Consider the following 277,226-nt stretch of genomic DNA (forward strand, 5'->3'; position numbering starts at 1 on the left):
GGAGAATTCTGGGTAGTTGATGTCTCTGGTTCCCCCAGGGAATTCTGGGTAGCTAGCCCTTTCCATCACGCTACCCTACCCCCGCCCCCGTTGTGGGAACTAGCCCTTCTTATTTCCCCCTAGAGAATCCTGGGTAATATCACAGAGGGCTCTGGGAAACTGACTTCCCCTGCCCTCCTCCCCCTGCCCTCCACTCCCTGCCCTGACTCTGGGGACCCAGCCCCGCAGCCCCCTTTACCTGATTCCTACCCTGCAGTTGCTGCTCCTTCCAGTGATGGTTCAGGGGTGAACCAGGCAAGTGAGCAGGCCTGAAGGGAAGTGGAAAGGAAGTCAGGATTGGGTTAGGTCGTAAGGGGGAGTGGGAGAGTGGGGGAGACGGTTACCACCTCTGCCCAGCTGCCCATCCGCTTCCTTCCTGCTCTATCCGCTGCCTACCTCCTCTAGATAGCACATAACACCCTACTATAAGTACCCGAGCCTACCCTTGACTTAGCTACCTCTTTCCCTTTACAGGCCAGGATGCCCACTGGTGCTGTCCTGCTGAAGGTTGGGGTCAGGCATCTAAAGGGGCTGTGGCAAAGTAGGGTGTGACACGGGTCCAATCTGCTGCAATCATCATGAACTTCGAGGGTCTGGACCCTGGACTGGCGGAGTATGCCCCAGCCATGCATTCTGCCCTGGACCCCGTCCTGGATGCCCACCTGAACCCAAGTCTGCTGCAGAATGTGGAGCTGGACCCGGAGGGAGTGGCCTTGGAGGCTCTTCCTGTCCAGGAGTCAGTGCACATAATGGAAGGTGTCTACTCTGAATTGCACAGTGTGGTGGCTGAAGTGGGTGTGCCTGTCACCGTCTCCCACTTTGACTTGCACGAGGAGATGCTGTGGGTGGGAAGCCATGGGGTAAGAACTGTACCCCTCTGTAAGGGCTGAAAAGAGACATTGGCTGTGCTTTATCTGGCTTCCGCTGCTTTGCAGGGAGCCAGGATTGAAGTGATAAGAGTTAGCTGGGTCCCGTAATCCAAGGGGAAGGGAGTGGACAAAGAAGTCTAGGGGACCCAGAAATGAGTTACCTAGGTGTGCTTTTTTTAAAAAATATATATATATATATATATATATATATATTTTATTGATTTTCTTACAGAGAGGAAGGGAGAGGGATAAAGAGTTAGAAACATCGATGAGAGAGAAACATCGATCAGCTGCCTCCTGCACACCCCCCACCGGGGATGTGCCCGCAACCCAGGTACATGCCCTTGACCGGAATCGAACCTGGGACCTTTCAGTCCGCAGGCCGACGCTCTATCCACTGAGCCAAGCCGGTTAGGGCTAGGTGTGCTTTTTTAGAAGGCATCCCACTTATACCACAATTTGCCCATTCCATGCTTTGATTAATCTTGCTAATCTGTAGCCATCCAGATCCAATCTCTAATGCAACCTCTCTTTTCCATTTTTATTATAGAATGGTTAATGCATGTTTCTATATAGCTTATATGGAATGATTCTGTCTTCTTTGGCTGATTTTAATCTCTGAGAGCAGTTACCAATGTTGATTTTTTAAAATGTGTATGCATACTGCCAGTGTGCTAGGGAGCCAAGGATTTTGGAAGAAATAACATGCTAGCCTTGGTTTACTAATTTACCTTCCATAAGGTGTGAATTGTTTTTTCATTAGAAAGAATGAAGGTTTTTTGGTAATACATTCATTTCAGTGGACAGTATCTGCTGCTATGGTAGGCCCAGCGAATTAAGCTGGATAAAACATAATCATTGCCTTCAAGGAGTTTACAAGACAATGAGGAAAAAAATACATATAAACAGATAATTTGTGGTACTTTAGAAGAAACTAAACTGTTTGACTTAATTATGAATTTAGGATATAAACTACTAAATGCCAGTGTGAAAAATATTTACTGGGTGCTAGTGAGCATACAGGAGAGTCAGAGGACCTCCAGAAGGAAGTGACACCTGAACTGAGTCCTAAGAGATGAGTAGAAATCAGGTGAAAAAGGGAGGAAAATGCTATCTTGGCAAAAGGAATGGGATCAACAAAAATTCCCAGGATATCACACAGCATAATGATTGCAGGAACTACAACCCATTATGGTTTACTGGACTGGAAGCTGAGGCTGAAGAGTTACACATTTCTTCATTCAACCAGTGTGTTTTGAGCTACCAGGTGCCACGCCTTGCTCGGGGGTCGAGTTTTGGAATAAGCATTTTAAAAGGCAACCATAATAATTTATAATATATCAGGTGGTGCTTAGTATCTTTAAGAAAAATACAGTGAATAAAGGTGTTAAGGTAATAAGGGGTGGAGGTGTTACCATTTGAGATAGTTTGTCAGGGAAGGACTTTCTGATAAAGTCACATTTGAGTAGAGACCTGGGTTTAGGCCAGGAAGCCCATTTTAAGCCACGTAGAAGGGATTTAGGGAGCCATAAAGATAGCGGGGCGGGGTGGGGGGTGGGGGAGAAACGTCCTAGAAAACCCCATTTGTATCTTTTTATTGTTGTTGTTAATCTTTACCTGAGGATATTTTTTTCCATTGATTTTTTTTTTTTAGAGGGAGGGAAGGGGAGACAGAGAGAAACATTGAATGAGAGAGACCCATGGATTGGTTGCCTCCATTCCCAACTGGGGCTGATGATCAAACCTGCAACCCAGGTACCTGCCCTTGACCGGGAGTCAAACCTGTAACCCTTCGATCCACAGGTGGACACTCTAACCATTGAGCAAACTAGCCAGGGCCCCATTTGTATCTTTTGAAATATATCTATTTTATTGATTTTTTATAGAGAGGAAGGGAGAGGGAGAAGGATAGAGAGTTAGAAACATCCATGAGAGAGAAACATCAATTCAGCTGCCTCTTGCACGCCCCCTACTGGGGATGTACCCGCAACCCAGGTACATGCCCTTGACCGGCATAGAACCTGGGACCCTTCAGTCCGCAGGCCTACACTCTTATCTGCTGAGCCAAACCAGCTAGGGCCCCATTTGTGTCTTAAAGGAGCTTGGACTTGATCCTTCAGGCCACCAAAGGGTTTTTTGTTGTTTTTTTAAATGACTTTTTAAGATTGCTCTGAGAGGGAGGGAGAGAGAGAGAAATATCCATGTGAGAGAAACATCAATCTGTTGTCTCCTGCACGATCCCCAACTGAGGATCAAACCCACAACCTGAGTATGTGCCCCTATTGGGAAGTGAACCCCCCACCTTCTGATGTACAGGATGACGCTCTTACCAACTGAGCTACACCAGCCAGGGCCAGGCCACCAAAGATTTTTATCCAGAATGATGTGGTCTGGTTTGCAACTTCAGTGTATTGTCGAGGTAGCAGTACAGAGTTTGATTTAAGGGGGACGAGGTAAAGACAGTTTGAGATCAGTTCGCAGGCTGTTGTAGTTCACATAAAATACAGTAAGGCCTGAATGAAGAAGCACTGTAGAGATGTATACATGAGAACAGATTTGGGAGATATTTAGGAAGTAAAACAAGACTTGACTACCAGTGACTTGGTCTAGTGGGTAGATCATGGTACAGTTAAGATTTGAAATGGAGTAAAAGTGTTTAATTTAAGCAGTAATGAGTTTGAGGTTATTATGGTATATCAAAGGAGAGATGTGTAGTAGGTATTTGGATGTTTAAGTCTGAAGCTTGAGGCAGTGGTCTGGGCTAGGGGAAGAAATTAGGATTCATCAGCTTAAAAATTGATGAAATAATCTAGGAAGACCAGTGAGTGAGAAGATAGTGGGCTGGGAATGGCCATGTTTCAAGAGTGGTCAGAAGGGGAGCACATGAAGGGAGGGTATGAGCTAAGAGTCAGGAGAGAAGCCAGGAGTGAATGACATAGGAGCCAACAGTGGAATGAGTTTCACATTCTCTCTATTCCAGCCTGTGACCCACAGTACATGTTTCCCTAATGGCTGAAGAAAGACTTGACTGTGGAACATAAGAACGCCAGATGGCCAGAGGAGGGTCAGACCCATGTCCCTAACACTGTTCTATCCACCTGAGCCATTACCTACTCAGTATGGTCATTGTGAGGATAAAAGGAGGAAGAGTTAACAGAAGCACTTTGTGAAGCATTAAGCAAACATGAGACGGTATTTTCAGTGTGTTTTTCACTAAGATTGGTGCCTAGCTTTATGCCTTAGTCACTGCCGGCCAGAAAGGCCAGGAAGCAAGAACGAAAACCAGCTGAGTGATGTCTAGGTCCTGAAATGTATATTGGGATGGCCCTGCCTCTCCACTCAGGGTGTCTTGTCTTTTTGTCCCCTACAGGGTCATGCCACTTCATTCTTTGGCCCAACCTTGGAGCGCTACTCATCGTTTCAGGTCAACAGCAGCGATGACATTCGGCAGATCCAGAGCCTGGAGAATGGTATCCTTTTTCTCACCAAGAACAGCCTCAAGTATATGGCCCGTGGGGGCCTCATTATATTTGATTATCTGTAAGTGGCTTCTCAGCCCTGGACTGGGAAAGAGGGTTCCGCACCCAATGGGAAGGCTACAGGATTGAAGCTTTCGAGGCCCTGGCCCCTTAGCCTGTCCTGTCCCCCACAGGCTGGACGAGAGTGAGGACATGCACAGCCTCCTGCTGACCGACAGCAGCATGCTGCTTGTTGGTGGGCTGCAGAACCACATATTGGAGATTGACCTTAACACTGTCCAGGAGACGCAGAAGGTATAAGCCTGGGGCAGGAAAGGCCCAAACAGGGTCTGAGGTTATTGTGGCGGAAGCGGTGGGTAATACTTGAGCTGGGAACATGCCTAAGATGCGTGTGTTACCTTTCTGTCCTCCTGGTTTGTGGGGAGAATCATTCTCACTGTTTTTCCTTCCCTCCCCAGTATGCTGTTGAGACACCTGGAGTCGCCATCATGAGACAGACAAACCGCTTCTTCTTCTGTGGCCATACATCTGGCAAGGTGGCTGAGTTCTCTTTTTCTTCCCACCAGACATGTGACTGGGCCCGGCCTTTCTGTCAGTGCTGTGCCTGTAGTTTGAGGGAAGGGAGCAGTGAGTGCAGTTCCTGTCTAGCCATGTTATGCTATGAGATTAGTCTTTCAGCCTGATGTTTTCTGTTGTAACCAGGGACCTGAGAAGCAAAATGGTGAGTGAGTTCTCTTTTGGCTTTTCCTGTGCTGTGAAAGCCCGTAACTAAAGCATTAGTTCTTTTCGCAGGAGCCTCTCAGGGTTAAGTAGGTGGCAGGTGCCTTCCTGATACCATCTTTGGCAGATAACCAAGGTATCTCTTCTTCAGATTTCCCTGCGAGACCTTCGTACTTTTAAGGTGGAGCATGAGTTTGATGCTTTCTCAGGGAGTCTGTCAGATTTTGACGTGCATGGCAACCTGCTGGCCAGCTGTGGCTTCTCCAGCCGCCTCACCGGCCTCGCCTGTGACCGTTTCCTCAAGGTGTATGATCTGCGCATGATGCGTGCCATCACACCACTTCAAGTACACGTGGATCCGGCCTTCTTGCGCTTCATCCCTACGTATACTTCTCGTCTCGCTATCATCTCCCAGTCGGGTATGAAGGGGATGTAAGATGGTGTAAGAGAGATTGATGAGCAAAGGGGAACTAGGCTCCAGAGGGAGTATGCTCCCAGGAACCTCTTTGGTGGGGAAAGAAGTAACCTTTCAGTGGGGTCTCTGGTCTCACTTAGGTTTGGTCAGAGATTAAAGCTTTGTTGTCCCCCTGTGTGTGACGAACACAGGAAAAGGTAAAAGGCGGAACAGGCAAAACCACTTTAGAACTGCCTTTTGCTGTGTAGCAAACCTCCCTGTGGTTTATGGGAAGGTATCAGATGGTATTCTCTCTAGCTCTAGACATGGATTTGTGGTCCATCTTTCCTTGATACCAGGGGAAGAGGGTAGGAAGGGCATAAAAGGATGGTTCCCTTCACCTTCCAGGGCTCGCTCAGCGGGCTTCCTCCTCCCTCCTAGGGCAATGCCAGTTTTGTGAACCCACAGGCCTGGCCAACCCAGCAGACATCTTTCATGTGAATCCTGTGGGGCCTCTGTTGATGACGTTTGATGTGTCAGCCAGCAAGCAGGCCCTGGCCTTTGGAGATTCTGAAGGCTGTGTACACCTCTGGACTGATTCCCCTGAGCCTTCCTTCAACCCCTACTCCCGGGAGACCGAGTTTGCTTTGCCCTGTCTGGTGGACTCACTGCCTCCTCTGGACTGGAGCCAGGACCTGCTGCCTCTGTCCCTCATCCCTGTCCCGCTCACCACGGACACGCTTCTCTCTGATTGGCCCGCTGCCAACTCTGCTCCGGCTCCCAGGTTGTACCTCACATTTGGACCAAAAGTAGGGTGGGGAAAGGACTGAGATACAGGAACTCTCTGCACGCCCTATTATTATTCTAATTCTTTTCTGATTTTTGTTTACCTTCAGTCTCTTCTTTATATCTAGCCCCTGGGGGTTGGGCATTAGATGGGTAGACACAACAACCTTTAAGCCTTAGGACTGTAATCCTCCATTACAGGAGAGCCCCTCCTGTGGACGCAGAGATTCTGCGCACCATGAAGAAGGTGGGCTTCATTGGCTATGCCCCCAACCCCCGCACCAGGCTGCGCAATCAGGTATGTTTAGAAGGGAGGAGGCCAGCCCTCACCACCCCCAGCTCACTGGCCTTTCTCCTGTCTTTTTCCTTTACTAGTCCTCAGTAGTTTTTGTTTTCAGTCAGTAAAGGTTTTTTGAAGCCTACTAAATTGAAGCTACTATGCTAGGTGTTAGGAAGGATACAGAGACATAGAAGATAGAGTCCTTGCTCTTAAAAAGTTTGTATTTAGTTGGAGAAAATAAGACCTATTCATAACAAAAATGTGTATGTTCTATTGTCAAGTGCTAGAGGAATGTTATAAGCATTCATCAACAGAGCTGTTTGGAGGGAAAATTTTACTCTGGGCCAGAGTGGTCAGGGCAGGCATATTGAAAGAGCTAAATATTGAGCTGGAGAGGTGAGAGATGGGTAGGTAGATAATAACAGCAGAGCATATTAAAGATGAGAGAGCAGTGTTAGTAAGGTCTCAAGAGGCATAATTGCAAAATGGGTACCCAGTGGGGACTATACCAACCAGTCTGGCAGGAGCAACTATTATACCAGGAAACAGTGAAAGATTGAGGTTGGTTGTGAGGCCTTGAAATCCAGTGTATAATGGAAGAAGTGATACATTAACGGGGCATTCTGGGAGGGTTAGTGTGGTAGCAGTATGCTGGGCAGAGTGAATGTGGGGAGCCCATGTGGAAGCCACCCCAGTTGTCCAGCAGTGATGAGTAGGTAGTGGGAATAAAAAGCAGCAGTGAATGGTGAAAACCCTGTGAAGTTAGGGTGAGGAGTTGGTGACTGTGTCAGTGTTGTGGGAACAAAGATGCTTAAGACATCCAACAAGGTTACCTCTTTTTAAAAATTCTAGATTCCTTACCGACTCAAGGAGTCCGACAGCGAATCTGACAGCTTCAGCAAGGTTGCTGAGTCACCGATCGGGCGGGAAGAGGAGCCACATCTCCACATGGTCTCTAAGAAGTACCGCAAGGTGCTGGGAAATACCACGGAAGGGCCCCTCTGGGGTGTAGGGAAGGGTCCCAGGGAAAGGGGTCATATGAGAAGAGACTGAAGGACTCAGTCGGGAAGCTCTGACCTACCGTGCTGGACTCAGGAGGGAGGTTTTGGGGAGGGCCATGGCTGGGGACTTTGAGGATATCTCCATCTTGCTTAGACTGTTTCTGCCTCAGGTAACCATCAAATACTCCAAGCTAGGGCTGGAGGACTTTGACTTCAAACACTACAATAAGACCCTGTTTGCTGGATTAGAGCCCCATATCCCCAATGCCTACTGTAACTGCATGATCCAGGTAAGGATGGATATTCCTGTGACTTGAACATGCTTGCTGCCTTTCTTCTCTGTGGCCCCACAACTCTTTTTCCATGTCCCCCAACCAGGCCCACTTTAAGATGATCCCCTCTACCATTCTTCCTTTCTTTAAATATATTTTTATTGATTTCAGAGAGGAAGGGAGAGGGAAAGAGAGAGAGAAACATCAATGATGAGAGATATTCACTGATCAGTTGCCTACTGCACGCCCCCTATTAGGGATTGAGCCCATAACCCAAGCATGTGCCCTTGACCGGAATCGAACCTGAGACCTCTCAGTCCACAGGCCAACGCTCTATCCACTGAGCCAGACCAGCTAGGGCTCTACCATTCTTTTTCACCCAACACACTCTTCTGTGAGCTCCACTTCTTCAGTGGACTCCTGCTTTGGATTTCCACCAGCTTACTTACCCTTCCAGTCTCTTCCTCCTCGTAGCAGTTGCCTGTGTCATTTCTCCTGTTCTTCCCTCCAGGTGCTCTATTTCCTGGAGCCCGTTCGCTGCCTAATCCAGAACCACCTTTGCCAGAAGGAGTTCTGCCTGGCATGTGAGCTGGGCTTCCTCTTCCACATGTTGGACCTCTCCCGAGGTGACCCTTGTCAGGTCAGTGCCTGGAGACCTGGGACAGTAAAAGAGGGAGGGAGGTGGATAATAGGCAGAGATACCTTTGTGCAAATGGCCGCAAGAAAAAATAACCTCTTTCCAGCAACACCCTTCTTGGATTTCAGGGCAGTAATTTTCTTCGGGCCTTCCGCACCATTCCTGAGGCCTCAGCCCTCGGTCTGATCCTGGCTGACTCCGATGAGGCTTCAGGGAAGGGCAATCTGGCCAGGCTCATCCAGAGGTGGAATCGCTTCATTCTCACTCAGCTGCATCAGGATATGCAGGAGCTGGAAGTACCTCAGGCTTATCGAGGTGCTGCGAGCAGGTATGGAATTGGCACAGGAATCGTTAAAGCTACCATGACGGGCCCCTCTGTGACTGACAGGGTCTCATAACTCCTTCAGTGTGCATATATCGCCCTCCCCACTCTTAGCAGCTTTTGCTCATCGGGGGACTCTGTCATTGGACAGCTGTTCAGCTGTGAGATGGAGAACTGCAGCCTCTGCCGCTGTGGCAGTGAGACCGTGCGAGCCTCATCTACTCTACTCTTCACACTCTCCTACCCTGAGGGTAGCAACAGTGGTATACCCTGCAGTTGGGTTGGGAAGGCTCCCCCAGTGTCCTGTAACATCAGGAGAGGGTGTTGGGGGACTAACACTAATAGTGGGTAGAAGGGAGAACCTAGATTGAAGTATCCAGTTTCCCTACAGATAAAACCGGGAAGAACTGTGACTTTGCTCAGGTGCTAAAGCGAAGCATCTGCCTGGAGCAGAACACGCAGGCCTGGTGTGACAACTGCGAGAAGTACCAGCCCACGGTGAGTGGGCGCTGCCCCGGACTAGAGTCCCGACATGTTGGGGACTCAGCCGTGGTCTCATCTGGGGCTTGGTGAGCACTGCCATCCAGGGATCTGTAGGCAGTGGGGAGAACGCCAGTGTGAGGATGCAGATCCAGGTTTTAGTGCTCCTCTCCAGGATTCTTTCCCTGTCGGCGCCCTGCTATTCCTTGTTTGTTTCATCCTCTCAGATTCAGACACGCAACATCCGCCACCTGCCAGACATTCTTGTCATCAATTGTGAAGTGAACAGCTTGAAAGAAGCTGATTTCTGGAGAATGCAGGCTGATGTAAGGACCAGGGCTGGCAACAGGGTCTTAGGAGTTTTATTTTGTTTTTAAAGGAGTACTTTTTAATTTCCTCCCTCTTCTGAGTGACTTCCACATATGATTAATATTCCTGAAGAATCAGATATTTTCTCCTTTTGTGTTCAGGTTGCCTTCAAGATGGCAATAAAGAAGCACAGTGGGGAAATCTCCAAGAACACGGAGCTTGCTTTGGCTGATTGGTAGGTACTGTCTTGGGAGTGACCAAAGTATTGAACTACCCAGCGGCTCCTCTTGTCACTGGCTAGATCTCCTCAGAACAAATTTCTAATTCTCCTGTCCCGATAGGAAGGAACTAGGGAGTCCCGAGGGCATGCTGAGGTGTCCTTCCATTGAGGAGTTGAAGAATGTCTGGCTTCCTTTCTCTATTCGCATGAAGCTGACCAAGAACAAAGGACTGGATGTTTGCAATTGGACTGATGGGGATGAGATGCAGGTTGTTGGAAAATTGGGAAGAGGAGGGGGAGTAAGGAAGAAAGGGATGGGGCAGAAGCAGGGCAGGGGGAAGGTGGAACTTAGTATAGGAAAAAGAAAGGGAGTAAGGCTGAGTGTTTGGCAGTTCTGGGCTCCTCCAGTCACTCAGTTCGTTGCTGGGAGTCATAGATGGGCTAGGATGGAGATAACCCACTGTGGTGCCCCATTCCATACCCCAAACTCCTTGTCCTCTATCCCCACTCCCCTTCCTTCCCCATCCGTAAACTTAGCTTAGCAGCCTGGGTACCCCCCCTCACAGTGGGGCCCAGCCAGGGCAGAGGAGGAACATGGTGTCTATGTGTATGACCTGATGGCTACTGTGGTACACATCCTGGACTCACGCACAGGGGGCAGCCTGGTGGCTCACATCAAAGTTGGAGAGACCTACCACCAACGCAAGGAGGTGAGTGACATAATACAGTGCAGGGATACTCCTGGTGGTGGCCAGAATGGAATCCAAGATCTGTCCTACCTTCAGTCTGAGGCAGAGTGGTCCAGCCATCATTTCGGCATCAGTCTTTCTCTGTATCTCCATAGGGTGTTACCCACCAGCAGTGGTATCTCTTCAATGACTTTCTTATTGAACCCATTGATAAGGTTAGTTGTAACACATTGCACTTCCCCTTGCATCCCCCCTTTTCCTAGCATCCTCATCCTCAGTGCCCTAGAGAATGCCAGACAAACTTAGGAGGGAGGGATGGGTTCTCAAGAATTATAAGCATTAGCAGAGCTAAACGTAGCACCAGAGTCCTATCTTCTGTCTAATTTGGGGAAAGGGGCATATATGTGGGCCATTAAGTGCTTTCTCTTTTACAGCATGAAGCTGTGCAGTTTGACATGAATTGGAAAGTGCCTGCTATCCTTTATTACACCAAAAGAAATCTTAATTCTAAATACAACCTGAACAGTAAGTGGTACAAGAGTAGACCCAAGGTGTGGGTAGTTTAGATTGGTCTTCAGGAAGAGACCTGGGAAGTAGCTTTATAAGATGAGGATCTGTGCCCTTACTGGGTAGCTCAGTTGATTAGAGCATCATCCCGATACACCAAGGTTGCAGGTTCTATCCTAGTCAAGAAGCAACCAATGAATGCATAAATAAGTGGGACAACAAATTAATGTCTCTCTCTCTCTCTCTCTCTCTCTCTCTCTCTCCCTCTCCCTCTCCCTCTCTCCCCTCCCCCCTTCCCTCTCCCTCCCTTTCTCTAAAAAAAAAAAAAAAAAATCTATCAATAAAAAAGAGGCATGCTTTAAAAAAAATTTAAGATCTGCAACCAGTGTTAATATTTCCAGGGAGTCCTACTCATAAGGCCTTAAATTTAGAAGCTGAAGATCCTGAAAGTATAGTGGGAAGGAGGTGTTGGGGAAAAGTCTGATCAAGTAGCTAAGGTTATGATTTTGAGTCTAATCATTCTTATCCTCAAGTGAAGATCTCTTTTGGAAATGAACTCCTTATTAAGTCCCTTTTTTGGTGCCTTTAAACTATAACTTCATTTTTGTAGATTTTCTAAGCTAAAGTCCAAAATGAAAATCTTATTCTTTCCTTTCTGTTGGCTTTTTTTTTCCATTATCACATTTCTTTGTTGTTGTTAATCCTCACCCAAGGATATGTTTTCTCATGACTTTTGAGAGAGTGGAAAGGAAGGAAGGATGGGGAAAGAGAGAAACATTGATGTGAGAGAGACACATCAATTGATTGCCTCCCACACACGCCCCAACCAGGGCTGGGAATCGAACCTGTAACCCAGGTATGTGCTGATGCTCTAACCACTGATAAACACCAGCCAGGGCCTTATCACATTTCTTATTTACCTGTTCCCTCTACCTGCTTTGTTCATCAGACATGATCTTTTTACTCATATGCTTTAATTATTGAGGGATCACAGTGTAGACCTGGCCTCTGGTCAGCTACCTTGGGCTTCCCTCCCCTGGTCACTTCCCTGCCCCCAGCAATGTGTCTTCTGGATTCTCCCTTTCAGTCAAGAACCCTATTGAGGCAAGTGTGCTGATGGCGGAAGCCTCGCTAGCACGGAAGCAGCGGAAAACACATACTACCTTTATTCCGCTGATGCTGAATGAGATGCCACAGGTTGGGGACCTGGTGGGCCTGGATGCTGAATTTGTCACCCTCAATGAGGTAACCAAGACCGAAAAGTGTAGAATGTTAGAACAGAAATCTGGGGATACTAAGAGTCATAAGTATTTGTCTGATTTCCTTATTAACTCTTCTTATGCAGGAGGAAGCAGAGTTGCGCAGTGATGGTACCAAGTCTACCATCAAACCAAGTCAGATGTCAGTAGCTAGGATTACCTGTGTTCGGGGCCAGGGGCCCAATGAGGGTATCCCTTTCATTGATGACTACATCTCTACCCAGGAGCAGGTATTAGAATATGGATGTGCAAGTGGCACAGACCCTGTGCTTATGTAGAGGGCTCTGGAACCCAGGGAAGAGTGGCAGGGGGAGATGGAACCTCACTTCCTGAGAGACTTGTCTCTTTTTCTATCCCTAGGTCGTGGATTACTTGACTCAATACTCAGGAATAAAGCCAGGAGATCTCGATGCCAAGATTTCCTCTAAGCACCTCACAACTCTCAAGTCTACCTACTTAAAGCTTCGTTTTCTCATAGACATTGGAGTCAAGTTTGTGGGTCATGGTCTGCAGAAGGACTTCCGGGTCATCAATCTCATGGTTCGGGCAGGGCTATTTTAAGTCTTCTTTGCGTGTGGGCCACTCAGGGTATACATTGTGCCTTTGGGGAATGGGAAGATACGGGCTCCCTTATCTTTAGCCGTCCGTTCTTTTATTCCTGCCAGGTGCCCAAGGACCAAGTCCTTGACACTGTCTATCTGTTCCACATGCCCCGAAAACGAATGATTTCCCTGCGATTCCTTGCTTGGTACTTTCTGGGTGAGTTGCTCTGCCTTGAAGATCCTTGTGGAGCTCATTAAGAGCAGGAAGAAGTGTTGGAGGGACCAAAGGGAGGAAAAAGGACCCCAAGTTAGTGGTGAAGTTATTAGAGGATTTAATTAGCTTCAATATCCCTTCTGTACACCAGGAATGGTGTTTGGCCTCTTCTCTTAAAGGCAGTAGGTTTTTTATTGCTTATTGGGAGTTGGGGATGTGAGTAGGGGACATGTTCTTATCTTCCTTTGCTAGGTCTCAAACTATTCCACCTCTGCCTCCCCAGACCTGAAGATTCAAGGGGAGACCCATGACAGTATTGAGGATGCGCGCACAGCCCTTCAGCTTTACCAGAAGTATCTGGAGCTAAGCAAGAATGGCACTGAGCCCGAGTCCTTCCACAAAGTGCTCAAGGGCCTGTATGAGAAGGGCCGAAAGATGGACTGGAAGGTGCCTGAGCCCGAGGGCCAGACAAGTCCCAAGAGTAAGGCCTGGGATGGGACAAGGGAAACTGAACTGGGTGGGTTTTGACTGCATATGTGACAATTATACCCACCATAATCATGATGATGATGATGCTAACAGTACCATCCCTACCTTATATACTTGCAAAGCACTTAACAGTGTACAAAGCATTTAATCCAACCGTCAGTGAAATAGCTTTTGTTGCTGAGACTCTCCTCTTGGCCAGTTCTGAAATGTTTGGGGCAGGTCCAGGCCCGCTTTCCTCTTGCATTTTTCCTTCCTAAGAAGAATCCAAGGTACTTTTTCTTCACTCACCGTAAGAGTCAATGCTCTTGGTTTTATCTCTGACAGATGCAGCTGTTTTTTCTCCAGTGCTGGCACTCTGACCTCATCCTCTCCCAACCAGCTTCTGCTCTCCCTTCAGCGTTCTGTGGCCTCAGAACGGGGAGATAGCTTCCTAAGATGGCTATACCCTGTCTACTTCCAGAATTGAACCTGCTCAGGGTTTACAGGTGGTGCTATTAATAGAACTGGAATGCAACAGAATTGTTGCAAAGGGTCTAGCAGCCAGATTCCTTTTACATCCTTTGCAAAAAACAGAGTCTACTCTAGATGAAAAGTAATTGGTATTCTTAATAAATATCCTGGGTGATTAATATCCAGGCAAAGCAGATCCTGGAACCAAAACTTGCAGTTCCTAGTTGGCTAGGTACTGGAGAGTAACCGGAAACAACAACAGTAGTTCAAGACTTAGCTCAAGCCCAAGTCTGTGACTGCTTGAAGAATGCCAGGAAGCCAGCATACAGTCTTGGTGGCCCTAGCAAACCAGTGTTGCCAACACCATCATTGCCAAAAGGGCCTTTGAGTCCAAGACAAAGCTTGGCTGCTGGCTTCCTTCCTGCCGACAGCTGAGAAGCATCTGTCTTCCATCCACTCCACTTTCCTGTTACAAGTTTCGTTTTCTTGTTATTTTTTTAAGTTTTGTTTTAAACTGCATGTTTTATAAAATAAAAACAAAAATATTATTGACTGTCATCTATCTCATTGGAGACGTGCAAGTGTGGGGTTCTCTTTGGCCTTCCTCTCCTTTCTCTGTGTTGTCTATAAATGGGGAAATCTAAGGCTTTTAAATTCCCCCTTAGAATTAAAGGTAAAGCTCTGTGGAGTCCAAAGTTAAGGATATTGGAGGAGTATAATTAATGTCTGACCTGGACAGCGTTAGGTCAATGCTGTGGCTGCCTCAGGTCGGTTTCTTTTCAGACGTACAGTCGGACTTACCAGTTAACGGTGGAAGGGGAGTGGAGAAGCTGACAAACTACAGGTCCCAGGACACCTTACAACCTGTGGCTACTAACGAGGTCTGCGTGGTGCTGCGGTGCTCCCTGGGAGATGTAGTTTCCAGGGAATTGAAACGAGCTTTTTATTCTTATTGTTGAAAGTATTACAAAAGTAACTTATGTAAATCGGGCTCCGTATCGGCCATCAGCGCACCTTCGTTTTTGAAGGTCCCAGCCCACTAGACGCGCACGCGAGCGCCCGTCCGCCTCCGCACCCCCCAGGGCCGGCCGGGTGCAGCCGCTCCTTTCCTCGGCTGACCCCTGGCGGTCACGTGGAGCTGGTCGCCACGCAAGCCGGCCCTGCGACCCGCCGGGGTCCTCGCTGCCTGGGAGTCGCTCCGGATCCGCCTGTTCGCGCGAGAGTGGAGGAGCGGGTTTGGGGTCCGACCCTGGCGTGGGCCGGCGCCGCAGTGAATCGCAGCCCGGCGCAGGCGCCCCCTTAGGGTGCGGGGAGCTGTTCAGGCGGTCGCCGGGGCACCCCGTGTCTGAAAGCGCCGGAGCCTCTGGAGGAGCCGGGACGGCCCCGCTCCCCGCAGCCGGGCGCTCGAGTCCAGATCTAACGTGAGAGGTCGACCGGCCTGCAGCGCCCGGCCCACGGCGGCGGCCCCGGGAGCAGAGGTGGGACGGGTGCGCGTGGCGCCGAGGGTCGGGGTGGGCTGGAGCGAAGGCCGCGGCGGGGTCCTTAGAAAGGGGCCGGCCCGCAAAGGGGACAGTCTATAGGCTGGAGGCGGGATGCGGGGATCTCCGTCTGGTCCCCGCAGCCCGGTCCCGGGTGTGCTCCACGCGGCTGGCCACGCGCCGCTTCCCGCTCCCGCCGGCAGCTCCTCTGCCTCTCGTCCTCGCTTCCTCCTCCACCTTCGCTCCGTGGCTGCCACCTGGCGCGGTGAGCCCGGCGCAGGAGCCGCGGAAGCACAAACATCCAGGGCCTCCCCGGCGGCGTAGTGTCGGGCTGAGCCCCAGATCCGAGCTCGCGACACCACCGCCCGAGGGACTCCGGGCCCTCCAGCGCCGAAGCCGGAGAGCCCCTTGTGTGTCCCGCCGTTTCCTGGAAAGTAGAACCAGTCACCCTGCGGCCTGTGCAGGCCTTGGGATGAGAGGCGGGTGGGGGAACGCAGCGGCTCCTCATACTTACGCTTTATTCCACCCAAACCCAGGTGGAGCGACCCCGTTACGTTAGAGATGAAAGGCTGGGGTTGGCCGGCCCTGCTTCTGGGGGCCCTGCTGGGAGCCGCCTGGGCTCGGACGGCCCAGGATCTACACTGTGGAGGTAAAGACACAGAGAGAAGTGTGTGTGTGGGGGGGGGGGGGGGGGGGGCAGAGCTTGGGGAGGTCGTGAGGTCCGAAGCCTGGATGAGAATGAATGGAAATCCCCAGGTTGATTCCTTTCCCCCTCCCCACCTCCTCTCCCCCTGCGCCAGCTTGCAGGGCTCTGGTGGATGAACTAGAGTGGGAAATTGCCCAGGTGGATCCCAAGAAGACCATTCAGATGGGCTCTTTCCGAATCAATCCGGATGGCAGCCAGTCAGTGGTGGAGGTAACTGTTACTGTTTCCCCAAATACAGTAGCTCACTGTCAGGTTGAATGAGGACTCGACTAATTAAGGAGCTTGGTTTAATAGAAAGGAAGAGAACATTGACCCAGAGAAGGACCTGAACGATAGGCTGTCTCATTGGGGAGAGGCTGGAGACTTACACCCTGTGCACTGGCTTCCTGGTTCCAAGCCTTGACACTTGGTTTCTGCTGTAGATGTTAGCAGACCGGGAACCCTGATCAGCCCTCTCTCCACATCCTTAATCCATGTGACTCGTGTTTTCAGTGGCAGTATGGTATTCACACATTCACAAAAAAGAAATAGACGTTCTCATTCTTATATTTAGGAAATTTATTTTAGTTGAAAACATAACACATATAATAAAGTCCCTAATGAACAATAAAGAAATGTAAATGTAATGCTTGTGAAATGATTTAATAGTTGTTTCCTCAAAACCTATACTACTTTTCTAATGTTCTCCTATTGAGGGCAGGTTTTAGTCTCATTGTAATACAAAGTCATTATCTTACATCCATAAGCATGAAAGGAATTCAAAGGAAAAGAACATAGTTGACGAGGGTTAATCGAAGAGGTCTCTTTATCACTGGGGCCTGATGGCACCTGTTTTATATCTTGGGCTTGTATATGGGTGAAATAAGACTATGTACAGTATTTGAAAACACTTTGGAATTACAAAAATAAACCCATGCTGTTTTTATATAAGGCAGGCTTTTTACAATAGGTTGGTTGAGCTAGATTTGGAAGGAAAAGTAAGGATGTAAATTACTAATGTACAGTGACCCAAGGCTGAGGACATTTCTAGGTGCCTTATGCTCGCTCAGAGGCCCACCTCACGGAGCTGCTAGAGGAAGTATGTGACCGGATGAAGGAGTACGGGGAACAGATGGACCCTACCACCCACCGCAACATTTACATACGTGTAGTGAACCGGAACGGAGAACCCAAAGACCTGAATCTAGAGGGCATCCGAATTGATTCAGACATCCGTGGCACCCTCAAGTTTGCGGTGAGCTATGGGAGTGGGTAGCTGGTCCTTAGAAATTAGGGGAGTTATTGGAGAGCCCAAGTGGAAAACAGGATTAATATCCTTGTTCTCGAGTCAGAAGCAAGAGCCTCTTCTTGCTGCCTTCTCTCACTCGGTTCTTCCTTGGGTTGGCAGTGTGAGACCATTGTGGAGGAATATGAGGATGAACTCATTGAATTCTTTTCCCGAGAGGCTGACAATGTGAAAGACAAACTCTGTAGCAAGCGAACAGGTAAGCTGCTCCCAGGTTACCTTTTGTCCTCACAGCTCTGTGGCATCAGACACATGCCCTAGCAGTCGCCCTACCCCTGATAGTAGCTCAAGAGTTGGCTTCCGTGACCCATGGCTTAGGGACTTGGGCTGTTCCTATTCGTTCTCTTCCCGTCAGCTTTCAGAATTTGTGGCTCGCTCATGAGGTACAAGTCAGAGGATAATGGGAATGTTTTGTCATTTAAAAGCATATTGCCCTAACCGGTTTGGCTCAGTGGATAGAGCGTCAGCCTGCGGACTCAAGGGTCCCAGGTTCGATTCCGGTCAAGGGCATGTACCTTGGTTGCGGGCACAATCCCAGTAGGAGGTGTGCAGGAGGCAGCTGATCGATGTTTCTAACTCTCTATCCCTCTCCCTTCCTCTCTGTAAACAAATCAATAAAATATATTTTAAAAAATAAAAGCATATGCTCTGGCCCTGCCAGAGTTGCTCAGTTGGTTGAGCATTGCAGGTTGCCGGTTCGATTCCGAATCGAACCCTATTGGGGCACATCTGATCAATGTTTCTGTCTCTCTCGCTCTCTCTCTCTCTCTCTCTTTCTCTCCCTCCCCCCCTCTCCCCACCCCAAGCCCCCTTCTCCCTTCCTCCCTCCCTCCTTCCTCTCTCTAAGCATGTCCTCGGGTGAGGAGTAAAACAAAAAAACATGCTTTGAAAAATGGTGGTTGGTATGTGTATCAGTTTGATTTGGGGGTATTTTCTTAATAGTGGCATATATCAATATAAGAGTGGCATTTTCTTTCCAACTGTTCTGTGTTGTTTGCAGATTTATGTGACCATGCCCTGCACATACCGCATGATGAGCTGTGAATCACTGAGCGGGCCCAACTGACAAGCTTGATGGATCACCCCCAGGAGGGGAAAAGGTGGCAATGCCGTTTATATTATGTTTATAATGAAATGAACTGAAAAAATATGAAACTAAAAGGATGAACGGTGTTGTCTTTTCATGCCCAGAACTGGTCATTAGATTAGGTTTGAAGATAGGGGGTTCCAGACTGGAAATAAAAGGGAAGGGAAGGACGAGCATTGGGAATGGTATCGCAGGAAGGGAGGAGGAGCCTGAAGCTTTCGTTCTTTGCCATCTGAGATTCCTGCTGCACTCACAAACTAGGTAAACATTTACTCGGTGCCTACTCAAATGTGTTTCAAGCTTAATTGTGGAGAAAAGAGGACCCTCTGTGAATGAGCAGAAGAACATAAGTAAGCGTATGGTGGTATAGGATTCTAGAAATTACATGTGTTCATACTGATGAAACGTAAAGTAAAACAGCTTGGTCTCGAAGGAAATAATGGACATGCATTATTCTTTCCTCCCTGCCCTTCCAGATGGAGGGATCAACAAGAGCATTCAGGAAGGGGAAAATGGATGTGATCAACTCAGCTGAAAAGTAAGGGCTTTTTCAGATAGGGAGAAATTAGGTAAGGAACGTTATTTAATGAAAGGCCTTATTTGATGGCCTACGTTTTTAGATTTAGTGCCAACAGCAACATGAAAGTATACCCTTTTCATCTTCATCACTAGCTGTTGTCAATCTAGACTATAAGTCTGTCCTCACTTTCTGTATGTAGAGACTCTGTCCTGGGGCATAGTGATGAAAACAATGGATACCTTCTCTGAGGAGCTTTTTAAATACCTGATTTGGGGATGTGGCTGTCATAGGTTTGAAATGGAACATTTCTGTCTTGGGAATGCCTCAGAGAGAGAACCTGAATAAACATTTCAGAGACTTCTTAAATTAAGCGTTTGAGAATCTAAAGGAACCTTGGAGGTCATCTAGTTCACTTCTACCCATTTACATACGAAGAAAACACGGCCGGAGAAACCACAGGCTCTGAAGTTACGCATTCAGTGACAAAACTGGATCTACTGTACGCTCTTCCCAAAAGTTAGGTGATCTGATAGAGCTGTGAACTAGCTTCTAGTTTAAGTCTTTTTTTCCTCTTATTACCTTGTACACAGAATGAATGTATTCCACAAAGCTTTCTTATACCACAATCCCTATGAAATCTAACACATGATATAGCTTAGAGAAAGTACCCTGAAATTAGTTGACAACTAACTAAACCAGTGATGGCGAACCTATGACATGCGAACTCATTTTTTGGGTTGATTTTTCTTTGTTAAATGGCATTTAAATACATAAAATATCAAAAATATAAGTCTTTGTTTTACTATGGTTGCAAATATCAAAAAATTTCTATATGTGACAGCACCAGAGTTAAGTTAGGGTTTTTCAAAATGCTGACACGCCGAGCTCAAAAGGTTCGCCATCACTGAACTAAACTCAAGATCTAGTGCTAATTTCTTCTTCTCTCATCATTGATAAGAAATGCTGTATCCTATCAAATCAATTTCCCAGAGCAGCTTACTAACCTTTTTGTCTTCTGTGACGCACATGAATCATGTTCACATGCTTCATAACCCTGTGAGTATGCCCAGGATTCTGTCCATTGCCTGCCTGGTATCTAAACACTTCTTACTCTTCCATCAAAAAGCTTATTAGAAATACAAGTAAGAGTAGTCAAATAGGGAACTTGAAACTTTTAATTTACAAAAAATATCCACAAGTTTTAATAAAATAAATTTAATGTTAATCAGTGACAAATTACTTGAGATGCACCTTGCTAGTTTGTCAGGGAACAGCTGTTAAGAACTCTCCCAGCCCAGGTCTTTGCCCGTTGTACATTGGGATGTGTCCTACATAGGGAAGAGTGGATGTGATTGTCTTTGACTTCATCCTCGGAAGGTAGGAGGATATACTTTGTATATCTCTTAATTCATATCATAAATTACTACAAGGAATTGGTTAATTTACCTAAACCCTCTGGAGGCTCACCGTAACAAATTGTTCTAGCCCAGTATTTGATACAGTGTATACTCGACCTTGCATATCTGGTTACACTTTAAGCTTTAGATGCCTTCTAATGAATTTATCAGTGAAATGGTAAAACTCAAAACATTCCCAAAGCCAGTGTTTAAATGCTATCTGGACGTGACTAAGAAAGTTTATTATGTGAAAAACCAGTCCTTTAAAAATAAGTTTCAGAGGATTTTTTGCTGTTAAAAAGCATTCAGGCCAAAACCGGTTTGGCTCAGTGGATGGAGCGTCAGCCTGCGGACTGAAGGGTCCTAGGTTCGATTCCAGTCAAGGGCATGTACCTGGGTTGCGGGCACATCCCCAGTGGGAGATGTGCAGGAGGCGGCTGATCGATGTTTCTCTCTCATCGATGTTTCTGGCTCTCTATCTCTCTCCCTTCCTCTCTGTAAAAAATCAATAAAATATTTTTTTTTTAAAAAAGCATTCAGAACAGGAACAAGCCCTGGTTGGTGTAGTTCCCTTAGAGCATCATCCCATGCAACTAAAGGTTTCTGGTCGATTCCCAGTCAGGGCACATGCCTAGGTTGTGGGTTCAGTCCCTGGTTGGGCACATACGGGAGGCAACCAATCGATGTTTCCCTCTCTCTCTCTCTAAATCAATTTAAAAAAAATTTTTTAAAGAAATAAAATGAGTAGGGACAAGATTCCTTTAAACACAGAACTGGAATGAATAGCAGGGAACTGGTACAGGTGACCCGTGAATAATGTGGGGGTAAGGGGCATCAGTCTCCACATAGTTGAATATCCACAAACAACTTTGGGCTCCCTGGAAACTTAGCTGGAGTTGTCCCTTGGTGTCCCTGGAAGACTGGTTCCCACTGACACCAAAATATGCAGATGCTCAAATCCCTTATATAAAATGGCATAGGACAATGCATATACTTACTTGGTCCTCTGCATCAACGATTCCCAGCTGCAGATCAGAAATACTGTTTTCGATCTGTGGGTACACAAAGGGCTGACTGTATACTTAACTGAAAAAATCCACGCATAAGTGGACCTACAGCATATGTTGAATACTCTCATAACAAGGACATACACATTCTGATTTAAGGTTACAACTCTTAGGAAATAGATGTGCCTGGTTGGCGTGACTCTGTGGCTGAGCATCAACCCATGAACCAGGAGGTCATAGGTTTGATTCCCGGTCAGGGCACATGCCTGGGTTTCAGGCTCAGTCCCCAGTTGGGGGCGGGGGAGGTGCAAGAGGCAGCCGATCGATGATGTTCCCTCATCACTGATGTTTCTATCCCTCTCCCTCTTTCTTCTCTGAAGTTAATAAAAATATATATATTTTAAAAAGATGCTACACTCATTTTACAGATGAAGAAGCTAAGTTCAAAGAGGTTGAGCTTGCTAGTCAGCAGGGAACCAAGATTTCAACCCTAGTGACCATCTTACCCCTAGGCCAGTGGTCTTTCTGTTAAACCTCACTCTGTAATGGACTCTCATAGTCCCCAGTGGCTGTGAAAAGTTGTACTACTTTTATTTAAAAACTTCCTCCAATCTATAGTGAAAAAACACTATAGCCTCTTCAGCCATTTTCCCAAACTGATTATTCTGTGTAAGAAGCCCATTCTACCCCCGTGGTCATTTTAGGTGCTAAATGTTTGTCTCCCCTACCTTTAACTTTTCTGGGAGGATCACCATTTAGCATATATTTCAAGTATGGGTATACAGAGGTTTTTACAGATAAGTAAGACTATAGGTCTTATTTTAAATATATATTTTATTTTAGAGAGAAAGGAAGGGAGAGAAAGAAACATTGATCAGTCACCTCTACCAAGGATCAAGCCCGAAACCCGTGCTTGTGGCCCGACTGGGAATTGAACTGGTGATCTCTTGGTGCATGGGATGATGCTCAGCCTATTGAGCCACACTGGCCAGGGCAGTAGTTATTTACCTTTTACTTTTTTTTTTTTTAATATATTTTATTGATTTTTTACAGAGAGGAAGGGAGAGAGATAGTTAGAAACATCGATGAGAGAGACATCGATCAGCTGCCTCCTGCACATCTCCTACTGGGGATGTGCCCACAACCCAGGTACATGCCCTTGACCGGAATCGAACCTAGGACCCTTCAGTCCGCAGGCCGACGCTCTATCCACTGAGCCAAACCGGTTTCGGCACCTTTTACTTTTTAAAATATATTTTTATTGATTTCAGAAAGGAAGGGAGAGGGAGAGAGAGATACAAACATCAGTGATGAGAGAGAATCATTAATCTGCTACCTCTTGCACCGAATCCTACTGGGGATTGAGCCTGAAACCCGGGCATGTGCCCTGACTGGGAATCGAACTACGACCTCCTGAGTCATAGGTTGATGCTCAACCACTGAGCCACTGTGGCCAGACACCTTTTAAAAAAATTTTATTTTTATATTATTTTTTATTTATTTTTTTATTTTTCTAACATATTTTATTGATTTTTTTACAGAGAGGAAGGAAGAGGGATAGAAAGTTAGAAACATCGATCAGCTGCCTACTGCACACCCCCTACTGGGGATGTGCCCACAACCAACGTACATGCTCTTGACCGGAATCAAACCTGGGACCCTTGAGTCCGCAGGCCGACGCTCTATCCATTGAGCCAAACCGGTTAGGGCTTTATATTATTTTTTAAATATATTTTTATTGATTTCAGAGAGGAAGGGAGAGGGAGAGAGATATAGAAACATCAATGATGAGAGATAATCATTGATCGGCTGCCTCCTGCACGCCCCCCAGTGGGGATCGAGCCCACAACCTCAGCATGTGCCCTTGGCCAGAATCGAACTTGGGACCTTTCAGTCCACAGGCTGATGCTCGGTCCACTGAGCCAAACTGGCTAGGGCTAAAATATTTTTAAATATAGAAAAACATACTTATCTAAATTTTTATTTTCTCCTCTGTAGAGATATTAATATTTATATCCCTTAGAGTTGTGAGGATTGAGATAATACATGTATCTGTAAATAGTAACTATTCAATCAATTTTAGTTATTACCCCTTAAATACAGGAGTTTGTTTTACTGATGTAGAGTTTAAGTTTAGGCCAGTGATGGCAAACCTATGACACGCATGTCAGAGGTGACACACAAACTCAATTTTTTGGTTGATTTTTCTTTGTTAAATGGCATTTAAATATATAAAATAAATATCAAAAATATAAAACTTTGTTTTACTATGGTTGCAAATATCAAAAAATTTCTATATGTGACAGTGCACCAGAGTTAAGTTAGGGTTTTTCAAAATGCTGACACGCTGAGCTCAAAAGGTTCGCCATCACTGGTAGGCTGTGGTCTCTCACTTATTCTTGGCCACCAGAGGGCACTATTGCCTTTGTCTATTTTAAAGAAGTCCTCAAGGTCAGGATGACCTCAGTGCTCAGCCTTCTCTCTTGCCCACTTCAGTTCTCAGGCACTTATTTGTATCTGGGCCCTAGAACTCACTTGGTGGTTTTAGCCATACCAATCTTTTCCCCTTAACTTTCTTTTTTATTTTTTTTATTGATGGATTTTTTTTTTTTTTTTTGAGAGAGAGAGAGAGAAACATTTATTTGTTGTTCCAATTTTTTATGCATTCATTGGTTGCTTCTTATATATGCCCTGACTGGGGATCGAACCCTCCACCTTGGTGTATTGAGACAACACTCTAACCAACTGAGCTACCTGGCCAGGGCTCCCTTAACTTTCTTCCCACCTCCCCAGGTCCTATCCACTTTCAGAAAAAGACTATAAGCCAGCCCCTGTGACATACCGTTTAGTTCACTTGCTCCCTGGGCTTTCCCATTGGCCTTCTAGCAGTAAATGTCAGGACTGAACAACTTCAAAACAAGTCCATATAGTCCTTATGATAATAGAATCCAGGACACTGTGTCAAAAGGCTTAGCGCATCACTGTTCCCCACCCTCCCTCCAATCACTAGAGAGCCAAAATAGGTTACCCTTATGGCCACTCAATAATTATCCCTTGGGTAGCCTCACACTGAAAATGCCTCCTGTCGCTTGGGGCACTGGAGTTCAGTCCTCTGGTCTGCTGGCTAGTCTCTGTGGATAATTAACCAGAGAGAAGAAACAAGGTCAGACTATTCTAGGGTTAAGAGGAAATCCTCTGTGAGATGCTAAATTGGGATCAACTATTGATCAGCGAAGCTTTGAAGTCACCGACAGGTAGCAGAGGTTACTGCTCCGCTTATCTTTATTACGTTCTTTCCTAAGACCTACATGTGATTCCCCAGTCCAGAGGAGCATTGGGTGGTAGGTGTGCAGTTGGGTATGAGGAAACTTGGTAAGAAAAAAGAATGGTTTTCTGTCCCTTTTCCCCAAGTCCACGCTATAAACTAGGTTCTTTATAAACTCGTAAACTAGGTCTATGGAAACCTGGCTTAGATGGTACTGAGACCTCTGAAACTTGTTACTACTATGTGAGGAGATAAGAGGACTGTTCACTTGGGGCTTAGGTTTGTAGGTAAGATGCCCAGGCCCTTGGGTCACTTCCCTCTCTGCCCTTGGGTCAATGACAAGGAGGCTTTGGGAGGAGGGAAGGTCCCGAGGTCTTGTCTGCCCAGAGGGGTTAGTCAAGCATGGTGTGGACGATCACTTTAGTGCCATGTTTCCTTTAATGGTCTCTAGGGAGCACAGGGTAAGTGTATAAAAGGTAGCCAAGTAGGAGATGGGGTACAGAGGCCCAGTGGGAGTGATAGGACAAAAAAGGGAGGGTGCCTCGAGCCTGATTTTGGATGCAGGTTTTGTCTGCATCTAATGGCTAGAAGTAGAGTGAGCCGGCTGTAGGGGGTTAGGTGCCTGGAGGAGCAGGGAGACTATGCCCAGGGCCCAGAGGCTCTGGCCCGTGCTGGAAGCCTCCATATTAAGGGAGCATTTGTAAGACTTGGATTTTCTGGCACTAAATAGAACTGACAGCCCCAAAGAGCACTGGATATTCAGGCTCCTGCCTTTGCTTTCCTTCTCCAGCTATTGGGGGGGAGGGGGGGGGTTGGGGGGTTTGTTAGAAAGCTAACTCTGGCATTATGTCACCTCTATGGCCATTAAGTCATTGACCAAAGACATTCAAGAAAGCACGCCAAGGGGGTAGGAGTGATCAGTTGCCATGATAATATATTAAGGGGTTGGCTTCTGAGGACCTTCAAAGGTATAAGTCCTTGAGGCTTTTTCGCTAATATTCACCCAAGAACTAACCCCGACTGTGTTACAGGCAAGAAAAAAGCCTAAGAGGAAAGTTAACTGAGTTCTCAGGCACATTCTTAGCCACCTACAAGCTTCTCTCGCTCCCGCCCTGAATTAGCCTACCCGGCGGCCCAATCCTCCCCGCTACAGCCGCTGTCAACGGGGAAGGTCCCGCCCTCCTCCACGCCCGACCAATGGCCGAGCCCGCGTCAAGTCCCTGACAGCGGCGAGAGCGGGTTCCGGGCAGTAGGCGGGGCCTCGCTAAGGACCCCGGGCTGGGCGCCGCCGCCGGTTCGTCTACCCTTTCCCTCGGCCGCCTCCTTTCAACCTTGTTCACCCGTCGGCGCGGCGTCTGGTGCAGCGGCGGAGGCTCCCGTTCCTGCCGCAGCTCGCTCCCCTCCCTGCCTCCCCGTCAGATCCCAGAGTTCTCCCGCCAATGGCTCTACTCACTGCGGCCGCCCGGCTCATCGGAGCCAAGGTGAGCAACTGCAGGAGGGAGCGCACGGCCCAGGGTGGGGCTGAGGAGACTGCAGGCCCTCAAGTCCCGGGGTCTCCCTCCCCTACCCATACGCACCCCGGCGCGCCTTAAAGGGGCCCTGTACTTGACTGGCCGCCAGCCGTGCTGGGCGCTCCCAGAGCCATGTGCTAGGCTGGCCTTCCGGCCCCTGGAGCAGAAGTGAGCGCTGCTCGCCCTCGGCATGCGGTCTACGGCGCTGGGAGAGGCCGGGCCGTGCTGTCCATCCGCCTTTTTATGGCGGGAGGGGGTGCTGCGTGGTCCTGGCAGGACTCGCCATAGAGAACATAGGTGTGTCCATCGGAGTTAGGGAAAGAGTCTCTTTGAAGGAGGGGGCGGGGGTGTGTAAGAGGAGTGGCAGGGTGAACAGATGTGCTCACTCTACCTGGGCCAGAGCTGAAGCTGTAGTTAATTTCGGCTTCTGTTTTGTAGGGAGGGTCTTAGTTCCTGACGGCCCGTTTCCATTTCCCCACCCCAGTTATTAAAGCCGTTGATGACCAGTTTCTGCTGGAGGAAGGGACGTCTTTATCCTTGGGACTCTTCCGCTTACTGCATATCGCAGGGCTTGGGTCGGGTGGAGCGCTCTGTAACGCAGGCATGATTACCGCGTACGATTGGCGACGGCACCAGAAGGACTTTTCCTCCGGACAGCAGGCCATTAGTGAAAACACTGGGTAGGATATAGTATTCCCAAGGTCATATGTCCAGTCCTACTATCGGATCACCCAGGTTTTTTGCTGTTGCTCTTAAGTCTACTCTATCCAGAAGAGATCCCTCTCATTTCGGGGGGCCCTTTACTTGACTTTCGTTGCCTTTTGAATCATAGCAGTATTGTTGCAGGTGATGGTGCTTTCAACTTCAATTTGCCAGTACTTTTGTCTCTGGGTAACTTGGCCCTTTAAACAGAGAAACTGTTGTGCGGAGGGAGTCCCAGCCCTCTAATCCAAGCAGGAACAGTCCCACAAGTGACCTTGACTCCTGTAAAGAACGTATACTTTCTCTCCTGCAGGCAGAGTAAAGCTGCCAACATCTGAAGTTAAGGAAGGTCTCAAGGTGGTTTTAGCTTGCCCTGTGTTATCTTGCATGGTTGGCAGGTGAGGTGAAGCTTGTAGGGTTTGCACTGGATGGCAGCTGGTTATTTGGGAGATACTTGTCTTGTTTTGACTGTTGCTTCTCCTCCTGCCAGGGAACAGGGTAAGGAAGCCTCTTGGGACATGAAGCAAGTTCTAGATAGTGTTTTGGCAGAATAGGGAACACCATAATTAGTGGCAGAGCTGCTGCTAACCCAGACCAGATGGTCTAACCCTGCGGTGAATTTGAAAAAGGCTTTAGAGTTTACCTTTTGAAAATATTTTGTCTCTTAAGGCTCTGAGGAAGCTCAGAAGGCTTTTGGGATGACAGGACTACATAACTGTAATACCATTTTTATTTTGTTTACTTTCCTATTACAGATGGACTTGAGGATCCCAGAAACATGTAAATAGGAAGCCATTAGAAGGCTTTTGACCCTTAAAACTAGCAAAACCTAATGACTCAGGACTGAAAATTTCCTGGTATCTAAGCAGAAAGACCAGGATACCAAGAAGCCTTTCAGCATTGCTAGCACCTGCCTGAGCTTTCCAGATTACCCTGCAGCTTATTTGGTACTCAATTTTATTTTCGCTATGAAAGTAGGCTTTAGAAGGCAAAGATAGTCTTCTGACCTGGGAGAACTGACCTATACATACCACTTTGATTCTCAAGGTCAGATATAGTTTCACTTTTCTGAGAAGAGATATTTTTAAACTTTGCTAGGAGACACAAATGTTAGTCATTCTGTTGTTTAACACTCCCCACAATCATGTAATTTAATAAACACTTGAGTTGGAGAGGTAGACTAATTCAGAACCTTGATATTGGCTTCTCGTTTATCCAAATGAATTCATACTAAGTAATGGCTTTCGTATTAGCTGTTGGTGGCTTAGCTTTGTGATGTAAATACTGTCTTTTCTCAGGTGATCTGAGCTGAGAATTGGAGTAGGGCCATCAATACACTCTGGACTTTTTTTTTTTTTTTTTTTTTTAAGAGAGGAAGGGAGGGAGAGTGAGAAAGAGAAAATCAACTCGTTATTCCACTTACTTATGCATTCATTGGTTGCTGCTTGTATGCACCCTGACAGGGATCTAACCGCAACTTCGGTGTATCTGGACGACACTTTAACCAAATGAGCTACTCGGCCAGGGCCACTCCTGGACTCTTTAACACCAAAGTGACTGAGCCAAACCTAGTTATTTACTTTACTCCAGGCTAGGATATTTTATAACTTTGAGTAAATCAATCCAAGAGTGTTTCTAGGTTGTTTCGAGACCTTTTCAAGACACTTAAGTTAATACCAATAGTTCCTTTATTGCAGACCTATATCACTGCATAATCTCTCCTATGTAAATCCTAGACTGAAATTAGATTCCACAAAACTGAAGTCGGTTTTGTCCTGTGAAATGTTACTTGGGCTTAAAGACCAAAGCTTCTTAAAGCACGTGCTCAAATCTCTGCCTTCACTTTGATTGTTAGCCTACCCAAAGTAATGGCAATTCTTGGATTCTTACTAAATGGACCAGAGATGAAAGATGGAGAGTAAAAGCTCATCATATGCTCGTGGTGGCATGATTGCATCTGTTCTTCATAGTGGCCTTTAGATTGATAGCAGGTAAATGCCTGGAGGTGGGGAGCAAGGTGAAGTAGGTAATCAGAGGAGGAAAGACTGGCATTCCTAGTTCTTAGAATCCAAGTGGGCAAAGGCAGGAAACCAGACTTGGTGGATTTTTCTAAAAACACACACTAATTCCTTCTGCCCTGTTTCAGTGCTTTATGTGATAGAGTTGAGTAGGATGTGACATTTAAATCAGGAGTGAGGCAGTTTTATCAATAGGTCTTTCTTAGGATCTGACTTGGACTGTCTTTTTCAGTTCTTCCTTCAACTGCCCAAATTCCTTAGATTCCTGTTTTTCTTTTTTAATATATTTTTATTGATTTCAGAAAGGAAGGGAGAGGAAGAGAGAGATAAAAACATCAATGGTGAGAGAGAATCATTGATTGGCTGCCTCCTGCACGCCCCCTACTGGGCATTGAGCCTGCAACCCAGGCATGTGCCCTTAACTGGAATCGAACCTGGGACCCTTCAGTCCGCAGGCCGACCCTCTACCCACTGAGCCAAACCAGCTAGGGCAGATTCCTATATTTCTTTTAACATGAGATTATTTGTAAAGATCTGTAAGTTCACAGTAGACATCATCACCTGGGATGTGGGATGCTTGTTCAGATTACACATTCATGAATCCTACCTTTAGATTCTGATTCAGCAAACATGGATTGGAATCTGGAGACTCATATTTTTTCAAGTACCTTAGTTGACTGAGGGTGCTCAGTGGTCCTTTTCTCTTGGGCCACATGCAGACATTTTTTGCAACTTTTTTTGGTTAATCCTCACGTGAGGATATTTTCCATTGATTTTTAGGGAGATGGAAGAGAGAGGGAGAGACAGAGAGAAACATCCATGTGAGAGAAATACACTAATTGGTTGCCTCCTGCATGAGCCCTGACCAGGACCTGGGTTGGGGAGGAAGGAGCCTGCAACCAAGGTACGTGCCCTTGACCAGAATCGAACCCGGGACCCTATGGTCCGAAGGCTGATGTTCTATCCACTGAGCCAAACTGGGTAGGGCTCTTTTTTGCAACTTTACTGAATGTATATAATGAAACTTAGTGAATATTTGGATTTTTTTTTTAATTAATGGTTATTTTAAAAATTGACTTCAAAAATGACTTTAACCATTTTGGGCTATTAGCTCTAGGTTTGTCTTCCTAGGTCTTTTTTTTTTTTTTTTTTTCCCCAAATACCTTAGGGCAGCAGTTCTCAACCTTCGGGTCGCGACCCCTTTGGGGGTTGAATGACCCTTTCACAGGGGTCGCCTAAGACCATCGGAAAACACGTATTGAATATATAATTACATATTGTTTTTGTGATTAATCACTATGCTTTAATTATGTTAATCTGTAACAATGAAAATACATCCTGCATGTCAGATATTTACATTACGATTCATAACAGTAGCAAAATTACAGTTATGAAGTAGCAACGAAAATAATTTTATGATTGGTCACCACAACATGAGGAACTGTACTAAAGGGTCGCGGCATTAGGAAGGTTGAGAACCACTGCCTTAGGGAAAGTTTCTTGTAAATCCCTCTAGCAAAACATTAGAAGCTAAAACTTGTAAGAACTTCTAGAAGAAGTAAAGGAACAGTTTCTAGTTTCTGAGAGAGGAGTAGTTGGCAGATCCTATACACTTTATTCACTAATATACACTTAGTGTTACATATAATAAGTAGGGGTTCAGCAAATATTTGTTAAAGAACAGTAAGGATTTCTACTGAAAGTAGAATTAGAACTCTTTTTTTATATATATATATATATATATATATATATATATATATATATATATATATATATATATATTTCTTTATTGATTTCAGAGAGGAAGGGAGAAGGAGAGAGAGATGGAAACATCAATGATGAGAGAGAATCATTGATCGGCTGCCTCCTGCACGCCCCCTACTGGGGATCAAGCCTGCAATCCAGGCATGTGCCCTTGGCAGGAATCGAACCTGGGACCCCTCAGTCCGCAGGCTGACGCTCTATCCACTGAGCCAAATTGGCCAGGGCAAATTAGAACTCTTTATTTTTTTCTGAAGCTGAATTGCTGATTTTTCCTGTCTTCCTTGCCAAATGGTCGGCAAACGTTTAGGGGAGAATCTATTAGAAAATGACAGGTAGGGTGAATACGGAAATTGTGAGTATGAAGGGAGTCAAAGTATGAAATCTGATTACTCTGCCTAGGCTGTTAAATGGCCTATTAAGTGCAGGCAGACTTCTAATATCACCATTGTGAAACACAGATGTTAAATGGCTTAGTTCTCTGACCTGGTTCTGGGAAGAGAGGAGCCTTTGTCCTGTGTGTGTTCTTTTTTCCTTAATGCAGGTTGTTCCTTCTGCATTGGAAGCCTTTGTTGCACAAGATTTTTCCTAGCAGTTATTAATGCATTGTGTTTGCTTCATCAACTTAGTTCTGCTAGCTTGACGAGCTCTGATCTTTTGTTGATGAAGGACAGGGCTCTATTAAATTCAGAGCATCTTTCTCAAGCTTTTAATGGAGTTCCTGAATATGTGTCAGGACAAGTTCTGATGTGTATCTGGAATGGAGGATCAAAGAAAATTTTGCTTTTCCCTTGTAGAGTAAGGATCCTAGGTGTGGACTAGTAATAATAGGTCAAGATAAGTAAGAGGGAAATGACCATATTATTGAGTAGGTGCTTATCCAAATATGATTTTACGTTTGCCAGAATTTGGGGGAGAAGAGAGTAGTTTTAGTTGATTTTTTAAAGGATTTATTTATCATTTTAGAGTCAGAGGAAGGGGGGGAGGGAGGGAGGGAGGGAGGGAGAGAGAGAGAGAGAGAGAGAGAGAGAGAGAGAGAGAGAGAGATTGCCTCCTGCATGCACCCTAACTGGGGTTTGAACCTGCAAGCTGGGTATGTGCCTTGAGTGGGAATCGAACCTGTGACCCCAGTGCACAGGATGATTCTCCAGCCATCTGAGCCACACCAGCCAGGGCTTAATTGATTTTTGATAAGCGATTTGGCTAATATCCTATTCCAGAAATACCCGAAGTATTAACCAGCAAGTCTTTGGCAGAATTTTCTGCATACACTATTAGTACTTTTCCTCCGTTGGCCCTTTAAGGTAGGTCTTTTCATTATATTTTTTCATCCTAGCACATTCGAGCTACAGCCCACTTCTATCAATAATGGCAAACTCACTAGCAGAGTTCTTGCAAGGTGGCAGCAGGTTTGAAAAAGCCTCTTAGTAATTGTGACACCCCCATCCTGTAGAGAATCCTGGCTGTTGGACATTGTGAGTCAGGTCCTTATCTTTGGAAGGAGCTCTCTCCATCTTCCCTGAAGGAGCTGACCTATTGAGTGAGGTGACTCCCTGATTAACCTGACAGCTGCTGTTCTAGTAGGGTGACTCTACACGTGGCATGCAATCAGAAACCAAAAGCCCAGTTGCCACACCTCCAAAATTGGGGGAGGAGCTGGGAGGTGAAAATCTGAGATGACTCAGAGGTTTGTAATCTCCCTATCCTATCAGTGAGTATAGCCTGAATGTACTGTACAAAGCTATTCAGGAGCTTTCTTTGGCAGCCAGGAGGTAGATGAAATGAGGTGTGTAGCCTTGGGTGTGACACTCCTCCATCATTTTAGAATCATTTGCTCCGCTGATGGAGATTACTGTTAGTTAAATTTGTTTCCTCTCTCTAATTCCTGCCCTTTTTAAGGAGGACCTTTCTGTTCCCAGCTAAAGGGAATTATCCATTTACCCCTTCCATAGGCGTGACTGCCTGTTTCCTGGGATCCAACTACAGGGAAGAGTTGTGATACTTGAGGTAGTAGGTAATAGGCCAACACAGTTCTAAGAAACAAATACTTACTGAACTCAGTTATGCAGAAAGCACTGTTCTAGATGCAAATTATTTTATACTAGAGGCCCGGTGCGCAAAATTCCTGCATGGATGGGGTCCCTAGTCCTGGTCAGCGATCAGGGCGGGGCCGGAGAGGAGGCGATGGTCGCCGGGCCAGGCACAGAAGGAACGGACGCCAGACGTTGATGCTGCCATCATCGGCGCCCCACCACCTCGCGGTTCCCCGCCTCCCCCCTCCTCCTTCCCTCGCCACCGCGGCGGGCGGGTGGCATGCCGAGTTAGGCCTGCCGACCGGGGGGGGGGGGGGGGGGGGGGGGGGGGGGAGCAGGGCATGGGAGGTTGGCTGCTGGCCCGCGGGGAGGGGCTATGGGAGGTTGGCTGTGAGAGTGCACTGACCACCAAGGGGCAGCTCCTGCATTGAGCATCTGCCCTTGATGGTCAGTGTGCATCATAGCAACCGGTTGTTCCGATCACTTAGGCGCATATATATATATATATATATATATATATATATATATGCCTAAGTGATCGGAACACACACACACACACACACACACACACAAACTAGGGGCCCAGTGCACAAATACATGCATCTTGAAAGGAACTGTGGGCTGTGAGGCTGCAGTGGGCACAGGGGTGGGTCTCAGCCCATCCTCCCGGCCCCTCCCGCCATGGCCCCTAGTCTCCTGTCTGACGGTGCCAGTGCCAGCAGCAGGGGCAATTGGGGCCAGCAGCAGGTGCAAGTGCCAGGCGGAACGGTGGTGCGCGGGAACAAAGAATTTTCAGTAAGCACCAGAGGTTCGCCCTGATGACAATGACCAGTGCCCCGCCTTGGTCTGGTGCCCCCGCTCACCTGCTCTACTCTCCCACTGCGGCCAACACCGGCCATGTTCCACACTCTGCTGCCTGCTGCCAACACCCACTGTGTTGCACGCGCGCCCCCTGCTGGTCAGCGCACAACATAGCAGCTGGTTGTTCAGTTGTTCCGCTGTTCGGTCTATTTGCATATTAGGGATATATATATATATATATATATTTTAGAGGCCCGGTGCATGAAATTTGTGCACCCGGTGGGGTGGTCCCCTCAGCCTGGCCTGCACCCTTTCACAGTCTGGGAGCCCTTGGGGAATGTCTGACTGCCAGCTTAGGCCCACTCCCTGCAGCCGGACATCCTTAGCACTGCTGCGGAGGCCGGAGGGGCTCCCACCACCGCTGCTGCGCTCGCCTGCTGTGAGCCCAGCTTCTGGCTGAGCAGCGCTCCCCCTGTGGAAGCACACTGACCACCACGGGGCAGCTCCTGTGTTGAGTGGGATCTGGCCGAAACCGGCTCTCCGACATCCCCTGAGGGGTCCTGGATTGCAAGAGGGTGCAGGCCAGGCCGAAGGACCCCATTGGTGTACAATCGGGGCTGGGGAGGGACATGGGAGTTTGGCCAGCCAGGGAGGGGCCACGGGAGGGCTCCAGGATGTGTGTGGCCCGTTTTGCTTAGTCCCGATCAGCCAGATCCCAGCAGCAAGCTAACCTACCGGTTAGAGCATCTGACCCCTGGTGGTAAGTGCACGTCATAGCGACTGGTCAACCGGTTGACTGCCCCTGGTGGTCAGTGCATGTCATAGCAAGCAGTTGAGCGGCCTTAGCATATTACGCTTTGATTGGTTGAACGGACGACCGGACACTTAGCATATTAGGCTTTTATTATATAGGAATAGTCTACTTGTCTACCCTGAAATTGGCTTTATTATTACAAATTTAGAGATGCAAAAACTAGTGTAGAGTTTCAGAATAGGCCTCACTAAAATGTGGCACTTTGGCATGTAAATTATTTTGAACTGAAGCCAATCAAGACTCTACAGGCTCACAAGAAATTTACTTCTCTCTTAAATAATTTTAATTAGGGGCCTTGCCCATAATGAAAGTTATCACCAGAAATGACTTTTTATGACCTATCTAATTACTGAACATATTTTTTGTTGTTGTTAATCCTCACAAAGGATATTTCTTCTGTTGATTTTTAGAGAGAGTGAAGGGAGGGGGAGGAAGAGAAGGGGAGAGAGAGAGAGAGAAAGAGAAAGAGAAACATCAGTGTGAAAGGGACACATCAATTGGTTGCCTCCTACACGTGCCCCAATCTGGGGCTGTGGATCGAACCTGTAACCCAGGTACATGCCCTTGACCAGGAACTGAACCCGAGAACTTTTAAAAAATATATATTTTATTGATTTTTTTTTAAGAGAGGAAGGGAGAGGGATAGAGTTAGAAACATCGATGAGAGAGAAACATCAATCAGCTGCCTCCTGCACACCCCCTACTGGGGATGTGCCCGCAACCAAGGTACATGCCCTTGACCGGAATCGAACCTGGGACCCTTCAGTCTACAGGCCGATGCTCTATCCACTGAGCCAAACCGGTAAGGCCTGAACCCAAGACCTTTATGTCCATGGGCCAACACTCTGACTACTGAGCCACACTGGCCAGGGCAAACATCTCTTATCATCCTTCTCCCCTCTGAATGCCTAAGATGATCCTTAGCCCAAAATGTCAAATATACCTCATTTTCCCTTTTTGTCTTTGAACCTCCTATGTATGTGGGGTCTCTGACTAATGTATGTGAGGTTCCCATGTGTATGTATGTATTACATTTAGTTTTTTCTTGTTAATCTGTCTCCCATAGATTTAATTACTAGACAAGCCAAAAGAACCTGGGAAGTCAGGAGAAAGTTTCTTCCTCCCCCACAGAAGTTAGGTCACATAGCCAAGGTAACACAGCAAGATAGTGGCAGGATCTGGATTTAGGACTTGATCCTTGATAACTCCAAATTCCGGGCTCTTTACATTCGATCCTTCTGCTCCCTTGCTTAACACTTTGGACCATGTCTCAATCTTTATTGTTCATGTGAGTCACCTAATGAGCTTGTTAAAGGGCAGACGTGGATTCCATAGGTCTGAGGTGAGGCCCAAGATTCTGCATTTCTAAGAATTTCCACGTAATACTGATGCCATTCGCTAGGCAGTCATATTTTAAATAGCAAGGCACCTTTACACCTGTATTAGACTTTGAGCTAAGTAGCTTCAGTGTTATCCTAAATATGGAGAAGTTATTTGGCTTTGGGTGTCTCAGTTATTTAGTAATGGAGCTGAGGCTAGAACCCAGATTTCTGTTTCTAATTCCACATCATGTTCTCTGACTTCTACATCATAGGTAAAGTTGTCCTCACTTAAATTTTTCCTGTTCTAGCCTTTTGAGTGGTCATACCAATGAATTGCTGACTTTAAAATGTTTCTGATTTCTTTAGTTTATCTAAGTTGCAGGGTTAGCTAAAAATATGACTAAGCCTTACACTGAAGGGTGTGATAAAGTGGCCATACTATTTCATTTTATATATTTGCTAGAGACCTGGTGCACGAAATTTGTGCACGGGGCGGTCCCCTCAGCCCAGCCTGCACCCTCTCCAATCCGGGACCACTTGCTCCTAACTGCTCACCTGCCTGCCTGCCTGATCGCCCCTAACTGCCCCGCGCTAGCAGCCTGATCACCCCTAACCACCTCTGCCTGCCAGCCTGATCACCCCTAAATGCAATCCCTGCCGGCCTGGTCGCCCCCAACTGCCCAACCCCCCGCCAGCCTGGTTGCCCCTAACTGCCCCCCACCCCCGTCAGCCTGGTTGCCCCTTACAGCCCCCACCCGCTGGCCTGGTCACCCCACGCAGCCTGCTGTTCAGTAGTTTGGTCGTCCGTCACTAATCCCCTGCCCACCTTGTCACCCCACGCAGTCTGCTGTTCTGTCCGGTTGTTAGTGTTATTGTGAGGGTGTCCCAGATAATTTGCATATTCCTCTATTATTCGTGTAGATTAGAGGCCTGGTGCATGAAATTCGTGCACTCGGGGGGGGGGCATCCCTCAGCCCAGCCTGCACCCTCTCACAGTCTGGGAGCCCTCAGGGGATGTCCAACTGCCATGGAGGTGGGAGAGGCTCCCGCCACCGCTGCTGCGCTCGCTAGCCATGAACCGGCTTCTGGCTGAGTGGCGTTCCCCATGTGGGAGCACACTGACCACCAGGGAGCAGCTCCTGCATTGAGCGTCTGTCCCCTGGTAGTGCGTGTCATAGCGACCAGTCATTCCGCCGTTCAATTGATTTGCATATTAGTCTTTTATTATATAGGACTAGAGGCCTGGTGCACAACTTCGTGCATAGGCAGTTGACTGGCCGGCCCCACCCCCGATCAGGTTGTTGGGGGCCAGTTGGGGCCCGGATCAGTCTGGTTGGCTGCCACAGTGCGCACCATAGCCACCAGTTGTTCTGGTCGTTCCGTTCACTGGGCTTTTATATATATATAGACTAGAGGCCCAGTGTGCGAAATCGCGTGAGACCCACTGCACTGCCACATGACCCCTGACCCACCACATCGCTGCGAGACCCATCAATGCACCTCCTGGTGACCGTTCGTTTGGTTGTTATGGCATCATGGTCACTGGCTTTTTATAATATAGACTAGAGGCCTGGTGCATGAAATTCATGCACGGGGGGGGGGTGTCCCTCAACCTGGCCTGCACCCTCTCCAATCCAGGACCCCTTGGGGGATGTCCGACTGCCTCTCGCAATCCGGGACCGCTGGCTCCTAACCGCTCACCTGCCTGCCTGCCTGATCACCTCTAACTGCTCCCCTACTGGCCTGAAAGCCCCTAACTGCCTCTGCCTCGCCCTGCACCCGGGCCCCAGGATTCCCTCCTCTAGACGGTCGAAGGCACCCAGGACCTGGGCTTCCCTCCCTCTGGCCAGCTGCAGGCACCCAGGACCCGGGCCAGCTTCACCTGGGCTGGCCACAGCTTCAGGGGACCGTAGGTGGGCAGCTTGTCCCTCTCCTGGGTCACAGCCCCAGCCGCTGGTGCCCAAGAACGTGGGGCAGGCGGCTTGTCCCTCTCCCGGGCCGCAGCCTGGTTGGTCCCCTTCCTCTCTCACCAGTGTTGAGTGTCTGAGCCGTTATAGCATGAAGGCGTGAGGGTATGATGACCATTTGCATATTAGCTCTTTATTATATAGGATTGTATAACAAATACTACACATTTGCTATGTGCCAGACATGGTTTTAAGTGCTTTGTAAAAACAGGGTAGGGCTATAGTTTTACAGTTGTGAATACACAAAACAGTTTATTCTTGTATTATAATTTATTCATTATTGTATTTTCTGTACAAATGACTGTAAACCTACTTTTGTCCCACCCTGTATTGAATTAATCCTCAGAGCAATCCTTTGAGGTAGGTACAGTTATTGTTTCCATTTTACATCTAAGGACACTGAGGTACAGAAATGTTAAATGACTTGGTTAGGGTTACACAGCCACGAAGTGGCAGAGAAGTGTAGAATGAGAAGAGACCAGCTTTATTCTATAGTTATGTAACCAAGCTCTCCACAAATTAGCATTGTTTTGCAAATTGGAGATCTGGCTAAGAAGAAGTGTTGCTGATGGAGATTAGGGACAGTTGAGATCAGTTCTTTAAGTTACTCCTGAGGCTCCTCATTAAATGACAAAGATGCTCTCTACAAAGGAAAGTAAGACTTTGCTATTGGTGGAAGTGGGGTGATAGTTTAGTTCCAAGTTCCTTCCTCTTACCTAATCATTTGCTTAAAGTAGCGTTCATCTAAACAGATCTGAGAAATGACTAAGCAGCAATCATGACCCTCTGATTCCCTAATGATGTTGCATTCTTATAGCCTTGTTAAGTGACCTTCCACCCTTTTCTTTCTGATTTCCTCTTTCATTTTTGTGTTATCTTGTTTTAATCTTAAGTGAATTAAAAGGAGAGGGCCACTCGTTGATTCTAGCAGTTCTCTCTCACAATGGGGGATAGACTGTTTTTGTTTTATGTTCTTATTGGTAGAAGAAAGACCTCCAACCTGAGGGTATTTCCATTTTCATCTTAAGATGTGGGCCCCATTCTATATGTTGAGCTCATATATATATTTTCCCCCTAAGATTTAACCTTAGACTGTTCTTTTTATAATCCTCTTGCCAATGAAGCAGCCAGCCATTATGGAAATTTAAAGATGGTTTAGAAGTGGAAAAATTGTCCATTATGGAGGTATTTTAACTTCTTTCTTCTCTCAGATGATATGTTGTCCCACCCACCTGCCCCCTCCCCTGTAGCCTCTTTAAAAACTCAATCAACCACTGCAACAACCAATGACCCAGAATTACAAGGTGTACCGGTTATTAATAGCAGATTTTGTAATCAAAGAAAACACGATAATTTCAAGAGAAACATCAAAAGTGCTTTATTTGAAGTAATGTCCATCGCTAGCTACACATTTCCCCATCTTTCAGGTAATTTGTGGATACTGTCCCAATATAACTTTCCTTGTTTTGAAGCAAACCATTCAGAGACCCAGTTTTCCACTTCTTCGTATGTTTTGAAGTGCTGCTCAAAGTGCATGTGCCATCTATCGGAACAAGTGGTAATCTAAAGGAGCAAGGTCTGGTGAATACAGCGGGCAGGTTAATACTTCCCAGGCAAGATCTTTTAACGTGTCTTTAACTGGTTTTGAAGTGTGTGATGATGACATATGTATCATCATGAAGCAAAATTACTTTGCCGTGTCTTCTGGAACATTCTGGTCGTTTCACAATCAAGTGTGGTTCAAATTGATTATTATCAGTAGTGATCAGTATTAATGGTTTTACCTGATTTTAGAAGCTCATAATACACTGCACCTTCCTGATCCCATCAAATGCAGAGCATTGTCTTCTTTCCGAAGTGATTTGGCTTTGCAGTCGATGTTGATGGTTGACCTGGATCAACCCCTGATTTTGTGCATTTGGGATTCTCAAAATAAAGCCACTTTTTTCTTTTTAATATATTTTATTGATTTTTTACAGAGAGGAAGGGAGAGGGATAGAGAATTAGAAACATCGATGAGAGAGAAGCATCGATCAGCTGCCTCCTGCACACTCCCCACTGGGGATGTGCCCTCAACCCAGGTACATGCCCTTGACCGGAATCGAACCTGGGACCCTTGAGTCCACAGGCTGACACTCTATCCACTGAGCCAAACTGGTTAGGGCAAAGCCATTTTTTATCGCCAGTCATAATTCAATGCAAAAAAGTCTTTCTTTCGTGCCGTTGAAGCAACATTTTACTGATGACTTTTCAGTTTTCCATTGGTCTTTCGTTCAGTTGATGTGGCACCCATTTTCCTTCCTTTAAAATCTTTCCCATTGCTTGTAAGCGATCAGAAATTGTTTGCTGAGCAAAGTTTACTCTTTCTGCAAGCTGTTTTTGAGTTTGACACGCATCTTCATCCAGTAATGCTGTAATTGTTGGTCTTCACACTTTTTTGGTTGACCTGGACGTCTTGGTCTTTCACATCGAAATCACTTTGAAAGCGTTTAAAGCAGCGTCACAAGTGTCTTGAGATGGAGCATGTTCACCATAACCTTCCTGAAGTATTCAGCAGCACTTTTCTTCAAAATTAAGTAATGAATTAAAACTCCCCGCAAATGCTTTGGGGGGGGGGGGGGGAGGCACGAAATTTGACATTTTTAAGCGTAAAAACATCTATGATGTTAACACCTTCAGAAAATTTGACATATGAGGTTTTGAAGCTTGCTATCAATACAACAAAATAGCATACATATCAAATCGCATATATATCAATATCTGTGCAACTCCATCTATTGAAAAAAAACTGCATTATTAACCAGTACACCTAGTAAAAGGGCTGCTGCAGTACTGATACAGTTGCTGGGAGATGGGGCCTCTATAATAGGGGATCTGTGGGACCATTGAGCATGGAATAGCTTGAACATGGCTATTAGCTCCGTAGAACAATAGTTTGACTTATTCACATGTTTTTTCTTGTCCCTTTTTTGGTGACTAATAAGAATAGGAAAAGTTATCTCCGTAGTGTTGGGTCCAGCTCCCAGTTGTCCCTCGCAGGGTGAAGCGGCTAAAGGGCTCTTTGTGCTGTTTACTTCTTGCCCAAATGGTCCTCAGTGAACTAGAGGAGACTCTTTAAGAAGTTAAGGAAAGGAGTTATGACAGACACTGATTAACAAGTTGAGGTGTTCTGCCTTTGCTTTAGGGATAGTTTGCCTGTGTTCTCTGGATGTAGCTTTAGAGGTATATATATAGATAGATATATAGATACTAGAGGCCCGGTGCACAAAAATTTGTGCACTCGGGGGAGGGGAGGTCCCTCAGCCCGGCCTGTGCCCTCTCGCAGTCTGGGACCCCTCGGGAGATAACGACCTGCTGGCTTAGGCCTGCTCCCGGGTGGCAGAGGGCAAGCCCAATCCCTAGGTGCAGCCCCTGGTCGGGCTCAGAGCAGGGCCGATTGGGGAGTTGGGGCACCACCCCGTCATGCACAGAGCAGGGCAGATTGGGAGGTTGTGATGCCACCCTCAGTCACGCTCAGGGTAGGGCCAATTGGGGGGTTGGGGCACCGTCCTGTCACACTCAGGGCAGGGCCGATGGGGAGGTTATGGCTCTACCCCATCACAGAGCAGGGCCCGTGGCGGGGGGGGGGGGGGGGTTGGGGAGCTCCCCGCTATCAGGCACAGAGCAGGGCTGCTCAGGGGGTTGGGGCCCCGCCCCCTGTCACACACAGAGCTGCAGGGCGATCAGGGGGTTTGGGCGCTGCCCCCTATCACGCTGATCCTTGGTGCCAGGAGGCATATTACCCTTTTACTATATAGGGTAGAGGCCTGGTGCATGGGTGGGGCCGGCTGGTTTGCCCTGAAGGGTGTCCTGGATCAGGGTGGGGGTCCCCACTGGGGTGCCTGGCCAGTCTGGGTGAGGGGCTGAGGGCTGTTTTCAGGCTGGGGGTGACTGAAGTTCCCAACCGCTCCTTTTTTTCTTTTTCTTTTTTTTTATTCTGGGCCAGCTTTAGCTTGAGGCTTGGCTCCAGCTCTTAGGCCTCCGGCTGAAAGTAGATTTCTGGCCTTTGCTTACAATGTTGCGAATCTGCTGGCTGAAGTCCTGCGGTATTTGTTACAATGTTTCTTAAACTGCCCGCTCAGAGGCCTGCAGCCGCAGGCAGGGAACTTTGGTTTCCTCCATCACTGAGGCAACCAAGCCCCATGTTAGTTTCAAGCTGCCTGGCTGCCGGCCGCCATCTTGGCTGACAGTTAATTTGCATATCTCTCTGATTAGCCAATGAAAAGGGTAGCGGTCGTACGCCAATGACCATGTTTCTCTTTTATTAGTGTAGATAGATAGATAGATATAGATAGATATATCTTTATTGTTGAAAGTGTTATAGATGTCCCCCCTTTCCCCCTCTCATTGACCCCCTGCACTCTGTTCCCACCACCTTTTCAGGCTTTCACCTTAGATTTATTCTTTTTTATTTATTTTATTTTGTTAATCCTCACCTGAGGATATTTTTCCATTGATTTTTTAGCTAGAGTGGAAGGGAGAGGGAGGGACAAAGAAACATTGATGTGAGAGAGACATATCGATTGGTTGTCTCCTGCATGCACCCCAACCAGGGCTGGGGAACCTGCAATCAAGGTATGTGCCCTTGACTGGAATCGAACCCGGGACCCTTCAGTCCAAGGGCCGATGCTCTATCCACTGAGCAAACCAGCTAAGGTGGATTGATTCTTTTAAAAATAACCTTTTTCTGAAGGGTCACTTCTCTTTTCAACCCTTGGTACAACAGAAAGAGGGACACTAAAATCTAAAAAAAGCCTCAAGCCCTACTGAACTCTCATCCTAGGCAATGTAGCTTTTTGGAATTTATACAGTATCACTGGTTCAATGATTTTCAGAGCAACTAGACAGTAAGACAATATTTACTAGAAAAGGTGCTTCTGGCCTTTTGACAAGGGGGAGGGAGGTGTGGACTTGCTCCAGGTTTAGTTTGTATGTGTGTGATCCTTTTAGTTTGCAGTGCTTTCACATTCATTTTATCACAAAATAACCCTGTTGAGTTGTGTAGTCAGTAATAACACCACATTACAGATGGGGAAACTGGGGTTTATTTTGACTATCTCATTTTATCTTCAAAATCATCTCATGCAGAAAAGTTATATCTCCTTGTCTAACCCCTTATAGCTAGTTAGCCCAGTAGTCACACCTTGTCCATAGGGCAGCGGTTCTCAACCTGTGGGTCGCGACCCCTTTGGTGGTCGAACGATCCTTTCAAAGGGGTCGCCTCGACCATCCTGCATATCAGATATTTACATTAAGATTCATAACAGTAGCAACATTATAGTTATGAAGTAGCAACGAAAATAATTTTATAGTTGGGTCACAACATGAGGAACTGTATTTAAAGGGCCAGAAGGTTGAGAACCACTGCTATAGGGATTATGTTCCAATACTCCCAGTGGATGCCCAAAACCACAAATAGTACTGAACCCTGTGTTTTTCCCTATACATACATACCTGAGTAATTTATAAATTACTGACAGTAATAGATTAATAATAACTAATAATAAAACAATTATAACAATATCCTATATAATAAAGAGCTAATATGCTAATTAGACCAAACAGCAGAACGCAGAACGACCTTCTGGAACGGCCAGTGGGAGGGGGTGGGGCCGAGCCCCTTGCACAAATTTCATGCATCGGGTCTCTAGTACTGTAATAAAAGTTGTGTGAATGTGGTCTGTCTCAAAATATTTTATTGTGCTATACTTAAACCTTCTCACCTAAAGGAAGCACTTTATGGCTTCTGTTTAGCATATCCAATTTGCCATCATCACTACTCTATGTTTTGGGACTATTATTAAGTAAAATGAGGGTTACTTGAGCACAAGCACTGCAAAATCTCAACTGTGGACCTGATAACTCAGCCAACTAAGTGACTAATAGTGTGGATACATACACTGGACAAAGGGAAGATTCACATCCCAGTGGGATGAAGCAAGATAATGCGACCTTTAAACCTTATGAATTATTGCCTGGCCAGTGTGGCTCAGTGGTTGAGTGTCAACTTATGAACCGAGAGGTCACACGGTTCGATTCCCGGTCAGGGCACATGCCAGGTTTGCAGGCTCGATCCCCAGTGGGGGGCATGCAGGAGGCAGCCGATCGGTGATTCTCTCTCATTGATATTTCTATCACTTCCTTTCCCTACCTCTCAAATTAATAAAAATATACTAGGAAAAAAAACATGAAATGTTGATTTCTGGAATTTTCCATTTAGCTTTTTCAGACCACGGTTAACTGAAACCATGGAAAGCAAAACCAGGGATAGGTGCTATGTAGTTTAATTGGTTTTTTAAAGGCAGTGTTGAACTTTTTGTTGCAGGTCAGCAATCTTCTCATAGAAAGCTGTTTCTCTTTGGGGGGAAAAAAACCCTATCTCTAAACATATTAATAGGCTAGCTACGCTATTTGTCTTTGTAGTAAGGATTATAATATAGCCTTTTTATTTTATTTTTATGTTTTACTGATTGTAGAGAGGAAGGGGGAGGGAGAGGGAGAAGGAAAAACATTGATGTGAGAGAGAAACATTGATCAGTTATCTCCCACACATGCCCCAAACCAAAACGTACATATGTGCCCTGATGGGGGATAAAACCTACAGCCTTCTTGAATCTCAGGTCCATCTTTCTGGATAATTTTCTTCCTGAAGTGTATCTTTAAAAATCCTTTGGGTTCAGGTGTATAGGCAATAAACTGTCATCTTTTGTTTGTCTGAAATGTCTTCATTTCACCTCCTTTAAGATATTTTTTCACCTAGTACACAACTCTAGCTTAATTCTCTCAGCACTTTGAAGATGATTTTCTAGTTTCCATTACTGTTGCTGAGTAGCCTCCTGTCGGTTGTCACTCTGAGGATGTTCTGTCTGTGTGCTTTTTCCAGGAGCATTTGAGGGAGTGTCCCCATAGTCAGTCTTGGCCTGTGGGCGCTCCTAGGCTGCCTGGAAAGGTTGGAAGTGTTGCCAAAACACTACTAGGTGCCTGATTTTACCAGCAGGGCTAAGTAATCAATCAGTTCCCTCATTTGCTTTTCTCAGGGCCACTCAGAATTATTAAGAGCTAGATCGGGATGGACTAGGTACTCTGTAACAGCCTTTCTGACCTTTCCTCTGTGCCTACAAAGCCCAGCCCTGGAACCCCAATGACGGGAGAGAGTGTGTCTTCAGGGGGTGATGCTAAAGAAGCTCTGGATGCAAAAAGCAGAGCTAAACCCGATTGCTGCCTCCAGACTTGGTAACTCCTTCCAAGCTATTCAGGGCCTTTCGCAGCTTTTTTTATGCCAAACGGTCCTTAGAGGCTAAGATGAATACAGGTTGAGGCACTGTCACTTCTTGTTAATACATAGGAGGGAGGAGTAACTATTGCATAAATTTTTGTGGTTTTTTTTGCAGAATGCATCCTGTCTTGTTCTTGCTGCCCGGCATGCTAGTGCTTCCTCCGCGGTAAGTTTTGGGGGAAAAAAGACTGAGAATCATTGAGGCAGCCTGATCCTGGGATAGGGTTGGGGGTGGTTTGACTACTACCCAGATTCATCATTATTCTAATCTTCTGGAGGTGTTTGTTATTATTGTTATAACTATTATTTTAAGAAGTCAATTATTCAATAGTGTAGTGAGATGAGAATATAAAATGTTTTTGCCTAATCTTTTAAAAAATTTACTGTTTTTATTGATTTCAGAGAGGAAGGGAGAAAGAGAGAGTAACATCAATGATGAAAGAGAGAATCATTGATGGGCTGCCTCCTGCACAACCCCTACTGGGGATTGAGCCTGCAACTGGGCATGTGCCCTGACCAGAAATTGAACCGCAACCTCCTGGTTCATAGGTCAACACTCAACCACTGAGCTTGCCAGCTGGGCATGCCTAATCTTTTTTTTTTTTTTTTTTTTTTTAAATTGCCGAAACCGGTTTGGCTTGGTGGATAGAGCGTCGGCCTGCGGACTGAAGGGTCCCGGGTTCGATTCCGGTCAAGGGCATGTACCAGGAATGTGGGAGATGTGTAGGAGGCAGCTGATCGATGTTTCTCTCTCATCGATGTTTCTAACTCTCTATCTCTCTCCCTTCCTCTCTGTAAAAAATCAATAAAATATATTTTTTAAAAAAATTGCTAAAATATACATATCATAAAATTTGCCATTTTAACCATTTTTAAGTGTATTAGCTCAGTGGTAGTAAGTACATTCACATTATTGCACAGCCATCAGCACTGTCCATCCCCAGAACTTTTTCATGTTCCCAAATTGAAATTCTGTATCCATTAAACAACTCCCTATTCTCCTTTCCCTCTGCCTAGTTCTTTTAATTGGGTTTTAGAAAGACAGGAAGAGGGAGAGAGAGAGAAGAGAGAGAGAGGGAGGGAGGGGGAGAGAGAGAGAGAGAGAGAGAGAGAGAGAGAGAGAGAGAGAGAGAGAGAGAAGCATCGATTTGTTATTCCACTTATGCATTCATTGGTTGATGGCTTCTATGTGCCCTGACGGGATCAAACCCAAAACCTTGGCATATCAAGACAATGCTCTGACCAACTGAGCCACCCTGCCAGAGCTCCACCTAATTCTTTTAACCTCATATGTAGAGTAGTTGACCAGTCTTCCCTGGCAGGTAGAGAAAACCAAGTTAAGAAAAAGTCTTCATATACCTACTTTGCAGGTAATGTAGTCAGCATTTTGACCATAACAGCCTATTTCTCTTTTTAGAATTTGAAAGATGTGTTGGCTGACCTAATACCGAAGGAGCAGGCCAGAGTTAAGGCCTTCAGGCAGCAACATGGAAAGACAGTGGTGGGCCAAATCACTGTGGACATGGTAAGGGTTGTGGGAATTTGGCTGGAAAAGTAGCTCTGTAATGTGCTTTAGCAAAAGTATTGTTCTCTTCACTGACTATTCAAAAGCATTCTGTTCTATATAAGGAAATGTTGGTGCTTAATGATTTTTATTAGAAATTAGACTTATTTTCTTTAGATTTAATAGTTGAGCCTAACCTAATTCACCTATGGGAGGCATGAATGAAATTTCTATTTCTCTTTCCAACACCCTAGGTTTTGGAGCCAGTGCTCTCTGTCTTTGAGTTGACGTTGTACCAACCATCCAGGCCCTCTAGAACAGCTTTAGGATGGCTTCTCTTCTAGCCCTAAGAGTCTGAGCAGCTCAGATGATAATTCCACAGCAGTGTTTAGCCATTAGTCTTTTATCCCCTTCCCCTATAGTAGATCCCATTCTGTTTACTTTGGTTGTAACAGTGGGCATGAGAAAAAATAAAATTCAACAGGAAAAGGAAGCAAACAGAGGCAGAAACATCAAATAAAGATAGTTATTTCTCAATTTAAAAATTTCATTTCCAACATTAGTAGGTTCCCTTGCAAAGTTCCATACTGTAATAAGTTAACTCATTGGAAATCATCTCTCCCAAATGAAGTCTTGTAAGTCAGAGATAAATGACCTCTCCCAGATCCTACTAACAAGCTCTAGCCTGAATTATTCTGACCATCGGTTGCATCCTCTTCTTTTCTTTAGATGTATGGTGGCATGAGAGGCATGAAGGGATTGGTATACGAAACATCAGTTCTTGATCCTGATGAGGTAAGAGACCTTCACGTTAATCACTAATAATTATTGTGTTTACTGACTGTTGTGCACACCGTGTTTTAGACCACTAAGGGTAAGGAGAACAAAATAAAGCACCTTCCTTTATATTTTGGAAGCTTGAAAATAGGTATATATGGAATAACTGAAAAATAAGTTTACCTTTTTTTTTTAATATACTTTTATTGATTTCAGAGAGGAAGGAAAAGGGAGAGAGAGAGAGAGAAACATCCATGATGAGAGAATCATTGACCAGCTGCCCCCTGCAAGTCCCCCACTGGGGATCGAGCCCACAATCCAGGCACGTGCCCTTGACCGGAATTGAACCTGGGACCTTCCACTTCACAGGCCAACGCTCTATCCACTGAGCCAAACCAGCTAGGGCAAGTTTAGCTTTATTTTTTTTTTAATGTATTTTATTGATTTTCTACAGAGAGGAAGGGAGAAGGATAGAGAGTTAGAAACATCGATGAGAGAGAAACATCGATCAGTTGCCTCCTGCGCATCCCCCACTGGGGATGTGCCCGCAACCAAGGTACATGCCCTTGACCGGAATCGAACCTGGGACCCTTGAGTCCGCATGCTGAAGCTCTCTCTATCCACTGAGCCAAACGGGTCAGGGCGAGTTTACCTTTTTAATAAACCAGCTAGTAAAAGTACAAAGCAGAAGTAAGTTTTATGAAGATTTAAGTTTTAAAAGTTCTACTCTAATTTGTTGAAATGTCTGATAAGAGTAGGACCAGTCAATTATTTCCAGGCTAATACATTTAAGTTGTATAACATTCTCACTCTTCTCCTTCAAGGGCATCCGTTTCCGTGGCTACAGTATCCCTGAATGTCAGAAACAGCTGCCCAAGGCTAAGGGTGGGGAAGAACCCCTGCCGGAGGGCTTATTTTGGCTGCTGGTAACTGGGAAAATCCCAACAGAGGAACAGGTAAAGCAGGAGGACATTGGCCTTTCTCATTCTCCTCCTTTGCTTTTCTCTAATTTCTAACACTTAATCCTGATCTGGCTGTTGGTGGTAGTTTACAGAGATGTACAGTGAATGGGAGGAATCAGAGCAGAGTTCTGCGTATAAGGGGATTGGGTTGAATTTGCTTGTATTTTCTTACTCATATGTCACTGTCTTTTTCTCTTCTTTTTTCTTGCCTTGTTGAGCAATGTATCCTTTTTTACAGGTGTCGTGGCTCTCAAAAGAATGGGCAAAGAGGGCAGCTCTGCCTTCCCATGTGGTCACCATGCTGGACAACTTTCCCAACAATCTACACCCCATGTCTCAGCTCAGTGCAGCCATTACAGCCCTCAATAGTGAAAGCAACTTTGCCCGAGCATATGCAGAGGGTATCAGCCGAACCAAGTACTGGGAGGTAGGTAATTTTGGTGCAGTGATTGATGTGTGATGGGGATTCAGAGAGTAGAATGTGAAGGAAGAAAAAGAATATAGAATCTTTAGGAAAATTTACTCCTGAGTTATGCCAAAAACATATTTAACTATTTTTTATTGTGGCTTGCTTTTTGTCTTTGGGTATATGGAGCATGCTTTCTATCACCAAAGTTGTTAGTTTGTTTAGGTATAGATGTAAAAAAGAAACTATAATTCTGTAAAACCCTGTTGAAATACGTACACAGGGCTGTTGGAACATTGAAAAGGATGTGACTTTGTCCACACCAAGGTTATGCATTTGCTCTCCAGTCAGGGCACATGAAAGAATCAACCAGCCCGGCCAGTGTTGCTCAGTTATTGAGAATCGACCCATGAACCAGGAGGTCATGGTTCGAATCCCCATCAGGGCACATACCTGGGTTGCTGGCTCAATCCCCCAGTAGGGGCATGCAGAAGGCAGCCAATCAATGATTCTCTCATCTTTTTTTTTTTTTAACTGATTTCAGAGAGGAAGGGAGAGGGAGAGAGAGAAACATCAATGATGAGAGAGCATCATCGATCGGCTGCCTCCTGCACACCCCCTACTGAGTATCAAGCCTGCAACCCAGGCATGTGCTCCTGACCAGAATCAAGCCTGGGACCCTTCACTCCACAGGCCAACACTCTATACACTGAGCCAAACCAGCCAGGGTTCTCGCTCATCATTGACGTTTTCTTTCTCCCCCTCTCCCTTCCTTTCTCTGAAATCAATAAAAAGTTCTTTAAAATAAAAATATTACAATTTTTTAAAAAAATAGAATCAACCAATAATGCATAGATAAGTGGATCAACAAATTGATGTTTCTCTTTCACTTCTCTCTCAAATCAATTTAACTACAGGGTCCCTGAGGAAGAATTCATAGTGCAGTCTCACACTAAATTCAAATGGTCCCATGTCTTCCTCTTCAAATGAGAATCTTGAGAATGGCAACTAAGGCAACTCTAGAGTCTGGGACAGGGGTGGGCAAACAATGGGTTCTTAAACTGGACCGGAGGGCCGGAACAAAAGCATGGATGGAGTGTTTGTGTGAATTAATATAAATTCAAAGTAAACATCATTACATAAAAGGGTACGGTCTTTTTTTTTTTTTTTTTTTAGTTTTATTCATTTCAAACGGGCCGAATCCGGCCCACGGGCCGTAGTTTGCCCACGGCTGGTCTGGGAGGACTGATGCCAATCAGCCACAGTTCTGGACTAGCCCACTCAAGATACCTGTCAGGAGTGGGAGGGTAGTTCGTATCCCAGAAGATCCAGGATTCTGAGCTTTATTTTCTGAAAATGAAATGTTTGTACTCTGTAGTTGTAGTAGAAGAAGACTACTGTGCCTTGTCCCAATACAGAATATCTAATTCCTTCCATCCTCTTTGCAGTACCCCATATACTCATAAACACTGGGTAAAGTACAAGATTTCTGGTTAAGTTTACAGGAGCACATCTCATTTTCTTTTGTTTCTTATTCAGAGACAGGTAATGTAGGAGCACAAGAGTTCCCTTTTGCAGAACAGGTATACTAAGTGATTTTGATAATAAGATGCTAACCACCAAGTGGTCCTGGAAGAGTTTACTATGATGCAAGACACAGAATAGTCTGTGGGCCATACCGTGGTCCACTAGTCTGATGAAATCTCCTTGGGATTTTGTCAAATCCTGCTTCATTTGGTTGGTCAATATTTATTTGATGCCAACTGTGTATAGAGAATTATGTTTGCTGTTGGGGGAAGGAGGGAGGGAGAGTTCGCAGTTGATATTAGTCTGTTTGGCATTGAGAAGGAGGAGGGTATTGGAGTGGCACAGAATATACACATTCACAAGCACTTAAAGCATTTATAGAGCTGCACATCAGTAGATTCAGAAAGCTATATAACCTGAATATATTGCTTTTCATTTCCCCCCCCTTTTTTTTAATTAAATTTATTGGGGTAATGTTGGTTAATAAAATTATATAGGTTTCAGGTCTAATTCTAAATTATATCATCCGTATATATATATTTTTTTAATATATTTTATTGCTTTTTTACAGAGAGGAAGGGAGAGAGATAGAGAGTTAGAAACATCGATGAGAGAGAAACATCGATCAGCTGCCTCCTGCACATCTCCTACTGGGGATGTGCCTGCAACCCAGGTACATGCCCTTGACCGGAATCGAACCTGGGACCTTTCAGTCCGCAAGCCGACGCTCTATCCACTGAGCCAAACCGGTTTTGGCAATCCGTATATTATATTGTTTGTTTACCACCCCAAGTCAAGTTTCCTTCCTCATTTTTTCTTTTTAAATGCTATTCAGGTGATTGTTATCTGTGTGGGTCACCATAACACAAAAGATTAAATCAAGACCTGCAGTTTGCCAAAACCAGTTTGGCTCAGTGGATAGAACGTCGGCTTGTGGACTGAAAGGTCCCAGGTTCGATTCGGGTCAAGGGCATGTACCTGGGTTGCAGGCACATCCCCAGTGGGAGATGTGCAGGAGGCAGCTGATCGATGTTTCTCTCTCATCGATGTTTCTAACTCTCTGTCTCCCTTCCTCTCTGTAAAAAATCAATAAAATATATTTTTAAAAAAGAAGAAAAAAAAAAAGACCTGCAGTTCCTTAGCCAGTTTGGCTTAAGGGATAGAGCGTCAGCCTTCGGACTGAATGGTCCTAGGTTGAATTCTGGTCAAGGGCATGTGCCGGGTTGGGGCATGCAGGAGGCAGCCAATCGATTATTCTCTCTCACTGATGTTTCTGTCTCTTTCTCCCTCTCCCTTTGTCTCAGAAATCAATCAATATATATATATATATATATATATATATATATATATATATATATATATATTTTTTTTTTTTAAGCTAAAAAAGACCTATAGTTCTTCGAAACTCATCTTTTAGAAACTTACCACCCAGAAGTGAGTTTCTACTTGATTGTCATGAGGAGAGAACAGCTTCTACTTTTTTTTTTTTTTAATCAATCAGCTGCCTCCTGCACACCTCCTACTGGGGATGTGCCCGAAACCAAGGGTACATGCCCTTGATGGGAATCGAACCTGGGACCCTCCAGTCCGCAGGCCGACGCTCTATCCACTGAGCCAAACCAGTTAGGGCCAGCTTCTACTTTTTAATGGATTCCTACAAGACACTCCCCAGGCATCCAAACATGCTGCATTGCTTCACGCTGTCCTTTGTTGAATCACTAAAAGGTGCTCCTCTGCTTGCTGTTGCCTCCATTTTAGCGTAGCCATTGATTGATTGTTCTACCATCATCTGTTTGTGAGTTGTCATCTAAGTTTGCCGATCTTCTGGAGAGTACAAGCTAGAAGTGATATATTTGTCACCCTTAGGATGTGTGTCTAATACGTTCACACTACACAAAAATTAGCACTGGGTTTTGGTGCTTTAGTTTAGTGGTGCTTGATGCTCTTTTTGCTGCTACATCTTGTATCTTTTTTAAAAAATATATTTTTATTGATTTCAAAGAAGAAGAGCACATCTTGTAACTCTTACTAGTAAAGGTCAGACATGCTATTTCAGGTCAGTTTTCTGTTTTGGTTAATTTAACCATGGACTGTTTAAGAAGAATTACATTATAGCATTCAGCTGGTTATTTCTGTTTAAAAATTTATGTTAAGTTTATATGTGATCTGAGTCTTTATTGGGATCATTGGTTCATCTTGTTTTTTCACATATATCTCAAGAGAATAATCTGCCCTAGCTGATTTGGTTCAGTGAATAGTGTCAGTCTGCGGACTGGAGTGTCCTGGGTTCGATTCTGGTCAAGAACGCATGCCTGGATTGTGGGCTTGATCCCCAGTTAGGGAGCGTGTAGGAGGCATCCAATCAATGGTTCTCTCTCATCAATGATGTTTCTATCTTTTCCTCTCCCTTCTTCTCTGAAATCAGTAAAAATACTTTTAAAAAAAGAATGATCTGCCTCCAGCATTTTTTCCATCACAGTTCATATGACTTTAGATAGTGTAACCTCTTGAGTTGAGTTAGGACTCTTTCTGTTTGGCTTAACTTCACTCAAGACCAGGAAATTACTACGATACAACCCACCTGTTTAATTGTGAAGTAGCCTTAAGTAAATGTTGAGTAAAATTTGGCAAGTAGCTGGCAGATCAAGTTTTGCTTATAATATCACCTTTTGTAAGGCCTATAACAGTATATGTAGGTTTTGAAGCCGTTTATAATCAAATCATCTTAACACCTAACAGCCCTTGAAAACATGCCAAATATACTTAAGTGCTTTATGTTCATCATCCAATTTAATCCTCAGCACAACCCTATGAGGTAGATGTTGTTCTTCCCATTTTACTAACTGGGAAATCTGAGGGTTAGAAAAATTAAGTAGAGAGAAGATTCAAATTTGAGTTTGCTCTACTCTGGGCTCTCTTCACTATTAATACTAACGTTTTTTTCTTCTGTGTCTTCTTAATGATTGATAGCTAAGTATTTGGCCAGAATTTTACTAGCATTAGAGATAGTGACTCTCGATAACAGTTATGGTCAATTTTGTTACCTTTATTCCAAACAGTTATGATGGTGGTGTGTTTGGTTTTTTTTAATATATTTTATTGATTTTTTTACAGAGAGGAAGGGAGAGAGATAGAGAGTTAGAAACATCGATGAGAGAGAAACATCGATCAACTGCCTCCTTCCTGCACATCTCCTACCGGCGATGTGCCCGCAACCCAGGTACATGCCCTTGACCGGAATCGAACCCGGGACCCTTCAGTCCGCAGGCCGACACTCTATCCACTGAGCCAAACCAGCTTCAGCGATGGTGGTGTGTTTTAACGTCTCTTTTTCCAAGGCTTTGTAGATAATGAGTTGGTACAAGCTAAAATAGCACTCCAATCTTTGCTTATTAAAGAGTGAATAAGCAAGAGTTCTCTGCCAGATTTTTTTATTATTATTATTGCTGTTTTATTTTTGTTTTTAACCTCTCTTTAACTGTACAGCATTGACCACTACAAAAAGGGTAAGGATCCCACACTGTTATACCTGATCTGATGCTTTATAAACTTCATCCTCACTGGTAGAAGGTGAAACAATCTCATTTTTGCAGTTTCATTATGATGTGGCCATTCATACATTCCAGATGATTTTGAAAGTATATACTTCACAGATACCAGTTTGCCTAGCCTGAGATCCTGTTCCTGTCATTCTGCCAGTGAATCTAGTCCAGGGGTGGGCAAACTTTTTGACTCGAGGGCCACAATGGGTTCTTAAACTGGACTGGAGGGCCGGAACAAAAGCATGGATGGAGTGTTTGTGTGAATTAATATAAATTCAAAGTAAACATCATTACATAAAAGGGTACGGTCTTTTTTTTTTTTTTTTTTTTTTAGTTTTATTCATTTCAAACGGGCCGGATCCGGCCCGCGGGCCGTAGTTTGCCCACGGCTGATCTAGTCCCTCAGAACTGCCTATCCTTGATGCAGGCTTTAGAAGTAACCTACTTCCTTGGGGGATTTAAATCTGCAAAGAGGTATAGTTAATAGTATGATTGTCATGTAAGGAATCTGAGAGCTTACAGAGTGTTAACTAAGTATTTCTTACTTAAAATAGCTTTTAGCCCAGCCAGTGTGGCTCAGTGGAAAGAGTGTCAGCCTGCGGACAGAAAGGTCCCAGGTTCGATTATCGGTCAGGGCACATGCCTGAGTTGCAGGCTCAATCCCCAGTGTGGGGCGTGCAGGAGGCAGCCAATCAATTATTCTCTCTCATCATTGATGTTTCTGTCTCTCTCCCCCTTCCTCTCTGAAATCAATAAAAAATATATTTTTTAAAAAATAGCTTTTATTTTGGCAGTATTCTAACTGAATTCTGGTGGCATTGACAAAATTCACTGAGTATAGATGACTTCATAGGAATTAACTCATTTAGGCTAGTTATTATCCATTTTACTCTTAGTTCCAATAGAACTACTGAAACCTCATGACTTTTTTAAAAATATATTTTATTGCCGAAGCCGGTTTGGCTCGGTGGATAGAGCGTCGGCCTGCGGACTGAAGGGTCCCGGGTTCGATTCCGGTCAAGGGCATGTGCCTGGGTTGTGGGCACTTCCCCAGTGGGGGATGTGCAGGAGGCAGCTGATCAATGTTTCTCTCTCATCGATGTTTCTGGCTCTCTGTCTCTCTCTCTTCCTCTCTGTAAAAAATCAATAAAATATATTAAAAAAATATATATATATATATATTTCATTGATTTTTTACAGAGAGGAAGGGAGAGGGATAGAGTTAGAAACATCATGAGAGAGAAACATCAATCTGCTGCCTCCAGCACACCCCCCACTGGGGATGTACCCGCAACCAAGGTACATGCTCTTGATCAGAATCGAACCTGGGACCCTCAAGTCCTCAGGCCAACGCTCTACCCACTGAGCAAAACCGGCTAGGGCATGACTTTTTTTTAAATGTTTTTATTGATTTCTAGGGAGAAGAAGAGAGAAGGTTAGAGAGATAGAAACATTGCTGAGAGAGAAACATCATCGATAGGCTGCCTCCTACACTCCCCATACTGGGGATCGAGCCCACAGCCCAGGCATGTGCCCTGACCAGGAATCAAACCAGTGACCTCTTGGTTCCTGGGTCAATGCTCAACCATTGAGCCATACCTGTCAGACCTTCATGACTTCTTGTAGGAGCCTTTAACCAGTTAGCTTGATGGGATAGCACTATGTAACACCAATCAGCAAGTATTTACTCCATGCTTTCTATGTACATGAAACTGGATAAAAGCCGCTGGTTAGAGCATCGTCCAATAAACCAAAGTTGTGGGTTTGATGCCTGGTAAGGGCATATACAGGAACCAACCATTGAATGCATAAATAAAAACAAATCGATGTTTCTATCCCTTCCCCTCTCTCAGGTCAATCAATACATTTTTTATATTAAAAAAACAAAACTAAACTAAAACCCTGTCTCTTCCCTAAAGGAACTTAAAATCCCTTTGAGAAAATAAATTTGAGCCATAAAAATTAAGCAAGCTTTTAACATCACAAAAAGAGAGACAACCAGCTACGTTTTTCTTAACAAATGAACACAACAAAACTATCAAATAGTCTTGCTTAAAAAAATTGAACCTGAATCTGCTCCAGCCTCTAAATCTAACTTTCAGTTTGTAGGAAATAGAGTTGACAGAGGAACATCACAGGTATATAGCCAGCAAACTCAGGGAAATTCTACAGAAGAAATGATCTGATTTCCCACAAATAAATTACAAATTTATTTCTTTTTTTATTATTTATTATTTATTTTTTATTTTTTAAAATATATTTTATTGATTTTCCACAGAGAGGAAGGGAGAGAGATAGAGAGTTAGAAACATCGATGAGAGAGAAACATCGATCAGCTGCCTCCTGCACATCTCCTACTGGGGATATGCCCGCAACCCAGGCACATGCCCCTGACCGGAATCGAACCTGGGATCCTTCAGTCCGCAGGCCGACGCTCTATCCACTGAGCCAAACCGGTCTCAGCATAAATTACAAATTTAAAAGAGACTTGCGCCCAGCTGGTGTGGCTCAGTGGTTGAGCATTGATCTATGAAGCAGGAGGTCACGGTTTGATTCCTGGGCAAGGCAAATGCGTGGGTTGCAGGCTCGATCCTCAATAGGGTGTGTGGGAGGCAGCTGATCGATGATTCTCTCTCATCATTGATGTTTCTATGTATCTCTCCCTATCCCTTCCTCTCTGAAACCAATAGAAATATATTTTTAAAAAGAGAGAGACTGGCCCTAACCAGTGTGGCTCAGTGGATAGAGCGTCGGCCTGCGAACTCAAGGGTCCCGGGTTCGATTCTGGTCAGGGGCATGTGCCTTGGTTGCAGGCACATACCTAGTAGGGAGTATGCAGGAGGCAGCTGGTCGATGTTTCTCTCTCATTGATGTTTCTAACTCTCTATCCCTCACCCTTCTTCTCTGTAAAAAAATCAATAAAATATATTTTAAAATAATAATAATAATAATAATTTTTTAAAAAGAGAGAGAGAGACTTGGGATGGTAAACACACAATACAGTTTACAGATGATATGTTGTGGAATTGTATGCCTGAAACCTGTATAATTTTGTTAACCAGTGTCACCTCAATAAATTCAATAAAAGTTTAAAAAGTGAAAATGAAGGAGAGCATAAGCGGGAACTTAAATTGAATACTGAGAAGATATTTAATGATACTGATATCATTAAATTAAATTTTAATCAGTAGGATAATGGTTTTGTGATTTGGGTTTATGAAGGATCGTTATCTTTTAGACATACATGCTTAAATATTTACATATTGAAATACATATATGATGTCTGGTGTTTAACTCAAAATAATTTGAGAATTGAGAGGGGGAAGTATGGTATAGGTCTGTGGTCGGCAAACTGCGGCTCCCGAGCCACATGCGGCTCTTTGGCCCCTTGAGTGTGGCTCTTCCTAAGCCTTAGGAGTACCCTAATTAAGTTAATAACAATGTACCTACCTATATAGTTTAAGTTTTAAAAATTTGGCTCTCAAAAGAAATTTCAATCGTTGTACTGTTGATTTTTGGCTCTGTTGACTAATGAGTTTGCCGACCACTGGTATAGGTGAAACAAAAGTGGCCAGGAGTTAATTGTTTAAGCTAGATGATGCTTGTTAGCTACATGGGCAGTCTTGTGTAAGTTACTCAACCTGGCCAAGCCCTAATTTCCTTATTTGTAACATGAGGGCTATGTTACCTTATAGGATTATTGTAAGAAAATAAATAAGTGCAAATAACATATCTAACACAGTACCCGCTATAGTAAGTGCTTAAGAACTGGAACCCTTGCCCTAGCCAGTGTGACTCAGTTGGTTGGATGTCATCCTGTGCACCAGGAGGTTGCCAGTTCGATTCCCAGTCAAGGGCACATGCCGGGGTTGTATGGGTTTGAGGCACTTTCGGGAGGTAACTGATCGATGTTTCTCTCTCACATTGATGTTTCTCTCTCTTTCTCTCTCTCTCTCTCTTCCTCCCCCTTCCACTCTAAAATCAAGAAAAAAATTTTTTTAAAGAAATCTATATCCCTCACTACAAAGACAAATCGTGTAGCTAGCCTATCAATATGCTTAGAGATAGCGTCCTCCCCCCCCCCCCCCCCCCGACCCCGCAAAGAGAAACAACTTTCTATCAGAAGATTGCTGAATTGCAACAAAAAGTTCAACTCTGCCTTTAAATAACAATTATACTACACAGCACCTATCCCTGGTTTCACTTTCCATGATTTCAGTTAACCGTGGTCCCAAAATACCAAGTGGAAAATTCCAGAAAATCAACAATTCATGTTTTAAAGGTTGCATTATCCTGCTGCATCCATTGGGATGTGAATCTTCCCTTTGTCCAGTGTATGTATCTTCATTGTTAGTCACTTAGCTGGCTGAGTTTTTGAGATATCGCAGTAACCTTCATTTTACTTAATAATGGTCCCAAAACATAAAGAGTAGTGATGCTGGCGATTTGGATATTCTAAACAGAAGCTATAAAGTACTTCGTTTAAGTGAGAAGGTGAATATGGCACAATAAAATATTTTGAGAGACAGACCACATTCATATAACTTTTATTACAGTATATTATTATAATTGTTTTATTAGTTGTTTATCTTTTCTGTCACTAATTTATACATTAAATTCATAGGTATGTATATATAGGGGAAAAACATAGTATACATAGGGCTAGATTCCAGTAGGGGGCACGCAGGAGGCAGCCAATCATGTTGTGCCTTCGATGTTTCTCTTCTCTTCCCTCTTCCTTCATCTCTCTCTAAAAATCAATAAACTATTCTTTAAAAAAAAAAAAAAAAAGGAAGCCTTTGCTATAAACTAACAGTTGAATACCAATGTTTGACCCTTGGCATATATGATGAGTTTTCTTTGAAAGAGGGAACATAAAATTAATTATTAAAACCTAGATTCTGCCCTAGCTGGTTTGGCTCAGTGGATAGAGCCTGCGGACTAAAGGGTCCCAGGTTCGATTCAGGTCAAGGGCACATGCCCAGGTTGCAGGCTCAATCCCCAGTAGGGGAGGTAGCTGACCAATGCTTCTCTCTAATGTTTTTATCTCTCCCTCTCCTTCCTCTCTGAAATTAATAAAAATCTTACCTAATAATAGACAAACATGTAAATTAACCATTCCTCCACTACGCTCACCAGCCAATCAGGAGAGTATGCAAGTTAGCCAAACAAAGATGGCTGTTAATTTGCATACGTACGGGCAAAGTGGCGGAGCGAAGACCGAAGCCTCCATCCTGACCGAAGGCCTGGGTCCCGGGTGCCGGAGGAAAACCGGTGCCATCAGTCAGGGGAAGGGAAGGCCTATTGCACGAATCTCTTCGTGCAATGGGCCTCTAGTATATTTAAAGAATAAAATCTAGTTTCTTAGCACATTCATTGAGGGCAAAGTCATAGAGGGAAAGAAAATGATTAAATATATATGGGTTCACAATATGACTGGCATTTAACTGAATGCTCTGAGCTTCAGTTTCCTCATCTGTAAAATGGAGGTCATTACATACATGGTAGAATTGTAAAAATTGGGAATAATGTTTTAATGTAGCAGTCGCCAACCTTTCAGACTTTGTGAACCACCAGTTGGTAACCGCTGTTTTAATGTGTCCAGAGTAGTATGAGTGAATCATCCAGTGCAGTGCCTGGGCCATAGTTATTCAGTTAAATCGTTATTGTTGTTATACTCAGTATATAATCACTCAGCATGTAACCATCAACCCAAATAGCCTGATCCTGGGCTGTATGGAGGACAAATAGCATTCCTGCCTAATTCTTTGTTGATAATTTTTTTTTCCTTCTCCATTTTCCTCTTCTCCCCTTCAGTTGATTTACGAAGATTGTATGGATCTGATCGCAAAGCTACCTTGTGTTGCTGCAAAGATCTACCGGAATCTGTACCGGGAGGGCAGCAGTATTGGGGCCATTGACTCTAAGCTGGACTGGTCCCACAATTTCACCAACATGTTAGGCTATACTGATGCTCAGTTTACTGAGCTCATGCGCTTGTACCTCACCATTCACAGGTGAGCTAGACCCAGCAACCATAGCCTGGATTAGTGGGAAATTTTAAGAAAAGCTCCTTAAAGGTCTCCTCATCTGGGAATAGGCAATAGGCAGCACAGTGATGGGAAAATGGTATAAGGGATGATACAAGGCAAGAAAGGGATCTAGTAAAGAAGGTTAAGAGGAGTAAGGAAGAACAAGATAGTGCTTCTAGCTGAGAAAGGTACTAGCTGCTCACATTAGGTTTTTCTCTAGCTTTCCAGGAGCTCCCTCTTCTGGCCATTGCTATTAAACCTGGAGTGAGAGCCAGGGAGCTTGGCACACAGGCATCATCAACCAGTACACAAAGGCGGGTAATGAGCTTGGGACATCTTTTACAAGAGCTTATGTGTAACTGGCTGGCTACAGGCTGGTGTACGCCCATAACTAGGCTAGTATATGACAATTAAGAACAACAAGGTCTGTGTTTCCATATCTGACCCTTTTTTCCCTTTTCTTGGCCTTGACTCTCCTTTCTTATTTCTCCACAGTGACCATGAAGGTGGCAATGTAAGTGCCCATACCAGCCACTTAGTTGGCAGTGCCCTTTCAGACCCCTACCTGTCCTTTGCAGCAGCTATGAATGGGCTGGCAGGGCCCCTACATGGATTGGCAAATCAGGTAAAACTATTCTTTTCCTGTCCCGTGTTTTTCTTCATCCCATGCTTTTGTTTCTGATCTTAGCGTTCTCCTTGGCATATGTATTGACACTCTTATTCCTCAAACCTTTTATCTATAGGAAGTGCTTGTCTGGCTGACACATCTTCAGAAGGAAGTTGGCAAAGATGTGTCAGATGAGAAGTTACGAGACTACATCTGGAACACACTCAACTCAGGGCGGGTAAGCTTGAGAAGTGGTCCTTAGAGAAGGAGCTCCCCCCGCCCATTAGTCTATCCCAGGGGTGGGCAAACTTTTTGACTCGAGGGCCACAATGGGTTCTTAAACTGGACCGGAGGGCCAGAACAAAAGCATGGATGGAGTGTTTGTGTGAACTAATATAAATTCAAAGTAAACATCATTACATAAAAGGGTACGGTCTTTTTTTTTGTTTTTTTTTTTTGTTTTATTCATTTCAAACGGGCCGGATCCGGCCCACGGGCCGTAGTTTGCCCACGGCTGGTCTATCCTGAAGAATTTAGAAAAGAAGAATCTCCACGAGAGAATGTAACTGGCTTTTCTCCCCCTCACTCTGTATAGGTTGTCCCAGGCTATGGCCATGCAGTACTGAGAAAGACTGACCCACGATACACGTGTCAGCGAGAGTTTGCTCTGAAACACCTGCCTAATGACCCCATGTTTAAGCTGGTTGCTCAGCTGTACAAGATTGTGCCCAATGTCCTCTTAGAGCAGGGCAAGGCCAAGAATCCTTGGCCCAATGTAGATGCTCACAGTGGGGTACTGCTCCAGGTGAGTCCTCTCTTCCCTGCTTTCCCTTTAGCTTTACCAAACACTACTGTTCCCTGCCACGCACAAAATCAATTCCCTGGTCAGAGCAGGGGCTCATATCTCTTTCCTTACCTTTTTGATCACATTGCCTATGGTTGGGGAGGTGTGGGCAGGAGGAAAGGATGCTCTCTTTTCAGAATCACAATTGCTATACTTTCCCCAGTGTCATTTCTGTCTAAGGCTGACTGGGTTAAGGTTTCTGTAATCCTGGATTTGTAAATGCCACTACCTCTGGGCCTTTAACAAAACACTTTTCTCTTCTCCCTTACAGTACTATGGCATGACGGAGATGAATTACTACACAGTGCTGTTCGGGGTGTCACGAGCATTGGGTGTACTGGCACAGCTCATCTGGAGCCGAGCCCTGGGCTTCCCTCTAGAGAGGCCCAAGTCCATGAGCACGGATGGTCTGATGAAGTTTGTGGACTCTAAGTCAGGGTAAAACTGGAGACGGGGGAAACTAACTACCAGAAGTGAGGGAGCTTCAAAAAAAGTATACTTTTGTTTTGTTTCAGGGGGCTTGTAAAGACTTAAGTTGTATCTGAGGCACTGGTAATAAGTTTGAGGTTAAAATATAAATTAAGACTTTAAAAAATGAAAAGTGACCCCTCTTTCCCTAACCAGCTCCTTTCCCCTGACTGGTATGAGTTGCCCATCAACTTAGGATGACCGGGACTAATGCATGTGGTATGGGTTAGATCTGGCCCCCACACCATCTCTAGAGCGAGAATCTGGCTCCTCTTTCCCTGGGTCACAGCTGATTGCAGAGAATCTGCAGTTGCTTGTTCTGCCCAGTCCTCATGGGCCAGCACACCAGGACTCTGCCCCTTCTGTTTCCAGAGGAATCATGTTGGATTATCAGCTGTACTAAGCCCTGTTGCCCTCTCCCATGTGCAGACACTTCCTGGCAGAACCTGTTGGTTGGCTGGACATGTTTGGGTAATTTTTTTTTTTTACGCCACCAGGTGACCATAAAGCCCATGGCACTTGTTGCTACTGGTACCCAGTGTCTGTTTCTTTCTTTTTAAAATTATCCCATAAAAATTAAGATCTGGGAGTGTTCTGTTCTCCACTACTTGAATACCTCCTTTGAGATTTTCTGTATGTGCTGGGCACCTCCAGCGGAGGGTGCTCTGGACCTGCTTCCCCTCTTTGTCCCTCCCGACCTTTCTGCGGATTGTAGAAACCAGTCTGAGATAGGGTCTTGCCCAGTCATTTGGCTCTATCAGTGCTTAAAATGAACTAAGTTTTTTAGCCATTACCCTCTGACTTTTTCTCCCTTTATTTCAGTACGCTGTGGGCCATAGACTAGGGATAGAGGAATGACCAGCATGATACCTTCATGGTCTTGATCCCAGGGATACTGGCACCTTTTTCTGAGCAGGAAAATGCTTTAAGTTTGGACATGGTCTCCTTTGAATATCAGGTCCTAGGGCTGAGGGCATTAAGAATGGTAAGCTTCCCTCCTCATCCCCTGCCACAAGGAAGTATCCCTTTATTTATCAAGGTCCTTACCTGCCTGCCCCATCCCCAAGAGCTCACAGTATAGTGTTGGTTTTAGAAGCCCCATCTGCACAGGTTTTCAGTGACTCAGAATGCTCTACTGCCTTTTCTTTAAGAAAGGACTGAAATACACTCCTGCTGTGCCTCCTTACTCCCTCACAACTCCTGCCTGTGTTTGTGTGGATCCCTAATCCCCAGAACCACGCTGTTCAGGTGGACACACTGTCTAAACCTGGGTAACTTGTCAAGTCATGATGCAGACTTCAGGTTGTTCTGTATAAAATGCAAAATAAATGTTTTTATTAACAATGCTTGAGCCTGCTATTATATAAGTCCTGGGAGAATCTATTATGAGGTAAGAAATCTGGCTGGCAAGATCCTGGACTTAAATGGGTTATAGGTTATCATGTAGATCTCTCTATTTTTAGGTAGGTTTGACATTTCCTTACCCTAATCTGAAGACAGGCTCCCTATGAGATTGCCAAAGGAGATTTCTGTCTTTTCTCAAGGTTAGAAGTCCTTGACCTTTAGCCACCATCCTTCCTAATTTTGTTGTAAGGTAGAACACTCAAGGACTTATAGCTGAGACAGCTGATTGCAGAGAATTCATCACAACTGCTGATGTGACGAATTCAAGGACACTGGTCCAGCCCACTAGGTGAAAGGAACAAGCTATGCCAAGGACAAATAGGAATGGAACAGCTAGCTCAGGGTGTGAACCACTAGAGTGCTCTGGTACTTCATGGAATGCCTATTCTTCTTTGCAGCCTCCCATAACTGTTCCTGAGGGCATCAGTTATATGGGAGGTCTGAGGCCAGATCATTCTATCCTGAGACTCCTGCTGCAACTGACCTTCTGAAAAAGTCTATTAATAGGCAAGGGAGTGGGTACTAGGTCCTGGCTTGTAGAATGAACTACTATAGTTAGCAGGGACACTATGTTCAAGTGGCCTGCACCTTCACTCCCCTCGGAAGGAAGCCATGACTTTCTTCTACTCTGCTATATCTGTCTTATTCTCTCAAACAATACCAAAAAGCCAAGCCCTGGCAAGGTAGCTTAGTTGGTTAGAGTGTTGTCCCAATATGCTAAAGTTGCAGGTTCCATCTCCAGTCAAGGTCACATACAGGAAACAACCAGTGAATGCATAAATGGGTGGAGCAACAAATCAATGTCTGTCTTTCTCAAGTCAATAAATAATTTAAAAAGCCAAATTCACATTGTCACAATTAATTTATTGACATTTTATAAAAACTCAGGCCAAGTGGAAGAATACGGTACATCCCAAAAGTATAACTCTGTTCAGTGCTTTTTTTTTTTTTTTTTTTTTCTCACCCCGTGGCACTGATGATAAGAAAGCCCCAGGCTCTCCACTAGCATGGAAATATTCTTAGAAGTGAGGTGATGTGATTTTAAGCTGTGGCCAGAGCTGTAGCATCCCCTGAGGCATTTCAAGCAAGCAAAAGTAATTGACCATCCAGTTCCTCTGTGTAGAGGAAAAAGCTCAATTTATTCAATCCTTAAGAAAAGTTGCTATTTTCCCTGGTCAGACACTAAGGTACCTTGACAGGGCTCAGGGATAACCACACAGTCCTAATTATAATTCAGTGTGAGAAGGCTGCAGGCATCAGGCTTATAGGGCTCTCAAGATGAGCCTGACCATTTCTTAGCATGTGTCCCTTCCATACCCCCTGCCTTTTCTTCCCCCAGCATTTCCAGCTAGCTTAGAGCCCGCTTTCTGGAGAACTGAGGGAAAACAGTATTATAAACACAGACTCTATCTCAGATTGGGGCAGGAGTCCATTGAAATAAATAAAAGAATTGGGTGGAAAGGGAGAGTCAAGGAGAAGCTAAGGAACAGTCTTTTGCCTCAACTGTGGTGCACCTCATGGAACATCAGTTCACGGGGTATGGCTGTTTCTGGACCAAACTTGGTGGCTGCCCGGCGCTCGAAGGCAGCAACATTCTTTTTGACAACCTCATCAAAAAACATGGAGGCCAGCTGGGAGTGCAGCAGAGAACGAAATTCAAAGGAAATCTGGGAATGGGTAAGAGACAGTCAGAAACTTCAAGATCATGTTGGGTAGTCCCTGGCCAAATGCAAGAACACTTACTCAGTGCCTTTTCTTCCCCTCCCCCGCCAGTTCCTTAGAGCCCCTCCAAAGCCCTAACTTAGGACTGAGCGCAATGTTCCAAGTTTGATAAAAGGTCAGATCTGTGGAAAGTGTCATTGACTTGGGAAGTCCCAAGTGCTAGCTGCATAAAGAATGACTGTCATGCCCAGCCGGCGTGGCTCAGTGGTTGAGCATCCACTTATGAACCAGTAGGTCACAGTTCAATTCCCATTCAAGGCACATGTCTGGATTCAGGCTCCATCCCGTGGGACATGCAGGAGGTGGCCAATCAATGATTCTCTCTCATCACTGATGTCTCTCTCTCTCTCCCACTTCCTTTCTCTCTGAAATCAATAAAAATATATTTAAAAAAATAACTATCATGTAGCCCTGGCCAGGTAGCTCAAGTGGTTAGAGCATTGTCCCAATATGCCAAGGTTACGGGTTCGATCTCCATCTGGCCAAGGCACATATAAGCAATCAATGCATACATAAGTGGAACAACAAATCGGTGTCTCCAAAAAATCAATTAAAAATTAAAAAAAAATAACTGTCATTGTACCTCAGCTCTGGCCCCATACCTAGTTGTATCCCTGTGTCATACAGGCTCCTGACTCACCGAAAAGTCCACAGTGCAAGTTCGGGGGTAGGCAGGAATACCAGGACTGAATCGCCAAATGGTCTCTAAGTGATTGAAGAGCTTGCCATCAGTGCAAACAGCCTAGAATAGGGCAGTCAGGTAGTTAAACATCATACATACAATGGAATGAAGTCTAATAAGTATAGGAGACTACAAGAAGGAATTGAAAGTCATTTCCCTTCTAATATTTTATTAGGGAAGTATTTGAGACATGGAGATAAGATTATTACAAGAAAGGCCAAAATAGCCCTTGAATGTAAAAATGCTAGAGAACACAAAAAACTTCCTGATCAATCTGTCTCAGACAGACCTCACCTTGACCATGTGAGGTTTGACGGTGGAAACAGCAGAGGTATAACGTTCCATGACAGGTGGAAAGCCGACCTCCAACTGGGCCTTCAGGTGACCTTTACGGCTGGATACCACCAAAGACTTCTTACACCATGGCACAAACTCACAGTACTCCTGGACATTGGAAACCACCTCGAACATCTCCTGCATGGAGTATCTGGGAAAAGGAATCGGAGAGGCCAAGGAACTGCCAGCTGGTTCAGGCTTCTCCCTGCCCGTGGTGCACTCCCCCCAGTACCTTTGCCCACTAACCATGCACCTTCAGGAACTAGAGATCCCAAATAAGCCTGAATGAATGACTTCCCAAAAGCAAGGGTACAAATTTTCATGATGTTAATGTTACCCTATGTTTCACAGTTTAGTTAATGCTTTTAATACCGATTTTTATCTTAAGAGGGATCATCTCAGAAGAATAGAGGTTGTCAATCATACAAGGACTCAAATCCCAGCTCTACAACTTAATGTAGCCCTAGGTACATGATCTGTGCCTCAGCTTTCTCACCTGCAAATCACAGGTAATAACAGTACCGAATTCATAGGTTTGTTGAAAGGATCAAATGAGAAAAATCTATGTAAAATACCTAAGCATCCTAACTGCTAGCAGTAGCAAGTGCTCAGTAAGCGTTAGCTATTTTATATTGTGCTCAGAATACATAAACTCAGGTCGGCGGAGAAATAATACCCTGTTGCCTTATGATACTGTCCAATTCTAGGCACATTTCACATTATGTACATGCAGGGCAATCAAGAAGGGGGGAGTTAAGGTTGGAAGACTGCAGGAGAGGATAAAGGATCAGCGATGGGCAGGGATGAATCTTGCTACCCTTACATTCTAACCTGGACACAGTTACTTGTTTGGAGGGGAAGGGAATGTGGAGGGATGCTGGACAGGGGCGGATGCTCACCCCATGATCCTACGCTCGGAGTAAGCCTTTCTCTTGTTGGTGAAGGAGGCAGCAAAGCCCATGAAGGAGCGGCTGGGAGGTAAGCCACCCTCCGCCGCCAAGACTTGGGCAGTCCTGGGTAAGAGGAGGCTGCAGGAAATCAGACATCTAAGCCCGAAAGGAAAGGAGAGACAAACGTCAGGTTTCTTTTGTGTTCAACCATTCCCAGGGGAAGGGGAAGAGGGCACATCCCAGAGGAAGGTCGTCCAGTCCACTTTTCCCCCAGCACCTGCTGCAGCCCGCCAGGCTCCCTGGCCAGACAGTCACGAGTGCAAAAGGTCGAGGGCGGCAGAGGACAGCGCCGCGGGAGGAGCCGGGAGAGCGCACGGTGCGTGCGAACTGCCCGTGGCCTCTGCCTGCGGGCTATGCTGCTGCTGAGAGCTGCGAAACTTCCTGGCTCCCGGGCCCCGCCAGGCCCGGGCACCCGCGAGCACGAACTCCGCGAGGGGCAAGAGCTGGCTGGGCACCCACCCCGGGGACCCCCCCTCCGGAGTAACTGGCGACCGTGTTCCCCAAAGCTGCGCATTGGACCCCGGGGTGTGGCCGCTGCCTCCCCGCGCCGCGCTAGCATCCCTGGGTTGCAGCCCTCCGCCGCGGAACTTCGGGGTCCTGAGCGACCCCCTCTCCGCCCGTGCGGCCGCCCGCGCCTCCCTCTCACCTCATTGGTCCCGGCGGTCGCGGAGGGCCCGGGGGCGGGGCCGGGCGCGCGCCCGGGCGGAGCGGGAGGCCGCAGCAGCGCTGGGCCGCCGCGCGCGTCCCGACCGGGAGCCGCCGCGCGCCCGCCGAGGCCATGCGCGCGACCCTCCCCAGCCCGCGGCTCTGACACCCGCGGCGCCCTCCTCACTCCAGAGGGCGCGGACGCCCGGCCGGTTCCGGGAGCGCGGGGGTGGCGCGGGGCAGCGGCTCCTCTCGCCGTGCTCCCGCCCGGGCAGCGGGGTGAGCTAGCACTGAAGCCGCGACCGCTGCTCCTGCAGCTCCCTGCACCCGCACGTCACGCGGTTGCCATGGCTCGGGACGGGCGAGGGAGGAAGCAAGGAGACTGGCGGCTTGTCGGGAGATGTAGTTCCACCCCCTGGCAGGAGCCGCGGCGGGTGTGCGAGGCGCTGCAGACGTGGTCCCGTGGCGCAAAGTCGCCCGCCCACGACCTGGCCAGTCTCAGGCCACCCACCGGACACATAAGCGCCAGGATGACTTCGTGAGCGTGTCAACAGCAGATACCTGTTGATCTCTTAGAGCCTTTATCATATTCCACCTTGCTTATAGTTAGTTCCATAATCCTATTCATCTTTGTAGTCGCTACAGCTCTATTAGTACGTGCTTAAAACCCTTGAGAAAGGAAATGAATCTTCCAGGCTCTGGGCAAAGTGTTTGCGTAGCTTTCTCCTTTAATATGTATTGAAAGAAGTCGAGGTGGAGAGAATCAGACTTACTTCTAGGGGAGAGATCCATCTTTGTCTGGAAAAATATACGTTTGATGAAAGGTGAGACCTTATGGGCAGGAGGAATCCAGGCAATGAAAGGTCACTGTACAGCTTTCCATCGTGATACAAGGGGGAAAATGATCGTGATAAAAGCGGGAAGAGCACCCGGCTGGCGTGCTCAGTGGTTGAACATCAACCTGTGAACCAGGTCACGGTTCCATTCCCCCCCCCCCCCGCCCCCGTCAGGGCACATGCCCAGGGTTGCGGGCTCCATCCCCAGTGTGGGTTTGCAGGAGGCAGCCAATTGATGATTCTCTCTCTCGTCATTGATGTTTCTATCTCTCTCTCTCTCTCCCTCTCCCTTCTCTCTGAAATCAATAAAAATATATTTAAAAAAATAAAAAGAATAGTGGTGCCCGATCTGGCCAGTGTTAAGTGGTTAGACTCTAACCGTTAGAGCATGGGCCCTGTGCACCAAAGGGAGGGTCATGGGTTTGATTCCCAGCCTAGCCAGGGCGAGTGCGGGAGGCGATTATATTTCTCTCTCTCTCCCTCTCTCTCTCTCTCTCTCTCTCTCTCTCTCTCCCTCTCTCCTTCTCTCTTTTCTCTATTTCCCTCCTCCCATTCCTCCTTTCCACTCCCTAAAAAATCAATAGAAAACAATATCCTCAGGTGAGGATTAACAACAAAAAAATAAGAATGGTGGTGCCTGCTGTTACAGTCAAAGATATTTATACTCCTCTGCTTTCTGAATCTTTAGTCACGCTCTTCACATTCAGGAAAGCTTTGTATGAGCAGTATTATGTGGGTGGGGTGAGGTGGGGGGGCATGTAAAATAATTAAAGACTGTGTTGCCTTTTAGATCTAATTCGCGTGGAAAAGAGAAATCTTGCCCAGAAACAGAGGCCTGGAAACAGATAGAAACCCTCCAACTCCCCCCACTCCTTGAGATTGACATTTATTTTGGGCTTTCCGCTGAATCTGGATTGATTTAAAGTTTGAGCCCATTTTATATGGAATTCATTGAGCAGGACTCCTCTCTTTGAACCCTGGCTTAGTTACCATTTTGTAAGGAAGGTGTTTTAATCCGTATTTTATATGTATATATAAAGCCCCACATTTGCGAATGATCTCATTTCTTTTTCTTTGCTAACATCTTCTTTTTCCCTCGTTACTTCCACCCCAACCAGCAGGATGCAGTACCTCCTTCCCGTTCAGAGATGTATTCTGGAGGCACACTCAGTGGGCCTGTGGCCTTTTCTGCTGTAGGCGGCGGGAAAGGCACCAGGTGTCTGGCCAGCGGGGTCAGGCCAAACCTGGGTCCAGCAACCTCGGTACTTGGGTTCTGGCTAGGAAAGGATTCAGAATCCAGACCCACACTGTAAGAGAATGTCTGTTGGGTAAATCACAGAGGTAGGAGAAGTAATTGCTAGAGGAAATGGGCTTAGGAGACAAGTTCCAGTGGTGAAGTGAGGGCCCTTGGAGCTTCGGAGTGAGGAAGCTAATGGTGCCTGGGGGGGGGGGGGGGGGGAGGAAGGGGGAGGCGCGGGCTCACTCCTGGGAGGAAAAGCAGGGAGGACCCTCTGTCCTAAGGGTTTTAAGGGCGGAGATTTTAGGGGCGGTCCCAGAGAAAGATCTTAATTGAATATTCAGTAGCTTTCCAGGTGTGTCCATTCAGCGCTGTGGTCTTCACTGATGGATTGGCTGCCTCCAGGACAGGGGTCATTATTCAGTGCAACTGGTCCTGATGTCGGCCGTAGCTGGTTTTGTTACTTACCTGGGCCAGGAGTTGAAATATAACTGAGGCACAGATGTTAACTTTAGGGAGGAAAGGTAAGGGGGTCCAACTGCATGACCAGCGAGCTTTATGCTAGAGGAGGAAAAGTCACCCAGTGTGCAGGTCCCACCCTACAATGCATTGTCGGTTGCTAAGCACCTGGAGCTTTCCGTCTTGGTGAACTTCTGTACCTGGCCCACTGCCCTTGCTCTGCGTATGTCTGTTTAACTGCCTACAACATTTCCAACCCCACTTTCTTGTCTAGTCCCACACCCTCTGACTAAGGGTTTACACACGTGAGACAGCTGCTTCAAGTGAGAAGGCAGGATCAGGCCAGATAAAAGACAGAAATGGACTGGGATACATGACTGAACTGTGACCTCATTAACATTGAGGTCATAATGTTATATTGTACCTTGTTATATTGTACCTTGCTGCACAATCCCCAAGGTACAATAGGCCTGCCAAGTCAATTTGCTTGTTGTACCCTACGAATTAGATTAGCTAATTACTGTCTTCTAAACGTTTCTTTCTTTCTTTCTTTTGGTAAATGACGGTATTTTACTGTGGTTTTAATTTACATTTTCCTATTACTGAAGACGAACTTCCTTTCATATGTGCACAGATCACTTGAATACCTACTTTTGTGAAACCTTGTTCAAGTCTGTTGCTCATTTCCCTGTAAGGTTGTTTATCTTCTTTTGTGACTTGTAGAATTTCTTTTTATATTTTATTTTTATTTTAATTTTTTTCTTTATTGATTAAGGTATTACATGTGTCCTTATAGCCCCAATTCTCCCTCCACCCCCTTAAACTTTTCTTAGTTAATTTCCTGTACTTGGAACAACCAATTTCTTGCCATTTCTCCATTGTTCTGCATTGATAACTTCCTTCAAATACTGGCTCAAAACACACCTCCTCCAGGAAGACCCTCCTGATTGAACCCATCCCTCAATAAAATGTCATGTAAAAGTACCATGTAACCTACATTCACTAGTTGTTTCATGTGTATATGTGTGTTCTTCTACTAAGTTTTAAGCTCCACCAAAATAGACACCATTACTTTTAAGTTTCTATCTCCAAACTAGCTGGTATAGTGCTGCACTCAATGGTGAGTTTTCAATCAACATTTATTAGAAGAATGAAAACAGTCTTAAAGAGAGGCAGGCATCTGCCTAGATTCACCCAAGTATAAATTCAGTAGTTGAATCCAGTAGGACTGTCCACATTAGAGGGCTTTGCCACCACCTCTGGCCTCCTCCTCCCCAACCCTGCGCACCTCCTCGAGCCCTGGAAGTATCTGTGTTACCTACATCGTATTCCTTTTTTTCCCTACTGGGAAATCCTCTTTCTGTGCTCTGAATAATATTAAAAATAACTCTTCTCGCCCTTCCTCCTCCTTCCAGCTGCCCAAAGAACCTGGCTGGCAACCTCCCTTGTTCACCTCCACTTCTGAGCCAGAACCAGGCACGTGACTCCAGTTCAACTCCTGACTGCCAGTTCCTCAGGTTACCGAGAGCTATTTCAGGCCACACAGGCCACATAGTCCCCTCCTCCCCATCCTCTGGGCCATATCCTAGCTTAGCCCTTCCTGGAAGGTCCCTCATATCCCACAGCCAAGTCAGCATGTCCCAACACCCATACCCATCTCATCTCCAGCTCCTGTCAGTTTCTACTTTTTCAGCCTCATCTTCATCATTATCGTCATCATCAATTATTTTTAAAAAATATATTTTTTATTGATTTTTTACAGAGAGGAATGGAGAGGGATAGAGAGTTAGAAACATCGATGAGAGAGAAACATAGATCAGCTGCCTCCTGCACACCTCCTACTGGGGATGTGCCTGCAACCAAGGTACATGCCCTTGACGGGAATTGAACCTGGGACCCTTCAGTCCGCAGGCCAACGCTCTATCTATTGAGCCAAACCGGTTAGAGCTCATCATCAATTATTAAGTGGCTGTTCCCATGTGCTGCTCTGCTAGAGCTATGAAGAATAATTTAATGTCTACTGTTGCCTTCAGAGAGCTCAAAATCCCTTTTTCATAGAAAAACAAACAAACAAACAAACAAACAAACAAACAATGTGAAGGCCTGTGTTGAAAGCAAGACTAGCTAACAAGGAATGTAGAATCCATTCTAAACTATCGGGCACTTGTATGTCAAAGACTGAAGTGAACAACAAAGGTGTGCAATTTAAATGTGAGTGCTACAGGGTAAAGTACGTGTTAACAACACCTAACAAAAGGGAAGTGTTAACAGGGAAGACTTCCCGGAAGAGCTAAGGTTTACATAATATTGTAAATTTTATTTCCAATATGGTAAAAAAAAAAAGTATTTTAAAAGTATATAGTGATAGATACATTTTCCTCTTATTTTTATTCCCTGTCTCCCAGTTTCTCTCCAGGAAAAAGCAGTGGTACCAGTGTCTTGTGTATCTTTCTGGTGGAATCAAGATATTGACAGCAATGCGGGGGCATAGCTTGTTGGAGAGCTAGGGAGGGCTTTTATATCTATTCCTGACAGGAGCCCAACTGCTACCCTTCTTCCTGCGTGTGCTCCCTTCTCGGGCCACACCTACTGGGTTGCCGAGCTCTGAACAGGACCCTTAGTTACCCTGTATAAGTTGTACCAATTTTTCAATATCCATTTTTCTTCCCTCTTTTTCCCCGCCTGGGCTGGGCTGCCCTGCGTCCAGGTCTTCCCTGATTGGCTGCTCTCTGGCCTCTCCGCGGAGGAGGGGCAGCACCCCACCCTTTTCGGGGTAGAAACGTTTGCGTCTTTGAAAGTGTAACCAACACCCTCCTGCCTGGCCCTGGCAATGTGGCCATTAGGGGGTGGAGAAGGGCCCCCTCTGTTGGCTTTGGAGGCCTTCAGACCCTCCCAGCCTCTTTGGGGTGGGGGTGGGGGTTCGGCGGCAGCAGATTCCCTGGGATTTCTCTCTGAAGTTTGAGCACTTTTGCTACTTCCTCTCTACGCAACTCCTGTCACCACTGGTGGATTTACGTGACTTCCCTTCCTCTGAAGCTATTGCCATATACAACCCCCAGATCTCCACGCCCCTGCTCCCCAAGTCTGGGGGGGGGGGGTTGGGGTGTGCCATCGCTGGCGAGAGGCGTTAGCTCCCGAGGAGGCCGTGGGCATGGTGGGCTGGGGCCTCGGGTTGGCGGGCGCCGCAGGGCCAGGGTCTGCGTTGCTGCTAGAGCCTTGGCGGGGAGCCGGGGCGGGGGGTGCGGAGGATCGGGGGGCCTGGAGGATGGGGCGCCGGGGCCGCCGGGCTGGAGCGGAGGGCACCGCGCGGCCGGCCGGGAGTCGGAGAGCCCCCACGCGAGGCGGGGGAGCCGCCGGGGTCGGGCGGGGGGCGCCACCGGCCGGGGCAGCGCGGCCAGCGTCCTGCGGGGCCCAGGATGGCCGCCAGGGGGCGCTGCAGGCTCCCGCTCGCCTGCCCCCCCCCCCCCCCGGTAGGCGGGGCCGCGCTCTCCCCGCAGCCGCCGCCGCAGCCGCCGCCTGGGCCGCCCCGTGTCCCCGGTGGATCCTCCGCCGCCGCCGCCGGGAGCTCGATGCGGACGGAGCCCGGGCCGGGCCATGGGGATCCTCAGCATCACGGACCAGGTCAGCCCTCTGCCTTTCCCGCCCCCTCCCTCCGGGGCCGGGCGCCGCCGCCACGCGAGCCCGGGGATGTGCGGCCTAGGCCGGGCCCGAGCCCGGAGCTCCCGGGGCGCCCGCCCCGCCCCGCGCTCCCCTCCGCCGAGTCGGTGCCCTTGGGGGCCTGGCGACGGCGGAGACGCCGCGAGGGGGCCCTGCAGCCGGGAGCCCGGCGGGGCCCCCTCCGCGCCGCCCCCCCGCCCGCGGCCCCCGCCCCCCGCCCGGCCCGCGCGCCCGCCGCTGACGCCGCTCTCCCCGCAGCCGCCCCTGGTCCAGGCCATCTTCAGCCGCGATGTGGAGGAGGTGCGCTCCCTCCTCTCGCAGAAGGAGAACATCAACGTGCTGGTGAGCGCAGGTCGGGGGGAGGGCGAGCCGGGCATCCGGCCCCGGGTTCCGACTCCTCCCCGCCCGCCCGCCGCGGGGCTCCGGGCTCCCCGTTCGGATGACGCCGCAGCGCTTTCCGCGCCGGTGGGCGCCGGCGCCCGCTTGGGGGATGGAGAGGGTTCGGCTCGCAGCGCGGACACGGGTCCCTCGGAAGGGACCGCTGCCCGGCGGGCCGGACCCCGCGCCCACCCCCCGCGGCGCCGGCGGGGCCCCGGGGTCGGGGTCGGATCCGCAGAACCTGCGGGACGAGGGCGTGGGGAGCGGCCGGGGCTCCGTCTCCCCGCCGCAGCCGCCCCTCTTTTCCGCCTCCCCAGGACCAGGAGCGGCGAACCCCGCTGCATGCTGCTGCCTACGTCGGCGATGTCCCCATCCTCCAGTTGCTACTGATGTCAGGTGAGCGGGCGCCGGAAGGTGTGGCGCGGGAGGGGCCTCGGGAGGGGCCTCGGGAGGGGCCAGCCTCCCGCCCCGGATCCCAGCTCCTTCTCCGGACGCCGGTCCAGGCCCGGCTGCAGCCCCTCCAGCTCCCGGCCCATCCCGGCCTCCCTGCCGCCCCGGCCCCACCTCCCCCCTAAAGCGTCCCTCCCACAGGTGCTAACGTCAACGCTAAGGACACACTGTGGCTGACCCCCCTCCATCGTGCTGCTGCCTCCCGAAATGAGGTACCGGCCTCCCCTCCGGGCCCCTCTCCCAGGGCGATGCGTTGGTTAGAGGTGCAGGTTCAGGCTGGGAGGGCCTCAGTCCTCTGCCTGACAGGCGGGTCCACCCCGGGGATGGGCGAAGACCGGACCTCGGCCCCTCCCTGCGGCCCGGCCCGGGGACTGGCTGGTAAGGTGGGGCCGAGTGTTGCCAGCTGATGTGACGTCAGGGCAGAGCTTAGCGCGGGGCTGGCAGACTGCAGGGGGCCCTGCTGCCAGGCCGGAGTGACTCATCCCTCCCCGAGGGGCCACCTTGCAGTCCCTCTCCCTCTGGGCACTGAGATTACGTTTCTTGTGAGGAGGGGGGCCGGGGTGGCGATCTGCTGCATCCCTGCCTCAAGCGGTATGAAAGTTGACAGCCCAGGGGTCCAGCGTGCCTCACCGGTTGAGTCCATCAACCCTGAAGAGTGTGCAAAGGAGACCTCCCTCTTATTTTAAGTCACCTCCCTGGCCGGAGCCACCAGGGAAGGGGTGGGACGGAGGCCAGCGGGAAGGGGGCGGGTGGTGATTAGGAGGGCCACGTTAGGCTGGGTTTTGGAGAGGAACCCAGGCCAGCCTGGGGGCAGGGAACCAGCTCGTGAGGGGGGTTCGCTTTCCTAGGTAATGAAAATGATTTTGGTGCCTCTGGACGGGGTGACAGAGAGCACGTGGGCACTGACGTCTCAGGAGTGTTTATCTTTCCGGGAAGTAGTGGGGGAGTGGGTCCTCCTTGTGTGTGGGTTTGCTTGGTACTGACTGTGTGGGTGAAGATGTTCAGGGTCGGGTAGAGAGTAATATTGGCGGCTTGAGGAAGAGGAAGGGATCTCTGGTTTTATCAGCAAGGTAGGGAAGATTTTAAGCTCTAAGGAGATCCAGAAGAAGGTGGGAAGTAGACATTGAGAGGCTAGACATGCTGTGGGCATGTGGAGGAATGGGGCCACCTGTGTCATGCTGACCTAGTCTTCCCTCCATTTCCTATTGTTTCACTTCCTAACCCCCCTCTGTCATCTCTGTTATCCCTGCCCCTGAACAGAAGGTGCTGGGGCTGCTGCTGGCACACTCAGCAGATGTGAATGCCCGGGACAAGCTGTGGCAGACACCGTTGCATGTGGCTGCCGCCAACCGGGCCACCAAGTGTGCTGAGGCGCTGGCACCCCTGTTGAGCAGCCTCAACGTGGCTGACAGGAGCGGGCGCAGCGCCCTGCACCATGCAGTGCATAGCGGGCACCTGGAGGTGAGGACCATGTCCAGTCCATGCCTAGCCTAGTCCTTCCCTCTCCTTCCTACCCATCTGCCCTGGGGAGGAGAAGCCCCGATGGTTCTATGAGCCGAATGAATGGTCATATTGGACTGAAATCCTTGACTTGGACTTCAAGAGGGTGATGAACTCTCTGGAGTTACATGGAAAATGTTTGTATACATGCCTTTTTCTGATGTGAGAGTCAATGTCTTCCAACACATTTTTAAAAACTTTTCAAGAGTTTAGGAACCACCAGATCACGGGGATGTGAAGTACACCACCGGGAATATAGTCAGTAATATTGTAATAACTGTGTATGGTGCCAAGTGGGTACTAGAAATATCAGGGGGACCACTTTATAAAGCATATGATTGTCTAACCACTGTGCTGTATACCTGAAACCAGTACAAAATAAAATTGAAAGTAAACTGTAATTGAAAAGCAAACAAACAAAAAGAACCATCACCAGATCACCTGCAGAGACTTCTCAAACTTCTGGTTTGTGTGGGAACTCCTTCGTAGTGCCTGCTTCCTCTGTTCCCTCTGGTTCTCCAGATCAGTGGTAGCCAACCGGTGGTCCGTGAGGTCTGAAAGGTTGGTGACCACTGCTCCAGATTGTCCTGCTCAAGAACCAAGACCATGCCCTAGCTGGCTTGGCTCAGTGGATAGAGTGTTGGCCTGCGGACTGAAGGGTCTCTGGTTTGATTCCGGTCAGGGGCACATGCCTGAGTTGCGGGCTTGATCCCTAGTGTGGGGCATGCAGGAGGCAGCCGATCAATGATCCTCTCTCATCATTGATGTTTCTATCTCTCTCCCTCTCCCTTTTTGAAATCAATAAAAATATATATATTTTAAAAAGAACCAAGACCATTAGGCTGCCTCAGCCTTTTCAGGAGCTGAGGTCTCTGTTCTTAGGCAGGTTGGGGGCATGAACTTGGCACTGAAGGTGTTTCATGTCCTGATACAGACGGTGAACCTGCTCCTCAATAAGGGAGCCAGCCTGAACGTCTGTGACAAAAAAGAGCGGCAGCCTCTGCACTGGGCAGCTTTTCTAGGTGAGAAAAGATTCACAGGAAGAGGAGGCATTTGATCATTAAGATTCCTGGGGCAGGGAGTGGGGGTTGCTGCCCTCAGCGAGAGGCCCTCCACAAACCCCGCTTGAAAGCATCCTCTCTTCTCAGGACATTTGGATGTCCTGAAACTGCTGGTGGCCCGGGGAGCAGACCTCGGCTGCAAGGACCGCAAGGGCTATGGGCTGCTCCATACAGCTGCTGCCAGTGGCCAGATTGAAGTGGTGAAGTACCTGCTGCGGACGGGGGCTGAGGTGAGGGTGCTGAGCACAGGGGCTGGGGACTGAGGGCAGGGAGTTGGAGGTCAGAGTGAGCTGTGGAGATGGGAAGGTATGGTTTTGGGAGCCAAGGAGGATGTGGTGGAAGGGCCTGCATAATGCTCACCTGAAGTAATAGTGTCCTCCGTCTTTAGGGTCGGGAATCTGAGGGAGCTGAGGCAGTTACTGGATTTCGGGGTTCTCTAGGCTGTTTGTGCCAGCTACCACTTTGTTTAAACTGATACTTCCCTTTCCCTCACCCCTGGAAATCCAGATCGACGAGCCCAATGCTTTTGGAAACACAGCTTTGCACATCGCCTGCTACCTGGGCCAGGATGCTGTGGCTATTGAGCTGGTGAACGCAGGAGCCAATGTCAACCAGCCGAATGACAAGGGCTTCACGCCGCTGCACGTGGCTGCCGTCTCCACCAACGGCGCGCTCTGCTTGGAGCTTCTGGTCAATAATGGGGCTGATGTCAACTACCAGGTACCGGAAGGGATAAGGCTGAGCCCAGTGGGGAGAGGAGCCTGGCTCTGGGGTCCTGACCATATTTCCCTCTGGATAACTCTCTGGGAATTGTCCACTTGCTTCCTGGGCTGTTCAGAGCTTGCCAGGGACCTGTGAGAATATGGGCCGAGAATGTGTCATAGGACTATACCATCCTCAGGGATGTGTCCTTTGAAAGGGGGAACAGGGCATTCTCTATGCTTTGCACTGAAAAAAGGAAGGAAAAAGAAAAAACACACCATGTTTCCACAGAGCAAAGAAGGCAAAAGTCCTCTGCACATGGCTGCCATCCACGGCCGTTTCACCCGCTCCCAGATCCTCATCCAGAATGGTATGGATTTGGGAGACTGCTCCCTTCACCTCTTTCCCCAGAGAACTCATTTCTAGAAAGCCCTTTCCTTCCTTATTCTGCCTCCCACCACGTCTTCCAGTCAGGATGGCACCTGGAGTTCTGAGCTAGGCACCAGTGGAAATGGCCCTGCTCTGCCTGCCCCCTCCCCTGAGGCTAACAGACAAGATGACACATGTGGAATGCTTAGCCTGGCACGGGCACGTCCTCAGCGCTCGGATGGGAGCTAGCTAGGAGAAGTGGCCTGAAGCCTAAGCCGGCCTGAGTGTATGTATATGCACCCCCTCAGGCAGCGAGATTGATTGTGCTGACAAATTTGGGAACACGCCACTGCACGTGGCCGCTCGCTACGGACACGAGCTGCTCATCAGCACCCTCATGACCAATGGCGCGGACACCGCCCGGTGAGTCAGGGCTCCTGGACCCACTTCCAGGCTGCCCCAGGCTGCACAGGTGGCTCCCATCAAACACGGAGGCACAGAGGAGCTTGCTAAAGGGAAGCTCGCCGTCTCCTAGGCTGGTGGTGGGTCTAACGGGTCTAACGGGTCCCTCCTGGACCGAGGAGTGAGCCCCAACTTCTCCCTAGGCGCGGCATCCACGACATGTTCCCCCTGCACTTAGCTGTCCTCTTTGGATTCTCTGACTGTTGTCGTAAGCTTCTTTCCTCAGGTATGTGCTGGCCAGGTGGGGGTTGGGCAGGGACCTGGGGAGCAGAGGCCTGTCTCTCTGCTCAGTGCCCTTACCTGGGACCTGTGGCGGTTCTGGCCCTGCAGGTCAGCTGTACAGCATTGTGTCTTCACTCAGCAATGAGCACGTGCTTTCAGCTGGGTTTGACATCAATACGCCCGACAACCTTGGCCGCACCTGTCTTCATGCTGCTGCTTCTGGAGGGTGAGTTCTTCCCCCTCCCAGGCCTTGAGAAGGGAGCCGGGCAGGGGCCAGCCGCTCCCTTCCTGCCCACGTCTCTGCCCCTCACAGTGGGAGCAGTTCCATCCTTCCTCAGCCCCTCCCTGCGCCTGTGGCTTCTCCTTGAGGCTTTCACTCTCTTAACCCTCATCCTTCTTCCTTTTAGGAATGTTGAATGTCTTAATTTGCTGTTGAGCAGTGGAGCTGACTTGAGGAGGAGAGACAAATTTGGAAGGTGTGTTGATGTGCACAGGTGTACCTAGGGGTTGTCTGATTAGAGAGACAAATGATAGAGCGAGGGTTGGGGAGCTGGAGACTAAGTAAGGAGAATGTGACAGAGCAGCCCTTGGCTGCGCATCTGAGCGCGTTTGGATCCGTCCCTGATTCTTCCACCGCCTCTTCCACTTCTCCCCAGGACTCCTCTGCACTACGCAGCCGCCAACGGCAGCTACCAGTGCGCGGTCACATTGGTGACTGCTGGGGCAGGCGTCAACGAGGCCGACTGCAAAGGCTGCTCCCCCCTCCACTACGCTGCCGCCTCTGACACCTACAGGAGGTGAGGCGCCCACCTGGGCCTGCTCAACCCCACGCACCTCCCCGAACCTCCCCCTGACTTCCTCACTCTCCGTCCCACAGAGCAGAGCCCCACTCACCTGCCAGCCACGATGCTGAAGAGGAGGAGCCCCTGAAGGAGTCCCGCAGGAAGGAGGCCTTCTTGTGAGTAGTGAGAGGCCGGGGGTGCCTGCCCCGCGGAGCCAGCTCTGTCCCCCCCACAGGCGTTCGGCACAGTGTGTGTGGAGCCTCTGAGTGCAGGCCTGGACTCAGCACGGGGTGAAGACGAGAGTACGAGGCGTAGTTTCTTCCCTCAGGAGCAGGCGGTCTTGAGAGGGTCAGACAACCAGCCCACAGAGTCATCTGTTCATTCCACAGGCATTAACTGAGTAATGACCTATTAGCTACCACGTACTGTGTTACGTACTAAGGAAAAAGGGTAAATTACCCCACATTTCTGCTTTCTAAAAGCTAAAAATCTGTTGAAAAAGATAAATGAAAGGACACTTACACATTCTGATGTGAGATGTTAGTAGTAGGGGGAGTTGGTACGGAGTATATGGGAACTCTACGATCTTCACAGTTTTTCTGTAAATCTAAAACTGTTCTAAAAGTAAAAGTGTATCTTTTTTAACGGATACTGACAAAGAGGCTCAGCTTTGTGATCTTTGGGAAGTAACTTAACCTCAACTTCCTCAACCTTAGGAAGGATAAGACTAGTATCTACCTCATAGGGTCATTATGAGGATTAAACTATTTAATGCGCAGGAAGTGCTTAGAACAGTGTGACACGGAGTGAGTGCTAAGTATTATTTTATCACTAGTACGACTACTAAGCAACGCGAGGGGTGCCAAGGGAGTACAGAGGAGGCGGCACTAACCGGAAAGGTTGGGGACGGCCTCACAGGGGAGAGGGTGCTGGGGCCAGGACTGAGAGGAGCAGACCAGCTGGGCTGGGAGGAGAAGGCATTTAAAGGAGGGGTCAGCGTGCCTGGAGGTGGGAGAGCGTCAGTCAGCACAATGCTGATAGCTGGTACTGTGTCTCGGTTCCCTAGGAGGGTGTTGAAGCCAAAGTGGTTTAGGGCAGACCTGAAGGAGGGGCAGGTCTGGAGCTGGAGTAGAATGGGCAGGAGACAGCACACCTGGGTGCTGGCCAGCTAGGCTGGGAGGGGCTCCCCCCTCTCCTACCTCTCCCAGAACTGTGCCCTCCTGGGCTGGGCCTGTCCCCACCTCACCGTCTACTCCTGCCCCCAGCTGTCTGGAGTTCTTACTGGATAACGGTGCAGACCCCTCCCTGCGGGACAGGCAGGGCTACACAGCCGTGCACTATGCAGCCGCCTATGGCAACAGACAGAACCTCGAACTGGTACGTGTGGGATCCGGCCCGGATAGGGCACCTTTGTGTTTGTGGGCTCTGAAACCAAGGGGTGACTGAATCAGATGTGGTCTCTAGGTCAGGGGCTCAGGGGATTACTGTTGGTGGGGACAGGGCTAATATCTTGGGATTTCCAAAACCTTAGCACCTGCTCTCCTGCCATTGCAGCTCTTAGAAATGTCTTTTAACTGCCTGGAGGATGTGGAGAGCACCATTCCAGTCAGCCCTTTGCACTTAGCTGTGAGTCCCAGCCTTTCCTTCCCGCCCGCCTGTCCTCACCTGGCCCTCGCGCAGGGGCACACGGTGCACTGCCCGTGCTCTGTCTTCTTGAGAAGATGAGGCAAGCAGGCTGCGGCCTGGAGAGGGGAGAGCATCCGGAGGGGCTAGTGGGGGAACTGCTGGTTGGGTCTCCATGGGCCCCAAGAGCAGAAGGAGGCCGTGTCCTGAGCTGTACCCATGGGTCGCCCACCCCCTCCAGGCCTACAATGGTCACTGTGAAGCCCTGAAGACGCTGGCCGAGACGCTGGTGAATCTGGACGTGAGGGACCACAAGGGCCGGACCGCACTCTTTCTGGCCACTGAGCGAGGCTCTACTGAGTGTGTGGAGGTGCTTACAGCCCACGGCGCCTCTGCCCTCATCAAGGAGCGCAAGCGCAAGTGGACACCCCTGCATGCTGCTGGTTCGTGTGCCCCTTAGGTTGCTCCCTCCCCTTGGAGGCTGGCCCACCATCCCTCCTGAATGGGATTGGGGTTGGGAGTGGAGTCGGGTGAGGAGGATGGAAACGTCGTATACTGAATTGTAGCTTCCTATCCCCCTACCCCTTGAGCCCTGCCCTGGCCTGGCCTCCTTCCCCCGGACCATGCCCTGACACAGGCCCCCTTTCCTCCTAGCTGCCTCTGGTCACACTGACTCCCTGCACTTGCTGATCGACAGTGGGGAACGAGCTGACATCACAGATGTCATGGATGCCTATGGACAGTGAGTGTGGGCCAGGGGTGGTGTGCAGGTTTTCCCATCACTGCTGGGCCCTCACCCTTTTCCTGCCCGCTCTGTAGAACCCCACTGATGCTGGCCATCATGAATGGCCATGTGGACTGTGTACACCTGCTGCTAGAGAAAGGATCCACAGCTGATGCTGCTGACCTCCGGGGCTGCACCGCCCTCCACCGTGGGGTAAGTGAGCCCTGGGTGGGGCTGCTCATAGACGGGCCTGGGTGAGGAGCACAAGGGCCCGCCAGCAGTCGGACATCAGGCTGTCGGGCAGGTGGGCCAGGACTTTGTGCCGAGTCTTCCTGGGCGTCACTGTGTTCGCTCCGGGATGAGTACTTGACATCCACAGCTGATCTCCTGGATCACCTTGCTTTGTAATCACATACAGCCACCTGCTCACTAGCCAGGCTCTGCCCCAGGATACCCTGCTGCCCCTGTCCCATCGGATGAAGATGCCATTACCCAGTCCTTCTCCACCATCACATGTCCTAAAGCTGCCTCCTGTCCCCCAGGATTGTTTGATTCCCCTAGTCTCCGTACTCCACATGTCTCCCATTCCAGAGTGCCAGAATTCACTCTTGCATCCTGATTATATGTTGACTTAGAGCAGTGGTTCTCAACCTTGGCTGCACATTAGAATCACCTGGGAATCCTTTTAAAATCCTGATTTCTGGGCCTCATCTTCCGGAAATTCTGTTTCTTTGTTACTAATGTTGTGGTCCCACCCCATAATAAAGAAACAGAATTTCTGGAGAATGAGGCCCAGAAATCAAGATTTTAAAAATATTCCCAGGTGGCCGAAACTGGTTTGGTTCAGTGGATAGAGCGTCGGCCTACGGACTGAAAGGTCCCAGGTTCGATTCCGGTCAAGGGCATGTACCTGGGTTGCAGGCACATCCCCAGTAGGAGATGTGCTGGAGGCAGCTGATCGATGTTTCTCTCTCATCGATGTTTCTAACTCTCTATCTCTCTCCCTTCCTCTCTGTAAAAAATCAATAAAATATATATATTAAAAAAAATATATTCCCAGGTGATTCTAATGTGCAGCCAAGGTTGAGAACCACTGGCTTAGTAAAGGAAGCAGCTGCTGATCACTAACACTTGGAGTCACTGTTGTAAAGGCTAGGATTGGATGGGGTGGTAACCACACAAAACATACAGATGATGTGTTTGTAAAATTGTATACCTGAAACCTGTATTATTTTATTAACCAATGTCACCCCAATTTAAAAAAAAAAGACTATGATTGGAGCTCTGGAGGTGGCTCTCACTCCTGGGCCAGCCCCAGTGACTGGTCATTGGAAAGGGAGTGGCTCCTCAACTGCACTCCCCACCCCAGGCAGTGACTGGCTGTGAGGACTGCCTGGCTGCCCTGCTGGACCACGATGCGTTTGTGCTGTGCCGAGACTTCAAGGGCCGCACGCCCATCCACCTGGCCTCTGCCTGTGGCCACACTGCGGTCCTGCGGACCCTGCTGCAGGCTGCCCTTTCCACAGACCCCCTGGATGCCGGAGTGGATTACAGCGGATACTCGCCCATGCACTGGGCCTCCTACACTGGTATGGGCCTGGGGGCTTTGCAGGCTCAGGAGTGTACACAGAGACACAGGACAAGGGGGTGGAGGGAGGGACCTGGGTTGATCTGGTTCTGGAGGTAGAATGGAGTGTCAGGAGATGGGAGAGGACAGATGTGGGAACCCTGGTATTATCTCTGTCCATCACTCCTCTCCCTTCCTCATGCCTAGGACATGAAGATTGTCTGGAGTTGTTACTTGAACACAGCCCATTTCAATACCTGGAAGGAAACCCCTTCACTCCTTTGCACTGTGCAGTGTAAGTCCCTTCCTCTGCCTCAGCTCTTCCCAAGGGTCCCTGACCCGGGCTTCGGACAGGAGTTTGCTTCTCTTGCCCTCCTGCTGAGCCTTCCTCTCCCCGCAGAATTAATAACCAGGACAGCACCACCGAGATGCTGCTGGGAGCTCTGGGTGCCAAGATTGTGAACAGCCGAGATGCCAAAGGACGGTGAGTGAGTGGCGAAGGCCTGGGGAGAAGCCCCTCAGGTGGAGGAGCCTTTCCTGTCTCACTGTGCCCGGACCCCCGCCCGCAGGACCCCTCTTCACGCCGCTGCCTTCGCGGACAACGTCTCTGGGCTCCGGATGCTGCTGCAGCATGAGGCTGAGGTGGATGCCACTGACCACACTGGCCGCACCGCGCTCATGACGGCGGCTGAGAACGGGCAGACTGCTGCTGTGGGTGTGTTTCCGCAAGGGAGGCGCTCCCCTGGGGTTTCTGCAAGATGGGTCAGCCCTGCCTGTGGGGTTCAGGAAGCAGGAGGCATGTCTTGGTGTTTCACCCTCTGCAGATGTGAGGCACAATATATGCAGATAGGAGGGTGGAGAGCCAGGATGGCTGCTGCTCTGGGGGAGGCGTCAGTCCCGCTCGGTCCCCTTTCTCTTGTAGAATTTCTGCTGTATCGAGGGAAGGCGGACCTAACTGTGCTGGATGAGAACAAGAACACTGCCCTCCACTTGGCTTGTAGCAAGGTACTGCCTGGAGGGTGGTGGTGAGGCTGCAGAGGGCAGGGCATGTGAAGGGGCTGGGTGGCTTGATGGGGCGAGGACTGGCGTGGAAGTCAGAATCAGCTAGCCTGTCAGACGGTGGGGCACCTCTTTGTCCCACTGCCACACTCCCCTTCTCCCCCTCTGTGGCCTGTCATGCTTCCACGTCACAGTCTGCACTCTGTTCCTCTCCCTCAGGGCCATGAGAAATGTGCCCTCATGATCCTGGCAGAAACCCAAGACCTTGGCCTTATCAATGCTACCAACAGTGCGCTGCAGATGTGAGTGCCAGGGAAGGGGCTCCTGGCGGGCGGGGGGCAGGTGGGGAAGAAGGAGCCGCCTGCATTCCAGGGCTCTCTGGCACTCACAGTGTTTGCTCAGCGCCCTGCTGCTCAGGCCGGGGTGGCAGGGCAGCTTGCACCCCACTGCCTCATGCTCCTCTTTCCTTTCCTCCAGGCCACTCCACATCGCTGCCCGGAACGGTCTAGCTTCTGTGGTGCAGGCCCTGCTGAGTCGTGGGGCCACAGTGCTGGCTGTGGATGAAGAAGGTGAGTGGAGCCCCCCCCCCCCTTTCCTGGGTTTGGGGTCGGGGACACTCTTCAGGAGGTGACCTCTTAAATTTGCTATAAACTGGCTTTTTGTCCCAAGCACCAGCGTGCTAGTCTCGGAGGGAAACCTGTTGGAACTAGGTAGAGCCAGCAGGGTCCTCAGGAAGACCGCCCCCCCATCCTTCAGCCTCCTGTCCCCCATGCTCCACCTTTAGCTCCACACTTCCACAGCCTACCTGTCAGCTTCCTGTGACCCTCATGGCCCTTGACCCCTGGCCATACTGAGTGCTTGCCTGCCTCGGTCCGCTCCACAGATAAGAGCGCTCAGGGCCTAGGAGAGGAGGAATGGGGGCCCCGAGATACAGGGCTCTGTGCCTTAGTTCTTGCCCTTGCCTGCAGGTCACACCCCAGCACTGGCTTGTGCCCCCAACAAAGATGTGGCGGACTGCCTGGCCTTGATCCTTTCCACCATGAAGCCTTTCCCACCCAAGGATGCCGTCAGTCCTTTCAGCTTCAGCCTGCTCAAGAACTGCAGCATTGCAGCAGTCAAGACGGTGGGTGGCTGCGGGGCCCTGCCCCACGGGGCCTCCTGCCCCTACAGCCAGGAGCGGCACGGCGCCATTGGCTTAGATGGCTGCTACTCTGAGTAGCCCCTTTCCAGTGTCCCTCTCCCTGCCGGTGGCTTGATATCTTATTCTATTTATTTAGAAAAAGTCTATACATTTAGGGCACTTTAAAGGAGAACACGACTGAGTTGGGGGTTGGAGGGGGGAGAAAAGCACTGGGGAGCAGCTGCTCACCCCTTTGCCATACCATCCTGGCCTGGCAGGGGTCTGGGACTGACAGGGAGCACCCCAGGCCCTTGGTACCCCCAGGGCAGCCCCTTCTGCCAAGTGTCCCAAAATGATTGCTAAATGCCTGGCTCCCCCTCTCGTCACCCCACCTCTCAGTTTCCTCTTTCTGCTGCCAGCGACCCCAACTCTTCCCCCAGATTCTCCTCTCTGTGTCCCCCCCTCCTGCCAGGCAGATCCCTTCCTCTTCTTCCATTCCCATCACTGCCTCCCTGCTCGGCCGGCTCCTCCATCCCCGCAGCAGTGAGAAGCCTTAATCTCTGGTACTGTGTGAGCACTCTGGGGGCACCCCTCCCCCTTCAGGGGCAGCTAGTGGACAAGGGGGGAGGGTATTTAGCACTGGGGCCTGGAGCTTTTCCCCATTTCTGTATCCCATCCCCCTAAAGTTCAAATGCAAAACACTTGAAGCAGCAACTACTGTACCTGGGCCCCCATCCTGCACTCTCCCCTGGCCCCTCATATGCAAATCAAGGGCTGGTTCTGCCCCCACAGCCTACCCCCCTGCTCCCCTCCCTGCTGGCCTGGCCCCAGCCACGCACTTTAACCCGCTTCTTCTTTTCACTTCTGTTGGGAGGCCAGAGCCCCTGGCCGTTCCCTCCCCGGCTCTCCTCTCTCTTAACTTTGAGGCTTGTCATGAATTTTTAAGTAAGCATTTTATCCTTTAGGGAAAGAAACAAATTAATTTCCTGCCCATTTCAAAACCACAGCCCTCGTATGTCCTATGTGTTTCAGGCATGTGTTTGCATGTGTGTGGAGGGAGGGGCTGTGCTCTTCCTCCTGCGCCCCCATCCTAGTCCTCTGCTCCTGTCTGCTACCACCTTCCACATGTCCACGAGCACCCACGGCCCCCAGTCACTCCTGATCTGAAGCCAAAGATGGTGGGAGGGGCAGGGCAGACGAGGGACCGTGGCTGCTCGGGACCAGGCTTCCCCTCCCAGTGAGGATGAAGCTCTGATCTAAGGAGAACAGCAGAGTCCGAGGCGAGGGCTTTGCCTCCCAGCAGCAGGGAGAGGGGTGTGAGCTCGGGGCTGCACTGAGAAGATTCCTCAAAGCTGCACCCTAAAAGCCAAACTGGGCTAGATGAGGAGGGGGCAGTTTCTTCTCTAAATGTAGCATTGAATTTGGCCCTGGTCCCTTCAGACGCCCTGTCCATCCATCTCCTAGCTAAGCCTCCTGGACAGTTGGACCCTTTCCCACAGCCCAGTGTTCCCTTCCTCACACTCAATACCTCAGCCAGGGGCCAAGACACAGAACTTGAATAGAGGTCATGCCCCCTCCGTGCCCACAGTGCGTCCTTGCCCAGTTTGGCTGCCATCAGTATTGTCCCCTGAGAACTGGATGGGCTTCGTTTACACAGTAGAGGGTCTCCCCCTGCCAGGGGACCCCTCATTCTCCTGCCCCTCTCTCATGCTTGCTTTATTCACCATCTTACCTGATTCCAGTTGTAGCCCCTGCAAATCTTGCTACCCTTGCCAAGGGTGGGCTGAGGGGAGAGGGAGCATCCCAGGGCCCCTCCCTCCCTCACAGATACCCTTAACCATACCTCATGCTGGTTCCCTGATGCCTGGGGTGTTTATCCAAGTCCTTATTCTTTTCGTTTCTTTTATCCTCTATCTTGCTTCCCCCACCCCTCAGTTCCTAAACCATTTCAAAGCTTCCAAATGACCATTATTGGTGAGAAGGATTGTGCAGCTTTTAGTTTTTATTTTTGTTTTCAAAGCCAAAGGGCCTTGCAACGCCCCTCTTGCCCACCTCCTTTTACACCCCGTCCTCCCCTATACGACAATCAATGTGACCTCTCTTAAGGGCTGCAGCCCCCCACCCTGCTGGATCTGCAGAGCTTGCCCCTAACTTTAATTCTCTCTCCTGAAATCTTCCCATTCCATCCCCTCCCTCTCATTTTGGTGCTGGGAATTAGGTGGTGGGGGCGGGGAAGAAGGGAACCGGGTTCTCCAGAGAAGACTCTCGGGGTATCGGTCGTGTTCTCCTTTATCAGCGTTCGGTGATGACAGGAAGCGTCGGAGTGTTTGTCAGGAGCCCCATGGTTTTGCTGGAGGAGATTTCTGGTGGCTGCTCCCGGCTGCCCCGTCAGCACACCGTCAGCAGTGCTGGGCATGTGGGGCATCCTCGTCCTCACGCGGCTGTGAGGCCTGGAGGACAAGCAGCCTCTCCTATGCCAAAGGAAACCCCACCCCAGGTTCTCCAGTCCCTTGTGTTTTTTGAAGCATTTTGACCATTCTCATGGCCACTGCATATTTATTTTAATGTTAAGATTTTTTTTAAACCTCTTTGACTTAAACGGGTGTGGAGAAGTGAAAAACAGGCAGAATGCCCCCCAGTCTTGAGGGGGTAGGTGGGGAAGAAACCTCTCCTTCCCTTCACCTGCCCTCTCCTCCCCTCCCCACCGCAGCTAAAGCACTTGCTTCAAGTAATAAGCACTTTTGAGAAAAGGCCTATTTTAAGTGAGGATCCTGGGAGCAGCCCCAGGTCCCAGCAAAGGAGACAGAGCTAGGGCTACATAGGAGACAGGGAAACAGACGTGTAAATCAGAGGGCGAGATGAAAAGAGCCAGTTTTTAGTTTCTGATTTTGTGGGGATATGTCTGATTGGGCGGTGGCTTTGGTAGGGTTGTGTACTATCCTTCAGAAAAGCAAATGGCACAAACTGTGGGTCCCAGGATGGACCAACAGACCCAGGTCACTGCCACTGTCCAGCTGAGACTGACGGGCCACCTCCCCCACCCCTGGCCCCTGAGCCATAGGACTGCTGAAAACCACTGAATGTACAGCCCAGGTTGGGGTGGGGAGCAGCCCCTGGGGGAGGGGGCTTCTCCTTTTGTTTGGTGCTGTGGGGGGTGGGAGAGATGAGACTGAGGGATGGCCACCCCACTTAGACGTGTTCCTTGGGGTGGAGGGGCTGGGAGGGCCTACCCCCTCTCCAGCCCCAGCCATGGCCCCTCCTCCTTCCTCATCCCTATCCGTTTTGACTGTAAGTCCAGCTCACCTTTGCCTTCAATATGTAACCAAAGGAAAACTCAATACTGTTTCCACCGCTGTCTGCCCACCTGAGCACCTTCTTCCTCCCTGGACCTAGAAGGGGAGAAGAGGCTGGGGGCACCGGAGTGTAGGGCCAGAGTGAACGGTTCTACAGCTGTACCCCCAAAACCTTCTCTGGGGTCTTAGAAGGGGCCCTGAGAGGTGGGGTGGAGCCAGGCTGGAGGGGCTGGGAGCAGGCCCACTGTGGATCTTGTGCACATGCGTGTTTTTTCGTTTGAAGGACTCCAGTGACTGTGCTCCAGCAGGGAGGCCCCTTCCTCCTTCCCTCTCCACCATTCCTCACCCTCTCCCCATACCCAGTGTTCATCCCCTGCCTCCCCTTCCCACCGCAAAGGAAAATAGCCTTACAGACCCGCGCCCAGAAACCCCCTCCGGGGCAAACCCCCGTGGGGCCCCATCCTGCCTAGTTTGAACCCTACCTTGTAAGAAGGAGGGAGAAGGAGCAAAGCAGCCCTTCCCCTGATCATGGTGGCTCCGTCCGCCGCACCTTGACCCATGCTGGGCAAGGGCGGAGGTGAGGAGTCTTTGAGGACCAAGCCCAGTGGTCTGGGAAGAGGGAGGTGGAGAAGGAAGGGTCTGTTTTGAGGACTCCCTCCTCCCAACCCAACCCCTAGAGAAGCGACCAAATCCCAGAGATGGGAGGAAGCTGGGGTGGGGAGGGTCTGCTCTATGAATTACTTGAAGGTACTGACTCTGAGGCTGCTGTTGCCCACTTAGGTGTGAGGGGGACACTGTCACTGCATCCGGGAGGGCAGAGGGCGGCGGGTGACGAGAGGATCCACCCTTGGCCCATGCTCACTCCTGCTAGGCCCCTTCCCTGGGGAGCCTGGCTTTGCGCCCAGGGAAGTTGGGGAGAGCCTTCCCCCCCATGTCCATCCCTCACCGTGGGCACCCTCTCCAATTGCACTAAAGTAGCTGTTGTGCCAGTCTTACCCCCACACCAGGTGGGGTCTCTGCTTCCAGTCCTTTCTCGCCCACTGCCTCTGCTCCCATCCCGGACAATCTCCTTGTTCCCTGTATTCCTGGGTAGCTCAGCTTTGTATGTGTGCGTTTGGGGGTGGGGGTGGGTTCTGGCTGGAGTGGGCTTGGTAGGGGTTGGGAAGGGCTAGGGGAAAGGTGGAGGATGAAGGCTCCTCTCCCCTTCCTCACTCCAAGCCACAGAAGCCTGGGAGGGAGGGTGCCTACTCTCGCTGCTGTGTGTCTCGCAGATGTGCCAAAACGGGGTTGGGTGGGAGGGAGGGTGCCTGGCAGAGTGGCCCCCAGGGTGGCTCTCTCAAAGCAATACAGTTCCTCCTGCCGGGGGGACGGCAAGACAGGGGAGAGGGTTGGGTGGGGACCTGGGGTTCCCTGTGTACAGCTGTGTATATCCAGGGGTGTTCTCTGTCTGGTACTCGCTGCGGACGTCTATGTGTGTGTGATCCTCCCCTTCCTTGTGCCCTGCATGACCTGTGATGCTGCAGACACCACCATCCTGTGTGCAGGGGTGTGTTGGGAGCACGGAGGGGCATGTCCCATGTCCTGCTGCGCCCTCCGCCCTGTGACCCATGTACTCGGTTGTAGGAAGTAAAGAGAACTGAGCACAATTCACTGGATTCTAGTGGAATCTTTCTCTAAGCAATGTTCCCCTTCCTGCCCTTCTCCTGCCTTGGGTCCTGTGGTGCTAGCGTTGGGGTCGGGGGTGTTTAATGCTGGTGGTCAGCAATAAAGGGCAGAGCTGCCCAGATGCCTGTATCCCCAGGGTGCTGAGGGCAGCAGGAAAAAGGGGGGACCTCAGTGCATTGCCCCATCCCTTCCCCTCCTCCCTGGGCTAAAGCACAATGCTGTCCCCACAGATTGATGCACCCTGCATCCTCCAGCCCGACTCATGTCCTCCCCAACCTGCTTCGAGCCCTCTCCCACCACATCCTGGTTTTCTATGCTGTTTTGGTGCAAGTACAACTGTCGTAGTCATGGCTTTAGGATGGGTTCTGTTTATTAAAATCCTATTGCTCCTACTGGCCCTGTGTCCCGCCTCCATTCCTGTGGTTGGGGGGAAGGAAGGGCAGCTGGATGCCTTTCCACTGGCCCGTCAGCCATCAGAGACCAGGGGCCGCAGCTGCTCCTCCAGCAGGGCTATGGTGAGCATGAGGCTGCCTCCCAGCAGCAGCCCCAGCCCCTGCAGGAGCACTTCCAGGGGAGGGAGAGGCTCGGGAGGACGCAGCAGGGATGGCAGCTGAAAGAAAAGGAAAACATCAGGGTCCTGCCTTACGTGTCCCCGAAACATGAGGGGGTGTCAGGAAGTAGCAGCCCCCACCCCAGCTCTTCCAGGCCCTGGTCTCTCAGACTCTGCAGGCCTGTGGTCTGCACCCTGTTCCATGTGGCCCTCTCCTCTCCCTCTCCCCCCTCCCCCGTTCCTCTGCACTACCCCACACCTCACCATGTCCACCAGGGCGACATAGAGGAAGACCCCAGCCGTCACCCCAAACACCAAGGGAGTGAGGGGGACGGGGCCCAAACTGAGCCCCACCCCCAGGGCTGCACCCGCTAGTCCCAGAGCTCCAGACACTAGGCTCAGCAGCAGCAACCGCCGAAAGGGCAGCCCTGCCCGGAGCAGCATTGCAAAGTCACCTATTAGGAAGAGAGGACAGGGTAGGAGGGAATAAGCCAGGGCTGCCCCTCACCAATGTCACCCGCCAACTTCCACGTTCCACCCCAACCCCACCCTGCCATTCCTACCCAGTTCATGAGGCAACTCATGGCAGAACACTGCTAGGGTGGTGCTGAGGCCGCTGGAGAAGCCGTCAGAGAAGGCAGCACCTGGGGTTGCAGAACGAGGTGGGCAGTCTGGAAGAAAGCGCTCCGCAGGGGCAGGGCCTACATTCCCTTTGCCGTCCTCTCATCTTCCCCTTCCTGGGGCCCTCTCCTACCCACCCTCACCCCCCACCCCCCCCACCCCCCGCCAGTAACTGGCGCCCCTGACTGCCTCTGTCCCCTCCGGTCATACCTATGGCCAGCCCATCAGTGAGGTTGTGCAGACCATCTCCCAGGAGGACCATCCATGTTATACTGGTGTCACTGCTACCCCGGAGCCCATGACTGTGGCCTTGGTGCCCGGGAGGGGCTGGGACTGGCGGGGGGTGGCTGTCCGGCTCCCTGCAGCCCTGGGCCCCTAGCTCTGCAGGAAGGAGGACAAGGAGAGTGTTAGTGGCTGAAAATGAGAGTGGGAGCCTCGTCTTCATTTTCTCCTCCTGTTACCTGGAGCTGCCGGTAGGGGCTGAAGTGCCATCCCGCTGCTGTCCTCTGGGTCCAGGTCTGGTCTGAGATCCTCCCTTTTCCGCCTGCAGCATCTCTGAAATAGGAGGGTATCCCTCCTGGTGGAGGAGGCAGCAGAGCTGGGGGCTAAGGAGAGGCCAGGCTGCCGGCTGGGAAATGAACACCTGGTTCTGTTTTGGGCACTTGGGGATTTTTTTTTGGCCTCTACTCTCTTCCCAGTTTGGCATCTCCCTGCTGTTGCCTTGAACTCAGGAGAGGAAGCTATTGGGCCAGACAGAGTCCTGAGCCTGTGCTGAGGGAGCCCGCCCATTCCCTTAGCAGTCAGGGCCTGCAGTCAGGCAAATGGCAAAGCCAGGAGCACACTCAGCCCCTCACCTTCGGGTTCATGTGGCCAGTTCTTGGCCGGGACTCTGATCTCAGTAGGAGGAGGAAAAAAGAGTCTCACTCACTGGCCTGAGCCCTCGGCGCCGCAAAATCCCTAGCATGTTCTCCAGCAAGAAGAGCAGAAAGAGACCGCCAAGTACCGACAGCCCTGGACCCAGGTCTTCCTCTGGTCGCCCACTAGGTCCGGAGTGATGCCCTCCTTGTGCCTGACAGAGAGGAGGTCAGGGCAGACCCCAGAAACCCCTGCACCCGGCACCATCCCCCTCCCGGGTATGAGGTGGCAGCCTTCACTCCCATTCTACCAGAAGGCAGCTGTGGGCTGGCGGGGAGGGATGTCCTGTGACTGGGAACACCTGGATATGAGGGGCCCGTCCGCCAATGGGGGCAGGGGAATAAGGAAGGGGATCCACGTACATGTGGCAGCAGGTGTAGCAGCGCATCCCCACAAAGGGTGCCCACGGCCAGGGCCCCCAGGAAGCCCAACAGGGGCCGCAACAGACGAGATCCCAGGAGGCGAAGCAGCAGCAGTGAGAGGGGTGTGGGGAGGCTGAGCAGCAGGACCGCCAGGGCGCTGTGAGCCAGGGCTGGAAAATCGGGGGACGGGGGCTAAGAGGCAAAGATACACTGCAAGAGGAGGCAGTACCCCGATGAACCCCTTCCTTGGCATGGAACCCACTCCCTACCAGGATTGAGGGTGCCCCCCACCACCCACTCTCACTCACTGACCAGATAGTAGATCCCCTGGTGGGGTTGGAACGGGGGCCTGGATGCAGACACGGCTGTCGATCTGGTAAAGCAGGGCTGGGCATAGCAGAGCAAACTGCCGCGGGGTCAGCGGAGCAGCGGGGCTCAGGCCAAAGTTGACCAGCAGCTGGGAGCCGTTCAGACACTAGGGGAGTTGAGTTGGGAGTCACATTCAACGATTACTCCGATCTGCCCTTCCACCACCTGGACTCCTGGGTCTCCCAGGCCCCCTCCCCGTGCATCAGGGAGGGACTGGGGGACTGGGACAGGTACTCAGTATGTGTTAATTAGTGAATATTCAAATAGTCCGATGCAAATATTCAATTCAATGCAGATTGGCTGCTAGTGAACAGTGCCACCATTTTCCTCCCTCCCGAGCACCTGGTGATTTCACTGATTTAATCATGGAGTTGGTTGGACAACTAGAATTCTCCAGTCCAGATTCTTAGACGGAAAAAAACCTGTAAAGCCATCAAACCTTCCTCTCAGCAGCCCTGTCACCTGTGTACCCAGCCTTGGCTTGAGTGCTTCCTCTATGGGTGCTCACCCTTGCCAGGCCTGCCTCAGGTTAGCTCTGGCTGCCCTCTGGTGTATGTGGAACAAGTTCTCTGTCTTTTCTGGGTGAGGACAGCTGTCAGCTCTCTGCAGGTCTCCTCTCCAGATAGCCAACCCCACAGCCTACCCTGGGCTGCTTCTTTGGTTTCTCAAGTGTGACACTGAAGCCGGAATCACCTACCCTAAGCCCACATCTGGGTTGCCCTGGCCAGTGTAGCTCAGTTGTTAGAGAGTCAGCCCTGAAACCAAAGGGTCTTGAGTTTGATTCCCAGCCCAGATGGGGGGCATGTGGGAAGCAACCAATCGATGTGTCTCTCACATCGATGGATGTTTCTCTCTCCCACCCTTCTCCCTCCCACTCTCTCTAAAAATCAATGGAAAATATCCTTGAGTGAGGATTAACAACAGCAAAAAAGACCACATCTGGATTTTTAAAAAAGGAACTGTATTAAATTACTGACTCGTTATCCCTGGCTGGGTAGCTAGTTGTTTAGAGTGTCATCCCAATACACCAAGGTTGTAGGTTCGATCCCCAGTCAGAGCACATGCAAGAATCAACCAATGAGTGCATTAAATAGGTGAAACGGTGGAGGTGGGGTGAGTGGAGGTGGAAGAGGGCATTGAGGGGATAAATGATGATGAAAAAAAAAAGTGGAACAACAAATCGATGTTTCTAAAATCACTAAATAAATTTTTTTTTTTTTTAAGTTACTGACTCTTTAAATATTTCATGCCATCTAAATCCCATGGCTCCTTCCCCTTCTCCAGGGATCATCAGACTCACATCCTCATTCCGATGGTCAGCCAGCGAATGGTCCAGCAACAGAAGCCTGTGAAACAGGTCCAGGCCCGAGGGGGCTGGCCCATGGGGTGGGTGGGGGGCCTTTGGCTCCTCAAGGTCACCCCACCCTGAGGGACCCAGAGGCAGCTCTGACCAGACATCCACATTCAATTTGGGGTCCTGAGGCCTAGATGGATGGGATAGAAAGTCAGATGGCCAGCCCCGGCCGGTTCGGCTCAGTGGTTAGGGGTCAGCCTGGGACAGAAGGGGCTGGCTCGGGTTCGATTCCTGGTCAAGGGTATGTATCTGGGTTGCAGGCATTGATCCCCGGCCCGGTCGGGGCACGTGCGAGAGGCAACCCATCAATGTGTCTCTCACATCGATGTTTCTCTTTCCCTCCCTTCCACTCTCTCTAAAAACCAATGAAAAAAATATCCTCGGGTGAGGATTTAAAGAAAAAAGCAAGTCAGATGCCCATGTTCTCTGAGAAGTCCCACTTGAGAGGCTACCAGGGAGCTTAGAGGAAGAGGGAAGACCAGGCACTGGCTGGAGTTCCTGGGATCCAGAAACCATAAAATGTCAGTCCTGGGAGGATCTGAGAATTGTCAGCTTATAGGAATATAGGGCATGGGTGTGAGAGGAAATAGGAGTCAGGGAACAGCCAAAAATGCTACAAATTGGGAGTCAAGTCAGCCTGGAGATATTGAGCTTTGGGACTAAAAGCAAGGAATCGAAGGGCACAGGGATTTGGAAAAGGAGAGAATGAGAAGGCAATAGAGGCAAAAGAAGCCTTGAAGGGGATACAAGGAGTCAGTGTTTGAACAGTCTGTAATCTCAGAAACCTTACTTTAGGAACCAGAAGTAGACAACAGGAGAGGGATCTGAGCACTAAAAAGAGCTGGGATGTGGGACTGGGGGCCGGGGCGAAGGGTTAGTACCTGTGTGTGGCGTTGTCTCTTGCTGGGGGTGCAGGCCGGCCAGCTGGAGGCCCGTGCTGTCCCAGGCGCAGCCCCTGGACTTGGCCTAGCCCCAGGCTGTGGAGAAGCCTGGCCAGGCCCCCTGCAGTCAGCGTGCCGTTCTCCCCGTACAGGTCAAACAGCTGGGCCAGGTAATGGTTCTGCTCCAGCTCAGCAGGGCCCAGGTTGGGGGCTGACCCCCCTCCCCAGCTCAAGGCCACACACACACACAGGCCAGCCAGCAGGTGACTGGTCGGGAGCCCCATTGTTGGGAGGAACAGGTAAGAGGCTCTGGTTCTAGCTTCTATTCCCCCCGGAACATCCTGAGGACTGTGCCTGGAAGAACAAGGAGGAAGGGTCAGTGCTCCTGCCCTGCTGCTCAGCTCAGGGCCAGAGGGGACCCCTCACTCCTCGTTCCGCCCCCACATTAAATTCAGCAGCAGCCCCCCTCTAGCCGCCCTCCTCCCTCCCATGGCCTCCAGCTGGAGCAGTCTCTCCTCTCCTTTGCCACTTCCTAGAACACCTTCTTTGACTCAAAGTGCTCGCCTCACCTGACCCAGAGCTGACAGCCTATTCCGTCCCCTAAGCCCTCCCCCACCTCTGTCTCCCCGCCAACCCCCAGAACCTCACCTCCACTGGCAGAAGAACCTCGTCACCTTCGGTCGCGTCAGGCCTTGGGGACACTAAGAGGTTCCTGGGTCGGGGAGGGGAGCCAGAGGGGCTCGGCCTCCAGGCTCCCAGGTGGAATGGAGGCCACGTCAGATGGAAGGCTGGGATGGACAAGCCCCCCCCTTAGCCCACCTGCCTCGGGGCGGGGCCAGGGGTGGGGCAAGTGTGGGAAGGCTCACATGGTGGAGGAGTTAATGGTTCACTGGTCTCTTGGATGGGGTCAAAGGTCAGCCTCTGCTAGGGCCCCCAGGAGGGCGGGGCCACCCTCTGCCCCTGGAAAAGCCACATGGCTCAGGAGAATCTAGGCCTGGTCTTTTCTTCTAAGTCCTCTACCCTCTAACCCAGCTGGTACCGTCTTAGCCTTTCCCTGCATACACTCGCCCCCCACCCTGCATCCAGCACTGGGCTTCACTCCTCGCCACCCCACCCCACCCCATCCCCACGTTCCCGGGGAAGCTGGACCCAGCTGTTCCCAAACTGGAGAGTTGGGCGAAGAAGCAGATTAAGTGGCAACCCACGTGCATAGGAAAGGCATTGTTTTGGGAATTCCCCACCCCAGAGAGTAAGAGCGGAGCTCTGGGAATCAATGACCAGGCGGGGAAGCTCTGTGGGGAGGAGGGAAGGAGTGTCTCGGCTCCGCTGATGTCTGACCTGGCTCAGAATCAGGGGAGCAGCCTGCCTGGGGTGAGTGGTCCAAGGGGGTGAGGCTGGGATTACCTGATAGCAGGAGACAGAAAGGACGCCCAGAGGAAGGGGGACACAGCCGTCTAGGTTCCAGCTGTGAGGGGGGTAGACAGGCAGGCGGGCAAGGGTCACCTGCAGGGAGGGGGCAGGGGAGGGACACTACCTTAAAGGGGCAGGCCTGCTTTGCCTGGGCCTCCTTGCCGGTAACCTGTCTCCTCTCCACCTCCGAGGGCATTTCCCAAGTGCCCAGCTGCTAACCTTGTCATTGCCCCACAAAAAGCAAAGGAGTCCAGTACAGAGTAGTAACATTTATTGGGAAGAAGGGATTCAATTAGATTTCCACATCACACACGTACAAGAAACAGACCGTAACGCATTTCTGAAGAGGAAGGAGGGCAGGCAGGGGCCCTAATCCCAGGGCACAGGCAGCTTCAGCTGGGGGAAGGGGTGAGTATGGGTGTAGGGTGGATAAGGCCGCTTCTCACCACCCCTTTAGTGAAGTTTAGTGGCTAAAATATTGCTACCTATCCCTTCCCACCCCCAAGCCAGCAGCCCAGGAGAGGCTGTGTTCTCTAGCAGACACTTGGGGTATGGTCAGCGGTGGGGAGGGAGGAAGAATGTCTTGCTATCTCTTGCTGCTTCTCCGGGTTTCTTTGCCGTTACTGACAGGGTTGTTGGAGGGGCCAGGAGGGCCGGCAGGTGTGTGGTTGGGTTGGCTTCGGGTGATCCGGGTGCTGGGCGGGTGGGAAGGAGCGTGAGGGGGGTGCGGGCCACCGCCAGGACCTGGGGGGGCACTCAGTCCATTCCCGTTCTGGCTCTCAGAGGCTAGTTGTGGGAGAAGGGGAAGAAACACAGAAATTAAAGAACTAAGGTGGGAGAGGGTGCGTCCCCAGGGCGTCCTCCCATCCCCCAGAGAACCGCACGGTATTTCATCAGCACAGCTGCACATGAATGGCAACTGGACCAAGTGCAAAGAATGTGGGTTGTATGAATGGAGCCCCAGGAAAGACTCTGTCAGTTTAGAAGTTGCTACATGAACTCTAGTATGGTGTTTTTCTCTTTGATTCATTTTGTATCATTGGGAGTCCGACCTAGAATTAGCTATTTAGTTCTAGGCTCAAGGACCTCTGACAAAATGCCCCTGTACCAAAAGTGACTGTGAAACTGGAAAAGCATGGGAAGGGGAAGGGCCTGAAGTTTCTGTGTTATAGGAAGGATCTTTAAGGAAAAAAACACAACACAATAAACCCTCTTTCCCACAGAGCCACCCAATCGAATCTTCTTTGAATCTTCTTATCGAGTGTCCTTTACTAAGCTCCAAGGCCCTTCTTTGCTTCTGTAACTTGTTTCTTCAGCTCTTTTCTTCTACAGCTCACTTCTACCACTGTAACTTTCTAAATAAACTTTCATTTGTGTGTGTGTGTGTGTGTGTGTGTGTGTGTGTGTGTTAAAAAGGCCTGGTGTGTATCACAATGACACATGTGCATTTTGGAAAATACAGATGAGAATAAGGAAAAAAATTATTACACATTCTCTCACCCCACCCCTCTTCACTAATAAATAACGTGTGTGTGTGTGTGTGTGTGTGTGTGTGCGCGCACACACATTTTAAATGTGTGATTACAGCAGGTGTGTGAGATGACTCCCTGGTGCTCCCACAGCTGTGCATATCACTGTTCTTGCACTCATGGTGTATTATAATCATCGTCTGTGTGACTATCTTTTTTTTCAAAACATATATATATATATATATTTTTAAATACATTTTATTGATTTTTCACAGAGCGGAAGGAGAGGGATAGAGAGTTAGAAACATTGATCAGCTGCCTCCTGCACACCTCCTACTGGGGATGTGTCCGCAACCAAGGTACATGCCCTTGACCGGAATCGAACCTGGGACCCTTCAGTCCACAGGCCGACGCTCTATCCCAGGGGGTCCTCAAACTACGGCCCACGGGCCACATGCAAATACAAATATTGTATTTGTTCCCGTTTTGTTTTTTTACTTCAAAATAAGATATGTGCAGTGTGCATAGGAATTTGTTCATAATTTTTTTAAACTATAGTCTGGCCCTCCAATGGTCTGAGGGACAGTGAACTGGCCCCCTGTTTTAAAAGTTTGAGGACCCCTGCTCTATCCACTGAGCCAAACCAGTTAGGGCTCAAAATATATTTTTATTGATTTCAGAGAAGAAGGAAGAGGAAGAGAGAGATAGAAACATCAGTGGTGAGAGAGAATCATTGATTGGTTGCCTCCTGCATGCCCCCTACTGGGGATTGAGCTCACAACCCAGGCATGTGCCCTGACTGGGAATTGAACCGTGATCTCCTGGTTCATAGGTTGATGCTCAACCACTGAGCCACTCTGGCAGCCATCTCCTTCATAGACTACAAGCTCCTAAAGGCAGGTGCTGTTTTATTTATTCCTTGGCATCCCTTATCTATAAAAGTTTGTTAAATGAAGGCAGATGTCTGCCTCTCACGTACTAGGGCACTGTGAACGCTAATGGGGTAGAAGTTATAGGCTAGTGCTTCTCAGACCACATTCCTGTTGAACCCTACTCTACCAGACTAAGATATCTGCAGCCAGAACTGAAAAAATAACGCCCTTTCCTCAATTCACAGAAAAAATTTGGAATGTGGAGAGTGTATAGAAAGTCAAAGGTAAGTTTTAATGCCAGATGTGTTTTTTAAGCCTTTTGTATCTACTGGCAGAGGACAAAGTGGATAAACATCTGGCCAAGAATACCAGGGTAAACGGGCTTAAATGTACCATCACTAAAATGGAGACCTGGAAATATGTAATAGTCATATTTTCAGTTAAAAACATGGATGTTAACCTCCCCCCCCCCCCCCAATATTAATTTTTGTGGTGGAATTAAATGTTGCTATTTCATAGTGTTTCTAAAAAAACACATGACTCCTGGTGGTTCTGACACAAACAATTCTGAAAAACCATGGTAACGGGGGATGCAGACACAAACTGGGGAAGGGCTGAGGCAGCCTGAAGCCAGTGTCACAGGGAGAAACCTAAGGCCTGGACCGGAGGCAAGAGAGAGCCACACACTCAGGGAGCAGGGGGGCCCGCTGAGAGCTGATCCAGAGGAGAGAAGAGCAGTAAAAACCAGGTTCCTGAGGAGAGACCACCACCAGACGAAGGAGGTGTGCTTGTGTGTTTGGGGATGATGCTAATTAAACGCTGAGGACGAGCAGTAAGGTCCCAATTCCTCAAGAGACCAAAAAGCAGGGGCTTGAAGTACATGAGAGGGAAGAATCATCATGCCAAGGCCGAGAGGGGCAGCGGGGCCATTGGTTTCAAAAGCTGTGCAGAGTGCGCTCTGTGATGAGTCATACAAGAAATTCGGTGCATTAGAACTGGGTAACAAATCAAAACGAGCAAGAGAAAAGGGCAGGTTCTGCCAAAAGAGAAGCGGAGAAAGACAAGCTAGAATGAAGGAGGACCGTCTTTGTGGACAAACTGTTCTCATGTTTGCCTTTGAGTGGTAGTGGCAACAGGGTGCCAAGAGCTCTACCAGTCAGAGAAGCAGGTCCCCAACCAGATCTTTTCACCACAGGGATTTGCAAAAGAACTGGGAGAAGAATTGGGTGCAAGGGGGGAGGGGGAGTATACAGAGAAGAGAGATTTGGGAAAGGGATAAGGCTGGTCACCTCTCCAGGCTGGGGAGAGTAGGGGAACTAGGTGGACCCGTGTATGGAAGGAAACAGGTTTACCTGGAGAAACAGCAGGGGGTCCAGTGGTAGGCTGGGGAGCTGCAGGGCTGCTGTCGTTCTGCACCTGAAGGTACAAATTAAACTCAGACCTTTCTTCCTACCATGCTTCTCCGCCTGCCCTGCCCGCCCCCACATCATGGCCATGGGACTCACCGTCTTGTTGGGTGCTTGCTGGGCACTGTACTCTGGGTTTGGCTCACTGAAGTTAGGAACCTCAGAATAAACCATACAGAATCTGCAAGGAGAGAAAGTGGCCAAAGCTTCAGACCCATCCTCTGGGCCAGTGCTAGAGGCCCCCAGTATAGGACATGGACTGCACACCCTCATGCTGCCTTCTTGCAAACCTTAAATTTCCCCTCTTGGCCTGCTGCTTCTACATCCCCAAACCCAAGAGCACTTACTCTCCAATCTTCTGAAGATCGCCCCCACGACCAGTGTACAATGTCAGACAACCTTTGAACACTGAAGCGTACCTGTGGGGGCACAAAACGCAGGGTTCAGACTACTCAGAAGACTTACAGGGACGGTTAAACCCGCCCCCCTTGACTGCTACTGCCCTGGGATAGCCAGCAGGCACCAGCTGGCTTACCCTTTGGTGAGCCGGATAATGTCCCCAGGCTGGATCAGGTTGCCCACGTCGTCCCAGACGGAGATATTGATGCTGCCCGTTTTGTCTGCCACTTTGCAGGTCCGAACTTCGTGACCGTCCTTTGTCTTGGTCACTCGGCCTGGAGGGAACAGATAAACAGAGTGGGGAGTGGTCAGAAGGATGAGATCTAGATATACTGACATATTGGTGGGGGTGAGGGAAAAGTACAAACAGGGCAAAGCTAAATCTCTGGGGCAGGCTGGGGAGGGGGTGGGGAGTGGAGGAGCCGGCGCCGTGGCGAGGGTGCTGAGCGGGAAGAGGCCCCTGAGACACTGGAGGCTTGGATCTGGCAAGAGTTGCATGTACCCTACATTTCAGGGCAACTCCCTGGGCTGGGGTCTAGGAGAGCGACTGGGCGTGAGCCATGTTTTGGGGTGCACCCTGCCACGCCGGGAGCAAATTAAGAACGGAGGTGATGTTCTTCCCTTTCTGCCCCCCAACCCTGAGAAGCCCCACAGGGGGTCCCCGGCCCCAGCATAGCCACCTGTCTCCAGCACAATGAAGATGAGGTTCAGATTCTTGAGCCCGGGCTTGATATCCTTCACGAAGGTCTCCGTCGTCATGCTGCCTGAGCCTCGGAACCCCACTGGAAGGAGGAAAAGGGGATGAAGGCTCATCGCCCGGAGCCTTCGCCCCCATGCTCCACTGCCCAAGGTCCACCTACCACACTCGCCTGGGGTCAGGCAGCCTCAAACCCTCTCGCTCTTCTGAAAGGTTAGAAATGAACTTTCCCGGGGGCCTCCAACTTCAAGATCAGGTTTGGGGGGGATCTCTGAATAGGCGGCTTGGGGACTGGAATGCCCCTTCCCGGGATGCTCTTTCAGTCTCAAGCCCCGAGGTGTGGGAACCGACGGAGAGGAGGTGAGGGAAGCCGGTGCAGGGCCAGGGAATAGAATCTTAGTTTCTAAACCTTCCCGAACCCGCACCCGCACCACTCGGGGCTCGGTCCCTCCCCTCCCCCACCACCCACCCAGGCAGACGGCGGTGTATGCTGCTGAGCCGCCCGCAGGGGGAGCCACCGGCCCCCGCGGCCGCCGGATGCAGCTCAATGGAACGCGGGAGCGCGGGCATTCCCGGAAGTGTCCCCTGGCCTGCTCCGACCAATGAGCGCCGCTCTGGCGCGCCCCACGCCCCGCCACTGGCCCCCGCCCAGCCAATCGGGACTCGAGATTCACGCGCCGGGAAGGGGGCGTATTCCAGGTATTAAAGGAGCCTGGGAACGGACGGGCTCCGCCGGGAGAAAAATAGGCCACCAGGGGGCTCCCCGGGTTCCAGTTTTCCTTGACCGGCAGACTACGTTTAGGGGCTAAGGTTTTGTTTCTCTCCTAGACGTGACACGGTGGAAAAAGGAGGTAGGGTTGTGGAATGCAGCGGACAAAAGATTGAAACCTGACTCAGCGCTTCACTTCTTTTTCTGACAATTATTAAATATGCAACTCTATTTTGCAGAAGAGCAAACGGAAATTATATAAAAAGCAGTGCCTAGCCCTAACCGGTGTGGCTCAGTGAATAGAGCATCGGCCTGCGGACTGAAGGGTCCCAGTTTGGATTCCGGTCAAGGGCATGTACCTTGGTTGCGGGCACATCCCCGGTAGGAGGTGTGCGGGAGGCAGCTAATCGATGTTTCTCTCTCATTGATGTTTCTAACTCTCTATTCCTCTCCCTTCCTCTCTGTAAAAAATCAATAAAATATATTTAAAAAAAACAAGTACTGAATAATGGTTATTTAAAAAAAAAAAAAAAAGGCAGTGCCTAGCACATGGCAGGCAGTTTCCTCCTTTTCTCCCACTGCTTTAGCTCTCATCTTTAATCTTGACTTGGGGTCCTTCCTTTTTAATGGACTTGGTCAGGGTCTTGGGAAAAGTGGCATTCACACCACAGACAACAGGTAGATGCACCACCTGGAAAGAAATGGGACCTCGGGAAGAGAGCACATTTTGCATTAGGTTCTCTCACAGTTTGAAAGGCACTTGTTCCTAATGCCATCTCACTCACCTCAGGGTCCCCAGTGACTGCAAAGAGGAGGCCCAAACCTTTAGTTTCCTTTGGGACTTATTAGATAATCAACAAAACGTAGTTAGCTCAGTAATGTGTGTAAACCGATGACATAGAGTTGTGGCTAGGTATCTCAGTTGGTTAGGGCATTGATGGACAAGCCAAGGATGCCAGCTCAAGCCCAAGTCAGGGCACACACAAGAAGCAACCCATGAATGCATAAATAAGTGGAACAAATGGATGTTTCTCAAAAAAAAAAAGAATTTTAAAAATAAACCAATTACAAAGGCACATACGTGCATTACCATTTGCTTAGCGAACATTCATAACAAATACTGTTCAATATCAGATCAGCCTAAGAGTGCATGTAATTGTAACGCCGTCGCTTGCTTCATTAACCCCTTACTTTCTTGGCTTTAGGCTCCGCCTTGACTTTTCTCGGAGCGGATTCTCTCCCGACCTTGGTGTTGTGTCCTAAGGAAATCAAACCACAACCCAGGGAGAGGGGCATTTAATCTCCCTTCTCTCCCCTGAGGTGTTTCAGGAAATTCTACTCGTGCTCAGAGAGCCGACGTGGATGTGGCAGGAGTGCGGCCGGGCGAGAGGCTGGCAACCCGTTGGACATCCTAGATCAAAGCTCTGCGGTCAGACACTCCCCCACCCCCACCCCCTGCTCGCCCTGTGGACACAGGATCTACTCCCATGACTATGAGTCACAGAGTCGGCAGCCTCTGGGAGGCCGATCCCGGCTCTGGAAACCGGGGGGGGAGGGGGGGGGTGCCCGGCGGATGGCAGCGCGCACCGCAGGCCAGCCAACTCGAGGCCAGGGCTTTCGGACACGGGACACGGGACACGCGCCCCCCTCCCGAGCGAAGTCTCGCTTTTCAGCGCCGCCGGCCTCGGGACCGCCCCTGATGGTCCCCCTGGGAAGTACATAGCATTCCCCTCCCCAATGGCCATCCAGTCCTCGCAGGGACTGTAAAGACTTCCGGTCTGGAGCCCAGGCCTGGCGAGCCTTCCTTCCTCTTCGTTGGCCGCTCGTAGCTTCGAGTCTCCGTTTGAGTTAAAGCAGAGGGGCGGGGCTTGGTGACGCGCTTCCGCCGGGTGGCGTAGCAGCGGTGGGCGGGGCCGAGGGCCGTCTCAGCCAGCGGCGAGTGGTCGGAACCTTCCTCCCTCTCCTTCCCTTCCCCTTCCCCTCCCAGGAAAGGCTGGGACTCGGCACCGGGGCTGTCCCGTGGCCGCGGCGGCCTCAGCTCCCGCCGGGCTGGGGTACGGAGAGTCCGACCGCTTCCAGGGCGGTGCGTACTGCGCCTGCGCGGGCTCCTCAGAGGGTGTGGGAAGGGAGGGGGCGATGTCCCAGGGGCATCGGGGCCCGGGTTGGAGATGTTGGAGGTCAGGGTAAGGGATGGGAGTAAAGATGGAAAATGGAGGCAGGGAGCAGCCGTGGGGAGGAGTCGCGGGGTGAGAAAGGGGCGCAGGAGGGTGGATGGCTGGGGAGGCTAGTGGAGCCTGGAGGAGTGCGGGAGGGAGGGGGCCTGGGCGGGCTGGAGGGCGGGGAGGAGGGGGTCGGGGGGAACAACGTGGTGTTTAAATGGGCCGTGATTGACGGGCCGGGAGGAGAAGAGAGCGTTCTGGGGGCCAGCCAGGGCCGGGGCGGCGGAACCTGAACCCCCGCCCTCGAAGCGCCATAGCTTGGCTCGTCTCCCGCGCCTTGTCTTTGGCAGCCTTGTCTTCCTCCTTCATTCCTCCCCCCCTCCCCTCTCCCCCTCCTTCATGAAGGAATCTCACATTCCTTACATCCCTGCCCGGGGTTTTTGGCCAAGCCCTCTTCTCGGGCTTCACACACCGGAAAGCCGTCCCCAGCGCGGGACGCGGGGGAAATTGAGGCGTGGGGAGGGGGGAGTGCAGAAGGAGCAGGAAGCCGGGGGTGGGGGGGGGGGCAGCGGGTTGGGGGGGTGTTGGGCCCGAGCGGCCGAAAGACATCGTCCCCGTTCAGAAAGGACTTCGTTCCACCGAATAGCAAGTGTGGCTGTTCATGTGGCCACCGGGCCACGCTCTCGGAGGCCGGCCGTGATGGGAGAGGCTCATCCCTCCCTGTACAGGTGGTTTTAGAATCGACACTAGGGCGAGAAGCGAGCGTTCAGCTTCCTGGCGGATCGTCTTCTCCCAGTAGGAATGGAGTTGACTGGTGGTAGGGAATCCGAGTGATGCAATCCTGTTACTGCCCTGTGCGTCCAGCTGCCTTGGTGGCCGGGCCTGGTTTCCAGTCACTGAGAAGAAGGGACAGGCGCCTGCCAGGCGTCTCCTCCCTGGCCCTCCGCGCTCTAAGCTTAGTTTGCGCGGTTACCACCGATGCCTTACCTGAGCAGAGCCGTGTTTCGTATGCTTTCACATGCATTATGTCATTTGCCGTTTCATGTGAGGGAGATGAGGCAGGGGATCACTTTCCCTACTGGACAGAAGGGTGGCATGGCTTGCTAAAAGTCATTCAGTTGGCAAAGCTGGGACCAGAACCTCTGTCTCCTGACTCCTGGCTCTCCTCTCAGTTGAAAAATGCTGTTTTGTTCTGGCCAAGGGAGAGTCAAAGTAGGACTGATTCTCCCAGCATGGGCAACTGTTTGGTTTCTGAGACGGGACCTTGTCGCTAGAAGACGGAGCAGAGCCATCCACACGGGTTCCTGGAAGCATTTCGCGAGGTACAGGGGCATGTGCCAGGCCGTGGGAAATAAGGTATTGTCAAAAGGGAAGAGCATTACACCCTCTGTATTGTGGGTGGCAGGCGTGTTGTCAACGTACCCCACCCCCGACCACAGGGGAGAGAAAGTGTGGTCTGACATTTCACCTTTATCTCTGAGCATAAAAACTGATGAGCATGTGTACCAGACTTAGAAGATGAAATGGCCCCATTTTTATGTATAGAAATCCTCCTCCTATTCCTTTTTAACACAGCCCTTAATCTCTTGATGGTGAGGAAAGTAGTTTGAATGGTTGCTATTCTCCTGCAAAGTGTTGAATAGCTCAGCCTCGTTCATCTGAAACCTGGTCTCCTCTCCTTGGTTCCATCCTTTTAGCAGCAGGTGTCTGGTCAGCCTAACCATACTGCTACGCTAGTCTTCCCAGTTGCCCACCCTGGAATAATTTCCCAATTCACTGCCTCTCTGTTTTTAAAAAGCCTGGTCCCCTCAGGAGTACATTCTTGCTTGGGAAGTTGAAATGCATCTGTACTAACATTCATGAGTATCTTTATCTTATGAAGTAGTATTTTCCAACTGGAGGATAGACCAGAATCCTTTTTACATGAAATAATTTATGTGAAAGCACTTTGGAAACATGAAAGTATTATGCTGTGCATGTAAGGTATCATGGATCTAGGCATTATGTAGCCACAAAGTTAGAATTATTGACATTACTGGTAGTTGTGTACACAAAATAAAAGAATCCTTTGTTGCCCTGGCTGGCGTGCTCAGTGGTTAGAGCGTCAACCTTCACACCTAAGGATCACAGGTTCTATTTCCACTCACACATTGATATTTCTCTTTCTCTCCCCCTCCTCCCACTCTCTAAAAATCAATGGAGACGGCCGCTGTTGCTCAGTGGTTGGGCATTGACCCGTGAGCCAGGAGGTCACAGTTTGATTTCCAGTCAGGGCACATGCCAGGGTTTTGGATTCGATGCCATTAGGGGACGTGCAGGAAGCAACTGATCAATGATTTTCATCATTGATATTTCCCTCTCCCTGCCTCTCTCTGAAATCATTTTTTAAAAATCAATGGAGCCGAAACCGGTTTGGCTCAGTGGATAGAGCGTCGGCCTGTGGACTGAAAGGTCCCAGGTTCGATTCCGGTCAAGGGCATGTACCTGGGTTGCGGGCACATCCCCAGTGGGAGATGTGCAGGAGGCGGCTGATCGATGTTTCTCTCTCATCGATGTTTCTAGCTCTCTATCTCTCTCCCTTCCTCTCTGTAAAAGGTCAATAAAATATATTTTTTTAAAAAAATCAATGGAAAAAATATCCTCGGGTGAGGATTAACAAACAAACAAACAAAAAGAATCTGTCTACTTCACATTTCTCCCCTTTTCTTCCTTTCTTCTCGTCCCTTTCTTTCCCCCTCTCAGGTATGTTTGAATCTCTTAGACTTAGACCATGCATGTGATTCCTTAGCTAATGATCTTGCTCCTTAGAGGGGAGTCCTACATGTTTAGCACAGAAACCTTAATAGAGTTGTCTCACACTCCGCACTCAACCACCAGATCCAAGTCTGTCCAGTCTTACTGCCAAGTGGAGGTCGTTCCCCTGACTCACCTTTTTCTTCCTTGTTTCTGTTAATAGAGTGCTCCCGATTGTGACATCACATCCATCCCCTTGGTGATGGAGCTTATCACTGAGAAGGAAGATTCAGTTGGAGAATAGCCAACAAGATGGGCTACTGGGAGCGTCTCCTGAGTGGCACTGAGTGGAGGCGTCAGGGGGTTGGAGCCTTGTGAACAGGGAGCCTGTCCCCCAACACTTGGAAGGTAAAGAGCCTTGACGTAGAGTCCCATTCCAGGCTTCAGCCTCTTCTCTGCCAGTCTGGGTTGCTTCTGCTTAAGGGGCCTTTTCCTTGTGTGTCTGGTTGTTTATAGTAATTGGGGCTGGAGGCTCCTCAGCCCTCTGCACATCTGTTGTATTCAGGGCAGAGAGAAAAATCAGCAGAAGGAAGCCTATAGCACACATACCTGGCTTTTACCCTTATGCTTTTGCCAAGAATTGGTGACAGCGTGCCCAGTCACCCTCAAATACTAATGTGTCTTATGTAATGTTTCTCTTGAGTGAGAGTGTGGATGTGTGTGTGTGTGAATGTGCATGGTTTGCATACCTGTACATGGGTTCAAGAAACCCTGAATAAGGGAGGATAAATGTTCAAGTTTCTTTAGGAACAAACTTTCTTGAATTCCTAGCTCTCTCTGGGGGTAGACCAGAGAAAACAACTGCCGCAATAAGTTAAAAGGGTATAGGAAGGGGTCTCTTGTATTTTTATTATTAATGCTGACTAGGAAGAGAGAGAGAGGGAGAGAGAGAGAGATACCTCATGTAACAGTGAGGAAGGAAAGTAGCACAATTAACCTGGTTTGGTTCTTGCCTGCAGGATAGCAGATGGGAAATGCAGTTTTGTTTGTAATTGGGGCTGTTAATCCTCACCTGAGGATATTTTTCCATTGATTTTAAGAGAGAGTGAAAGGGAGGGGCGAGAGAGAGAAACATCGATGTGAGAGAGACACATTGATTGGTAGCCTCCCACACACACTCCGACCAGGGCCAGGGATTGATTGAGCCTGCAGCTGAGGTACATGCCCTTGACTGGAATGGAACCTTCAGTCCAACACTCTTTCCGCTGAGCCAAACTGGCTAGGGCAGGAATGCAGTTTTCAGTTTGGGTTTAGGATGTTCAAATCAGGGAGGCTGGGAGAACTACAGTCCTGAAGGGACACCTCAGCGCTACTTAAGTTCAGCTCTCCAAGTTCAGTGAAACCTTTTCCTATTCCACAGCTCCAGGAGAGTATCGAGGAAACTGCTTCCCATGGCTGTGGTTACTGGCTGTGACTCTTTTTTATAGCAAAGGTGGAGATTTATTGAAGAACGAGTACAGACTCACACGTGGGGAGAAGGAAAGAGTCCCACAGAATGGACTCCCACAATGGGGAGGGGGAAAGGGTCCCCCTGGCTGTGACTCTTGAGGACGCTATGGTTTCAGTTTTATTAAGACTCCTGCCCCCAGGGCAGAGAGCAGTGAGTTCTTTTTTTTTTTTTTTTTTTTTTTAATATATTTTATTGATTTTTTACAGAGAGGAAGGGAGAGAGATAGAGAGTCAGAAACATCGATGAGAGAGAAACATCGATCAGCCGCCTCCTGCACATCCCCCACAGGGGATGTGCCCACAACCCAGGTACATGCCCTTGACTGGAATCGAACCTGGGACCTTTCAGTCCGCAGGCCGACGCTCCATCCACTGAGCCAAACCGGTTTTGGGGAGCAGTGAGTTCTTGTGAGGCATCCGCCTGGAGGTGATATCCTGCCCCTTGGAGATGCCACAGCTGTGTTTCGAGTCCCAAAGAGTAGAAGGAATAGTCACGGCATCGCAGCTATCAGCTTGACTGTCAGCCTAGGGCAGTGATGGCGAACCTTTTGAGCTCGGTGTGTCAGCATTTTGAAAAACCCTAACTTAACTCTGGTGCCGTGTCACATATAGAAATTTTTTGATATTTGCAACCATAGTAAAACAAAGACTTATATTTTTGATATTTATTTTACATATTTAAATGCCATTTAACAAAGAAAAAGCAACCAAAAAAATGAGTTCGCGTGTCACCTCTGACACGTGTGTCATAGGTTCGCCATCACTGGCCTTGGGGCAGGGCAAGGAGCTGGCTTCCAAGGTTGTATAGATCCATGTCAACATCTGTTTCCCATAGATGATAAATAGGGAATACCCTAATCATATTGGAAATCTAAATGGCCCCTTAACGATTGAGGCTGTACCACTGAGAGAATGCATTTATAGGAGGGTAGATAAAACGGGTGAATATGCAGATAACGGGGGTCGGGGGGAAGAACGGCGGGGGGGGGGGCGGGGGGGCGGGGGGGGGAGTGTGTTTGATTTAGAAAGAACAGTGCCCAGCATCTCTGTAGTTCTGTAAACCCTGACTTTATGGTGAGAACCTTGCAGCCCCTCACCCTGGCCGGTGGCTTCCCACACCCTCTGGCCATCTCTGCACCAACCGAGGCAAGTTCTCCGCTGTTTATTTTGGGGATATGGGATCTCCTGAGGCCCCATTAAGATAGGTTTTTAGAATTTATATTCCTCCTTAAGACAATATTATCAGTATTGATTTAAAATGAAAAGTTCAGTGAAGCACAGTACAATCTCTAGGCCAATTTTCTACATAGCAAAGGTAATGTCATTTTAATTTTTACCCCTCGCTCTAAGGATAACAGATTTTTTTAAAAAATTAAACCTTGCAGAAATATATAATCTAGATTGAAAGTATAATCTCAGCATGTGTAATACGTACACTACATATATTTATTTTTCTTTTTAAAATTGTTTTTGTAAAAATGGGGTCAAAGTAGACATACTGTTTTTGCAACTTGCATTTTTCAGTTTGAGAGGCAGATCAGCAAAGTGGTTAAAAGCTTGGGCTCTAGAGCCAGTCTGCCTAGGTTTGAATCTGGCTGAACCACTTGCTAACTGTATGATTTTGGACAAGTTGTTTTTGTTTTTTTTAATATATTCTATTGATTTTACAGAGAGGGAGGAAGAGGAATAGAGAGCTAGAAACATCGATGAGAGAGAAACATCCATCAGCTACCTCCTGCATGCCCCCTACTGGGGATTGAGTCCGCAACCAAGGTATGTGCCCTTGATCAGAATTGAACTCAGGACCCTTCAGTCCTCGGGCCGACGACGCTTTATCCACTGAGCCAAACCAGTTAGGGCAAGTTTTTTTGTGTGTTTTTTGTTTAAGATTTTCCATTGATTTCCAGAAAGAAAGGAAGGAGAGGGAGAAAGAAACATTGATGTGAAAGCGAAACAGCGGCTAGGCTAGCGTGGCTCAGTTGGTTGAGCATTGTCCCATGCACCAAGAGGTCACTGGTTCATTTCCCGGTCAGGGCACATGCTGGGGTTGCAGGCTTGATCCCCAGGGTGGGGCACGTAGGAGGCAGCTGGTGGATGTTTCTCTCTCTCTCTCTCTCTCTTCCTTCCTCTCTCTATAAAAAAGCAATAAAAACATATTTAAAAAACAAAAAAGAAAGCAAAACCTCCATTGGATACCTCCTACATGCCCCTCACCAGGTACCAAGCTGGCAACTTGGTCACGTGCCTGTGCCCTCTGGGAATCACAGCCTCTTGGCATGGGACAACGCCCAATCAACTGAGCCACACTGGCCAGGACTAAACAAGTCTTTTAACCTTTGTGTTGTGCATCTGTTATTCATGTGTAAAATATGGGTAATGATAGTCTTTACCTCATAGAGTAACTCATATAATTGTACGAATTAGATGAATTAATATATAAGAAATGCTTACTGCTTGCTTCGTAAGCACATATACTAAAATTGGAACGATACAGAGAAGATTAGCATGGCCCCTGCATAAGGATAACAGGAAAATTCGTGCAGCAGTCCATATTTTTAAAAAAATGCTTAGAATAGAGCTTAGCATGTAATATTGCTCAATAAATGTTGACTTTATTATTTAATTGTATAAGCAAAACATGATCATTGTTGGAAAAGGAGAAACAAATCAAAACTATGAATGAACTTCAAAGTATTAAAAGTCTACATTTAGAGACAGTTTCTCTAATATATGTCCTAGATCAGGGGTGGGCAAACTTTTTGACTCGAGGGCCACAATGGGTTCTTAAACTGGACCGGAGGGCCGGAACAAAAGCATGGATGGAGTGTTTGTGTGAACTAATATAAATTCAAAGTAAACATCATTACATAAAAGGGTATGGTCTTTTTTTTCAATAGTTTTATTCATTTCAAACGGGCCGGATCCAGCCTGTGGGCCATAGTTTGCCCACGGCTGTCCTAGATGTTCTCCAATATTAGTATGCTAAATGTGTATACACATAAATATAAACATACTTTTTTTATTGTTGACACTATTACAGATGTCCCCCATTTTCTCCCATTTTGCGCCCCCTCCATCCAGCCCCACCCCTAGGTCTTCAGCACATTATTATTCTGTATCCATGGGCTATGCATATATGTCTTTAATTAATTTCTTCCAGTCCTCCTACAAACATACTTATAAAAATATATATATTGCCCTAGCCAGTTTGGCTCAGTAGATAGAGCGTTAGCCTGTGGACTAAAGGGTCCTGGGTTCGATTTCAGTCAAGGGCACTTACCTTGGTTGCAGGCTCCTCCCTGGCCTGGGCCCCGGTCAGGGCTTGTGCAGGAGGCAACCAATCAATGTATTTTTCTCACATTGATGTTTCTCTTTGTCTTTCCCTCTCTTCCATTCTTCCTAAAAATCAGTGGAAAAATATCCTCAGCAAGGATTAACAACGTGTGTGTGTGTGTGTGTGTGTGTGTTTGAAATTGATTTCAGAGAAGGAAGGGAGAGACAGAAACATCAATGATGAGAGAGAATCATTGATCAGCTGCCTCCTACACGCTCCCCACTGGGGATGGAGCCCACAACCTGGGCATGTGCCCCGACTGGGAATTGAACCGTAACCTCCTGGTTCATATGTCAATGCTTAACCACTGAGCAGCACCAGCCGGGCTTTAACAAAAATGGCACTATAGCATATATGACATGCATAAATGTTAATTTATTTAGTATATAAATCATAAATATAGCAAGTAAATTAGGAATAAGAAGCAAATATAGCTAAGCCATTAATGCTACATGGTATCTCATTCTGGATATTTGTGTTGGGTTTTTTTGCCATTATAAGCAATGCTTAGAGATAAACAACCTGGTGTATGGTTTTTATACCCTTGTGTAATTATTTCCTTAGGCCAAGTTCCTGGAAGAGGGAAAAGGTATATGCTTTTGAGGGGACCTCTCTCTCTAAAATCAATTAAAAAAAAAAAAATAGAAGAGGCCCTGACTGGGTGGGTCAGTTGGTTAGAGCAACATCCCTATATGCTAAGATTTCTGGTCAGGGCACATACAAGAAACAACCAATGAATCTATAAATAAGTGGAACAACAAATCAGTGTTTCTCTCTTTCTAAAAAAAATCGATAAATTTTAAAAAAAATAGAAGAAAAACATTATCCTTAGTTCTATATCCAAATAAACCACTGTTAACATTTTGATATTTCCTTCTGGTCTCTTTTTATGTGTGGATTATTTATAAATATATGATGTTTTAGGGGGGAGTTTTTTTTAAGATTTAAAAATATATACATATTTTATTGATTTTTAACAGAGAGGAAGGGAGAGGGATAGAGAGTTAGAAACACCAATGAAAGAGAAACCTCTATCAGCTGCCTCCTGCACATCTCCTACTGGGGATGTGCCCGCAACCAAGGTACATGCCCTTGACCGGAATTGAACCTGGGACCTTTCAGTCCGCAGGCTGACGCTCTATCCACTGATCCAAACCGGTTAGGGCAGGAGAGTTTTATTGGGGTTTTTTTTGGAGGATATTTTTTCCGTTGATTTTTAGAGAGAGTGGAAAGGAGGGGGAGAGACACACAGAGAGAAACATCAGTGTGAGAGAGAGACATCGGTTGGTTGCCTCCCACATGCTCCCCGACCAGGGCCAGGGATTGAACCTGCAACCGAGGTATGTGCCCTTGATCATAGTCGAACCTGAAACCGTTTAGTTTGAGGGCCGATGTTCTAACCACTGATCAACCTGTCTAGGGCATGATATGTTTTTAAACAGGTATGTGCTCAATTTTGTGTCCTACTTTTTCATCTATTATTATATCATGTTATAGCATATTCCCCAGAAATATCATTTAAAATAGATACATTATTCCATCAAATGGACTCATATTACCATAATCACTTAGCTATACCTTTATTGTTCATTAAAATGAATAAGTAATTATTTGATTTTTAAAAGTTTATTGGTATGATTTTTTAAAATATATTTTTTATTGATTTCAGAGAGGAAGGGAGAGGGAGAGAGAGAGATAGAAACATCAATGATGAGAGAGAATCATTGATTGCCTGCCTCCTGCAGGCCCCCCACTGGGGATTGAGCCTACAACCTAGGCATGTGCCCTTGACCAGAATCGAACCTGGGACCCTTCAGTCTGCATGCCGACAATCTATCCACTAAGCCAAACCGGTTAGGGTGGTATGATTTTTTAAATATGTTTTTTTATATTGATTTTAGAGAAGAAGGAGGGAGATAGAAATATCAGTGAGAGAGAAACATTGATCAGCTGCCTCCTGCACACCCCCTCTGGGGATTGAACCCCTAACCTGGGCATGTGCCCTGACCAGGAATCGAGGAATCGAACTGAGGATTTCTTGTTGCATGGGATGATGCTCAACCAACTGAGCCACACTGGCCGGGCCTGGTATGATATTTTTTTATTATTATTAATTTTTTACAGAGAGGAAGGGAGAGAGATAGAGAGTTAGAAACATCGATGAGAGAGAAACATCGATCAGCTGCCTCCTGCACACCCCCCACTGGGTATGTACCCGCAACCCAGGCACATGCCCCTGACCGGAATCGAACCTGGGACCTTTCAGTCCTCAGGCCGACGCTCTATCCACTGAGCCAAACCGGTCACGGCGATATTTTTAAACCTATCTTGCCCTAGCTGGTTTTGGCCTGCAGACTGAAGGGTTCCAGGTTTGATTCTGGTCAAGGGCACATGCTGGGGCTTTGGGCTTGATTCCTAGTAGGGGCCATGCAAGAGGCAGCCGATTAATGATTCTCTCTCATCATTGATGTTTCTATCTCCCTCTCCCTTCCTTTTTGAAATCAATAAAAATATTTTTTAAATAAATAAATAAAAATAAAACCTATCTGGGTCTCTTTTTGTACCATCTTCCTTCCTTCCTGCTTTAAAGGTGTCCCTCTTTTTATTTAACATAATCCAGATCACCTCCCCACTTACCACTACCTCAGTGACCAGATTCTCTATTGTAGTTATCTTCCTCTCAATATATAAACATGCTCAAGCCTCTTATTGCAAGGAAAACATTCCCTGGCCTGGCTAGGTGACTCAGTTGGTTGGAGCAGCATCCCATATACCAAAATGTTGCAGGTTTGATTCCAATCAGGGCACAAACCTAGGGTGTAGGTTCCAACCAGTGTTTCTCTCTTCACATTAGTCTCCCTCCCTCCCTCCGCCCCTTCCTCTCTCTCTAAAATCAATAAAAACATGTCCTCAGTTGAAGATGAAAAAAAAAATAGAAAAACACCCCAACACAACCCACTTCCTCAACCTGTCTTCCTCTAGCGCAGTGGTTCTCAACCTTCCTAATGCCGCAACCCTTTAATACAGTTCCTCATGTTGTGGTGACCCCCAGCCATAAAATTATTTTCATTGCTACTTCATAACTGTAATTTTGCTACTGTTATGAATCGTAATGTAAATATCTGATATGCAGGATGTATTTTCATTGTTACAAATTGAACATAAAGCATAGTGATTAATTACAGAAACAATATGTAATTATATATGTGTTTTCCGATGGTCTTATGTGACCCCTGTGAAAGGGTTGTTTGACCCCCAAAGGGGTCTCTACCCACAGGTTGAGAACCACTGCTCTAGCGAGTTCTCTCTTTCCCTTTCTTTGAAATCAAGCTTTTTTATGAGTTATCTTCCGTTCCTGTCTCTGCCTCACCTCTTGTTCACTTTGAACCGCTGCAGTCTGGCTTCCACTTCAAATAGCCAGGCCTAGGTGGTTGACAGTGATAATTTCAGATGGATTATTAGTAAGCCCAAGGCCCTGAACTTTAAGGATTAGAGATGGAGGAATGAGTATAGAGAGAAATGGTAGTCATGGAGGTCTGTACTGGTAGCAGTATCAGGGGGTATCATTGTTCCTATCTAAAATGGATCAAGAAAAATAAGTGAGAGAGAAACCAAGATGGCGGCATAGGTAAACACCAGAGTTTGCTGCCTCGAACAACCACTTCAAAAATACAACTAAAGGACAGAACGGACATCATCCAGAACCACAGGAAGGCTGGCTGAGTGAAAATTCCACAACTAGAAGGAAAGAGAAAAGCACACCGAGACTCAGAGGAGGCGCAGTGTGGAAGTAAAATACTAAGGTGCGGAGGTGCATGCAGAGCCGGCTGGCGGCTGAGGGCGCGGTTGTCATTTTCAATCGGGAGGGAGTCTCAGGCTCTGAGCTGCAGTTCTGGGCGAGTCTCTAGGGACCCAGACTCATACAGGAGAAGCGGGACTGTCTGGCATTGGTCGGAACTCGAGGGCAGCTTTCTCTCGGAGGGGCTGGCAGGGATTTCCAGGATACTGAGAAGCGGAGACGCCATAACTGCTAGCCCCACCCTGTTGATCCCCTGGGACCCGCCCCGCTCAAGCCCTGCAGGGAGGCTTTTGCTGGACAGCTTCAGGCAAAGGCCAGATTAGCACCTCCCTAGAGATCCAGGAGCCAGGAAACCCAGAGGTCAGAGTGGGACCATCCAGTTTGCAGCTCTGTGGAACCATAAAAGACACACTCAGGGGGCAGACTCAGTGAGCAGCAAAGCCCCATTGAAGCAAGTCTTGCCCCAGAAGGGTTTCTCCAGCACAGAAGTTCTCCCACTGCAGATACAGCTGAATCTCACAGCCAATTGGCCCGGAGGTCAATTCTTCTCAGTGATACCTACAACAGTCAAGGCTTAACTACAACAAGACTGTGCACAAAGACCACAAGGGGGTGTACCAAGAGTGTCCTCCTCAGGTAATTGGGGAGGCTGAACCACTGGGCCCTAGAGGACACTCAACACAGAAAACCACTTTATCAACACACGGAAGCATAAAAAATGCGGAGACAAAAAAAAAAAGGACACAAATGACAGAAATGGAGGAAAGCAAACTACTGGATATAGAGTTCAAAACCACACTTTTAAGGTTTTTCAAGAATTTTCTAGAAACTGCCGATAAACTCAATGAGATCTACAAGAAATCTAATGAGACCCTTGAGGTTGTGATAAAGGACCAACTAGAAATTAAGCATACACTGACTGAAATAAAGAATATTATACAGACTCCCAACAGCAGACTAGAGGATTGCAAGAATCAAGTCAACGATTTGAAATACAAAGAAGCAAAAAACACCCAACCGGAAAAGCAAAATGAAAAAACAATCCAAAAATACGAAGATAGTGTAAGGAGCCTCTGGGACAGCTTCAAGTGTACCAACATCCGAATTATAGGGGTGCCAAAAGAAGAGAGCAAGATATTGAAAACCTATTTGAAGAAATAATGACAGAAAACTTCCCCTACCTGGTGAAAGAAATAGACTTACAAGTCCAGGAAGCGCAGAGAACCCCAAACAAAAGGAATCCAAAGAGGACCACACCAAGACACATCATAATTAAAATGCCAAGAGCAAAAGACAGAGAGAGAATCTTAAAAGCAGCAAGAGAAAGAAAGCCAGTTACCTAAAAGGGAGTACCCATTCGACTGTCAGCTGATTTCTCAACAGAAACTTTGCAGGCCAGAAGGGAGTGGGAAGAAATACTCAAAGTGATGAATGCCAAGAACCTACAACCAAGATTACTTTATCCAGCAAAGCTATCATTCAGAATTGAAGGTCAGATAAAGAGCTTCACAGATAAGAAAAAGCTAAAAGAGTTCACCACCACGAAACCAGTATTATATGAAATGCTGAAAGGTATCCTTTAAGAAGAGGAAGAAGAAGAAGGTAAAGATACAAATTATGAACAACAAATACACATCTATCAACAAGTGAATCTGAAAATCAAGTGAATAATCTCATGAACAGAATGAACTGGTGACTATAATAGAATCAGGGGTATAGAAAGGGAATGGACTGGCTATTTTTGGGGGGGCAAGGGGTGAGGGGGATGCGGGAAGAGACTGGACAAAAATTGTGCACCTATGGATGAGGACAGTGGGTGGGGAGTGAGGGAGGAGGGTGGGGTGGGAACTGGGTGGAGGGGAGTTATGGGGGGGGGGGGAAGAGGAACAAATGTAATAATCTGAACAATAAAGATTTAATTAATCAAAAGAAAGAAAAAGCTGATTGTGGCTTTACACATGGCTGAATCCAGCATCTAAATAATCTCTGAATTCGATCTCAGCTTTACTTTCTTATTGGCTTTACTCTATAAGCAGGCTGTCCTCATTCGTGGCAGAGATGGTTGCCAACCGCTCTGAGTTGTACATCCCACCAGCTGTGCAATCCCAGGGCAAGGAGCTTCCTTGCAGAGCTTCGGGAGAGGCCCCAGAGTCCCCTAGTTCTCTGTCCTGGGATGGTTCACATGTCCACTGGAAACTAGGGTATGATTCCCAAAGCAAAACTGGAAAATAAAATGTTCTGTAGGTAAAATAGAAGTCCACTACACCCTGGTTGCTGGGAACTTCCCAGTTAAAGGTAACATTGAAATATACCAAACATTTTATTAATTTGTGAGGAACTGTGCTTGGTGCTACATTGAATGCAGAATATGAGTTTCTGCTCTTAAGGAATTTTTTCACGTAGTAGAAATTAGATGCATACATAAATAATGGCTGTTATCATGTGTTGAGTACCTACTGTGTGCCAGCAGGCACTTTGCTAAATGTTTAATATGCATTATCTCTTTAAGGGCAACTCTGTGAGAGTCACTTCTATTTAGTATATACATTTTATTTATTTATGAAAAACTACTTAGGCTTCAGAAGTTTATGTGGTCTGCCCAAGGTCACACAGGTAATGAATGAGTAGTAGAACTGGCACATCTCAGTTCTGACTCAATCCAGTGCTGTATTTTAGCTTGTACTTGACCTAGCAAGGCCTCTTTGGATTCATCCCTCCCCTTCCCTTTTAAAAAATGAACAGCATGCCTGGCCGGTGTGGCTCAGCAGTTGAGCATCGACCCAGAACCAAGAGATTGCTGGTTCAATTCCTGGTCAGGACACAAGCCCAGGTTGCTGCCTCGATTGATGATGTTCCTCTCTCATCAATGTTTCTATCTCTCTATCCTCTCCCTTTCTCTCTTTCAATAAAAATATATTTTAAAAAATTGGACAGCTTGATTCTGAATTTCTGAGAACAATCTGATCTCTCAGCTTATCTTTGCCAAGACATCACAGTTGATGGTGGGTCTGTGGATTGGCTGTCTTGTATCCAGTTGGCTACCTACACTGGAGAACCAGTCACCGTTCATGACCTCTTTGGGTGTGACCCCTAGGAGCCCTAAGAGGAGGCATGACAGCCGCACTGCTCTTTGAGCACTTGCTCTCTTGAATCTCCATCCTTCTTTACTCCCACTGCCACCACCTAAGTTCAGACTCTCATCATCTCTGTCCTGCCTACATGGCCTTCCTGTCTCCAATCCCACCTGTGTCGACAGAGTGATTCTAAAAAGGAACTTTTATCCGGTCATTCCTTTTCAGTCTTTCCGTGGCTTCCCATAGCCTCAGGATGAAGTCCCAACGCTTTACATAAGGGCCTGACCCTTGCTCACCTCCAGCCTTCTATCTAGACCAGGGGTGGGCAAACTTTTTGACTCGAGGGCCACAATGGGTTCTTAAACTGGACCGGAGGGCCGGAACAAAAGCATGGATGGAGTGTTTGTGTGAACTAATATAAATTCAAAGTAAACATCATTACATAAAAGGGTATGGTCTTTTTTTTTTTTTTTTAGTTCATTTCAAACGAGCTGGATGCGGCCCGCAGGCCGTAGTTTGCCCACGGCTGATCTAGACACTACTACTCTGGCACCCTTCAGGTCAGCCATTCTCCAAACCACTAGAGTTCCCTGAACCCATCATATGCCCTCTTACTTCTGGGCCTTTGAAAGTGGCTAAAACGCTAATGCCCATCCTGCCCCCATCCCCTCACCTACCTAACTCTTGTTTGTCCTGGTGGTGACACCTAGTCCTAGAAAACTTCTCAAAATCACCCTCTCCCTTAAGCCTGGCTTAGGTATCTACATCTCTTGCCCTTATAATCTTACAGTGCCTTACTCTATCAAAGCATTTATCACTTAAATTTTTTTTATTGATTTGAGAGAGAAAGGGCGAGGGAAAGAGAGAGATAAAAACATCAATGATGAGAGAGAATCACCAATCGGCTGTCTCCTGCATGCCCCGCACTGAGAATTGAGCCCGCAACCTGGTCATGTGCCCTGACCAGGAATCAAACCGTGACCTCCTGGTTCATAGGTCTACGCTCAACCACAGAGCCACACCAGTCAGGCTCACTTCATATTTTAAATGTATGCTGTGTAATATCCCATTAGAGTTAAATTTCTTGAGTCTACTCCCCACTCACCCCAAATCACTGGCACATAGTAGGCCCTCAATAAATAATTGTTGGCCCTAGCTTGTTTGGTTCAGTGGATAAAGCATTGGCCTGCAGACTGAAGGGTCCCAGGTTCAATTCCAGTCAAGGGCACATGCCTGGGTTGCAGGCTTGAAACCCAGGGGGCATGCAGGAGGCAGCCGATCAATGATTCTCTCTCCCTCTCCCTTCCTCTCTGAAATAAATAAAAATATATTTTTAAAAAATAATAATTGTTGGACAAATGAACGGATCTTAGCAATGAGTTCAAGTTGGCACTTGTTTGTAGGCTTCTTCTGAACTGGCCTCTTTTTCCTCTGGTTCCTTCCAGGGCCTGGGTTTCAGTGATGAGACATGGGGTATGATGTAACCCGCTTCCAGGGGGATGTTGACGAAGATCTTATCTGTCCTATTTGCAGTGGAGTCTTGGAGGAGCCAGTCCAGGTGAGTCGGTCTGCTGGCAGGTGTAGTGAGGCAAGAGATGGCAGTGGAGCTTGTGGAAAGTATTCATAGGTAATGGGACCAAGAGAGAGAGGCACTGTGCTGTGTCTCCCCAGTACCCTGCTTCCCCTTCACACATACACAGAACAGAGGTTTGGGCAGAAGAGCAATGGCCATACAAGAGGGACAGGGCTCCGGAGTCTGTCTGGAGGTGGATGCCCAGAAGTCCAGTGCTTCCGATTTTCTCCCAAGGGCACTCTGAGATTTTTCTGCCGTAAAATGGTCAGTTTTTTGTTTTTGTCTTTTGACAGTGGCTTGAGAACTTCCTTTCCTCTGCAGGGGCTCTCACAAGGTTCTGTCTTCCAACCCGTGATTAAACCTCTGGACTCTCCTGATAAGTTCTCTGCATTTTGATGGTGTAGTGTTTTGGGTAATCAGCCAGGTCCCTGCAGGCCCCGCCTACTGTTGAACAAATGGGAAGTGGGGAACTGTGTGTACTGACCTATTTTCTTCCTGGGATTTATTGGAAAAACCAATTTTTGATGCAGCCATGTCCTCTGCATTTGATATGAAAGCTGCCATCTTCAGTAGGTCATTTCTCTACCAGCCTTGCCAGACCAGAGTCAGTTGTATCTTCCTGGGGCAAGTATGAGGAGAAGTTCATGATGAGCAGGCAAGTATAATGAGTGAGATGAGTTCTTAACAGTTGTATTCCTGGGACATCCTCCTGCATGGTCCTTTCTGCCTGAACTCTGTAAATACCAGTTAACCCTCCCCCACCGCTGGCTAGCTGGGGTAATCCCATTGTCCAAGCCAGGACACTTGTCAGTGAGGCCTCATGGCCCTTCCCCCGCACTGCTTATACAGCTCACTGCACCCCCTCGCCTTCATCCTCGGAGCTTATTCTTCCTCCAGTTTCCAACCACCAGCGGAGCACAGAGCCGGAGCTGCATGAGTCAGCCTCTACTCCGGTGGCAGCTCGCCCTGCCCCTCTCCCTGGCTGCCAGGCCTTGGCAGCCCACTGCTATTGGAAGCAGGTCGGCTGCTGTGGAGCAAGCTATCCTGATGGTGTCGAGAGGTCATGGGTGTGTCAGTTCCCTCCCCGCGAGGCAGGGCCTTGTCTGTGTCTGGCTCTATCATCTGAGTTGAGACACACGTGGAGAGGTCGCTGGCAGTGGTGAGTCTATCAGAAGCCACTCCCCAACCTTCAGGGTTTACCTTCTGGCGAGGCAGACCCCGTGATGCCCAGTGACCAGCCACATTTCCCAGGGTAGGAGGCCCCTGCTAGGGATGCTGATTTTCCTACATCATGTTTCTTTATTTTTCGAATAGGTAACATTCACATGGTTCAGAAATCAAAACAGTAACAAAAGGTCTACAGGGCCCTGGCTGGGTAGCTCAGTTTGTTAAAGCATTGTCCAATAAGCCAAGGTTGCGGGTTGCATACAAGAATCAACCAATGAATGCATAAATAAGTGGAACAACAAATCATTGTTTTTCTCCTTCCCTCCTCTCTCTCTCCCCTCCTCTCTCCCAAATCAATTTTTTTAAATTATTTTTAAAATGGTGTATAGTGCGAACACTTGCATCCCTGTCCTATCTACCTAATCTCCCCATCGATATTTATTAGTTTATTTGATATCCTTCCAGGATGTATGAGGGCATATATATATTTGCCCACCTTTCTTACATGAAAGGTAGTACATTCTATATATTTCCGCAAGGGTGGCAGGTTTAGTTAAGATGGTCACAAAGGAGATGACAGTTGAGCTGAGATCTGAATAAGGGATTATTCATGCTAAGATTTAGAGGAAGAGCATTTCAGTCAAAGAGCAGCAAAAGCAAAGGTCCTGAGGCAGGAATGTGTGGGTGTGGACAGGAACAGAAAGAAAGCCAAAATGGCCTGAACACAGTGTTGGAAATGTGGTGTGAGGTAGGCAGAGGGCATAGGCACAGGGTCTGATCAAGCAGAATGTTACAGGTCCTGAGTTAAGTAGGTGTTTGGATTTATTTTAAGTACAATGGGAAGCCATTGTAAAGTTTTAAGCAGGGCAGTGATATGATCCAGTCTGTATTTTTAAATGGTCACTCTGGCTCTGAAGATAGAATCTTTATATATAAAAGGCCAGTGAACAGAATGCCATGATGACCAGAACAACTGGTCGCTATGATGCCCACTAAGGCCAGCAAACTGGCCCTATCAGGGTGGGAGGGGAGTGCTGCAGGCTGGCCAACCTCCTGCGGCCCCTCCCCCCAGCCGGCCCTGTCCCCAGTGGGCCCCCCACTCTGATCAGGGGCAAGGCCAGCCAGCCAACCACCCATGGCCCCACCCCCAGGCTGCTGGCCCCCAATCGCCCCCCCCCCATTTGGGGGCGGGCTGGTGGGCCAACCTCCCGCCATCTCCTCCTCCCCTCCACAAGCCCAGCCCCAATCAGCGGGCTGGCGGGGGCCCCCCCACCCATGCACAAATTTGTGCACTGGGCCTCTAGTGGAGTATAAAGGGGCAAGGTAGAAGTTAAAGACATATCTAGTAATACAGGTGAGAAATGATCACTTGAACTGGGTTAGTTGCTGTAGAGATGGGGGGAAAGTTGACAAATTTAAGTTTTTTTGGAGATACGGTTTTCTAAGATTTTGGAAAGAATCAAATATCTGAGTGGAAAAAAAAAATCTGACAATTGGATTAGTGATACTGACAATGACTTCTTTCCTTACAAAGCCTCTGTGTTTCAGTCTTTGGTGTCTGTGAATATCTTGAAGGCAGAAACTGTCTTTTTTTATTGTATGCACCTAGCAAAGTGTTTGGGACGTAGAAGGCACTTCATCCATCCATCCATCCATCATCCATCCATCCATCCATCAACATCTAACATCTGCTAAATGCCACTATGTCTGTCCCATGCTAGAAGCTAGATAGTGTCTCCGTAGAGGCCAGAGAATCCTCTCGCTTTGAGGGACTGACTTTAGAGGTTACCTGAGTATCCAGGAAGCAGGCTGAAGTATGATCTTAATGAAACTGAGGAGAATGTGATTCTATGACAAACCAGCCCTGTTTTGGAAGGTAGGCATAGCCATTGGGACTCGGGACAAAGCAGCCCTCCAAAATACGAACTTGGGCCCACACGGAGGACTCTCAGCCTCTCACCTGGAGTTCCAGGCTTTTGTTGTGTTTTGCTTTCTTACATTGAATTTTTGCCAGTAAATCTCTTGCTGGCCCTCACCCTCCTTATCCTTCAGGACCCATATTGAACTCTGTCCTCTCCATAAACACCTGCCCTGATTGACCTAGCTTGGATCACCCTCCTCTGAATTTCTTTGGTAATTATTGTATGTGCAATCCAGTTGGCAATTACTAATTGACTGCCTCGAGTCACCTCTCCTATTGTCCTGGAATATTTATATTGTTACATAACTTATTGTTACTTGTTTGTCTTTTGTCACAATCCAGTTGGAATCGTGAGCACAGGAAACGTACTGTAGCTTGTCCCCCATAATAGCTTGTTTGCCCGTAGTGCAGCTATATTCTGCTGTGACCCCAGCAACCTCTGGGCCTGGAAGCTGCTCAGGGGCTTGATTGGCTTTTCCAGTTACCATACATAGGCTCTTAGCACCTGCTAATTCTCTTGTGTCCTTTCGCCCTACTCTCTCTCTAGGCACCTCATTGCGAGCATGCTTTCTGCAATGCCTGCATCACCCAGTGGTTCTCTCAGCAGCAGACGTGCCCGGTGGACCGCAGCGTAGTGACGGTTGCCCACCTGCGCCCAGTACCTCGGATCATGCGGAACATGTTGTCAAAGCTGCAGATTGCCTGCGACAACGCTGTATTTGGCTGTAGTGCTGTTGTTCGGCTTGATAACCTCATGTCTCACCTCAGTGACTGTGAGCACAACCCAAAACGGCCTGTGACCTGTGAACAGGGCTGCGGGTGAGATTCTTTCCCTTCTGCCCACATGGATAAGGGCATTCCCATTTTTACCCCAGTCTCTGGATCCCCTGCTCACTGTTAAGGTGCATATAGGCACAGCAAGGAGCGTTCTTGGCCTCCCTGGCATCCTGCCCCAAGATCTCACTTTCATGCTGCTTTTCCAACTACGATCTTTTTGCTCTTGCTTTAATATACAGGAGACAGCAATTCAGCAATCTGTGTGATAACACTAATGACTTGATTTACTTTATTCTTCCCTTTCAGTCCGTTATTACTTTCTCTTTGTTCATTAGACTGCTCTAATTTCCAGCCTTCTCATATTTCCTCTTACCCTATTTTCTCCCTTTTTGTGGGGTGTGAAATATTTGATTAAATGCCAATAGCCAGGACTGCGAATCTAGGGCTTCTGATGAATGAATGCACAGGCAGAATCTTAAGAAGGAAAAGAGAGCCATGTGGTAGGTAAAATCTGTCTTAGGAGAAGAAACCCAGAGAAAGTAGATAGCGAAGGGATGGGGGTGGGGGGGAGACTGGGGAGAAGTGTGTGAAGAGAAATAAGAGGAAGACTGAAGTTAGAAATGAATGAATGTTGGAAATTTGGTGTAAGAGAAAGCCCTCAGCAAGCTTCTGCCTTCGCCCACATGTCCCATTGAGTGCTCCTGTTCTCTTTTCCCACCCGGGGTGGCAGCCTGGAGATGCCCAAAGATGAGCTGCCAAACCACAACTGCGTTAAACACCTGCGCTCAGTGGTACAGCAGCAGCAGACACGCATCGCAGAGCTGGAGAAGTCCTCGGCTGAACACAAACACCAGCTGTCGGAGCAGGTAGGGCCCGAGGAACATGGGGAAAGCATGTCCCTAGTATGCAAAGACCACAGGCTTGTGAATGATAAGCACCATGTGAGCTGCAGATCTGTGCCTGTGGTTGTGCACCTGGCTGAGTAGATACTCTACCTGCAGCCTAGTAGGGAGTCAGATTGGAGCTCTTCTCCCTTCCCTTCATCCCCTCACTGTCATTCATCCACCTAACATTTATCCAGTGCCTTCTCTATGAAGGCAATTTGCTAAGCACAGGATACACCTGTGAATGAAACAGTCATATCCTTGTCTTCATGAAGCTTACAGTCTGGTAGTTCCTCTGATCTCTCAGTTGCCCTCATTCTCAGATAAACTGTTGTCTGTCATCTATTCTCTGCCTTAACCATCAGCGCTGGTTCTCTTTCTCTCCAACAGAAGCGAGACATCCAGCTGCTGAAGGCATACATGCGTGCAATCCGCAGTGTCAACCCCAACCTTCAGAACCTGGAGGAGACAATTGAATACAATGAGATCCTAGAGTGAGTGTCATTCAAGACGTGGAGTTCCTCCACATCCTGGCACTGAGCCCTGAAAGGAGGAAGAGCAGGGGAGTGGCAGAGAAGGATGATAGGAGGGCTGGGCTGGGGCCACCACTTTTCAGATGTTGGGATGAAGGACGGGGGTAGAGGAGAAGAGGATCACCTTCAGGCCAGTCTGTGACTTCTTCTTTTTGGGGGTGGATGGAAGGGAAAGCTTACCCAAGGATGCAGTTTCTCCAGAATTAGGTGAATACCCACATGTAGAAAACCCTGTATTAAAGGCTGTAGAATGGTAGGAGGGCCAAAAAGAAATAGAAGATATTGTCTGTCTTTAGAGAGTTTACAATCCAGAGAAGAAAAGAGAGTGCAAATCCAGGAAAGTGATCTATAAATGAAATGAAGTAAACAAGCAAAATATAAGATCCCTTTCAGTTCTGGAGTCCTGTATATCTCATAGACTAAACTGTGGAGGCTGAATCGATATATCTAGTGCAAATAGTGCTGCAGGGGACATAGTACAGAGGAGTAATTGCTTCCTTCAGTAAACGTTTGTTGAGCACCTAGTACATGCCAGGCACTATGTGTGCTAAGTATTGGAATTTTTAAGAAAAATAATAGGGACCCCATACTCGTGGAGTTTAATCTGGTGAGTAGCATATGGTGACTCAGATGGGACCAACTAGGGACAGATTAGGAGTTTGTGAACCAATGATGGATGGATGGATGGATGGATGGAAGGAAGGAAGGAAGGAAGGAAGGAAGGAAGGAAGGAAGAAAGAAAGAATAGGGTTAAGCTAAGTGTAGAGTGGGTGGTGGTTCCTATTGGGGAAAGAAGCAATGCAGAGATAGTGAGCTGGAATGACCACCTCCATCTCCCTCCACACAGGTGGGTGAACTCCCTGCAGCCAGCAAGAGTGACCCGCTGGGGAGGGATGATCTCCACCCCAGATGCTGTCCTCCAGGCTGTAATCAAGCGCTCCCTGGTGGAGAGTGGCTGTCCTGCCTCTATTGTCAACGAGCTGATAGAAAATGCCCATGAGCGAAGCTGGCCCCAGGGTCTGGCCACACTAGAGACAAGACAGATGAACCGGCGGTACTACGAGAACTATGTGGCCAAACGCATCCCTGGCAAGCAGGCTGTTGTCGTGATGGCCTGTGAGAACCAGCATATGGGCGATGACATGGTGCAGGAGCCGGGGCTCGTCATGATATTTGCCCATGGCGTTGAAGAGATATAGATCCCGGCGGGCTGTCAGGAAGAGATGGAAATCAGAAAATCTCATCACTCCAGTAGCTGAGCCCTGAGTCCTCCCCCCTGTCCTTAATCTTGTGGCTTATCCTTGAGCCACACATCTCCCTGCTCTTCGGGCACTGAGGGGCCCTGGAACACTTTGCTCAGCCTTGTGGGTGGGAAACCCAGGTTCCCTTCTTTTGCCTAATTCCTTCCCCTAAGATGTCTGTAAATTTTCAGTCTGGTTGGGAAAGTCCCCATTCTATATCCACTTTCCTGCCTAGGGTCCCTGGTTCCAGATATTTTCAGAAAGCACAAAGATACTCATTTTCTCTTGAAGGATCAGGGTGGAGTGAGACATTTTGAATCATTCCCCTCTTCAAACCAGGGAATCTGAGCAGGCAGGCCTGTTGACTCTAAACACTTAGCGGGCAGCTCTGGGAGCAGGCATCCTGAAGAAATAGGAAGGGTGGAACCCAAACCCTAGAAGTAATGAGCCAGTAACTGGCCATCACTGATGGCCCTTAGGGGAAGACTGGAACTCCGTGCCAAGCAATACCTTGTTTAGTCCATCTTAAAGGTGCAGGCTCCCATTGGTCTGCAGGTGTGCCGGTTGGGATGCCGAAAATTTCCAGATGAGCTCTTCTTTCCTATACTTTCTCTTAGTTAAGGAATGCAGGAGTGGGAGTAGGGATTAGTCTGTTGGGGTGAATATGCTCAGCAAGAAGCAGCTCTCTGGCATTTGCTGAAGTCAGGTAGGCACCTGCCTCTGGCACAGGCCACAGTAGCTCCCTGCCCCTCCAGCCCTGTGATTGAACTAGTCATTTTGATAATTCCCTTTGGCCATTGTGGTGTGTTTATATTTCACTCCCTCCCACATTTTTTTTTTTAAGAATGGCCTACTTAAGGCTACCCCACTTTTCCAGCCCAGCCACATTGTTGGCAATTTAATTTATTTACTTTTTTTTTTAAAGAAAGGAAAAAGAAAAAAATGAACAAAACTTAAAATTTTTCTTTTATTGTTCCTATGGTGGGGATTCTGAATAGGGTGGGACGGGTGGGGTCTATTTTATATTTTTCCTTTTCAGCACAACCTTTGGCTATAATGTAGGAAGGGCCAAAGGAGTCCTTGGCGGAACTTATGTCGGCTCCAACCCTCCGTAACCCACTCTGAGATGAGCTTCCTTTCTTCCAGGGATGGATGTGACAGGCAGCACCGATGCCTGAGCCTCTGGGGAACTGCTCCTGGCCCTTCCAGGGTCTCATCATGAAACTTTGGATTTAGAGTATTAATTTTGAAGAAACCAGCCCATTTCCTTGGAGACATATAGCTGGGATCTAAGGTTCACCAGGCAAGATGGAGCAGAAATTATGCCTTTGTCCCTGAGTACAGACAATACTCTGTCCCATCCACACCCCTGAATGGCTGCAGCTCCATTTCAGGCTACACAGGCATTCCTTGACCCACTAGGGCAGTGATGGCGAACCTATGACACGCGTGTCAGAGGTGACATGCGAACTCATTTTTTTGGTTAATTTTTCTTTGTTAAATGGCATATAAATATATAAAATAAATATCAAAATAGAAATCTTTGTTTTACTATGGTTGCAAATATCAAAAAATTTCTATATGTGACACGGCACCAGAGTTAAGTTAGGGTTTTTCAAAATGCTGACACGCCGAGCTCGAAAGGTTCGCCATCACTACCCTAGGGTGACTGCAGAGTAAGAGAAGGGGAGGGTAGAGGGTGTGAGTATTTTAATATGTAGGTGGGAGTGGGGTTGAAGAGAAGGCCTTCTAACAGCTCCTCTGGGAGTTTCAGTCCAGGCCAGCTTGCTGTAGGTCTGGGTAGTGGGTCACGGCTCCACTGGGATTGGATTGGAGGGACACAGCTTGAAGGGAGTAGGGAGCAGTCATATGTTCCAGCTCCAGGACACTGTGCTCAGGAATTTGAAAACGCTGCTATACTTAATCTGGTTACTACATTTCTTCCACTCCCCTCGGCCCCTGCCATCCTTACCAAGGCCCATCCCCGCCTGGCATCACCCTCCGACGGAGCCAGGAAGCTCAGCTCAGGCTTCCCCACCCTTTGCACTAGTGTCTCTGCAGGTTGCTGGTTGTGTTACATGTGCTGTTCCATCGTGTTGACTGCACTAATAATAAACCTTTCACTCAACTCTAAATTCTTAATTCAATATTATTCCCCATTGTAAAACTTCTCCCCTGCTTTGGCCTTTTTTCTCACCTTAATTCCCCTTCTTTCTTACTTTGTAACCTATCCTTTTCTTAGAACTAACCTCTGTTTTAAGAGGCTGTCTGTCTGGGGTTAGTGGGCACCTCACATCTTTTCCCTGTGCGCTCTCCTACACCCTTCCCTCCTGTCCCCTGTTCTATAGCAGCCAACACTCTCTCCAGTGATCTGAATTTTGTTTTGTTCCAGGGTCTGCCTCTGCCCCTAATTCCATGTCTTCTGTTCCTGGGGTTGGGACACTTCCCACAGAAGTTATTCATGTACCTTTCTCTGTCGTTCTACCTTTGCTTTGGAATCTGGGATTCCATCGTAGGCAGGGAAGCCTCTACCCCCAATGCCTTCTAACCGAGAAAGCCAATGTGAGGAAGGGAACCTGGAACAACCCGCTGTGGTTGTCAGACCTCTAGACACTTCTGTAGGTGTTTGCTGCCACCTTCTCCCTTCATGAGAAAAAGGAAGTGTTCTTTTCCTTGAGTGTTACATTTTTAAATTTGTTGATACTATCATGTACCAACTGTAAATCTAATAGTACTCCAGATACTCTAGTGGGAGTAAGGGGGGTGGGCATCAGGGCATTCCTGTGCCAACTGAATCTCTACTACTTTTTTTAATCCTTTTCTATACTTTCACACGCACAGGCCTGATCACTAATTAGTGGTGACCACATTACAATATAGAGCATAAGAGGCAATATATGTACTCTAGTGACGCCAGTAGTGCTTCCCCCCGAGTTTCCTTCAAGTTTACTTTCAGAACCTACTGCTCATTTTTCAGTATCATGAATGGTACCAAACCTTCCATTTAGGGTAGATTTGGTTTTGGGAAACAATATTCAGACGATTCTGCAAGGAACTCACTGGGATAGGTATGGGGGAGTTCATGTAGCAAAATGGCATCTACCTTCTAGACTTACTCCCTAGTGGAGATGATTATATAAATAAGACATAATAAATACCAGAAGTGGCTTCACAAGCAATATGTAAGCAGAGGGAAGGAAGATAAAGCCACTGACTGTGATGGGCACCAGGAAAGACTTTTTCAGGAGAAGTGGTATTTGTTCCTGGGTCAGAGTTTGGCAAACTTACATCCTGCTGTCTGTTTCTGTAAAAAAAAAAAAAAAATTGTATTGGTCCCGGCCAGTGTGGCTCAGTGGTTGAGCATTGACCTATGAACCAGGAGGTCATGGTTTGATTCGCGGTCAGGGCACTTCCCCAGGTTGTGGGGTCCATCCCCAGTGTGGAGCGTGCAGAAGTCAGCCGATCAATGATTCTCTCTCATCATTGATATTTCTTTCTCTTCCCCCTTGCTGCTTCTCTGAAATCAATAAAAAAATATTTTTAAAAAATTGGAACACAGCCATGCCTGTTTGTTTACATGTTGTCTATGGCTGTTTTAGATCACAACAGTAGAGTTGCACAAAACTATGGCCCACAAAGCGTCAAATATTTGTTTTTTGGTCTTTTACGAATTTACCAACCCATTCTAAACTTTTCTTTAAAGAATAGTTTCTTGATTTTGAGAGAGGAAGGGAGAGGGAGAGGAACATCCATGCGAGAAATACCAATCAGCCGCCTCCTGTACACCCCCTATGGAGTGTGCTGTTAACCAGGAATAGAACCAGCAACCTCCTAGTGCACGGGAGAACACCCAGACAACCAAGCCTCACCAGCCAGGGCCCATTCTAAACTTGTAAGGTAAAAAGTATGAGTGGAAGAGCAAGTTGGTTGTTTTAATTTTTTACTTCAGTACATAGATTTTAAAAATCAACATTTTATACATTGCCAAAATAACTGCTTAAAATTAATATGTCCTTGACCTCATACAAATCGATATTCACATTTTCCCAACTGTCCCAAGAAGTTTCAGAGCTAATTTTTGTCCAATCTGGGACCCTAGCCAAGAACTATGCATTACACCACGTTATGTGTCTTGACTCTTTTTCTCTCCTAATCTGGATTCTTGGAACATTTTTGTTGTTTGTTAATCCTCACCTGAGGATATTTTTTCCACTGCTTTTCAGGGAGAGTTGGAAGGAGGGATGAGGGGGAAGAGAGAGAAAAACATGGATGTTAGAGGGCTACATTGATTGGTTGCCTCCCACCCCCCACACACACACTGCGACCCACCGGGTGTGGCGAGTGAACCTGCAACCCAGGCCCAGGTACATGCACTTGACTGGGAATCGAACTGAAACCCTTCAGTGTGCAGGCTGATGCTCTCTCTAACCACTGAACCACCAGCCAGGGCCAACATTTTTTTTTTTTTTTTTTTTTTTTTTTGTAACACGAACTTATTGAAGAGGTTGGGCCAGTTGTCCTCGAGAATGATCTTTTGTATTTGACAGACTTTTTTTTACAGTGTCCTTCAACTTGTTCTCTAGCTCAGTGGTTCTCAACCTTCTGGCCCTTTAAATACAGTTCCTCATGTTGTGACCCAACCATAAAATTATTTTCGTTGCTACTTCATAACTGTAATGTTGCTACTGTTATGAATCGTAATGTAAATATCTGATATGCAGGATGGTCTTAGGCGACCCCTGTGAAAGGGTCGTTCGACCGCCAAAGGGGTCGTGACCCACAGATTGAGAACCGCTGCGAGTCTAGCTGATATTTTTGCTAAACAGATCTAGAGTCTGAGAGATTCAAGTTAAACAGTCTGGGGGTAGCAGACATCACAGGAAAGATGTTCTTTATGTTGTGTAACATCAGGAGACAGACCCAGTTGTCCTGCCACTAGCCTGATCTTGTGCATTTGCAGGGAGATCTTTTAAAGCTGGTTGGTGACGAATATGTGCCCTGAGAGAATGGGGCAGCTGGCAGTGCAGCTCTGGTTGGTTGCTGCTAACAAGCAAAGGGGCCCAGTATTGCCAAATCTTATATTTCAAGAACTTTGCTCTTCCTAATGTTTATGCTAAATCTCACAACTTAAACACTGGTTCAGTTTCTTTTTAAAAATGCGTGTGGGCCAAAAAATAAAATTTAGGATCTACCAGTTTGCAAACTCTGTTTTTATCCACAGCATGGATAAAAACAAGTGGAGCCCGGCCAGCATGGCTCAGTGGTTGAGTGTCCGTCCGCCTGTGAGCCAGGAGGTCATGGTTCAAGTCCCAGGCAGGGCACATGCCTAGGTTGCGATCTTGATCCCCAGTGTGGGGCGTGCAGGAGGAAGCCGATCAATAGTTCTCATCATTGACGTTTCTCCTCGCTCTTCTCTGAAATCAATAAAAACATATTTAACAAAAAAACACAAGTGGAGATGAAGGATATGTTGAAGAAAGAAAAGACTAGCGTAATCTGGAGCAAAGAATTTTTTGAAGGAAATAAGGCTAGAAATAATTTAGGGCTAATCCTTGGAAGGCCTTGAATACATGGCAGCAGGTTATTTGGACTTCAATCTTATAGTAAGTTTTTGAGAAGAAGAGTGACTGCCAACTCATGATTTTAGTGGCAATGGGAAGACAGCAAAAATTTTTGACGATACTAATAAGCTTTGCAGTAATTTATGTGAGAGGTTTAGAGCTTGAAAAAGCAGGAAAGAAGATAGACATCCAGGGAGAAAAATTGACAGAGCTTAGTAACTGACTAGATTCACTCAGCCAACATTTATAGCATACTTGTCATGTGCCAGCCGTGGTGCTAGGCATTTGAGATACACAAATAATTGAGAAACAAGTCTTTAAAGCAGGGGTGGGGAACCTTTTTTCTGCCAAGGGCATTTGGATATTTATAGTATCATTCATAACAAATTATCAATTTAGCCCTAACTGGTTTGGCTCAGTGGATAGAGCATCAGCCTGCAGACTCAAGGGTCCCAGGTTCGGCCCTGGCCGGTTTGGCTCAGTGGATGGAGCGTCGGCCTGCGGACTCAAGGATCCCAGGTTTGATTCCGGTCAAGGGCATGTACCTTGGTTGTGGGCACATCCCCAGTAGGGAGTGTACAGGAGGCAGCTGATCGATGTTTCTCTCTCATCGATGTTTCTAACTCCTCTATCCCTCTCCCTTCCGCTCTATAAAAAATCAATAAAATATATTTTTAAAAAAAATTAGCCTGCTATATTTGATGAAACATTTAGTTAACTCACCCCTAATGCTTTGGCAGAGCCAGACCAAATGATTTCGTGGGCTTTATGTGGCCCGCAGGCTGGACGTCCCCCACCCCTGCTGTAAAGGAAGTTTCAGCTTGGTAGATGCACTGGAACAAATAGTGGGAAATACAGGATAATATATTGCCTGTAGATAAGGACTCAGTGGGACAATGAGGAAGAAAGGGGTCAGCTACCCACCTGATGGGATGCAGGAGGGAAGGCTTCTCAGAGGAATCATTGGAGCGAGTTCTGAAAAGGGTCACACATTGGCTGTGAGGAATGGCATTTACTGTGAGTCAGGCAAATATTAAACATCTAGTCATCTGAACTTTATAAAAGGCACTATTATCATCTCCATTTTTTATGTGGGGAAACGGAAACAAAGGACAAACTTCACCCAGCAATTAGAACCGGGTTTGAGCCCAAAAAGTCATTTCAGAGTCTGTGCTCCTAATCACTGCACTTACCAAAGATGAGCCATAAAGACCGGTTTCTAGTCTGTGTAAATGAGAAGGCAGTGCCATTAACCTGAATAGGGAGGAAAGGATGAGCAGGTTTCAGGGGTGACGTAACCAGCGCATTTGGGGAACACAGAACTCAAAGTGCTGCTACGTACAGGTGTGGAAATGAAAATGTGGGTCTAGAGCTTAGGAGTAAGAAGTCAGGGTTAAGGTTGTGGAGTGGGGAGTTATCCACCCAGAGGCGATCAAGACATTCTAAGAATTAATGCAAACATTAAAGGAGAGAACAAGAGGGCTAAGAATGGGGCCTCTGGGCAATTCCAGAAGTAATCTAGAACGAAGTCTGGAAAACAGATAAATGATAAAGTTGGCTAATGGATCAGCTTTTTTAAAAAGGTAATTCTGCTCTAGCTGGTTTGCCCAGTGAATAGATCAAGGGTTCTGGCTTTGATTCTGGTCAAGGCACGCACCTCGGTTGGATTGCAGGCTCCTCCCGGGGCCAGGCCCTGGTCCGGGCTTGTGCAGGAGGTAACCAATCGATGAATTTCTCTCACATTGATGTTTCTCTTTGTCTTTCTCTTCTAACTCTCCCTAAAAATCAATGGAAAAATATCCTCGAGTGAGGATTAACAACAATAAAAAAGTAATTTTGAAGTAGTGAGTCATTTAAATGTGGCTCATAAACTAGCTACGTTTCTGTGAAGGAGTTCCAGAAATATTTTGTATAATGGCAGCATTCCTGAAACAAGTGTCAGTTGAGATAATTTCAGCTCAAGTCCTCTAATGATTTGCTTGACTGGACAAACTGCAGAGATCCAAGCCTCTTAACATTTGGAACAAGTCCACAACTTGGAAGGGTATAATATTAAAATGTTGTGTGTTAGATCCCCACACATTAGCTTTCTAGCCACAAAAAATCAACTGATGCTTACCTGGCAGGGGCGATACCATCTCCGTGATCACGAAGATGGTTTTCCCAGGGCGAGTCTTAGCCATTGCACTGTGGACGTGCTGACCCCTGTGATTTCCCGAAGTGTGGGAAACTCGGCTGCATAATTTGTGGTAGGGGAGGACTGCGTTCACATTCTTCCCCTGGCCAAAAAAAAAAAAGGAACTTTTATTAATATCTAAGAATTTGTAGCTGAAAAAAATCAGTATACCCAGCCAGTGTGGCTCAGTGGTTGAGTGTTGACCCATGAACCAGGAGGTCACGGTTCAATTCCCAATCAGGGCACATGCTGGGGTTGCAGGCTCGATCCCCAGCAGACGGCATGCCAATCAAGGTTGATGTTTCTCTCAATGATGTTAATGATGTATCTATCTCTCTCTCCCTTCCTCTCTCTCTCAAATCAATAAAGAACATTGTAATCCCTAGCTGGTTTGGCTCAGTGGATATGGAGAGTCGGTCTGTGAACTGAAGGGTTCCGGATTCAATTCCAGTCAAGGGCACATGCCCACGCTATGGGCTTGATCCCAAGTAGGGGGCCTGCAGGAGGCAGCCAATCAATAATTCTCTCTCATCATTGATGTTTCTATCTCTCTCTCCTTCTCCCTCTCTGAAATCAATAAAAATATATTTAAAAAATTTTAAAAATCAGTATAGGGTGGCATTAGCCAGTCATTGGTTATAAAGTGAAGAGATAGGTCATAGCTGGTTTGGCTCAGTCGATAGAGCGTAGGCTCTCGGACTGAAGGGTCCCAGGTTAGATTCCAGTCAAGAGCACTTACCTTGGTTGCAGTCTTGATCACTGGCCCAGTTAGAGTGTGTGCTAGAGGCAACCAGTTGATGAAACATCAATGTTTCTCAACCTTCCTTCCACTCTCTCTAAAAATCAATGGAAAGCCCTAAATGGTTTGGCTCGGTGTATAGAGTGTCTGCTTGGGGACTGAAGGGTCCCAGGTTTAATTCTGGTCAAGGGCACATGCCAAGGTTGTGGGCCGATCCCCAATAGGGCATGTGCAGGGGGCAGCTGATCAATGATTCTCTCTCATCATTGATGTTTCTATCTCTTTCCCTCTCCCTTCCTCAATCAACAACTACTATATACACACACTAGTGGCCCAATGCACAGATTTGTGCACATTGAAAGAAAATTAATTAGAAGAAATATTTTAATATCGCTATTTGCCCTTTCTCTATAATGGAAGTGTCAACCAATTTCAAAATCTACAATGACAAATCAAAACACACGCATGTGATTGGCGCCAGCAAGAGCTTTATATGTATGTATGGTGCATGCATGAGTCAACTTAGGCTTTTATAGATATAGAATAAACTTGCTTAATTAGACTTGCTTTTTGACTTAGCTAAACTTTTTCCAGCCCAGTGAAGCACCCCAACTTCTCTTTCAGGTAATTTGCAGCAATACAGAGGTAAATATCAACATGAAGCAGATTATTATTGTAGATCACGCAGGGAGAACAAAGGGTAAAATATTTAACTGCAGCAGTGTTTGACTATATCCTGTACAGTGAGAAAACCTGAAGTCATTTTCAAGGTCCACCAATTCTTACTTCTTTTCAGTTGGGTCATGTTTCTAAATCTCCATTTTCTGGCTAAGGAAAAGAAAATAATCTCCTATCTACCTACTCCAGGACTTCTGTGAGGATCAAATGAGATGAGGCAGGGGAAAACGCTTCACAGACATTTGGTTAAAGTGTGAAATGTTTGCACCTGGCTATAAAGCAAGTTGTGTTCCTGGGCTGAAGAAACTGCAAGGAGGCTAGTCGTCACTGTGGGGAGCTGATATAGGGTTAAGCCTCAGACTGACCTGTTGGCAAAGTCACAAACAGGTCTTCCGAGTCTTAAACAACCCAATCCGAGAGGCTGCCGCTGATTTACACGCGCTATCATTTAAAAAATAAAAAGGGGGGAGGGGCAGGCAGGGGTTAGTGTGGCCAGTGTTTACAGATGAGCTTTAACTCCGGTCCCAGGCATGGAGACAGTGACCCAGCAGCCCAGTGGCACCTCAGTTCTTAACAAATAACAGTATTGAGTTGACAGGTTAAAATAAACCAGAGAGAAAAAAATAAAATAAAATAATACAAAAGGGGGAATTTGCCGGAAGCTGGTCCATCCTTGCTGCTTGACACAGTCGCTGCAGGGAAGAAACATCTGCACAGCATATGTTTCAAGGGACCTGGCGTATATGGCATACTGTTCTTAACACATTGTATGCGGGAAACGTATTTATACGTTTTACGTTGACTGGTAGTAGACCGCGGGACACGTATTAATACTTTTTTTTTTTTATAAAACATATTTTATTGATTTTTTTACAGAGAGGAAGAGAGAGAGATAGTTAGAAACATCTATGAGAGAGAAACATCGATCAGCTGCCTCCTGCGCATCCCCTACTAGGGATGAGCCCGCAACCAAGGTACATGCCCTTGACCCGAATCGAACCTGGGACCCTCCAGTCCGCAGGCCGACGCTCTATCCACTGAGCCAAACCGGTTTCGGCTTAATACGTTTTTTATAGAATAGCGCAGCCGTGGGCAAACTACGGCCCGCAGGCCGGATTCGGCCCGTTTGAAATGAATAAAACTAAAAAAAAAAAAAAGACCATACCCTTTTATGTAATGATGTTTACTTTGAATTTATATTAGTTCAAACAAACACTCCATCCATGCTTTTGTTCCGGCCCTCCGGTACAGTTTAAGAACCCATTGTGGCCCTTGAGTCAAAAAGTTTGCCCACCCCTGGACTAGCGGTAGAATGCGGGTAACATATAAATACGTTTATTTTTATACTTTTTTATTGCTCTAAAGGGATGCTAGCATGCAGATATACGAATTCCAAAGGACAAAATTTGGGTCTCTAACACATACAATGGTGAATTATGTATGTACTTCAGGTATAACAGTAATCAATCTATTCACCTGCAAAAATGGCCAGCGCCACCTGTTAGCGTGCGATAAAAACTACCCGCAAACAATGTGTTAATATGTTTGCTTCCCTTCTTGGCGATATGTGTTTTAACCAAGGTCACCTCTCCGAGAAAGGTTGTTTCCCCAGGTGGGGATTTTTCCCTGGAGTTAGGGACTAACAGGACTAAGGAAGAGAATCAGTAAAACCCCTTAACTAAGTGCCAGGCGGGTAGTTAATCACTTTAACTATGAACAATCATGCTTAAGCTATATAATCTTTACTTAGGATAATCTCCTTCAGTTACTTCCTTGTAGCTTAACAGAACAATAGAGTAGTGACCTTGGAATGGAGATAACAAACGCCCTAACCTTTGGAATAGAATGGATAGGATTAAAATCAAATGGTATAAATACAGATGTAACAGGACAATAAAAAAAGAACCTCGCTATGCTGATCAACTGAACACTGTCTCCATGTCATTCCTTCTTTGACGACTTCGTCCACACGTTTGGGAACCCCTGGACCTGTTGGGGTTGGACCCCAACACGTCACTACGGAGAGGAAGCTGGGCATCACTACATGACATCATTACCCGGAGCCCACAGCCACCATTTTTGGGCTGGGCTGGGCTGTGGGCAGCATTTTGCGCCATGGGGTCTCAGCAGTGTTAGCTGCGATTTGGTGGACTGTTGGTCCGGGTTGGTGGCAGGACCTGTGTCCCACTTGGGGGAAGCCGAGTGTTGCCTTGTGGGCACCAGGTCCATGGTGCCATGTCTATGTAAATGGCCAGTGCATGTCATGGCAGCTCCTGCATTGAGTGTCTGCCCTTTGTGGTCAGTATGCAACATAGTAACTGGTCAGACAGACACTTAGCATATTAGCCTTTTATATATATAGACTAGAGGCCTGGTGCACAAATATTTGTGCACTCAGGAGGGAGGGAGGTCCCTCAGCCCGGCCTGTGCCCTCTCGCAGTCTGGGACCCCTCGGGAAATAACGACCTGCTGGCTTAGGCCTGCTCCCAGGTGGCAGAGGGCAGGCCCAATCCCTAGGTGCAGCCCCTGGTTGGGCTCAGAGCAGGGCCGATTGGGGAGTTGGGGCGCCGCCCCCTGTCATGCACAGAGCAGGGCGGATCGGGAGGTTGCGATGCCACCCTCAGTCACGCTCAGGATAGGGCTGATTGGGGGGTTGGGGCACCGCCCCCTGTCACATTCAAGGCAGGGTTGACAGAAAGATTGCGGCGCCACCCCCTGTCACGCACAGAGCAGGGCCAATCAGGGGGTTGGAGTGCTGCCCCCTGTCACGCACAGAGCAGGGCCCATCAGGGGGTTGGGGAGCTCCCCGCTGTCACGCACAGAGCAGGGCCGATAGGGGGAGTTGGAGCACCGCCCCCTGTCACACACAGAGCACCCCGTCATACTCAGGGCAGGGCCGATGGGGAGGTTATGGCTCTACCCCGTCACACACAGAGCAGGGTCCGTGGGGGGCGGTTGGGGCGCCGCCCTCTATCACCCATAAAGCAGGGCCGATCAGGGGGTTGGGGCACTGCCACTGTCACACTCAGGGCAGGGCCGATGGGGAGGTTATAGCTCTACCCCGTCACAACCAGAGCAGGGCCTGTTGGGGGGGGGGGGGTTGGGGTGCCTTCCCCTGTCACACACAGAGCCGCAGGGCGATCAGGGGGTTTGGGCGCTGTCCCCTGTCATGCTGATCCTGGTGCTGGGAGGCATATTACCCTTTTACTATATAGGATAGAGGCCTTTTGCATGGGTGGGGGCTGGCTGGTTTGCCCTGAAGGGTGTCCTGGATCAGGGTGGGGGTCCCCACTGGGGTGCCTGTCCAGTCTGGGTGAGGGGCTGAGGGCTGTTTTCAGGCTGGTGGGTGACTGAAGCTCCCAACTGCTCCTTTTTTCTTTTTTTTTAAATTCTGGGCCAGCTTTAGCTCTGGCTCCAGCTCTGAGGCCTCTGCTGCTGAAAGCAGGTATCTGGTTTGTTTGGGTTCTATAATTGAAACACTGTTTCAACTCCAGCTCTGAGATCCCAGCTGGCTGAAAGCAGGTTTCTGGGGTTTTGTTTAGCTTCTATATTTGTAACAATGTTTCAAACTGCAAGCTCAGAGGCTGGCAAGGCAGGCGGGGAACGTTGGTTTCCTCCATCACTGAAGCAAGCAAGCCTCATGTTAGCTTCAAACTGCCTGGCTGCCGGCCACCATCTTGGCTGGAAGTTAATTTGCGTATTGCCCTGATTAGCCAATGGGAAGGGTAGTGGACATACGGCTAATTACCATGTTTCTCTTTTATTAGATAGGATTATATTATATTAAAAAATAAAAATCAATGGAAAAATGTCCTTGGGTAAGGATTAAAAAAATAAATAAAGTGAAGAGACAGGAGCTTTATGAGAAGGAATTAGGCTGTAAATGGAAATGCCCAGCCTGATTAGATTGGGGGTATCTTATTGGGAAGAATTAAGGATAAAAAAATGGGTGATTTAGGCAGGGTGTTATTGATAATAGGAACATGTGTTTGATCAGAGAGACACTGATGTTCCTAGACAAGGGAGTAATATAATGAAAGTCATGTGTTTTAGAGATTTGTGTGGTGAAACTGGGGCACCTGGAAGGCCATTGTAACAGAAGCATGAACTAAATGATGTAATGAAGGAAGCAATCACTGATGAATGATGGGCTGGAGAGAAAAAAATGTCAGGTAATCCTTAAGGTTGGAAACTAGATCGAATTGAGAATAGTATCAACATAAATTGAAAAAGTTTAGAATGTGATTCTGGGAAAGGAAGAGAAGTTTTGTTTTGGGTTTCAGGGGACACTAAGTCAGCTATGCAGACACAGCCAGCCAGAGATAAAGGACCATGCCTGGATGGTGGCTTGAGATTTTTGTCTTGGGAGGAGGGAAAAGAATGAAGCTTTGGTAGAATTCCACAGAAGAACAAAGAAAACAAATGAGATGGAGAAACAGTTATTTTCTCTCTTTTTTTCAGTTAAATTTTCTAGTTTAAAAAAGCATAGCTTGCCGAAACCGGTTTGGCTCAGTGGATAGAGTGTCGGCCTGCGGACTGAAGGGTCCCAGGTTCGATTCCGGTCAAGGGCATGTGCCTGGGTTGTGGGCACATCCCCAGTGGGTGATGTGCAGAAGGCAGCTGATCGATGTTTCTCTCTCATCGATGTTTCTAACTCTCTATCTCTCTCCCTTCCTCTCTGTGAAAGATCAATAAAATATATTTAAAAAAAAAAAAAAAAAAAAAAAAAAAAAAAAATAAAAAAGCATAGCCCAGCCCTGACCGGTTTGGCTCAGTGGATGGAGTGTCGGCCTACGGACTGAAGGGTCCCAGGTTCGATTCCAGTCAAGGGCATGTACCTTGGTTGCGGGCACATCCCCAGTACGGGGTGTGCAGGAGGCAGCTGATCGATGTTTCTCTCATCGATGTTTCTATCTCTCTATCCATCTCCCTTCCTCTCTGTAAAAAATCAATAAAAATATTTTAAAAAAGCATAGCCTGGTCCGGCCGGTGTAGCTCAGCAGTTGAGCATCAACCTATGAACCAGGAAGTCACGGTTCGATTCTTGGTCATGGCACATCCTGGAGTTGCAGGCTCGATCCCCAGTGTGGGGTATGCAGGAGGCAGCCAGTCAATAACACTCTCTCATCATTGATGTTTCTATCTCTCTCTCCCTCTCCCTTCCTCTCTGAAGCCAATCAATATATATCCTGGCCAGTGTAGCTCAGTAGTTGAGCATTGACCTATGCATCAAGAGGTTCATTTACTGGTCAGTGGGGGTGTGTAAGAGGCAGCTGATTGATGTTTCTTTCTCATCTATGTGTCTATCTTTCCCTCTCCCTTCCTCTCTCTCTAAAATCAGAAAAACATATTTAAAAATATACATATATATGTATGTATAGTTTGCCCTGCTGGATGCCTCAGTTGGTTGAAGTGACATCTGTACATGAAAAGGTTGGAGGTTCTATTCCAGGTCAGGGCACATATCTAGGTTGCAGTTTTGATTCCGAGTGGGAAGCAACCAGTTGATAAATGTTTCCCTCTCACATTAATGTATCTCTCTCTTTTTCTCTCTCTTCCCTTCCTCCCCTCTAGAATCTATAAAAACATATCCACGGGTGAGGTGGCTGTGTGGAGTAGCCACTCTGTCTCACAGCTTCACCAATAAACTCTCTTTCACTTAAAAATAAATTAATATATAATTTGTAAAGTAAAACCTTAGTTTACTTGTTTTTTTAATATGTATTTTTTGATTTTAGAGAGGAAGGGAGAGAGGAGAGAGAGAGATAGAAACATCAATAATGAAAGAGAATCATTGATTGGCTACCCCCTTTATGCCCCCCACCAGGGATTGAGCTGGCAACCCCAGGCATGTGCCCTTGACCAGAATAGAACCTGGGACCCTTCAGTCCACAGGCTGGCGCTCTATCCGCTGAGCCAAACCAGCTAGGGCAAACCTTACTTTACTTGTTGATGAAACAGTGTTCTAACAGCGATTTTCCACCAGTATGCCTCAATAATTTTTTAAAAATATATTTTTATTGATTTCAAAGAGGAAGGGAGACAGAGAGAGAGACAGAAACATCAGTGATGAGAATCATTAATCAGCTGCCTCCTGCACGTCTCCTACTGGGGATGGAGGCCGCAATTGGGCATGTTGCCCCTGACCAGAATCGAAACCAGGACCCTTCAGTCCACAGGCCAATGCTCTATCCATGGAGCCAAACTGGCTATAGCTCTCAAGAATTTTTAAAATATGCAATACCTGACTATTTAGTCAGGGGCACTGACCTCTTTTGCCGACTGTCAAAAAACAAACAAACAAACAAACAAACAAAACCCAGCCAACACAACAATAACCATTTGGTGTGAATGAATCAAAATTATACCTTCTTATTTGGTCAGATAGGCCAAAAACTTATTTTTTAGTGTGCCATAGAATTTTAGTCATTAGTTGATGTGTGCCACGAGATGAAAAAGGTTGAAAATTGCTGTTCTAAGAGAAAAACCGGGTACAGTGTCTCTGCAGCCCATTAAGAAATCAATGGGCCGAAACCGGTTTGGCTCAGTGGATAGAGCGTCGGCCTGCGGACTGAGAGGTCCCAGGTTCGATTCCGGTCAAGGGCATGTACCTGGGTTGCGGGCATATCCCCAGTAGGAGATGTGCAGGAGGCAGCTGATCGATGATTCTCTCTCATCGATGTTTCTAACTCTCTATCTCTCTCCCTTCCTCTCTGTAAAAAATCAATAAAATATATTAAAAAAAAAAAAAAAAAAAAAAAAAAAAAAAAAGAAATCAATGGTTTCAAACATAGCAAAGATTTGTACCACAGGGTTGTTAAGATAATAGGAAGCCGCAGGCAGAAAGTATGCATTTTATTCAAAAAATAAAAGGAAGTAAAAAACAATGTGGTGGTTCGTAAGTGTCAGGTGTAGTTTTGTTCTGAATTAAAGGAGGATTGATCGATTATAAAAAATAAAATAACTAAAAGATTAAAAAAAGAAGGAGGATTGATCCAGCAGAGGAGGAGAATTTGAACATATTATGGAAGGGTACTTACAGAAGGTTCCTTAGATTGAAATGAGTGGGATTGCAAGTCTAGGTGAGACGGGAACTTAAGGGCAGATAAGCAAGGCCGAATACCGAACCAGAAGAAAAGAAGGGCAGTGAGTAGAATGTAAAAATGGTGAGGGGGAGGGAGGCCTGATTATGCAACGCAAAGAAAGAGGCAGGATTTGTTGGGATGAAAGGAGAAGGATGGAAGAAGTGGGGACGGTGGCTGTGGGATGGCAACAATCTGAGCTTATCCACTGTTCATGAGAATCGGAAGCCTTGGCCTCTCACCCCCAAAAGTGACAAGGGACGCACCTGGGAGTGGATTTCCTAAGAACCAAACAACCTCTGCCAGGCTCTCATTCTCGGTCCAGAGCCTCCATTTTATAAAACCATGGAGCCTTCTTCCTTTCACAACAGTTGTCGGGTGCCCTCTGCTGGCCGGTATTGGTCTTGGCTCTCCAGATATTTAAACCTGAGAGCATGCGCAAGATGGGATTCGGTGGAAGCCAAGGACTGAGTCTGTTCGGTAGGATTACAGTATATATTTGATCACATCTGCGTGTAACACTTAGGAGAGTAGATACAAATGAAATACAATCCTAAATCCCAAGAAGCTTATAGTACAGTCTGAGTGAGGGCTAAAACATGTACACATAGCCACTGTAAAAAGCACCCATTTACTCAAAAAACATTTTTTTTTTTTTTTATTGAAGAGCTTATAGGTGCCAAGAGTTTATATTCTACAGAGGAAACAATTCACAGAAGATTAGGGCATAGGCCATAGGACATGGTGGGCAACAGGTGATTAGAGAACCGACATTTAAGTGGAGACTGAGTAGAAGGTGAGGATAAGATTATTTCAGGCAGAGAACAGCATGAACGCGGACAAATGCTACTCCGAGAACTAAAATAATGCCAGGGGATGGAAGTAGGAAATACGGGAGAGTGGTGAGAGAAAAGAGACCAAAAGCAGCTCTGGAGAGTTTTTTAAAAATATATTTTTATTGATTTCAGAGAGGAAGAGAGAGGGCTAGAGAGATAGACACATCAATGATGAGAGAGAACCATTGATCAGTTGCCTCCTGCACACCCGGGCATGTGCCCCTGACCGGAGTTGAACCCACAACTCTTCAGTCTGCAGGCCAACACTCTATCTACTGAGCCAAGCCAGCTAGGGCAGCTGTGGAAAGTTTTAAGGTCTCCAGCTACATTGTGCAGGCTGTGGTACAGCTTACATATAACTCATGTAGTTCTCACAAGAACTCTGACCTTCCAAATAAAGGCTCCAGCTAGTGGTGGGTCCAGCTTGCACTCGATCCTGAGAAAAGCACACAGATTTGAGACATAGTTGGCAGTTAGAATAAATATAATTTGTAAAAATTAATTTTTGCACACGTGTATTAAAGGAGATTCCTTGCATGAATGGTGGTGGTAGACTGATAGGTTCCAGCTGGAGTCATCAAGAGCTTCAAAGAGGAGGAGCAAACCTGTGTACAGCATGGAAAGTGGTTATGGTGGGGGTGGGAAGGAGACAGTGGTGAGGGGGAGCGTGGGAAATACAGCATGAGCAATGGTACGAACCCCTGGTCCTTTGGGGATCCTCCTTGGAGAAGATGGTGCTGTGCAAGAAATGAAATACAAGAAGCACATCCTCCACAAGTACCTTAGCTATTCCCCACAATCAGAAACGGGGGTACAGGAAGAACTGAGTGAGGTGAGTGCAGGTGAGAGAAGGGGCTGATTCCCTATCTTGGCTAATGGAGCATTTAGCACAGTACCTGGCACCTAGTGAGCACTCAATAAAAAGTGACAGTTATCCCACACTAGCTCCAGCTAGATCTGCCTATTTGCTTCCATAGGCCACTCCCCCAAGCCCTGTGGTACCTGAGGCGCACCTCTTCAAGGAAATCCAAATGAGAGCATGCCCTGCTCCTGGGTCTTCATTTGTAATCAGACCTACCAGACATGACTTCCGGTCATCAAATCCAGAGGCGCCCTCTCCCCCTGGAAACTTCAGTTTTGACTATGACAGCACAACAGGTATTCACATTCCCAAACAAAACGTAACCCTTCTTCAAATCCTTTGCTGTTCCCTACCGAAAGCATGAAACGATGTCAAAGTTCGGCTAGCAAACCTGCAGTTACAGAGTTCTGAGAGTGCCTTGTATTCTAGCAGCCGACATGGTTGTGGACAATAAGCTTCCAAGATCGCCCCCATTTCCCCCCAATCCAAGGGTGAGACCTTCCGGCTTCACTTTCCGAGGCAGAAAGGTAAGTGCACGAGACATGTGCGAAAACAAGGGGTTCCCTTTACAGGTCCTGAAGGGAAAAGGGGGAAAAAAGCGGCCGTCACGAACAGGATTCGAACCTGTGCGGGGAAACCCCATTGGATTTCGAGTCCAACGCCTTAACCACTCGGCCACCGTGACTCCCAAAACTGCAGCCGGCCTCGCACTTACAGAAGGAGTCCGCCGGGCGGGGACGCACGCCCGCCGTCCGCGCGCCCCCTCCCCGCGCCTCACCTCCCTGCTCTGCCGCTCAAAGGGCAACATCGGGGGGACGGGGGACCCCGGCTGGGAGGGCCACCCACCCAGCGAAGACTCGGGGTCTCAGGGAGCGCAGCGCTCTGTAGGGGCGACGGCGTTGCCTGCAGAGGAAGCAGCTGGCGGGCAGGGGCTGGCCCCGAGGGTGGCGGCCCGGGGACCCCGGGATGGAGGAGGGAGAGGCGCTGGGACGGGGCATGAGGGGCGGCTCGGGAAGCGTTCGCACGGTCTCCCCGGGTGAGAGGCGGGGACATCTCGGGGAGGGGGGTCTGGGCTCCTGGTCCCAGGCTCCGAGGGGCTCGGGATGCGCGCGGTGCCGGCCACGGCGCCCCCTGGGGGAGCGTAGAGAGGAGCCGCTTCCCGGGCGGAGAGGCCACGAGAACCGGGTCCGAGCGGTCCCGGCAGCGGGCGCCGGCCCGGAAGCAGCCGCCGCTCCGGGGCTCCCGCCGCCGCCTCCCGGGAGGCACCCGGGGTCGGGCCGCGCCCGGCCGGCCGGCAGGGGTCGCTGCGCGGGCCGGGACCCAGGCGGCGGGAGGCGGCGGCCGCGGCGGCGGGAGGCGGGCGGAGGCGGCGGAGGAGGCGGGAGCTGCGCGGAGCGGGGCGGGCGGCGGCGGGCCCGAGCCCGAGAAGATGGCGGTGCGGAAGAAGGACGGCGGCCCCAACGTGAAGTACTACGAGGCCGCGGACACGGTGACCCAGTTCGACAACGTGCGGCTCTGGCTCGGCAAGAACTACAAGAAGGTACGCGGGCCGGGCCGCGCGGCCCGGGGGCGGGACAAAGGGACCGGGCCCCGCCGCGCCCGGGCTCCTGCCCCCTCGGCGGCCGCGGGCCCCGGTGCCGCCCCCGCGCGCCCTCCGGCCCGCGCCCCCCGCCGCCGCCGCCCGCCCCGCTGCGGCTTCGCATTCCAGCCCCCGCCTCCCCGGCGGCGCCCTCTGCCCCGCGGGCCCGGTGCCAGCAGCCCACCCTCCTCTTTTCCGGGAGAGACGGCGGGGGTCCCCCCGCCACGGCGCGCGCCGGAGCTGCCCGCGGACCGGGGACCGGGGACCGGCCGGCCGAGGCCTCCCGGCGCTTTGTGCTCGGTGGAAGCAGGAGGGCAGACAGCCGCGGCGCAGGCCCTCGGCGCTCCATCAGCCGGAACAGGCCCCCACCTGGCGGTCACCTGTCCCCCCGCCCCCCGCCCCCAGGGGCCGCAGGGCCTCGGGAGCCGCGGGTCCGGTTCCTGGCAGCGGCCCCTTCCCACCGGTTCCCCGGCTCCACAGGGAAGCCGCCCGCCGCCTGGCCCGGCATGGCCTGGGCTTGGGGTTCAGAGTCTAGGCCACGCTTTCTGCCCCCGGCCCCCCACCCCAACCGGAGAGAATCGGTGCCGAACAAAGGGTGGAAGGAGCCTTACCGTCTCCCGCTGCACTCCTCCCGGGCTGGCCTTTGTCTGTGCCTTGTTGAAAGCAACACCTAAACATGCGGGCTTTCTCCGAGACAGCCGCCGGCCTGCTCTCTGCTCCCGGAGCGGGGTCGCGGCGGCCGCCCTCCGCCCGGCGCCTCCTGCCCAGCCCTGCAGCCCGTCCGATGGGACGAGTGGCTGAGGAGGACGCCGCTCTGGTCCTGGTCCCGGTCCCGGTCCCGGTCCCGAGCGCCCTGCGCGGGGCTCTGGGTGCCGGGTCCCGACCGGCGGCGCGGGGCTCGGCCTTGGCTGCGCCTCCGCCCGGGGCGCGGGTTCCCAGGCTTCTACCTTTGACCTTTGGAGGGAGATCCATCCAGGGGCTGAGTCCCGTGCCCTGCCTCCGCTTTGCAGCGCTTAGCTCCTTGTCACTTCCCTTTCCTTCAGGGGTCTCTGTACACCTCCCGCTGAGAAGGAGGCTCTGCTCTGTGATTAGGGCGAGCAAACGGGTCAAAAGGTAAAGAGAAAGTTGCCTGCTGGCTCAGGTTTAAATTAGAACAGAAGGCGAGGATGCTAGTAGCATAGCATGGGAATGTTTAAGAATGCCCGGGGCGCCCTGACCGGTGTGGCTCAGTGGATAGAGCGTCGGCCTGCGGACCGAGGGGGTCCCGGGAGGGTTCCATTCCGGTCAAGGGCATGTACCTGGGTTGCGGGCACATCCCCAGTGGGGGGTGTGCAGGAGGCGGCTGATCGATGTTTCTTTCTCATCGATATTTCTAACTCTATCCCTCTCCCTTCCTCCTGTAAAAAATCAATAAAATATATTTTTAAAAAAAGAATGCCCAGGGTTACTTGTCTCAGCTAAGGTTTCCTCAGAAAAGACAGGGGCAGTCTTGCTCTTTCCCACTAGGCTAGATGGTAGCTGGTCCTTCCCACCTCGGAGGGCCTGCGAAGACATCTGTGCCCTGTCCCTTCGCAGAAGCAGAATGCAGGAGCTCGCTCTGCCCATGCTTGCCCCCATGCTTGCCCTCTCGCCCTGTTTGCCCTGCCTCACTTCCTTGACCTTTCTTAAGCCGCCTGATAACGGCGAAGCTTGGCCTTCCACAAAGTTACCCCCAGAAATACACTGTTGTCTCACTTAGAGCCTCAAAGGTATTGCTTCCCTGGCCTGAACTCAAGGAATCTTCAGACTTTTACAGCCCTCAGGGTAGAGATCCAATGTCGGGGTGTACCTGGGCTGGGGGCAGCACAATTGCAACTTCCTGGTGAGGGACGTCGAGGGTCTGTCTCCCTTTTGCCATTTTCTTTATAGAAACTAGACGTGTGGGGGAAGAAGACACAATTTTCTCTGCCCCAGCTGCTTCCAGAGCTCCTGGGGAAGAAATAGGGAAGTGGTGGTCAATTTACCTGGGGTCTATTTTTCTTTTCTTTCTCTCTGTTTCCCCAGTATATACAAGCTGAACCACCCACCAACAAGTCCCTGTCTAGCCTGGTTGTACAGTTGCTACAATTTCAGGAAGAAGTTTTTGGCAAACATGTCAGCAATGCACCGCTCACTAAACTGCCGGTGAGTGCAAAAGCCAGGGGGTGAATCCTCAAAACTGGAGAAGCTGTTGTTTTGTTTTTTAGCGGGGGGGTTGTAAATTTCATGATTTTTGACATTTGGGTAATTTTTTACCATCCCTATCCCTGGCCAGGACATTGAGGCCTTGGCCTAGTCCCCAGTTTGCCATTCCCTTTGTCTTAGTAATACTTTGTGCAACAGGTTATTTCAGAGTGTGTGAGCTCGGTGCATGAAACTCTCATGGCATGGATTTGCACGGGCTTGTGTTCAAATCCTGGCTCTGTCACTTGGTGCCTCTGTGACTTGGCCAAGCAGTTTTCACCCTTTGCATCTTGGTTCCTTCATCTCTAGATAGGATTAGTATGACAACACTATGACCGTTCTGTAATGGTCAGTGAGGGAACCCAGTAAGTGCTTGGCACAAAGTGGGGCTTTGTGATTTTTCGTTTCTTTCTTTCCACTCTTCTAGGCTACATGATACAATGGCACAGGGGTTAAAGAATTCCAGCTTTGAGAGGGAGATCACTTTAGCATGGGATTTTGTGGGAGGATTAAGTAATAAGAGAATTTAGGATGTAACTCTTACATACTTCTTCCCTGTCTCAATTTTGTAGATCAAATGTTTCCTAGATTTCAAAGCAGGAGGCTCCCTGTGCCACATACTTGCAGCTGCCTACAAATTCAAGAGTGACCAGGGATGGTGAGATGCCCTCTCTTGATGCTCTTTATATGTAGTTTAGAGGGATTTTCCTCGGGTAAATTTTTCCTCGGGGTCTTTCTGGGGTGGCAGAGCTTAAGTAGACATTTTTATGAGTCTCTTACTTTGTTAGGTCAGTAGGCCTGACTTGCTAGGTCAGAAAAAGGGCTGGGAGTCAGAGCCAAAATAGTCTCCAAGACTGAGTGAGTATGTGTGCATCAGTATGTGTATTGTAGAGGAAAAGGGATTCTTAGGTTGGCATCTCAAACTTTGCTTTGTCCTTTGGACTCAGTACAGAGTGAGTTGAGATCAGTAAACCCCAGATTCTAGGCAGTTTTGACAATAGCCATGAATGGGATTGCCTCCTAGTTTCCCAGGTTAAATAGTCACATACCCTAACCTGATCCCCCGACCTCAACTATATCACTCACTGGATTATTGCCTCTTCACAAGGCGGCGTTACGACTTCCAGAACCCATCACGCATGGACCGCAACGTGGAAATGTTCATGACCATCGAGAAGTCCTTGGTGCAGGTACTGGTCAGGAACCTGCCCCCTTTCACCTCCCTTCCCTCAGCAGGAATCCAAAACACCCTCCCCCATAATCTCACTCCATCTACTTCTTCTCCCCACAGAATAATTGCCTGTCTCGACCAAACATTTTTCTGTGCCCCGAAATTGAACCCAAACTGCTAGGAAAATTAAAGGACATTATCAAGAGACACCAGGTGAGTGGGTGGGGCAGGCAAGGTTTTGGAAAGTCCGCGACCCTTTTCCTGATGTTTCCATTCAATAAATAGCCCTGAGGAGCCATGTGTTCTGCGGCAGAGGTGCCTCTGCCTACTTGGAAAATGACTAGACTTGAAGCCTTGGGCTATTCTCTGTCTGCTCCTCCCATTTTCCAAGCTTGACAGGTTTGAGTCACTGTTCCTAGAGACTCAGTCTGGGGAAAAGCTTTTACTTCCAATGAACTTGGTATTGCCTGAGGTCAGAGAAATGAAATCTTGGCTCTTTGGAACTCTAGCATAGGAAGCAGAAGTCATTGCTAAAGGCACACAGTCAACTTCACATTTCCCATGTGTGGATTATTTACTCAGATTATCTGTAGCAGTTTCTAATTCTTTGACTTTTCTTCATTATTAGCACAAACCCAGCTATTTTCCTCCGCCATTGAGCTAGTGTGTGCTTAGTAGAGAGGGCAACTCACTTTAAAACCATTCTGAGCAAAATATGATTAGGAAGGCAGATCTGTGGTTAAATCTTATTTTGGCTTATTTATACTGATGAGTGATTTGGAGGGGGGTATATTTACCTCCTTTTTTGTACCATCCAGGGAACGGTCACCGAGGATAGGAACAGTGCCTCCCATGTTGTGTATCCTGTCCCAGGGAACCTGGAAGAAGGTGAGGCCTGGCTTCCCTGGGCACCTCAGTGAATGGCTTGGACTAGGAGGTGGAGGACTGCTCAGATCCCATGCGGTGCCTGGGCTGCTCTCTCCTTTCAACCCTAAATTCTTCTACCGCCTTACATTCCTATTTACAGATCCTCTGCTGCAACAGGAGTTCTATACAGAGTTCTCTTTTGTACCCCATTAGCTTATCTCTCTCCCTGCTCTGTCTCTATCCCCAGAGGAATGGGTGCGACCGGTCATGAAGAGGGACAAGCAGGTTCTTCTGCACTGGGGCTATTACCCTGACAGGTGAGGATGGGTTTGGGGACAGGTGTAAGTACAGAGCCAGGCTGGGAGGTGCCAGGACATCTAGCAAAGCAACAAGGAGGGATTCGGAGGGGTGTGTGTGTGTGTGTGTGTGTGTGTGTGTGTGTATGGGGTTTTTTCTTCACTTTATTATCTTTTGGGGTTATTTTAGGGTTTTTTAGGTTTGTTAATTTGTTCTCCTCTCTCCTATTATGTGAATCCCCTATCTTGGGGGAGGTTGGTATTTATTGGACCAGGCTTAGGCTAAAAGAATCGGGGCTTTACATGCAAAATCGTTACTCCAGTATAATTTTTTTTCCCCCCAGTATAATTTTTGATAAGTAAATATTAGAAACAATCTAAATGTTTAATGGTGGGGAATTGTTTCAGCCAATTTACATGTCTATTTAGTGGGCTATTATACAGCCTTTATTTATTTTTAAATATGTTTTTATTGATTTTTAGAGAGAGGAAGGGAGAGGGATATAGAGATAGAAACATCGATGAGAGAGACATCATGAATTGGCTGCCTCCTGCACACCCCCCACTGGGAATTGAGCCCAAAACCCGAGCATGTGCCCTGACTGGGAATCGAACCATAGACCTTCTGGTTCATGGGTGGGCACTCAACCACTGAGCCACACTGGCAGGGCTATGCAGCCTTTAAATTTATAGAAATAACATGGATAATTTGTTAAATGAATAGTAACTGCAAAAAGTAGGATATAAAATAACTCCAGTATCATTGAATTACGTTAAGACAAAATTATACTGAAAAAAGTTACTGGCCTAGCTGGTTGACCATCATCCTATGAACCAAGAGATCACGGTTCCATTCCTGGTCAGGACACATGCCCAGGTCGGGCTCGCCTCCTCCCCTCTCCCATTCAGGAGGCAGCCCATTGGTGATTCTCCCTCTTCCTTCCACTCTGAAATCAATAAAAATATATATATTTTAAAAAGTTACTGGGAAAAACCATATACTGAATGTCACAAGTAGTTGGGTTAGTGTGGTCCTTTTTTATTTTTGAAATATTTTGTAGTTGTTTTTATGACTTTATAATGAAAGGATCCCAATATTAACTGGGGAATAATTATACCAAAATAATAACCCAACAACACTGCTTTTTATACATGGGAAAGGGAAAAGATTTCCAGTTGTCTTTTCCACAACCCCATCTTACTGATTCTGCTTCACGGTGAATTTCCCATGGCAGTTACGACACGTGGATCCCGGCCAGTGAAGTTGAAGCGTCTGTGGAAGATGCTCCGACTCCCGAGAAGCCTCGGAAGGTGAGCTGCCCTGTTCCCGCGCTGCCCCCAGAAAAACGGTGCCAGGACCAGGCCTCTCTTCGGAGAGGAAGCAGCATCTGTGCCCGTGGGCTTTCTGTCAAGGGCCCCTGGCAGAGCTTTGGCTTCCAGGCGGCTCTTCAGCGCAGTCTCCTCTGTACTTAGGTTCATGCGAAGTGGATCCTGGACACAGACACCTTCAATGAATGGATGAATGAGGAAGACTATGAAGTAAATGATGACAAAAACCCTGTCTCCCGCCGAAAGAAGATTTCAGCCAAGACACTGACAGATGAGGTGAAATTCCTCTTCTTTCTTCTTGGAGCCATTAGCATAAGTTTTGGAATAAGTCTTCACTGGAGATTATTGACTGACATTTGTCCCAATTCCCCAACCTGCAGGTGAACAGCCCGGATTCAGATCGACGGGACAAGAAGGGGGGGAACTATAAGAAAAGGAAGCGCTCCCCCTCTCCTTCACCAACCCCAGAAGCTAAGAAGAAAAATGCTAAGAAAGGGTATGCTAGCCCCTAGCCTGCCCCCACCGTCAGTGATCTCTCCAAACCTTCCCATGACCACCCGACCCTAGACCTACTCATCTTTAGCTGCCTAGCTGTTAGTTCTAGTCCCAGCCACTAGTAAACTCAAAGAGAGCTTTATCTCCAAATGAAAGCCTTGGCCACTTCCCATTATTCTGAGGTGATTGGTTTCTGTTTTTGCTCAGTTCTGCCCCTTGGGGTTCTCTCTTGCTTCCTGTCCCTTGAACTTGAACTTCCAGGGACTCCTCATCCAAGGATGACTAGGTTCTCCTTCACTCCCTTTCCTTCCCAGTCCCTCAGCACCTTACACCAAGTCCAAGCGTGGCCACAGAGAAGAGGAGCAAGAGGACCTAACAAAGGACATGGATGAGCCCTCACCGGTCCCCAACGTAGAAGAGGTGACATTGCCCAAAACAGGTATGGGCTGGGCCTGGCTCCTGGGCCTGCCTGCCCTGCCCCTACTCTTTCAAACCCCGAGTGGCTGATTTCCTAGGCCCAGTCCCAGGTCTAGAGGTTCTTTCCACCACCATGGACCACCCTCTAACTTCACATCCATAACTACTAGTAAGTTGTGGACTGTGCTTTGTGCCGACAGTAGTTGTCTCCATATTCCATTTTTTTGTTTTTTGATTGATCGATTTTAGAGAGAGGGAAACATCAATTTATTTTTCCACTTATTTATGCATTCATTGTTTGATTCCTATATGTGTCCTGACCAGGGATTGAACCCACAACCTTGGCATATTGGGTCAACGCCTTAACCAAGGTGGGGCCCTACCTCTAAAATATATTTGAGCACAAATTACATACAAGAACTGTTACACCACTCCTTTAAGAACATTATAAAACACATGCAAACCTTATCTAAGAATGGGAAAATGTAAAGGGTAAGATTAAAAGACAAATATAAAGAGAAGTTCTGATATTCTCTGGCTGTAGTCTAGTGGACCATCTTGTGCATCCTGTGTGAGAACCTCATTTGGAGACCACTGCTCTTCAGCACTGGTTATAATCTGTGCTCTAGAGACTGGTCCCAAATACAGTTCAGGAGTGGAGTAAAGAGGGCCACAGAGAGAGGAGTTCTGACTCCCACCCCCTAGTCGATCCGAGCAGCTCTCCTGAACTTTCGTGTATGAATTCAGCTGGGGAAAGTGTCCTCTGCTTTCAAAAATATTTAAGATCTGGGAGAGGGTGGGTGGGTGGGAAGGGAGCAACCAAAGAACTTGAGTGCATTTATGCATAACCCATGGACACAGACAATAGGGTGGTGAAGGCCTGGGGTGGGGGGCAGGGGTGGGCTGGAAGAGGTCAATTGGGGAAAAAGGGGGCCATATGTAATACTTTCAACAATAAAGATTGTTTTTTAAAAAGCAAGGAAAAAGAATAATATTTAAGATCCAACCACTTCTCTATAGAGTGATTTGGTCAGGCTCTGTCTCACTTTATTAAGAACTTACAGCCCTGGCAGATGTGGCTCAGTTGGTTGAGTGTTGTCTCATGCAGTGAGAGGTCACCAGTTCAATTCCTTGTCGGGGCATATGCCTGGATTGGGGGCTTGATCCCCAGTAGGGGGTGTGCAGAAGGCGGCCAGTTGATTTTGTGCTCTCACATTGATGTTTCTCTCTCCTTCTCCCTTCCCATCTCTCTCTCTCTAAAATCAATAAAGACATTTTTATTTTTTTTTAAAAGACACATAGGTGGATGGATATAAGGGCCTGAAAGACAATTGATATATGAATATCCATTGAGTAGAAAATGCTTCTCTTTGGAAAAACTTAAATGAATTTTTGGTTGGGAAGAGGGCAAAATGGCAAGTGAGTTTCAAAACCTAGACTGATTGTGACTGAAGGAAGTTACTACATTTTGTGATCAGGAGAAAGTTTTTGGAGAAAATGAGATCTTTAGAACTTAGCAGCAGAGAGGTAAGGGCCTGGTTTAGGCAGAACCTGTCTGATAAAATGACTCTCTTCCTACAGTCAACACTAAGAAGGACTCGGAGTCAGCCCCGGTCAAAGGAGGCACCATGACTGACCTGGGTAAGACGGGGAGCATCGGGGCAGGGCAGTCAGCCTGATCGGGGAGGCCAGCTGTCACTCCCCGCCTGCCGGGGCTTTTCAGAAAGTAGGACTCTTCTCGGCCCCTCTGGAGGCTTCAGCCTTCTATCTTGCTGTCTCTCTCTTTCAGATGAACAGGAGGATGAAAGCATGGAGACCACGGGCAAGGTGGAGCCAGTTTAGAGGGGCCCTACCTCTCTATGTGATTCTGATTTGTGATTATAAAGTTCCCTCTGCCCAGAACTTTGCCTGCCCGGACATTTCCCCCATAGACTAATTCTACCTATTGCTCAAAACTGACCCTTTTCCAGTCCTGGGCCCATTACTGTTCACCCCCACACCCATCTTCAGTGCCCACATTCCTGGGGTGCGGGAGAAGCAGGGGGCTGCTGGGGGCAAGATGAGAATGCTGAGTGTCCAGCAGCCTCCGTGTTCATAGGATGAGGATGAAAACAGTACGGGGAACAAGGGGGAGCAGACCAAGAACCCGGACCTGCATGAGGACAATGTGACTGAGCAGACTCACCACATCATCATTCCCAGCTATGCAGCCTGGTTCGATTACAATAGGTATTGTTCTCCAGCTTCTCACTAAACCCTTTTCTCCCTGCCTCCTTGGGTCAACATGTTGTTCCTTCTCCTGCCGCTAAATAAGTTATTTCTTCCTCAGTCAGCTAGACTGGGGTACACTTCCATTTTAGGGGAGCCCTGGGAGGAAGTTCTCCCCAAGCATCTGATTCCTTCCTGCTGTCTCCAGCTGTTTGCCTGCCTCACCTTCTAGGCTTTTCCTCTCTTTGGGGCTCCCATCTCTCCACTAGTGCCTTCTGAATGCACTGGCTTCTCTTGCAGTGTTCATGCCATTGAGCGGCGGGCTCTCCCTGAGTTCTTCAACGGCAAGAACAAGTCCAAGACTCCAGAAATGTAAGGACATCTCCGCTCATGAATCGCTTTCTCCACTCCTGTCCCCATTCACTCTTCCTGATCCAGCAACATCCTGTTTAGCAAACATTTCTTGAGTTCTTCCATGAGCCAAGCGCTTGTGCAAGGCTTATCAAATAAGGGATCGCTGCCCCCAGGCAGCCCCAGCCCAGCACTGACCACGCAACACGCTCTCTAGGATTTGCCCAGTGGCCATATCAGCCTGCTCTTCTGTACAAAACAACTACCTGCTCCAAATCCATTTCTTTTAACAGGGTACAGACTCTTTCAATCCACAATTACTGATGTTGTCCAAAATGCAAATCTCCCTAGAATAGCTTTGACTAAACTGTCAGTGGCTGTTACCAGGCTGGTCCCTAAGGGTAGGTTTTGATAGATAAACGAGAGGGAAAACTACTAAGACCCACGTCTGTGAATTACGGGATGGAGAGGGCTTTCTGGAGAGAAGTGTTAGGTCAAGTGTGGGCTTGGGGCTCAGAAGTCTTCATTTCCTTCAAGGTGTTGCCTCTGGCCAAACTTGCTTGGCTTTGGATGAGGCTTGGCAATCTTCTCTGGTTAGAGATGCTCCAGGATCAATGTCATGATGAGATGGTGAGCCTGAGTGCTGAGCCCAGGTTCCCTGAGAACCAGGGCTTGCTTCCCATCTGTTCCTCAGCCTCCCCTCTCGGGGGCCGTCTTCCCTTCCCTTCCTGCGATGCTACTTTTCCTGTAGCCTGGTCTGCTTCTCTCCTCTTCTGGGAAAGCAGTGTGTGTGAGGAAGCCTCGCTCTCCAGGGGAAAGGAAGTAGTGGCCAGGTGACATGATCAACATGATTTGCCCTCAGGGTTGGAACTAGAACTGTTCCACACTTTGCAGTCCTTTTTATTTATTTATTTATTTTTATTATTATTTTTTTAAATATATTTTTATTGATTTCAGAGAGGGAGTGAGAGATAGAAACATCAATGATGAGAGAGAATCACTGATCGGCTGCCTCCCGCACACCCCTTATTGGGGTCCGAGCCGGCAACCCAGGCATGTGCCCTTGACCGGAATTGAACTGGGACCCTTCAGTCCACAGGCTGACGCTCTATCCACTGAGCCAAACCAGCCAGGACCTTTTTTTTTTTTTTTTTATAGTTTTATGTTTTATGTATTATTTTTTTATCTGGAGAGAAACCAAAATCACCAGGAAGAGAGAATCATAGATTTTTAGATCTGGAAGAAAGCTTATAAGCTGTATAGTTCTCACCACATTAAAAACTAATAACCTGGAGGCCTTTCAAGATGATGTGACTAGCAAAGGAAGGACACAAAGCTATTTTTTTAGTGGCAAAGCAGTATTTGAAATCATGTTTCCTAACTTACACTTTGCACTTTTGGCATAAAATAGTAAATGATGATAATTGCCTACCTTTATTGAGAGCTTACTGTCTCCCAGGCACAGTCCTACAGACATTGGCTAATTTAATCTCCACATCAGCTTTAGGGGAAGGTTATTATCATCTCCAGTTCACTAATTAGGAAACTGAGGTATAGAGGGGTTAAGTTAGTGCTTAAGGTCACACAGCTAGTAAGTAGTAAAACCGAGATCTGAATCCTTTAGTCTGGGTCATGGTCTCAAACTTTACACTATGACTATACTATATACAACAGCTATCATTTTTCAAACTGTACTAGACCTTTACAGACCTTTCTAAGCTTCAACAGACACTCCACTTTATAGATGGGGAAACTGAGAGGCAAAAATTTAAGTGTCATGCCCAAGGCTATCATGGTAGAACTGGGATTTGAGCTTTTCCACATTCAAAACATATTCTTTGCTGACGAGTAGGATACATGGATTTGGACCTCCCTCTAACATATGCATTTGGAAATAAGGGCTTCTTTTTTTTACCTTTTGATTCCTTATTTAAAAGTTGGGTGAATCACCTTCAAGTACAGCCAAGGATATAATTTACTTTAAAAACCCCATCAAGGAGCCCTAGCTGGTTTGGCTCAGTAGATAGAGTGTCGGCCTGTGGACTGAAAGGTCCCAGGTTCGATTCCGACTAAGGGCATGTACCTTGGTTGCGGGCACATCCCTAGTGGGAGGTGTGCGGGAGGCAGCTGATCAGTGTTTCTCTCTCATTGATGTTTCCAACTCTCTATCCCTCTCCCTTCCTCTCTGTGAAAAATCAATAAAATATATATTTTTTAAAAAAACAAAAACCCATCAAGGAAAATGTCAGCAGTGTTTGAACCCCTGGTGTCAGGCACATAGTAGACCCACATTGTTTATTGAGTCAAACTGTGAGCTCTTTTTTGCCTTTGTCATATAGGAGGAGTTATTTGCTCCTTTATCACTTCTCCTCCCCTTCAGCCGTCAACAGACATTTATTTTTCTGCCTCATTGTTCATCTCTCCTAAGCTACCTGGCCTACCGAAACTTCATGATTGACACTTACCGGCTGAACCCCCAGGAGTATCTCACCTCTACCGCCTGCCGCAGGAACCTGGCAGGCGATGTCTGTGCCATCATGAGGTGGGTTTTGCAGCTGAGAGGAAGGGGTATGTCAGGATGTCTGCCCACAGATGTCTCTTGGCAGAAACAGAGATGCCAGCAAGGAACATAGGGGAGTGAGCAGGAAGGAACACCTCTAGGAAAAGGTGAGGGTCAGGTTCGGGGTGCGAGTGACTTGAGGGAATGGCAGTGGTACCCCATCAGCGTGGAGGAAAGGAGAATGTCCTGTTTCGATTTTATTGGCTGTCCAGGAGGAGATGTGGAGCAGGTGGATGAATATGAAGAGAGTCCTAACTGGAGCTGTAGACTTGGCATTTACGTGGTGGGAGGAGAGATTTCCCAGGGAGGAGAATGCGCAGAAGACAGGGCAGGAGAGGGAGCTTTAGGCCACCTCTGTCCTCGGCTCTCATGCAGCTTTCTGGTTGCCTGTGACCCTGTTTCTGTCTCCTCCTAGGGTCCACGCCTTCCTAGAGCAGTGGGGTCTTATAAACTACCAGGTGGATGCTGAGAGTCGACCAACCCCAATGGGACCTCCACCCACCTCTCACTTCCATGTCTTAGCGGACACGCCCTCAGGGCTGGTGCCTCTGCAACCCAAGACCCCACAGGTAGGATGAGGGGCTGTAGGGTGCGGGGGGAGTAAAATTGGGCTTCTTTGGACTTTTCTTTTTCTGGTTTTTTAGGGTAATGGTTCAGAAGTGTTTTGAGGCTTCTTCCTTTTCCATGGGATGCACAGGGCGACAGGAATCAGCCCCAGGTGTTTAGCAACCTCTCTCAGCCTCTGTCCCTGAGATTACAAGGACTTGCTGAGGGAGAAGAGATGCTCCTTGTCCTCGAAGAGCAGAGACTAATGTAGGGGATGGAGCAGATAGAGAAAAATGGCTTGAAATTCAGTTGCATGAAATTTTTTAGCTTTGTCATGTTTCCAACATTTTTTCATTTTTGACTCATAATTATTATCACTTCCATTTTTCCACTTCCATTTCACACATTACAAAAATTAAGAGGAGAAAGGTTATGTGGCTTGCCCAAGGTCACTGAGTACTAAATCTAGAACTAGAACCTAATTGTCCAGCTCCTAAGGAAATTTGTAAAGACATATGTGAATACAAGTGGATATCATGCCAACTGCAGACCTAATTAACCATTAAGGGAACATGGAGCAATGGCATGAAGGCCCCAGAGCTGCGGCCCACCCAGGACTTGGTCTTGAGGCCTCTAGGGCCTTGGCCTGGTGTTCCCTGCCCAGCCTCCATGACGTCAAGCTCTGTCCCCCAGGGCCGCCAGGTTGATGCTGATACCAAGGCTGGGCGCAAGGGCAAAGAGCTGGATGACCTGGTGCCAGAGACCGCTAAGGGCAAGCCAGAGCTGGTAGGTGGGGTGTAGACCCTGCTGGGCTTTTTATTTGCCCCCTTTGTTTGGGGGCCCCTGCCCGGGAAGGAGAGATGAGAACAGAGGAGCTACAGCCGTGAGGGAGGAAGCCCGCCCAGGGGTGTCCCTGACTTTGGGAAGAAAGCTCCTTCTGTCTGTTTCTATCTCGCTCTCTCTTTCTCTCTTTCTGTCTCTATCTTTCTCTCTCTGCCCCTGGCTCCTGGTGGTCATTTGTACTCACCTCTTTCTTTCCCTCCACAAATAGCAGACCTCTGCTTCCCAACAAATGCTCAACTTCCCTGACAAAGGCAAAGAGAAACCAACAGACATGCAGAACTTTGGGCTACGCACAGACATGTACACAAAGAAGAACGTGCCCTCCAAGGTATGGAGGTGTGGGGTGACTCAGGGCCTGAGCGCCCTCACTCCTCAGAGGTCAAGGCCCCTCTGGCTGACCCGCCTGTCTTTACCCTGCAGAGCAAAGCTGCGGCCAGTGCCACGCGAGAGTGGACGGAGCAGGAGACTCTTCTTCTCCTGGAGGTAATTGGGGCGAGGAAAAGAGAGGCCTGCGTGACGGAAGTGGCCAGGTGCCTGCGCACTCGTGAGCTGGGCAGCGTGATCTTGCCCTCAGGCTCTCTCCTTCCCGATGCCTGTCGCACCTGCCCTAGGCAACAGCTCCAGGCCAGAGATTTGGGCCATTTCCTTAACGCCATATCCGTTCTTAGTGCTACTTGCAAGTTCCTTTTGGACCCAACAGAGCACACAAATACCAAAGACAGAGAGAGCTTTGAAGCCAGCTCGCCTTAGTAAGATGGGGGGAATTGATCTTCAAGGGAAGTGGCTAAGTTAGCGAAGCTGTGTCTCCTCCACCACCACCACCAGGCTCTGGAAATGTACAAAGACGACTGGAACAAAGTGTCTGAGCATGTGGGAAGCCGCACGCAGGACGAGTGCATCTTGCATTTTCTTCGTCTTCCCATTGAAGACCCGTACCTGGAGGACTCGGAGGCCTCTCTGGGCCCCCTGGCCTACCAGCCCATCCCTTTCAGTCAGTCGGGCAACCCCGTCATGAGCACTGTCGCCTTCCTGGCCTCCGTCGTCGATCCTCGAGTCGCCTCTGCTGCTGCAAAGTCGGCTCTAGGTAATGTGGGGGTTCCTGGCCTTCTTAGTTTGCGTTTTTTTGTTTGTTCGTTTGTTTAAATATATTTTTATTGATTTTAGAGAGAAAAGGTGAGGGGGAGCGAGAGAGAGAATCATCAATGATCAGAGAGAATCATTGATCGGCTGCCTCCTTCACGCCCTCAGCTAGGGATTGAGCCCACAACCAGGCATGTACCCTGACCAGGAATTGAACCCTGGCCTCCTGGTTTATAAGTTGACGCTCAACCACTGAGCCACACCAGCCGGGCTTAGTTTGCGTTTGAAGGACTAGTTACTCAGACCTTGAGACCCTCTCAAGTTTGGCTGCCTTAATGGCCTTGTCTTCTGCTGGCATCAGCTCAGGCACCTGTCTGGCTCCATGTTGGTCTGGATGGAGAGAGGGGATTTCACCGGGGTGGCCAGAACTGCCTCCCTGCCCCCACTCCCATCCTCATCCTCTCTGAAACTTGCAGAGGAGTTCTCTAAAATGAAGGAAGAGGTACCCACAGCCTTGGTGGAGGCCCATGTTCGGAAAGTGGAGGAAGCAGCCAAAGTGACAGGCAAGGCGGACCCAGCCTTCGGTCTGGAAAGTAGTGGTATTGCCGGAACCACCTCTGATGAGCCTGAGCGGATTGGTAAGGCTGACAGGTTCCGAGATTTCTCCCCTTCCACCTGGCTTCCCTTTGCCATCCCTGCCTCGGTTGGCCTCAGAGCACAAGACAAATGGGAGATTGGTGGGGGTTTTATTTTCCCCAGGACTTTACCTTAGGGTCTCTGGCTCCCTATTAACCCTCTCACTAAGATTTTGGCTAGGAAAGGGGGCTGTGGGAAAAGTGCTGTAGAGACAGACTCTGTATCAGCCACTTCCCATTTCCTCTTCCCACGGGCCCAGAGGAGAGCGGGACTGACGAGGCACGGGCAGAGGGCCAGGCCACAGAGGAGAAGAAGGAGCCCAAGGTATAGCTGGATTGACCTGGGCTGGGGGGATTGGGGGGCTGGGGGTGGGGTGGCAGCATAGTGATGGGGAGCTGGCTTAGTCCAGCTCAGGCAGGAGGTGGCTAGGCTTCTCCTGGAGCCAAACTACCTCCCAAGTAAGAGGTGTGAATTCATTTCCTAGTCCAGATCCTGTGTGAGAACCAGTCACCCTGATATCCTCTACTTTTCTTTCCCTGGGACTTCAGGAACCCCGAGAAGGAGTTGGGGCTGTGGAGGAAGAAGCAAAAGAGAAGACTAGCGAGGCTCCCAAGAAAGATGAAGAGAAAGGGAAAGAAGGCGACAGTGAGAAGGAGTCAGAGAAGAGTGATGGGGACCCCATAGGTGAGCCTCCCGGCAGGGTGGTTAAGTCCAGGAGAGTGAAGGGAGGCCGAAGGACTAACAGCCCTGTTCCTGGCCCAGTTGACCCTGAGAAGGAGAAGGAGCCAAAGGAGGGGCAGGAGGAAGTGCTGAAGGAAGTGGTGGAGTCAGAGGGGGAAAGGAAGACCAAGGTGGAGAGGGACATCGGTGAGGGCAATCTCTCCACCGCTGCTGCTGCTGCGCTGGCCGCCGCCGCTGTGAAGGCCAAGGTGAGGGCCAGAGACCCAGAAAACCCCAAGGGGGAGATGCCCCTTCTCTGATCTCACTTCGCCTGGAGGAAATCCTTACTCATCCCTTGAATAATGCTGGCCATTTCCTTTTTCTTTTGATCCTAAGAGGGTGGGTTGGTCATCACTGTTCTAAGTTTCTTAAGCTTTGATTATTTGACTAGAGGCCCTATGCACAGACTTGTGCACCGGTGGGGTCCCTCGGCCTGGCCTGTGCCCTCTCACAATCTGGGACCTCTCGGGGGATGTCAGACTGCCAGTTTCGGCCCCATCCCTGCAACCCAGGCTGACGGACCCCACCGGTACATGAATCTGTGCACCGGATCTCTAGGAGGCATATAAGCTCTTCGTTTAATTTCTTCCCCCTTTCCCTCTGAGATTCATCAGGCTGTTCCATGTTTCCATGCCTGTATGTTGAGCATCTGCCCCTCGTGGTCATTGCACGTCATAGCTACTGGTCAAATAGTCGAACGGTCACTTAGATTTTTATGTGTATAGATTATTTGACTTTGTCTTATCCTTTGCCACACTTGATTTTTCTTCATGTTCTTTTAAAAACATCAAGCCTGTTTTGCTCTCTGGGCTGTGAATACCGCAAGTTGTTTCTTAAAACCTGCCACCTTTCTCTGCCCCGGAATGTCTTCCCGCTGACATGCCTTCCACCCCTCCTTCCCCAGCACTTAGCTGCTGTTGAGGAGAGGAAGATCAAATCTCTGGTGGCCCTGCTAGTGGAGACCCAGATGAAAAAGCTGGAGATCAAACTCCGGCACTTTGAGGAGCTGGAGACGATCATGGACCGGGAGCGAGAAGCAGTGAGTAATGCTCCCTAGGGGTTCAGCAGAGCCGGGGCCCACCTTGATGCTGAGCTGTGCTTCAGTTGAGGACAGGGCAGTGGGGAGAGGGTAGCAGCAGAGCAGAAAGCCTGAGATGGACAGGGCTCCAAAGCAAGAGTGGAACAGCCCAAGCCAGGGCAGGGGGAGCCAGCTCCAGGTAGTTAAGGACAAGTGGCCCACAGGTGAGGCTGGAACTGAGGTGCCACGCAATGTCAGCTCCTCCGTGGGGCAGAGATCCTAGTTAATTTTTGATCAGCATCTCCAGGTCCTTGAACAGGGCTTGGCCCATAGTAAACTCTCAATAAGTGTATATTGAGGGGGTGAACAAATTTAAAGCATGATGAGAGGGTAGAGGCTTCAGATCCGGGAGATGAACTTGAAAAGGGGATGGGATAGATAAGCTATGGACCACTTTGTCTTTGAGAAGTTGTAAAAAGAAAGAGATGAGCCCTAGCTGGTTTGGCTCATTGGATAGAGACCTGTGGATTCAGACCTGTGGACTGAACGGTCCTGGGTTCAATTCTAGTCAAGGGCACATGCCTCGGTTGCTGGCTCAATTCCCATTGGGGGTTGTTCAGGAGGCAGCCAATCAATGATTCTCTTTCATCATTGATGTTTCTATCTCTCTTTCCCTCTCCCTTTCTCTCTGAAATAAATAAAAATATATTTAAAAAAGAAAAGAAAGAAAGAGAATACAGGGCCCCTGTCCTCAGAGAATTTACAATTCAATTAGAGACATCAAATATATACGGTATGGAGACATCAAAAAACAGTTAATGCTTAAAGTACCTGACAAATTCAAAGTAAGAGATTTCAAATCAAGTATATAAGTCCTGAGGTGATAACAGAATAAAGGCCAAAAGCTCAGAGGCTAGTGAATTGATCTGAGATGGCTCCCTAAGAATGATGAGTTTTTAGCCAATTTTTAAGGAAGAAAAGAACATGAATTGACAGGAGGACTGGAAAGGTTTTCCAGATTAATGACAAGTGCAAAGCTTTGTAGCTGAAATCAGCAAGGGCTAGCCCCCAGACTAGCACCATTGCCATGAGAAGCTGTGTGGGCGGCCAGAAGATGGGGGAGGGGAAGGGGATGCTCACGCACTGATTTAGACTCGTGTGGGGAACCACCAGAATGAGGGGCTGGGTTTGTCAGAAAATAAAGCAGGGGGAAGGTGTTTGCTCTGGGATCTCCTGAACACGGGTGACAGTACTCAATTGGCACTGGCAGCTGGAGTATCAGAGGCAGCAGCTCCTGGCCGACAGGCAAGCCTTCCACATGGAGCAGCTGAAGTATGCGGAGATGAGGGCTCGGCAGCAGCACTTCCAGCAAATGCACCAGCAGCAGCAGCAGCCACCTCCAGCCCTGCCCCCAGGCTCCCAGCCTATCCCACCTACAGGCGCTGCTGGGCCACCCACAGTCCATGGCTTGGCGATGGCTCCGGCTTCTGTGGCCCCTGCTCCTGCTAGCAGTGGGGTCCCTCCTGGAAGCTTGGGCCCCTCTGAACAGATTGGGCAGACAGGGTCAACTGCAGGGCCACAGCAGCAACAACCAGCCGGAGCCCCCCAACCTGGGGCAGTCCCACCAGGGGTACCACCCCCTGGACCCCATGGTAAGTGATGGGCTCTTGACCTCTTGCTGACCAGAGCGATCCAGGTGAGCGTTCCAGGTCCCCTCAGAGGGGATACGTGATAGGATTGGAGATAGAATTGGCCTGTTTCTCTGGCTGGGCCCACCTCTGCCATATCCCCAAGCCAGCAGGGGTCTTTCCCCAAACCCGGATCTTTGGAATGCTGCTCCAAGGATTTACCACTAATTCCAGTGTCAGAAAAAGGGAAGGTGGTGCCTGGGAGTGGCTAGATTACCCTCCCTATAAAAGTGAGTTGATAAGTGAGATTTTCTGTCTCTAATCATCTGGATCTCTTCTCTATTCCCAGGCCCCTCACCGTTCCCCAACCAACAAACTCCTCCCTCAATGATGCCAGGGGCAGTGCCAGGCAGCGGGCACCCAGGCGTGGCGGGTAATGCTCCTTTGGGTTTGCCTTTTGGCATGCCGCCTCCTCCTCCTCCTGCTCCATCCATCATCCCATTTGGTAGTCTAGCCGACTCCATCAGTATTAACCTTCCCCCTCCTCCTAACCTGCATGGGCATCACCACCATCTCCCGTTCGCCCCGGGCACTCTCCCCCCACCTAACCTGCCTGTGTCCATGGCGAACCCTCTACATCCTAACCTGCCGGCGACCACCACCATGCCATCTTCCTTGCCTCTCGGGCCGGGGCTCGGATCCGCCGCAGCCCAGAGCCCTGCCATTGTGGCAGCTGTTCAGGGCAACCTCCTGCCCAGTGCCAGCCCACTGCCAGGTGAGAAGGGTCCTGGAGGGGAGAAGGGTGCGGGAGAGGGTTCCACATGGGGAGAGGAGGGCAAGGGGGAAGGGCTCAGGTACTATTTGAGCACTCTGGTGAAATTAGAATCCAGGAGGAAGGGCCTCTCTGGCTGTCCTCACCATCCCCCAGCCGGGCAGCTGCCACCAGGGATGACGTTGGGGCCTTTCACTGGTGGGTCATGGAGGAGTCCTGTGGCACAGAGCATCTCAGCTGTAAACTTGAAAGGCAGCTACCTGATTGCATGATGATTGGCACCCCCTTTGCTTGTCCCCATCATGCTCAGATGCCCCATTTAGAGTTCCCTTGGGGGCAGGAGGATGATTTCAGGTCTTCACTTTTCCCAGTGTGAGGTAGGAGAGGTTGTTGGGAAAGGAAGTTGTATATTGTGGGTACCTCATTCATCTACCCACCCATTGCACGCCGTGCCCCGTTCTGTTTGTCCGTGGTGCCCTCTCTCCTGTTCACCCTAGCTGATTCATCTTCCCTTTCTCCACAGACCCAGGCACCCCCCTGCCTCCAGACCCCACAGCCCCGAGCCCAGGCACAGTCACCCCTGTGCCACCTCCACAGTGAGGAGCCAGCCAGACATCTCTCTCCCTCACCCCCATGAAGATCAAGGTTCCAGGAAGAGCCCTCCCCCCACCACTGGGACTCTTCCCCAGCTGGAGAGCTCATCACTACGTAAGGAAAGCACTTCCTGCCCCCTCCAAAGCCCCCACCAAAGCCCCTGCCAGGGGCTTGCATTTTTATATGGGATTATTCAAGGACTTCTGTTTAAAGGATCTTCCTAATGTCTGGGAGGAAGGATAGGATGGGGATGTGCCCTCAAAGGAAGGACTGGGGGAAGGTATTTATACAAGGTTCTAATTAATCACTTCTAAAGGGTACACCCCCTCAAAACGACTGCATTTTTTATGGATGGAAAAAATTAAGCCCTTTTAAAGGAAATAGATTTTTTTTTTTTAAGCTGCATTGGAGCTCCCTCCACCCACTAAAAAAAAAAATCCAACTTTTACATTTTTTGGAGGAGGGAGGTGACCATTTTAGAAAAGGGTAATTAACATTCTGGAGAGAGCTCTGGGGATAAAATAGGGTGCAGAACCTGTCTCCTCCAGCCCCTCAGTAGTAACTAAGTCAACTCAGAAACCCCTCCCGCTCCCCCTGTTTATTCCTACTAATCTCTCCTGCTGCTTCCTCAGTGTTGCTGTTTTAGGCCACCCCAGCTCAGCCAATGACCCGTTTCCCTCTGAATGTCAGTTTTTTGTGTTTTTAAGTCGCCAATGTAGTTGATGTCAGCGTATGTGTATTTGGTGGGGAAACCTATTTTTGGAGATTCCTGTGGTAGATAACAGAGGAAGACAGGGCTCAGGGCTCTTCTTCCTTCCTGGGCTTTCTCAGTGGGCTCCTAGAAGACATGGAGAGGGCAGCTAGAAGATGGAAAGTTTTAAAAATCTGAAATTTTCAAAAAGCACTTAAGCACCTCTTTCTTATGACTCAGTGGATCATTCCCATAACCTCTTCCCTCCTCCAGCAAGACCATCAGAACCTTGACTGGTAGCTAGGGTTTCCCTGGGATTTGGAGACAGTGGGGTAGGGGTGCCCAACCTAGGTTAGTGCTGACCCCCAGCTTGCAGCTCAGCTCCCCAGATTCCAGTGCCTCACATACCAGCTCGCCCTCTTCACCCTCGATGTGCAGGCAAACGTGACTCCAGGCTCCCCATCAGCCCCTGTCCCGCCCACCAGGCCCTTCGTTCCTCATGTCCCCATGTTTCTCCTCTGCGTCTTGGCACCTTCCTTCTGTTCAAAAGTTTTCTGTAAATTTTCTCTTTTTTTCTTTCTTTTTCTTTTTTATAAATTAATTTGCTTTCAGTTTTATCTTGTGGATGCCTTCTGTGTTCTCTGACCTGTGGCTGTCAGGTAGCGGGTCGGGCTGGGGCATCATTATCGAGTTCTTCCCTGGGCGTTCACTTAGGCCAGAGAGGCACCAGGCCCCGACGCTGGCCCCTCCCCACAGCCAAAGGCAGCTCAGCTGTCAGGGCTGTGCACGGATGCAGGAGCTGGGCAGAGGCGCTCACCTGCCCCAAAAATAGCTGTTTAAGGCTTGGAAGGACACCCTCAACCGGGAGCTTTTGTTTATTTACCCTTTCAGAAGTAGTGGCTTCATTTCTTCCCTTATTAGGCAGGGAGAAGGCAGGCATCTCACCTCCTCCTGTTGCTATTGGCCCCTAGCCCTGCTGGGTGACAGGCTCTGGCAGTGCCAATGTGCCCTCGCTTTAGCTCCAATAAACAGTCTCCACGTTTCCCCCACCAGAGGTCTGCGGTGCTTGGGAGGGTCAGCGTTGGATTTAAGGAGCTAGAGTGCTAGGCGAGGACTCAGCCTGATGTGGCCTGGAACGAGGCTGGCCAGCCTTGGTCCTAGAGATTTATGGCTTCCCGCATCCCCCAAGGGGTGGCCTTTGTAGCAGCAATGAATGCGGTCAGCATTTCTTCAGTGAGGCAAAGGGCTCCTACAAGCCCTTCCCCAGCCCCTGGTCCATTGATCCTGGATTATCTCTCCCTTCACCCTGCTCAGGAAGGAAAACAGAACCGCACTTAGGGCACAGAAAACAAGTTTATTTGGTGAATGCTGATGGCAAACATCATCCAAGAGATACAAGCTGGGAAAAGTGCTGTGACAAGAGAACTTGGGAAGCCTTCAGGGCTAATACAGTCTCACACAGGGGAAGGCACAAGGCTCTGGGCACACTGGGAATGTCTTCAGCCATTCAACACCATTCTGACGAGCTCTGTGGAAAGGAGAAAGTGTAAACGAGGGGGCAGGGCCCAGGGGAGGGGACCACCAGGGGCCAGGAGACCATTAAGACTACGAAGGAAGGGACGTACCTGCCGCAACCAACCTTGGGGTCAGTTTGCAGGAGTCACCTTGAGTCTGACCAGTTCTCTAGGCCCCCAGCTCCCCTCCCACCAGCTGTTAGTTCCCACCCCACCCTGAGCAGCAAGAACACAGCAGAGGCGGAAAAGTTCTTAACTACACCTAAAGCTACTGTCAGCCACTGGCAGGAGGAGAAGACAGAGTTTTGGGTTAGGGTACCTCCAAGCTGCCCAGCAGAAGGAAGGGGAAGAACTGTTCAGCTACAGCAGAACAATGGGGCAGGCAACCCACCCCTCTATGCCAACCACCGCTGCTCCAGGGCCAAAGGATCACCCTAAAGCAAGACGGGACAGGTGTCAGGGTTCCCAGGCACCAGCACCTAAGGCCCCAGAAGTGAAACTTCAGAGCCCATTCTAGGAGAGGAGGTACCACACCCCCAGGCTGTCTTCCTCTTTGAGGACCCTCCCCTCCCCAGTCAGCTCCATGCAGAAACATGCCAGAAGTCAGATGGTAGTAGGGGTAGGGCAGGGGCCAGAGAGCAAGTGGGGAAGAAAAACACTGGAGGGGTCAACTATAGAAGGAGAGGCTGGGAGGAGCCGTACCCGCCCCACGGGCCCGTCACCCCGACAGGATATGCCTCACAAATGCTGCAGGAAGGAAGAGACATTAATGGTGAAGACAAGACACACACATGGGGTGAGGGGGTCAGGCAGTGGGGACATAGACATTCCATTTATTTTACTTCCCATTCCTTCCCCACCCTTCACACCACATGGCCCCTTCCTTTCCTGTCATACACCCTGGCCTCCCGCTCCTGGGCTGGGCAGGGCCCTGCCTCTTGCCTGACACTTTTTGGAGCCCAAGTCCAGGGACAGGGACAGCACCAAACTGTACTTGACCTGCCCCGTATGGCTGCTTCCTCCAGTTTGTCCCTCACCTTCATAGTTGATACAACCATTGCTGTCCTCGTGCCCTGCCACCAGCATCTCTACTTCTTCCTCTGTCATCTTCTCACCTGCAGAGGGAAAGAGCATTGTGGGAGCTGCTGACAGGTGAAGTGTCTATCAGGTGGCGCCTGGGCTCAAGGAGAAAGGGTAGAGCCTCACCCAGTGTGACGAGAACATGCCGAATCTCGGCGCCCATGACAGTGCCGTTCCCCTCCTTGTCAAACACCCTCAGGCCTTCGACGTAGTCCTCATAGGTGCCCTGGTCCTTGTTCTTGGCCACGGTCTGCAGCATGGGCAGGAAGTGCTCAAAGTCCAGCACCTTCACGTTCATCTCTGCCATAAAGAAGTCAGGAGGAAAGTCACACAAGTCCTCAGAACCAAGGGGGTCACAGGGTCACAGCCGAACAGACTGCTCCCACTCCAAGCAGAAGAAATCCATGGGATTTGCTAGTTGAGACAAGACCTGCTTGAGTTTGGAACCTACCCAGGCAAAGGGAGCGCTGAGCTGAAGAACTGGGCCCACCCCCACCCCGAGGGGCTGTTCTTGACCCTCACCATCGCTCTTGGGGTTCCCCAGGACCTTGAGCACCTCGGCGTTGGTGGGGTTCTGGCCCAGGGCCCGCATCACGTCCCCGCACTGGCTGTACAGGATCTTGCCATCCCCTGTTCGGTCAAACAGCTGGAAGGCCTCCTTGAACTCTGAGGATCCAGATACACATCAGCCCTGGGCACACGGGGGCTAAACCAACCCTCATGGTGCCCGTTCCCATTCAACTTTAATCATGGAAACCCGATAGATCCCTCTGTGCGCCAAGTCCCTAAGAGGGACGGACCCAGAGTCCGACTCCCGACTCGGGTGTCCCACGGAGGGCACAGCCCTGCTCCCCGGGCAGGAGCCGCACATTTACACACACACGCCCCACCCCGCGGCCCGGCCGCCGCCAGGACCCGCAGGAATGCGCCGCCGCCCGGCTGGGCCGGTCCTTATAAGGAAGCGGGAGCAGCGGCCGGCCGGGGCAGCCTCCGGCCACTCCCCACCTCGCCGTTCGGCGAAAGTGACCTCCGCCAACTCCCCGGCCCCCACTTTACAGAAGAGCGGGTCCCCGGTGTTAGTCCGCACAAGTCCAAGCGGCGGGGGAGGGGGATTGTCAGGAGAGAAGAGGCGGAAGCTGATTACGGGTCGGAGGCGCACAGGCAGCGCAGACCCCTCCCCGCCCCGCAGCGGGCGGCCAAGCTGTCTCATGCCCACACCCTCACTCACCCAGAGCGGGGGCTCAGATCTGGATGGAAGGAGAGGGAGGAAGAGAGGGAGACAGAAGATGGAGGCTCCAGGAGGAGGCGCCCCTGGAGGCGCGGAAGAGACAGGCGGGGTCAGGTGCTAGAGGAGTCCCCGAGCGCGACCTCAGGGGGCGCGTCACATACCTGCGGTCTGGTCCTCGGTGAAGTCGCACTGCGCGGAGAAGAGGGGGGCGGTCAGCAGCTGAGCTCCACACCCCGAGCTTCCAGCCCCGTCCCCCACAACCACCAACTCCGGGCCCGCGCCGGGGACTCGTTCGCTTCCCAGCAGGACAACTCCCCAGACTTCCCAACCCTGCCGCCAATCTTCCAGGCCCTCGGGGACCCTTCGCCCCTACCCCCAACTTCCCGCCTCTCGCCCCCAACCCCGCTCTCCCCCCCAGGCCCGGGCCCCACCATCTTGGCTGCCGAGCTCTGCGGGACCTGTTCCTGCAGTAATGGCTCCGGCGGCCGGCCCAGCCCTAGTCTTCGAACGTCCCGATGACGTCACCCTCAGCGGGCCCAGCCAATAGGATTCCTGGCCTGGGCTTATGCAGATGACCTGCTGCATTAGTAATGAGATGGGCGGGGCCCTCCGCTGCTCTTTTCTCCGGAGCCTCACCTGGGGCACGGAGACCGCGCCCGTGGATGGTGTGGGGAGGGGCGCGAGGAACCTGCCCTTTGGAGCAGCGGGAAGACGGAGGAGAACGGACCGGGGAGAGGAGAGCCCTCGCTTCCCTCCCTCCCACCCCCACCCCTGAAGAAAGCAGCAGTCGGAGGCCAGGGGAGGAACCGTCTCTTTATTTTGAAACAATAGGTGGCCTCCTAGTGGTAGGAACATGCTTCCGCCTGCGGGAGGCCCAGGGTCCGACCCCGCGCCGTCTGTGGAAAAAGGTGAAAAGTTGCCAAACCCCAGCACGCATAGGTAGAACAGGAAAACGCACTGCCCAGCTTTTGTGCCCAGGCGGAGGGGCCGGAAGGAGACTAGTCTGCCAGGCGAGTAGGAGGGCCCTACCTGCCGGGCTCACACGCTGAGGATGTGCTTCAGGAAGGCTGCAAGGAAGCGAGAGGGGCTTCAGAGCGGGCCGGAGGATGGTCGTCTGACCCTAGGTAACCCCGGCCCCAGGGTGCCCACACCGCGGACCGGGAGCCTCCTGCCGCCCCTCCTCCCCCGTGCCTTCTGCTCCTCTGCCCCCTCACCTTCATAGTTGATGCAGCCATTGCTGTCCTCATGTCCTGCTAGAACGGTCTCCACCTCCTCTTCAGTCATCTTCTCTCCTGAGCCCCAGACACAACGTTTTAGCCGCTGCCTTCCCTCCCTGCCCAACCAGGCCGGCCTATCCTGTGTTGTACCTCCCCTCCTCCCACCCTGGAGATTTGCCCGCGGCAAGAGAAGCCAAAGGAATCCTCTCCTTGTGTTAACGGTCACGCCTTGAATGTGTCCCTGCATCTCGCTTTGCATTTCACCTGCGTTAGCACCAGGTGCAAGCTTCGACAGTGACACTCAGAGAGAGCACCAGATCACAAGTGCCAGCATCTCTTCCAAAAGGGAACCTCAAATCTCCCACCTCTTCCCTTCCCCTGCCCTTTGGGAGGCATCTGTGCCCCTTCTCACTTTAGCCTCTGCAGGGAGAAGCCGTCAGATTCCGCCCCCAGGGCTCTGACCTTCTCAGTCTCCTGCCCATGACCTACAGGACAGTAATCCCTCCCTGGCTCCTCCTACTGGGCAACCTTTCTTTCGGTCCACTCTTCTCTCCAACCCACAACCCACCGTTCTGTCTGAGCCTCACCCAGGGTGGTGAGGACATGTCTGAGCTCTGCTCCCATGACTTTGCCGTTCCCTTCTTTGTCAAACACCCGGAGCCCCTCCAGGTAGTCTTCATAGGTGCCTTGGTCCCGGTTCTTGGACACTGCCTGGAGCATGGGCAGGAAGGTCTCGAAGTCCACGCGCCGCGACTTCAGCTCTGAAGGTGGAGAGGTGAGGGAGAGGTCACTGCGGTGTCACCTAGGACCCAGCTCCCATCCCACCCATGAAGGCTTTGCTCCTGTTCAACATTCAGGACGTTTCTCGGCCCCTGCGTGGACAGTTTTTGAAGTCACGAGACCCACCTCAGCATCTTTTGTCACCTTACCAACGTTCCTCTGTTCCACCACCAAATTGAAAAGCCCCACTGTTCCAGTGGTCCCCTCACCATCACTCTTGGGGTTCCCCAGAATCTTGAGGACCTCGGCGTTGGTGGGGTTCTGGCCCAGGGCCCTCATCAAGTCTCCACACTGGCTGTACAGGATCTTGCCATCCCCTACTCGGTCAAACAACTCAAAGGCCTCCTTGAACTCTGAAGTATAAAGAGATATCGGTGTTGACCAGGGTCCCATCACCCCCGGACAGAGAGGAAGTTCAGAAACTGTGTGTTAGAGCTGGGCAGAACAGGGGACTAGTGTGGGAGGTTTCAAGGTCAGGACTGGAATAGGGGAATAGAAAGAGAATCTGACCAGGGGCTTGGGCCTAGACAGTGGGCTCAGGGGACCAACTGCTCCTCACCCTCCAGCTGGTCCTTGTTAAACTGGATCTGTGGGAGAAAAGAGCAGGTGAGGAGGGCGCACAGGGCTCATTCGATTCCTCGGTATCACTCCTCCCAACCAACTGCCAGCTACCTCTGGGGAGGGGCTCAAAGGGACCAGGCTGAGAGCCCAGCCACCTCAGTCCCATTCCCAGATCTGGACTTTGGGAGAATCCCAAGAGGAGGAATTATCAGGGGGGAGGGTTTCCTAGGAACAGGGTTAATCCCATGCCACCTGTTCCCCTCCCTCCACTGCCCTGAGCCCTGCATCCCTCACATAACTGGGGGCTGAACAAAAGCTAAATTTACTCCTGACCCCCAGCTGTGATTGTCTAACAAGTCTGTCCTCGTTAGCCTTCCCTGCTGGGGTTCAGAGATAGGGCCTTTACACAGGCAGTAGCTCCCTCCCTTCACCTTGAAACTGTCCTGGGAACCCAGATGTTCCCCATCTCACAGTCCCTGCCTCCAGCAGGGGAGTCAGTGTGTATGAACGTGTGTACGCACACACGTGTGTTACAGGTTAATGGGGAGAACAACAGAGGTACTAGCAGAGTCATAAGCCTGGATGCTTCCAAAGGATGGACCCAGGGGAGCCCCCAATATCATTTCAGTGCGCACTGATTCCTACCTTCTAGATACCTCCTAATTCCCCTAGGCTGTATTCCACCCTTGTACCGCCCCCCCTCCCCGCCCCAAATTCTTTCTTCACTTTCCCGGCACTCACCACCACTTTGGAGAGATCCATGGGGGGCTCCCAAGTTTTCTCAGGGCCTGAAGGGGCAGCTGCCGCTTGCTCAGCCTTGGACTTGGCTGGAGGAGCCCCTGCTGCTGGCTTGGGAGCCGGCTTGGAGATCGGGGGTCCCGCTGGTTTCTTCACAGGAACATCCTTCTTGGGAGGCATGATGTCCGGTGGCCAAAGGACAGTGTGCCGATGGGGGCACCCATCGCTGTTTAAATAGCCAGGGAGTCTGGGATGTTAAGGGGCGGGAGCAGAGGCAGGGAGCCAGTTGGCGGTGGGGAGGGTGAAATAGAGGAGATCTGCCGGCCTGCTCTCACTCCCCTCGCCTCCCATGGTTCAGGACTCCTGCCCCAACGTCTCCTCCCTTCTGTCTACCCTGCCCCAAAGGCTGGCCAGAACAATGGCCCCTTTGGGGGCCATGGAAAAGAAAAGAAAAAACAGAGACTGCCCAGAATGGGGGAATTAACCTTCCAGGGAGGGCAGGATTCTTGCTAGTGACACTGAGATAGGGGTGAAGCAGAGAAGGGGATCCAGGAATTCCAGGCCCTCAGCCCCTTGACTCAGAGTAGCCCCTTTTTCTAGCAGCTTTAGACTCTTGAAAGATGAGGCAGAAGGGCGGGGGAACTGACATAGTTAAAGTGGAGTCTGGGGGCAGTGAAAAGGTGAAAAAAAAACAAGCATCCTCACCACTCCCCTCTGACCACGGATGGAAGTGCGGGGGGCAGTTGACCCGGAACAGCCTAGTAATCCCCAATACTTGTAATTACTGTCCTCCTCCCTCCCGGCCCAGAACTGGAACTGTGCACAATATCGACAGAGGACAGTAATAGAAAACTGTGACCCGCATCCACTGCCTCCGTGCCATGGAGTTAGGGTGGGGGCGGGGCAACGACCAGTTTAACACCCACCACCCACACTCCCGAGGAAGAAACCCTTAAACCATCAGTCATCCAAGTCAGACAAAGGTGGGGCGCCCGCCGAATCTGCAGGATTCCCTGGTGGCACCCTGCGGGGAGGGCGGGCTCAGAGAGACAAAGGGCCTAAATTCTAAAATCTCTAATCCAACAGGATGTGGGAGGTCCTCCCTCGCCCGAACCCGAGGGATAACAAAGTCCTTGGTTCAGGTGCCAGGTGACAAGCCTTGCTGGGGGCCCAGGAGAAGGGTCCAGGTCGGGGGCCTTCGGGAGAGGGGAGGGGTTGCTGGCTACTTTTGCACTGGGGAGAAAGGGGAGGATTTGGGTAGCATTCTGAGGAAGACAGTAGTGATTCCATTTAGGCCCTGTGGTTCAGAGTAGTTGTTGTCTTCCACTCGCAAAAAAAACCCCACAAAAACACCCCAAAACGTCTGAACCTCATTACTGCAAATTGTACCATTTCAGGAAGATCAGCATCATTTCTATGGAATACATTACACACAAACACACACACACAAACACGACTTAAGTTTAAAGGGGGGTCCTTTCCCAGCTCTGCGAAACTCACCCTGCGGGCTCCAGGTGAGGGACGGAGGCGGGGCGCGGGGCGGCCGCGGCCCCGGAGGGGTTAACTCCGTGGCCCCCGAGCATGCCGGGAGTTGTAGTCCGCGCGCGCCCGCGGGCTCCGGGAGCCGGGGCTCTGCAGCTCTGCAGCTCGAAAAGGACGCTGGGGAGGTGACTTCCGGCCGGAGGCTGCGGTTAGTGACTCAAGTCCTTTCAGGCGAGATTTCTGTCCCGGAACTGAAAGGCAGTGAGCAATTGGCAGCCCTCACCCCTAGGGGACCCTACCACCGCTGGGGTCCTCAGGATGCGCCCCTGGCTGAGCGCAGCGTCCTCCGTGTGGCCTGGCGGCCGGCGGGAGGGGAGCTTGTAGGAAGCACTTACAGCCCTGGCGAGAGTGGTGCGGGCTCTTTAGCTTGCGCCTACCATTGAGTAGAGGGAACAGAGCCTGCCGGAGGCCCGTCCATCCTTGCTGCGTGACACAGTCGCTGCAGGGAAGAAACATCTGCACAGCATATGTTTCAAGGGACCTGGCGTATTTGGTATACTGTTCTTAATATGTTTGCTCCCCCTCTTAGCGCTATGTGTTACAGCCAGAACCACCTCCCTGAGAAAGGTGGTTTCCCCAGGTGGGGATTTTTCCCTGGCGTTAGGGGTTAACAGGACTAAGGAAGAGAATAAATCAGTAAATCCCCTAGTGTTACAGAATTACCATGTACTACTTATGAAGAACTTGGACTAAGACTGTTGGCAATAAATTTGGGGCTTGTTGGGCCCACATCCCCAGGGGTCTGCCCACCAGGGAAAGCACCAAAGCCTACACCCCTGGAGCCCCACCGACACAGGGCAGTCCCAGGGAAGGCAAGCAGCGAGGCTGGGAGGACATAACCTTTACTGGGTAGGATAATCTCCTTCAGTCACTTCCTTGTAGCCTATCACTAGAGCAGTGACCTTGGAATAGCCCTTGCAATGGAACACAGAGATTAACCTAGACAAGATTAAAATCAACAGAACTAGGTAGAGACAGGATTTTTGGCAAAGGTCAGATAAGAAACAATGGAAATGAAACAAGGAACTGTAGATGGTTATCCAAAACATACCATGATGTGATTATAGAGGCATGCTTATAGGATCAAATGGTATAAATACAGATGTAACAGGACAATAAAAAGAGAACCTGGCTAGAGAACCTGGCTATGCTGATAGACTGAACGCTGTCTCCGAGTCATTCCTTCTTCACTGACTCCATCCACACCTTTCGGGAACCCCTGGACCTGAACCCCAGAAGCTGGCTATGCTGATCATCTGAACGCTGTATCCGTGTCATTCCTTCTTCGCCAACTCCGTCCACACCTTTAGGAACGCCTGGACCTGTTGGGGCTGGACCCCAACAAGAGCCCACTGAGTTGCTATCTGACTTGGATCACTAATCCCAAAATGCTTATTTTTATTTATTTTTTTAATATATTTTATTGATTTATTTTTTTTTTTCAGAGAGGAAGGGAGAGGGATAGAGAGTTAGAAACATCGATGAGAGAGAAACATCGATCAGCTGCCTCCTACACACCCCCTACTGGGGATATGTCCGCAACCCAGGTACATGCCCTTGACCGGAATCGAACCCAGGACCCTTCAGTCCGCAGGCCGACGCTCTATCCACTGAGCCAAACCGGTCAGGGCTTTATTTATTTTTTTAGAGAGAGTGGGAGGGAAGGGGAGAGACAGAGAGAAACATCAATGATGAGAGAGTCATTGATCATCTACGTCCACAATCCCTATTGGGGATCGAGCCCACAACACAGGCATGTGCCCCGAACCCCGAGACCCACCAGTCTGCAGGCTGGCGCTCTATCCACTGAGCCAAACCGGCCAGGGCAAAGTGCTTTTCTTTTTTGCAATGAGATGGTAGTTGCAGTAAACGGTAAGATTTGGAGTTAAGCCTGCCCCAGTCTCACCCAGTCGAAATTTCTTCATACTGCGGCCCGCACATGCACCAGCCACCCAGTAATAACCTCGCGGGTCTCCTTGGACTGCAGTCTGACCCTGACACCTCTGCCCAGTGTTGGACAGCTCATGCCCCAGACAGGGATCAAATGTCTCCTCTGCTGGGAGGGAACCAGCCCGGCCAAGACCCCCTTAATGCCCTGGATCAGTAAACTCCCTGCAAGCATCTCCTGCTGGAGCCTGGGGCTGCCTGGTCACGCAAGTCAGTGGGTGGTGGGCAGGAAAGTTGAGGCATGAGTTAACTTTCTGGGTAGTAAATGGTGTTTGTTAGTTGGAGAAAGCTTCTCAGAAGATTAGTAATGGGTTGTGTAACAAATAAGGATGAGGAGGAGTTAGCAACCATTCCTGGAGGCCTCTACAAAGCAGGCATGAGGGGCCAATTATCTCAGAGAGGCATTGTAGGGGGTGCTGAAGAGTATGGGCTCAGCCCAGCCGGTGTGGTTCAGTGGTTGAACACCACCCTACCAACCAGGAGGTCACTGTTTGATTCCCCATCAGGGCGCATACCTGGGTTGCAGCCTCGGGGGCTCAATCCCCAGTGGGGGGCGTGCAGTAGGCAGCAGATTAATGATTCTCTTGCATAATTGATGTTACTGTTTCTCTCTCCCTCTCCCTTCCTCTCTGAAATCAATGAAAAAAGAAAAAAAATAGTTTGGGCTCAGACCAGCCTGCTTAGATTTGAATCCAGGTTCTGTCAGGTATTTACTGGCAACAGTCTAGCAAGTTTTGTTCTCTCTGTGCCTCAGTTCCCCCATCTGTGAAATCAGGATAAATCTACCTCATAGGGCCTAGCCGGTTTGGCTCAGTGGATAGAGCGTCGGCCTGCAGACTGAAGGGTCTCAGGTTCGATTCCGGTCAAAGGCATGTACCTTGGTTGCGGGCACATCCCCAGTGGGAGGTGTGCAAGAGGCAGCTGATGGATGTTTCTCTCTCATCGATGTTTCTAATTCTCTATTCTTCTCCCTTCCTCTCTGTAAAAAAATTCAATAAAATATATTTTTTTAAAAATCTACCTCATAGGGTGGTGGGGAGGATTAAATGTGTTAATATTAGTAAAACAGAATGGGGCTGGCACAGAGTAAGTAGTATGTAAATGTTTGTTAAGTAGATTTCCTGTAATCTTTCCAACATGTGAGCTAGCTGGTATTTTCTCTATTTTACATCCGTAAAGGACCACTAATCAGGAAGAGATGAATACATTTCTCATAAGTGTTTGATTATGAGGTTGTTTGGGGAAGGGCCACACCACAAGTGCCTTTGTGGGTCTTCCGTCACTTCCACAGAAGTTATGTCGAATATATGGTTTGTCTGGTTTTCTTTCCTCCTCTTCCTTTTCTCAACCTATAGCCCTCTTTAGGCACTTTGCCAAGGAGAAGAGGTCATGGCATCATCTGACTTTCTAGCATGTTTGTCTTTAATAGAGAAGTAGTGCAAAAAGAAGAGATGAAGACTCTTGGCAAATGAGGTTGGAGGACTAGCCTTCATTTCTGCACTATCGGTCTTGTGCAAACTGAACTGGATATGTCTTAACTGGCAGAGCTGAGTTATATATATTGCATGTGGATTTTCTGTAACAAATGCCTATCTTCTTTTCTTTCCCTACCTAGTATGTGACTTGTATGTTCTTAGGGATAGAATATTTATTCTACTATTGGTCTCAACATAAAATAATTAGGAAGGGCATATCTTTAAAAAGAAAAAAAAACCCATACATTTAAAATCCAACAGAACAATTTTTGGAATTATACAATACTATAGATCTTCTGTAGCTTGAATAATTGTGGATTCACCTTATACAACTTTGCTAACCCTTTAAACACTAGCTAATGTGTTAATATGTTTAGGTAAATGGGCCGAAACCGGTTTGGCTCAGTGGATAGAGCGTCGGCTTGCGGACTGAAAGGTCCCAGGTTCGATTCTGGTCAAGGGCATGTACCTGGGTTGTGGGCACATCCCCAGTAGGAGATGTGCAGGAGGCAGCTGATCGATGTTTCTCTCTCATCGATGTTTCTGACTCTATCTCTCTCCCTTCCTCTCTGTAAAAAATCAATAAAATATATTAAAAAAATATGTTTAGGTAAAGGGAACATTTGTTTCCTAAGTAAATAGGAGTTTGTTAAGAAAGATGTCTATAGTCCTCTGGTATTCTGGCCAGAAAGTGGTGCTGGTGGCAACCCATAATGGAAAGAGGAGGGAGGATAAATGAGGATGTTTTATGATACACAGATAGTTTATAAAGTCCTTTCCAAGTCCCATTTTTATAGGCCCATAATAGTGCATGATAAAAACCGAAAATAAGTGTTGTGATATGTAATGTTAGTTTCATTTTGTAATGTTCTAAACCAGTGGCTCTCAGACTTAGCTATTTTTCACAATCTCCTGGGAGCTTTGTAATAGACAAACTTTGATACCGTGCCCGTAAAGATCTGTGTTAGGGCCTGGGAATCTATTTGAAATATGTTTAGCCCAATGGAAAGCACACAATAAACTAACAAACATAGGTTACCACAGCTTTAATAAAAGGAGTGATAACCTGGCTGGTGTGGCTCAGTGGTTGAGCATCTACCTGTGAACCAGGAGGTCACGGTTTGATTCCAGGTCAGGACACATGCCTGGGTTGCAGGCTTGATCCCCAGTGTGGGGCATGCAGAATGCAGCCAATCAGTTATTCTCTCTCATCATTGATGGTTCTATCTCTCTCCCTCTCCCTTCCTCTCTGAAATCAATCAAAATGTATTTTTAGCCCTAGCTGGTTTGGCTCAGTGGATAGAGCCTCGGCCTGTGGAATGAAGGTTCCTGGGTTCCATTCTGGTCAAGGGCACATGCCTGGGTTGCAGGCTCGACCCCCAGTAGGGGGCGTGCAGGAGGCAGCCAATCAATGATTCTCTCTCATCATTGATGTTTCTATCTCTCTCTCCCTCTTCCTTCCTCTCTGAAATCAATGAAAATATATTTTAAAAAATAAAATAAATTTTAAAAAGGAATGATATTTTCAAAATGTACATTTGATTGTGTCATCTTTCAACTCAAAATCCTTCCATGTGTTTTTTTTTTTTTCGTTTTATCTCACCTGAGGATATGTCTTCATTGATTTGAGAGAGAGAGAGGGAAGGAGAGAGAGAAACATCGATCAGTTACCTCGTACACATGCCCCGATTGGGGATTGAACCTGAGACCTGGATGTGTGCCCTGACAGATAATAGAGCACATGACCCTTTCGTGCACAGGACGACACTCCAACCAACCGAGCCAGAGCCCATGTGTGTGCTTTTAAAAAAGTTTTATTTATTAGTTGACTGGAGAGAGAGAGGAAGAAGGAGAGAGAGAGAAACATCAATTTGTTGCTCCACTTATTCATTTACTGGTTGCTTCATATGTGTGCCATGACTGGGAATGGAACCCACAATCTTGGTGTATCTGGATGATGCTCTAGCCAGCTGAGCTACCCGGCCAGCGCAGGCCCATGTGTTCTGATAAAGATTAAATCCTCACATTGGCCCACAGGTGTCAGCACAGTTTCAAACACGCCTTGCCTGTACCAGTCCCACCTCTGTATCAGCCACACCTAATAGCTTTCGGAGCTTCGGAGGTGTCCTACGTCCTCTCTGCTCATCTTGCTGTCTCTGTCTGTTATGTCTCTGCTCCCTCTCCGCACCGACACACACTGTTTCTAGGGCCAAAGCACAGTGTCTGGCATGTACTGGGCCCTCAAATATCTGCAGAATGAATGGCTATCAGAGTGAAAAGGAAGATTTGAGGATGACACCGATACTAGTAAGTCGATAGGGAAATGGGTTGGGGATTTAAGGGACGGAGAGCTCCCGTGTATTGAACTCTTAGTTTTACCCTGAAGTAGAAGGTGAGGTGATTGATTTGCTAAGAGAGGAAGTAGAAGGAGGTGACTTTAAAAAGTAGTGAGGGTCTGAAGTAGGTACTATGAAAGATAGGAGACAGTTTACTGGGGACCAATTCACGAATACTCATTTAATATTTACCAAGTGCTGACTCAGAGCTTTGCACATGAACTTGCTTCGCAGCGTGGAGGGTGGTTGCAATGGGAGATCATGAATTTGTAATGGTGCCAATCTACAAGGTGGTGATTTCCTGCCTCCAGCAGAACTCAGCTGTTTGGATGAATAACTAGAGAAAAGAGGCAGCTGGAATGGTAATGGGTTGGGGTTTTGTGGAATAGAGATGATGGATTAACATGGGATTGAGGGAACTGAGGGTCTGAGTACAAGAGTATTTATGATCCACAACAAATAGAGAAGGAGTGAGTATAGCAGTGACTTAAGTTGAGAGAATATGGAAAGTCACTACAGGCTGGAGTTTCAAGGAGGTTGAAGAAGTGAGTTAGTCAGAGACAGAGTTGGAGTTGTAGAAAATAGTGCATCTGAGATTAATATTTCAAAGGATATCCAAGAATGGAAGAATACTAGGATGAGTGGCCATGGGAGTTAATGATTGAAAGGGTAGTGAAGTGAAGGTGGCTGGATTTGAGGATGATGTCTCTTAGGGTTCTTTCCATTGCAAATAGCAAAAATCTGACTGAAGCTGGCTAAACAGTAAAGAGAATTTATTGGCTTACATGAAAAGTCAAGAGGTCGTGTGGGTTTTAGGTTCATTTTGATCCACAAGTTCAAGACATGACAAAAGGGATCTGTTCTCTAATTCTCTTGCCACTGTTTTCCACGTGTTAGCACCCCTCTAGAGTCCCCTCCTGGAGCCAGGTAGGGCTCAGCTGCACAGCTCTGACATCTTTGCACCACAGAGAAGTGAGTGAGCTTCTCTTGACCGTTGGGATAATTCCTAGACTTCACTCTGACGAGACCAACTTAGAAAAACGCCTGTCTACCCTTGAACATTATGATCACTACGACCAGGGAGAGATTGTGCCCGGATTGACCTAGGCGTGGGTTATTGCTCACCCTTGTGGCCACCCAGAGTATGTCCTTGCCGCTGGAGGTGGATTGAAAGGATGTTGGGGAGGAAACCAACAGTGTCTACCACAATGAGGAACTATGATGCTAATTATTGAGTAACCTACAATGTACACTGAATGATAGCAGTGTTTAGGATGCCACACTCTGCAGTAATATTGGGTGTCATGCATTTAATAAATGACAGAGTTGAAAGAAGGTAGAGACATTTTTTCAGATTGGCATTATCCCTAAAGGAGCTGAACTTTTTACTGCTCTGAGAATAACGATGGGAAAATAGTATTGGGGTGCAAGGAGAATGCGGATCCCACCTCCCATTCTAAGTATGTGGGGTTCAGGAGGAGCAGTCTCCCCTGCAGGGTGTTCCAGGTGAAGGTGAGCCAAGTTTTAGGGGAGGCCAGAGTGAGCTTTGTGTGAAAAAGGTCAAGAATTATAAAGGGCAGAGTGAGTGGGAAGTGTTAGGGGGAGCTAGGCTGGCAGAGAGCCCAGTGGAAAGGTCTGAGACGGAGGAGAACAGGGGGAGACTGTATTGGGGCCCTGCAGCTGCTCCCTTCACTTCCTTTTATCCTTTGCATCTTTCCTACATTCGCTTATGTGTTCACTGACGTTCACTTATACTCTGCTTGCCCGATCACTCTACTCCTTCCTAGATTTTTCGTTTCTTTTTTCTTTTTTTAATCCTCACTTGAGGATGTGGGGTGTTTTTTTTAAAATTGATTTTTAGAGAGAGAGGAAGGGAGAGAGAAAAATATCAATATGAGAGAGAAACATCAATCATTTACCTCCCGCATGCATCCCAGCTGGGGATTGAACCTGCAACCTAGGTATGTGCCCTGACGGGTAATCAAACCTGTAACCTTTTTGGTGTACAGGATGACACTCCAGTCAACTGACGCACCCGACCAGGGCTTTAGTTCTTTTTTTAATTAAAAACCTTTATTTTATTATAGATAATACATGGTACAAAATTCAAAGGTATAAAAGGTATACAGTGAAAAGTAGTTCCCACCCCTCTTCCAAGAGTAACCAGAGCTGCCAGGTTCCTTGTGTCCTCCCAGAGAATTCCTCGGCTTATGCACGCAGATGTGTTCGACATCAACGTGTGTGTGTACACACACATACTTCTGCCCACAAGCACACATTTTTCTCTATCTCCTTCTTAGTTTTTTTTTTTTTAATTGAGGAATAATTGAGTAGTAGTTTCAGGTGCACAATATAACAATTTGATATTTGTTGCAAAATGATCACCACATTGTAAAAAAAATCACTGCAGTAAGTGTAGTTAATATTCATCACCATATGTAGTTACAAAAAAAATATTTTCTTATGAGAACTTTTAAAATCTAGTTTCTTAGTAATTTTTACCTCTGCAATAGAGTGCTATTAACTGCTGTCACCATGCTGTACATCACATCCCCAGGACTTATTTTATAACTAGAAGTTTGTACCTTTTGACCCCCTTAACCCAATTTACCCATCCCCCACTCCTTCCTCTGACCACCTGCCTCTGACCCCCAATCTGTTCTCTGTATCTGAGCTTTTTTTTTTTTTTTTTTTTTTTTTTTTTTACATTTTCATTGATTTCAGAGAGGAAGGGAAACAGAGAAACATCAGTGATGAGAGAATCACCGATCGGCTGCCTCCTGCACGCCCCCACCAGGGACCGAGCCCACTACCCGGGCATGTACCCCCAACCAGAATCGAACCTGGGACCCCTCAGTCCGCAGGCCAACACTCCATCCACTGAACCAAACCAGCCTGGGCTGAGCTTTTTTTTTTTTTTTTTTTTTTTAAGGTTTTTAAAATTAAATATTTTTTTAGAGAGAGAGGAAGGGAGAGAGGGAGAACATTGATTGGCTGCCTCCTGCCCGCAACCCAGGCATGTGTCCTGGCCAGGAATTGAACTGGCAACCTTTCGCTGCACAGGATGCCGCCCGCCCACTGAGCACACAGGCCAGGGCAGTATTTTTTGATTCTATATATAGACCTGGCCAAGTAGCTCAGTCAGTTGGAGCCTTGTCCTGATACACCAAGGTTGCATGTCCGATCGCCAGTCAGGGAACATACAAGAATCAACCAGTAAAAGAGAAAAGAGGGAGAAAAAAGAAAAGAACCAGTGACTCCCATTCGCCCTCCCAGAAGCACACCTGCACCTTTCTGTCCCCTCTCCTTCCCCCGAAGTTATGCATCTTATGAACTCTAAGGGACTCCCCCAGCTCACAAACAGGGAACAATGGACAAGCAGCAGTTCCTCCGGACAAACCTGACCCTGTCTCCCTGTCTTTTTAATATGTTTTTATTGATTTCAGAGAGAAGGGAGAGGGAGAGAGAGATAGAAACATCAATGATGAGAGAGAATCAGGATTGGCTGCCTCCTGCACGCCCCCTACTGGGGATCTAGCCTGCAACCCTGGGCGTGTGCCCTTGACCAGAATCAAACCTGGGACCCTTCCGTCCGCAGGCCGACGCTCTATCCACTGAGCGAAACCGGGTAGGCCAAGGCCCCCTTTTCTCTGACTTCTTAGTGAGCCAAAGCAGCCCAGCTTAGACTCATTTCCACACCTACTCCCTCTCCTGTTGCTTCTCTCTCCTAGGCCCTTCCTTGTTTCACTGTCCCCAGCTTTAATAAATATCTTCTTAAAATCCTATATAATAAAAGGCTAATATGCAAATAGACCAAATGGCAGAACAACTGGAACAACTGAACAACCAGACAACCGGTTGCTATGACATGCGCTGACCAACAGGGGGTGTGCACGGAACATGGTGGGCGTCAGCCGTGGAGGGATGGTGGAGCCGGTAAGCAGGGGCACCAGACCAAGGCAGGGCACTGGTTGCTGCCATTGGGGCGAGTCTCTGGTGGTTACTGAAAATTCTTTGCTGGCACGCTGTGGTCCCACCCAGCACTTGCACCTGCTGCTGGTGCAGGCCCCGCTCGCACCCACTGCTGGTGCTGGAGCCACCGCTCACACCCACTGCCAGTGCCCAGCACTGGTCCTGGCTTGGTGCCATCAGTGGGTGTGAGCAGAAGCTGCTGGCCCGATCGCCCCTGAGGGCTTCTCCACCTCCCCCTGCTCCTGAGGGGCGATTAGGGTAGCAGCTGTTGCTCACAACCACTGCTGGCACCTTCAGTGGATGTGAGCAGGGCCAGAGCGTGGGAGCGGTGGTGGCAGGAGCAGGGCTGCTGGCAGACAGGGGACTGGGGGCCCTGTGGTGAGAGGGGACGGGGGGGGGGTGGCATGGAGGATGGGCCAAGACCTGCCCCTGTGCCCACCACAGCCTCGTGGCCCACAGTTCCTTTCAAGGTGCACGAATTTGTGCACTGGGCCCCTAGTAAAAATATAAAAGGATCAACCAGTGAGTGTATGAATGGGTGGAGCAACAAAGCAATGTTTCTTTTTCCCTCTCTCTTTAAAATCAATAAATAAACATTGTATATAAAAGATTCTATATATAAATGAGATCATAAACTATTTTTTTCTCTGCCTGCCTATATTTTACTTAGTATAATGCACTCAAGGTCCAACCATGATTCAACCAATGCTCTAACCAACTGAGCTATTTGTTGCCTCAAATAGCAAGATTTCCTTATTTTTTTTATGGCTGAATAATATTACAGTTTGTGTGTATATGTGTGTATGTAGTCACATCTTTACCCATTCATTCATTGATGAACACTTAGGTTGCGTCTGTCTTGGCAATTGTAAATAATGCTGCAGTAAACATGGGAGTACAGGTGTCTTTTCAAATTATAGTTTTTTCATTTTCTTTGGGTAAATACCCAGAAGTAGAATTGTTGGATCATATGGTAGTGCTATTTTTAATTTCTTGAGGAAACTCCATACTGTTTTCCATAGTTGCTGTACCAATTTACCTTCTCATCAATAATAAACAAAGGTTTCCTTTCTCCATATCCTCATCAACACTTCTTGACTTTTTTTCTATTTTTTTATGTATTAATTTTAGAGAGAGAGAGGAAGGGAGAGAGAGAAAAAAAGAGAAACATCTATTTGTTGTTCCATTTACTTATGCATTCATTGGTTGATTCTTGTATGTGCTCTGACTGGGTATTGAACCCACAACCTTGGTGTATTGGGACAATGCTCTAACCAACTGAGCTACCTGGCCAGGGCCCTTCTTGACTTTTTGATGGTAGTCATTCTAACAGGTATAGTGTGGTTTTTATTTGTATGACTAGAGGCCCAGTGCATGAAATTTATGCACGGGGGGTGGGGGGTTGTCCCTCAGCCCAGCCTGCACTCTCTCCAATTTGGGACCCCTTGGGGATGTCTGACTGCTGGTTTAGGCCGATCCCACATCAGGCCTAAACAGGCAATTGGACATCCCTCTCACAATCTGGGACTGCTGGCCCCCAACTGCTCACCTGCCTGCTTGCCTTATTGCCCCTAACTGCTTCTGCCTGCCAGCCTGATCACCCCCTAACCCCTCCCCTGCCAGCCCGATCACCCACAACTGCCCTTTTCTGCCGGCCATCTTGTGGCTGTGGGTGCCGCCATCTTTGAGGGTGTGACAGTCAATTAGCATATTACCTCCTTACTGGCTGTGGGCACCGCCATCTTTGAGGGTGTGACAGTCAATTAGCATATCACCTCCTTACTGGCTGTGGGCACCGCCATCTTTGAGGGTGTGACAGTCAATTAGCATATTACCTCCTTACTGGCTGTGGGCACCGCCATCTTTGAGGGTGTGACAGTCAATTAGCATATTCCCTCCTTACTGGCTGTGGGCGCTGCCATCTTTGCAGCCTGCTGCTCAGTTGTTTGGTCGTCCCTCACTAAGCCCTGTGCCGTCCTGGTCGCCTCACGCAGCCTGTTCAGTCGTCCATTCAGTTGTGATGGTTGCTTAGGCTTTTATATATATATATATAAGTGATGTTGAGCATCTTTTCATATACCTATTGGTCATTTATATGTCTTCTTTGGAAAAATGTCTATTTAGATCATCTGCCCATTTTTTAACTGGATTGTTTGTTTTTGCTATTGAGTTGTATGCATTCTTTTTTTTTAATTTTATTTTATTGATTTTTACAGAGAGGAAGGGAGAGAGATAGAGAATCAGAAACATCGATGAGAGAAACATCGATCAGCTGCCTTCTGCACTTCCCCCACTGGGGATGTGTCCACAACCCAAGTACATGCCCTTGACCGGAATCGAACCTGGGACCCTTCAGTCCACAGGCCGATGCTTTATCCACTGAGCCAAACCGGTTTTGGCAAGTTGTATGCATTCTTAATATATTTTGAATATTAACCCCTTATCAGATATATAATTTTTTCCCAGTCAGTAGTTGCCTTTTCATTTTGTTGATTGTTTCTTTTGCTGTGCAGAAGCCTTTAGTTTGATATAGTCCCACTTACTTATTTTTGCTTTTGTGGCCTTTGCTTTTGGCGTCAGATTCGCTTTTAGTTCTTTAGGGCAGTTTTACTTTAATATTTCAGCAGTACCTGCTTAATACAGTGCTCCACAGATGTTATCTGGATTCCAGCCCAAGATCAGAAAAGAAAATTGACAGGTGGGTGGGAGAGGAATTGCTGCTGGGGAGAGGGCTGACGGGACCAGGAAATGACGCATGGTTATCTGATGGAAAATCTATAAAGGTAGGCAAAATTTTGCCCATCAGTTGGCAAGAATTTTTTTTTTTTTAATTAAAATATCCAGGAGAGCCTGGCCAGTGTGGCTCAGTGGTTGAGCATGGACCCATGAACCAGGAGGTCATGGTTTAATTCCCAGTCAGGGCACATGCCCAGGTTTCAGGCTCAATCCCCAGCAGGGGTGTGCAGGAGGCAGCCAATCCATGTTTCTCTCTCATTGATGTTTCTTTTCTTTATTTTTTTATTTTAATAATTTTCTAACTGGGCAGGTGGGTAGTCATGCCACAGTCCTATAACTTTTTTAAAAAATATATTTTATTGATTTTTTACAGAGAGGAAGGGAGAGGGATAGAGAGTTAGAAACATTGATGAGAGAGAAACATCCATCAGCTGCCTCCTGCACACCCCCTACTGAGGATGTGCCCGCAACCAAGGTACATGCCCTTGACCGCAATCGAACCTGGGACCCTTCAGTCCACAGGCCGATGCTCTATCCACTGAGGCAAACCGGTTAGGGCTCACATTGATGTTTCTATCTCTCTATCCCTCTCCCTTCCTCTCTCTAAAATCAATTTAAAAAATTTAAATTTAGCCGAAACTGGTTTGGCTCAGTGGATAGAGCATCTGCCTGTAGACTGAAAGGTCCCAGGTTCGATTCAAGGGCATGTACCTGGGTTGCGGGCACATCCCCAGTGGGAGATGTGCAGGAGGCAGCTGATCGATGTTTCTCTCTCATCGATGTTTCTAACTATCTCCCTTCCTCTCTGTAAAAAATCAATAAAATATATTTTTTTTAAAAAATTTTAATTTAAAAAGTTGTTGAAATACAGAAATTAACCCACTAATTCTACTTACTCTAAATAAATTGAGATAAAATATTAATAAGAATATTAATATTAGAGAGAGTGGAAGGGAGGAAGGCAGGGGGAGAAATAGCTAGCTAGCTAGATAAACATGATGTGAGAGAGACACACCAATTGGCTGCCTCCCGCACGTGCTGACTGGGGCCATCAGGGGTCAAATCTGCAACCCAGGTATGTGCCCTTCATCGGGAATTGAACCTGCAACCCTTCGGTGCATGGGGTCATGCTCTAAGCACCACTTAGCAAACCGTCCGGGCTCATTGGTTGATTCTTATATGTGCCCTGACAGGGGATCAAACCCAAAACCTTGGGGCATAGAGATGACGCTTAACCAGCTGAGCACCTGGCCACAGCGGGAACTACCTTTATTTCTGACAGAGAATCAATTAAATTATGGTGCAATCATTCTATGGAATTATACACAACTATTATAAACTGTATTTTCAAAGAATATTTAATGAGCCCTGACCGGTTTGGCTCAGGGGATAGAGCGTCGGCCTGTGGACTCAAGGGTCCCAGGTTCGATTCCGGCATGTACCTTAGTTGCGGGCACATCCCCAGTAGGGGGTGTGCAGGAGGCAGCTGATCGATGTTTCTCTCTCATTGATGTTTCTAACTCTATCCCTCTCCCTTCCTCTCTGTAAAAAAAAAAAAAAAAAAAAAAATCAATAAAAAAAGTTCATAAACTATTTAATATATTTTATTGATTTTTTACAGAGAGGAAGGGAGAGGGATAGAGAGTTAGAAACATTGATGAGAGAGAAACATCGATCAGCTGCCTCCTGCACACTCCCCACTGGGGATGTGCCCGCAACCAAGGTACATGCCCTTGACCGGAATCGAACCTGGGACCCTTCAGTCTGCAGGCCGACGCTCTATCCACTGAGCCAAACTGGTCAGGGCAGTTCATAAACTATTTTTTTAAAAAGAATATTTAATGAAGTGTAAAATGCTTATGTGTTAAATGAAAAATGCAGGTTACAATACGATGCTAATTTATAAAATAGGTACTCCTGTAATCACGTTAGCTTTTCCTCCTTGTATCGGTGACCTCGTGGCCTTAAAGAAGGCTGCTGCAGCTTCTGCTACTGCTGCAGAAGAAAGGGGCAGTGAGGGCTCTCTTCTGTTGTTTCTCCACTTCCCAGCTGACTTCCTCTTCCATCTTGTTGGTCCTGGCTGGGTCACAGAGCCAGTTGCAGGGGAAGCTGGGAAAGTGACTATGTAGCAAAAATAATTGTGATTAGTCCCTTGGAGCTGGCACTGTTACAAGGAATGCTCTGGGTTTTTCTGTATATAGAGGGGGGGAATGGCTATTGGCTAGACTAACGGTTGCTACCTAACTACAGCACAGTTAGGGCCAATAAAGCCACATTCTAAGAGGGTAGTATTTATATTATGGTGCACCGTATGCAACTGTATCTGCCTTTCTCTGGAACAGGAGGCATCACATATGCCAGTGCGGAAGGCCAGCTGTTTGAGAAATAACAGTACAGTTAATTCCTGTGATTAATGACCCTTGGTTTGTTTAATCTTTATAAATATAAATGCAACAATGTATTTAACATTGTATTTAATATGTAGATCAATACTCCCTCCCTTATGTGTCCTGAACTTGAGAAAGCTGGGAGAGGAGGGACCCTCTGGAATGGGAGAGTTTGTGCCATGTCCTCTCGTTTTCTGGAAATGTTTATTACTTGGTGATGAACTAGGCCAAAGGTGCTTCTTAAAATCACACACTGCCAGATCATCGGTTGTACTAGCTGAAGCCAGCTAGAACAGGAGGCCTTGGGCCGCGTGCCCAGTACTGAATATAAGACAGAGTCCTTAGAAATACAAGTTCGTCTGTCCTGTTTTGGGGGTTCCCCCTTAGTTTCTGGGTCAGGGAAGGGCACAAGGCCAGCACTGGGTTCTCTTACATTGAGAAGGGAGCAGAATGCCAGGGCCAGTAACGACTACAAAGGAATTACTGAAAAATAACAGAGGCTGAGCTAGTGGATGGCACGGAGTCTAAGCAGCTTTTGCTGGGCGGGTGCAGTTGAACTTGTGGAACTGAGTTTAGTTCTTGGCACACCCCCCACCCTCACCGAGCCTTTCCTCTCCTCCCAGCGGACAGCATCCTTCGAGACGAAATCTCCAAGTTCCTCCTGCAGCGACCGTTTCAGTAGTTCACTCTTCCTCCATCTCATGCTCCTTCCACGTGGGTGGCAGAGCAGATGGAGCACAGCACTACAGCCTGCATTCCAGGAAGCAGAGGTCAAGGCGAGCAGATCTGAACGGGCAGAAATTACTCCTCATCTCGCTGCCCATCGGCTGGGCTGAAGTCTTTTGGTTATAAACGTACCACTGGGACACTGTGAGCCTGTGCTGAGGCAGAGCACCCCGGCTCACTTGGGAACCCCTTTCCTGGAAAGCCCATGAGACAAGGGTCAGCAGACAAGGTGGGTGGGGAGCACACTGCGTCACAGTGACGGGGAATGAATCTCCAGGAACGCGGCAGCGGCTACTACAGGCAGGCCCCCTGACCATCCTCAACAGAAACATTCTTGTGGCTGCAGCCACAGTAGGTTCTGACCACTAAGTAAACTGACATGATCTGTAGACGCGAATAAAGGCTTTTGACACTTGGAATAAGCATCTAACTTCTAACTGGTAGGCTGGCTTCCCTGTCCTGAAGGAAAAGAGCCACGGCTGGATTGAATATAAATGTTTAATGAGATACAGTGAGTTGGCAGAGCTGGTGCAAAATGACGAGATTCGACTCTAGTCAGAGAGTCAACAGCTTAGGCATCTAGGAAAAAAAATTGGCCCTGTTGTTCTGAGTCCGCCAAGGCCCTCTGCTAGCGGCTCCCAGAGTGCTACCTGCTACCTGAAGGCTTGGGTAGGATCCAAGTGTTCCCAGTTCCCAAGTGGAGTCAGGAGACTGGCTGGCCCCAGTCATCGCAGCAGGTGTAGTTTTCAGGACAGGCTTGAGGGAAGTGGGGACAGAAATGCACATGGGACTGGGCTGCTATCCATTCGCTACATGCAGTGGTCCAAGAGGCTCAGAGCTTGCGAGGTCAGCCTATCCACTTTCCTACCCATGTGTTTTCCCTCCCTGCTGACAACAGGGAAGGTGACCATTCAATTGAAAGGTCTTTCTGAAAATGTATTTGGCATAAGCTAAGGCCACTGCTAGTGCTGCCAGTGGCCAGGCACAGGCACAGAAGGCCCTGAGGAGCTGGGCGGAAAGGAGACTTTGCAGGCAGAGCAGGAAATAGCCAGCTCAGGTCCCTGCCTCAGGAGCCCAGAAGGATAAAGGCCGTGCAGTAAAGAAAGGGTAACATATGGTTCCCCTCTTTGGTCAGGCAAAGGCCCTAGCAAGGGCCTGGGAGGTAAGACGGCCGAGGGGCACAGGCTCTGCCTCAGGCCCCCGCTTTTGGCTCATCACATTGAGGCGCTGATGCGGCAGGAGGCAAGGCAGGGAGACAGCAGTGAGGCTGTTAATCCGCTGCTCCTAGGAGCTGCCTTTGTCCTTGTCATCCAGGAGGTCATACCTGTGGGAGCAAGCAGAGAATACTCAGGCATAAAGTTGACTCTTGTTCTGGCCAGTGTTGCCCAGTGGCCGGAGCATTGGCCCATGTACTATAATGAAGGGTCTCGGGTTCAATTTCTGGTCCAGGGCTCACACCTGAGTTGCAGGTTTGATCCCCTGCCCCAGTCGGGGCATGTGTGGGAGGCAGCAGATTGATGAGTCTCTCTCACATCGATGTTTCTCTCTCTCCCTCTCCCATCCTCCTTTCCACTCTCTCTAAAAAAAAAAAAAAAATCAATGGAAAAAATATCCTCGGGTGAAGATTAACAAAACAAAATAAATAAAGTTGACTCTTGTGTCTTAGAAATGAGACAGGATCTCAGAGCTTTTATACTTCAGAGGACCAATGGTTCTCTGCTCAGTTTGCATCCTTTTTTCCTGTGCTGTTTGGGATTTCTCCTACTTAGTATCTAGGCCAGCCGTGGGCAAACTACGGCCCGCGGGCCGGATCCCGCCCGTTTGAAATGAATAAAACTAAAAAAAAAAAAAGACCGTACCCTTTTATGTAATGATGTTTACTTTGAATTTATATTAGTTCACACAAACACTCCATCCATTCTTTTTTCTGGCCCTCCGGTCCAGTTTAAGAACCCATTGTGGCCCTCAAGTCAAAAAGTTTGCCCACCCCTGATCTAGGCCCATCCCCCAACCGTCAGATACTCACCACTGGGCCGCACCCTGGGATAGGTCTGTCTCAGCGAGGTCCAACTGCACCTGTGTCGGAGGATGGTCAAGGCAAGATGTTATTCTGACAGCTCCAAAGACTACGCCCCATCATCACACTTCCTGGTCCCAAACCCGTGCAGAGGTGAGTGGGTGACCTATCAAGTAATGTCACTTGGAGTGCCTCCTCCCTAGCAGGGGCTACAGCCTTGGTACCAGCAGCTTCTAACTCTCACCTTTGCCCTGCCCGTGCTCACCCTCTTACCTTCCCCAGCAGCTCACGCTCTCTTGACATGAAGGAAGAATTAGACTTCACAGAGACATCCAGCTTTCGCCGGAGGGCCTCATCCAGGGGCAGTTCCCATTCGAACCTGGGGAGGGACTGGGTATGAGGGCAGGTGTCCTTCTCAAGCCTGCCCTCTCTCCACCTGACTGCCCACTGACTGACCGTTCATTGAATTCAGGATTTAGGGTCCTCTTCTTCTGAGAGGTCTTCCTCTTGGTGCCCCGGTTCTTGTCTGGGTGTAGCAACAGTGACACGTAGGGGTCAGGGGGATCCCGGCCATTCTGGCGAAGGGACCTGCAACAGGAGGATCAAGGTGATGAGGCCACACAAGGCGGGGACGGAGAGAACTTGGAGGATCTGACGGATGGGGTCTCACCGGCAACTGTGAACGATGCTGATCAGCTTTCGCTCTTCACTGTAGTACCAAACAGTTAGTCTCACCTGGCCCAGAGGCCCGGCTGGGGCCTCGAGGGGACTGTGGAGAGACGGAGACAGGTCTGGGAGAAGGCAGTGCCTAGGGAACCTGTCGCTCACCCGTTGTATTCCTGATGCATCCCATCGTCCCTCCCGTCCTTCACCTGTCACCATGGGTCAGGCGCTGCCGGAGCTCTGGGGCCGAGGAGGTGGTGTGAGGCAGGCCCCCCCAGGGCTCCAGCTCTTCACTCACAGATGAGGAGCTGTAGCTATGGCTGTGGCTATGAGCTTCCACTCCTGAGTGCTGGGACACCAGGATCTAGGAGGTCAAGAAAGCGGTGAGCTGGGCAGAGTTCTGCTCCGCTCACTTGCTATGATGATGCAGCCCTCTGTTCCCGCCCACCCTCCCCTTCCTGCCCACCGTTGCCTGGCACTCACCCCTAGCTGTGCTCTCAGTAGCACCTGCCCTTGACCGTTGTTGAGTGTAAACCAGCGGTCCACGCAGAGCTGGTCAGCCCCAAGGAGCTCCGAGAGGGGCAGGGATAATGAGCCCAATGCACCAGTCCCCTCACCCCGAACCTGTGGAGCCACAGCACTGTGATCAGAAGATGAAGATGAAATCCGAGGGCTCCAGGCCCAGACGCTTGCACTCGGGTGGTTTTGGTGAGAGACTCCCTTTTGTGAAGGGCCAGGAAGCCCTGGTAACAGCTTCCTCTACTTCCCTGCCTTTCTTTTTTTTTTAAATATATTTTATTGATTTTTTACAGAGAGGAAGGGAGAGAGATAGAGAGTCAGAAACATCGATGAGAGAGAAACATCGACCAGCTGCCTCCTGCACATCCCCCACTGGGGATATGCCCGCAACCCAGGTACATGCCCCCGACCGGAATCGAACCCGGGACCTTTCAGTCCGCAGGCCGACGCTCCATCCACTGAGCCAAACCGGTCTCGGCCTCCCTGCCTTTCTTAACCAGAGTAGATGAGACTATCTTTACTTCCTACGCTTTTACACACTGTACCAGCAATACCTGCACAGGGAGGAGGAAAGAACAGCAACAATTGAATTAAATTTAAAGTAAATGTTTTCTGCCCATCCTACCCCTATTTTCATACTCCAAATATTAACAACATTCAAAGCCTCCCAGTTTCCTTTGTTTGAACATAATTCTAATTATTAATATGCCTGTATCTCTACTTCATGATTTGCCAGCTTTGGTATCCACTGGTTCCCCGCTGTGTAAGATGAGGAACTGAGCTCATTTACATCTCTACCTCTGCTCGTGTTGTGAACAGTTACATTATTTTCCTATCAACTTTCGAAGGGATCCGATTACTCCAGGAGAGGAGGGAGTCAGCACTCCTCTATCACCTTCCACCGTCCCTGGCCCTACCCCCTGTTCCTCTTCACATTCTGTTCACCCTTCAACCCACTGATACCTAGCTTCCACTCCATTTATCCCACCGAAGGTGCTGCAATCATCAGTGACTTCCTAGTTTTCAAAGTCAATGAATACTTTTCCGTGATCTAATTTTACCTCTCAGCAACATCTGGCCACTTGCTGTCTTTTGAAACACTCCGCCTTGGTCTCTGTAACCCACTCTTTCCTGGTGAGTGTCGCACTGCCCTGGCTACACTCCAGGCCCTCTGAAGAGCTCTGACTCCTCCAGCTGCCCGTTGGTTGCTGCAGTGCCCGGCATGCCCACCCCTGGTCTTTTCATATGCACCTTACGGTGCCCTCACACTCATGATGGCCGTGGCCACCTGTCGCTTGCTCATGATGCTCAAAGAAGGAAAGGGAAGAACATCAGAACAGGCCATAGATCGACCTTCTGGATGGCTCTCTGAGATCTCAAATAAAAAAACTCCTCCTTTGTGCATTCACTGTGTTGTCAGTGGCACCTTTATCTGCCCAGCCAGCCATGCTAAAAAGCCAGGAGTTAGCATCGAGGCTGTACCTTGCTCCTCCTTCCCGCTCCGTGCCTAAACAACCACCAGATACCATCCGGCCTCTGTCATTTCTTGCTTCAGTTACTCTAATTTCTTAACCGATCTACCTGTCTCCAGGGTTGTCCATTCTTTATCCTGATCCTCCAGTACAAATCTGGATATGTCACCTCTCATTCCTTCACATGTTTCCCTATACCTTTAGGATAAAATCCAAATTCTTAGCTTAATACTCAACAGCCTCCATGATCTTGCTCCCTGCCTGCCTCTCTATAATTTGCCTTCTTTCTCCTCCGTCTTTTCTCAGACTGAAGAGTTTTCCTGCCCTTTTTTTCCTGGCCAGAGCCTATTTATCCTTAAGCTCAGGGGACATCTCAGGATGGATGCCTTTCTTACTGCCTCCACCTTTTCGCCTAGTCTGACTGAGATGCATCTTTTTCCCCGATAGTGCCTTTTATTTCAGCAGTTATCAGTCTGGAAGTATTCTCTGGTTATTTTTCTTCCAAAAGAGAGTGTGAGCTCAGTAAAGATAAGACCTAGATCTTTTATCTCTAAATGCCCTGCGCCCAGAGGCTCCAGAACACAGGGCTTAGAACACTGGCCTCAGAATGCCCTGTGCCTGTGCCTGGTTCATCATGGGAATCTGCAAATGTTTGTAGAATGAATTTATCGCACCTGCAACTCCAGGCTCTCAGTGCTTGGTTTCCTGATGAGAAAGGAGGCACACTCGTCCCAGATGGGGGCTGAGGTTTGGGAAACAGTCTGGTGGAGATGAGGGGAATGAGCAGAGGTTGATAGTCTCTCCTCTACTCCTCTCCCCCCCCCCCCCCCACCCCTGCTTCTTATCCCTGCAGCGTTTCCTAATACCTTAGTTTTATGAGAAGTATCTCCCACAGCGATAGTAGCATAAGGGCTGGGAGGTTTGGTGCCTTTCCGGAGCTAGAAAGAGAATATTGTGTTAAATATTAAATATTTAGTATTTGATATAAATAGCCGGTTTGGCTCAGTGAATAGTGCGTTGGCCTGCGGACTGGGAGGTCCTGGGTTTGATTCCGGCCAAGGGCACATGCCCGGGTTGTGGCTCGATACCTAATAGGGGACGTGCAGGAGGCAGCCAATCAATGATTCTCTCATCATTGATGTTTCTATCTCTCCCTCTCCCTTCCTCTCTGAAATCAATAAAGAAATATGTATATTTTTTAAATTGTCTTAAATTGGGATCAAGTTAGGCAGATTCCCCCCTCCTCTCACAAGTTATATCCATAGCCAGCAGTCATGTCCCTATTATCTTTTTTTTTTTTAATATATTTTATTGATATTTTACAGAGAGGAAGGGAGAGAGACAGCGAGCCAGAAACATCGATGAGAGAGAAACATCGATCAGTTGCCTCCTGCACATCTCCTACTGGGGATGTGCCCGCAACCCAGGCACACGCCCTTGACCGGAATCGAACCCGGGACCCCCCAGTCCGCAAGCCAACGCTCCATCCACTGAGCCAAACCGGCCTCGGCCCCTATTATCACTGAACAGCCACCACCCTCCTTGCACAGACAATTCTCCTACCCCAGCACCACCCTGGGAAAGAGAGGACTTTAGAATTTACTGTTATTCCACATACACCAGGAGCATCCACACCTGAGGGAGGTGCGGGGAGGGCCAGGGAGCTATGGGGCGTGGGGCGGTCTCACCGGAAGGTCCTCTGCCCGCTCCACGTAGACGGACAGCAGGGCTGCTGCCAGTTCTCCACTCTTCTGAGTCTGGATCAGACTGTTCACCTGCAGCACCTGGGGGAAGCCACACAGGGGTTGGGGAGTGGTGACTAAACCCTGGGCCTGGCGTGGAGAAGTGTCCCTTAAAATCAGAGAGAAGTGTTCACCTTGACCCATCTGGGCCCCCTCCCTCCTCCCGTCGCCTTCCTTACCTCCTCTAGCTCAGCAGCAGTGGGGCGGGGCGTCAGGCGCTCCAGACGCAAGTGCAGGCGGCCAGACGGGACGTCCTCCAGGGTCAGCCACTGTGGAAGTGGGCAGGGGTAACATTCGCGGGGCGGGGGTAACATTCGCGGGGCGGGGGTAACATTCGCGGGGCGGGGGTAACATTCGCAGGGCGGGGGTAACATTCGCGGGGCAGGGGCTGTGAGAGTGAGACCTGGGCCAAGATCAGGCGGGAGAGCTGACGCTGATGCCATGCTCACCTCATCGAGGAAGCCGCTGTTGAGGACTGCGGTGAGGCTCACTTTACACCTGTGAAAGCGTGAAGCCAGGAGGTCACAGCCACGTCTCTGTCTCCCCGAGGCCACACTTCCGAGGCCTCCAGAGGCTCAGCCTGCCTCCCTGCTGGACTCCCACCCTCTCACCTGCCCAGGAAGTCATCCTTGTCCAGGTCCTTGTCAAAAACCTCAACCCCGAGCTCCTGGCCTGGAATTGATGTGACAATCACCTAGTGGGAGAAAAGAGTGCAGACAAAAGGGGATTCTCCTCCCAGTGTCTGGAGCCTCTCCATCCAGCCAGCGGAACCCAGAGCCTTTGGGACCACTCTCAGAGAGCGGGGAGAGTGCGGCAGGCCTGGGAGGAGTCCTGGCCACTCAATTCTGACCTCAAAAACCTCGTTCCAGCGGGGATTGAGATCCTCCCGAACAACACGGCTCCGGAAGCTCCGTCCCGCCAGCTTTAGTTTGACATAGGGGTCCGACTTGCCCTTCACTAATCCTCCCAAGAAACGGTCTTTGGCGATCAGGTCCTGGGCCTCTAACACATGGATCCGAAGAACATTCTGCAAAAAGGGATGGAGGCACCAGATGGCAGTCAGTCAGAGAGAAACCTGTCAGAACCAGCCCCAACCGGCTCTGCACACACAGGGTGGGCACACAGACCCCATTCCTTTCCAAACAGAGGCTCACCTCAGTCCCAAAGTGACTGTCAGGAGTCGTGTGCTGGGGTCGAGGCGGGGCATCCACACTGCTGCCTGTCTGGGGACTCTCACTGTCCAGGTCTGAAGCGCCAGGAGCACCAGGCACAGCGGGGAAACGCACTTCTGACGAATCCAAGTACAAGATCTGGGAGGGGAGGGTTATTGCCGAATCAGAGAAGTGTGGCTAGCCCCCAGCAGGCAGGTATGTGGGGATTGGGGGGCAGAGCAGGGGCTATAATGGGGAAACCAGGTCCCATCTTTCTGGGCTCATCTCTATGGGGTTCCCTCCACACTCGTCCTATTCCTACACCATGTCTTCCCCAGTTAGATTTACAAACATTCTGTGTGCCCGCTGGGCGTCTGCACAGACACTGGCTCGTTTAATCTTAGGGGCCCCCCCTTCCTTACCGTTAATACCAAGGAATCTACAAGACCCTGCCACACCCTCAGCGCTCCCCACCTCCATACCCTCATAACCAGTTTCATGTAGAGCCTGGAGTTTGGGCCAGAGCTGCTGAGCTGGAACCACTGGTCCAGGGTGAGTTCGGAGGCAGTCAGCAGGCGAGCCAGAGGCAGCGTCAGTGCCCCTAAAGTCAGGGCCCTGGAGTCGTCCTTCACCTACAGGCGCAGGAGAAGGAGATGCAGTGAAGAGACACCAGGGAAAAGGGAGCCCCCTGGGAACTGTATGGCAGCAGCTTCATTCTCTCGGTGCCAATCACAGACCCTTTGCTCTGGCCTGGGCCACCTTTTTACAGCCCTTTGCCCACTCCATGGTCCCTTCTGCCTGTGCTCATTCTGTTGCCATTACCTGCGAAGTTCTCATTCTCCTCCCTGCCTATTTAAATACTACTTATCCTGGAGGGGGGCGGGGGGAGGGATGGGGGTTAATGGGGGGGATGATGACACATTTGTAATTCCTTAACTAATAAAGAATTTAAAGATTAAAAAAAAATAATAAATACTACTTATCCTTCAAGGCCCACATGAAATCCTACTTCCTTCACAGAATCTTCAGTTACTCCAGCCCCTGTATCTTTCTCTGGCCATCTTAGCACTATACTATGGGTATTTTACTCCCACTGATCAGTATTTACTCCTCCTTGGGTGACTTCACATATGTATGTCTTGTCTATGAAACTAGCTGGTAGGCTTCATGACGGCAGGCTTTTCCTCTGACCTTTCAAATACCAGGTACCTAGCCCAGAAAGTGACCCGGTGACTCAGTTGCTTAGAGCATCATCCTGATATGCCAAGGTTGTGCGTTTGATCCCCAGTCAAAAAAAATTTTTTTTTAAATATATATTTTTATTGATTTCAGAGAGGAAGGGAGAGGGAGGTAGAGATAGAAACATCAATGATGAGAACCACCAGTCGGCTGCCTCCTGCATGCCCCCTACTGGTTCTCGAGCATGTGCCCCTGACTGGAATCAAACCCGGGACCCTCCAGTCTGCAGGCCTATGCTCTCTCCACTGAGCCAAACCACCTAGGGCAATTTTTTTTTTAAGTGCTCTGGCTGGTGTGGCTCAGTTGGTTGAGCATCGTTCCATACACTAACAGGTCACCAGTTCGATTCCTGGTCCGGGAACAAGCCCAGGTTGCAGGTTCAGGAACCAACCAGTCAATGTGTCTCTCTGCCTCTCCCCTCCCTCCCTCGCTCCCTTCCACTCTCTCTAAAAATCAATGGAAAGAATATCCTCAGGTGAGGATTAACAATAAACAATAATAATACTAGGTACCTTATAGCTAATCAATATTTTCTTTTTTTTTTAATTCAAGCACAATTTACATATTTATATACCATAAAAATCACTCATTTTAAGTGTACAATTCTCAGTTATAAAAAAGATTCTAGATATAATGGGGGGACAGTAGAGAGTAGACGAGGTAGAATTTAGATAGATAAATTAAAAATAGAGATCAGCCCTCGCTGATTTGGCTCAGTAGATAGAGCATCAGCCTGCAGATTGAAGGGTCCCAGGTTCGATTCCAGCCAAGGGCACAGGCCTGGGTTGCGGGCTCGATCCCCAGTAGGGGGTGTGCAGGAAGCAGCCAATCAATGATTCTCTCTCATCATGGATGTTTCTATCTCTCTATCTCTCTCCCTTCCTCTCTGAAATCAATAAAAATATATTTTTTTAAAAAATAGAGATCAAAGGAGAACATGGAGAGAAGAAATGGTACAGCTCTGAGAAGGCAGAACAGATGACTGTCTCACCTGGACATCGAGCTCCTGGCTCTGAGGGTCTTGCAGGAAGAACCGGAAGGCCTCCTCCCACACGGGGCAGTTGTTGTTGTAGACAGCCTGGAGACGTGCAGCATTAAGGGTACAGGCCACCACTTTTATTAACCGAAGCCACCCCAATACATTTTTTTTAAAGGGACATGTCACAGTACCATTCCTGTTTCTCAAGAAAGCCCTTACTGTTCCAGGCTTCCCAAAGGGAAACTCCATCCCAAGAGCAGTCCTGCCCCAGCCCCGCAGCCAAAGGACACTTCCCGCAGCTCCCCTGGCCTCACCTTGCTCTCCCGGGTCACGTCCTGAACTGACAGTTGTACCATGGGGTTGGGTTCTTTGTTCCCCTTCTTCAGCTGTGGGAGGCAGAAGGCAGAAGTCACTATCACGGGTGTTTTTCTTTCAGTGGAGGAAGGTGGGCTCTCGTCAGAAGCTTTTCTCTGAGATGCTCTCACCCCCCCTTGGGACCCTTGTGTTACATGATGCTTCTTCTGGAGCAAAGCAGGCAGGGGCAGGGGAGGTGTGGGAAGGCTCCCTGTTCACCTGCTCTCAGAAGCCACACTCACAGGGAGATCCTGGGCCCGATCCAGGTAGACAACTAAGATGGCAGCCGATGGGGGCTCTGGTCGGGAGGAGACGCCTCGATTCCACTGCAGAACCTGCAGGGGTGGCAGGAGTCAGGCCTTAGCCCCCGCGGTTCCCCGTACTTCCAGACGACTTTCTCCCCTGCCACTTCCTGCTTCCCATGTGGGTTACCTGCTCCAGTTTTTCTGCATCTGGCAAGAGCGACAGCCATTCTAGCTTTAAGTGAACTTGGCCTTGCCCGCCTTGTAGCGGGAACCACTGAAGGAAGTAGAAGGAAGTGAGGCATAGCTGAGATCAGATAGCACCCAGCCTCTGCCCCACCAATGTAGCAACTATCATCTGCTGTAAGGGTGAGACCACCCCACCTTCCTCTTTTCTTAACTTACCTCATCCAGGACTCCAGCCTGTAACACCTTCCCTACATCCAGCTTCATTCTGGGAGGGGGGCAGGGAGAGGGGAGAGGGGGAGGCCCGTAATTAGTAGCATGTCACTGGTCCTCCACTCACTGACCCAGAAATAACTGGCAGATCTGACTCCCTTCTCCTTATACTCAGGAGAGGACTGTGTGTGCACGCGCACACGTGCATGTGCCTGTGTGTGGGTGGGGGCAAGGGATGGGAGGTTGGGAAGGAAAACGACACACAATTCCCAGGCCTGGGAAAGGATTGTAATTAGCCCTAGATGGTTTGGCTCAGTGGATAGACCGTCGGCCTGTGGACTGAAGGGTCCTGGATTAGATTCCAGTCGGGGGCAAATGCCCAGGTTGCAGGCTCAGTCCCCGGTGGGGGGGCGTGCAGGAGGCAGCCGATTAATAATTCTCATCATTGATGTTTCTGTCTCTCTCTCCCTCTCCCTCCCTTCCTCTCTGAAATCAATAAAAATATTAAAAATTTTTTTTAAAGAAAAGGACTATACTTACCTTTGTGGCCCTGCGAGCACTGGGGCTTTAGAATCCTAACATAGGCAGAGTCTCACCTGCCCAGAAAGTCATCTTTGTCTGGGTCCTTGTCAAACACCTCCACCTCCACCTCCTGGCCGGGGACCTCATGTACCATCACCTGAGGAGCAGAGGAACAAGGGTCTCATGGGCTGCGGCTGTGAGGCTCAGCCCTCAGCCTCCCGAGGCTCCCATTCCACACAGCCCCATCCCCCGCTCTCCCACCTCGTAAGTCTCTCCCCACTGGGGGTTGAGCTCCTCGTCGATGACACGACTGCAGAATGTCTGGGTGCCCACTCGCACAATTGCATAGGGGTCTGACTTGCCCTCGATCAGGCCCTTCACATATTTGTCCTTGGAGCTTAATCCTCGAGCAGCCAGCAGGTGAATCCGAATAATGCCCTGAGGGTAGGAATCAGACAGTGAGAAAGGAAGGGCCTAGCACAGGGTTCCTAAGAGAAGGCTCTCTTTAAGGAGAGAGGGGCCATACCCTGGGAAGAGGGGAGCGCAGCTGGGCCACATCATGAAGGTCAGGCACCAGGGGCACCAGTAACCGGTTGGGCAATACCAGGAAGGCAGCGATGGAGTCCATGATCATGGTGTCAGAGAGCGAGCTGCATCAGGGAGTAGAAAGGAGGTGAGGGTGGCCTCAAACTGACAACAGCCCTGACCCCAACTATGTCTCCCACAACCAAGAGGCCTAAAGCCAGAAGGAAGTCCTTTCTTGAAACTCTCTTTGCTACTCCCCTTCCCTAATTTCCCACCTACGGCTCTGTCCCTTCTTCACCGCCACCCCAGCTCTCCTTCCTCTTTTCGCCCCGTGGAACAGTCTGCAGCGCTCTTCATTCTCTACCAAAATGCCTGCTCCCCACAGAAGGAAAATCACAGCAGGGTACTGTTCAGGGGCATCTGTCCTATCTCCCCAGCGGCTCCAGGCTCCGGGAGGGCACCGCTGCATCTTTTACTGCCCCGAAACCCCAGGCAGGCTGCCACACTTAGCAGGTGCTCAGTCAGTCCCTGATACCTGAGTCCTGGGATGTCCAACAGGTTGGTCATCCCTGTCCAGTTGATATCTAGAGTCTGGAAGAAAAGAGCATGTGGAGGCACGGTCAGACCCACCCAGCAGTTGCCAGAAGTCAGTCTTCTTGTCAGTTCCCTCCTCCATTCCCCCAGTTGGCCACCCTCACCCTCCCAATCCTCTCTTCCCCGTCCTTCCTCAACATCTGTCCTTACCGGGCGTCGAATAAAGAACATGGACACAGCCCCCACAATCGGAAGGTCTCCCATGAGCGGCTCAAGAATCACCCGCAAGACACCATGAAGCTGGGACAAGAGAAGATCAAAGCCTTTCCTCAGAAAAGGCCTTCCCTCCCCACACGTCCCCAGCCTTGGTTCTTCCAACCTCCCACGTCCCCACATCCGAGGAACCTTAGGGCCAGGGCTCCCTACGGTGGCCCCCCCCCCCCCCGACATCTGCCCCACCTGCATGCCCTTGACTCCTGCTTTGCAGAAGTATTTCTTCACTTCCACATCAATCTGTATATCGCCCACGTAGCTGGGGGTTGGTGAGGAAAACAGAAAGGTTAGCACTCGGCTGTCATGGGGGCAGGCGCATAAAGTCTGCGTGACCAGGATCTGTTAAATGGGAGAGTGGTGAGTGGTGTTACCTGATGTTCAAGTCCAGCAGGATCTGTTGTTTGTTCTGACCAGGATGAACTTTGACTCCTAGGATGCGCAATGGCTAGAGAGAGATGAATTCTTGAGAGGAAGGAAGGGAAGGGGAGGAGTATCTCAAGCTCCCCGGACCTCCCACTTTCCCTGCTACTTTCTCCTCCCATCACTTTCCTTCTCACACACATACCTTTTCACCCAGTTCCACTCGGGTAAATGTAAATGTTTGTAGATGAGGGTTAGATCCTCGAACAGATGGGGCCACAGTTTCAGCCAACAGCTTCTCCATATACTGTCCCAGGAAGGGCCAGACCTGGGCCACAATCTGGAGAGAGGGAGCCAGTCACAGAAGAGCCCAGTCCTCCCTCTAAGAACAAGTTCCTTCAGAATCCGGCCCCCAGGGCGCACTGAGGACTGGGCTGGGGCTAGAACGAAGTGTGGCAGAGGATGGCAAGAGGAAGGGACCCATTCACCACGTAGGAAAAGTAAAAATGAAGACCATCAACCCTCACCTTATTTAGCCATTCAACCTTTTCCACATCTGGGAAGCTGACCTAGAGGGGGGAAGACAGAGTCCTGAGCACACGCCTGTGGTTTCCTGCTCGGGTGCTGGGGTTGGCTGCTCAGAGGGAAGGAAAGGTAAGTGTGGCAGGGCCTCCTCCACAGGGTCTGGGGGCACTGAGGCCTCTGACAAGAGGAGCTGGGGGGGGGGGGGGTGTAGGCCACACTTCGTGGCTTTGTGGTTAGCTCAGGGAGGCGAAGGGACAGCTGCTGGGGCCGGGAGGAGGAGTGAGAAGGGCACATTCTTTCTGGAGGGGGAGGTCCTGCCAAGTCAGAGTTTGAGAAAGAAATCCTGGGATTGGAGAAGGCCTGGGTCCTTTGTGCAGCCTGCCCTCCTCTCTGACGGCGTCTATGCCGGGAATGCGAAAAGGGAAGCAGTTCCTTGAGTCAGGGAGGGACCAGAAGAGCTGCGTAGGCCCTGGCCTTTATTATTATTTTTTCTTTATTTCGTTTGATCAGTGTGACTCCTTTGATGGGAAAGGGCACCTGTGCTCTGTTGGGGGAGGAGCTGGGGTAGTGCTTCCGAAGGATTAGTTTCCATGTGGATGAGCAGGAGGAACAAAGGACAGTGGCTGCCTGGGCGACGCGTCCCCAGGGACCATTCCTTCCCCTCCGGCCTCTCCAGTCCTGGGAACCATGGCTGTGCCGGTCTGGTGTCAACTTTGATTCCTCCCTCCTGCCTTGTCCCTCTATTCGGGCGCCTCTGCTGGGAGGAGCAGGCAGGAGGGGTAAGGAGGGGCTGGGTAGCGGGCTCGTCTCTGAAAGGCCCGAGAAGGTGTCAGGCTCCCCACCGACGGAGAGGGGCAAAGAGATGAGGATCTGGGCCTCGAACAGACGCAGTCTACAGTCCGGAAAAGGGTGGGGCTGCCGGCGGCGGAGTGCGGGCTGCGGGCACTGCAGCAGCCCTCTGCCCCCCTCCCGGTACCCCCGCCCTCCCCCCAGCATCCGCCTGGGCTGCGGTCGGGCTGCCTGGGGGTGAAGGTGGCGACGCCGGAGGGTGCGGCCAGGTGCAGGGGCTCGCTCCTCCTCTCGGCCTCCGCCCCGTCCGTCAGGGCAGTGCGCCCGGGGCTGGGTCCCCGCGGGTCCCCGGGGGTGACAGCGGGAAAAGAAAGAACCTTACAGCTTTGAAATGGGGGTGTGGGTGGGGGAGCCCTGAGGACAGGAGAGCGAAGGAAGCCCTCTGAGCGGCTGTGGGAATGGGGATGCCCAGGGGCCAGTCGGGAGGGGTGTCCCGGAGGGAGGGAGCGCCACGGCGGCGTGGGCACTGCTCTTGCCCGAGCGCAGAGGAGAAGCCCTGGTTCCGCGGCAGGATCGGGAGCGGGGCGTGCGAGGGGGCGGGCAGGGGGCGTCCGGGCGGGCCCACGGCCCCAGGTGGGGAGCTGAGAGAGGGTGGGAGCCCGGCGCCGCGGTGGAGGGTCGCTCACCCAGGCAGGGAGCTCCCGATGGCTCATGTACAGCGTTTCCGCCGTGAGCCGCTCCTCGTCGTCCAGCAGCTGCCGCGCCACCCGCAGGCTCCGTTCTTTCCCGTCGCGGACGCGGCGCCAGCCCAGGTAGAGGGCGAGGCCGAAGAGCACGAAGCCCACGCTGAGCCCCATGGCCCCCGCCAGGTACACCGGCACCAGCACCAGCAGCCGCCGCCCGAACGAAGTCAGCACCGCCAGGGCCTCGCCCGCCGCGCCTGGGCCGGCGGGCTGGTCTCCAGAACTCAGGTCCGGCTTCGGGTGCGCAGGCGGGGGCTGGCCCGGGGGGTCGGAGGGAGCCGAGGGCTGGTCCTGGGCGCTGGGGCTGGGGCGATCTCCCGGGGAGCGCTCCATGGTGCCTCCTCTGGGAGGACCCTGCGGACCCAGAGACCCGCGGCAGGCTGCCCCCCTAGCAAACCGTAAACCCCCAAATAGGGAGGGGACTCCAAGCCACGCCCTTCCCTCCTGATGGTGAGGGTAGGTCCGCGCCGCAGAGACCGAGGTGGAGTCGGCATCTCCAAACCCCGCCCCTCTTCCGCCGGGAAGGGAGAGGCTCCGGGGAGGCAGGACCTCCCGGATTGGGCCAGAGTGCCAAGGGGGCGGTCTGAGATGGCGGGAAGGGAAGAAAGAGGCTGAAGAGCAGCCCCGGACTGGCCAGGAAGGGAAGGCGGGATGGTGTGCCATTTAAACCGGAGAGGCGCGCCCCGGAGCTCCCCGGCGCGGGGCTGGACTGCCCGGGGTATGGCGCAGGCAGAGCCGCACCGCCAGTTACCCGGTTTTCGGAGAGGAGTCAGGATTCCCTTCCACTCCATTCGGTTTGGCAGGATTTGGCCTGCGATTCCCACAGGTTCGTCTGTCAGCTTTCCCTAATGTTCATATCCTAAGCACTTTTCTTCATATGTTCTGGCTGCCCTTAGAACAGGAAAGGAAATTACCCTATTTGGAATGAAAGTGTTCCATGACCTACCCCGCCTGTCCTGTCCTGTCTTGAGTCCTCGGGCAGACGCTAGAGAAAACTGGAGAACCCGAGAATTACAGGGCTGAGATAGTCCAGGCTTCAGGGAAGAGGGGGGAAGAAAGCAGGGTGAATAGGAAGCGAGCCTTTCTTTCTTTTTAGAAATCTCCAAGAGTTATTTAGTCCGTTATAGCATAGATGGCTGATTAAAACTAAATCGGCTCCAAAAAGGGGCAGGGGGGGGGGGGCTCAGCTGCAGCAGAAATGATTACATTTCCAGACGCTGACGACTGGAACTATAACATGTAAATAAGAAACGAAGAGTATGAGACGATTCCACTTCTCACTTGCCGGAGTTGGAAGGAAGATCTGGGACACAGTCATATGCAGAACTAATGCAGTTCTACATTGTACTGTATATAGGATTAGAAAGGGGAAAGTGCAAGGTACATTGATGATGACCACTATCACTAGTTAATTGGATTTAGAGGGTGTTGTCTGGGGACTTAGACACTAGACCAGTGGTCGGCACACTGCGGCTCGCGAGCCATATGCGGCTCTTTGGCCCCTTGAGTGTGGCTCTTCCACAAAATACCACATGCGGGCGCGCACGTACAGTGCGATTGAAACTTCGTGGCCCATGTGCAGAAGTTGTTTTTCTGTCTGGGCGAGTCTATTTTGAAGAAGTGGCGTTAGAAGAAGTGGGGGGTGTCGGTGGGGCGGGAGACGCAGCGCGGGGGAGGCGCTCGCAATTCATGCACAAGTTGAGTGAGACTGGCTACACGACGAGTGTGGATGGGAGAGTTGGAAGGGGTCGACCTCAGCGAAGGTACCTCAATCAGACTGAGGACATTTTTAGCAAAGGCCATCTTAGGAGTTCCCTAATTAAGTTAATAACAATGTACCTACCTATATAGTTTAAGTTTAAAAAATTTGGCTCTCAAAAGAAATTTCAATCGTCGTACTGTTGATATTTGGCTCTGTTGACTAATGAGTTTGCCGACCAAACTAGACTCATTGGCCCTGGCTGGTGCACTCAGTTGATTGTCATCCCATGGTGGATTTGATTCTCGCTCAGGGCACATATAGGGTACATATCCAGGTTGGGGTAGGGGGACGTACAAAAGGCAACTGATCGCCGAAACTGGTTTGGCTCAGTGGATAGAGCGTCGGCCTGTGGACTGAAGGGTCCCGGGTTCGATTCCGGTCAAGGGCATGTGCCTGGGTTGCAGGCACATCCCCAGTGGGAGATGTGCAGGGGGCAGCTGATCGATGTTTCTCTCTCATCGATGTTTCTAACTCTCTGTCTCTCCCCCTTCCTCTCTGTAAAAAATCAATAAAATATATAAAAAAAAACAAAAAAAAAAACACAAAAGGCAACTGATCCATGTTTCTCTCCCTCTCCCTTCCTCTTTCTCTAAAATAAATAAAAACATATTTCTCTCTCAAAAAAAAAACCAAACCCACAAAAAACTGGACTAACTGGAAGCCCTAGAGGGAAGGGTTAGTCATAAAATGGTTACTGTTTAATGCAGTGTCTGTGGAGCTTGTTGTATTATTCTGTTTGGTGCAATAGAGGAACTAGGGTTGATCTTTGAGGAAAGATTAGGTCTGCAGCTCATACATTTTATCTGGCTCTGCAGGGCATAGATTTCATCAGGCTGTTTCATCAAAGCTGCTAAAACCTATTCCTTCCCAATCTTAAAAATGTTTCATTTCCCTTTCTCTACTTCCCGGAGGCTTATCTAGACTATTTCATCCAGCTTGCAGAACTATATAAGAAACAATTTTCTACTTGCCTCCTATGTTCCCCATATTCTCAGAAGTGAGCAAGTACAAAAGGAGCTCAAGGAGTTTGGAGGAGGTATGAGTGATCTGTCCCCAACTGATGAAGCAGAATTAGAGGAGAAAAATGAAGTTCCTTATAGGAAAACCTCCCTATAAACTGAAATTTGCCAAGCACTGAAGTCCCTTAGGCCGGGAGATAGGAGGTTCTTTTTCAAACATCCCCTTTCTCACCATCTAGAGCAGTGGTTCTCAACCTTCCTAATGCTGCAACCCTTTAATACAGTTCCTCATGTTGTGGTGACCCCCAACCATAAAATTATTTTCGTTGCTACTTCATAACTGTAATTTTGCTACTGTTATGAATCGTAATCTAAATATCTGATATGCTATGTGTTTTCCAATGGTCGCGACCCACAGGTTGAGAACTGCTGATCTAGATTATCAGACCCTTCTACTGAAGACGGTATATGAAGCACAAAAACTCATCCTAGGAAGGTCTCTTCCCAGCTGGCTCAGGGGCCAAACAATCAGCAGCTGCAATGCAGGCACCAGAATTAGTCAACAGGCTGGGTCTCTGCCCACTGACAATTCTGCTGCCCAGGTGCCACCTGGTGGTGATAAGCAATAAGCACTTCTTTAGAGTGTCTAAGTGAGCCAGAGTGCTGAGACTTCCTGGATTTGCAATCTGCATTTATTTATATGTAAACCACAGTAGCCTAGGAGGCAGAGGATTGAATGTGGTCATCTGGTCCCAGCTCACAAGATGGAAGGGGCAGGGCAACAGAATTGGAGGAAATTTCCTCTGTATTATTCCTAGCAAGTTATAGCAAAGTAGTGGTCCCATTGTTGGATTGCTCTACATTAGAACTTGGCTCCATACCACTAGTTGTGGAACCCTGAGCTGATTAACCCTCTTTAAACCTGCTTTCTCCTCTGCCAAATGGGTATGAGAATAATACCCATCGTGTTGTGCCAATTAGATATTGCAATTAAAGTGCCTTGCCTTAAATTTTAAATACTCAGTAAGTATCTAGACCAGTGATGGTGAACCTATGACATGCGTGTCAGAGGTGACACGCGAACTCATTTTTTTGGTTGATTTTTCTTTGTTAAATGGCATTTAAATATATAAAATAAATATCACAAATATGTCTTTGTTTTACTATGGTTGCAAATATCAAAAAATTTCTATATGTGACACGGCCCCAGAGTTACGTTAGGGTTTTCCAAAATGCTGACACGCCGACCTCAAAAGGTTCGCCATCACTGCCCTAGGCCTCCCTGTTTATTTCCTATGCAGCAAAACAGGACCTTTTTCTCCCCTGGGCAGCCCGTCAGATATTCCGTTATCTATTGGGTCTCCCCTCAGTCTTTTCTTAGCACTTTCTTTCAGCTCCTCCACTGGTTTGCCAGTGGCCTCTTTACAAATCACATTGAGAAGAATGCACAATACCTTAGGAGTTGTTTCACGCACAGACATGGAAGAACTGCTATATTTACAATGCATGTCTATGGTTCTGTTATCCTTAAGGAGCTCCTAGAAAGGCCTAGAACATAGCAGGCTCTCACTATTTATGAACTGACATACTATAGGGACAAATATTTTTTAGCCAATTAGAAGTCCTGTGTTGCTCTCTCATTGTTCCTGTGTTGTTCTCATTATTGCTAATGTAGATCTCTGAATTTATTCCTCAGACAGGCTCAAGCAATTCTTTTGTTTTGTTTCCCTGACCGGGAATGGAACCTGCCACCTTTCAGTGCAGAGGATGATGCATCAACCAACCAGGTCTTTAGAGGGTCAACCAAATTGATACAAATTGACCCCTTGGATTTAGTCAATCCAAGTTACACTTTCAATATTACTTAGTATGTCCTTGTGTTACTGTTGATAAGAGTCTTCCATATTTTTATATAAGTTTTTAATAAAACATACCTCTTGGGTATATCACTAGAGATTTCTCTAACATGAATGCACTAATCAACATTTACTATGCACTCATGTTCAGTTTGATTCCACCAAATTCTATTATTAATGGAACCATAATTATTCTTTTATTTGTAATGATTTAGGTGAGAAAGAGGCAAGCAGCTCCTGCCATTTACGAACTGGCCTGACACAGCTAGGCTTCAGAGTTGTCGGGGCTGACCTGGGCTCACAGGTGGGAAATGGTGCTCTACTATTGGACACAATCTCACAAAACACCAACACAGGACAAGGGCATTCAGCGACTATGATGAAGTGCAGCAAAAAAGATCACTTCACAGTTTTGTTTAAGTACAAAGCAAGGTCAGAGTGCAAACCACAAGATGGCAAAAACCTCCCTCACCCAGCTGAGTGACTACTGTTTCATTACCAATTACAACTTTGCTCCACTCTAGTCTTCCCTTTATCGGGATAAAAATAAAGAAACCCAATCAGCCCTAGCCGGTTTGGCTCTGTGGATAGAGCGTTGGCCTGTGGACTGAAGGGTCCCAGGTTCGATTCTGGCCAAGGGCACATGCCCAGGTTGCGGGCTCGATCCCCAGTCAGGGGCATGCAGGAGGCAGCCAATCAATGATTCTGTCTCATCATTGATGGCTCTATCTCTCTCTCCTTCTTCCTTCCTCTTTGAAATCAATAAAGAAATATATTTAAAATAAAAAAAAGAAACCCAATCATAGAATTATCTATCCCCGCTTTTCAAAGAGCACTCAATCCAGAATGAAGTCCCACTTCCTTAAACCTTCCCCCAAATCGCTTAACCAAAATACAAGTCCTATAGCTCCTAATACCCTTTCACTTTCTAATACCACAGTTCCCCATGGCATGCTCTCTCCATCATTCCTATGAGCATTAAACCGAACTTGTTCAACTGCAGGTGTATTCCTGGTGGTCTTTAGTTGGAGGATGTTAATAAAGGACATACAATGTATAGTTTCCCAAATCTACCTCTTTCGAGATACTTAGCAAAAAGAAATAAAGTTAATGGGTCAGCATTGGGCTGGGATGAATTCATGTTGGTATCTATGATCACACTTGTCTCTAAAGATTCATAAACCATCTCTTTAATAATCCAAACTTGTGCTAGAAAATCAACATTTAACTTATCAATGCGTAGTTTCTAAAATCCACAAACAATATTTTAGTATTTACCCATTTTTAGTCTTTAGATTCTTTTTTTTCACTGGCCTTGCCATGACCTAGCCCACCAACTCCAACCCCAGGTATATCCTGAATGATCAACCAGACAAGAGAGCAAGAGGTAGCAGGAGATATGATGGGGGAGAACACAGGATCACTGTCTCTACCCCCAAATCCACAATCCCCTTAGATTAGACACCTGAGTTGTTTCCCCGTATCAGCTATGAGCTGAGGAGGAACTGAGGTTTGGCTATTGGGGCCCTCAGCCTTGACATTTAATTAACTTTAAAACCAATGTGGTCCTATGTGGAAGCAGAGGGAAGGAATGAATTCTGAGATTTGTATCCCCAGAACTCTCCTTTTCCCAGCACCTCCCAAGCCTTAAAGGTGTAAGGCACTGGTAACTATGGAAGGGATTGGAGGGACATTAACTGCCATCAATAACTAAAGACAGCAACCGCCACCCGCCTTGCTCTGTTTGAATAGGGAAGGCTCTGTCAATACAGAGTCCATTCCCATTTTCCAGCACATCCACCCTCCTTAGTACCTGCCCCCCTAAATGACCCTAGGAGCCCTGGTTACTAAGGCAACCTGGGAATAGTTCATGCAGATAGAAACCAGAACAGATGGGACTATTTTTAAACTGGACTAGGTGGCTCCAATGCTTTTACCTCACAAAGTGCCTTCCCCAAAGCCTCATCTGGTCTTCCTCTGGGTCCCTACCCTTGTTCACTGGTCTCCATCCAACTTTATCCCAGCTCTGAGGGTGGGGGGTCTTTATCCCATTTTGGCATGACATCTATTTACTGCTCCCATATTCCACACAGGAACTCTAAGCAAGTTTTCACTGCCCTCATTTGTTAAAAATAATTGTTTTTTTATTTCTTTGGAAAGTGGTGGGCCCTGCCCTATGAATTTCCAGGCCAAGCCAAGGTAATGAATCCTCCCCTAGTCATTGGGCTGGATTACTATGGTCCCCGCCTTGCTACAGGCCCAGGAGCAGTTATTGTCCAACTCAACTACGTCCCCAATTGTCTGAAGGCTCCTATTAGGCCGCCTCTGGCCACCCACTTCCCAATCTTTCCTGGCTTTCCCTCTGGGCACTGTTTTCTTCCAAAGCCAGTGCTGGAACCTGTGCTGAGCAGAAGAGAGGACAAGACCAGGCATGTCCCCATCTTCCCATCAGGGGACATTCAACCCCTCAGTCAGTCCTTCCTCTCTGCTGGCTTCAGTCTGCACCCCTATGCAAGCCCCCTCTGTGAGACTTAAAGATGGACAAGAGGGCCCTCATAAAAGGGAGGTGAGAGAAAACCCACCAGCCAACCCCTTCTCAGAAGTAAACTCCTTGTAGTCTCTTGTCCTAGTTCTTGAATAAGCCCTTAAGACAGGGCACGGGAGGGCTAGGCGGGTGGGTGGGTAAAGGACTCCCCGGATCCCAGCCTGGGAGGCTATACCATGGGTGTCCAGCAGTAGCTCCATCAGTGTGGCATGGCTGTGATACGCATGCTCTGGGAAGCAATGGGGTAAGTCACCATGGGAGTGGTGGTGTGGCTCATTGTGATTCCTGCCAAGGGTTGGGCCATCGATACAGCCACAGGGGCCACAGGAGCCACAGATACAGCCACAGGAGCCATGGAGACAGGTGGGGGTGCCATTCCCTGGGCAATTGTTTGAGCCAGAGCAGCTGACAGTGGCGTGATCTCTGGATTCAAGTGTGGGGGTGGGGGCGGTGGAGCAGCAGGAGGTGCAGCATTAGTTGGGGGAGCAGCTGGAGCTCCCGCAGGGGCTACCAGTTCTTGCTGAGACACAGGCCGAGGCTGTAGAGCCTGGCTGCTGAGAGTAGTATGAGTCTGGGCAATGCCATGGTTAAAAGTGGCAACAGTACCCACAGTGGGAGCCAGAGTCTGCTCAGTTGCTGGTGCAGTGGAGCTCAGGGTCATGACCTTGGCTTGATTGCGGAACTGGGCATTTTGTTCCAGGAGTACCTCATTGGTAGCCAGAAGATTGCTGACCTGCTTCTTTAGCTCCTCTACCCGCTTCCTGAGCATGGCATTCTCCTCTTCTAGCAGCCTGCACTCTACCCCTCGGGGTGGAGCCAGATTATAGTCATAAGATTCAAAATGGGGGCCATCTGGGGGACAGCATCCACCTCGCCGGCGCTTGGGACCTGGCTCATGGTCCTCAAAGCCCCTGTCAGGGAGGTCATAGATATCATAGAGATCATGACGTCGTCCTGGAGGGACTGGGCCTGTTGAGCCCCCACCACCAGTGCCTCCTCCACCCCTAGTATCAAATTCAAAATCCCGTTGTAGATGACGGAACTTGCACTTGGCTCCTCTCTGGCAGTCACCTTTGAGAAAATCCCGGCAAATAGGGACCTCCTCCTTGCCATTTGGTAGGTCAGCTGGAGAAAGGCCCAGGCCTGCTGCGACTTTCTGCCTCAGCCGAGGGGGAAGCTCTCCTGTCTTCTTATAGCCATCCTCATCCTCCTTGGAGCCATGAATGAATCGGCAGTTTGGGCGACTACATTCCTTGTTCTGGAAGTCATGGCAGAAGATGAACTCATTTTTGCTCACCCCCAGGTTGGACACCTCACTCATGTCTGGATGGCGATACCGGCAACGCTTGCCTCGCTTGCACACATTCCTCAGGAAGTCTCTACAGATGGCATCTGAGCTGGCCCCTCCACTGCCTGGCCCTGTCCCACTGGCCTCCTCGCTGCCACCACTTCCAGGGCCTCCACCGCTGCTCCCAGTGCCGTTGGCATAGCTGTCCCGGTCAGGCATCCTGGTCCCCCCCAAATCAGGGCTTTCTTCTTTTTCTTGCCACCCTTGGTGACCACTAGGAAAGAGAAGAACTGTGTCAAACAAGAGTCCTCCGGAGAGGCCACACTCTTCCCGACTTTAGGGTAGGCAGTCCAACAAGAGGCAGGCCAGAGGGGCAATGGCTTTGGAGATGGAGAACCTTGGGGGGGAGAATTCTGCCCAGACTGGCTGGCTTGTCAGAAGTCCCGCCCAGGCTCTTGTGCACCTGGTCTGGGACAGAATGATTCACACTTGCCTGGCTAATGGAGAAGGGAGGGAGCTGGGGGTGAAGCCATCTCATCTCACTAATGAATGCAGGCCAAGGAGGGGGCAGGGATAGAACAGTACTGGATTTTATTTCCCCTTTTCAATTGACCTTATTAAAGTTGTGGAAATGAAATTAAAACTGTCAGTGTCTGAATAGGCTAGGAAGGTACTGGGAATCGTGGTCAAGATGGGCTGGTGGGCCACTAGGGCTGTGGATAATGGAATGCTGGTGACAAAACTTCCCTTAACCCCTCTTCCATGGAATTTCAGATGAGGGCTCTGTGAAGTATCATATCTCCAGACCCCAGGGAAGCTTGAGTGAAGAGACTTGTGTCACCACCCTGAACGTAGTCCCTAAACCTGTCATTTTTTAGTATTCCCTCCCAGCTCAATACCACTATCGACCCCAGTGTGGTCAGCTCCCTCCTCTCCCATTTCAGGGGAAGAGTTCTCTGGCTAGGATCTCCACTTATAGACGACCAAAGGACAAAACCTCTAGACTACCAAAGAACAAAAGCAGGAAGAAGGAGTTAATTTCACAGGAACAAGTGACCTTACTTTCCCATTCTATCCCCTCCTAACCCTCCATGGGAAGATACCACTGACATCAAACCACACCATTCCTCACCCCATAAAGATCCTCTTTATTTATAGACGCTATAAAAGCTTCTTAAGTCTCATCTTTCCCAAGAGAGCTCTGGAATGTCAGTCCACTGCCCTGGTTCTAGCCCGCCCCTCACCCCACCCCCCACAAGACGGGGAGTCCTGGCTACCATGTGTCTGACCTGGTAAACCTTTCCTAGGCGGTGTCCAGGCTCCCCCTGCTGTTCAAATAGGAAAACTTCATATTGTTTCCCCTGGAGTATAAGGGAATCTTTCCAATTTCTCTGGCTTTGATCTGCCACAACCACCACTTGGTTGCCTTGACTTTGCCTTCAGATCTCCCTAAAATGAACCGACCAGGGGCCAAAGTTACAAGAGAACCTGTAAAAGAAGGGTCCTTTTCCTCCAAAGGGTGGTAAGTCTCAGGATAATAGAAACCATCAAGTGGTAAGAGAGAAAATGCGAAGTTTTACTAAAAGGGAAATGACCTGGTGAAAAATAAATGCCATCTTTCCGAGCCTGACCCGCGGGCGAGTCCCACCAGGGTTCCCTCCCACCCACCGTCCCAGGAGTGTTCGATACCTGAGGTAGCTCAGGTGAAGTCCGGGGCTCCTGTGGGTCTCCACCGCCACATCACTGCTGGGTTCTGAACAGGAACAAAACAGGTACGTGGGTGGGAGAAAGGGTAGGAACGGAGGACTATGGGGTGACAGTTACAAGAAGTCAGTCTGACAAAACGGCAAGAGCTCTGCGCACATCAAGATTTCCTCAGGGTTTCAACTCACTTCACCAAAGGGAGCCGTTGCAAGTAAGAAAAGCAAGAGACAGAACTAAGCTGGAGAGCCTAGAAGGATGGGCTGGGCAACCAGCCCTGGGCGCACGAAGGGCGAGGGGAGCCCTGCCTCAAATGGAGGACACGGGGGTCAGAGTCCGGCTCAGGGTTGGGGTTAGGAACTCCGCCTGCGGAGCCGCGCAAGGGCCGCGACTGACAGTGCAGTGGGTGGCCGACGGGGCTTGGGGGCAGTGATTATGACGCCTCGCAACACCCGAGTTTGGAAAAGTCCCGTTTCCCGCAGCAAATCTTCTGGCTTGGCAGGTTCCGTGCAGTGCCGCCCGCGCTCGGCCGTGGGAGGTGAACAGGACATTCAGTGAACACGAGGTGAGGCGGGCTAGGGACTGCGGGTGACATCAAGCTGAGGGGATGGGCAGGGCTGTGACGTCATGGAGCTAGCGTCTGCTCGCCCAGCGAGGTCAGTTAGAAAAAGGGCTCGGCCCTGGGGCCTGAGAAGAGCCAGCTCGGGCCTGGGGGGCCTGGCGTCGCCGGCGGAGCCTGGCCGCTGGGCCGGCGACGACTCCTCCCCTCCGGGCGCGGCCTCCACCTGTCTCCCGCCTCCCTCACCTGCCGCCGCCGCCGTAGTTGCTGCTGCTGCCGCCTGCCGGTCCTCTAGCTTCGACAAAGAGCCGCCCACCCAGCGGCCCTTCCGCTTCCTGCGGAAGAAATGGCGCTCTAGCCACCAGACCCGGAACTATACTCTATGGTGTGTACAGTACTTGCGCGACTAGCCGCAGGAAGTTCCCAGCAAGCTTTGCGTGTCACCATGGTAACGGGACACCATGCCGCAAAAACGTCTTAAAAAACCGCAACTTGACGTAGGCCTAGAGATGAGTAGGGGCGGAACCATTTGCCCAAGAACTATCGCGATACCTGTCCCCAGGCTCCCATTACTTCAGGGCCCCGGGCCAGATGTCGGGTGGGGGCAGGGGCCACACCCCGGGGGCAGCACGTAGCTCGATATCCTACTGCATCAGGTAGTTAACAGGGCCCGCCGTACGGACAGAATCCCCAGCCAATGGAACAAAAAAAACCACAAAGCAGACATTATCTTTTTCTTCAGCTAAGACAGAAGAGGTGATTTATTGTACACGTTACATTCAGCCACAGAGAACAGAACCAGTCCAGAATGTCACGGGTCCAGGGCAAAGATCCAAAAGAGGCTGTTTCTGTAAGAGCAGAGTGGGCCTCTCAAAAGGGGCCGCGGCGCTCAGGTGACGCGCATGTTATGTTCCAGCTCCCGCGGAGACGCGCCAGACAGCAGGCACGCAGTCCGCCGGCTCGCCCGGCCTCTGGCTCCCTCATTCCTGCTCCTGTGGCTCTCACGGGTGCACAGCTTGCGGCTTACTTGGACCTCTGCCTCATCTTTCTCCTTTTGCGCTTCAGCCTGAAAAGCAGACACAAGAATACACTCCTTGCCCTCAAGCCCACAACAAACCCCCCGCCCAATCTTATGTGCACACAACACAGGGCGGGGAGACGATCAAGCACTACGTTCTCTCGTCTTTTGTTCAATCCCTGGCTGACAAGTCAGCGCTCACGTTTTTCACCGACGATTCTTTTAGATTTCTAAACCAAACGTCCCTCCCAAGTTTTGAGCAAGGCATGCACCACCCCATTCCCTCCTCCGGGGCCGGCAAAGTCTCAACATACCTGCGCATTCGCTTCTTCCTCCACTGGCCACCGATTATAACCAGAGACAAGGAATAATAATAATAAAAAAAGGTCATTAGTTTAGCTTTTGAGTGGTTTAGATGGGGATGTGGAGAGCATTTTTTGGAATCAGGCATGTCCTCGACCAAATATGAGGGCTTAGTCGCAGTAAACACATCAATCATTTGGCCTCCTAACCCCCGCACCCGAAGTAAACTCCGAATTCCGCACGCGCTCCTTCCTCGCCGCAGTTACCCAGCCACCTCCTCTGCTTCTCCCCACACCACCCGTCCTCTCCCCGCGCTCGGACACCATGGAGAGCCCGCGGCCCGGGAGCCATGGCGGACTTTCCTCGCCTGGTCTCCACCCCCATCTCCCAGTCCCTGCCTCCGCTTCCTACCGGAGTGCTTACCTTGGCTCTCATGGCGCAGAGGCTTCTACGGGCAAAGAGAGAAAGGTTACAGTTAGTTTGCTGTGATGATGGCAAGCGCAGAGACCAGATGTAAACGGATTGTTCGCGGAATCCACACACGGGCCACACAAACACCCACCTGAGAAGATGGCGCTAAGGCCGAGAGAGCGCTGCGCGCCCGCCTACCGCTATTTAAGGGCGCACTCGTGTCGTCACTTCCGCTGCTTAGCCCGCCCTCCGGGGGAGTAACAATGACTTCCGGCCCCTTTCAGGTACCTCATAAGCGCTTTTGTCCTCTTGGAAAACGGAGTATTTAGAATCTGAGTTGCAGAATCCCCCGCCCCGTTTTGTTGTGAGGACATGGTTAGTTAAGCGTGAGCACCCGTTTCCAGAATGAGACCTACAGGTGCTGGCGAGCAAAGGAGAGCAACTTCCTCCTCCTCTCGTTGTTTCATGGGAGTTGCAGTCCTGACCACCCCCTCCATTTTATTATAAATAGGTGCGTACTTTATAAAAATGCCTCATTTGTTTACTGGTTTGCCTGATTTTTAAACGAAATTGCTGCAGGGAGACTCTATCTCAGAACCTCCCCCGAAGGTCCCAGGGTTCCAGAACATGGGAGAATGTAAAGTTGGGTTGTCAAGAAAGCTGTCCGATTGCCCCAAAGCGGCCACTGTTTTAGATGAACTTTTCCCTAGCCAACCGCGGTCTTCCCCAGGTTCCTGGCCGCGGTGCATCTCCTGCAGAAAGCACTTCAGTGATTCCACCAACGGGAGGGGAGGGTGGCTCTCTTCTCTGGGCAAGGACGGTACTTGGTTGTAAGGTAAAGAACTGCCGGTCTCGGGGCGTAGACAGGTGAGGGCACCCGGTAAACAGATTTGGACAGTTACAAAGGATGGAAAAAAGTCCTTAAGCAGACTTGGCCTAATTTACTTTGATACTGCAAGGCTTTTATTTTTTGTTAATTCTCACCTGAGGATATTCTTTCCATTGATTTTTGAGAGTATTAGGTGGGGAGGGGTGAGGGAGAAACGTCAGTGTGAGAGAGACACATCCATTAATTGCCTCCTGCTTTCCCCGACAGGGTGGGATATCAAACCTGTAACCCAGGCAACACGCTTTGGACCAGAAATCCAACGGGCCACACTCTTCGGGGGTGCGGGCAAATGCTCTAACCACTGCGCCACTGGTCAGGGCTTGCAAGGTTTATTATAATCCCTTTTTTGATGGTTTCCCTTTGTAACTTATGCATTAACATGTCACCCTTTTAGCTCTATTAAAACAAGGTTTTTAAGACTTGGGGCCCTTGTTCTAATTGTTTAAGTAGTTCCAGTATTTTCATTACCACTATATAGTTTTTGCAAAGAAAAATTCCATCAGAATTACTTCATTATCAAATAGCAAATCCACCAGGATTTCACCTGTTGATTGCCTAGCCTATAAACTCTTATGAAGAGCTCCATGTTTTGTTCACTGTAGTATCTCCAGGTCAGCATTCCTGACATGTAAGATACTCAAATCTACTTATTCATTTTAGACTGGCCCTGACAACTTTTGTAACACTGAAGGCATTTTTCCTGGCTTCCTAAATCAAGACAAACACCTGTAGAGTGTTTTATTTTTTTCAGTACACATTAAAATGTGCTAGTCCTGAACAAAGTGTCAGCAGCAAGGTTGATGGTTTTAATTAAAATTAAATCAAGCTCCCATAGAAAGTTTACTATCTTAATTCAGAGAATTCAGGATTTATGTCTTTGGGTTGAGGAAGTATTGTTTTAGAAAGTTAGTATGTAGCAACACAGAAACAGCTCCAAATCCTCACTTCAACTAACACTCCCCCCTCCACCAAATAAGAGCAGCAAAGGCACATGATTATGAGCAAATCCACATTTATTTCAACGCCATGTCATTTTCAATTTAAAAACCTCCTAAGTTAGCGGGAGCCCTAGGTCCCTGGGACAGCATGCCAGAGGTACTGAATAAAATTCACCACCTTTCTCTCCAAACCCCTAGCAGTTCATCCAATTCAAGTCCGCACAGCGTAGAAAGCCAGGGGTTGTCTCTTCAGTCAGTCTGCTCCTCTGGTTCCTGGTCTTTCTTTCGAGGGAGGGAGGTCAGAATGTTTCAAATGGGGAACAAAACCGCAGTTGAGCTTTCAGCTCAGGTTTGTAAGATGGAGCAAGGGAAGAGCCCACTGACTCCAAAGTAATGGACCCGTTAAAATTCCTCCTTTACAGTTTTTTTTTTTTTTTTTTGGGGGGGGGGTGTCCTACAGAACAAAAATGATTATAAAGATTTACAAATGAGGATCCGTTTCATAGATGAGAATCCCTTGGTAAGTGCAGGCTCCAGCTCCTAAAAAAAAGGAGGGGCCTGACCAGATAGCCTGGATCAGAAAAGGAACCTACCACATGTGAATAAAATAATCTGAAGAACAGCTCCTCTCTACTTTGAGGCCAGATAAAATACTTATGGAGAGTGGGAAAAGAGAGGAACAAGCCCCAACAGAAGAGAAAATGCTGAATCAGAGCGTATAAAAATTTCAGCTCAATCTTTAATGGTGGTAGCTCCTTTAGCCTCCTCCCTGTTTTGTTGTAGGGCCATAAACCTTTACCAAGCAGACAGTAGTAGAAAAAGGCTAGAAAGAGGGGCTTGAAGACGATGGATTTTGATTCCTGATTTTATTGTTCAATTTCTCTTTTCTAGTTAAAGTAGTCTTCGGTGGCTGGGAAGCCTGGCCTCCCAAGACCAGAGTCAGTTGGAGCTGGTTCTTGTTGGAAGGGGTTGGGTTGGGGGACTGGGATGGGGGCAGGGAGACCCCTGATCTGCTGGCGGTCCTGGGTGGAGAAGACGACTGCACTTCACAGAGCCTGGGGTGTGGTGGGAAGGGGATGAGGCAGGAGCGGCTGGCTGGGGAGATGGGACCCACCTCAGTCCCCAGCTTCATTCTCCTCTAATGTTTCCCCACTGGTGGCATTCTCTGCAGTCTTGGAGGCCTATATTCATGGAAAGAAGATGGAAACATGTAAATTTCCTTGGGGTAGTGTTTGGGGGACCAAGGACAAAAATGTCCTGATTCTCTAGGTCAGGCCTGAGAAGGGGGGAAATAAGGATATACAAAAATCTATGCCCCACCACAACCCAGGAAGGTGGAATAAAAAGCGATGAGGTTCAACCTGCCAAAAAGGGATAACAACACACCTTCTTTTTTTTCTTTTTCTGGGTTTTCCGACTTGCAGAACTCTGGAGGAGGGCCTGGGAAAAAAGGAAGAAGGAAAACAAATTTTGAGGACTTTGGAGAAAACAGTCTTACTTTCAACACTGTACCTGTTTTTCAGGACTTTGCTTACATTTAGTCCTCACTTTCAGGACAGGTTCCATGTGCTCAACCACTTTCCAGCCCACACTAACCTTTAGTTCTGCATCCTGGACCTCCTTGTCAGACTTGTAAAGGTCAGGCTCAAAGGGACCACTGGTTATCCGCATGGGGCCATTGGGCATCAGCAGAACTGTAAATTTAAACTGGGCAACAAATTCGCCTATGGGAGAGAGAAGTGTTTTGATAAAATGTTCGCTTGTTGTATCCTTTTTTCTATAAGCTACAGGGAAAAAGAAGGGAACCATAGAAACAGTTCCAAAGTGAAACTCTCCTTTTAGAACTTACCCTCCTTCTCATAGAGAACATTAAATGGCTGCAGCAGTTCATGTTTGGCGCATTCCACCACACCCATCCGGGCCTTCTTCTCATCTTCAAATGCTCTGGGTAGGGGAAGACAAACTCAGGTATCCTTAACTCCGTCTCAAGTCTCATCATTTTTGCTCATGCTTTTAAATAGATCCTACCCTCAGGCAGAAATCGTGCTTAGGATTGCTCTTTTATATTCCCTTCAATGAGGGAGATAGGGAGCATAAGAGAATCCTTGCATGCAGGCTGGAGCTACAAGTCCAGGCAGGAGGGGAGGGGGAGGCAGGGAGGAGTGGAGGAGGGAATAGTATTCCTGGGTGTGTGGTCTATGAGTCACACTAGTTCCAAGCCCTGGCCCTGTGAAGTGCAGTATACCTTAAAGTAAACGGCATGGCATCAAAACGCCTCTCAACCTCACTGAAGAAGGCACGTGAAGTTTTCATTTTCAGGCCATATTGTTTAGAAGGATCTCGTTTATAAATGGTGGTTCTCTGTCCTGCGTCCTTGGCCTAAAAGAGTAAGTTAGGTCACATTTGTTCAGGTGCTCCTGGAACAAAACTTCAGTTACCCCTCTTTGCTAGCTCTGGAAGCACTCCTCACCTTGCCCTCTCCCGAGCTGACGAGAACATCCACAGCATATACTTCATGTACCTCAAACTCAGCTTTCTCGTGGTCCTTCCTGAAAGGAATAAAAAGGGAACAGCCATAAGTAGTTCCTGGAGTTTGGAGTTAAGCTGGAAGTACAGAAGAAAACATGACTAGTCTTGTATGGTGGAAGGTAAAGGGTGGGATTGGCACCTACTTCTGCTGGTCTGTGGGGTTCTGGATAATGGTTTTCTCTCCATCGATGACATGCTGCTTCAATTGGTGTGACAGCATACCTGTGGAGAGGACAAAGCTTCTGGTACCAACCATCCAGAATCCCAAAAGGTTTCCAAATCCACCCACGTAAATAGTTTGATGAGGCGGGCAATGAGAGAAAAGCACCTGGCTAAAAACTAAGGGCACTGAGGTTTTTGGCTTAGACTGTGCTAGAGCCAGGATGGATTCTCAAGGAAAGAAAACAGCCTTAATTATGCTAAATCACTGACACTTTACCCTCAACCGTGTTATCTGAGGTCTCACCTTCTATTGGCGTGCAATTAAATGAATGGGCCACTTTGTTCCAGGCTTCGGTCACTTGTGTGTTCTAGAAGTACAAGATCAAATACAAGGTGAGATACCAGGGGCTAGTAAGTTCTCTACGGTGTGAATAAGAAGCATAAAGAACTGAGAGTACATCAAGTACAAGGGATTCTCACTGGTGTTTCATGTCATAGCCCTGTCAGTCCCTACAATCTAAACATACCTTACACTTGCATCTCCTTTTACAAAGAGCTTTCACAAAGATGCGTCTAATTCAGTGATGGCGAACCTTTGGAGCTCGGCGTGTCAGCATTTTGAAAAACCCTAACTTAACTCTGGTGCCGTGTCACATACAGAAACTTTTTTGATATTTGCAACCATAGTAAAACAAAGACATTTTTGATATTGATTTTATATATTTAAATGCCATTTAACAAAGAAAAATCAACCAAAAAAATGAGTTCGCGTGTCACCTCTGACACGCGTGTCATAGGTTCACCATCACTGGTCTAATTAAACAATTCTGGAAGGTGAACAGGGCAGATCTATACCCCAATCTAGAAGATGAGGAAACTGAGGCTCAGAAAGGTTAAGTGATTTCCTCGGGACTAAACCAGTCAACAGAAAGAACCTGGTACAAACCCAGGCTTTATGACAGTAAGTTTTGTTTATTCCATTGTACCTGACATTCTAAACTGTTGAGAAGGGACAGCAAACTCTTTCTTTGTTAATCCTCACCCGAGGATATTTTTCCATTGATTTTTAGAGAGTAGAAGGGAGGGGGGAGGAGGGAGAGGGGAATAGAGAGAGAGAAACATTGATATGAGAGAGACATATCGATTGGTTGCCTTCTGTAAGCCCAGACCAGGGCCAGGGATTGAGTCTGCAACCTAGGTACACACCCTTGACCAGAATCAAACCTGGAACCCTTAGGTCTGCAGGCCGACCCTCTATCCACTGAGCCAAACTGACTAAGGCATTGAACAGCAAACTCTTATTTTCCCCTTCTTACCTCTCAAACATGATCTGATCCTCACCTAAGCTACAGTTCTTAGACAAAAAGAAAAGTGAACTAATCCCAGCTAATATTATTAAACCATGTACTAGGTACTGTGATAATAATTTTACACATGGATCATCTCAATTGTTACAACCCTATAAAGAATAAGGTGGAATTTTATTTTTCCCATTTTACAGATGAGGAAATTTAAATTCAAAGTTATTTTTAAAGAGGTGGCAATAGGGCGAGAACTCAGAAAGTCTGGTGTCATAGCTAGACAACACTGCCTTCCAGTGAAGATACACATAGTTAAGTATATAAATAAAAATAATAAATGTGAAAAAAAATGATAAACGTGTTAAATAATAGTTAACACAAGTGTTTACTATGTGCTGGGCATTGTTCAAAGAGCTTTTTAACAGCTCTGTGAAGTAGTATCATTATAAGAAAACAGGTTTAAGTAAAAATTATGCAATTAAGTAGAAATGAGGAAGAAGTACAAATTGATTAAAAGCATGAAGAACAAGACAGTACAAAAAGGGAGTAAGAAAAAAGACAATACTTTTAAATATTGAACAAATCTCTGGAAACTTAAGTGTTAGAAAAATGTCTTCACTCATAGTCAAACACACTGAACTGTATTAATTCACGAAAAGTTTATGATACCTGGGCTTCCCAATATTGTCATGCAAGGTACAGAACTAACTTTTGGTCTCCCTTTGTCACCAGTTTACCAGCACTATTACGGTTTTATTTATAACCTTTAAAAATATATCTGTGTGTTTTTATATGCTATCTATCTCAAATTATTTTCAGGGAAACAACGCACACCAAAAACACAAAAAAGGAAAGATCACATGTGGGGATATATGTAAGCTCCATATATCCCCATACAGCGAGCACGGAAGTGTCTATGGTAGGCAGTCAGGGTCTGCTGTTTACTATGAAGCTATTTAGCTCCTGCCTCATCTCTTACAGAAATCCCATCCTAAGAGGTAGCTAATTTTAAAAATATAATACCTTTTTATTGATTTCAGAGAGGAAGGGAAAGGGAGAAAGAGACAGAAACATCAATGATGAGAGAGAATCATGGATTGGCTGCCTCCTGCACTCCCCACACTGAGGATCTAGCCTGCAACCTAGATATATGCCCTGACCCGGAATCACACTGTGACCTCCTGGTTCATAGGTTAATGCTCAATTACTGAGCCAGGAAGCTAATTCTAAAAAGCTATGTGGCCGAAACCGGTTTGGCTCAGTGGATAGAGCGTCGGCCTGTGGATTGAAAGGTCCCAGGTTCGATTCCGGTCAAGGGCATGTACCTGGGTTGCAGGCACATCCCCAGTAGGAGGTGTGCAGGAGGCAGCTGATCGATGTTTCTAACTATCTCTCTCCCTTCCTCTCTGTAAAAAATCAATAAAATATATTTTTAAAAAAATAAATAAATAAATAAAAAGCTATGTGTTTTATCAGAGGGCTGTGGGAGAAGTTGGCAGTTCAGCACAGAACAGTTGCAGATACCTAGTGCTCCTTTGGCTCTATTAAGCTTTGGAGTTGGACTCAACAGCTTACCTGGTTTCCAGGTTTGACCAGGCGTAGGGCAGCTTCTGCACAAAGGTGAGCTGCCTTAATGACATCTGCTTTCCTCCCTGTCACTTGGGTCCCCTGTAGATAAGGAAATATAATCAGTGTTTTCCTGGAAAGCTCTTAGTTGGTTATTTCGTTAATATCTGTGTGGCCATTATGCAAGTCCAGCCAATGAGGAGAGAAAATATCCCCCTTTTACTTTTATTTCTCTACTAGAGGCCCGGTGCACGGATTTGTGCACCAGTGGGGTCCCTCGGCCTGGCCTGGCCTGCAGGGATTGGCTGAAGCCGGCAGTCCGACACCCCCCAGGGGTCCCAGAGTGCCAGAGGCCACTCTGCAAAGTTGCTGTTGTTCGGCAGCTCCTGCATTGTGTCTGCCCCCTGGTGGTCAGTGCATGTCATAGCTACTGGCCAGTCAGCTGGTCACTTAGGCTTTTATATATATAGTCTCTGTACTTACCTGGTAGTAGAGCAGTGGTTCCCAATGTGGGGCACACTCCCCACAGGGGGAGCAATTTAATTTTTAAAGGGGGCAATTTGAGAATGAGTTATTAACAGTGAATATTTTGCATTTTTTAGGGTTCTAGGGACCTCATATTCAGTGTATAAATATATATTGTTACCAGAAGCCGGTCCATCCTTGCTGCTTGACACAGTCGCTGCAGGAAAGAAACATCTGCACAGCATGTTTCAAGGGACTTGGCGTATATAGCATACTGTTCTTAATATGTTTGCTCCCCTTAGGGCTATGTGTTTTAACCAAGGTCACCTCTCCGAGAAAGGTTGTTTCCCCAGGTAAGGATTTTTCCCTGAAGTTAGGGAGGGAATAAAACTCCTTAACTAAGTGCCAGGCGGGTAGTTAATCACTTTAACTACGAACAATCACGCTTAAGCTACATAATCTTTACTCCCCTGGAATGGAGATAAGAAACGCCCTAACCTTTTCAATAGAAATTGACAGGATTAAAATCAACTAGTATAAATACAGATGTAACAAGACAATAAACACCAGAACTTGGCTGGAGATCCTGAACAGAACTTGGCTAGAGATCCTGGCTAGAGATTCTGGCTAGGCTGCTGATCAACTTAACGCTGTCTCCGTGTCATTCCTTCTTCGCCGACTCCGTCCACACCTTTGGGGACCCCTGGACCTGCTGGGGTTGGACCCCAGCATATTGTGACATATTTATGCATTTCAGTTCTCTATTATGTTTTGAAACTTTATTTGCTATTTCTTCATATCATTTCATATTATTATTTTTAACAATTTCTTAGTGATTTCTTCCTCAGTACTTCAACTGTCCTTTTGTTCTTTTATTTTTCTCTTTCATGGATGCCATGTTCTTTGGAAGCTTGTTTAGACCAAGTGAATAGCCTTTTAGGCTTCCTCCACATGATTAGGAGTTCACTTTTTGAATAATAAGAATTATATGTGGGGGGGGGGGGGCGGGGGGAGGGAATGGGAGGGGCGGGCATCAGGATTTTAGAGATGCTTAGTGGGGCATGGCCAAAAACGGTTGGGAACCACTGTAGTAGAGGGTGGGGATAAGAAGCAAGCAGTAGTACACCCACCCCCATTCCCCACAGGCTGCACAGAGTTCAAAGCAAACCACCTACCTGAGCTACACCAACCACAAAAGTGTGAGCCACATTAGCGATGAAGCCATCCACATGGACCCCAAGGTCACTGAAAAGAAAGAGCAGAGTACAGCATCAGCAACTGGGACTGTATAAGTGCTTAGGAAAAAGACAAGTGCTTTAAATTGATTTAAACTTACATTTTTACCAAGTCACCTTCCTTGAGAATATAGTCCTGGTCACTCTTCAAAGGGGAGAAGTGACACACACAGTTATTTACTGAAATACTGGTGGGAAAGGCAATACCTGTAAAGAGAATCATCTGCCTTACTTACTGCCTTGCTCTCTTAGAGCCCTGATGCCTCAGAAAAATGGAAGGATCTTCTTTGGGGTCTTGCCTAAGTTTAATCAGTTTGGACTGGGTAGGACACTGCTTATAACCCACTTGCCATTCCAAATTTCCAATATCTCCACCAGAGGTGGGGTGAGAGTTGCATCATTATGACAAACAAACAGGACCGAATAAGGGTCAGATGGGGGAAATTAGTGGGGGATTGATATTTTACCTTTCTTCATTTCTTTTTCTTTCTTGAAAATTTTCCCTGTCTCTTCCATAATCATGGCATCACCTTTCTCACACAGGCTCAGCACCGACACACCTGAGCAGGATGCTTCCACCAAAGACCGAAGTACCCCTGGGGACAGAATCCCACCATGTCAGTCCTGGATGTGTTGTCTAAGTTACAATCCAAGCAATATCTAGAAGTTGGATCCATAGTTTCTAATATTTCCTAGTGGCATTGCCCTAAGACTGAAAGAGGGAAGATGTTTTGCCTTTTATTTTATTTTTTGTTTTGCCTTTTATAATGTACCTACCTTTCATCTCTAAGTTTCTACCTTCCTATCCTAAAATGAAGACATCAACATTCCCTTCCCTTCCTTATATGACAACTGGGTATATACAATCTCTCTCCTTAGGCAAGGCAGACTTTCCAACGATGACCCCTGTGGTGTGGTAGGGCAGCATTATGAAATTCAAGGGGATCCTCACCAAAGTATCCCACATACATGCAAAGCAGACTAGAAGAAATTTATGGGAGTCAGGAACAACAGAAAAGTAGGCACAGAACTGCTGACTCAAAGCCGATGCATTGTGAAATGCTACCTTCTCCCTTCAGACGCCCCAATTAGGTGTTACTAATTCAAGTTATGTAGACTTATTTCCGCAAAAACAAGTGTATAAGCCAGGGGACTTGATCTAAGGTCCCTGGGCCTCGGCAGGCTCATGGCTCACAGTTTTGGGTAGACTGCAAAGAGGTATGTGACCTAAGAGTTTCAAACTGGTAACTGATCACAGTGCCTCAGAAGTGCAAGAGGGGGGAAAGTTTTTCTGATTCAAACCACGAATATTATGTACAAAAACGGGGGTAGTGCACTAAATGTCCATTACCTTACAAAGCATCTCCCTGGTCCATCCTGAACTTGACTGTTGTGATGATCTAAGTTCGGGTGATTCTTTGGAGCCTGAAACTCAGGTTCTCCAACATCGGACCAGAGGCGCCCTAAGTACCAACCCATCCTGTCAACACCATTCAGAAGCCCAAAGACAAGCTCTCTGTCCCCTCCGACCGGGTTTTGAATGGGAAAGGTGAAATTGTAAGTGGAGGAAAAAGAAAGTGAGACGTCTGCCTACCGTGGCAGGCAGCTGCCGAGAAAGTCGGAGCAGTCCTAATAAGGATGACTTACTTCTGCGATCCTAAAAGCAGTCCCCCCTTCCCAGCATATCCACAAGTCTGCCTGGCCGGGGTGGTCCAGCCCGAGAGCAATCTCAGCTGACGGCTAACTAGGCTGTCTGCACAAACTGCAGGCAGGAATGAGCAACTTCAAGAAAAGCCAGCTCCCTCTCCAAGAGGGGGCGAGGACTCCCAGGGTGCCCTCCAACGGCCCCCGGGCGGGCCCGGGCGCAGCAGGGGGTTCCCCCAAGGGAAGGAGTTGAAGTAAGGAACCAAAGACTCCGGCCAAGCACGTGGGAGGGGAGCTGGTGTCAGGGACGGCCTCGGAGGAAGGCACCCGGCGGTCCGCACCGGGACCCGGCGACACGTGCCGGCGCCAGGTTGGCTCCTGACTCTGGGGGCGCCCCGACCACACAGAGGGGCTCTTCCGTCGCCAACAGCTGGCGCTTCCTTTCCCAGATGGCCTCGCCGCTGCCAGAACTACAGGAGGCAGGGATCCGGACCCAAGGGTGAGCGGAGACGCGCCCGCCCAGCCTCCTTAGCAACGGCCGAGGGTCCGCGCCGCCAGGGACCCTCCTCCGAGCCCTTGCTCGTCGCCGGCCGCACCTCCGGACTGCAGTCCAGGCCTGGACGCTCGGGTCCCCGGCGCGACAGTCCTCCTACCACGCCGCCCCCAGCGGACCGGCCCGGGGCCCTCAGCGGCTCACTCCGCACGACCCCACCGCTCCAGCCCCTCCGGGCCAGCCCAATGCCGTCCCCCTTGCCTCCCTCAGCCTAGATCCCCGGACTCCGGAGGCCGTACTCACGATTGGCGATGTCGCCCCCCATCTTATACTTGGTCACGACCAGGTCCTCGGCGATAGTTTGCTCCTGCTGCTCGTCCTCGCCCGACATCTTCCCGCCGCCACCACCACTGCAGCCTGGTTCCCTTGAGCCGCCGCCTGGGTCTCCCTCCCTAGCCACAAGCTGTGGCCAGAGCCCCTTGGATTCGCGAGGAGAGCGTGAGCAAAGGCGCGAGCAAGCAAGGGAGCGGGAGGGCGAGAGCGAGAAGGGGCGAGCGCGCGGGCTGCGGCGCAGGGCACGCTGGGACAACGAGTCCTTTCCGCAGCCAACCTCTAGCCGAACTCCTGGACTCCTGAACTACTACTCCCAGCCTGCCTTTCGCGCCTCTATGCCAGGCCCTGGGGCCTTGCCCTACGAGGGCCTCGCACGCTGCAATCGCCGGGCACGCTGGGAAGGGTCAGGCTCCGGCGGGAAGGCGGAGCCGTTTGGGGGTTTAAGCAGCGTGGTCGGTCGCTCCCGGAAAGTCCGTACCTACCAGGAGCCTGGAGCTGGAACCTTTAATGGAGTGGGGCGGGCTGAGAAGGGGCGGAGCCGCGGCGGGGAGAGGATTTGGAGGCGGAGAGGCAGGGTGGAGCCCCGGTGATTGGGGTGACTACACTCAGGGTAGAGGCTGGGCGCGCCCTTCCCCGGATACCTGGAGCATCTGGCGGGACCTGCCCTGCCGGTGCCTTCGTCCTGCGACGCCGGGAGGATCGGGAGGGGCAGAGGGGTGTGGAAGGAGACCAGGGGTAGGGAGTGACTGGACCCGCGACTCTGAAGACACCATCCATTCACAGCCTCCCGGTCTAGAGGCCGGACTCCCACTGAAGATGGCACTGCTGTCCCAGCAACAGGGTTGATGGCGCCTAAGCGAAGTGCTCGGGAGGCTTTTTTACGAGAGGAAGTTCTCAGCCCTGGAGCGTCCAGGATAGAGCGTCGGCCTGGATTCCGGTTAAGGGCACAGGCCCGGTTGCGGGCTCCATCCCCAGTAGGGGGCGTGCAGGAGGCAGCCAATCTGATTCTCATCATTGATGTTTCTATCCCTCTCCCTTCCTCTTTCTGAAATCAATAAAAATATACTTAAAAAGAGTAAGTCCTCGCCCTAACCGGTTTGGCTCTGGATAGAGCGTCGGCCTGCGGACTCAAGGGTCCCAGGTTCCATTCCGGGCAAGGGCCTGTGCCTTGGTTGCGGGCACATGCCCAGTGGAAGGTGTGCAGGAGGCAGCTGATCGATGTTTCTAACTTTCTATCCCTCTCCCTTCCTCTCTGTAAAAAAACATTTTTTTTTTAAAAAAGAGTAAGTACTCAAACATGGAAGTTTCAGCATTTCACCTCTTGAGGGAGTATATCTATAGGGCTTTTTCTAACTTCCCCAAACTTTTTCATTCCCAGTTGATTGCTTGTAGATGGCTCATTAAACCTTTAAATGAAAAGGACTGTGCTATGGTTCTCTCCTTTTACATTTTTTAAAAAATACTTTTTAAAATATATATATTCTTATTGATTTCAGAGAAGAAGGGAGAGAGAAACACCACCACAGTGAGAGGGAATCCTTGATGGGCTGCCTCCTGCACGCCCCAGCGATCCCAGCAATCCCTCAACCTGCTGCAACCGCGCATGTGCCCTGAGAGGGGAATCCAGCGGTGACCTCCCGGTTCAAAGGTCAATGCTCAACCAGTGAGCCATGCTGGCCGGGCTTTTTAAATTTTTTATTTTTAGAGGATGTTTATTAAAGCTGGGGACAGTGAAACAAGGAAGGGCCTAAGATAGAAGCAACAGAAAAGAGACTAGGTGGGGAAGTGAGCCTAGGCTGGGCTGCTTTGGCTCACTAAGAAGTCAGAGAAAAGGGGGCCTTGAGGACTGGGGTGAGGGGGTTAGCTGAGAGTGAACTGCTGCTGCCAATTGTTGCCCTGGTTGCAAGTCTCTGGGATCCCTCAGAGTTTAGGAAATGGGTGCCTGAGGGGGGGAGGAAAGGTGCGGGCATGCTCCTGGGAGGGAGAGCATGCTAAGGGGATGCAAGGAAAAGCAGGGTTGGAGAAAGCTGCGTGGAACAGAGTAGGACCGTCCCAAAACAAAGCAGGGAAAAAAGGTAGCAATGTTCTGCTGAGAAGCAAAGGGATGGTCTCCCTTACTGAAGATTTTCATTTGACAGACAGAAAGCTGAAAAACTTTGGCATCTTTATTCAGACAGGTATAAAAACAAAACAAAAAACTTCACTGATAGAACAAATATCCCCATTTCCCACCCAATGGGAGAGGTCTGAAGATGGATCTTCTTTCTATCCCAATCAGAAGCTCCCCATTATTGGGTGAGAACACTTCTAAAAGTGGCTCTTGGGACCCTTGTGAATCTGTCCCTTGGGTAAGAAGTGGAGATCCTTTACAGCACATGTAAGTTATGGTTTACACAAAAATGTCCAGTTACATTTCCTTCTGACCACCCCCTTCCTGAGATGAGAAGTCTGGGTGTAGGAGGCTGTGGTTGTTGGGGTTAGACTTAATTCAGTGCAAAAACAAGACGACAATACCCCTTATATGGGCTCTGGTTTGTGCCTGTTTTCCTTGATACCTTTAAGAGCACACACGTGGGAAGATTTTGAATCCTGGACCTGCCATGCAATCTCTCTTAAGGCTCAGTTCCTTATTTGTAAGGAACTATAAACTAGTTCACAGAATTGGTATATGGATTGAGAAAATGCAGGTAAAGTTTAGCACACTGTCTGGCACAAAAATAAATGCTCAATTAATAGCAATCATTAATATCTACTCCTGAACTTCCTTCACATGATTGAAAATTTCCCATTCTTTCCAGGGGATTGGTCATAGCCAAAATGTTACTTTCCCTGGCCAGGTTTTGCCCTTTTTCTTTGCCTTGGGAGTCTGATGGGAAACAAAGGCACACTTTAAATCCTCATCTCAACAAGTTAGAGTCTGAGAGAAAGGGACATGATACTGGAGTCATCCAATGGGTACGGATGTAAGGGAGTAATCCTTCATATCTCCAGGGAGCTCCCCTGAGAAAGTTGGAGGAATGGGAGTGGGAAAGCACACAAAACAGGGAAAACCTTCTACTTCCCAGGGGTTGGGAAGGTGAAGAAAGTGCACAGCCAGCTACATGCCACGAGATCTTTGTCCGAGTGTGTAAAAGCCTCCGAAGGTTGGATGGAATTGTCTAGGCTGGAGGGGAAATGGGACTGAGACCTGTGAGGGAGGGACGGGGTACCCTCTGGAGGCACTAGCTGCCATCAACTGCTCCCGGAGTACCTCGGGGAGCAGGGGTTATGTCCTCTGGGCATTAGCCTTGGGGAAAAGCCTGCTGTGCCAGTAATCCGGGTTATCAAAGGCAGAGTCGGTGGCTTCTAAGCTGCGTAGAGTTTTGAGGCGGGTGTAGTGGACTTGGGGAGCATGGTGTCCAGGCCCCTGGAAGGCTTTCATCTCTTCATACCCTTGTTCAGCTGCTGGGCAGGCCCCCATGGCTGCATAATCCCCCCCGGCACCTCCTCCACCGCGTCGCTTATTCATATATTCATAGTCCTCGTCAGGAGTTGTGCCAGGAGTAGGTATGATGGGCACGGGGTGGAGTGGGCAACTCTGTGTGCTGCCCAGGGAAGCGCTGAGGTCTGATCCCACATCCATGTACTCATAACCCAGCTCCTCGAGGGAACCTGGCCTTGGGGGACGAGATGGACTGTGCCTTCTCCTCCGGTTCATGTATTCATACTCCTCATCTTCATCTTCTTCTTCGGTGCCCAGGACAGAACTGAGACCCACAGAAGAAAGGGTGCCTTCCCGAGAGGATGGAGTACCTAGAGGTTGAGAAGAGAGGCTAGCTATGTGGAGACATTCACAGTAATTAATAGGCAGTAGGGAGAGGAAAGAGTCAGGCCGGGCGGGGGGAGTGGGGAGGGCGGGTGTGAGGAATCAGGTACCTTTGAGGTGTGCATCTGGCATGACATAACCATTCACATCCTCTTCCTCTAACCCTGGTGGGGAGAGTGGGGTGACAGGAGTAAGCAGGCTGTGGCGCTGGGAATGGTAGGCACTGTCTCCACGTGGCCGCGGGCTCCGGCTTCGGCTTCTACACATGGACACCTTCTCCTGGAGCTCAGCTTCAGAGCCTGTCACGTGACCCTCAGACGACTCTGATACCAGGCGTCCCCGTGGCATTGGGTGCAGAGAGGCTGGACGGGGGCACCGTTCACCACCCCCACAAACTACAGGCTCCTAAGGAAGAAAAAAACACACAGAGATTTACACAGCGATGAAGAAAGGAGACTGGGTAGTTCAATGCCTTCTTTTTTTGTAGGACACTGATGAAACCTCAAAGATTTCTACGATCTCCCACACCACCCCTATCATCCTAAGACATTCTGCCACCCAGCATCTCAGCAGCCCCTGAAAGAGACAGACCTTACCTGGCAAGCTTCCCCAAGATTACTCTGGTTCATAGGCATATATCCAGATGATGGACTTGTAAGGCTCTGGCTCTAGGATGAAAACAGGTTTGGACAAAGGGAGACATCTCATCATGGGTCCTTTGAGTAGTTAATCTGAGTATCTGGGGTTTATGAGGGTGCAGGTGTGCAGAGTGCTCAGGGAGCAGAAAGCCTTGGGTAACTGACGCGCCTTACCCCACGTGGCCAAGTAAGTGTTCCAACTGGCAGACTGAGGGCAGAGCCCAGTGTTGTGGCCAGGTTGTCCTCCTCTGCCTCCAAGTCCAGGTCTAGGTCTAGTTCTGGCTCCAGCTCTACTTCCTCCAGTTCCTTGTTGGTCAGAGCAGGAGGCTCCGCCCCAGGCGGAATTCCAGGTCCACTCTCTCTCTATAGGGGCAGGTGATTGTTAAGGTAGATCCTGGTTCCAGCCAAATCCCCTTTGCTCTAAATTTCCTTGACACCTACTCACCTTTATGACCAGGTACCGAGGTGGGTCTCGGGCCATCCTCGTGAACTCATTGGCTAGTTCTTTAAAGGTTGGGCGAATGTTCTCATCAATCATCCAACCTGGGGGTAAGATGTGGGAAATAGAGTCATGAGAGGAGAAGGGAGTAGGGAGGAAAGCTGGATAGCAAACAGTTGGCATCATCAGGTAACTCACACTTGACCATGACCATGTAGACATCAATGGTACAGATCTGGGGCTGTGCCAACCGCTCCCCCTTCTCCAGCAGGTCTGGTACTTCAGCCAACCGCAGCCCTGCATAGGGCTCTGCCCCAAAAGTCATCAGCTCCCAAACCGTCACACCTGGTACAGGAAGACATGACTGGTTGGTGGCAAAATAGTGGCAATGGGCATGAAAGATGAAGGGAAGGCATGACAGTCTGACTCAAGGATCTGAAGGGCTTGAAGATTCTAAGAGGGGGTCTCAAAAGGCAACTGTGGGATTTGGGCCATGCAGATGGACTGACCGTAGCTCCAGACGTCACTCTGGTGTGTGTATTTCCCGAAGTGGATACTCTCGAGGGCCATCCACTTAATTGGAGTCTGGGGGATTAAAGGCAAAGGTGTCACCAATTATTTTCACAAATTACCTTAGCATTTCTAAACCCCAAATTCTCTGCATCCTTCTCTTTGTTGCTGTCTCAACTTATATTTCCGGCATCTTCAGGTTCCCCTCCCTGAACTTATCTTACTGCATCTGCTTCCCTCTGGAAGAGACCACTGGCTGCTCCCCATCTCCCTGCTTCACTCCAGCCCCACCTCCTCACCAGCCCTTTGTGTCGCCTACCTTGGCCTCACTGTGCAGTAGCTGTTTATCATCAGGGGGCAGCAGGTCAGCCACCCCAAAATCTGCCACCTGAACCTGACTGGTTGACTTGAGTAGCACATTTCGGGCAGCCAAGTTCCTATGAACCATACCATGCTCCTCAAGGTAGTACATACCCTACAGGAGAAGGAAATATTCTCAGGATTGGGGGATCCATCATTGAGATCCAGAACCACCCCAAACCCTAAAGGTACCACTCAGAACTCCACCCTCCCTGCCTCCTCCCTGCTGGCCCCCAGCCAGGCAGTCCCATCATAGAAACTCCTCCCGGCTCCTCTCACCTTGGCAATTTGTACTCCCCAATTGAGCAGCAGCTGTGGCCCCAGGGACCCCCGGTGTTGTCTCACATGATCCAGCAGGGATCCCAGAGGCAAGTATTGAGTGACAAGCTGCAGAGATGACCCTGGGCACAGCCCCAGCAGCCGTACAATGTGAGCATGGTCTAGGCTGCCAATGGCCAGCATATGCTAAGGGACACAAGAGAAGAGGGGTTATCCAAGGGACAAACAGGTTCACGTACCAGGATACCCAGGCCAGGGCCTCCCCAACATTCCAGTACATCGACATGGCTCACAGTAGCTGCTGACACAGGACCATGCTTCTGCACAATTGTAACACTGACCTCTTTCCTAGTGGAATACAGAAAACCCTTCCTTCACTTACATCCGTCACAGCTTGAAAACTTTGCCGTCCACTCTTATCCTCAATGACTTTAATGCAGACTGGGATCTTTATCGATTCGCCCTCAGGAATCCACACGCCCTGGGAAGTTGTAAAGAGGAGTCAGCCTGAGGCGGTTCTCCCCCGGCCAGCCCTTTCCCCACCTCCCCGGACTTTTACTTTCTGTGTGTCACGCACCTTGTGCACCGTTCCAAAGACGCCTGAGCCGAGTACTTTAAGCTTCTTCAGCTCTGTCTCCTTGAAGACTCTCGCCAGGACTTTGTTAGCCTTCTCACTGGGATCCAGAGGCTCTATGCTCTGGGGAGCAGGTGGGAGGGAGGCACTCAGGAAAGCCCGCTCCCACGACCCCCTGGCTCCCTCCTCCTGCGTGGCTGCCAAGAGCAGCCGAGCCCAAAGGGTGGGAGCAGGAAGAGGAGTTGTCTTTCGTCTTCAAAAGCATTGTAGGCATATCAGAGAAATAACAGACCCCAGGACAGAGGGAGTTATTTGTGATCGTGAGATTAGGAATCAAGAGGGTGGGTTTTCCCTTTGATGGAAGAAAGGAGTTGGTAATCCTATCCCTTGAGTATTTTTATTCAATTCTCTGTTTTCAAAGCACTTCCACTTAGATCATCACTTTCACCATTACAGCCATCATATAAGGATGGATGTTACTATCTCCTCTGTATACAGTCATAAACTGAGGCACAGAAGGAAAGTAACTTCTTCACAGTCATGCGGCAAATTAATGGCAAAATCGGGGAGAAAGCATGTCTCCCAATTCTCTGGTCAGAGTTATTTCTAGGGATCAAATATCGGGGGAGGAGGAGGCTCTGAAACAGGGCACTTTTCTAGAGTAAGCTACACACTCACCTCACCCCGTTCCAAGTAGCGCCTCATAGCCCTCTTATTCTGAATCCGACGCCCACGCAAGTAGAGGATCGTGCTGCCCAGGATCACGAAAATCACTAATAATCCTACTACCACTGCCAAAGCCATCGCCAAGTGCGTTTTGCTGTGGGGTAGAGAAACCTGGCATTACCCTCGGTCCACACCTCCCTTACAATGTCATCTGTACCTGTCCTAAAAGGTATGGTGCAGACCCGGGGCAAGCAGTCAACATTCACAAACATACCCTTGAGCACTAAAGAGTTAACCTAAATCTGGACCTTCTGAGGCTACTGTGAGTTAATTTTAGAAAGGGAAGGCCAGAAGTCTGGATTCTTGTGCCCTGAGTCCAGTGATAGTGAACTGTATATAGAAGGCCAGAAAGGGTAGACTCAACTCTTCCCAGCAGATAACCGTCTCTCCCTCGCTTCTCTCCCGAATACCCGCAGCTCACTAAGTCTCCAAGCCCATCATACCTGATCATCGCCTGTGTTTGGCCTAAACAGTCCTGCAGGTCAGGCCCATTACACCTGGAGAAGAAAGTCACCGCCTTAAGTGGGAACTGGAGAATCCCATGGGACGCTCCATTGCACCAGCGACAGCATTGTTTCAGACCCTACCACGGCGTCCCATCCTGGAGCCCACGCACATCCCAAGACATGGGCTCCGTCCCTAGCAGGCCCACCCTCCCCGAGTGGGTGTTTATTCCAGGCCCCAAAATTGTGGTGTGATTTTGTGCTATATTCAGTATCCCTTCCTCCAACCCTTCACTCTACAGCTGGGAGTAATTCTCAAATCACAGTTCCTGTCTTCTTTCTCCTCCCTGCGCCCTCCTCTCTCCCTCTAGTCTGTATTCCCTCTCCCCTGACCCCCTCGTCTTAACATCCCATCACTGACCCCTGGGTGCAGTTCTCATGGCAGGGCCGACATTCATTCTGAGCATCTGGGAACTTGTAGATGGGGCCCTTGGCACCCAGCACTCCAGAGGGGCAGCTGCTCACACAGTGGGGCCCATCTCGAAAATGGGCACACTGGGCACAAGCATCAGAGCCCTGGGTGGAGAAGAAAAGGTCAGGAAAAATGGGATTCCAGGGTCAATTCCATATCTCCTAACAGGGACCAACCCAGCCATTCAGGATCCTCCTTCCACAAACCCGAGCATTGTCTGGCCTCCCTGTGCCGGCCTGGAGGCTGGGCCATATCATCCCCTAGATTCTCCAGAGTGGCCTGCCCCCTCCCCGAGACCCTGGTGCCGCTACTGTACCGAGCCATTGCATGTGGCAGTGCCCTCCATGGGCTGGCATTCCGGGTGGCAGGGGAAGCATTCAGCCTCCTGGGCAAACTCCCGAGGCTCCCTGCCGTGAGGAAGCGGGGTAGAGATTGGGGGTGGTCACTCGGAATAGCCCTGTCCCAGGGCCCCATCCCTCCACCCCTTCTTTTTTTAAAAAAATATATTTTTATTGATTTCAGAGAGGAAGGAAGAGGGAGAGAAACAGAAACATCAATGACGAGAGAGAATCATTGATCGGCTGCCTCCTGCATGCCCCCTACTGGGTATCGAGCCCACAACCCCGGCATGTGCCCTTGACTGGAATCGAACCTGGGACCCTTCAGTCCGCAGGCCAATGCTCTATCCACTGAGCCAAAGCAGCTAGGGCCCTCCACCCCTAATTGACTCCGTCCCTCCTGTCCGTACCCATTCAGAAAGTTGCAGTGGGTCACACAGACACCTCCTCGGCTGTAGTTTCGACAGGACAGGCACTGACCAGGGCCTGGGCCCCAGCATCCCCCAGAGGAGCAGAGTGGGTCACACACCTTGCCCTCTGCCACTGGAAAGGAAGGGGTGGGTCAGGAGGAGTCCGAGGTCTCCCCACAAGCCCTTCCCCTGAATACTTCCTCCTTACCGCTTCCAGCCCAACATCCCTCTCTCCTTGGCTCCACCCCCGCGCCCCCATCCCTGCTTCCCTACTCCCACTTCCAGGGCAGAGCAGTCCTTCCACCCCTCTCCCAACTCCCTCTCCCCCCTCCCAGCGGGCCTCTCCCTCACCGCAGTCTCTGCGGAGCCGGTTATGCTTGATGTCTAGTCTCTCTTCAGCAGGCCCTCGAAGCAGCCTGGTCCAGTTCAGAGAATGGTGGTAGCAGAGCTGCCGATTGGCACTTATGTAGATACGCCCAGCACTTATTTCTTTCAAGGATCGGAAGCCCAGAGATGTTATGTTCAAGTTCTTCATGATCAACAATGAGAAGCCCCGGCTGAGAACAAGGAGACGGGATGAGAGGGGAAACGACAAAAGGAAAATTTACCACGCGGCGGACTCCGTTCAACAACCTGCTCTGGGCTACGAGACACACTGAAAGGGACTCCCCTCTCCTTCTGCCTTTTCTCCATCAAACTCTCAGACCCCCTGGGGCTGCCGTCTGAGAAAACGCCTTTCTGGATTTTCACTCACAGATGCCTAAGAGGCAGAGTTCATTACCTGGAGGTGCTATCACCTCCACACTCTTACTCACTTGTAGAGGCTTCTGCCCCCGATGGTCGTCAGGTTGGAAAAGACACTGAAGTTGTGCATGTGGGGAGGCCAGGACTGAATGTTCAGGTAGCCTGAGGGGTTGGAGAGAGGTATATGAGCAGGAGCCGCCTTCTCTCCCTCTTTCTCAGGTTCTCCTGGTCCCTCCCCTGTTGCTTGAAACTTGATTTTTCTCAAGTGGTTACACTACAGTTCGTGCCAATGGTTGATCTTTTCTTCTCAGAAAGGGGAGCTTCTCCCACTCACCGGTGATCTCCCGAACTGTCCGGAAGACATTGAGCTTCTCAGGGTCCAAGGCAGGGATCTTGTGCCAAGGGTCTCTGAAGAGAACGGTAAAAACAGTCAACAAGGCAGCGGGACAGGCATCAGCAGCGAGCGCCCAACCTCAGAACTTGGTTTCTAAATACCATTCTCCGCTGAAAGGACCGAGCTCCCTAGGGAAATAGCTGGGGCAGGAGAAATACTGCAGGAACCTACAGCATCTTTTCTTTTTTAATTGATTTTTAGAGAGAGGAAGGAAGAGGAAGAGCGAAACATCAATGTGAGAGCGAAACATCACATCGCTCAGTTGCCTCTTGCGCACGACCAGGAATCCAACCTGCAACCTGGGAATCGAACCCGCCACAACCCAACATTCCAACCAATTGAACCACACCGGCCGGTGCAAGCCTACAGCATCTTGCAGAGAAAACTAAGCAAATGTTCAAATAAGGAGGGGTCCAAGCCCAAAGAACACAGGAACCAACTTGAAGGGGCCCCCAGAAACCCTACTAGAGACAACTGGACACCAAAATAATGACTGTAAAAGATTATAAACCATTGAATAAAACGAATACCCACACTGACTAGATAGATCAATAGATAGATAGGTAGGAAGGGGAGACTCTTCCTAACACTAGAATGCCAACAAATAAATGCAGAAGGAATAATGGAATTAGAAAATAATTATCTAGCAATTCTCGTTATAAAATTAATTCAGGCAAAATCTCCCCACAAGATACTTATTAAGCCCTGGACGGTTCCGCTCAGTGGTTACAGTGTCAGCCTACGAACCAAAGGGTCTCAGGTTCGATTCCCGGGCAAGGCCACACACCTGAGTTGCAGGTTCAATATCCGGCCCACTTTGGGGGCGTGTGGACGGCAACCAATCGATGTGTTTCTCTCACATCAATGTCTCTCTCCCTCTCCCCCTCCTAAAAAAATCAATGGAGAAAATATTGTCGTGTAAGGATTAACAACAACAACAAAAAACATGCCTGGCAGCAGTGGCTCAGTGGTTAAGCATCGACCTATGAACAAGGGGGTCACGGATCAATTCCCAGTCAGGGCACAAGTCTGGGTTTCGGACTCGATCCCCCTGATTGTGCAGGAGGCATCAATGATGATTCTCTCTCATCATTGATTTTTCTATCTCTCCCACCCTCTCTCCCTTCCTCTCTAAAATTATATATATATACACACACACACATACTAGAGGCCTGTTGCACGAAGAGATTCGTGCAACAGGCCTTCCTTCCCCTGGCTGCTGCTGGCACCGGTTTTTCTCAGGCACCCAGGGCCCAGGCCTTCGCTCTGTCCAAGTTCTGGCCGGAGCTGGCCCCGGAAACGTCAGGCCTCGCATATTTATATATATATAAAAAGCATAACTTGGCCCTATCCGATTTGACTCAATGGATAGAGCGTCAGTCTGTGGACTGAAGGGTCACGGGTTTGATTCCAGTCAAGGGCACATGCCCGGGTTGCGGGCTTGATCCCCAGTAGGGGGTGTGCAGGAGGCAGCTAATCAATGATTCTCTCTCATCATTGATGTTTCAATCTCTCCCTCCCTCTCCCTTTCTCTCTCTGAAATCAGTAAAAAAATATTTTTTAGAAAAAGCATAACTTGAACAGGAATGTAAAGTACACCAAAGTTTTGCAATATAGTCATAATACTGCAATATGTATGGTGCCAGGTGGGCACTGAAAATATCAGGGGACACTATGTAAAGTGTATGATTGTCTAGCCACTTTGCTGTACACCTGAAACCAATGCAAAATAATACTGGAAGTAAACTGTAATAGAAAATTTTAAATAATAAACTTTAAAAAAAATTTTAAAAAATATATTGGTATTGGTTTCAGAGAGGGAGAGATAGAAACATCCATGATGGGAAAGAATCATGGATCAGCTGCCTCCTGCATGCCCCACACTGGGGATCGAGCCATGACGTCCTGGTTCATAGGTCGACGCTCAACCACTGAGCTGCGCCGGACAGGCGATAAACTTTTTTTTTTAAAGCATAACTTAGAGACTCTAAGTATGAGGAACCATCACAAAATCCAAACTGAGGAAGGTTCCACCTGTTACCTGACCTGTACTCATCAATAATGTCAATATCATGAACTGTTATAGATTAAAGAAGACTGAAGAGATATAACAACTGAATACAATGTGTGATCCAGGACATTGTGAGACAGAGTGAAATGTGTGTGTAGAAAGAAAGAGAAATAATAAAGCATCTATATATATAAAAGCCTAAGCAACCATAACTACCGGTTGGCCAGTAGCTATGACATGCACTGACCACCAGGGGACAGACACTCAATGCAGGAGCTGCCCCCTGGTGATCAGTGCACTCCCACAGCCAACCTCCCATGGCCAGCCAACCTACCTTGGCCCCCGCCACCCACCCCCAATCCTTCCAGCCCCATCCAGCAACCAGCGGGCCCCCAGGTCCCTGGCCAGCAGCCAGCAGGCCCCAGCTGGCTTGGCCCCGATTGGGACTGGGCGAGACAACCTTGATAAGCCCTAATCACCAGCCAGGCCTAGGGACCCCAGGCTTCTAGTACGGTATAATGTTAACACTTGGGGGATCTGGGGGATCTGAACAAAGAATGTATAGGAAATCCTAATACCATTTTTGCAACTTTAGTGTAGATCTAAAATTCCATCAAAACAAAATAAGAAAACAGGTGGCTGTAATGTCACACACACACACACACATATACACACACACTTTAAACGGATCAGAAAGTCCCTTTGCTCTCTGTGGCTCTTCTCTAAGGGGCAGAACTAGGGGAAATAGCTGGCAGATTTTTATCTAAATTTAAGAGGACACAATGTTCCTGTCCCTTGCCATTCAGCTGGGTGATGTCAGACTGCGGAGGGATGTGTCTGAGGGGGCTCACGCCCTAGTGGAGGTTGAGTTAAGCACTGTCAGGTCCTTTGTGATTTCTAAGGTTTTATGAACTAGTTTCCTAATCAGCTTCACATATGAAGCGTGAAGCCGATGCAATGAACTGTGAGGGGATGTATGGGGTGGGGGTCCAGGAAGAGAGGGCAGAATCTCTAACCCATTGAGGCCAGTGATGAGGAAGTCCAGGTTGCCCAGGATCTTGGTGCAATTCACAAATCCATCAATGTTGCTCGAGTCCACAGTCTGGTATCGGCTCCCCGAGCCGGTCCCCTCACAAGCTGCAAACAAAAAAAGAGACTCAGTGAGGGTTGAGGGAGAGGGTTGAGTAGTCTCAGGGTAAAGGATGTCTTTTCACCAACTTCCTTACCTTTGGGGCACAGCCCCCCACAAGGTTCACATATCTTGAGTCCATTTTTATCCACTTCCATCTTGTCAGGAGGACAGGCCCTGACACACGACGTCTGATCGACCACGAAGTTGTCTAGGGAAAAGGAGGGCACCCACGGAGGTGAGGGCAGAGCTCTGCCGCTCCCGCCTGAACCTTGCTCCCTCCTGCTCTGCGCTGGATCTGCCCCAACCCACCACCCGAAGTTCCTTCGTGCCGTCCGATGGATTAGGAAGGCCCTTTGCTCTGTGTTGTTCCAAGGAGCAGAGCTCGGTGCAATTGCTGGGAGACACAGGGAAGGTCATGAGGGGCCGGGACACAGGGGTCATTCCCTGGGGCTGGCGGATGACCACAACCGTTTGCCCTCCAAGGCCCCTACTCACCACCCAACTCAATCCCTTTTGCCTCCTACAATTTTGTCTAAACTACTGGTTCCATGATCATGGTTTCTTCCTTTCAGATACTCACGGGGACAACTGGCTACACAAACTCCTCCATACTGATACTTGGTGTGAGGGTTGGGTTCCAGCTGGAAAGTCAGCTTGTTGTAGACAAGAGGCTGTGGGCACTGGCGTACACAGGCTCCACTGTCATTGAAGAGCCGGCAGGCCTAGGCACACAGGAGACTCATAAAACTCATGCTGCATTAGGTCCCCCTCCCCCCCCAACAAAGCCCACATGGCCACCCCAGAACCCAGGCAAATGGTGCTAACAGTACGTACAAAGCAGTCGGTGTCCTGAGGGCCTGAGCAGCCCCCTGCACACTCATCGTGGCAGCACTGGTTGGGGTCGGGCCCAAAGCAGTGACCATTACACTGAGGCGCACAGATGGTCTTGGTCACTAGGGAAGGAGAGAAAGCTTGGCTGTCAGGGTCCTCAGCCCTGCGTTCTAAGGCCCCTGCTCACCCTCTTGCCCTCCAGGCTCATCCCTACCCACCATGGTGGCCCAGGCTGGGGAGGGCAGGGATATGAACGGGAATGAATTTAAGGATTTTAGAGGGAAGTAAACGCACATGTCTGGCAGTCTTTTGGTCCGGGACCCCAGCATCGCCCCTTGCAGACCTCATGACACGGCTCACCTAGTCGGGAGGGAAAGCAACACAAGAGCCCATCAAGGGTGAGAGAAAGACTTGCCTGAATCAACAGGGAATGACGTCAGCACACAGGCACCTGAGCCCCAGGAAGCAAAGAGCCAGGCAGCGCCCCTCCTTGCCCACGCAGAGCAGGGTGGGGCTCAAGCGAACCTGTCAACAAGGGGTGGAGCCACGCCTCCACCTCGCCACAGGGCAGCTAAAGGGGAGGGTCTGGGGCAAATGCCAAGCTCAGCCCCAGGCCCAACCTCGGCACTTGGTTCCCTCTTGGCAAACTGAACCCAGTAGGATTGTACGCGTGTGAGTGGACAGGCAGGAGCAGATTGCGGTCAGGGGTAGGTAGGTTCTGAGGAAAGGGGAGGTGGTTGTTGTGGAAAGCGAAATGGATGGAGTCCAAAGATCTGGCTTCCCCACTTAGTGCAGTCTTTGGCCCCTTTTCTTGACATACTGCTTCTGCGGTTTGGATTCCCGGGGACTGACCTGCTCCCTCCTGGCAGGCTCCTCGGGCCTGAGGTGTTTGCTCAGTGGAGAGGAGGGTTCAGATTAGGGTTGATGATGACGGGAAAGGAGTCACTCTGGTTTGGTGGGGACAGGGGAGCAATCTTGACCAGGGCCACTCACAGCTCTTGCCATTGTCCTTCACCACGATCTCGGCGTCTCGGTCCCTCACGATGTCCCTCCAGTCAATGGTGTCCATGTGACAAAGTTTATCATTCTTCTCAATATACACGCCCCCTGACAGGATCTCTGAGACAGAGAAGTGACAGGGTTAAGGGCTGCAGCAGGCCTCCTCCCCTTGACCTCCCCACTTCCAAATGCCCCCCCACCCCCGCTAATCTCAGGAGCAGGGGAAATGGGGCAGACGGACATGTCCAACTAAATCCAAAATGCAGAGAAGGCTGGCCTGGGGAGGCAGAGGAGGAGCTAGGCTGAAAGAAACCCCCGCCTCCTCAGACACCTGTCCAGATCCGGTTTAGCCAGTGGGGGAGGGGAAGGAAAAGGAGTGAAGATTCCTGACTCAACACCCCACCCCCTTCCCCTGCCCTACCTGTGTGTTTTTCAACTGACTGGGACAGGGAGAAGTAGAAGGCTGCCAGGTGGTACTTAACCCCTATATTCCTCCAGCGTGTGGGGAACTGTGAGGGGGGAGGTAGGATTCCAATTCCTGGGGAAGGAGGCATCTCAGGGTACACTGTACTTTGAAGTTAGAGGAATGTGGCTCACAGATCCAGCTCCAGTTCCAGCCCCACCAGGACATAAGGACGCTCCCCCTGGGCAGAGGCCCCCAGCTCCCCATCGGGGCCCTAAAGGACTGGTGGCCTTTGAGATGAGTGGTCAAAGTGGGCGGCACCTTGGGAGGGGCACCTGAGAGTGAGCAGTCCTGGACTGTCCCCAAGGAGGCACCTGCCAGCGGCAGGCTGAGGGGCAAGACCAGGAATCACCAGGAGCTGACCTGTGAGCTGGGTAAAGCCGAGCTGGCGCAGAGCGTGGCTGGAGTTGGTGTTGTAGTTCAACATGACGAAGATGGCAAACTTCCCGTCGTACACCTGGGTGCCCCGCACCACGCGGAGGTTGGGCAGGGGCAGCGTGGAGAACTCGTTCATGGCCACGAGCACATAGCCGGTCACTTCTCGAATCCACTGTGATGGAGCCAATGGTGTCAGGGAGAGATGAGACAGGACAAAACGTCTCAATCCCCTCTCCCTCCATGAGGCATTCAGGAACCCCTCACTCCTCTAATCCCTTCTGCCAGTGAAAAGAGGCAGCAGAAATGATGGAGGGATTCTGGACTCCCACCCTTTCCTGCTCAGAGCTCCTCACGCCAGGAGGGTCCTTGCTTGGTTCCTTACCCACTTCCTCCGGTGCCTCTCGGTCCTCAGGTGTTTCTCTACATCAGTCCCAGCGTAGAACGCCACCCTGCCCCTGCCCCTGCCCCTGCCCCTGCCCTTCTCTCGGCCAGCCCTGGTGTATCCCTGGTTACAGAGGCCAAACCAGAGGTCCCAGAGTCCAGTCACTGTCCCCATAAACACACAAATTTGGATCTTAGGGACTTTCGGGTCTTAGAAAGGCTCAACTCCAGCAGAGGGTGGCCCTGAAGAAGGGACGGTGTCTGTGGGGAGAAGGGGGACAGGTGCAGGAGGTCGGGCACTCTAACCTGCAGGAAGGAGAGGTCAGCGTTGTGTCCTGTGAGCACAATCTCCAGGTTCCCCATCACCACCTCACACCTCTCGTACTGCTTGTGCAGGGTCTGGTACTGGTTCTCAGCATCGCCGGTCACACTCAGGCCGTTCAAAGTCCCGGGACACACTGTTCAAAGTGGAGCAGCAGGAGTGGCAGAGGGCTGGACACAAGTTTTCAGCCCCGTCCCCCGAGACCACCCTCTGGGTTGCCCTTTTCCGGAGATCTTCAACAGGATCAGGGGGCTGCCTCCACCCCTCACCCCTTCAGATAGACACGAAGGCCTTTGTTGTTAGTCTGAGAGCCTGAACTTTCTTTTCCCAGAACCCCCCTCACCATCCCCCCAACAGGAAGGTGAAAAGGTTTCCGTTTTCCACCAGACCTCCTCGGTGCCTCTTTCGGTTCCTAGGGGGTTAATCAAGGAGGACGTAGGGCTTTTCCCCCTCCCGGGACAGAAGTTAGACAAGGACACAACTTGGTCACCCTCCTCCTCTTCCCCTCCCCCTCCATCCTCTGCCCCCGTCCTGCCTCTAAGTCCTGGAATAAATATCTCTTTGGGGCTAGCACACAGCCCCTATTGTGTCTACCCAGGGTGGGATGGGGGCAGTGCCTGGGGCCACAGTCCAGCCCACAATGAGGCGATTCTATATAGGAGGAGGGGGCTGCCCCACCCTGTCCCCAGACACCCTGTCCTCGGCAGCACCCCCTCCACCCTCAAGTCTTGGGCTCAGACAAGTGATCTCACTAGAGGGGGGAGCTCTGGGGCTGGTGTTGGGGTCAATGTGAGCTTTGTCTTTAAAGCCGAAAGATAAGGAGCTGGTTGCCTACCCCGCACCCCCCTTCCTAAACTCTGGCTTCCTTCGCGCTCCCTTCTCCTACCCCAACACACTCCAGCCCCCTCAGCATCACACTGTCCAGCCTAGAGTGTTTTCCAGCAAATGCAGAGACCTGGAGGGAAACAGCAGCAGACTCCCGCCGCACTAAGCCAGTTTTATTGTCAAAAGATTCATTCAAAAGCCTTCCAACATGGCAACCCGCACTGACATGAGGTAGAGCCTAGACTCGAGGTCCATGAGGCCTGTTGGCCTTGCAGGACCTAGAAGCTACAGGAAATCTTGACCTTGAAGCCCTATTCCTATCTCTTTCCTCTGGCTCATGAAAGAGGGGGTGGGGGTGAAGAGATACCACCTGTTCCAACCACCCTTCCCTGAGGCGGTGGCAGCTTTAGTGGGAGGCAGGAGCAGGAAAGGAGGGAGGGTGGGAAGCTGGTGAGGCCCCAACTCCTCCTCCTAGACTAGAGACACCCTTACTCTGACCACTTGACCTTTGAGGGCACCCATTCCCTCTATCTCCCCCACAAAGGGAAGGGACAGACTGGCAGCTCCCAGAAGAGCCTGGGAACTCCAGGGTCCTTGGGGCTGAGAAGAAATAGACTAGGAAAGGTTAGTCACTTCTGGAACAGCCCCACCCCAACCCCCTTCCTGGCAGGACACCCCCTCTTCCAAGTCAAGGCGCCAACCCTTCTCACTAGATAAGGGAGGAGCCAAGATTACTGCACAGGGAAATGGTGTGTGTGTGTGTGTGTGTGTGTGTGTGTGTGTGTGTGTGTACGTGCACGCACTCGCACGACACACATACAGAGGGACATGTACATAGCTCCCCTCTGGGCCAGGAATCTACTGGTTCTGTCCTTGGGTTTCTTTATTAGGAGGTATTTCAGGTGGCTCCATCCATCCCACTGCCCGTTGTGCAGTCTGGGAGTCTGTGTGCTTGGAAGGCTGCAGTGTTGAAGGCCCAGTTCCTGCCGCCCAGAGGATAAAGTCCATAAACAGGGAGCAGAGGGCCAGGGCGGGAAGAGCGTGAACACCTCTGAGAAGGAACCAGGGAGCTTGGGGGAGGGGCAAGGGGGAGGAATTATAAAAATCCATTCAGTGCTCAGGGACCAGGGGCTCAGAAGGGGCACTGTCACAGGCCGTCCTTTGGTGGAGAGCCCTGGGGTGGGTCACAGCAAGAGTCTGCAGCCCCTCCTCAATCAGACGCCTCCTCTCCAGCGTCCCCCACCCCCATCACAGCCAGGACAAAGGGGCTATAGAAGGACTGAGACAGGGCCGGATGCCCAGAGACGGCAGGGACCCAGATAAGGGGTAAAAACACCCAACCGTGCCTGCCCCCTGGCTCCCTCGGGGAAGGTGGCCAGGTCTTAGACTCCTGGGTTCCTGGTTGAAGATGCCGAGGACCTGGAGAGGACAGTGACAGTCACTGTACTCTGTCCCTCCTACCCTAGTTCCCAGGTCCCCCGCCCTCCACCACCAGCTGGGAGTGTTAGCATCTCAAGATCCCAGGGTCTAAATTTAGGCTCAGCAACTGTGGGAGAAGCACAGGTGTTTCCTCCCACTCCCACTCTGGGGTAGGGGCCCTGGGTGGGTCAAACCCCAAGCTGAGATCTAGGGGGAGGGGAGACCAACAGGATTCCTCCAAGGCCAGCAACACCAGCACCCCTCAGGTGTCCAAGGTCCCAGGGATACCCAAAGGGGTGGGCTCAGATGGCATGGGAGTGGGGAGGAGGAACAGAGGAGCAATCTGACTCCTAGACACAGAGACAATAAACAGAATGGGGGTGAGGGAGAAGCTGAGTCTAGGAAGGACTCCCCGGGACATGAGGCTCTGAAGGTGGGAGCGAGGCCCTGTTAGCCCTCCGGTTGCGGGAGAAAAGACAAGCAGTGATAAATACAGGCCAGACGTCCCTGACCCTACAGCTCCTGGCTCTGGGCCTTGTACCTAATAGATGCTCAATAAATTTTAATTGATTTGATCTGGGTCTTGACAAAGAGAGGCTGGTGGGTGAAGTTGGGGACCAGCCAGCTTTATAATTTCGAGGGAAAGAAGACGGTCAACCTGTGCAGGGCCTCTCCCCTGACTGAGGTCACCTGGACTTGGCTCCCCGGTTCATCCCAGCCCTCCCAGGGCGGGCTCCCTCGCGGAAGAGGAGGTGCCGCTCTTGTTTTCCCAACACCGGAGAACAACAACCCCCTCCACAGCTCCGCCCTGTCGGCAAAACAACAAAACTGGAGGTTGATGAAAACCTGGGGGTGGGGGCAGGAGGTCGGGGAGCAAACAGACCCCACCTTCCTCCAAAATCACCACCTCACGTTTACAAGAACGAGGGTCTCGGCGCCCCGCCCCGCAGGGCCCCCCAGAAGGGTGCACTGTTTCGGCATCAGCCCTGTCGTAAGGAACAGATTAAGGAGTCGGCGACGCGCTGGGGAGGTGGTGGGGGCGCGGGTGGTGCAGGAACGCGCCCGCGCAAGGACCACCCTGAGAACCGAGCCTGACGGTCCCCACCCAGGTGGCCCCAGCGGCCCCAGGGCCACCCCGCCCCGGCCTCGCTGCCCCAGGACTCGGCGCACTGGGTCGGGGGCCCCAGGGTCCGAGCCTGCGGATGCTCCCGCGCCGCTTACCTGACTGCGAGTTGCCCACCTCGGAGCCCCGGGCCAGGCTGAGGAGGAAGCCCAGCACCTGCAGAGCCCGCTGCGCCCTCATGACTCCGCGCGCAGGGGGCGCGCAGCGCAGCCGATCGGCCCGGGCGCCCCGGGACTAAGACATCGAAACCAGCCACCTGAGTTCCCGGCGGGCTGGCAGCGGCGGCAGAGGAGTTGCAAAGTGCAACCGGAGCCGGAGCCAGAGTCCGGGGCGGGATGGCAGGGGAGGGGTGTGTGTCGGCGAGGGAAGGAGGGAGCGCAGGGGGAGGGGGTGAGTCACGGCCGCGCCCCCGCGGGCGCGAGGCTGGAGCGAGGGCTGCGGGAGCCTCGCCCGCCGCCTGCGCCCCGCGCCCCCTGCCTGGCGGCTGGGCCAAACGGGTCGAGGAGGGTCTCGTCCCGAATTGTCCTTCGGGAGTAGGACTCAAGAGGGGTCAAGATTCCCAACACCCCCAAATGCCTGCTGAGGGTAAGGTAATGGGGTGGAGAGAGTGCGCCAAAGCCCGGCCCCTGAAAGTTGGCCGCGCCCATTAACCAAATCACTCAACTCCCCTAGCCGGTTGGGTCACTTGGGGATGTTTCTCTCGGAAAAGTGAATGTTTCTCTCTGTATTTGGGGGGCTGGGGAAGGGTGTTTCCTCGTGCTCAGGTCGCCTCCGTTTCCTCGGAGACCCCTCGAAACCCCATCATTCATCCACCCTGCTGAGGAACCCGAGCCCCAAGGCCGCGTGAAATTGCACTGTCTCCGGCCGCTTCCTCCTCCAGACCCGGCGCCGGCCGGGCCTCTCCCGGGGATTTGGCTGGGGGGCGGGGGTGGTTTCCAGCCTGGGAACAGACCCGAAGCCCGCCTTCCCTCTTCCACCCCGGGGGGGCTCCCGCACCTGTCGCCGTCCCCTCTGCTGCCCCCCACGGCCGCCTGGGAGAACAGCTGCTTCCCCTTCCACACGAGCCGGAGCGCGCCGTCGGGGCGCCTGGAGTTCTGCTGCTCTGCGGGGACGGAGGTGGGCACACTGTCCCCACCAGGTGCGCGCACCTCCGCGGGCGCCTTCCAGGCCGGGGCTGGCGCGGGGAAGGGAGAGGAGGGGCGGGGAAGGGGGGCGTGGAGAGGGCCCCAGATACTGCGGCCTCGGATGGCCGGGGTCCGCGGCATCTCCAGCACCACCCCGCATCCTGGCCGGAGGCGGTCGGGTGCCCGGCCAGCCTCTGCACGGGCCCGCGGGCCGCCCCCTGGTGCCAACCCGCTGCAGTGAAGCCCCACAATTGGTATTCCGGGGCTCCCCCAGAGGACCTAATTATTCTCTCCAGAGTTTCAAGCCTGAAGACGTCAAGAACAGTTGAGCTCTAGCCGGTTTGGCTCAGTGGATAGAGCGACGGCCTGTGGACTGAGGGCTCCCAGGTTCGATTCCTGTCAAGGGCACATGCCCGGGTTGCGGGCTCAGTCCCCAATGGGGGGGTGTGCAGGAGGCAGTCGATCAGTGATTGTCTCTCATCATTGATGTTTCTCTCCCTCTCCCTTCCTCTCTGAAATCAATAAAAATATATTAAAAATAAAAAATAACAGTTGAGCTTTAGTGAAGAAAAATTTCGCCGGTAGCTAAAATTCTTGAAACTTACTGTGTATTACTAGGGCCTGCTCTCTGCTGAAGGCTTACCTTTGCTCTAGGGCGTTGGCCTGGCCCTGACTACCTGCATAACAATCCTAACACGGCAATAACAACATCAGTGAAACATTAACGTATGCATGCACATCCGCTGCATTTGCAAGCGTTTCCTACAACTTAGAGAATGCTCCACTTAACATAAAAATGTGTGCTAGCCAGACATCTGTCCACAGTTTATGGAGCTGCAAAGGTGTGACTTCCCAAGGTCATCCACCTGGTGACAGGGTGGATGAGGAGGAGGGGCTCGGGTTTTTGCCCAGGATTTCTTTATGTCACACTGAGACGGAGCGTCATCTGCTCAGAATCAAACCCCCATCAGATAACTGAACTAAATGCCAGGTTAAGGAGCCTTTCATTTTATTACTCACCCACCTCAACCTAGTGTTCAAGGCCCTGATTCGGAAGGAGGAAACCCCTTTTAGCTTTTTGTTTATAAAACAGTTGTATCTATCTATTAAGGTTGTTGTTCAGATTTAATGAGAAAAGGCAGGTAGGGCTCTTAATTACTGTGCTATGCTGGATCTTTAGAAGCATTCAATGAATGCTTGCTGTATTTAGTCCTACTATCACCAACCTCTCCCTTCTCCCCTCCCCAACTAGATCCCACGGTGCGTTTGCTGGTATCCATTCTTCAATACATAGAAGCATCCAGCTAAGAGCATCAGGGATATAACCCGGATAAAGCTGACCAGTAAGGGTGCTACCCTGACTACATAACTAAAGGAAGGCTTTGTTCACAAAAGCTCTCTGCACTTACCTGGCACCATTTACTTTTCCTTACTTTCTTTTACAATATATTTTCATTTATTTCAGAGAGGGAGAGAGAGAGAGAGAGGGAAACATCAATGATGTGAGAGAATCATTGATTGGCTGCCTCCAGCACGCCCCACACTGGGGATGGAGCCCACAACTAGGCATGTGCCCTGACCAGGAATCCAACCATGACCTCCTGTTCATAGATTGATTGATGCTCAACCACTAAGCCATGCCAGCCAGGCTACTTTTCCTTACTCTTTTTTTTTTTCCTAATTGATTTCAGAGCAGAGAGAAAGAAACATCAATGATGAGAGAGTACCATTGATTAGTTGCCTCCTGCATGCCCACAATGGGGAATCTAGCCCACAACAGGGGCATATGCCCTGATTGGGAATTGAACTGTGAACTCCTGGTTCATAGGTCGTCACTCAACCACTGAGCCACACCAATCGGGCATTACTCTTAATTGATGACTTTGGTTCTAATTTTACTGTGAAAATTAAAAGTAACCGGAAGAAAACATCCTATCTTTCTACCACCAATCTGGCCAATTTTCCTCCATCCTGATTCCATCTTGTTACAATAGATTGTCCTTGCTGCTATTAGACCAACTCTCACTCCCCCATTCCCACCTCTCACCCCACCCTCCAGTTCTACACCTCAGCCCATCCCTTGCCTTTCTCCTGTACTGTTCTCCTATATTATTCCCCTTTTCCTATATTACCCAATTTTCTCTGTACTGGATCATTCCATTAGCATACAAATGAGCTGTAATATCTGCCATTAAAAAATACAATAAAACAAGTAAACTTTCTTTGACCCCTTGGGCTTCTAGTTCTGTGCTCCTAACTGCGGCAAGATGTTCTGTCTTGTGGATTCCTACTCTGATTGCCTCTAGTTTCTGGCTACCACATCGATGTTGCAAGAGCAATAAAATGCCTTTGTACTTGTCTCCTTTGGTTCTGTGATAACTTCTTGTGCATATTGAGCTGCACACTCTGGAATATCACACCATCAACCATGGGGTTTCTGTATCCCAACTTCCTCACCAATACTTGACATTATTCAAGTTTCCTTTTTCTTTTTTCATTTGCCATGAATTAAAAATATTTCAATGCATTCCCTTTTCCATGCCTTTTTTTTTAAAGTTATTATATGGAAACTAATCACATGAAACTACAGAATTTTTTAGAGAGAGAGAGAGAGAAACATCGATAAATAAGTTGTTCCACTTAATTATGCATTCATTGGTAAGTTCTTTTTTTAATATATTTTTTATTGATTTCAGAGAGGAAGGAAAAGGGAGAGACAGATAGAAACATCAATGATGAGAGAGAATCATTGATTGGTTGCCTCCTGCATGCCCCCCACACTGGGGACTGAGCCCACAACCTGGGCGTGTGCCCTTCACCAGAATTGAACCTGGGACCCTTCAGTCTGCAGGCCTGTCCACTGAGCCAAACCGGCTAGGACGATTGGTAGGTTCTTGTATGTGCCCCGATTGAGGATCAAACCAGCAACATTGGCATATGGGGATGGTGCTCTAACCAACTGAGCTAACCAGCCAGGGCAAATTTTTTCTTGACCCATTTTGCTGTTTATATTTTCCCAGAAATCTATTTCATCTAGGTTTATAAACTCATTAGTGTATGGGTATTAATAAATACTGTTATTTTATTTATTTAATTTAAAATATATATATATATATATATATATATATATATATATATATATATATATTTTATAGCAAAGGTGGAGATTTACTGAGGAACAAGTACAGACTCCCACTTGGGGAGAGGGAAGGGGTCCACTAAAAAATATTTTTGACTTCAGAGAGAAAGGAAGAAGAGAGAGAGAGAGAGAGAGAGAGAGAGAGAGAGAGAGAAACATCAATGATGAGAGAGAATCATTGATTGGCTGCCTCCTGCATGCTCCCCACTGGGGATCAAGCCAGCAACCTGGGCATGTGCCCTTGACCTGAATCAAATCTGGGACCCTTCAGTCCCCAGGCTGATGCTCTATCCACTGAACCAGGGGTCCTCAAACTTTTTAAACGGGGCCAGTTCACTGTCCTTCAGACCATTGGAGGGCTGGACTATAGTTTAAAAAAAAACTATGAACAAATTCCTATGCACACTGCACATATCTTATTTTGAAGTAAAAAAACAAAACGGGAACAAATACAATATTTGTATTTACATGTGGCCTGCGGGCCGTAGTTTGAGGACCCCTGCACTGAACCAAACTGGTTAGGGCTACTGCTATTTTTTAAAAAATGTGTTGTGGCCCTGACTGGTGTGGTTCAGTTTGTTGAGTGCCATCCTGTGCACCAAAAGTTTGCCGGTTCAATTCCCCATCAGGCACATTCCCACATGCAGGGAGAGCCCCTGGTTGGGGTGTGTATGGGAGGCGACCAATCAATGTTTCTCACATCAATGTTTTTTTCTCTCCCTCCCTCTCCCTCCCGCTCTCTCTCTCTAAAGTCAATAAAAACATATTTTTAAAAATCTGTTTTGCCCTGACTGGTTTGACTCAGTGGATAGAGCGTCGGCCTGGGGACTGAAGGGTCCCAGGTTCGATTCCGGTCAAGGGTATGTACCTTGGTTGCGGGCGCATCCCCGGTGGGGGGTGTGCAGGAGGCAGCTGATGGATGTTTCTCTCTTGTCGATGTTTCTAACTCTCTATCCCTCTCCCTTCCTCTCTGTAAAAAACCAATAAAATATATTTTTTAAAAATCTGTTTTTGTTGTCTGTGTCCCGTTTTCTTTTTGTATTTTGTCTATTTGTATGTTTTTGTTGTTTTTTGTCTTTATCATTCTAGCTAATTCTCTTTGTATCTTTTCTAGTTCACTGATTATATCATTGATCTGTTTCTCGCCCAATGGCGTAAGCTGGGCCCTCTCTAGAGAAGAAACCTGAGTTCCCCATGATCAATGCCCGGGCCCCGCGGGCAGGCGAGGGGATTCCAAGGCAGTTGCTGGGCGTGTAGGCCACAGGGGCATAGGCTACCAAGGAGACAGAACTAAACCTCACACACACTGCTTGGCCCTGGAGGATGGATGGTTAGTCAATGACTGGTAAGATTCCTCAGGGAGGAATGACCTAAGACAGGCACAGTCGCAGAGGGGCCTCAGGAGAGAACTTGGGGGCCAACAGAGGTGGGGCAGATCCTCACACCCACCCCAACTATGCAGGGGCTTGAACACTCGCCCCTTCTGAGGGAGGTCTCCTGTCCCCATGGCTGCTTCTCGATTCACATGCCCAGCTCAGATCGGGACCCAGATAACAGAAAGATACTTAGCCCAGCCGAGATCGATACCCAGAGAACAGAGACTTGGCTAACAGCAGCTACCCTATATCTAAATCCAGCTTAACACCAGGAATGCTCAGGGCCTTCTCAAGGATGCAAAATAATCCTTTCCATTAATATTTACAGTGTAAACTAAGATTGTTATTAGAGTATTAAATCTAACAGTAATATAGTAATCAAGTTTTCAGATTAATTAAATTTTGCTAATTAATATAAGTAATTATTCAAGAAGTATTAATCAAAATTTTCATTTCATAGTAAAATTGCTTAACATGCAATGAATTTAAAGCAGTTATATTTTTGTGCTAAAAAACAAAGAAGGGGGATCTGTTGGGGGCCAGATGTAAGCTGGCAAGGTCCTTGCACCTGAAGGGGCTAGCAAGGCTAGGACCCTTACCCACACAGTTTTCCCAGACTTGTTGGATGGTGGTTATCAGTAGAATGAGAGCAACCTTTGTAGAATGAGAACAGCCTTTCATGGCTTACCAAGAAGTCTGTAACTATTTACTGAGATATGCTGTACTGAGAACTTGTCCTTCTGCTGTGTCTCTCCCTTAGAGATTAAGAGGAACAAAGAATACATTCCTCTTGACAGACCTCCTATTCAGTCTGTTGTGTATAAATAGGATTGTATAGCTAATAAACTTGCTTCAGTTCCTCGAGAACTGGAGTCCTCCCGATCCCGTTTTCCTGTCTTTCTTTCTTTTCTCATTTCCCACCTGCCTACCTCAGCCCAGCTCAACCTGTCAGGCTGGCACTGACACCTTTCCTCTCTGAAGTCAATAAAAATATATTTTTAAAAAATCCCACTCTTGCCGAAACCGGTTTGGCTCAGTGGATAGAGCGTCGGCTTGCGGACTGAAAGGTCCCAGGTTCGATTCTGGTCAAGGGCATGTACCTGGGTTGTGGGCACATCCCCAGTAGGAGATGTGCAGGAGGCAGCTGATCGATGTTTCTCTCTCATGGATGTTTCTAACTCTCTATCTCTCTCCCTTCCTCTCTGTAAAAAATCAATAAAATATATTTAAAAAATAAAAAAATAAAAAATCCCACTCTTTGGTGAGCAAGTATTTACCAAGGCATCTGACGTACTTATACTTCCTGCTCAACCAGCCCAATTTGCATAATGTTATAATATAGCAGGTCAATGTAGAATGATTTTTTTATTTTATTTTTTTTAGAATGATGTTTTGAGAGAAGCCCAGCTACTCAGGTATTTCCAAATTATTTTATGACAGAGGTCAAGAGAGTTCACATAGCCCTGGGCAAGGCTGGACCTGGTTGTCTTTTCCAAATGAAGGTGACTGTTTCTGTTCCCCTCTCTGATAAGGATGGAAAAGAATGCACTTGCCAAAACCGAAGTTGCATACCTGTATCTGCTAATCTGCTAAGGGTACCACACGTGGCAAAGCAGCTGCGATTGGGAGAACTTTTTGAGTGTGAAGTCATTTACTGTCATTGACAGGATCGGTCGGGTTTTGCAGGAACCAGATTGGTGAATTAAATAAAGTTATGATGGGGACTCCTGCCTTTGCATCCTTTTTATTTTTACTTATTTTGTAAATTTTTATATATTGACTAGAGGCCTGTTGCACAAAGAGATTCGTGCAATAGGCCTGCCCTTCTCTTGGCTGCTGGCACCAGTTTTTCTCTGGCACCCGGGACCCAGGCCTTCGCTCTGGCTGGGTCCTGTGAGCCCTCGCTGCTCCGCCGGCTTCAGGGCCCTTTGGCTTCGCTCTGGAGCTTACGTATGCAAATTAACCACCATCTTTGTTGGTGGTTAATTTGCATATGGCCCTGATTAGCCAATGGGAAGCGTAGGGAAGGTACGGTTAATTACCCTTTTGGTCTTTTTTTTTTCAGTTTAAGTTTTTAATGAAAGTTGTATATAATATTACTTTATTCCTGCATCTTCTCAATTGTTTCTTCCTTGTATTTTCCCTTTTCCTTTCCTACGTGGCGAGATTTGGCTTTACGTTCAAGGATCTTTTTGCAGTCTTTGTCCAGCTTTAGCCTAGTGATAACCACCTTGCTGGGGTGAATGCCCACGTGAACCGTTGTCCCATTAGCTTTCTCCCCTTGCACTTGTTCAGTGTAGATGACATATTTCTTCCTGTAAACCTGGACGACTTTGCCAATTTGCTGCCCTTTGTAATGTCCTCGAACAACCCGAACCTCGTCATCCTTTCGGATGGGCATGGACCGAACATTGTACTTCTGTCTCAGCTCTTTGGAAAGAGGAGACGACATGATCTTCCTTCGAATGTGGGGAGGTGCATTGAAATGCCTTTTACGGTTCTTGCTCCGGTCAGAAGTCACAAAGGGGGTGAACTTCATTTTGACCGCTGGCGCTCCTACGATGGCCGCAAGAGGGAAGAGCACCCTTTTTGGCTTTTATTAGATAAGATTGATTTGTTGTTCTACTTATTCATGCATTTCTTGGTTGATTCCTGGTTGTGCCCTGACTGGGGATCGAACCCAAAACCTTAGCATATCGGGATGATGCTCTAACCAACTGAGCTACTCGGCCAGAGCACATTCTTTGAAATTATTATTATTATTATTATACACTCCACAGGTCTGAAATTGCTTTTTATACCTAGCATGCCATGAATTCACGGGGAATGGATTCCAGCAGCCCAGCCTCCTTCCCTTTGGTTCTCATAAAGTGTGCTTCTCTGGCACCTCAGTTGAACCCAAGTACCTTTACCTTCGGTTCCCTTCTTTTCCTAACCATTTTACTTTACATGTTTCAGGAAGCTATCTCAGCTCTTAAGAGTGCTTAGTGCCCTAACCTGTTTGGCTCAGTGGATAGAGCGTTGGCCTGTGGACTCAGGGGTCCCAGGTTCCATTCCAGTCAAGGGCATGTACCGTGGTTGCAGGCATATACCCAGTGGGGAGTGTGCAGGAGGCGGCTGATCGATGTTTCTCTCTCATTGATGTTTCTAACTCTCTATCCCTCTCTCTTCCTCTCTGTAAAGAATCAATAAAATATATTTTTTTAAAAAAGAGTGCTTAGTATGCTCTATACCAATATTAATTCTCTTGGCAGGAATTTTGCCAACAGCATGCTGGGTAACACCATAGGCTCTCCTAGTTTTGCCATAGTAATGTTTGTGGGGCATTCCACAAACGGGTGATGGGAGGATAAGAAGGTGAGAGCTAATAGGTATGAGTTTTCTTTTTGGGATGATGGAAATGTTCTAAAATTAACCGTGGTTGCACATATCTGCAAATATATTAAAAGCCATTGAACTATACTTTAAAAAAATATTTAAAAATATTTTTATTGATTTCAGAGAGGAAGGGAGAAGGAGAGATAGAAACATCAATGATGAGACAAGATCATTGGGTTGCAGGTTCGTTCTGGGCCAGTGAAGGTGCATTCGGGAGGCAACCAATGGATTTGTCTCTAACATTGATGTTTCTCTCTCTCTACCTCCTTCCCTCCCTTCCACTCTCTCTAAAAATCAATGGGAAAGCCCTAGTCAGTTTGGCTCAGCGGATAGAGCATTGGCCTGCGACCAAAGGGTCCTGAGTTCGATTCTAGACAAGGGCACGTACCTTGGTTGCAGGCTCCTCCCCGGCTCAGGCCCTGATAGGGACTCATGCAGGAGGCGACCAATCAATGTGTTTCTCTCATAGCGATGTTTCTCTCTGTCTTTCCCTCTCTTTTCCACTCTCCCTAAAAATCAATGGGGAAAAAATATCCTTGTTGAGGATTAAAATAATCCTTGGGTGAGGATTAACACATAGGAAAGTAGACTAGTGGTTGCTTAGGGCTGGGGAGAAGAGTGCTGGGAGGGTAGGAGGGTGATAGCTAATGGTATGGGATTTCTTCTTGAGATGATGGAAATATTTTAAAATTGACCATGGTGATGATTGCACATATCTGCAAATATATTAAAAGCCATTGAACTATTTAAAAGTATATTTTAAAATATACTTTTAAAAATGTATTTTTTATTGTTGATAGGAACTACACACTTAAAATTTTTTTAATTGATTTTATAGAGAGAAAGTAAGGGAGAGAGAGAGGAACATCAATTTGTTATTTATGCATTCATTGGTTGCTTCTTTTATGTGCCCTGACCAGGGATAGAACCAACAACCTAGTGTATCAGGACAATGCTCTAACCAACGAGCTATCCAGCCAGGGCTTCGATGTGAATTTAAAAAACAAAATGTTTTGGGTTTCAAAAAGAATAAATTAATATTTTTGATCAATTTCATCATAGTGTCACTTCATGTCTTACCACAAGCTATTAAAGCAGCCTATACTTGTTCATCAATTATGAATTGGGGCCCTAAATTAATGAGCTTTCATTTATCTCAGCTAAATTATCATTGATTTAAGATTCATCCTTTTTCTGTCCAGTCTATTGCCTTTCTGATTATGGTTTTGTTGTTGTTAATCCTCACCCAAGGATATTTTTTCCATTGAGTTTTAGAAAGTGGAAAGGAGGGAAGGGGTGGAGAGAGAGAGAGAAACATTGATGTGAGAGAGACACATGGATTGGTTGCCTCCCACACTCTCCCCAGCCAGGCCAGGGCTCAAACCTGCAGCCCAGGTAGCCACACTGGCCAAGGCTGATTATGTTTTCCACTGTACAAGCTTTCTGAAAATCAGAACACTGTAATTCAATTTTTTAATTCATCATTTATTCTCCATGCTGTATTATTTCCATGCATTCTAATTTTGTCTACAGTTTTGCCATCTACAGTCCATTTTCTATACTGTGGTTTGTGGTTAAAAACAAAACAAAACAGAAATCTCATCAGACCACTCCCTTGCTTAAAACCTTTTAAAGGAAAAAAAGAAAAGAAATCAGATCACATCAAAAATTATTTTAAAGGATTTCTATTGCCCTCAGGATAAAGTTCAAATTCCTTAACTGGTTTACAAGCCACTACACTGACCTGACCCCACCCTCTGGCTTTATCTCTTACCATTCTTTATCTCACTTTATGCATCTGCCACAAACAGATATTTTTTTCTCCCGGCCACCAGACATGCCGCCTTTTCTGGGACATTCTCCTTCAACAAACATTTATCGAACCCCTGCTCTACTGCCAGGCGCTGTCCCTGAGCTCTCAGGCTCTGCCAGTCCAGGAAACACGGATAATGGACCTGCACACATCGTGACAATGTGAGAAAGGAATAAAGCACAAGCTGGGTCCAGCACAAAGCAGAGAAGCCGGTGTGCAACATGAGAATCATGGGCACCGTTTACAGCCACAGCGCTAGGTGACCAGGCATCACCACACACTCCACAATGCGGGCGGTGGAAACAAACCACTGAGGGCCAGAGAACTCGCTAGTCATGGGCGTCTGGGGAGAGAGAGCAGGGGAAGCAGCCAGCGTAGGAGAGAAAGGAAAAGCGGAGAAGCTTGAAGTAGCCAATAGGAACAGGGAGGACAATCTGACACAGTAGCTGAAAGGAAGAGAGGTTCTGCCCTCTCTGGGAGCAGGTGAAGGCCAGGCCCCAGACCTGTCAGTCAGGCCTAAAGAGGTGGGAGCAACCTCACCCCTTTGAACTCCCCAAACTGACCATCCAGGACAGGCTCCATCCTGAAGGAAAACTGCTGAGAGAGGAATCGGAATGAGCAGGACAGGGACAATAGAGACAAAGGCAGAGGGGGGCCCTGGAGGGCTTAGCTCAGTGGTCAGAACATCGGCCTGTGCACCAGAGGGGGGCCCTGGAGGGCTTAGCTCAGTGGTCAGAACATCGGCCTGTGCACCAGAGGGTGGCAGGTTCGATTCCTGGCCAAGGGCATGTACCTGGGTTGCAGTTTCAATGATCCCTGTTGCTGCTTGGCCACACATGTGGAAGGCAGCCAATCCAGTCCATGTGTCTCACATCAATGTCTCTCTCTCTCTCTCTCTCTCTCTCTCTCTCTCTCTCTCTCTCTCCCCACTCCCTCTTTCACTCTCTTTAAAAATTAATGGAAAAAATATCCTCACTCCTTGACCTTGAGTGAGAATTTAAAAAAAATAAAAAGAAAGAGAATAAGGAACAGAAAAACCATCCCTTGCAGACAAAGAAAGCATGCCAGGGAGACATGCTTACAAAATAGATGGAAATTATAACATTTTATTTCAAAATGAGTTAAAAGACATTAAGAAAGTGATTTGGGGGGAAAAAAGTCTGGCTGGCATGGCTCAGTGTTTGATCATTGACCCATGAACCAGGAGGTCACCGTTCGATTCCCTGTTAGGGCACATCCCCAGTGGGGGCCGTGCAGGAGACAGCAGATAAATGGTTCTCTCTCACCATTGATGTTTCTATCTCTCTCTCCCTCTCGCTTCCTCTCAGAAATCAATAAAAATACATTTTTTAAAAAAAGGGATTTGAGAAATAACAGAATAACACAAATCAGAATTTTATTTTTATTTTTTGAAATATATTTTATTGATTTTTTACAGAGAGGAAGGGAGAGGAATAGAGAGTTAGAAACATTGATGAGAGAGAAACATCTATCAGCCGCCTCCTGCACAGTCCCTGCTGGGGATGTGCCTGCAACCAAGGTACATGCCCTTGACAGGAATCAAACCTGGGACCCTTGGGTCCGCAGGCCAACGCTCTATCCACTGAGCCAAACCGGTTTGGGCAGAATTTTATTTTTTTAATATCACTTTTAAAAATATATATTTTTTATTGATTTCTGAGAGGAAGGGAGAGGGAGAGAGAGTTAGAAACATCAATGATGAGAGGAATTCATTGATTGGCTGTCTCCTGCATGCCCTCTACTGGAGATAATGCCAGTAACCAGGGCATGTGCCCTGACCGGGAATCCAACCGTGACCTCCTGGTTCATATGTCCACGCTCAACCACTTCACCATGCAAGAATAACACAAATCATAATTTTAAAAAACTAAAAAATGGTCCTAGCTGGTTTGGCTCAGTGGATAGAGCGTTGGCCCAAGGACTGAAGGGTCCCTTATTTGATTCCAGTTAAGGGCAGGTACCTAGGTTGCAGGCTCCATCCTGGCCCTGGCCTATGGGGGAGGCAACCAATAGATGTGTCTCTCTCACACTGATGTTTCTCTCTCTCTGTCTGTCCCTCTTCCTCTCCCTTCCACTCTCTCTAAAAATCAATGGCAAAATATCCTTTTTTTTTTTTAAATATACTTTATTGATTTTTTACAGAGAGGAAGGGAGAGAGATAGAGAGCCAGAAACATCGACGAGAGAGAAACACCGATCAGCTGCCTCCTGCACATCTCCCACTGGGGATATGCCCGCAACCCAGGCACATGCCCCCGACCGGAATCGAACCCGGGACCCTTCAGTCCGCAGGCCGACGCTCTATCCACTGAGCCAAACCGGTCTCGGCGGCAAAATATCCTTGAATGAAGATTAACAAAACAAAACAAAGAAAAAAAAAATATTTGAAGTGATAGAGCTGAAGGAAAGGAACACAAGAGCAAATAAACACAACAAATGATGTCTTAAAAGAAATTAAAGATGAAAAAGGAAAATTTTTAAAGTATAAAGAAATAAAGTAAGAGGATTCAAGAGAAAGTGACAAACATTAAAGACAAACAAGGAAGCCCTAACCAGTTTGGCTCAGTGGATAGAGTGTCAGCCTGCGGACTCAAGGGTCCCAGGTTCGAGTCCAGTCAAGGGCATGTACCTTGGTTGTGGGCACATCCCCAGTAGGGAGTGTGCTGGAGGCAGCTGATCCATGTTTCTCTCTCATCGATGTTTCTAACTCTCTATCCCTCTCCCTTCCTCTCTGTAAAAAAATCAATAAAATATATTTAAAAAAAAAAAAGACAAACAAGGAAGATATAAAATCCTTGGCTCCCATTTTTTTAGGTAACTTTTTTGAGTGTCTTAAGGGACTCCACTAATATAGGTTAATAGAAATCTCTGAAAAAGGAAACCAAAGCAAAGGAACAGAAAAAAATACCCCAAAACTACTCAAGAAAACATTCCTGAAAAAAATGTTAAACTATATATTAGGAGAATAAAGGAAGTACTAAAAATATTGACCTATAATGGTTAATACCATGGCATCTACACTAATAAAAGAGAAACATGCAAATTGGTGTCACTCCGCTACGCCCACCAGCCAATCAGAGTGACTATGCAAATTAACCCAACAAAGGTAACGGCTAATTTGCATAAGCAGGCACGGAGCGAAGACTGAAGACTGAAGACTGAAGAGGCTTGGCTTCTTCACTGTGGCCGGACCAAAGGCCTAGGTCCGGGGTGCCAGAGGAAAACCGGTGCCGGAGTAAAACCGGTGCCGGCAGCCAGGGGAAGGAAGGCCTATTGCAAAAATCTTCACGCAACGGGCTTCTAGTCTATATATATAAAACCCTAATATGCAAATAGACTGAATAGTGGAACAACTGGTTGCTATGACATGCACTGACCACCAGGGGGCACGTGCAGAACATGGCGGCCATAGGCAGTAGGTGGCAGCGTGGAACATGGCAGCTGTCAGCCCCAGTGGGAGGGTGGAGCAGGTGAGTGGAGGCGCCAGACCTAGGCGGGGCGCCTGTCACTGTCATCAGGGTGAGCCTCCGGTGGTTACTGAAAATTCTTTGCTCCCATGTGCCATGGTCCCACTCGGTGCTCACACCTGCTGCTGGTGCCGGCCATGGCCCCATTTGCACCAGCTGATGGCGCCCGGCGCTGGCCTCGATTGCTCAGCGCCTTCAGTGGGTGTGAGTGGCAGCTGCCGGACTAGATCACCCCTCAGGGCTTCTTCACCTCCCCCTGCTCCTAAGGGACGATTGGGGATGGCAGCTGCCTCTTGCACCCGCTGCCAGCGCCCAGCGCCAGTCCCAATCACTCAGTGCTGTCAGCAGGTGCGAGCAGTGGCTGCTGGCCCTGATTGCACCTGAGGTCTTCTCCTCCTCCCCCTGCTCCTGAGGGGCGATCAGGGCAGCAGCCGTCACTCACACCTGCTGCTAGCATGGGCCCCAATTGCTCTGTGCTATCAGCGGGTGCGAGTGGGGCCAGCACCATCAGCACGTGGGAGCGGCGGTGGCAGGAGCGGGGCTGCTGGTAGACTGGGGACTGGGGGTGTGGTGGATGGGCCAAGATCTGCCCCTGTACCCACCACAGACTCATGGCCCACAGTTCCTTTCAAGGTACATGAATTTATGCACTGAGCCCCTAGTATTCTAATAAAATCATTAGACTTTAAAGAAAAAAAATCCTTTGTTGAGACAAAAAGAATATGTGACTCATACAGGACAAATTGAGTAATTGTCTGATTTTTGGACAGCAATGCTTTCTGCAAGAAGAAAATGAAATTGACATATTTTAAGTAATCAGGAAGAGAACATGAGAGCCAAAGCAAATTAACCTTCAACTATAATAGACACAGACAAATTGTTATCAATAGGCAGGATCTCAGGAACTATTGTTCCCATGAGCCCTTCCTAGGAAATGCACTTCAGACAACCAAACTGCCTGGGGAGACATCAACACAGGGGCTGTGAGTGAGAACTATGTCTCAGTTACCGGTAGAACTGAGACTAAATGAAGGTTAAAAGAGAGCGTACACTATGCATGGCCATATGATCTGACCATGTAGATATTATAGCATAAAAATGGGAGGAGCATGAGGATAGCACTTGCAAAAAATTTGAATTTAAAATTTATTCAAAAACTATTTGACAAAAAATAAAGCAAAACAAAATATTTGACAGCTCACTGTGTTTACGGTACAGGGGACACCATGCTAAACAAACATTTCTGAGGCTTCTGACCTCAAAGTGCTTACAATCTCTTTGTAAAAAAGAATCTACAGATTAAGCGGAAGTGATGACAGTGGCTTCTGTGTTTGGTTTTCTGGCGTGGGACTGCAGCCGCTCCCTCAGGTCGCACCTGCAGGGCTAATTCCTCCTTGTCCTGGGGCCTGCAGCCAGGACGATGTGATTCTCAGACGTTTTTTCTGGCTCCTCCAAACAGGAGCTCGTGCTCGCTTCGCTCTCCTGTCGCTCCTCCTCTGTGACTGGTTTCCTCTCACGGCTGCTGCTGGTTTAACAGTCTCTCTCGCTTTCCAGATGGAAAAGACCGCGTCTACGTGTCTATGTTTGTTTAGCACTGTATCCTCCATACCTAGAGCATAGCAGGCCTTTAATAAGTACAGGGTGTCCCTCCAGAATGTATACATACTTTGAATAATTAATTCTAATTGGAATTAATAATTAGGCAAAGTGTGCATACATTTTTTGGGACACCCTGTATTTTTTTAACAGGTGAAAATCAATCAGCATTTAAGTGTTGATGATACAAAGAGGAAGAAACATTGGATCCTGCTCGAAAAGGCTCGCGTGGAACGGAGGCTGGTAAAGAGATTTCATTCATTTGTATGAAGTGCAGTAAGTGCTGTCACAGCACCACACAGACACAAAAGGAAAACTGCTCTCTGCTTCTGCAGGCGACGCGTCTGGAAAGTTCCAGGGAAGATGTGGGCTTGCATGAGGCTGACCAGGATGGGTTCCTGGACAGAGGTTTACTGCAATCACAGGCAGACGAATGGCCCCTGCAGATGTTCAAATCCCAATCACTGAAACCTGTGAATGCTACCTTACACGGCATAAGGGACGTTGCAGATTGATTAAGTTCAGAATCTCGAGAGAGACAAATGGCGGTGGAATAGGCAGACCTATCCTGAGCCTTGTCCCAGAGCAGACTGAAGGAGCAACTAAATCCAGTAACATCCACCCCAAATTGGCGACGTGGACACAGCTGGTGAGACAATTGGCAGCCGGGAAGGGCAGAGAACGCCTGGAGAACGATTTAACCCATTGGGATTAATAATTATTCAAAATGTGTAAAAAAAAATTTGGGGAATACCATATATATGTGTGTGTGTGTATATATATAATAATACATATATATTAGTATGTATGTGTACACACAAATGCACTACACACGGAAATAAAGAGATTGGGACAAAATGTTTAAAAAAAAAAAAAGAATCTGCCGAAACCGGTTTGGCTCAGTGGATAGAGCGTCAGCCTGCGGACTGAAAGGTCCCAGGTTCGATTCCGGTCAAGGGCATGTACCTGGGTTGCAGGCACATACCCAGTAGGAGATGTGCAGGAGGCAGCTGATTGATGTTTCTCTCTCATCGATGTTTCTAACTCTCTATCTCTCTCCCTTCTCTCTGTAAAAAATCAATAAAATATATTTAAAAAAAAAAAAAGAATCTGGAGCTGGGAACATTTTCCTGGGTCACCGGGATTGGCCCAACGGCACCACAGGAGTCGGTGGAGCGCAGCATGGCTGTCAGGCCGGGGCATCTGAAGATGCTGCTGCTGCCCTTGAAGTCGGGGGAAGAGGCCATGCGCCCAGGGGTGCCGGCCGCCCCTAGAAACTGGAAAAGAGAGGGACTAGGGCAGTGATGGCGAACCTTTTGAGCTTGGCGTGTCAGCATTTTGAAAAATCCTAACTTAACTCTGTTTCCGTGTCACATATAGAAAATTTTTGATATTTGCAACCCTATTAAAACAAAGACTTATATTTTTGATATTTATTTTATATATTTAAATTCCATTTTTAAAGAAAGATATATTTTATTGATTTTTCACAGAGAGGAAAGGAGAGGGATAGAGAGCCAGAAACATCGATGAGAGAGAAACATCGATCGGCTGCCTCCTGCACACCCCCTACTGGGGATGTGCCCGCAACCAAGGTACATGCCCTTGGCCGGAATCGAACCTGGGACCTTTCAGTCCACAGGCTGATGCTCTATCCACTGAGCCAAACCGGTTAGGGCTATTTAAATGCCATTTAACAAAGAAAAATCAGCCAAAAAAAATGAGTTATAGGTTTGCCATCACTGGACTAGAGCCTCCAGAAGGAGCCCAGCTCTGCTGACATGGGACTCATTTCAGACTTCCGACCTCTGGGACTGTGAGATAATAATTTGGTGTTGTTTTAAGCCGTGAGTTAATGGTAATTCGCTACAGCAACCAATACAGCAGCCCACCACCTCAGGCCCTGGTAAGCACTCCCTCACTCACTGCCAAGCACCGAGGACACAGCCACAAAGCAAGAGACAGACCCGGCCCTCGAGTAGCTAACACTGTAAGGAGGGCAGACAGTCATCAGACAGCTCAGGAAATAACTCCCCTAGTGAGTGGCCGATGGAAAGCAAACGCGGTGCTGGAAAGGGTCGCTGATGTGATGGGAAGGTCTTCGGGCAGGACGGGCAGAGGGGTCCTCGGAGGTGATGTGGCACCACGCCCTGGACGATGATGGCAAGCAGACAGTGTGTGCTGACCAAGGGAAGAGCATTCATGGCACAGCAACCAGCAAGGACCAGCCCTGAGGAAGGACGGATGTGGAGTGTCTACACGGAAAGGAGGCCCAAGGGGCGGGAGCGGAGAGAAGAATGGGTAGGAGGCCACAGGGAAAAGGAGCAGCCAGGTCAGCCAGAGGCTTGGATCGCAGCAGGGAGCTGGGATTTTATTGTCGTGGCAGAAGGAGGCCATTGAAGGACTTCCGTGGGCGAGGAGCAGCACTGGGGTTATTTTTAAATATATTTTTATTGATTTCAGAGGGGAAAGAAGAGAGAGAAAAACATCAATGATGAGAGAGAATCATTGATTGGCTGCCTCTTACAGGGGCCCCTCCTGGGGATCGAGCCCACAACCCGGGCATGTGCCCTAGACAAGAATCAAACCTGGGACCCTTCAGTCTGCAGGCCGATGCTCTATCCACTGAGCTAAACTGGCTAGGGCTGGGTTTATATTTTTGAAATGATCAGTCCTGTTGCTATATGGCAGATCCCCGGCCTCCTTTACTTGTTGTAAGTAAATAAAAGTCCCTGATGACAACCACATCTGATGGAACGCCCTAAGTGGCGAACCCCTGGAGTTGGGAAACAAACTCGGCCCCTTAAACAGGACTCTTCCTCTTACCCTGGTGCAGACGTGTGGGGAAGCATTCACTTGCCCTGAGCTTTTGCAGACGGAGGGTCTGTTCTATGGGAAACTCCCGCCTGGTTCCGAGACCGCCTGAGCAGCCGCCTGGCCTGCCTCTGCCTCCACCAGGTAGTGGAGTGGCCACATGAACCTGCTCTGTCCAGCGCGCTGGAAGGGAGGTGATCGCTTTAATTAGTGCTTCTGTTCTTGTTTTGGGGAGTAGGGCTTCTGGCTGTCACCCTCCAGGCTTCTGATCATCTGGGGGTGGGAAAAGGAAGACCAGCTCCCACTGTGGGACCAGCCAACGATGTCCAGAAAGACTGGATTCTAACCAATGTGCATACTGCAAGCAAGAGGGACCCTGGAAGAGGGTGCTCCAGGTCCCCAGGGAAGGAGGAGAGGGATGCTGGAAGCCGGTCCACCCTTGCTGTTTGACGCAGTCGCTGCAGGGAAGAAACATCTGCACAGCTTATGTTTCAAGGGACCTGGTGTATATGACATATGTTTGCTCCCCCTCTTAAGCTCTATGTGTTTTAACCAGGACCACCTCCCCAAGAAAGGTTGTTTCCGCAGGTTAGGGATTAACAGGACTAAGGAAGAGAATAAATCAGTAAATCCCCCTAGTGTTACAGAAATGCCATGTCCGACTTATGAAGAACGTGGACTAAGACTGTTGGCAATAAATTTGGGGCTTGTTGGGCCCACATCCCCAGGGGTCTGCCCACCAGGGAAAGCACCAAAGCCTACACCCCTGGAGCCCCACCGACACAGGGCAGTCCCAGGGAAGGCAAGCAGCGGGGCTGGGAGGACATAACCTTTACTGGGTAGGATAATCTCCTTCAGTCACTTCCTTGTAGCCTATCAGTAGAGCAGTGACCTTGGAATAGCCCTTGCAATGGAACACAGAGATTAACCTAGACAAGATTAAAATCAACAGAACTAGATAGAATCAGGATTTTTGGCAAAGGTCAGATAAGAAACAAGGAATTGTAGAACCTGACCCAAAACATACCATGATGTAATTATAGAGGCATGCTTATGGGATCAAATAGTATAAATACAGATGTAACAGGACAATAAAGAGAACCTCTCTATGATGATCAACTGAATGCTGTCTCCGTGTCCTTCCTTCTTCGCTGACTCCGTCCACACCTTTGGGAACCCCTGGACCTGCTGGGGCTGGACCCCAACAGAGGGAGGCTTCTAACTTTCTGCAGTTACTCCGATGGAAAGTGAGGAGTGATGGGGCCCAGGGGACTCCCATTTGGCTCCAAGAGGTAATGTTTTGATCTCCCAGGCCGAGCCCCAGGTCACCCTGAATGTCAAAGGGGAGAACATTGAATTTTTATTAGCTATGGAGCCACTTACTCTGCTCCTACTACCTGGAAGGAGCTCTGCTCTCTGAGAGGGAGTGTAACAGTAAGGGGCGGGAGAAAGCCAGGCGCAAGGAATTGTGCAGCCTCTGATGTGGAACAGAGGCTGTCACACTCTCCCCTCTCTATACCTGCGTGTCCAGCTCCCGCTTAGGAAGGGACCTACTAACTAATGCAGGGCTACTATAAAGGAATAGAATTCAAAAAACTGTTTTAGTATCAGAAAGGTTTATTGGAAATCCTCACCCTGAACTGTGTAGCATGTGTCGCAGCACTGCCACTCATTAAATAAAGGAATCGCTCTTACGGCCCTACTCCGACAGGTCCCAAAAGACCAGAGATTCTTGACCAGGTTAATCCAGCTGTTTGGGCACAAGGAACAGTCGGAAGGGCAAAGTGTGCCCTACCTGTTAAAGGAGGCCTCAAACAACAGACCCCTGGCTCCGGGTTAACAACACCCCTTGAAACCCGAGGCAAAAATGGGGACCACCCTGCCCCAAAAGCACTTCTCCAACTGGGACTCACTGCACCTTGTTAGTCACCCGGCAACACTCCCATCCTTTCCATTAAGAAACCGGATATGGCCCTGGCTGGCTTGGCTCAGTGGATAGAGCGTCAGCCTGCAGACTGAAAGGTCCCAGGTTCAATTCCAGTCAAGGGCACATACCTGGGTTGTTGGCCCGACCCTCAATGTGGGCCCGATCCCCAATGGGGGGTGTACAGGAGGCGGCTGATCTATGATTCTCTCTCATCATTGATGTTTCTCTCTGTCTCTCTCTCCCTCTCCTTCCTCTCTGAAATCAATAAAAATATATTTAATAAAAAAAAAAAAAGAAAAGAAACTGGAGATGGGCCCTAGCTGGTTTGGCTCAGTGGATAGAGCATTGGCCTGCAAGGTCCTGGGTTCGATTCTGGTCAAGGGCACATGTCCAGGTTGCAGGCTCAATCCCCAATATGGGCCTGATCCCCAATGGAGGGTGTGCAAGAGGCAGCCAATTAATGATTCTCTCTCGTCATTGATGTCCCCCCCCCCCCCCGCTCCTTTCCTCTCTAAAACCAATAAAATAGATTTTAAAAAAAAATGAGGAGTGAAAAAAATCTCAAGAGGGAATTCTTAGGTAGGACCAGGGTCTCAAGGTCTGGGAAGTTCTTACTAAATGCTATTCTATTTTAAAAATATGTTTTCATTGATTTTAGAGAGATTGGAAGAGAGAGAAACATAGAAAGTAGCACCAATTGGCTGCCTCCTGCACGCCCCCTACTGGGGATCAAGCCCACAACCAGAGGACGGGACGGGGAATTGAATCAGCAACCTCTGGGCGCGGGACCACGCTCGGCCACCGAGCCACACCGGCCAGGGCCCAGCGCTGTTCTGTTCTCCCTGAATGTTAGCCGCGCGCTGGCCTCTCTATGGAGCACTGTGCCTGTCCCCACCCCTCCCCCAGGCACGTTTTCCTTGCCTCTTTCTTCTAAGCTCGAAGGGACCTGCTTTTGCCGCCGCAACTTGTTTCCTAAGCCCATTTCCTCTACGGCTCCCTTCTCCCTCTGTGACTTTCTAACCATGTGTTCTTGTAGTTTGAGTCTGGGCTGTAAATTCTTTCTTAGCCAGAACTCAAGTACGGAGGTGGCTGAAGGTCTGGTCTGACTCCATTGGTCTAACACCTGGTGCTGTTTTTGCAGCCAACAGGGGCACCCACTGAGCTCAGGACTGGGCCGGACTCACAGAGGCTGCGGGGCTCGGACAACGCCTTCTCCTCTTTGGGGTTCAGTTTTCCCATCTGTGAAATGTGGATTGTAGTAGCTGACAAATCACCCCCAAGGACATATACATTGTAAGCCCTGGACCTGAAGTGTTACCCTACAATGAAAAAGGGTCTTAGCAAGTGTGATTAAAGATCTTGAAATGCGGGGGGGGGGGGGGGGGGGCACAGTATGCAGCTGTAAACAGGATGAGCTTGACAGGAACCCAACCTGGTAAGTGTAGCCAATTGCAAAGAAGAAATCAACATATAATTAACCAAGTAGTGAATATAAACGAAGCCTAAGCTTCCCTTTGGGGAGACAAGAGCTTTGGACGGGAATTCCCTGTCTCCTTTAGCTGCTGCAAGGAAATAAAACCACCTGAGGACCACCATGTCCAAGGGGACACCCTAAGGGTGAGCACTTGAGTTTGGTAACAGTATTCTCCCAGGCACCTTCACAGCACCGGGAGGAGTTACTGCTGTTACTCACACTGTGCAGGTTCGGGCAGTGCGTCAGGAAAAGGTTAAACAGGATAACACAGACAGTACATTTTAGGACTCCAATCCAGGAAGTCTTGACTGAAATCACTTCAGTGATTTGGCTAGTTTTCTGACCCAGAATGTGTGGTTAGTTTGACTCAGAGTGAGCTGTCAGAAATTGAGTTTTTCTACAAAATATTACTGAGAGACATTAATGAAGACCTCAGTAAATGGAGAGATATACCATGTTTATTTATGGATGAAAAGATTTAATATTGTTAAGATGTCAAATTCTCTCCAAATTGATTTGTACATTCAATGCAATCTCAATCAAAATCTTGGCAGACTTTTTTTTTTTTTGTAGAAAGTGACAGAGGAATAAAGTTGGAAGCTTATCGTAATTGACTTCAAGACTTACTGTAAAGCTACCCTGCTCAAGATAATGTGGCATTGGTATGATGATAGACAAATAGCTCAATGGAACAGAATACAGTCCAGATATAGTCCCATGAATATGTAGTCAAGTAATTTTTTTCAATTTTTATGAGTTTATTTGAGCCAAACTGACCACTTTTGCCGGGGAGCAATATCTCAAATGTTCCCTAGTCAACTGATTTTTGACAAAAGTGCAAAGACAATTCAAATAGAGAAAGAGTAGTCTTTTAAGCAAATGGTGTTGGTACAATTGGATATTCATATGCAAAAAATAAAAAGAATTTTGATCCATACCTCATATCAGATACAAAAATTAATTAAAATGCATTATAGACCTAAATAAATATAAAAACGAAAACTATAAAACTTGCCCTAACTGGTTTGGCTCAGTGGATAGAGCGTCGGCCTGTGGACTGAAAGGTCCCAGGTTCTATTCCAGTCAAGGGCATGTATCTTGGTTGCGGGCACATCCTCAGTAGGAGGTGTGTAGGCGGCAGCTAATCGATGTTTCTCTCTCATTGATGTTTCTAACTCTCTATCCCTCTCCCTTCCTCGCTATAAAAAAAAATCAATAAAATACATTAAAACACACACACACACACACACACACACACACACACACACACACACAAGCAACTATAAAACTTTCAGGAGAGCCAAAACCGGTTTGGCTCAGTGGATAGAGCCTCGGCCTGCGGACTGAAAGGTCCCAGGTTCGATTCCGGTCAAGGGCATGTACCTGGGTTGCGGGCACATCCCCAATAGGGGATGTGCAGGAGGCAGCTGATCAATGTTCTCTCTCATCGATGTTTCTAACTCTCTATCTCTCTCCCTTCCTCTCTGTAAAAAAATCAATAAAATATATTTTAAAACAAAACAAAAAAAACCCAAAAAACTTTCAGGAGAAAATCTTTGTGATGTTGAGTGAGGAAAATATCTTAGATTCAAAAGTACAATCCATAAAATAAAATAAATTTAATTCCCATAAAATTAATAACTTCTGCTTTCAGAAGATACTATTAAGAGAATGCAAGGATAGCCTTAGCTGGTTTGGCTCAGAGGCTAGAGCTTCAGCCTGTGGACTGAAGGGTCCCAGGTCCATTCCAGTCAAGGGCACATGCGGAGGTTGCAGTGTGATCGCCTACCAGCACTGGAGGTTAGAGGGCAGGAATGAAACGGGCTGCGGGCTCGATCCCCAGTAGGGGGCGTGCAGGAGGCGGCGCCCAGTGATCCTCATCATTGATGTTTCTGTCTCTCTCCCCCTCTCCCTTCCTCTCTGAAATCAATAAGAATATATTTTTTTTAAAAGAAGACAAGAAAACCTGGCTCTCCCCAAAGGACTCTTGACCAGTAACTGAAACCCCTCCATATTTTCAATTTCCCACTCTCTGGCCTCATTTCTTTTCCTTTTTACCAGCTCTACTGTCCTAACCCCAACCAGAACTTGAACTTACTGATCATATCTCCTTACCATTGGACCTGACCCTCCCATGTCATAGCTTTCCTCCTTATCCTTAACTTCCACAGTCAGTCATTATAGTCACTCTCCCTTGAGTATACTCTCAATTTTTTTGCCCCCTCTTACTTCAATGTACTCATTTGATGAACCTACAACTCTGGCTAAATTCAATCCTATCCACTTTGGGTTTGTATCTATATTATTAAATAGTACGTTATGCCAACTGGTTTCACTTTATTTTATTTTATTTTATTTTTATTTCAAAGAGGAAGAGGCATAGAAACATCAATGATGAGAATCATTGTTTGGCTGCCTCCTGCACGCCCCCTAGTGGGTACTGAGCCCCATAAACCTGGGCATGTGCCCTGACTGGAAATCAAACTGTGACCTCCTGCTGCATAGGTCAATGTTCAACCACTGGGCCACACTGGTCTCAATTTATTATTATTTTAAAATACATTTTTATTTTTTTCTGAGAGGAAGGGAGAGGGAGACATAGAAACATCAATGATGAGAATCATTGATCGGCTGCCTCCTGCACGCCCCCTACTGGCCTATCCTTCTCCTTTCTTTGTAAAAATCAATAAAATATATTTTTTAAAAAAATTTCCAGATCCACCTCAAACACTTTGAACCATGCTTTTTGGAGGTGTGGCTTAGGACTCAATTTTACTCAAATGGTAGATGTGGTTCCTATTCTCTAAAGCAGTGGTTCTCAACCTTGGCTGCACATTAGAATTACCTGGGAATCTTCTTAAAATCCTGATTTCTGCCGTAACCAGTGTGGCTCAGTGGATAGAAAGGTCCCAGGTTCGATTCCAGTCAAGGGCATGTACCTTGGTTGCGGGCACATCCCCAGTAGGAGGTGTGCAGGAGGCGGCTGATCGATGTTTCTCTCTCACCGATGTTTCTAACTCTCTATCTCTCTCCCTTCCTCTCTGTAAAAAATCAATAAAATATATATATTAAAGCCGAAACCGGTTTGGCTCAGTGGATAGAGCGTCGGCCTGCGGACTGAAGGGTCCCAGGTTCGATTCCGGTCAAGGGCATGTACCTGGGTTGTGGGCACATCCCCAGTAGGAGATGTGCAGGAGGCGGCTGATCGATGTTTCTCTCCCATCGATGTTTCTGTCTATCTCTCTCTCCCTTCCTCTCTGTAAAAAATCAATAAAATATATTAATATATATATATATATATATATATATATAAAATAAATAAATAAATAAATAAATAAAATCCTGATTTCTGGGCCTCATCCTCTGGAAATTCTGTTTCTTTGTTATGGGGTGGTGCCACAACATTAGTAACAAAGAAACAGAATTTCCAGAGGATGAGGCCCAGAAATCAGGATTTTAAAGATTCCCAGGTGATTCTAATGTGCAGCCAAGGTTGAGAACCACTGCTCTAAAGGAAATTATTTCATTAACCCATGACTTTTCCTTAGGCTGAGCAGATTTATCCACAAATGCTGAGGACCTACTGGGTGTTAGGCAATGTAACTGACCATCTACTGGAAACATTTCCCAGGAACATTTGTGAGGATTTTGGATGGTACCATTTTTTGTGATAAAAATCATTTTGGTTTAGTGGGGAGGAGGGGTAGGTGGAAGAAGGCATAGAGGGGGATAAATGGTGATGGGGAAAAAAAGGGGTACCTGTAATACTGTCAACAATGAAAAAAATATTTTTTATGAAAAATAAACCATTTTGATTTATATAGGTGCTTAAGCATAGATATTCAGTAATAAAATTTATAATAAAAATCATTTTGGTGCCCTAGCTGTTTGGTGTGGTGGATAGAGCCTCAGCCTGAGGACTGAAGGGTCCCAGATTCGATTCCAGTCAAGGGTACATGCCCGGGTTGCCATCACCTGCAGAAGGCAACCAATGATTCCCTCATCATTGATGTTTCTCTTTCTGAAATCAATACAAATATATTTAAATGTCATTTTGGTAAACTTTTTTAAAATGTAAAAGCTGTGTTAAGAAAATCCTATCTAATAATAGACGAACATGGTAATTAACCATACCTCTGACATGCTTCCTATTGGCTAATCAGGGAGACATGCAAATTAACTGCCAATCAAGATGGCGGCCGGCAGCCAGGCAGCTGAAGCGAACAGGCTTGCTTGCTCCAGTGATGGAGGAAGCCAAGGTTCCCCGCCTGCCCCCGCCCAGCTCTGAGCTGCACGCTAAGAAACAATGTTGCAATTATAGAAGCTAAACAATCCCCAGAAACCTGCTTTCAGCCAGCCGGGCCTCAGAGCTGGAGGTGCAACAGTGTTTCAGTTATAGAAGCTAAACAAAGCCCAGATACCTGCTTTCAGCAGCCGAGGTCTCAGAGCTGGAGCTGAGCCTCAGAGCTAAAGCCGGCTCTCAGCTCCAGTGACAGCCATAGAAGGTAAATAAATCCCAGAATAAAAAAAGAAAAAAGGAAAAAAGGAGAGGTTGGGAGCTTCAGTCACCCGCCAGCCTGAAAACGGTCCTCAGTCCCTCACCCAGACTGGCCAGGCACCCCAGTGGGGACCCCCACCTTGAAGGGGGTGTGACCAGCTGCAAACAGCCATCATCCCCTCATCCAGGCTGGCCAGGCACCCAAGCGGGACCCCCACCCTGAT

General features: G+C 49.0%; 16 protein-coding genes and 2 long non-coding RNA genes across 45 annotated transcripts; 6 read left to right on the forward strand and 12 right to left on the reverse strand.

The window, feature by feature from the left end:
• Positions 1-580: 580 nt before the first annotated feature.
• Positions 581-14,511, forward strand: PAN2 (poly(A) specific ribonuclease subunit PAN2). Of its 5 annotated transcripts, none has more exons than XM_081084662.1 (25): positions 581-899; positions 4,279-4,448; positions 4,561-4,681; positions 4,846-4,923; positions 5,259-5,526; positions 5,943-6,285; positions 6,489-6,585; positions 7,420-7,539; positions 7,739-7,858; positions 8,352-8,480; positions 8,606-8,805; positions 8,914-9,062; positions 9,191-9,297; positions 9,507-9,605; positions 9,750-9,823; positions 9,930-10,077; positions 10,375-10,518; positions 10,653-10,712; positions 10,932-11,022; positions 12,092-12,249; positions 12,350-12,493; positions 12,624-12,803; positions 12,929-13,022; positions 13,303-13,500; positions 13,833-14,511. In XM_081084662.1, exons 1-25 carry the CDS (start codon positions 618-620, stop codon positions 13,865-13,867), a joined length of 3,609 nt encoding a protein of 1,202 aa, XP_080940788.1. In that variant the 5' UTR covers positions 581-617; the 3' UTR covers positions 13,868-14,511. The 5 variants fall into 5 exon arrangements, with proteins under 5 accessions (XP_080940788.1, XP_080940792.1, XP_080940790.1 ...); XM_081084666.1 differs by having other exon boundaries at positions 8,914-9,050; positions 9,930-10,107; XM_081084664.1 differs by having other exon boundaries at positions 8,914-9,050.
• Positions 14,512-14,918: 407 nt separating this feature from the next.
• On the forward strand, positions 14,919-20,696 carry CNPY2 (canopy FGF signaling regulator 2). The gene is made up of 6 exons (XM_081084397.1): positions 14,919-15,436; positions 15,973-16,085; positions 16,237-16,352; positions 17,173-17,376; positions 17,530-17,626; positions 18,428-20,696. The coding sequence occupies exons 2-6, from the start codon at positions 15,998-16,000 to the stop codon at positions 18,469-18,471; spliced, it is 549 nt and encodes a 182-aa protein (XP_080940523.1). The 5' UTR covers positions 14,919-15,436; positions 15,973-15,997; the 3' UTR covers positions 18,472-20,696.
• A 5,258-nt stretch (positions 20,697-25,954) lies between these two features.
• On the forward strand, positions 25,955-62,962 carry CS (citrate synthase). The gene is made up of 11 exons (XM_081084393.1): positions 25,955-26,184; positions 45,063-45,113; positions 46,365-46,472; positions 47,181-47,246; positions 48,053-48,184; positions 48,429-48,617; positions 59,483-59,682; positions 60,193-60,322; positions 60,441-60,542; positions 60,900-61,109; positions 61,420-62,962. The coding sequence occupies exons 1-11, from the start codon at positions 26,143-26,145 to the stop codon at positions 61,588-61,590; spliced, it is 1,401 nt and encodes a 466-aa protein (XP_080940519.1). The 5' UTR covers positions 25,955-26,142; the 3' UTR covers positions 61,591-62,962.
• Positions 62,963-63,865: 903 nt separating this feature from the next.
• Positions 63,866-67,684, reverse strand: COQ10A (coenzyme Q10A; the record flags this gene model as incomplete). 3 transcript variants are annotated; one of them, XM_081084394.1, is made up of 5 exons in its annotated part: positions 63,866-64,687; positions 65,383-65,484; positions 65,719-65,911; positions 66,660-66,806; positions 67,357-67,684. In XM_081084394.1, 5 exons carry the CDS (start codon positions 67,488-67,490, stop codon positions 64,520-64,522), a joined length of 744 nt encoding a protein of 247 aa, XP_080940520.1. In that variant the 3' UTR covers positions 63,866-64,519. The 3 variants fall into 3 exon arrangements, with proteins under 3 accessions (XP_080940520.1, XP_080940521.1, XP_080940522.1); XM_081084395.1 differs by having other exon boundaries at positions 65,383-65,447; positions 67,357-67,490; XM_081084396.1 differs by having other exon boundaries at positions 65,719-65,941; positions 67,357-67,490.
• A 5,780-nt stretch (positions 67,685-73,464) lies between these two features.
• ANKRD52 (ankyrin repeat domain 52) lies at positions 73,465-85,602 on the forward strand (the record flags this gene model as incomplete). Its single annotated transcript, XM_081084412.1, has 28 exons — positions 73,465-73,508; positions 73,803-73,886; positions 74,240-74,318; positions 74,514-74,584; positions 75,633-75,833; positions 76,807-76,894; positions 77,021-77,163; positions 77,441-77,653; positions 77,927-78,005; positions 78,313-78,427; positions 78,610-78,692; positions 78,797-78,914; positions 79,096-79,164; positions 79,345-79,485; positions 79,566-79,646; positions 80,679-80,847; positions 81,025-81,096; positions 81,335-81,536; positions 81,748-81,835; positions 81,913-82,030; positions 83,187-83,406; positions 83,592-83,679; positions 83,785-83,868; positions 83,954-84,099; positions 84,307-84,389; positions 84,603-84,685; positions 84,861-84,952; positions 85,352-85,602. The coding sequence occupies exons 1-28, from the start codon at positions 73,482-73,484 to the stop codon at positions 85,600-85,602; spliced, it is 3,288 nt and encodes a 1,095-aa protein (XP_080940538.1). The 5' UTR covers positions 73,465-73,481.
• A 5,224-nt stretch (positions 85,603-90,826) lies between these two features.
• Positions 90,827-95,797, reverse strand: SLC39A5 (solute carrier family 39 member 5; the record flags this gene model as incomplete). The annotated part of the gene is given in 11 exon segments (XM_081084413.1): positions 90,827-91,071; positions 91,276-91,466; positions 91,575-91,715; positions 91,718-91,795; positions 91,798-92,013; positions 92,094-92,187; positions 92,561-92,701; positions 92,910-93,079; positions 93,222-93,384; positions 94,579-94,762; positions 95,514-95,797. Coding segments are annotated over 11 exon segments (1,806 nt in total). The 3' UTR covers positions 90,827-90,927.
• Positions 95,798-97,179: 1,382 nt separating this feature from the next.
• Positions 97,180-104,449, reverse strand: NABP2 (nucleic acid binding protein 2). Of its 4 annotated transcripts, none has more exons than XM_081084409.1 (7): positions 103,667-104,449; positions 101,750-101,851; positions 101,206-101,344; positions 101,018-101,089; positions 100,770-100,851; positions 100,617-100,680; positions 97,180-97,709 (listed from the first exon to the last, which is right to left on the reverse strand). In XM_081084409.1, coding segments are annotated over exons 1-7 (660 nt in total). In that variant the 5' UTR covers positions 103,668-104,449; the 3' UTR covers positions 97,180-97,509. The 4 variants fall into 4 exon arrangements, with proteins under 4 accessions (XP_080940535.1, XP_080940536.1, XP_080940534.1 ...); XM_081084410.1 differs by lacking the exon at positions 103,667-104,449 and adding an exon at positions 102,236-102,320; XM_081084408.1 differs by lacking the exon at positions 103,667-104,449 and adding an exon at positions 101,930-102,236.
• On the forward strand, positions 104,370-129,304 carry RNF41 (ring finger protein 41). Of its 4 annotated transcripts, none has more exons than XM_081084398.1 (7): positions 104,370-104,558; positions 107,591-107,775; positions 120,529-120,641; positions 124,292-124,563; positions 125,252-125,387; positions 125,796-125,899; positions 126,786-129,304. In XM_081084398.1, exons 3-7 carry the CDS (start codon positions 120,552-120,554, stop codon positions 127,135-127,137), a joined length of 954 nt encoding a protein of 317 aa, XP_080940524.1. In that variant the 5' UTR covers positions 104,370-104,558; positions 107,591-107,775; positions 120,529-120,551; the 3' UTR covers positions 127,138-129,304. The 4 variants fall into 4 exon arrangements, with proteins under 4 accessions (XP_080940524.1, XP_080940526.1, XP_080940527.1 ...); XM_081084400.1 differs by having other exon boundaries at positions 104,385-104,529; XM_081084399.1 differs by lacking the exon at positions 104,370-104,558 and adding an exon at positions 105,267-105,956.
• Positions 129,305-131,121: 1,817 nt separating this feature from the next.
• On the reverse strand, positions 131,122-147,404 carry LOC308514310. Its single transcript, XR_013995586.1, has 5 exons — positions 147,304-147,404; positions 134,860-135,019; positions 134,398-134,518; positions 133,665-133,715; positions 131,122-132,593 (listed from the first exon to the last, which is right to left on the reverse strand). It is a non-coding gene; the product is annotated as an uncharacterized lncRNA (long non-coding RNA).
• Positions 146,316-167,727, forward strand: SMARCC2 (SWI/SNF related BAF chromatin remodeling complex subunit C2). Of its 8 annotated transcripts, XM_081084417.1 has the most exons (31): positions 146,316-146,653; positions 148,736-148,855; positions 149,467-149,552; positions 150,003-150,084; positions 150,186-150,278; positions 150,884-150,953; positions 151,180-151,249; positions 152,464-152,539; positions 152,702-152,833; positions 152,938-153,053; positions 153,367-153,491; positions 155,051-155,110; positions 155,259-155,296; positions 155,568-155,698; positions 155,978-156,049; positions 158,457-158,570; positions 159,004-159,157; positions 159,828-159,920; positions 160,186-160,305; positions 160,398-160,460; positions 160,803-161,061; positions 161,534-161,695; positions 161,953-162,017; positions 162,242-162,377; positions 162,456-162,622; positions 163,318-163,452; positions 164,702-165,083; positions 165,409-165,492; positions 165,769-165,834; positions 165,943-166,029; positions 166,355-167,727. In XM_081084417.1, exons 1-31 carry the CDS (start codon positions 146,543-146,545, stop codon positions 166,429-166,431), a joined length of 3,546 nt encoding a protein of 1,181 aa, XP_080940543.1. In that variant the 5' UTR covers positions 146,316-146,542; the 3' UTR covers positions 166,432-167,727. The 8 variants fall into 8 exon arrangements, 7 of the variants coding, with proteins under 7 accessions (XP_080940543.1, XP_080940540.1, XP_080940544.1 ...); XR_013995585.1 differs by lacking the exon at positions 165,943-166,029 and having other exon boundaries at positions 165,409-165,834; positions 166,355-166,539; positions 167,555-167,727; XM_081084414.1 differs by having other exon boundaries at positions 165,409-165,834.
• A 723-nt stretch (positions 167,728-168,450) lies between these two features.
• MYL6 (myosin light chain 6) lies at positions 168,451-171,465 on the reverse strand. Of its 4 annotated transcripts, XM_081084424.1 has the most exons (8): positions 171,370-171,417; positions 171,100-171,127; positions 170,939-170,957; positions 170,233-170,376; positions 169,837-170,010; positions 169,668-169,745; positions 169,333-169,377; positions 168,451-168,644 (listed from the first exon to the last, which is right to left on the reverse strand). In XM_081084424.1, the coding sequence occupies exons 4-7, from the start codon at positions 170,300-170,302 to the stop codon at positions 169,349-169,351; spliced, it is 351 nt and encodes a 116-aa protein (XP_080940550.1). In that variant the 5' UTR covers positions 170,303-170,376; positions 170,939-170,957; positions 171,100-171,127; positions 171,370-171,417; the 3' UTR covers positions 168,451-168,644; positions 169,333-169,348. The 4 variants fall into 4 exon arrangements, with proteins under 4 accessions (XP_080940550.1, XP_080940548.1, XP_080940549.1 ...); XM_081084422.1 differs by lacking the exon at positions 170,939-170,957 and having other exon boundaries at positions 171,370-171,462; XM_081084423.1 differs by lacking the exon at positions 169,333-169,377 and having other exon boundaries at positions 171,370-171,406.
• A 268-nt stretch (positions 171,466-171,733) lies between these two features.
• MYL6B (myosin light chain 6B) lies at positions 171,734-175,877 on the reverse strand. Of its 5 annotated transcripts, none has more exons than XM_081084277.1 (8): positions 175,735-175,877; positions 174,238-174,460; positions 173,495-173,522; positions 173,145-173,288; positions 172,743-172,916; positions 172,153-172,230; positions 171,968-172,005; positions 171,734-171,834 (listed from the first exon to the last, which is right to left on the reverse strand). In XM_081084277.1, the coding sequence occupies exons 1-7, from the start codon at positions 175,815-175,817 to the stop codon at positions 171,977-171,979; spliced, it is 759 nt and encodes a 252-aa protein (XP_080940403.1). In that variant the 5' UTR covers positions 175,818-175,877; the 3' UTR covers positions 171,734-171,834; positions 171,968-171,976. The 5 variants fall into 5 exon arrangements, with proteins under 5 accessions (XP_080940403.1, XP_080940401.1, XP_080940404.1 ...); XM_081084275.1 differs by having other exon boundaries at positions 174,238-174,481; XM_081084278.1 differs by having other exon boundaries at positions 174,238-174,481; positions 174,940-175,737.
• A 15,959-nt stretch (positions 175,878-191,836) lies between these two features.
• Positions 191,837-206,815, reverse strand: ESYT1 (extended synaptotagmin 1). Its single transcript, XM_081084425.1, has 31 exons — positions 206,347-206,815; positions 204,874-204,915; positions 204,552-204,686; positions 204,358-204,431; positions 204,173-204,245; positions 203,924-204,013; positions 203,715-203,770; positions 203,181-203,304; positions 202,916-203,092; positions 202,729-202,811; positions 202,139-202,187; positions 201,924-202,010; positions 201,734-201,826; positions 201,452-201,523; positions 201,150-201,236; positions 199,402-199,551; positions 198,923-199,078; positions 198,619-198,795; positions 198,380-198,462; positions 198,218-198,266; positions 197,948-198,037; positions 197,715-197,810; positions 196,893-196,964; positions 196,701-196,787; positions 194,519-194,659; positions 194,245-194,399; positions 194,043-194,141; positions 193,829-193,960; positions 193,646-193,751; positions 193,382-193,431; positions 191,837-192,679 (listed from the first exon to the last, which is right to left on the reverse strand). Exons 1-31 carry the CDS (start codon positions 206,734-206,736, stop codon positions 192,640-192,642), a joined length of 3,315 nt encoding a protein of 1,104 aa, XP_080940551.1. The 5' UTR covers positions 206,737-206,815; the 3' UTR covers positions 191,837-192,639.
• A 5,333-nt stretch (positions 206,816-212,148) lies between these two features.
• ZC3H10 (zinc finger CCCH-type containing 10) lies at positions 212,149-217,349 on the reverse strand. The gene is made up of 3 exons (XM_081084426.1): positions 217,320-217,349; positions 216,503-216,566; positions 212,149-215,087 (listed from the first exon to the last, which is right to left on the reverse strand). The coding sequence occupies exon 3, from the start codon at positions 215,030-215,032 to the stop codon at positions 213,725-213,727; it is 1,308 nt and encodes a 435-aa protein (XP_080940552.1). The 5' UTR covers positions 215,033-215,087; positions 216,503-216,566; positions 217,320-217,349; the 3' UTR covers positions 212,149-213,724.
• A 450-nt stretch (positions 217,350-217,799) lies between these two features.
• LOC308514433 lies at positions 217,800-219,067 on the reverse strand. Of its 2 annotated transcripts, XR_013995592.1 has the most exons (4): positions 218,957-219,067; positions 218,818-218,842; positions 218,406-218,428; positions 217,800-218,139 (listed from the first exon to the last, which is right to left on the reverse strand). It is a non-coding gene; the product is annotated as an uncharacterized lncRNA (long non-coding RNA). The 2 variants fall into 2 exon arrangements; XR_013995593.1 differs by having other exon boundaries at positions 218,818-218,957.
• Positions 219,068-220,689: 1,622 nt separating this feature from the next.
• PA2G4 (proliferation-associated 2G4) lies at positions 220,690-230,682 on the reverse strand. Its single transcript, XM_081083463.1, has 13 exons — positions 230,331-230,682; positions 228,358-228,486; positions 227,992-228,097; positions 227,831-227,900; positions 226,200-226,292; positions 223,628-223,691; positions 223,305-223,383; positions 223,103-223,181; positions 222,878-223,011; positions 222,482-222,576; positions 222,229-222,356; positions 222,019-222,072; positions 220,690-221,813 (listed from the first exon to the last, which is right to left on the reverse strand). Exons 1-13 carry the CDS (start codon positions 230,416-230,418, stop codon positions 221,748-221,750), a joined length of 1,185 nt encoding a protein of 394 aa, XP_080939589.1. The 5' UTR covers positions 230,419-230,682; the 3' UTR covers positions 220,690-221,747.
• Positions 230,683-232,505: 1,823 nt separating this feature from the next.
• ERBB3 (erb-b2 receptor tyrosine kinase 3) lies at positions 232,506-250,556 on the reverse strand (the record flags this gene model as incomplete). The annotated part of the gene is made up of 28 exons (XM_081084128.1): positions 232,506-234,152; positions 234,276-234,570; positions 234,762-234,833; positions 234,978-235,166; positions 235,249-235,346; positions 235,441-235,587; positions 235,752-235,827; positions 236,072-236,227; positions 236,392-236,577; positions 236,774-236,872; positions 236,969-237,088; positions 237,644-237,785; positions 238,135-238,188; positions 238,556-238,710; positions 238,923-239,013; positions 239,355-239,487; positions 239,706-239,911; positions 240,170-240,260; positions 240,433-240,506; positions 243,520-243,640; positions 243,730-243,843; positions 244,216-244,357; positions 244,470-244,588; positions 244,761-244,826; positions 245,460-245,585; positions 246,292-246,478; positions 246,994-247,145; positions 250,475-250,556. 28 exons carry the CDS (start codon positions 250,554-250,556, stop codon positions 233,626-233,628), a joined length of 4,020 nt encoding a protein of 1,339 aa, XP_080940254.1. The 3' UTR covers positions 232,506-233,625.
• A 7,529-nt stretch (positions 250,557-258,085) lies between these two features.
• Positions 258,086-258,590, reverse strand: LOC308514403 (large ribosomal subunit protein uL24-like). The gene has a single exon (XM_081084568.1). It carries the CDS (start codon positions 258,552-258,554, stop codon positions 258,117-258,119), a length of 438 nt encoding a protein of 145 aa, XP_080940694.1. The 5' UTR covers positions 258,555-258,590; the 3' UTR covers positions 258,086-258,116.
• Positions 258,591-277,226: the final 18,636 nt, after the last annotated feature.

The sequence above is a fragment of the Myotis nattereri genome (assembly GCF_964212035.1).
Source record: "Myotis nattereri genome assembly, chromosome: 2".
Classification (NCBI taxonomy): Eukaryota; Metazoa; Chordata; class Mammalia; order Chiroptera; family Vespertilionidae; genus Myotis; species Myotis nattereri.

Coding starts and splice junctions, on each gene's coding strand:
- PAN2 (XM_081084666.1), top strand. CDS start 618: ATGAACTTCGAGGGTCTGGACCCTGGACTGGCGGAGTATGCCCCAGCC. Junction 7,859..8,351: donor ACTGTAACTGCATGATCCAG/GTAAGGATGGAT, acceptor TCTTCCCTCCAG/GTGCTCTATTTCCTGGAGCC. Junction 9,824..9,929: donor GAGCTTGCTTTGGCTGATTG/GTAGGTACTGTC, acceptor CTGTCCCGATAG/GAAGGAACTAGGGAGTCCCG.
- CNPY2 (XM_081084397.1), top strand. CDS start 15,998: ATGAAAGGCTGGGGTTGGCCGGCCCTGCTTCTGGGGGCCCTGCTGGGA. Junction 16,086..16,236: donor CCAGGATCTACACTGTGGAG/GTAAAGACACAG, acceptor CCCCTGCGCCAG/CTTGCAGGGCTCTGGTGGAT. Junction 17,377..17,529: donor GTGGCACCCTCAAGTTTGCG/GTGAGCTATGGG, acceptor TTGGGTTGGCAG/TGTGAGACCATTGTGGAGGA.
- CS (XM_081084393.1), top strand. CDS start 26,143: ATGGCTCTACTCACTGCGGCCGCCCGGCTCATCGGAGCCAAG. Junction 26,185..45,062: donor CCCGGCTCATCGGAGCCAAG/GTGAGCAACTGC, acceptor TTTTTTTTGCAG/AATGCATCCTGTCTTGTTCT. Junction 60,543..60,899: donor ACACACTCAACTCAGGGCGG/GTAAGCTTGAGA, acceptor CACTCTGTATAG/GTTGTCCCAGGCTATGGCCA.
- NABP2 (XM_081084409.1), bottom strand. Junction 101,090..101,205: donor ATTATCCGGCTCACCAAAGG/GTAAGCCAGCTG, acceptor GTGCCCCCACAG/GTACGCTTCAGTGTTCAAAG. Junction 97,710..100,616: donor ACCCCCTGCTGTTTCTCCAG/GTAAACCTGTTT, acceptor TCCCACAACTAG/CCTCTGAGAGCCAGAACGGG.
- RNF41 (XM_081084398.1), top strand. CDS start 120,552: ATGGGGTATGATGTAACCCGCTTCCAGGGGGATGTTGACGAAGATCTT. Junction 124,564..125,251: donor ACCTGTGAACAGGGCTGCGG/GTGAGATTCTTT, acceptor CCGGGGTGGCAG/CCTGGAGATGCCCAAAGATG. Junction 125,388..125,795: donor AACACCAGCTGTCGGAGCAG/GTAGGGCCCGAG, acceptor TCTCTCCAACAG/AAGCGAGACATCCAGCTGCT.
- SMARCC2 (XM_081084414.1), top strand. CDS start 146,543: ATGGCGGTGCGGAAGAAGGACGGCGGCCCCAACGTGAAGTACTACGAG. Junction 155,111..155,258: donor AGGCACCATGACTGACCTGG/GTAAGACGGGGA, acceptor TCTCTCTTTCAG/ATGAACAGGAGGATGAAAGC. Junction 159,921..160,185: donor CTAAGGGCAAGCCAGAGCTG/GTAGGTGGGGTG, acceptor CTCCACAAATAG/CAGACCTCTGCTTCCCAACA.
- MYL6 (XM_081084421.1), bottom strand. Junction 170,377..171,099: donor CACCGAGGACCAGACCGCAG/GTATGTGACGCG, acceptor CTGGATCCTCAG/AGTTCAAGGAGGCCTTCCAG. Junction 169,746..169,836: donor GCATGTTCTCGTCACACTGG/GTGAGGCTCTAC, acceptor TTCCCTCTGCAG/GTGAGAAGATGACAGAGGAA.
- MYL6B (XM_081084275.1), bottom strand. CDS start 175,817: ATGCTCGGGGGCCACGGAGTTAACCCCTCCGGGGCCGCGGCCGCCCCG. Junction 173,523..174,237: donor TGGATCTCTCCAAAGTGGTG/GTGAGTGCCGGG, acceptor TTTCTCCCACAG/ATCCAGTTTAACAAGGACCA. Junction 172,917..173,144: donor GGGGAACCCCAAGAGTGATG/GTGAGGGGACCA, acceptor CTCCACCTTCAG/AGCTGAAGTCGCGGCGCGTG.
- ESYT1 (XM_081084425.1), bottom strand. CDS start 206,736: ATGGAGCGCTCCCCGGGAGATCGCCCCAGCCCCAGCGCCCAGGACCAG. Junction 203,305..203,714: donor TTGGACATCCCAGGACTCAG/GTATCAGGGACT, acceptor TCCCTGATGCAG/CTCGCTCTCTGACACCATGA. Junction 201,524..201,733: donor ATCGGGCCCAGGATCTCCCT/GTGAGTGTGGCT, acceptor TGCCTCCCACAG/CTGAAGAAGGGGAACAAAGA.
- ZC3H10 (XM_081084426.1), bottom strand. CDS start 215,032: ATGCCTGACCGGGACAGCTATGCCAACGGCACTGGGAGCAGCGGTGGA.
- PA2G4 (XM_081083463.1), bottom strand. CDS start 230,418: ATGTCGGGCGAGGACGAGCAGCAGGAGCAAACTATCGCCGAGGACCTG. Junction 223,692..226,199: donor TGGTCAAACCTGGAAACCAG/GTAAGCTGTTGA, acceptor TTGTACTTCTAG/AACACACAAGTGACCGAAGC. Junction 222,577..222,877: donor GCCATGCCGTTTACTTTAAG/GTATACTGCACT, acceptor TCCCCTACCCAG/AGCATTTGAAGATGAGAAGA.
- LOC308514403 (XM_081084568.1), bottom strand. CDS start 258,554: ATGAAGTTCACCCCCTTTGTGACTTCTGACCGGAGCAAGAACCGTAAA.